The sequence below is a fragment of the Lytechinus pictus genome, chromosome 15 (genome assembly GCF_037042905.1).
Source record: "Lytechinus pictus isolate F3 Inbred chromosome 15, Lp3.0, whole genome shotgun sequence".
Taxonomy (NCBI): domain Eukaryota; kingdom Metazoa; phylum Echinodermata; class Echinoidea; order Temnopleuroida; family Toxopneustidae; genus Lytechinus; species Lytechinus pictus.
The window spans coordinates 17,138,219-17,426,576 of NC_087259.1; the positions used below are offsets into that span (position 1 = coordinate 17,138,219).

The 288,358-nt window shown below is 37.1% G+C and overlaps 9 protein-coding genes and 1 long non-coding RNA gene across 15 annotated transcripts; 7 read left to right on the plus strand and 3 right to left on the minus strand.

Annotated features, from left to right (window-relative positions):
* Positions 1-3,017: 3,017 nt before the first annotated feature.
* Positions 3,018-23,926, plus strand: LOC129278418 (carbohydrate sulfotransferase 15-like). Its single transcript, XM_064110422.1, has 7 exons — positions 3,018-3,359; positions 4,285-4,537; positions 5,492-5,614; positions 6,566-6,704; positions 18,688-18,832; positions 20,270-20,417; positions 21,714-23,926. Exons 1-7 carry the CDS (start codon positions 3,087-3,089, stop codon positions 21,899-21,901), a joined length of 1,269 nt encoding a protein of 422 aa, XP_063966492.1. The 5' UTR covers positions 3,018-3,086; the 3' UTR covers positions 21,902-23,926.
* A 23,450-nt stretch (positions 23,927-47,376) lies between these two features.
* On the plus strand, positions 47,377-64,858 carry LOC129277831 (carbohydrate sulfotransferase 15-like). Its single transcript, XM_054914008.2, has 7 exons — positions 47,377-47,677; positions 54,082-54,334; positions 55,246-55,368; positions 56,225-56,363; positions 57,046-57,190; positions 60,508-60,655; positions 61,957-64,858. Exons 1-7 carry the CDS (start codon positions 47,402-47,404, stop codon positions 62,142-62,144), a joined length of 1,272 nt encoding a protein of 423 aa, XP_054769983.1. The 5' UTR covers positions 47,377-47,401; the 3' UTR covers positions 62,145-64,858.
* Positions 64,859-90,400: 25,542 nt separating this feature from the next.
* LOC135156761 (sperm receptor for egg jelly-like) lies at positions 90,401-100,005 on the plus strand. The gene is made up of 6 exons (XM_064110007.1): positions 90,401-90,641; positions 91,211-91,447; positions 92,268-92,413; positions 92,974-93,237; positions 94,503-94,628; positions 99,904-100,005. Exons 1-6 carry the CDS (start codon positions 90,401-90,403, stop codon positions 100,003-100,005), a joined length of 1,116 nt encoding a protein of 371 aa, XP_063966077.1.
* Positions 100,006-100,690: 685 nt separating this feature from the next.
* LOC129277834 (queuine tRNA-ribosyltransferase accessory subunit 2-like) lies at positions 100,691-202,736 on the minus strand. 5 transcript variants are annotated; one of them, XM_064110259.1, is made up of 9 exons: positions 202,501-202,732; positions 201,763-201,934; positions 199,026-199,196; positions 186,766-186,939; positions 186,012-186,112; positions 184,718-184,936; positions 184,083-184,208; positions 182,522-182,638; positions 100,691-103,303 (listed from the first exon to the last, which is right to left on the minus strand). In XM_064110259.1, the coding sequence occupies exons 1-8, from the start codon at positions 202,701-202,703 to the stop codon at positions 182,539-182,541; spliced, it is 1,266 nt and encodes a 421-aa protein (XP_063966329.1). In that variant the 5' UTR covers positions 202,704-202,732; the 3' UTR covers positions 100,691-103,303; positions 182,522-182,538. The 5 variants fall into 5 exon arrangements, 4 of the variants coding, with proteins under 4 accessions (XP_063966329.1, XP_063966328.1, XP_054769984.1 ...); XR_010295833.1 differs by lacking the exon at positions 100,691-103,303 and adding an exon at positions 178,147-181,713 and having other exon boundaries at positions 182,015-182,638; XM_054914011.2 differs by lacking the exon at positions 100,691-103,303 and having other exon boundaries at positions 178,147-182,638; positions 200,626-201,934; positions 202,501-202,736.
* On the plus strand, positions 100,979-103,388 carry LOC135156762 (uncharacterized). The gene is made up of 3 exons (XM_064110008.1): positions 100,979-101,100; positions 103,042-103,296; positions 103,380-103,388. The coding sequence occupies exons 1-3, from the start codon at positions 101,008-101,010 to the stop codon at positions 103,386-103,388; spliced, it is 357 nt and encodes a 118-aa protein (XP_063966078.1). The 5' UTR covers positions 100,979-101,007.
* On the plus strand, positions 112,242-126,604 carry LOC129277348 (polycystin-1-like protein 2). Its single transcript, XM_064110009.1, has 9 exons — positions 112,242-112,262; positions 113,879-114,502; positions 115,264-115,494; positions 115,969-116,252; positions 116,771-117,896; positions 118,730-119,120; positions 119,652-119,917; positions 122,137-122,278; positions 122,721-126,604. Exons 1-9 carry the CDS (start codon positions 112,242-112,244, stop codon positions 123,986-123,988), a joined length of 4,353 nt encoding a protein of 1,450 aa, XP_063966079.1. The 3' UTR covers positions 123,989-126,604.
* LOC129277349 (toll-like receptor 3) lies at positions 129,308-131,978 on the plus strand. The gene has a single exon (XM_064110690.1). The coding sequence runs from the start codon at positions 129,492-129,494 to the stop codon at positions 131,976-131,978; it is 2,487 nt and encodes an 828-aa protein (XP_063966760.1). The 5' UTR covers positions 129,308-129,491.
* A 16,321-nt stretch (positions 202,737-219,057) lies between the features above and the next one.
* Positions 219,058-225,823, minus strand: LOC135156822 (uncharacterized). The gene is made up of 4 exons (XR_010295866.1): positions 225,627-225,823; positions 223,117-223,372; positions 222,387-222,626; positions 219,058-221,680 (listed from the first exon to the last, which is right to left on the minus strand). It is a non-coding gene; the product is annotated as an uncharacterized LOC135156822 (long non-coding RNA).
* A 6,161-nt stretch (positions 225,824-231,984) lies between these two features.
* Positions 231,985-253,282, minus strand: LOC129277352 (rab-like protein 6). 2 transcript variants are annotated; one of them, XM_064110118.1, is made up of 14 exons: positions 252,774-252,948; positions 251,700-251,834; positions 250,959-251,160; positions 249,911-250,051; positions 248,907-249,012; positions 247,628-247,731; positions 246,436-246,533; positions 245,097-245,384; positions 244,395-244,647; positions 242,769-243,438; positions 242,478-242,598; positions 235,833-235,981; positions 234,809-235,094; positions 231,985-233,994 (listed from the first exon to the last, which is right to left on the minus strand). In XM_064110118.1, the coding sequence occupies exons 1-14, from the start codon at positions 252,898-252,900 to the stop codon at positions 233,987-233,989; spliced, it is 2,688 nt and encodes an 895-aa protein (XP_063966188.1). In that variant the 5' UTR covers positions 252,901-252,948; the 3' UTR covers positions 231,985-233,986. The 2 variants fall into 2 exon arrangements, with proteins under 2 accessions (XP_063966188.1, XP_063966187.1); XM_064110117.1 differs by lacking the exon at positions 231,985-233,994 and having other exon boundaries at positions 234,192-235,094; positions 252,774-253,282.
* Positions 253,283-263,383: 10,101 nt separating this feature from the next.
* Positions 263,384-278,515, plus strand: LOC135156909 (acyl-CoA-binding domain-containing protein 6-like). The gene is made up of 7 exons (XM_064110773.1): positions 263,384-264,127; positions 267,760-268,059; positions 268,822-268,886; positions 270,597-270,773; positions 271,836-272,062; positions 273,441-275,791; positions 276,330-278,515. The coding sequence occupies exons 2-6, from the start codon at positions 267,832-267,834 to the stop codon at positions 273,590-273,592; spliced, it is 849 nt and encodes a 282-aa protein (XP_063966843.1). The 5' UTR covers positions 263,384-264,127; positions 267,760-267,831; the 3' UTR covers positions 273,593-275,791; positions 276,330-278,515.
* Positions 278,516-288,358: the final 9,843 nt, after the last annotated feature.

Below are 288,358 nucleotides of genomic sequence, written 5' to 3' on the forward strand. Positions count from 1 at the left end.
GACTAATTTCAAAGCTATTGATTGATTGATTGATCGGCTAAATTTCCAAAGCGACTATAACATAATTAGAATTTAATTTCAAAATCATTTTAAAAGGCCGAAATTTTCTGGCTCGCTTCGCTCGCTGGCGACTTTTACAAATTTTTCCACATTTGCTATGTTGTGCTGCCTCAACATATTTCGTTTATTATCCGCAACTGCGTTGAACTTAATATAATATGTGGTGTATTTACCCGCAATTTGATAAAAAAATTGCCATCTGCAATGTTTAAAAATATCACGAGGTTCCGGGGGCTCCGCCCACTGTACTGGAAATACGTATTTCCAGTTCAATGGCTCCGCCCCAGACCAGTGGCGGCACCAAAGGAGGAGGCCCCAGTAAGTTTCCCCCCGAAATTTTGAGAAAAAAAATGTATAGTAAACGTTGTCATAATTCTAGAAAACTGTTTTTTTGTTCTTTAAGTTTTGAAATTTTCTTATCCATTCACCGTTAGCATTTAGCTCCCAACAATTTTGGTCACTAACATAAATCTTTGATGTCATTACATAATATTCAAAATGTCGCTCGCGCTACCCGCTCGCAGTTATTAATAATTGAGATAAGTAAATTATCTGTTCACATGGGGCTTAAAAATCCAATGTTATTAGAGTTTTCATTATTCGTTTTAGCGAGATACATATCCTGCGTATTCATAATTTTCATAAATGAAATATTTTCAGCGAATTAGATAGCCATTCAGTTCATGATTACAAAAAGTGCTTAGAACGTCCAGGTATCTTCCCCGGATATCAAAACTTTTCGGCTCGCGCTTCGCATTCGCATTATTTATTTGGTGAGATATCATCTTCATGGACCAATTTATGCAAAACAGCTAGTCCTTAACATGTCCCTTTTCAAGTCAGTAGGGACTACATTTGAAATAAAATTAGCTCGCGCTTCTCTCTCTGTTTAAAAAAAATTGTGAGTCACCCCCCCCCTTTATTTTGCCTCCTAGGTTAAAAACCCTGGTGCCGTCATTGCCACGGACCCGATCCGCATAGCACTGCCCCCCCCCAAAAAAGTTATACAACCGAGAACAAAAAAGAAATGATAAAAGGAAAGAAAGATGAAAGATATGATGTCATTTTTTGCATACCATTTTTTTTTCTCGCTCGCTCGATACTTATTATTAAGCAAATTTTTGCTGCATGCGCCATGGTGTGCCCCCTCTTTTTGTTCTTATCAGGCATTGAGCTTCGCCCTAATGCTCGGGGCACAATCATAAAACATCCTGTTCATACAATGATATGACCCCTCCGTTCTCCCTTCTCTTTCTCTCCCGTTCCCCCTCATTTTCTTTCCTATCTCTACCTTTCGCTTCTCTCTCTTCTATTTTGTATTCTCTCTTTCCTCGTTGTTTTTTTTTACTCTACCCACTGGCGGCACCAAGGGATGGGGGAAAAGTCAGGACCGTGGTTCTCCATGCTTTAAATAGCCTTTTATTTCATTAATTTTGTTAATTTGAGCCCCCTAAATGTTCATGCGCCGGGTCAAGCTAGTGTTTATCTGGTTGCCCGAGTCGAATTCTACAAGTTAGGATACGCGGTTACCCCGGCTAGGCCGTCGGGATATCCCTGGGGGCCCCTCGAAAAAAAAAATCAAAAAATAAAAATGTCATGCCCTTTTATTCACTGACGTTTGTCCCCTAAATGTCCTCGTACTTGGGCAAGCCAGTGTCTTTATGGTTGCCCGAGACTAGCTGCACCTGTTAAACCCCCTAGTTAGCTTTCAAAACCCCTAATTTTTTAATATCGAATTTTGGTCCAGCTTCACAGGCGTTTGAATATCGAACCTGAATATCCAACCAACTTCCTGCCGGTCTGCTTCGCATTCAAGTCGAGGGAACGAGTTAGTAAGTCGTGGGAACGAGTTAGTAAGTCGTGGGAACGAGTTAGTAAGTCGTGGGAACGAGTTAGTAAGTCGTGGTAACGAGTTACGAAAAAAAAATAATGACATGTCACCTTAGGGGCTCCGTATTGGCCTATCCGAAGTAACTGATTTAAAATCCTTTAAATGGATTGGTCATTTTTTAACACAATTCTTGACGAACGGGTTTTTTTTTAAGAACGATGTCCCACAGTGTGGGAAACAGTGTTATATCAATGTCATCTTCATTATGTTAAAGTCGAGCATTTTAACAGTGCAACCTTGTCCACAATGGAAACACACTGTCAATAATCACACTGCAGACATGCAGATAGATAGAGGTGTCTGCTGTGTGAAATGTCCTCCACACAACTAGAGTAAACAAAAACAGTGTGAATCCACTTTTATAGTACACTATGTGAACACATATAGTGAATACTCAACTGTCGAGGTGTCCACAGTATTATTACTTTCACACTATTAGATTTGAGCATTTTAAAAGTGTGGATCACATCCCCACATTATACAGTCCACTACGTCTTCACACTGTGAATACGCGTACAGCGCAGTATCCACAGTGTCAATTATATCTACACTGTTATATCAAAATGGTTTGAATCACATATTCACATAATCCTTTATGTGAACATAAATTATGCAATGTTAACACATTGAAATATTACACTCTAAATTCCAAGGATTTAAAATAAATCCAGATCGGCTGTGAATAGTGACCAGCCGAATATTAGATTTATATTTAAACCTTGTTGATATAAATATAAATCTAAAAGATTTGAATTCATATCTTTTTGAGATCTAAAAGTTAATCCTTAAGATTTAAAATAAATTCAAAATTCGGCTGGTCACTACTCACAGCCGATCTGAATTTTTGGAATTTAGAATGTACGTCCATTAAACAGTTGGTCATTTATAACCCAATTTCAGACAGTTAAATGAATTACATATACTGGTGAAATCTGTCAACCATAAAAGTAATATTACACTCCCATTGATAAACCTGCCTTTAGCCGACCCTTTCGATTTATGGTGGCAAATCGACTTTTGCGCAAGTTTTTACCCGATTCCCTGGCTCATGATTCACCAAACTGTTGCATAACTTTTATATCAATGGGCCAATAACGTTGTCTCATTATTTGCTCCTCTCTCATAACAGATAACAATGAGGAAAGTAACCTACACAATTATCGCCTTCCTATTGCCATGTGCAGTTACCATTAATATTTATATATTGGCATCGAAAAGGCATCAAGCAAGACTCGAACACTCCAAAGATATCCGATACACCCGGAAGGAATACAGCAAAACGGAAGAAGGAGAGCAGGAACCACTAGGCCGTGGAAGTAATGCAGTGGTTCGAAACTCAGACGTGTCGAACCGCAAAACGTCATTGTTCGGCAGTATTAATCCTGATATCATCAGTATGGCGCCAGAGGTGAGTATAGGCCTGCTGCTTTCATCCTCCTACCAATACGGCTGTAAGCAGTGGATGGGGGGGGGGGGAGAGACAAGTTGCCCCAGAAATTTTGAAAACTTACATTAAAAATTGCCACAAAATTCATCAGAAATGAGCACGAAATCCTTTAATTTCACTTCAGAAAATGCAAAAGCACTCCCATGACAGGCTTCTCCATCGCTTTCTAGATTCTTCGAGAAGTTTGAACCCCCGGAAAAATTGCATAGGCCTACAGCCATGTTTCTACCCCAAAAAAGGCCCTTTTAGGACAGCACCCTTCCAGTCTTCCACCTTCCATAACCCTTTATGTCCCGGTAGTGATTTTCTTTGGTCAGAGGATGTACACTGTTTTGTAGACAGTGAGTTCGTGCCATATCACTGAACTAGAAATACGTAGAAACACGTATTCCACGTATTTCTAGTTCAGTGTGCCATATACACTCAAAAGGTCGTGTTCATTTTCATAACATGAAAAAAAAATAGAATTTCTTGTATGATTTTTCATTTTATTTTCTTTAACTATTTGAATACTTTCAAAAGTCGCTTTCGCCTCTCATAACTCTTTCGTACGAGTTACCGATTTTTTTTTCAATCGACTTTGGCTACCCACGGCAATTTAAAAGACGTTGGAACGTGGCAATAAGTCAAGGGAATGAGTCTCGAAAAAAATGTCATGTAACCGAAGGGTCTCCGTGAAATTTACACTGCATTTTGGGTTGTTTTGAGCAATCATGATGATCTCTCAATCTCGATGCTACAATCACACAAACACAACCGACTTCAGACTGACCTAAGTTGATTTCAATGACATACAATCGATCGGTTTGGAATCGGTCTAGCCGGTTTGCCAGTATCAATCCTTAATATTGGGTAAAACATTTTTTCAATTTCTCAAAACTCTCAGGTCTTTAAAACTGTTCCTCGCCAGTTTCTGCCAGACTTCAAGAACCCGTGTTGGCGCGACGAACAAAATAAACTATTCTGCTTACCATATTTCTACGTTATTGGACTGCACAAATGCGGAACGACTGACCTGTGGTCTAAACTCATCCGACACCCGGACGTTGTGGACACAGTCCGCAAGGAACCACATTGGTGGGGTAAACGGAGACACGGTTCCATGGATTATACTCTGATACCACCACACAAGAAAGAAGGTAGGATATGCAGTACATAACCCTACTGTAAAGGACGCAGTATTCTAAAGTGTGTCACACGGTCTGTTTACAGTGAAAAGCACAAGGTATTCATTGTGTGTTTATAGTGTGGAACATAATATGTTCAAGGTGTGTTCACAGTGTGGAACATAATACGTTCTTTTATGTTCAAAGTGTGGAACAAAAATTTTACACGGTGTGTTCACAGTGTGGAACAAAATGTGTTCATGGTGTGTTTACAGTGGTGGAACACAATCCATGCATGGTGTGTTTACAGTTTAGAACACGTGTTCATGGTGTGTTCACAGTGTAGAACACAATGTGTTCATTGTGTATTCACAGTGTGGAACTCAAAGTTTTCAAGTTGTGTTCACAGTATGGAACACAATCAATGGTGTGTTTACAGTGTGGAATACAATATGTATGTGTTCACAGTGTTGAATGCAATTTGTTCATATAGTGTATTTATGGTGTGTTCACAGTGTGGAACGCAATGTATTCATGGTGTGTTCACATTGTGGAATACAATGTGTTCATGGTGTGTTCACAGTGGCACTGTGACATTGTAGCCAATAATATCCTTAGATATGCATAAATGAGCATAAATGCAGTCATAACCACCCCTTGGATACCGCTCTTACTACCCTATAGCATAGGGTTCAAATTCTAACCCCTATTTCGTAGTAAAGCACGAACGTGACCTGCTGGAAAGAACAGTGTAACACGGTGTCATCACAGTGTGTTCACATGTAAAAATATTATTCACACTGTTGAAATGCTCAAATTTAGAAATGTGGAGGGGATTTCAAATTGTGTTCCACACTGTGAATACACTGTGGCGCACATACCGTGTGATACTGTGTTCTTTCCGGTAGGGTTATTTCGTCAATTTCAGCCGTCTTGCTTGTGAAATATGGTTCCAAAATACACAAACCTTTCCTCTTCTTTGTACAGCTCGTCTGGTACGCGGTATGTTAACAGATGGTAAGGATGATTCTTCTTTCGATTGGTATCTCACCTGGTTCAAGATGTTTGGAGTTGATTCGGTGGAGTCGAATCCCTCACGGAAGGTTTTCGGTAGGACATTTATTTATGATTTACATCACATGAGGCTATCCAGCTTCAGTACACACACACCCACACACACTTTTTTTTTCAACATTTTTTTTTCAACACACACACCCTCACACACACACACACACACACACACACACACATATATATATATATATATATATATATATATATATATATATATATATATATATATATATATATATACATGTGTATATACGCATATTAGGCACATTGCGAGTTATACATGTATATTGTAAGAAATGCATATAATGCGTTTCTTATTTAGCATGTAATTGGGGGCAACAGCGTATACTAGTATACTGTCCACTGATATCACAGTCTTTGCGATAGAGGACGGAACCTTCTTGGCTACAACCAGGAGCAAGAGGCGGGATCGCCCATTATGATATTTCAAGTATTGGGGAAAAGAGTGGGAAAAAGTAGGAAAAGGGTGAAGAAAAATGCATAAATTAAAAAGAAAAAACATAAAAACAGAAGTTCGTATTACATTACCCCTGTAATGTAATTGAGAAAGAAAGTACTAGAAGTTTTGTTTTGCCCTCAAGTCAAATATGAATTCACAATAATGATAATTTCAATAAAGCAAACATGCAAGATATACTTGATCAAAATTATCGAATGTGATTTCATTGATAGAAATATAGAAATAAAACGATTGCAAATAAAATGCAGTGGTCAGAAACTAAAAATCTATTCGATGTAAGCCAATTTTCTTCTGACGTCGGCTAAATCATCAACGCTTGGTAGTCTTCCATAGTACAGTGTGCGTTCAAAACGTGCTCCTGACCCTGACAAAAATCAACTTATTGTAATCAACCTTTGACTGTCAACGACATGCTCTACAGTCTCGTAAGTTGTCCCATATGCCTAAATCAAGCAATTATCTTTTCATCCTCTTACTATTTTGTCGGATTGTTTTCTTAATCACAGGCGATGCTTCGATCAGCACTGCTTTCAGCGTGGGTAAATCCTGGGGCTCTGAACATAGGAACTATACCAATGCTGATCTAATCCACGCAATCCAACCACATGCTAAGATAATTCTTCTCACTAGAAACCCAACAGGAAGGTATCTACTGTAACATGATTTTTTTTATCGCTTATTGTCTCGCCTGCATTATGACGCCACTTTTCAGACGACGGTGTCGTCAACATTAAAATCTTAACCAAGATAATCAAGTATTTTTTTTTATCTTCTTGAATAAGTTTCAAGTCACATGGATCAAGGTCAAAAATCATTTTGAGTAAATAACTTGTGATATCGACATTGAAACCTTAACCAAGGTTAAATTTTTGAACTTGTCAGCATGAAGACCTATTTCATAAAAATTGGACATGCGCTATAATCAAGAATTACTGATCATTTGGCGTGGGTTTCACAGTCGAGTTTTATAAATGCTTTTGGAGTAAGCTAAAAGATATGTTAATGAACAGTTTAAATGAAGGACATAGAAAGCAGCAATTGTCTCCAAGTCAAAACATGGCCATGTTGGCGTTATTGTTTAAAAAAGGAAATAAAAACATCATTCATAACTGGAGACCAATATCAATCCTAAATGTGGATTTAAAAATTCTTGCACAAGTTCTTGCCAAACGACTACAAAATGTAATAACAAGCATTGTATCTCCCGATCAAAGTGGTTTTATTAGAGAAAGGTCTTCAGCCGAAAATATACGTCTGGTGCAAGATATAATTGATTATTATCAGGGCATAAAAGCCCCGGGCATAATTATGTTTTGGGATTTTGAAAAAGCCTATGACAACATGAGTCATAATTTTCTATCTTACCTTTTAAAAAGATTAAATTTTGGAAATTCATTCATTCGGTGGATTCAATCGATGTATAAAAACGCAAAAGGCCGTGTTTAAAATTATGGCTGCATCTCTGAAAACTTTCAAATTAAAAGAGGTGTAAGGCAGGGGTGCCCCCTCTCATCACTACTTTTATAATTGTTGCAGAAGTTTTGGCGACGAAAAATAAACAGAATCATATAATTGAAGGTCTCAGTTTACCGATTTCACAGATGAATGATGATCAAGTAGAAGTAAAAATATCCCAATTTGCAGATGATACAACTATATTTATGAAAAATTAAAATTCTCATTCTATTTTAATGGAAGAATTAATACTATTTGGTTCAAATGCTGGGCCAAGGATTAATTTGCAAAAAAACAAGCTGCTGAAACTTTATATTGATATTGTCCCCGGACAAATAGAATGTACTGAAGAACCGATAAAATATTTAGGTATATACGTTGGGAAAAATTAGAAAGATGTTGAAGATTATAATTGGCAAAATAAACTAGATAAGATACAAAATATTATAAGAGCATGGAAACTAAGAAATCTTACATTTTTCGGAAAAATTATTATCATCAAAACTTTGTTGGTGTCTCAAATTGTGTATCCTGCAAAAGTGATTAGAGTTCCCCAGAAAGTAATCAAATCTCTAAATAAAATGTTATATACCTTTATTTGGAATTCTTCAAAAGAAAACGTTAAAAGAAATGTTTGTATAAATAAAACAAACGAATGTGGTCTTGGTATGGTCCACTTGGAATCGAAAATTGAATCGCTTAAGATTTCGTGGATAAGCAAGTGGTTAGAGCAAGGCGAACGTGCAAGGCGAATTTGGAAATTTCTTTTTAATTATTGGTTATCAAAGATTGGTGAAATTCATTTATGTTTTGAATACAATATATCAACAAAAGATATGCATTTTCTTTGTACAGAAGCAAATATACCTAGTTTTTACCATGATTTTTTTTGTAGCTGGTCTAAGTTAAGATATATTGGTATATTTGGAGTAAAATACATTGAAAATGAAATCATTTGGAATAACAGCAATATTACTTTTAATAAACGTATGTTGGTATTTGAGAAATGGAAGCTTGCAGGTATAATTAGGGTTAAAGATGTTATAAGAAATCGTCAGTGGTTAGCACCAAATATTTTGAATAAATCTGTCTATTCTTCTCAGCTTTTATTCGATTTAGATATGCTAAATTAAAAAAGTCTTTTCCTGTTTATTGGTTGAATAAGGAAAAGTTGTTTAAGGAAAATTATCTACTCGAATTAAAAAAAAGTGAACGAATTTTAATTTCGTTAAAAAGTGGAGAACAAATAACTCTAGATAATTTACCAACAGAAAGATATATTCTTTATTATGATCGGAGGTATCGGAAGAACCAGGCATTGTATCTTTTTGGTCTAATCTTTTCTCATTACCAGTTTCCTTTGATTGGAACCATGTATTTTATTTTAAGTTGCATTTAAGTGTGGTTAACATAATTTAGTCAGGCAGCATATGTCATCTACTTCGAAAAATTTGCTAAGTCTGATTTTTCACTTTTATGTGATCGGTGACATCACGAGGAACAACTTTCAACTTGGTGACAAATTTCTAATGGTCATCTGGACCATGTAAGGGGTCAAAATGGGGTCAATAGGGGTCAAATTTTGAAATCGCCCCGACTGTGTAGAGTCATACACCAAATTGCTTGTCTTGGTATACTGAACAAGAAAATTTACACAACTATATACTCTTGACCTCCCGTTAAAAAGTTATGACCGGAAATGTCAAAAGGTCAACGAACTTTCGATAAATGGCAAATTACACTGAAAGGGTTAAGAAAGCTCCTTTTTCCGTGTTATTATGCATGTGTGTACTTTTTTAATTTCGATTTTGATAAGTTCATCTTCAGAAATCCTTATCCAGAAGATATAAAGGGTCAAGACAAGGTCAGGGAAAGATCAAAAGGTCAACAAACTTTCATTGGTAGCCAAAATACACTAAAAGCGGTTAGAAGTTGGTTCTTTATTTTGAAAAATCATTTTCTAAGAAGACATTATCCATTAGATAAAAAGGGGTCAAATGTGCTCACTTAGGAACAAAATACATAAACAGAGATAGATGTCGAATTCGGCGTGGTATCATAATATTGCAGGAATACCTCGAAACGACTTGACAAACCCTAATTCCCTTAAAATCGTATCATCTTCATGATGTTATAAGTGCAACCAGCTCTTTCCGAGTTTCTTGATTTAGGACTTCAATTCAAGATCAATTCATTTTCAATTTACTAGTCTTTGACATGCAAAGAAACATTTCATCCATTTGCTTTTGTACAGAATATTTTAATCAATAGAAATTACTGTAATGTATAGGGTATTATGTGTAATACTATGTTAACAGATATCGATTGATCAGTGCTCCCAGCTCCTAAGAAAGATGCCTAACATCTTATTTGGATTAACTTACGAATAAGATTATGAGGTTAGGATTGAGGATGATATGATAAGTTGGGCTCCAATTGCTCCTTAATTAATTCTAATGTGTGACGTTTTTACTATTTCTGTCAAAGAGGCAACATCGTCCAGGCGTGCTCATTAATTGTAGTTAGTCATGTCTGACCATCATGCTGATGTGATATATTCTGACCATTACTCGATCTCTGGAGCCAAGAAGGACTACTCATTTCTGATTATGTGCTGCCATTAACACGGCTTGTAGGCCTACTTTTTTATCAAGTGTGTCTTTTTTCCAGAGCATACAACGTGAAACTAAACTTAATACCAGTTCTCACGATAGTGATGTGCATAGATGCAGATTTTGTTTTTATTCTTTTGTCGTTCTTGTTTTTTCCCACTTGCTGAACTACCTGGATGTTGCTAGAAAGAATACTCACATATGTCATTAAAGTGATTAAAGTAAACCAAGACCATACCGCAGCGGGGGGGGGGGGGGGGGGCAGTTGCACCAGAAATTGTGAAGATTTGCATTTTTACTGGAAAAAAATAAAATTGACCAAAAGAATGTACGAAATCCTTATAAATTTCACTTTACAAAATGCAAAAGGGCCCCAATGATAAGCTCAGAACAGCACATGCACCAGAATTTTGTAGTCCTTCTTGGCTCCGGAGATCGAGTAATGGTCAGAATATATCGTAACAGCATAATGGACACCCATGACTACAATGAGCATGCCTGCACGAAATAATATAACCGTCACACATTAAAATTGTTATTCAGGAGCAATTGGAGCCCAACTTATCATCCTCAATCCTAACCTCATTATCTTATTCGCAAGTTTAACCAAATGAAATTTTAGGCATCTTTCTTAGGAGCTGGAGCACTGATCAATCGATGTATTTATTCTGTTAACATAGTATTATACTTATACCCCAAAACATTACAATAATTTCTGCTAATTAAAATATTCTGTACAAAGCAAATGAAGGAAATACTTCTTTACTTATCAAAGACTAGTAAATTGAAAATGAATTGAACTTGAATTGAATTCCTTAATTCGGAAAGAAAAAAACTCGGAAAGAGCTGGTTGCAATTATCATATCATGAAGATGATAAGATTTTAAGGGCATAAGGGTCTGTCAAGTCGTTTCAAGGTATTCATGCAATACCATAATACCACACTGAATGTATTCAATGTCTATCTCTGTTTATCGAATTTGTTCCTAAATAAGCATATTTGACCCCTTTATATATAATGTCTTCTTAGATAGAGACTTTTCAAAATAAAGAACCCACGAAAAATAAGACTTTAAAATTCTAACCGCTTTTAGTGTATTTTGGATTCCAATTAGAGTTTGTTGACCTTTTGCACCTTTCCCTGACCTTGTCTTGACCCTTTATATCTTCTGGATAAGGACTTCTGACGATGGACTTATCAAAATCGAAAATAAAAGAGTACACACATGCATAAAAAGACGGGAAAAGGGCTTTCTTAACATTTTCAGTGTAATTTGCCATTTACCAAAAGTTCGTTGACCTTCTGACATTTCCGGTCATAACTTTTTAATGGGAGGATAAGAGTATATAGTTGTGTACACTTTCTTGTTCAGTATACCAAGACAAGCAATTTAATGTATGACTCGACACAGTCGGGGCAATTTCAAAAATTGACCCCATATTGACCCCTCACATGGTCAAGATGACCATTAGAAATTTGTCACCAAGTTGAAAGTTGTTCCTCGTGATGTCACCAATCACATAAAAGTGAAAAATCAGACTCAGCCAATTTGTCGAAGTAGCCGGTAAATTATGACATATGCTGCCTGACTAATTAAACAATTTAGTTTTAAATTTTTGAACAAGATTTTACCCTCAAGAGACAATTTATTTAAGTGGCATGTAGTAGAAAACAACACATGTAACATTTGTGGAGAAGTTGATACCACTTTTCATTTCATACTGTATTGTAAATATGTTCGATTTTTTTGGAAAATTATAGAAAGGTTGGTGTTTTATATTTTCAAGATTACTATTTCTATACATGAAAAAAACATTAATCATAGGTTATGATCTGCAAAGTTCCAGCAATGTTATGTGTAATTTATTTTGTGTTATTGCTCAATTTGTTATTTATCGAAATTACATAAAAAGCATATTCGAAGGAAAAAGATATGATGCGAATTCTTTATGGATTGAATTCAAGCTTACTATATATTTAGAAAGTTTATGTAAACAAAAAAGCAAGTTCGGAATATTGAAAAAATGTGATATTAAAAAAAACATTGCATTATTGAAGTGAATTGATTTTTTTTCAAATTGTTTGAATATATAATATGTACATGTTATTGTGAACAAATACCTCGATTAAGAGGATGAAAGAAAAAAAAAGATAATTCTTCTCACTAGAAACCCAACAGGAAGGTATCTACTGTAACATGTTTTTTTTATCGCTTATTGTCTCGCCTGCATTATGGTAGTCTGCAGGCACAGACCCTGATTGGAACTTTGATCAATAAGTGTGCCTCCACGCAAAGACTAGCACATACAAAACTTGCTGTTCCAATACAGGGTCTGCATAATCTTCCAAAAATCATTTCTCACGCTCCAAATCTGGCCCCACCTCCTTCTTTCAGAGTCACTTTCCATTGGCTAGTAAACATTGTCAATCAGCCTCCCAGGGGAACTGCTACCAGTGGCCAGTGAGAAGATAATTGATAACTCAGATAAGATTTAGCCAGTAGTTAATCCAACATAAACAATGTCCCATGCCCAGAAAACCCTCCAGGGATCTTGTGGTCTACATCCGAATGCAGAAATGAAATGGTCATTATAGGGCCTACTGTATAATGCCATAGGAAATTGTCACATATCCCTGCTAGAACAAATCTTCCAGTCCTAAGCAGGGAAGTACACGTAAGTTTCTTTATATCTTACTGTTGGGTCATTTTTTCACTTTATATAGGTTGGAACTTCCTTCATGTATTTTATTAGCCATATAATAGATTATGAATATAACTAAGGATCAAGGACAAGTTCACCCAACAAAGAAGTTGATTTGAATAAAAAAAGGAATATCCAACATTTTATAACACTGAAAATGTCCTCAAAATCGAATGTTAAATAAGAAAGTTTAATCACATTTTAAAGTTTCGGTTAATTTCACATACAGTTTTCCACATCCTGGTCCGGTTTGCAAATGAGGAGACTATCCACTTTTTTGCATTTGATTATGTGAAATATTCTAATTTTCTCCTCATGTCAAATGAAACAACGACCAATTCCTCCCTGAACTGAACATGTTGAATCAGCTTTTTTATTACTATGGTTCAGTTAACTTGGTCCTTATTGCACAATTTAAACAATAACAAACAATTGAAATAGTGAGTTAGGGTTATAAACTGTCTCGTTTGCATCCCAGGTGTGCATGTCACATCACTGTTTTGTGAAAAATAAGCGAAACTTTAAAATATCATACATTTCTTATTTTACGTCCGATTTTGATGAAATTTTCAGCCTAGCTAGTTTGATTTTCCTCTATTTATTCAAATAAAAAATTATAGGGTGGACTTGACCTTTAAGATTTCATATAATTTGCACGAAGTCCATTTCTCTTTGGCTCTCATTTTTCTTCCATATTCTCCACATTTATTTGATTCTATCTCATTACTCCTTAATCACTTTTCTTTTTTCTAATTAAATATTATTACATCTTTAATTCCAATCTGTCATTATAGCCAGGGCTGTTGGCAACAGAAAACTGTGTGCAGGTTATAAATAGTAAAATTAAATTCAAATACTTAAAAAAAACAGTGAAGACTTTATATTCACAACTTACAATGGCATGTAAAATGAGAAAGACAATGATGTCCCTCATTTTATACTTTTTCTTTCTTCTTCTTTCATTAAAAAATAGTTTTAACGATATTTCAATGTTTACAGATTTGACATAAAAGAACAACTTGACTGAACATATCAAATGTTAGTACCATGGTAATACCACATGTTTAGAAGAGAAAATTTTGCTTCACGTGACGATGAGAAATTTGAAACATCAATATTCAATATATAAAAATACAAAAAAAAAATAGTGAGTGATGTCGTCAGTCCCCTCATTTGCATACCGACCAGCAGTGGCGTACTGTGGGTCACGGCATTGGGGGGGGGGGGGCACCAGCAAAAATTCTGAGCCACTTAGTGAGCGCGCTTCGTATGTATCTAACTTATCAAATAATGCGAGTGCGAAGCTCGAGCTGAAAATGTTGGATATTCAGACCTAAAAAGGGACTCAAATTTGTGTAATCATTATACGTACCTGTCTCACTAAACAATGCGAGCGCGAAGCGCGAGCTGAAATTTTTGTATATATTGACCTCAAACAGGGAGATTTTAAGGACTATATTTTAGGAATCCATTAAGAGTATACATATGTCACCATAGTCATCTAATGCGAATGCCAAGCTCTTGCTGATTTTGTTAGTATTGCATCTAAACGCATTAAGCACTTGTCATGCTTGTAGTAATTGTAATCATCATTATACGCATCTCACTAATCAAATATTGCGAGCGCGAAGCGCGAACTGAAAACTTTGGATATTCAGACCTATAAATGGACATTATAATCAAATTTGTGTAATCATTATACGAAGAGCGAGCTGAAATTTTTTTACATTCAGATCAGAAAAAGGGACATTTTAAGCACTGATTCTATAGGAACTCATGGAGGGCAGTTATACCTCACCAATCCACTAATTGCGAACGTAAGCACGGACAGGAAATGTTTTATATTAAGACCTTAAAATTGGGCAATCGCTTTAAGTAGTCATGAAAAAGAAGCATACTATTGTGCATAAAACAATATCTCGAAGTGCGAAAAAATATATTTGGTGTATATTGACTTGAAAACGGGAGGTTTTAGTACAACAGGATTAGATATCTTCTTAAACAGACAATGCGAGCACCAGGAACAATGAAGACATAGGCCCTGAGTTAATGTTTCATAAAGTTATGAAAAAGATATTTCTTATGTAATATAACATAACATAATTGTAATTTAACAAAACATCATAATGAACAATAATTTCTTCTTTCCCAGTACGTTTCTCTTCCTTTCTCCTTTTCCCCGTTTTTTTTTTTTTTTTTTTTTTTTTTTTTGGGGGGGGGTCAGCCGATTGGGGGGCACGTGCCCCCCTCCCGTAGTTACGCCACTGCCGACCAGGATGTTCACATAATTGTTGTGAAATACATCACAACTCCCTGGTGAAATGAAGCAAACATGTAAATTGTTATCACTTTCTATTTTTCTGCGTTATGCTTGTGGGATTTTCTCTTTTTACTCAAATCAACTTTGCTTATAATAAAAAATTGCACATGCACATCGATTAGGATGAAAATAAGGTACCAGTAATAAAGAAAATAAAAAATAAAGTTATAATGTAGGCAGTGGAAGCATGGGCGGGGCATAAGGATGAGTCTACACTAAATTTCTAGTGGGGACATCCCTCCCAAACAAAAAGGAAACCTAAATGAATAAGAAAAAATGGGGGAAAGTCACGGGTGAAAAAAAAGGGAAAGGAGCGCCTGGTGAAGAAAGGATGTAAAAGACGGTTAACATTATAACTCTACCCGCCTTGCCGGGGGGGGGGGGCAGTCAAATGTACTGTTGTACACATGACCAAATTATTTCCGACCCCCCTATATACGAGTTTTCCTCTGTGTTGAAAATAACCCGCTAAACAAGTTTTTCGCGGGCTTCATTTTGCACATTTTGGCCCCTAAACGAGTTGTCGCCAGAATATGACACCTAAACAAGTTTTGTCTCAGGCCCAAACACTTTTTAGAAAGGAGGAGGAAAAGCCCCGAGGAAAAAACATACCCTAAACGTGAAGATGATATAAGGAGGGGAATAATTGGAAACAGAGAAACTGTCAGGTCATTAAAGGTCAAGTCCACCCCAGAAAAATGTTGATTTGAATAAATAGAGAAAATCAAACTAGCAAAACGCTGAAAATTTCATCAAAATCGTATGAAAAATAAGAAAGTTAGGACACTTCAAAGTTTTGCTCATTTTCCACAAAACAGTGATATGCACAACTCGAATGAGAAAGTTGATGATGTCCCTCACTCACTATTTCTTTTGTTTTTTATTGTTTGAATTATGCAATATTTCATTTTTTATAGATTTGAAAATGAGGACCAACTTGACTGAATCATATTGTATTAAACAATGCTCATTCCACATGTTCAGGGGAAAATTAATCGTTGTTTCACTTGACAAGGAGAAAAATAGAATATTCCCTATTTCATATAATAAAATACAAAAGAAATAGTGAGTGGATGACGTCATCAGTCTCCTCATTTGCATACCCACCAGGATGTGCATATAACTATTTTGTGAAATTAAGCAAAACTTTAAAATGTCATAACTTTCTTATTTTACATCCGATTTTGATGAAATTTTCAGTGTTATGTTTGTTGGATTTCTCTCTTTTTATTCAAATCAACTTTTCGTTGGGGTGGACTTGTTCTATAAAGGACAAGTCCGCCCCAACAATAACTTGATTTGAATAAAAAGAGAAAAATCTAACAAGCATAATGCTGAAAATTTCATCAAAATCGGATGTAAAATATGACATTTTAAAGTTTCACTTCATTTCACAAAACAGTTATATGCACATCTCGGTTGGGGTATGAAATATTCTAATTTTCTCCTCCTTGTCAAGTGAAACAAAGTTTTATTTCTCCCTGAACATGTGGAATTACCATTATTTTAACAGTTTATGGTTAAGTTAAGTTGGTCCTTATTGTCAAATCTGTAAAAATTGAAATATTGTATTATTCAAACAATAAAAAACTAAATAATGAGTGATGGACATCACAGACTCTACATCCAATTTCGATTAAATTTGCAGCGTTATGTTTGTTTGATTTTTCTCTATTAATTCAAATCAACAATTTTCTGGGGTGGACTTGACCTTTAATGTTTTCATTTTTTTTTCTTTCGATCAGTATTTCAATTGATATATAGATTTTAGTAGTTTTGTATTTTGCAGGGTTTGTTCGGCTTTTTGCTGTCTCATTTTTAGTGTAATTTCTATAAAATGTTATTTCTTTCTTTTACCATTTTAAGTAATTGAGTTGGTGTTTAAGGTAAGAATGTTATGACATTAATTTTTCACAAAACATTGAGTTTAATGTTTATGCATTTGTACATGAAGGCCTACCTCCTGATCATCATGCAAATGAGAGAATTACCCATGTCACACACCATTTTCATTTGCATTATCTTATGATGTGAAATATTTCAATTCCTTCTGTTTGTAATCATATATTATGAAAAATTATTAATATGACTGAGCAAATTTGTACATGTGGAACCACAAAAGGCATATTGTAGATGAATATGAATTATTCGAGAGTAACTTTGATATCAAATTTAGTGAGTGTAAATTGATAAATGCTTTGCTGTTTTCCAATAATTATAGGGGAAAACAAACCCATATAAGCCTACAAACTAAAACTTGATAATTAAGATAATATCAACAAAATTGATATTGATGTTGCAGTTTTGGAGAATATTTCCCGAACTTTCTTTGCCTTCTAATGCCTATACATGTAGGATAAAATGTTATGCCTGCGCTGTCAAAGATTATTTTTGTTTGATAAAACTTTGCTGTACAGTGTTAATTATAAGCAACGAAAAGTGCTTTCTTTTAAAAAAACACTGTGTGATCCAAAAGAATAAACATACCAACATGCACAATTAAAAAAACTATCAAGATTCAAAAAGAGAGAGAGCAACATTTATTTATCAGGGAGTCAGGGACCATAGCAAGACATTTGCCATATATGTATGCCACTATGCTATTGCATAATGCTAGACTGGAGTTTCAATCAGGAGTATAAGTGCGATGCAGCGTGTAATTAAACAAACACCAGTTGATCTCCTGCCCAGCAGGTGACTAGCCCAAATGACCAGCTAGTGGGAGGAGAGTTCAGAGAGGGAATGTCATGGTAACAAACTCACAATGATTGACATAGCAAAATTTGTGCCCAACTTCCAAAGATGAAGCAGACCCTGAGCGAGAGAGCCTTCAGTACACAATGCATGAGTAGGCTGCACATTCAGACCCTTAACTCGAGTGAAGGGTTTGCCCAGCAGACTAGCATTATGGCGCCACTTTTCAGACGACGGTGTCGTCAACATTAAAATCTTAACCAAGATAATCAAGTATTTTTTTTTCTTCTTGAATAAGTTTCAAGTCACGTGATCAAGGTCAAAAATCATTTTGAGTAAATAACTTGTGATATCGACATCGGAAACCTTAACCAAGGTTAAATTTTTGAACTTGACAGCATGAAGACCTATTTCATAAAAATTGGACATGCGCTATAATCAAGAATTACTGATCATTTGGCGTGGGTTTCAGGTCACATGATCAACGTGAAATGTGATTTAGGGTCAACGAACTTGACAATGCATGTTTTGTGGTATCAACATAAAGAAGCGTATATAACCAAGGTTACGATTTTGAATTTCAAGATAATAGTAAAAGTAAATCGCCATCGCATGAAACTTAAATATTATCGTTATCAAGCAAGTGGTGGATGATATTTTAGATAACAAGGCAAAGGTCACTGATCAGCGAACTTATTATTTTATTATCAAATCAAATGTTTTATGAGAAATGATACATCTTTGTTATCAAAATTAGCTCCGCCGCTCTATTCAATCGTGTAATATAGGCGAGACCATCAAAATTATTTTTAATCCATTATTTGCCAATCTTTTTCACTGTCAGATTCTTCTCCCAATTCTTCTACAAATCTGCGAAAAAACCTAAAACTCTGGCAGACTTACACAAGCAGGCTACGCTTCAAGTCAAATGTTTCACGGCGTGTCTTCGAAGATATTCAGAACGACACTGCACTTTCACGATGCCATGTGTAAGTTACAATAATATATTTTCAGATACTACATCATGTATTCAGATACTATATCCTATACCTCAAATCGCATACATTCCATATAAATCGGGATAGCTTCTGCTTGATTTTATCTATCCTATTTTTTGCATAATATGTATGTGACCAGAACGTTTTCACAATTACATGGGTTCATTCACGTGCAAAAGTGTGTCTGCCTCAACACGGGACCTCCGGTTTACGTCCTATCCCACGGGCGGGGTACGGCAATAAATAGCCTTACCCCCGGGCCTTACCTAAGGTCACATTCGCCATGGGTCGACATGGATTTTGAACCACGGGCCTTTAGGTCAAGTCTTATCCATTATAAGCCATGCATGACTCCTCCAATAATAATGGACATTGACATTCTCGTTCAAAAATATTTCATTGGTCTCTCAATTTGTATATGTTTGTGGCATTTACAAGTTTATTTGGTGCAATGAGCATTTCAGAAAAAATAGAATCCCAATTAATCGTACAATTTCTGTCTTTTCAGATTTAGTTTTTTCTTTGGTTGTCCACAATATAGATCTCGAGACGACAAACATACAATAAACATAACGCGTCAAAAATAAGTATGAATGCGAGCAGAGTAACACCTAACTTTTGTATTTTTCATTATTATTTTGACAGAGGACGGGGGTGTTCTAAGGACATTTTGTCATCATATGAAAATGATGACTATCCTCCTATTATTTCTAAGCGAGAGATGTAACTTGTTGATATTCCATTCTAAAAAGGGCCAATTTAGTCATTAGGAATTCATGATAATATTATTTTCCTATTAATTAATCTTATACTTTATGCTTATTGAGAGCGTGGAATGTGTTGATATTAAGGCTTGAAAACTGGACATTTTAAGTATTTTGTAATTATGAATAGGACGCATGGATTGATATATTTTTAACATTTAATGCGAGTGCAAATCGCGAGCCGATTTTTTGTTAATAAACTGTAATGAAAAGGGGATTTTAATTAGCTTGTTCTATAATTAATTTATAGGTATATACTTAACTCACCGATCAAAATGCGAGCGCGTAGCGCTAGCTGGTAGGCCTATACGTTTAACTTTACTTTTGTGTGATAAACAAACAGGCATAGTGATTTTTATGATTTTCCCGTTTCAAATCTGTGCTCTCACTGTCAGAGAATATAACACTTAATCAAGCAATGTAAATGATGCTGTAACTTAGGCCCTACCATTTTTTTCTCTTCCAGTAGAATATTTTTTTCCGGGGGCCGGGGGGGGGGGGGAGCGAGCACACCAAATTTCTGAGGGGCACGTGTGCCCCCCCCCCGTAGCTACGCCCCTGACAGGCAAAAGTAATAGAAAATCACATTCAGCGACGAGTGTGCATAATATTTCAAAACAGGTTTCAATTCACGTAATTTCTCAATGTCTTTTATTTCAAACAGGGCACAGCTATGTCAACCATTCACCTAGCAATAGCCGAAGAGTGGATGAGAGTGTTTGGTCGTGAGGGAGTGTATGTTCTTAGATTAGAGGATTGGCATAAAGATATGGCGGGCGAATTTAAGAGGGTTCTACGATTCTTAGAACTTCGTAAGTATCCCATCTCAGTATGAACATTGTTCATATTCGTTTTTTTAATTCGTTTGTTTTGCTTCGACGTTATTCTTGCTTTTATTAGGCATAGCCTTGTAACTGTATCCCTCTTCGTTCATAAATAAAAAAGAGCTTTCACACTTTGACGCAGAATGGATTCAAGCAAGAACCACATAGGAAATGACCAGGGCTCTGGGAATGATTTTTTTCACAGGGGGTGCTGATGTAAATTTGATAAGCAAAGGGGAGGGGGTTCGGTACAAAATTAAGGTAATTTTTGTCTCGAGAAATTTGACAAGTAAAATAAAAAAAAAAGGTTTCACTACATAATGTACAGTAGGCCTATGTCAGTTTCGTAACATTTCTCAATTTTGCCACATCTACCAGAATTCCAAGGGGTGCTGCTTATATGGAGAATAACACACACAACACCCCCGCTTCTCAGGACCATGGGATTGGTTTTTTGACTGGGGTGCTGATGTAAATTTGTCAAGCAAAAAAAAAAAATTGAAAAAAGGGTGCACTGAAAAAAGAAGGTCATTTTTTCCATTGATAAATAAGACAAGCAAAAAAAGAAAGAAAAAAAAGGAGGGTTTCAATTCCAGGGGGTGCTGCCCATGCTGCCTTTGGAGAATAATACACGCAGCACCCTAGCATGCACCCCCGCTTCCCAGGGCCACGTCGCCATCGGAGGTTATATATTTCTTTTAAAATGCTGTTTAACAATTACCACATTTCACAGTTCACATTACTGTGAACACTTGACAACGATCATAGGCCTATATATTTATCAAAGGTGTACTCCGGGCTGAAAATAGTTAAATATATGTAACTAAATAAAGTAAATATTAATATTTCACTGCGCAAAACGCAGTGTCATAATAAAAAGAGCATAATCTGATAATAACAAAGTTGTTCAATTTTTAATTTAGCATTGTGTAAACAGTAATACGTACACCGTAATGATACATAGGTGGGCTCATGGTGTCATGTTCCCACCTTCCCTTGTCTGTTACATGAAATTAAACTTATTTCATGTTTTCATACAATCGCCAATAGCGAGGGGCGGAAAAATAACTTTGTCCAAAAAAAAGGGAGGGGGGCATTTTTGTGTTACATTTATCAATTTCTCACACCTATAGAATTCCAGGGGATGCTGCTAATGGAGAATAATATACATGCAGCACCCCCAATGAAAATCTTAGGGGTGCTTCAGCACCTCCGCTTCCCAGGGCCATGCAAATGACAAAGAACAGCCTTGTTTATTATATTCTTTCTTTTTTTATTCTTTAGCTGCTCTCACTGAAGAAGATATCTCGCAGATCACGAGACAAGAGTCTGCGAACGTGAATGTTCGAACGGCCCACCTCACCATGTGGAACAAAACCCGCGATATCCTACAAAACTTCTTCAAGCCTTTTAATCGAAGAATGGCCAAACTTATGGATGATGACAGGTTTCTCCAGTACAACGAATTATGAAAGAGCGTGTGTTGTTTATTAAAAGGAATAATCTGGGCTGAAGAATTTTATATCTAAATAAATAGAGTAAAATTCACAGAGTAAAATGCTGAAAATTTCATTAAAATCGGATAACAAATAATGAAGTTATTGAATTTTAAAGATTTGCATTATTCCGGTGAAACAGTTCTAGGCATGTCTATATGAATATCCATTAGGTTGGCTGATGGTGTCACATCCTCACTCTCTATGTTATTACATGAAATCATAATTGTTTCATTTTTTCATAAATGTGTAACATCTATGATGTGTCTTCATTATGATGAAATAAGTTGCAGCAAAAAATAACCAATGCACATAATCAGTTGTCAATTTAATTGTTTTAGTTTTTGGTAGAAATTTTTTGAATAAACCTAATTTCATATAATAAAATGCAAATGAACGAGTGGGGATATGACATCATGTAGACTTGCCTAGAACTGTTTCACAGGATTAATGCAAATCTTTAAGATTCAATAACTTTGTTATTTGTAATCCGATTTTGATCAAATTTTCAGTATTTTGCTTTGTGAATCTTTAAGTTACTCTATTTATGTTTATTGAGATATAATTATGTTCAGCCCGGAGCATCCCTTTAACTGCAAAAGTTTAATCAAAGGGTCCGTAGCCAACATGTTTAGTTTTGAGTAAAACCATCGGTATTTTGCTTCTTGGTATCTGATCAAATCCGCCATGATACTACAGTCACACCAACTGGCGTACAGATGGTGGTGGGGGCCAACCACCACCCCCCAAAAAAAATGTGAAGAAAAAGAACCGGGAAAAGGGGGAAATATGATATTTTCTAAATATAATTGTAAAAATCTTATGAAAAAATTAGCTTGACCTATTAACAATTCAGAATATTTCCAACACTTTCAAAATAGGGAGAAAAGGAAAGAAAAGGAGAGGGCAAAGTGTACAATAGGATATCATTTTCTAAATAATTATATTGTCAAAATCTATATCTCAAAATAAGCTTTTCGTATTAAAAAAGGTTAAACGTTTTTGCCGGCTCGCTCGTGCGCATTTTTTTTTCTTCAAAATTTTGTGCCGTATAATATAATTTTTGGCTAATTACGTTACTGGTCACTCAAAGGAAAGCAATACCAGGGCATGTATACACAAAGATTAGCGATGAATCATAATTTATGAAGGAATACTTCCGGTTGGTTCCTGCATGGTCTGTATTTTAAACCAAATGCGCATGTAACATTAATCTTAGTTGGTCAGTCCATTTAGCGATTGATCGTTAATCTTTGTGTTATGGGATCCAGATCGACTTGGTTATATAACGTAATAGCTTCTTGTTGGTATTTTTAAATACCAACAATAAGCTATGCCCATCCCTTCTTTGTGTAGGCCTTAAGAGGCCATACAAAGAAGAGATGGGCACATTTTCATTCAACTTCATAGCGAGGTCAATTCAGGATTTTCGGAATCTCAAAACTATCATTTAAAAGAAGGCTATGATTCTGCCAATGAAAATATAAGACTTTATTTTGATGTAATTTCATGTCATAAAAATATGTGATAGAATTTCACATTACGGCCTTGCTCGTCCCCTCTCTTCCTTTTGAGAGTCATGATAAAGTGATTTAGGTTGCTATATTATGTAGACTTTGCTAAGATAATTATAATTTGTGTAAGGGTAAAAGTGAGATAAGTGCAATAGATATATTTATATGAAATTTATTAGTAGATGCTGAGTGATTATTGAATTTAATGAGTTATTGTATGTAATGCCATGATATTGAAAAAAAATACAATAAACTAGATGAGATTAACCTGGATAGAATGGTGTAGCCGCTGATCAGAACCCAAGCAGCACCAAAGGACCATTATCAGCAAGTACTAAAATTATACCGTAATGCTTTGAACGTTATTGTCATACCAGATTTGTAAAACATTGCTCTGTATTTGATTAATATGATCAAAAACTTTGATTATGTATACGTAATATGTATGAGTTTTATACAGCCATTAAAGACTTTTTTTTAATCGATCAATACAAATCGAATGAGTAATTAGAAACCCGGGGGGGGGGGGGGTATTCACGAAATAAGGCATACGGGGATGTGCCACTGGAATGGGTCGCTTTTTGAAGAAATTCCTAAACATGGGGTATGGTTTTATGCTGGAAAATCCCTTAACTTGCCCCCAATTTTTAGATATTGGCCTTAAACATGGTCCATATTCTCCTTCCAATTTTGGGTGATAACCTTCCTTTTTCCCCTTTTTTTTGCTTGTCAAATTTTAATAGATCCCTGATAATGGGTACCTTTTTAGCCAAAATGACCCGTAAATATGGGTATGGGTTTTGAACCATCAGCCGCACACCCCCGTCCAAACCAAGTAAGTTACCCCCCCCCCCCCCCGATTAAAAAGTGATTAAGCGATTGAATAAGTCACATTGAAGAGAGTAATTGAATAGGTGAAATGTTGATTGGGGAGTTGGAGAGTTGGTGATCAGTGAGTAGGTGAACAGTTATCAATTTTATTAGCTATTTAATGGATTAGTAAATTGACAAAACATAGCGAGTGACTGAACGATTAAACGAGAGTATAATGAGATATTGAGTGATTAAGTGGTAAATTGGATGGTTAATGATTTGATATTGAGTAAGTGAGTGGATTGCGATCGAATGAGTTAAAGAGTACTTGAGTGACTGATTGAATATGCCTGATATTTATAAACTGAGTGGATGCATGACTCCTCATCAAATAAGATTTATCATTGGAGAATGAAAAAAGTATGTATGAAAAATAGATATCACACAATGAAAACAGTCTGCCCACTCATTTCACATTCGTGGTGGAAATTACACTTTCACTGAAACCTAGAAATCTGATAATTTCGTTATCTTTTTTATCAGAACGATTTAATTTCCATTGCTTTATCTATTTTACTTATTTTTCTTCAAATCATTTTGATTTCAGACCGGATTATTCCCTTTTTATATACAGATATATATTTTTAGAAATATGTTTTTATTTTCACACATCATTCAAAGTACAGCATAATTTTAGGTAAAATATTGTTAGTATAACTTATTTACCGTGGTAATGAAATTGATCTTAAATTAAATCGAATCTATTTGTAAAAATAGATTCTATCTCTATATATTTCCATGCGCTTAATTTTATTTGTTTATTACTTTAACTTTATTTATCAATTTACTGTTTCATGCGTTTTCAAATTTACAATCACAAAAGTAATAACGTGATAATACACAAGAGAATACATAACAAAAAACAAGATGAAAAGGAGTAGGGGCCTATACAAAGAGTAAAAGGAGGGGAAATTGGAAGGTTACCTCAATTAATATTAAAGTATGTTTGAAATTGTCAAGTAAAACGTTTTCAATACATGATACCACTTTATGGGGGGGATATATAGGTTTACATTACATTTTTTTTATAAGAGTAGGCCTATGCTTTGGATTTCGCTTTATGCTACTTTATTTACAATCATCGATTATGTTATCGTAATAATGTTAATCCGTTAATATATATTTGATACTAAAATGGTCGATATTACGTTTGGATGGAAATGAAAATAAAGTCATGAAAAGTTTCGAGGCTACTTAAAATTTTTGTCATAATTATCTCGTCATTCATTGTTGGATGGCGTCTCGGCATGATTCGTAGGTTTTCCTTTGCAGAAAAAAGGTGTAATTATCTCCGCATGACTTCTGATCTTCATATACCCACGACACTGGTATTTTTGAACAAATTTGTTTTTGATGAATGTTAAGATAGAATAGGACCTAAAATGACAAAAAGATAACTCCTAGTTGAATCAGGTTGATAGAGTTTGTTCAGATTTTTTACCTTTAATAGAGACCATGCATCTTCAGAAACAGGTTATTTTATCAAATACTAAATCAATTATGTAGCATAGGTAAAATGAAACTAAACTGGGCCTCGATCTTGAACAGTAGTTCTCGCTGAAAGGTACATGCGCGTATTCGGGGGGGGGGGGGGGCTTTCGGGGCCTGCCCCCCCCCCCGGGTAGGCGAAAGAGGGGCGCCAAAAAGAGGAAGGAATTATGCTCAGTGCGCGCTCGCATCGAATGATAAGTATTTCAAAATTTTGGGTTATAGAATATCAATTTTTTCAGCTCGCGCTCCCATCAATTGTTTAGATAAATACCTATCCTGCTCATGCTTACAAAATCTGTTCAGAATGTTCGATTTTTAGGTTTGAGTACATAAAATACCCCCAAATATCTCTCACTTCGCATTCGCATTATTTTATTTGGACTTATGAAATAAATATTCCTTAACTTGTTTGTATAAATAAAGCTAATATTATGTTGTTGCTGCATTAGCTTATACGGCGCGTACCATTCAGCATTGAATATTTGCTCCAAGATGTTAATAAACCCGTTAGTCTTTAGTAAGGACTACACCCTAAAAAAAAATAAGAAAAAAAGCATTTAACTCCAGATACACGACATTTGCTCCTGCGACATTTGCTCCGGTCTTAATATCCGAAAGGGCATAGGGTTAGATTTGGGGTTACACTTCGCAATTCCGAAGGTTCTTTATTCCGAAGGTTCGTAATTCCAAAACACGTAAATTGCCTATACCTCGATGTTCGTTAATCCGAAAACGTAAAAGGGTTCGTTAATCCGAACATTTGTGGCGTTATTCCGAAGGTTCGTTTTTCCGAAGGTTCGATAATCCGAAAACGAAATAAGGTTCGTTGTTCCGAAGGTTCGTTAGTCCGAAAACGAAATAAGGTTCGTTAATCATTTCGTTTTCGGACTTACGAACCTTCGGAATTACGAATGTATGCGAGATTTGGGGCTGTAATAGAATTTTCGGAGCACTTGTCGCCGGAGTAGATGTCATGGAACCTTTCAAAATATCGATGACCCCCCAATTTGCGAAAGCTAGATCCGCCCCTGGTAAAGAAATTACAGCTCCCGCTCCCATAATTTTAGTAGGGCCAATTCTAATGAGAAGTTAAACTACTGATTGAAACCCAAAGAGCTAAAAAAATTATGCTTTCTGGTCGCATTTATTATTTTTAACAGTGGTACTACAATATATTTAAGGATATTTTTTAATGAACAAAATAATCAATAAAAAAGTGGTCTTCATTTGCTTTTTTCATGTGATTATGAAATAAAATAAAACAGAAAATCAAAGTATTCTTTACAAAAATTTTCGTCGATAGTAATGTTTGGTAAAGACCAAAAAATACTACATCCAATGTCGGTGATATTCAAAATGCAAAACAATCTTTATGCCATCCTTTTAAGGTATTTGGGGAAATAATTTGATTCAGTGTCTAAATAATAATTTTCTATTGTTATTATTTCAAAATCGATTCAAAGTATGTGCAAATATTCTTTACATAAGTATTTTAACATGAACACAGCCAAACTTGATAAGAAATCTTTTTTTAATATATATAATATACAAATCGTGAAGAAATATTAGACAAGTATTCAATTTTTCGATATAAATGAAAGTCATCAACATCATCAGTAGAATATTAATCATATTGGTCCATTATCGATGCCTCCGTTCAGTGGCGTGCGCACGGGGGGATTACAGGGGTTCAAACCTCCCTTAAATTTTGTTGATACCCCAAACCCCCTAAGAATTCGGTTACACTTCGTAATTCCGAAGGTTCGTAATTCCGAAGGTTCTTTATTCCGAAGGTTCGTAATTCCGAAACACGTAAATTGCCAATACCTCGATGTTCGTTAATCCGAAAACGTAAAAGGGTTCGTTAATCCGAACATTTGTGGCGTTATTCCGAAGGTTCGATAATCCGAAAACGAAATAAGGTTCGATGTTCCGGAGGTTCGTTAATCCGAAAACGAAATAAGGTTCGTTGTTCCGAAGGTTCGTTAGTCCGAAAACGAAATAAGGTTAGTTAATCATTTAGTTTTCGGACTAACGAAACTTCGGAATTACGAACCTCTTTTCTTTTTCGGATTAACGAACCTTCGGAATAACGAACCTCATTTCGTTTTCGGACTAACGAACCTTCGGAATTACGAACCTTTGGAAATACGAACCTTCGGAATAACGAACCTTCGGAATAACGAAGCTTCGGAATTACGAATGTATGCGAAGAATTCAACCCCTAAAAAAATATTAAAAATTACCTTTTTGATTTTTTTTATTATTTTTTTTTTGCTTGTCAATTTTTTTGGGTAAGAAACGACCTAAAATTGGTGGTGAAGACCCTTTTTTTTTTTTGGGGGGGGGTGTCAACATTCATTCAGCTTAAACCCCTTTAAAAAAAACCCGCGCACGCCACTGCCTCCTATCGAGGTAATTCAAGCTTCATTTGTGAAGTTATATTTGAAGCAGAAGTTCGAGGTTCGAGCTCTAGTCGCGTACGTCTTTCTATATTGGTGACGATACATGTCGTTCCCAGACCTAAATTCTGATTAATACACGTCTGTTAACCCTAAATAGACTGGGCTATTTTGATGCCTAAGAAGACTGGGGGGGGGGGGGGCTGATTCAGCCCCCCCCCCCCTATGATCTCGGCCGTTGACCACGCGATCGCGACAAAAATTGGCACGTGCATTACCTATGGCATAAACTCCAAGACTATAGGATCAAATTTTCCGAAAAATCTCATAATTCATTAATTATGCCAATTTATGCGTAAAATCAAAGATTTGCTCTAATTAACTAAATAAGGCCTCTAAACTGCTAATTTTTTATTCACAGACTCTTTGAAGGATTCTGATCAAATGTACTTTTAAAAAAATCAATATCACAATTCTTTTCTTATGTATTTTATTGTTTTTAAAATTTCTTATGTATTTCTCTGTTTTTCGACTTTTTGTTTTTTATTGTTTTTTCAATGGAAATCGTCCGCTACTTTATTCTGACCATAAACAAGATGAAATTAATTGAGTTTGATTAGTAAAATTGAAAATAATGATACATTTATGAATTTTGGCTAAAAACACAATTTGCATTGGATTTGTACACAAATTCACGTTTTTGAGCAATTTCGGGTCGACATGCACTTACAAAATGTTGCGTAATTTCGGAACCACGTACCCGGGCGTCGCAAATTTGGTCTCAAAAGTTGCGCAAGACTTTTAAAAAAAGTCATGGAACGGCGCGGCGCCAGCTTTTTGCGTTACAGATTTATCGCGAAAAATGTTGAGGGGGAGGGGCTGAATCAGCCCCCCAATCTTTTTAGGGTTAAAAGTCAAACAAACACACACACACCCTCCTCGGCACCCTCCCTTACCTGTAAAGTCAACTGACTATAACGCAATTGACAAATCTTGCGATTTGATATACCGCCCTTTCACTCATTAAAAAAAATTGAATGATGACTCCAGTGAAAAATAAGGCTAATGACGAATTTTACCACGTGTAAAACCAAACTAGAATCGCGAACGCTTATCACAATCACGAATTCAAATTCTACTTTGGAGGTGAATTACGTTTCACTCAAATTACGTTACGAATTTTCTGTTTGAAAGGTCCAATGGTTCTAAAGACGAATTGCAATCATTATTACAATGATTCAAGATTCACGCGTGAAAAGGCCTAAAGGCCTAATCCGGGTTAGACTATCCATGGAAATCAACTCAATGTGTTGAATTGCCTTCGTACGTTAAATTTTCCTTTATACGCCAACTTCATTTAATAAGTAGATTTCCATCGATTAACAGGGCCATAAGCCTATTCAACATATTTTAATCCGTGCCTTCACATGCATGTCTCTTTGTCAAATTCCAACCACTGTCCACAAACCTTTCATTTGTCTTCTGAAACATGTAAAACGTGCAAGTGGTGAAGTCACCTTTTTGTAGCAGCATATAGCATTATATATTGGTGAAGCTTGTCAACGTGGTCGAGGAACAAAGTACAAGCAAGGAGAAAAGGAAAATTTCATTCTTCATATTTGAAAATAATATAGGTAAGTAGTACATATAATTTATAAGGCTTTATACACTAGAAAAAAATGTGCTGATTAGAATATATGGGAAGAGTTCCTCTTGCGACAGCCACCCAAAGTGAATATATATATACTAGTAATATACTTGTAGTATATTAAGTTGGTTTGGAAATTGTTTTAAAGTGTAAAATAGTGAATTAATTGTACATATGTTTATACGTATATTACATACATATCTTTATTTTTAAAATGTATAGGACACTACTGAGTGGGCAGTTTAACCTAACTAAACTTAAAAGTAAACATTTTCGAGACAAAACCTACCCGATAAAGTAATGATGGTCCTTTTAATTTCCATCGTGTCCATAACATTGCACTTGCCAGACTAGATTGTATTTATAATGCTTGACATTGCATAACAGTGACTGGTACCACTAAATTTTGTTTTCAAAAACATGTATTAATTACAATTAACAATCTTCATGTTTCGAACAATAAACGGGCATACAAAATACCAAACAACTTCTAACGAACCGCGGATAAATGCTGGTTTATTACAACGATTTTTATGACGGCTGTTTCTGATGATGACGATCGCCTGATTATACGTATCACCATAGTTTTGTCTCATATTCTACATATAAAATAGCAAAACATGCAAGGTACGATATTCAACGAAATTCAAATTGGAGTTCACAATATGGTTATAATACAATCATGAATTTAGGGCGTGAATCCCCACAAGAACGGCAACAACCCCCACCAAATAAAAAACCACACCAAACAATACGAAATAAAGAGATAAAAACTAACATCATATTCAGCATTCCAAATGCAAAAATGGAAATCATTCATGAATTTAGGGCATGAACATAACTTTGAAAATCAGCTCTGCTGAAAAGGCTATCCACTCTCTGTCAGGAAATTAATAAATCAAATGAAAATAAGTAAAATTGCATTGATTACTGGGTACCTGGTGGGTGTTTCATAAAGCTGGTCGTAAGTTAAGAGCGAATTTTAGAACGACTGGTGATCCTTTCATATAAATGATATATTCATTGGCGTGGAGTATAGCGCGCAAGAAAGGTTCACCAGTCGTTTTTAAAGTCGCTCTTATCTTACGAACAGCTTTATGAAACGCCCCCTGGTAGGATTTAATTCCTCCAATGCTTTTATAGCGCCTAAATTGCGGCTCAGCTGCTGCTGGGGTGAAAATATGATATGACTATCATAAACGCATCATTTTATTTCTTAAAAAAACATAAACGGGTACATTGATGGATAGATACAAGATACAGGTAGATAATAATACTGGTATGTTTACTGGAAAATATAAAAATCATCCATTGTTCATGTGTTAAATGGCATATTGCATAACGTAAAGAAAAATAAAGAAATTGCGACATTTTACATGTTTTTTGATGTGGTCATCGCATTGAGGAACCGATGATTAGGTGGGTTGTGTAATAACAAGCGGCCTTGCATGGATCAATCAACACAGCTCCATGGTTTAATGGCGTCTTAAGTCCCCCAAAACACAGAATGGCAGCTTCTAACTCCTTGATGAAACGTTCTAAGCTTTTGATTCATCATGTATATAGATCTCCCATGAAGCGTGAAATAATGAATAGACCCTACCATTCTCTTTCTGTTAAAGTGGAGCAGATTTTTCTCGTCTTGGTTCATACACAATATAGAGACCCCTTCAGGACTTCGTCTTGTGGTGAATCGTTATCAAAATGCAATACCAGCATCCAATGATATATATTTCAATTTCGTACAGACCCTCTCGCCAATTTTTTGACACTCACTCTCAGAAAGGCCCAACTCAGAAAACAAATTAGTTGAAATGAGTAGAGTCCTGGGTGGGAAGTTAGGACATTACAAGGTGGTTACCGAACAAAAGCATAGAAAACATGTAAAAAAAATTAGTTTTTTTTAACGATCGGGCTGCACGCACGTAAAGATACTGAAATGGTATTAAAGGGGAATGAAACCCTTGAAACCAGCTGAATCCATATCAAAGAGAAAAATCAAAGAAACATATTGTTGAAAGTTTGAGGAAGATTGAATGAATAATAAAGTTATGAGCATTTGAATATTGAGATCACTAATGCCATGAAGATCCTCCCATTGGCAATGCGACCAAGATCAGTGATGTCACACACGTACAACTCCCTCATTACTTTAGTACTTATTTCACTTATATTCTCACTTTTATAGAGTCTATCACAAGGTGAGGTGTTCTCTTTATGAGATGACAAGTACAGAAGTTTCACAACATTATATCATTGATGAATCGTTTGTCATATGATTAGAATGAGCAAAAAGAGATGTTTTGGGATATATTTTCAGTGTCCAAAAGGGGAGAGTTGTTCATCTGTGACATCATAGATCTTGGTCGCATTGCCAATGGGAGGATCTCCATAGCATTAGTGATCTCGACATTCAAATGCTCATAACTCTTCTATTGCTTATTCTTTGATTTTTCTGCTTTCACAAAAGCTAACTTGCTCCAAGATTTTCATTCTCCTTTAACACACTACTAGGTGCCAAAATCAGGGGAAAGGGTATACTTTTGAAAGTGCACATGGTGCGTAGAAGGGTATATCATTCACCCTCTGGTGAAAATTGGAATGCTTTTTTTTTAGGGTACTCTGGGATTGAAGCAATAATTAAGATCACTGCTTACGAGCATAGTATCCACCCTACATATATACATTTTATTGTTTTTTTTTAAATTATTGATGATCAACTTCCTATATACTTTATGGTAATCATACAATCCACTCTTTAATCTAGATGTATTGTTATTCTTTCAACATTGGTTAAATATATATTTATGTTAAAATGTTTCATTATGTTAAAGGTATATACATTTAGTCTATTCCTAACCTTTCCCCATTTAGTCGATTTGACAGTCCCATAGGCTCAATACACCAACCTAGAAAAGTTCTTTCCGATGAAGTTTTTTTCTTGATTCGTGTTCCTATGGGGTCCTAGAACAAATTCAGCTTGGTTGCCCAAAGTTGCCGTTTGGGCAATTTTGCTTATTTGCATAAATCCAAAATGGCCGCCAGATGCCATCTTAAAAACTTAACTTTTGAACCCCTTGCCCCAAAATGATGAGTAATGACTCTTTTTAGGGGTTTAGGAGTGTGTAGAATCTCTTTCTGCTATCTATTTTGCAATATAATGTCATCTTCAGGTCAAATCCAAGATGGCCGCCAGATGATACCACGATGATACCATGTTGAAAAAATTTACTTCTGAACCCTTTGTCCAAGAATCATGAATAATACCTCTTTTCGTGAGTTATTTGATATGTTGATTCCATTTCTGTTAATAATTTTGCAATATAGGATCATTCAGATAAAGAAAAAAAAGATGGCCGGTAAACGCCATATGAAAAAAAAACTATCCCCCGAGACTATTGAACCTTAAAGAAGTACTCTCCCAAAAATCGGACACGCTGTCCTAAAGAGATTTACTATTATGTGTAGGAGCTCATGTAAGGGTATTTCAGTAAGAATGATTAATTTATTTTAATTTCTCCATTTTCAGTGGTCAATAAAGTAAGGTCTGAGATGGTAAGATGGTTGATATATTTTGTCATTTACCGCTCACCTTGGAATGAGACCATTCAAGGTTTGGGCTATGACCTATTTCGGGAGTTCTCATAATTATTTTTTTTTATGTCCAACCATATTTTTCTAGTGAAAGGACTTCAAAGTATTTTTTTTTTACTTAATAGTGATTTCTCAGTATTTTTCAGAAAAGCTGTTAACTTATTACCTTCCTTTATAATTATCATTGGACTTTTCGTCCTGACAAAAGCATTTGACTTGGTCAGCACGAGTGCACTTTTTAGCCTCCTGTAGAAGACAGGCTCCCCAAGACTGATCCATGGTCATATCATTCCATGTCAACAGTTTGCTACAATGCTGGAACATCTGGTAGCTTTCCTCTGTTCCTGTGAGCAGTGGCGTGAAGCATTTTGGCTGCGCCTGGCACTGACACTCAGGATCTTCTTCTCCATGCTTCCCCAGTATGCACTTGGCGAATGCACAGAATGCATCTACATATCCGTACCAGAGCAGATGGGAAACTCTTCAACATCGACCGGCTACGTGCCAAAACAATGGTCAGGACGGTTCTCATTCGTGAGATGTCGCCCCTGCCTTTCATAAAGAAGCTGGAGTAGGCCTACAAGACCTAATCATACAGCCGCCTGCTTTTTGCATGTAGGCCCCTACATGATGGAAGGAGTTTGGATGACCCATCAGCCTGTAAGACAGAAATCCTGATCGACTCAAGACACTGACTGTCCTCCAGATATCTCTATCAACACCACGCACTCGTTTGGTTGTGGTGGACTCCTTACCAACCTTGTATTGACTATCTGTATCTAGTTCCCTTTCACTGGACAATGAGATAAGCACCAGGATAGGAAACTCTGTCACAACTCTGCCAAGCCCCTGAACGGAAATAAGTCCTGGAAAACGTACGCAGATCAAGAAAAGCGACTAAACACCTTCCATGCCAGCTGCCTCGGACGTATCCTACACATTAAATGGCAGGACATAGTGAAAAATACAAGCCCGGAATATAAGGCCCTTCAGCGTACGAACATGCTGGCATCCCCAGCTTATGACTCATGTTCGCCGGATGAAACTTTGAAGGGATTCGCCAATGTAAGATGAGCTGTGTGACTGGTCCCCTGATAGATCACCTCCGTTATAAACACACCTGCAAACGTGACATAAAACTTGCCGGCATAAACACTAACACTTGTGAAGATATAGATGATAGTCGCCATCTATGGAGAGCTACTAACCAGAAGCGGATCTAGAGGGGGGGTTGGGGGGGTTGCAACCCCCCCAAAAAAAAAATCCGGGGACCATTTTTTTAAATCTTATCTTTTTTAGATGCAAGAAAACGCCATTTTCACACACAGATTTTCAAAAAATTTCCCTGCTGTGGGAGGGGGGACACCCCCCTCCCACACCCTCCCCCCTCGCTCGCTCCGCTCGCCTGGACTCGGTCGCTACGCTCCCTCGCAAACCACCCCAACCCCCCCTTTATAAAAAGCTGGATCCGCCCCTGTAAGTACAGGGGTCAAGACGTCAGAAAATAATCGGAATTCTACATTGGCAGGCCAAAGACCAAATAGGAAGGCTAGGGCAGCATCTCTATCTGAACCTGTCTCAGCGCCATGCTCCCTCATCTGTACAAAATTTGCTTTAGAGACTGCCACTCTAGAGCGGAGCTCTACAGCCACTCTCGAAAATGTAATACCTAGCGCGCTACACCATCGTCTTTTGAGACGAACTGATGCCTACATATCATTGGACACTTTGATTTAGGGAAAATATGGAGAAAACACTTTCAAATTCAAATAAGACTTTAAAGCCTCTTCAGTACAAAAGTATGGATGGACATTAAAAGAAATACAAATACAAAATTGATCATAGCCGAAACATAAAGAGGATTCTCTTTTAGGTGAGCAGTAAATGTCGATTGTCTGACAACATCTCAGATCTGCTTCCCCTTGAACTAAAAATTGAGAATTAATAAAAAAAATAGTATTCTTACTAAAATCCCCTTACATAAGTTCTTACACTACAAGCCTCGGAAAGTAATTTTTCAAGATGGCGCTTGGCGGCCATCTTGGATTTGATCTGAAGATTATTCTTTGTTGCAAAATTACATCAGAAATTGAATCAACATACCAAATGACTCACGAATATAGTTATTATTCATGATTCTGGGGCAAAGGGTTCAAAAGTTAATATTTCAAGATGGCGTCATCTGGCGGCCATCTTGGATTTGACCTATAGATAACCTTATATTGCAAAATAGATAACAGAAAGAGATTTCACACACCCCTAAAGCCCTAAACAAAGGTATCACTCATCATTCAGGGGCAAGGGGTTCAAATTCAATTTTTCAAGATGGCATCTGGCGGCCATCTTTGATTTGACCTGAAGATGACCTTATATTGCAAAAATGATTATAGAAATGAATTCTACACACCCCTAAACCCATAAAAGGAGACATTCCTCATCATTTTAGGGCAAGGGGATCAAACGTTAGGTTTTTAAGATGGCATGTGGCGGCCATTTTGGATTTATGCAAATTAGCAAAATTGCCCAACCGGCAACTTTGGGCAACCAAGCTGAATTTGTTCTAGGACCCCATAGGAACACGAATCAAGAAAAAAACTTCAACGGAAAGAACATTTCTAGGTTCGGAAAATGTCAAATCGACTAATTCCTGCTTTTGACATTACTTCTCCCTCTGTATACTTTTCTTTTTGTACCCCCTTTCCAATATTATACATTAGTATACTTTGTTATTTTTTAAAACTGTTTTGCTTGTTTGTTTACTGAAATTTTACTCTGTACAAATTCATGTAATTCAGCCTTTGGCTGCTAATTGAATTTTTATCACAATAAATCCCATTTATCTATCTATCTATCTATCTATCTATCTATCTATCTATCTATTATCCAAGTTACAGGCTCCATGGAAGACCAGCAGAAATATATTATATCAACTGATTGTGTTTTACTTACTCTCTTATCCTTAAACCACTTCTTAGTGTATTGTAACTTTTGATCACTATTATTTCGTGGTATATGTATTATGTATGTGCTCTATTTTAAATACTGACGAAAATAAAAGAAATAGTTTCCCATTATTACCTTTATCACCGTCTCCATTATCTGGCTTTAATACAGTGCGTCCCAGAAAAAACGAAACCGAGATTAAGCGATGGTTTATCATAACTTAATCACAAATACAATAGACAAATGACCTACCATTGTAAAGCTTAGAATCTCCCCTTTCATCTGAAATTACTTATATTATTTCACATTCACGCATGAGTGAGCAATAACAATTTGAAGAGGGGATACCAAAAAGTCACTTGGCGGGCTGTATCTGGGTTTCAAAAAGAAAACCACATTTTTAAAAAGTTCAATATCTACTCTTTAATTTGATACCTCAATTACAGAAAATGGTCAAGAAATAACAAAGTTCTGGTTATCTGAAATAAGGCTTGAATTTCAATAATTTCATAAAAGGAAGAGGTTTTACAGGCTGGCGTTCAAACTCACTCGACACTCCGTTTTGTTGACGATCAGCCATGCATTAAGTCTTTTGTCAACCGTGCGTTAGCTTCAGTCTGTGGGAAACCGGTGAAAACACGTTTATTTAATGAAATTATGGAAATACAAGCATTGTTTCGAGGAAACATAACTTTTTTACTTCTTGATCACTTTCAGTGATTAAGGTATAAAATAAAAGAGCAGTTATTGAACTTTTTAGGCATGTGATTTTCTTTTTGAAATTCAGACACCCCCCGCCAAATGAGTTTTTGATATCGTTTCTTCAAATTGTTTTTGCTCACTCATGCGTGAATGAGGAATAATCTAAGTAATATCAGATGAAAGAAGAGATTCTAAGCTTTACATTGGTATGTCATTTATCTATTGTATTTATGATTAAGTTATGATAAATCATCGTTAAATCTCGGTTTCGTTTTTTCTGGGACGCACTGTATAGTCTGATATGTGACTAGAAATAATATGCACCAAAATAACTCGAAAGTCAAGAGTTTGGAAAATCCACCCTTAAATCCCCCTAAATATATTGTAGTATTTCATCTAAACAGAATGTTACTTGTAGGCCTATCCCTAAATATGTGTGTACATACACTGTTGGTCATAAAGGTGGAATAAAATATTTTTGAATAAAAATCGACAGTTTTGTTGGTATTTGAAAGGCTACGCGTAGACAAAATTGTAATTGAGTGATTACATAATGTTTCCCCATTACACAGGTGACATTATAACATGATAAATTTGGATTACGTAATAAATTATTTTGATGTATAAAAGCCTATGCATATTATATTCTGTCCCTTTCCCTGATTTAAACCTGTGTGTAAGGTTGCATTTTTTCGAGTTCCTTGTACCGTTTGAAATAAAAATCGGTAGAGACGTTCCCTGGACTATGCCTGGTCCAACGGCAACAGCAACACGCGAGAGAGTGGTAGCACTGCGACAGGAGGGCTACAAGCAGACTGATATCGCAGAAGTCCTAGGGATATCACAGAGTGCAGTCTCTAAGATCCTGAAACGTCAACGTGAGGCGGGGAATGTGCGGCCACGGAAATCTCCAGGACGTCCCAGATTGACCACAAGAAGAGATGATCGCCAACTGTTGAATTTCAGCCGCAGAAACCGGAAATTGCCCACGAGCCGTCTTCGTCGCATGTGGAGGAGATATCATGGGATCAACGTTTCCCGGTCAACCGTTAATCGCAGATTGCTCCAACATGGTTACCGAGCACGACGGTTGACCAAATGTCCACGCCTGTCTGTTCGCCACAGAGTAGCTCGTCTTTTTTGGGCAAGGGAGCACAGAAGGCTTCATCCAGGACATTGGCAACATGTGGTCTTCACGGACGAGAGCCGGTTCATCCTTGACCGAAAGGATGGGAGACAACGAGTTCGTCGATTAGCCGGGGAAAACCTTCGCGATGAATGTATCCACGAGACGACTCAAGGCGGAGGCGGCTCAGTGGTGATATGGACCGGCATCCATTGTGGAGGGAAAACGCCACTGGTGGTTCCCGACGGAAACGTCAACGCCGCCTCCTACAGGGATATCTTGGATTTCCACTGTCTTCCATAGTTGGTGACCCGACAATTGCTCCGCCGACATCTGCTCCGCCGACAATTGCTACGCAAAATAAGACAGTTGCTCCGCCGACAATTGCTCCGGACAATTGCTCCGCCGACAGTTGCTCCGTCGACACTTGCTCCGCCGATATGTGCTCCGTCGACACTTGCTCCGCCGATATTTGCTCCGCCGATATTTGCTCCGCCGACATGTGCTCCGCCGACATCTGCTCCGCCGAAAATTGCTCCACCGACAATTGCTCCGCCGATAATTGCTCCGCCGACATCTGCTCCGATTATACGACAATTGCTCCGCGACAATTGCTCCGCCGATATTTGCTCCGCCGAAAATTGCTCCGATTATACGACAATTGCTCCGCGACAATTGCTCCGCCGATATTTGCTCCGCCGAAAATTGCTCCGATTATACGACAATTGCTCCGCGACAATTGCTCCGCCGATATTTGCTCCGCCGAAAATTGCTCCGATTATACGACAATTGCTCCGCGACAATTGCTCCGCCGATATTTGCTCCGCCGACATCTGCTCCGATTATACGACAATTGCATGAACATCTTATTTCTCCAAGTTGGTCTATGTTAAATGATAAGAAATTCATCCTGATACAAATTGTTTTGTCGTTGTTTTGTTCTTGTTATTCGTTAATGTTTTATTTATTTTATTCTCCCCCTATCATCACAGCTTTCTGCTTAAAAAAACAAAACAAATTGTTCTCCCTGCCGCTGCCACTTGACAAATTGTAACGGAGAAGGGGAATGACACACTCCCCATTGAAATTGTGAATCTGGATTTTTGTTCATATATTATTATCATTGGTTTCACTCCGGTCTTGAGCGGGGAGAGAATTGGGGGGGGGGGTGCTGGACACAATATCTCTTCTGCTTTCCAGCAACTTATACACCATACATTCGCGCGGGCTCTCTCTCTCTCTCTCTTTCTCGTTTTGTTCTTTCACGTTGTTTATTTTTATTGGTGACCGCTCGATTTATTGTATATTTATCAGTATTATAATTATTAATATTTGTATCAATAATTTTTATTTACGTCTTCGGCCTTATCTACCCTTGCACTTTTTTTCCTTCAATTTGTTTCCAACGAAAGTATGATCATCACTGGCGTACAGATGGGGGAGGGGCGTGCTAGGGGTCACGGATCCCCCCATTCTCCCTACCAATGAAAAAAAAAAAAGAATAAAGGAAAGGAAAATAAATGTCATCCTTGTCTCGCCCCCTCCATTTTTTGTTGTTGGCTCATTACACTACTGGTGAGTTACTATAAAACTAGACTTCGGTTGTATTTTTGTTCTATTCTGTGCAAAGCGACAATATAAATATATTATAATAAATGAATATATGTATGTATCTCTCTCATTACGTCTAAACAAATAATGTTATTTTTAAAAGACAATAATATATATACCAGCAATAATATAGTTACAAATTCATGAAACCCAATACGCATCTCACTGAATTTATAATGCGAGCACAAAGCACGAGCTGTTATTGACATGGAAAGGGGACATTTATACGCCTTTTTTTAATTGTAAACATGAAGCATATCTCGGGGGGGGGGGGGGATATCTCGTAAAAGAAATGAGAGCACGGTGCGTTAATTCAATATTTTGGATATATTTACCAGAGTTACAATTCTATATATTTCTTTTTCTTTGTGTTATTTCTTTCGACAAACTGTAATTGAAGTATTGAAGAGTATATAGGCTGTTATGCCTGCTGATCATGATAGAATGTGGATTATTTTGCTGATTCATTAGATCTTAACATGTGTTCTTTAAATTGGGTAATTTGGGTACATGTTAGAAACACAGGCATTGTGCATTCAGATGCACATTGTGGAAATGAGATTCAGTATTCCTTGCAGCTAAGAAAGGTTTTGAAAATGACACTACTCTCAATTACATGTATACTGTGTCCATAGTTGCGAGTGTGTGAAAATGAAGGTGTTTGCAGTCATTAAAGTGTAGTTTTGGTTGGAAAACGTTAATAAAACTGTTGAGAACGTACAGTCTTCATGATTTCATTTATCTCATGTTCTGATCAGTAAATCAAATAAAAAATTATAATGACAAGAACTTGTTAAGTTTATCCTTCTATTTCAATCCCATGAATAAACAGAAATCGCGATATTCAGAAATAATAAGTCATACACCTCCTTTTTTCCTCAAGCTCTCACTCACTCCCCCTCTTTCTCTCTCTCTCTCTCTCTTTTCCTCCATAACCCTTTTCACAATCATTTTTGTTTGATTTCCGCATAAGCAAAAACGACGACGACAATGATAATGATGGTGATGATGAAGATGCTGATAATGATGCTGATGATGATAATGGTGGTACAATGATAATGATAATAAGTACATGAACACACGTTTTCTTCTCATATAGTTCATTCTTGGAAAATACATAGGCGGCCATATACACATGAAGGTATATCATTTATAGAAGAAAATCTTGTTTGATTGATTTTTTTTATTTTTTGAAACTACGTGTAAAATTATATCCCCCATCAACAACAAATTGTTACTTACATTATAACATCATAATGAATATAATTCGACTATTGGCGGACCATATTTAGATTTAGATTAAGATTTATTCATTTTCCGTTCACAAAGCACAACAAAATCAAAGTAACAATACATAGTCAAATTTAAAGTACAATATCAATCGGTATAATGCATAAGAATTAGAACGTATAAACAATGAGAACTAATGCGAACTAAAGTAACCTGACTAATAACTATATAAAACAGAACATATGGATTTTATTTTTGGATTATTCAAAAAAAATTAATTATCCTTTTTCTATCAGTGAAGAAAACAATCATGATCAACATAAAACAAAAAAGCAACTCACTATTATATACAGAATCATCATAAGCTAAAAACCTACGGTGTGTATGACATGATGTGGATGTGGAGACCAGACTGAGAGCACTGTGTGTACGAGAGGATATGGAAACCAGAGTGGAGGGGTGTGCCGAGAAGGTGACACGACATGTAGCCTTTCACAAGTTGGTATTTTCTTGAATATTAATTTTTACTTACTGAATGTCTTGGTCATGTTTGTATGGCACAAAATTTGCCGACAGTAAACATTTTGCGTGACTACAGTACAGGTTTTCGACAAAATAAGGTGGGGTATACCGTTGAATTTCACCTGGAGCAAATGTCTCCACTTCGGAGCATATTTCGCCAGTCTGAGCGATTTTGACGCTAAGAATGGGGTATGTCTAATTTGTTTCTACTGTTATAACATGGAGCTATATGGTTATAATAATTACATGAAAACGCCTTTTTTTTTTTTTATTCGCCAGGCACGTAATATAACTTACACAAATGCTCCCCCCCCCCCCCCACCATGAATAAGCATTAAGAATATCTATCCCTCCTTTGTGCTTACCCCTTTTTTCTATTTCTTTCTATATGCATGTATCAGGGGCCGCGGAGCCGGGGGGCTTTAGCCCCCCAATTTTCCAAAGCCGTGTACAAAAAACGTAAGAATGACCATATGATTGTGATTTTTAGCATGGACAGCCCCCACTTTTGACTCAGCCCTCACTTTGAAAACCGTTCCGCGGCCCCTGTGTATGACATTTAATATATCATGCAAGCATAGTTTAAGTTTACTTTGTAAATTCATGGAGCCATGGTTAATTGACGCCTTCAGCCTGTGCTAAAATTGTTATGCGTATGAAAGTACGAATAAAAAAATAAATAAATAATTGTTGCATTATCGGAGCAATTTACGGCGGAGCAGATGTCGACGGAGCACATATCGGCGGAGCAAGTGTCGACGGAGCAACTGTCGGCGGAGCAACTGTCCGGAGCAATTGTCGGCGGAGCAGTTGTCGTATTTTGCATAGCAATTGTCGGCGGAGCAAATGTCGGGGGAGCAATTGTCATGGAACCCCATAGTTATGCAAGACGAGTGTATGGGCACAATTTCCGACTGCAGGATGACAACGCTAGATCGCACAGGGCCGCTGCAGTAAGGGAATTCCTGGAGGCAGAGGGCGTCGTACAGTTGCCATGGCCAGCTTGTTCGCCGGATATGAACCACATAGAGCATGCATGGGATGCCCTAGGCCGAGCCATCAACGAAAGAGAGGTCATTCCTCAAAATCTGCAGGAGTTGGCAGATGCTCTGAGGGAAGAATGGGACGCTATGCATGTTGACGTCATCAACAAGCTAGTGGACAGCATGCCACGACGTCTGCATGCGCTGGTTCGTGCCAGGGGTGGACATACCCGATACTAGTGACTGAGTAAGAACAATGACTCAAGTTTGATGCAAATTTGTCCATGAAAGCACAAAAAAGAAGTCATCTGGAAAACTGAGAGAGATTGAAAATAAATATCTTATGATCCTTTAATTTACTGTATATTGTCGTCATTGTTGTTCTATGCTCATGACATCCATCGCTTAGGACATAAACTTGTAAAATTTCACTGTCAAACGTGTGTAAAAGGCAAAATAATAAAGTAAAGTGGTTATCATGCACCATAAATGCCATATTCAAATCATGTTGTAATAATTACACTGAAAATTTGGTGAAAAAAAATATTCCACCTTTATGACCAACAGTGTATATATGTACATAAAAAGGTTGGCCTACGGAGCTCCTAAGGTGACATGTCATTTTTTTTTTTCGTAAGTCGTTCCCTCGACTTACTAACTCGTTCCCTCGACTTACTAACTCGTTCCCTCGACTTACTAACTCGTTCCCACGACTTACTAACTCGTTCCCTCGACTTACTAACTCGTTCCCACGACTTACTAACTCGTTCCCACGACTTACTAACTCGTTCCCACGACTTACTAACTCGTTCCCTCGACTTGTAAGTTTGTAACTCGTTCCCACGACTTACTAACTCGTTCCCTCGACTTGAATGCGAAGCAGACCGGCAGGAAGTTGGTTGGATATTCAGGTTCGATATTCAAACGCCTGTGAAGCTGGACCAATATTCGATATTAAAAAAATAGGGGTTTTGAAAGCTAAGTAGGGGATTTAACAGGTGCAGCATGTCTCGGGAAACCATAAAAACACTGGCTTGCCCAAGTACGAGGACATTTAGGGGACAAACGTCAGTGAATAAAAGGGCATGACTTTTTTTTTTCTTTTTTTTCGAGGGGCCCCCAGGGATATCCCGACGGCCTAGCCGGGGTAACCACGTATCCTTACTTGTAGAACTCAACTCGGGCAACCAGATAAACACTAGCTTGACCCGGCGCATGCACATTTAGGGAGCTCAAATTAACAAAATTAAAGGAATAAAGGGCTATTTATCGATTTTTTAATATTAAAAAAAAGTATTTTTTCAAGGGGCCCCTAGAGATATCCCGACGGCCTAGCCGGGGTAACCACGTATCCAACTTGTAGAACTCGACTCGGGCAACCAGATAAACACTAGCTTGACCCGGCGCATGCACATTTAGGGGGCAACTCGGTAAAGCATCTCATGAGCAGATCTTATTCATCTATTATACTCAGTCCTAATTCCTCCGCCACAAAAATAGTTCCGAAAGCTGAGTGATACAAGTATTTTTCTTTTATTCGCACAAAATATGTTCAGTGGTGGCCCATTCTTTGTTTCTAGAATCAGTCTAATTATTATACATACTCTTTTTTGTAATCAGCTTACAAACTAAAAAAGAAAATGAGAATGGGTTGGGTCGAATGAATATCTTTAGTCGTCTGTTGTAGATCGTCATTTCTTGGAAAAAAGATGGGGGCGTATATCGATAGAAAACGTATTGTCAAAACATAAAATATGAGTATAAAGCTCCTCTAATCTTCGAATGATTCTCAGGAGACATTTTATTTTGCATGTGTAGCCTTCAATTCAATTAATCAACAAGGAGTTATACCCCTACAAAATAAAAGTTTCATGAACTAAAATGTCTCTTTTAGACGATATCGCGTGACTAATTTCAAAGCTATTGATTGATTGATTGATCGGCTAAATTTCCAAAGCGACTATAACATGATTAGAATTTAATTTCAAAATCATTTTAAAAGGCCAAAATTTTCCCGAAATTTTGAAAAAAAAATGTATAGTAAACGTTGTCATAATTCTCGAAAACTGTTTTTTGGTTCTTTAAGTTTTGAAATTTTCTCATCCATTCACCGTTAGCATTTAGCTCCCAACAATTTTGGTCACTAACATAAATCTTTGAGGGCATTATATAATATTCAAAATGTCGCTCGCGCTACGCGCTCGCAGTTATTAATAATTGAGATAAGTAAATTATCTGTTCACATGGGGCTTAAAAATCCAATGTTATTAGAGTTTTCATTATTCGTTTTAGCGAGATACATATCCTGCGTATTCATAATTTTCATAAATGAAATATTTTCAGCGAATTAGATAGCCATTCAGTTCATGATTACAAAAAGTGCTTAGAACGTCCAGGTATCTTCCCCGGATATCAAAACTTTTCGGCTCGCGCTTCGCGCTCGCATTATTTATTTGGTGAGATATCATCTTCATGGACCAATTTATGCAAAACAGCTAGTCCTTAACAGGTCCCTTTTCAAGTCAGTAGGGACTACATTTGAAATAAAATTAGCTCGCGCTTCTCGCTCTGTTAAAAAAAAATTGTGAGTCACCCCCCCCTTTATTTTGCCTCCTCCTAGGTTAAAAACCCTGGTGCCGTCATTGCCACGGACCCGATCCGCATAGCACTGCCCCCCCCACAAAAAAAAGTTATACAACCGAGAACAAAACAGAAATTATAAAAGGAAAGAAAGATGAAAGATATGATGTCATTTTTTGCATACCATTTTTTTTTTCTCGCTCGCTCGAGACTTATTATTAAGCAAATGTTTGCTGCATGCGCCATGGTGTGCCCCCTTTTTTTGTTCTTATCAGGCATTGAGCTTCGCCCTAATGCTCGGGGCACAATCATAAAACATCCTGTTCATACAATGATATGACCCCTCCGTTCTCCCTTCTCTTTCTCTCCCGTTCCCCCTCCTTTTCTTTCCTATCTCTCCCTTTCGCTTCTCTCTCTTCTATTTTGTATTCTCTCTTTCCTCGTTATTTTTTTTTACTCCACCCACTGGCGGCACCAAGGGATGGGGGAAAAGTCAGGACCGTGGTTCTCCATGCTTTAAATAGTCTTTTATTTCATTAATTTTGTTAATTTTGAGCCCCCTAAATGTTCATGCGCCGGGTCAAGCTAGTGTTTATCTGGTTGCCCGAGTCGAGTTCTACAATTAAGGATACGCGGTTACCCCGGCTAGGCCGTCGGGATATCCCTGGGGGCCCCTCGAAAAAAAAAAAAAAAAAAAAAATGTCATGCCCTTTTATTCACTGACGTTTGTCCCCTAAATGTCCTCGTACTTGGGCAAGCCAGTGTTTTTATGGTTGCCCGAGACTTGCGGACCTGTTAAACCCCCTAGTTAGCTTTCAAAACCCCTAATTTTTTAATATCGAATTTTGGTCCAGCTTCACAGGCGTTTGAATATCGAACCTGAATATCCAACCAACTTCCTGCCGGTCTGCTGCGCATTCAAGTCGAGGGAACGAGTTAGTAAGTCGTGGGAACGAGTTAGTAAGTCGTGGGAACGAGTTAGTAAGTCGTGGGAACGAGTTAGTAAGTCGAGGGAACGAGTTAATAAGTCGAGGGAACGAGTTAATAAGTCGAGGGAACGAGTTATAAGTCGAGGGAACGAGTTAGTAAGTCGTGGTAACGAGTTTAATAGTAAGTCGAGGAAACGACTTACGAAAAAAAAAATGACATGTCACCTTAGGGGCTCCGTATTGGCCTATCCGAAGTAACTGATTTAAAATCCTTTAAATGGATTGGTCATTTTTAACACAATTCTTAACGAACGGGTTTTTTTAAAAGAACGATGTCCCACAGTGTGGGAAACAGTGTTATATCAATGTCATCTTCATTAGGTTAAAGTTGAGCATTTTAACAGTGCAACCTTGTCCACAATGGAAACACACTGTCAATAATCACACTGCAGACATGCAGATAGATAGAGGTGTCTGCTGTGTGAAATGTCCTCCACACAACTAGAGTAAACAAAAACAGTGTGAATCCACTTTTATAGTACACTGTGTGAACACATAGTGATACTCAACTGTCGAGGTGTCCACAGTATGAAATATTATTACTTTCACACTATTAGATTTGAGCATTTTAAAAGTGTGGATCACATCCCCACATTATACAGTCCACTATGTCTTCACACTGTGAATACGCGTACAGTGCAGTATCCACAGTGTCAGTTATCTCTACACTGTTATATCAAAATTGTTTGAATCACATATTCACATAATCCTTTATGTGAACATAAATTATGCAACGTTAACACACTGAAATATTACACTCTTAATTCCAAGGATTTAAAACAAATCCAGATCGGCTGTGAATAGTGACCAGCCGAATATTAGATTTATATTTAAACCTTGTTGATATAAATATAAATCTAAAAGATTTGAATTCATATCTTTTTGAGATCTAAAATTTAATCCTTAAGATTTAAAATAAATTCAAAATTCGGCTGGTCACTAAATATTCACAGCCGATCTGGATTTATTTTGAATCCTTGGAATTTAGAATGTACGTCCATTAAACAGTTGGTCATTTACAACCCAATTTCAGACGGTTAAATGAATTACATATACTGGTGAAATCTGTCAACCATAAAAGTAATATTACACTCCCATTGATAAACCTGCCTTTAGCCGACCTTTTCGATTTATGGTGGCAAATCGACTTTTGCGCAGGTTTTTACCCGATTCCCTGGCTCATGATTCACCTGATTGTTGCATAACTTTTATATCAATGGGCCAATGACGTTTTTTCATTAATTGCTCCTCTCCCATAACAGATTACAATGAGGAAACTAACCTACACAATTATCGCCTTCCTATTGGCATGTGCAGTTACCATTAATATTTATATATTTTTGGCATCGAAAAAGCATCAAGCAAGACTCGAACTCGCCAAAGACATTCGATACATCCGGAAGGAATACAGCAAAACGGAAGAAGGAGAGCAGGAACCACTAGGCCGTGGAAGTAGTGCAGTGGTTCTAAACTCAGACGTGTCAAACCGTAAAACGTCATTGTTCGGCAGTATTAATCCTGATATCATCAGTATGGCGCCAGAGGTGAGTATAGGCCTACTACTTTCATCCTCCTACCAATACGGCTGTACGCAGTGGATGGGGGGGGGGGAAGACATGGTGCCCCAGAAATTTTGAAAACTTACATTAAAAATTGCCACAAAATTCATCAGAAGTGTGCACGAAATCCTTTAATTTCACTTCAGAAAATGCAAAAGCACTCCCATGACAGGCTTCTCCATCGCTTTCGAGATTCTTCGAGAAGTTTGAACCAGTGGCGTAACAGGCGGGGGGGCAGGGGGGGCAAGTTGCCTCCCCCCCCCCCTGGCGGATTTCACCGGGAAAAGAAAAGAAAAACGGGAAAAAGAAAAAAGGAGGGAGAAAGAAAGGGGAAGGGAAAGGAAAGGGGAAAAGGAAAGGGAAAAGAAAACGAAGAAATCCCATTTTTTTAATGGAAAAGGAAGGAAAGCGGGAAAATGTAGGAAAGAAGAACATTAAGGCCTATGTAATGCAATAACACGGTGGGGAATAAATTAAAAGATAAAAAATGGCAAACAATAGCGGGAAACGAAGGTAGAATGTAATTAGCCAAAAGCTAAATTGGAAAACAAAGGAAAGGGACAAGAAAAATAAATAATAATACGACCGGGCTGCCGATGATTGAAATTAAAGAGCGGGAAGAAAGATGGGCTGCATACAACATTGTGCTATCACGTTGCTAAATTTTATGCAAATGAGCTACCGGTGCTTTGCCCCAGACCCCATGCAGTAGGGGTTCTTCATTTAAAACCTTCAAATGGCTCTGGCATACAGGCGCGGAGGGGGGTCTTGGTTCCACACCCAAGAGGAAATAAAAGAAATTAAAGGAGACAACATATAATGAAATGAACGGAACCAATGAAATGTGTTATTTGCTGAATATAATGAAAAAATCTATCACATAATTAGAATTTAATTTCAATAGGCAATATTTTTCCAGCTCGCTTTGCACACTGGCGACTTTTTACAATTTTTTCCAAAATTGCTATGTTTTGCCCCCCCCCCCCAAATATTTTGTGATTACGCAACTGGGTTAAATAAATGTGTTGTGTAAGAGCTATATTCTGTATATGCCCGCGATTTTGATTAAAATAGCGGCAATCTGTGAAGTTTTACATGTTTTATGATGGCTTTGATATCAAGAAGTTCCGGGGGCTCCGCCCCGGACCCCAACCGCACAGCACTGCGTATGGAAGGGTTGGGCCATGGCCCCAAAAAGTTCTACAGACAAGAAAAAAAAGGAGGAAAGAAAAGCAAAGGAAAAGTGTAGGATATGATTTTATTTACTGAATATAATGTAAAAAAATAGCTCAAAGTTAGATTCTCATGAAAAGGTGATTTTTTCTCGCTCGCTTCGCTCGCTCTGGACTTATATAGAGCAGCTTTTTAGGACTGCGCCCCTCGTTTTTTTTTTTTTTTTTACTCTTCACGCTACTGCCGCAAAGAATCCTGTTCAACTGAGTGGCGTACAGACCACAAAAAAAAAAGGAATCTAAAGAGAGAAGAGTGAAATATATTATTTTTTGGATATCATGTCAAAAATCTAGCACAACATTTTAATTTTTCTATTAAAAAGGTCAAAATTTTTGCTCGCTCGCTTGCAACTTTTTTTTAAAGATAAATTCAGCCCGATACGCAATATCTGGCCTTCTCAATGTGTCGCCTCATTACACCATTACGCCTGTTCATACCATGATATGACCGGGAAATTTTTGGCTCTTGCCCCCCCCCCCCCCCCCCCCCTGGCCACCGACCCCTGTTACGCCGCTGGTTTGAACCCCCGGAAAAATTGCATAGGCCTACAGCCATGTTTCTACCCCGAAATAGGCCCTTATAGGACAGCACCCTTCCACCTTCCATAACCCTTAATGTTCCGTAGTGACTTTCTTTGGTCAGAGGATGTACACTGATCTGTAGACAGTGAGTTCGTGCCATATCACTGAACTAGAAATACATACTATTAGTGATCTCAATTTAAAAGCAGCTATAACTTTCTTATTCCTTGTCCGATTTCTTTCAAACTTTCGCCATTCTGTTTAATTTATTTTTCTCCTTCCCAACACAACATTTTATGGCAAAGGCTGGATTCCCCTTTAAATGGAATTATCATTGCTATGCTTTTCTGATTTGTGCTCTAATTAGTAAAATTGTTAGAGTTGACTTGGTTTTTGTTTATCCATCACCCATTCCTTTATGTAAAGGTGTATTGATGTATAAGCACATGTCGTGCAACATCCATGCTCTTCCAAATTAAATTTCATAAGAATTCAAATTCTATTGTGCCCATTTTTATATACATGCTGAGCACACGAAGGTCCAACTTTGAAGGCTCATTAAAAGTAACAACCTTCTTGTCCTCAAACTTCTATTCAATTTTTCACCCTGAATGTGTGATTGAACAGTATGAGAGGGAGGGAAGGGAATATTTACTCAAAATTTATATAGAAAAGGGTTGAATGAGAAAGGCAAAATGGTAAAGATGGAGAGAGAAAAAAAGAAACAGACGATCAACGAGAAGAGATGGAAAGAAGAGGAAGATCAAAGAGAAAGAGAGAGAAAGGGGGAAATGACGAGGAATGAGAAAGAGGTGAGGAGGGAAAGGCGAGACGAGAGGGAGATAAAAGAGGGCTCGATATAAGGGAGATGGGGAAATAAAAGAGAGATATAAGGGGGATAGATAGAAAGGGAAGGTAAGAGAGAGAGAGATGAGAAAGAAGAGGAAAATCAGAGAGAAAGAAGCCAAAGAGAAAGGAAAAATAATAAAGAGGGAGATCGAGATGATATAAAGGGGAGAAATAAGAGAGAGAGGGGCATGAAAGTAGAAATTGAATTGTAGGCATACTCAGAAAGCATATTTGTTGTGGGGCCTTTCTTTGACACAGTGTGCGCGTGAAAAAGGTCGAGTTTTTTTATGATTTCATGTCTGTATGTTTACTCCCCTTTAATACAAAAATGTGACTAAATCAACATTTTCAGTTATGAAAGTATTCAATAATATATAGTTCATGATGTAACAAAGCAAACTAAAACTTTAAACAGCACAAGGAACACTTTCTTTGCGTTCCTTTCTCACCGGGGGGGGGGGGGGCACTCGACCTAAAAAGTGGTAGGGGTGTGCCGCGGGCGAGACAAAAAACGGGGGCATTGGAGCGGGCTTATTGTAAAAAGGAGGGTCCTCGGAACGGGCTTCGGAACTACAAATGTTTGTGAAAACGGGGGTCCTTGGAACGGATCGTGTGAGTGCTTATGCATCCCTATGGAACGGGCATGCGTGCATGGTGCAGCTAGCGCGGCCTCCGCCGGGTGCGCTCGGGCAGAGGCGATGGTCGGACAGCGCTCTGCGGCCGCTTTTCACCAAAACTGCAGCTCATTGTAGCAGATCAATGCGACCGGAACGGCGTAACGAAAAATATGCGAAGCTTTGGAGCGGATTTTTTTTCTTCTTTTTTCTCGATAAGAAGAAAATGCTATGCTTTGGAGCGGCTTTCTTCGTTTTTTTTTCTCAATAAGACAAAAATGCTATGCCTTGGAACGGAAATTTGAGTGTAAAAATGGGGGTCCCCTCCGCGGCACATACCCACTATGCATTATATACTGAGTGCCCCCCCCCCCCCCCGGGCCTTTCTCCCATCTGCCTACACACGCAGCATTTGTCGACCAGCCAGTATTGGCCTAGCAAAATAGCGGCGCGCTCAGTCGAGCGTGAAGCCCGATGCTCTTCGTTGCCGCACGGCTTTGTGTACGTTGGGAATAGGGACACGTATTCCACGTATTTCTAGTTCAGTGTGCCATACACACTCAAAAGGTCGTGTTCATTTTCATAACATGAACAAAAAAATTGAATTTCTTGTATAATTTTTCTTTTTATTTTCTTTAACTATCTGAATACTTTCAAAAGTCGCTTTCGCCTCTCATAACTCTTTCATACGAGTTACCGATTTTTTTTCAATCGACTTTGGCTACCCACGGCAATTTAAAAGACGTTGGAACATGGCAATAAGTCAAGGGAATGAGTCTCGAAAAAAAATGTCATGTAACCGAAGGGTCTCCGTAAAATTTACACTGCATTTTGGGTTGTTTTGAGCAATCATGATGATCTCTCAATCTCGATGCTACAATCACACAAACACAACCGACTTCAGACTGACCTAAGTTGATTTCAATGACATACAATCGACCCGGGGGGGCCACTTCCATTAACGAGTGGATACCATGCGCGACCATGGGGTCTCGAAAAGCACCCTAAACACGTATTTTCCATATTCTGAAAATGCACCCCTTAACAAGTATTGGCGTGTGAAACCCTACCCTTAACAAGTTTCGGAAACAAAACGATAATCTTGTCAAGTATTCCCTGAAATGAACCCCTAAACAAGTATAGCAATATTTATTGTTTTGTCACGGGTCCGTCGGCTTTACCTTTACACATTAATTTTGGTTTAGTATACGGCCCCACCTTCCACACCTCGCGAAAATTGGACTCTAAACATGTTGGGGCAAAAAGAACATCCTTTCTAAAACATTTTAATTTTGTTTTATCATCCCCGCAAATTTGACCCTAAACACGCAGTGGCGTAACAGGCGGGGGGGGGGGCAGGGGGGCAGGGGGGGGGGCAAGTTGCCCCCCTGGCGGATTTCACCGGGAAAATACGGGAAAAAAGAAAAAAAGGAGGGAAAAAGAGAGGGAAAGGAAAGGGGAAAAGGAAAAGAGGAAAAGGAAAGGGAAAAGTGAAAAGAAAACGAAGAAAAAACTTTTTTTTTAATGGAAAAGGAAGGAAAGCGAGAAAATGTACGAAAGAAAAATATTTGAGAAAGAACAAATCATTCCAAAATAGGCCTATATAATGCAATAGCACGATGGGAAATAAATTAAAAGATGACAAAATGGTAAATAATAGCGGGAACGAAAGTAGAATGTAATTAGTCAAAAGCTAAATTGAAAAACAAAGAAAAGGGACAAGAAAAACAAAATAATAACACGACCGGGCTGCCGATGATTGAAATTAAAGGACGGGAAGAAAGATGGACTGCAAACAACATTGTGCTATAAGCTTGCTAAATTTTATGCAAATAAGCTACCGGGGCTTTGCCCCAGACCCCACGCAGTAGGGGCTCTTCATTTATAACCTTCAAATGGCTCTATAACGCCCCCCCCCGTACAATCACTGACATACAGGCGCGGGGGAGGGGGGGGTGTCTTGGTTCCACACCCAAGAGGAAATAAAAGAAATAATAGGAGACAACGACTATAATGAAATTAATGGAAACAATGAAATGTGTTATTTGCTGAATATAATGGAAAAATCTATCCCATATTTAGAATTTAATTTCATTAGGCAATTTTTTTCCAGCTTGCTTTGCACGCTAGCAACTTTGCTATGTTTTGCCCCCTCAAAATATTTGGCTCATTACGTAACTTGGTTGAATAAATGTGTTGTGTAAAAGCTATATTCTGTATATGCACACGATTTGATTAAAATAGCGGCAATCTGCGAGATTTAAAAGGCTTTGATATCAAGAAGTTCCGGGGGGTCCGCCCCGGACCCCAACCGCACAGCACTGCGTATGGAAGGGTTGAGCCATTGCCCCAAAAAGTTCTACAAACAAGAACAAAAATAAAAAAGGAGGAAAGATAAGCAAAGGAAAAGTGTAAAATATGATTTGATTTACTGAATATAATGTAAAAAATAGCTCAAAGTTAGATTCTCATGAAAAGGTGATTTTTTTCTCGCTCGCTTCGCTCGCTCGGGACTTATATAAAGCAGCTTTTTAGCACATCTGCTATACTGTGCCCCTCGTTTTTTGTTTACTCTTCACGCTACTGCTGCAAAGAATCCTGTTCACAGTGGCGTACAGACCACAAAAAAGGGAATCTAAAGAGAAAAGAGTGAAATATATTATTTTCTGGATATCATGTCAAAATCTATCACAAAAATTGATTTTTGTATCAAAAAGGTCAAAATTTTTGCTCGCTCGCTTCGCTCGCTCGCAACTTTTAAAAAAAGATGAATTCTGCCCGATACGCAGTATCTGGCCTTCTCAAAATAGTCGCCTCATTACACCATTACGCCTGTTCATACCATGATATGACCGGGAAATTTTTGGCTCTTGTCCCCCCTGGCCACCGACCCCTGTTACGCCGCTGTAAACACGTAGCTTTCCTAGCGAAATAGATACCCTTTTTTCATTATTTTTGTGTTTTTGACACCCTTATCACGTTACTTACGTAGCGTGCCCTATCTTGAAAAAGACATCCTTTTTACGTGTTTTTGGGGTCGCGCATGGTATCCACTCGTCAATGTAAGTGGCCCCCCGGGACAATCGATCGGTTTGGAATCGGTCTAGCCGGTTTGCCAGTATCAATCCTTAATATTGTGTAAAACATTTTGTCAATTTCTCAAAACTCTCAGGTCTTCAAAACAGTTCCTCGCCAGTTTCTGCCAGACTTCAAGAACCCGTGTTGGCGCGACGAACAAAATAAACTATTCTGCTTACCATATTTCTACGTTATTGGACTGCACAAATGCGGAACGACTGACCTGTGGTCTAAACTCATCCGACACCCGGACGTTGTGGACACAGTCCGCAAGGAACCACACTGGTGGGGTAAACGGAGACACGGTTCCATGGATTATACTCTGATACCACCACACAAGAAAGAAGGTAGGATATGCAGTACATAACCCTACTGTAAAGGACGCAGTATTCTAAAGTGTGTCACACGGTCTGTTTACAGTGAAAAACACAAGGTATTCATTGTGTGTTTACAGTGTGGAACATAATATGTTCAAGGTGTGTTCACAGTGTGGAACACAATATGTTCGTTTTATGTTCAAAGTGTGGAACAAAAAGTTTACACGGTGTGTTCACAGTGTGGAACAAAATGTGTTCATGGTGTGTTAACAGTGGTGGACACAATCCATGCATGGTGTGTTTACAGTTTAGAACACGTGTTCATGGTGTGTTCACAGTGTAGAACACAATGTGTTCATTGTGTATTCACAGTGTGGAACACAAAGTTTCCAAGTTGTGTTCACAGTATGGAACACAATCAATGGTGTGTTTACAGTGTGGAATACAATATGTATGTGTTCACAGTGTGGAATACAATGTATTCATGGTGTGTTCACATTGTGGAAAACAATGTGTTCATGGTGTGTTCACAGTGGCACTGTGACATTGTAGCCAATAATATCCTTAGATATGCATAAATGAGCATAACTGCAGTCATAACCACCCCTTGGATACCGCTCTTACTACCCTATATAGCATATGGTTCAAATTCTAACCCCTATTTCGTAGTATAAAGCACGAACGTGACCTGCTGGAAAGAACAGTGTCACACGGTGTCATCACAGTGTGTTCACATGTGAAAATATTATTCACACTGTTGAAATGCTCAAATTTAACAATGTGGAGGGGATTTCAAATTGTGTTCCACACTGTGAATACACTGTGGCGCACACACCGTGTGATACTGTGTTCTTTCCGGTAGGGTTATTTCGTCAATTTCAGCCGTCTTGCTTGTGAAATATGGTTCCAAAATACACAAACCTTTCCTCTTCTTTGTACAGCTCGTCTGGTACGCGGTATGTTAACAGATGGTAAGGATGATTCTTCTTTCGATTGGTATCTCACCTGGTTCAAGATGTTTGGAGTTGATTCGGTGGAGTCGAATCCCTCACGGAAGGTTTTCGGTAGGACATTTTATTTATGATTTACATCACATGAGGCTATCCAGCTACAGTACACACACACCCACACACACACACCCACACACACACACATATATATATATATATATATACATGTATATATACACATATTAGGCACATTGCGAGTTATACATGTGTATTGTAAGAAATGCATATAATGCGTTTCTTATTTAGCATGTAATTGGGGGCAACAGCGTATACTAGTATACTGTCCACTGATATCACAGTCTTTGCGATAGAGGACGGAACCTTCTTGGCTACAACCAGGAGCAAGAGGCGGGATCGCCCATTATGATATTTCAAGTATAGGGAAAAGAGTGGGAAAAAGTAGGAAAAGGGGGAAGAAAAATGCATAAATTAGAAAGAAAAAACATAAAAACAGAAGTTCGTATTACATTACCCCTGTAATGTAATTGAGAAAGAAAGTACTAGAAGTTTTGTTTTGCCCCCAAGTCAAATATGAATTCACAATAATGATAATTTCAATAAAGCAAACATGCAAGATATACTTGATCAAAATTATCGAATTTGATTTCATTGATAGAAATATAGAAATAAAACGATTGCAAATAAAATGCAGTGGTCAGAAACTAAAAATCTATTCGATGTAAGCCAATTTTATTCTGACGTCGGCTAAATCATCAACGCTTGGTAGTCTTCCATAGTAGAGTGTGCGTTCAAAACGAGCTCCTGACCCTGACAAAAATCAACTTATTGTAATCAACCTTTGACTGGCAACGACATGCTCTACAGTCTCGTAAGTTGTCCCATATGCCTAAATCAAGCAATTATCTTTTCATTCTCTTACTATATTGTCGGATTGTTTTCTTAATCACAGGCGATGCTTCGATCAGCACTGCTTTCAGCATGGGTAAATCCTGGGGCTCTGAACATAGGAACTATACCAATGCTGATCTAATCCACGCAATCCAACCACATGCTAAGATAATTCTTCTCACTAGAAACCCAACAGGAAGGTATCTACTGTAACATGTTTTTTTTATCGCTTATTGTCTCGCCTGCATTATGGCGCCACTTTTCAGACGACGGTGTCGTCAACATTAAAATCTTAACCAAGATAATCAAGTATTTTTTTTTTTCTTCTTGAATAAGTTTCAAGTCACGTGATCAAGGTCAAAAATCATTTTGAGTAAATAACTTGTGATATCGACATCGGAAACCTTAACCAAGGTTAAATTTTTGAACTTGACAGCTTGAAGACCTATTTCATAAAAATTGGACATGCGCTATAATCAAGAATTACTGATCATTTGGCGTGGGTTTCAGGTCACATGATCAACGTGAAATGTGATTTAGGGTCAACGAACTTGACAATGCATGTTTTGTGGTATCAACATAAAGAAGCGTATATAACCAAGGTTACGATTTTGAATTTCAAGATAATAGTAAAAGTAAATCGCCATCGCATGAAACTTAAATATTATCGTTATCAAGCAAGTGGTGGATGATATTTTAGATTACAAGGCAAAGGTCACAGATCAGCGAACTTATTATTTTATTATCAAATCAAATGTTTTATGAGAAATGATACATCTTTGTTATCAAAATTAGCTCCGCCGCTCTATTCAATCGTGTAATATAGGCGAGACCATCAAAATTATTTTTAATCCATTATTTGCCAATCTTTTTCACTGTCAGATTCTTCTCCCAATTCTTCTACAAATCTGCGAAAAAACCTAAAACTCTGGCAGACTTACACAAGCAGGCTACGCTTCAAGTCAAATGTTTCACGGCGTGTCTTCGAAGATATTCAGAACGACACTGCACTTTCACGATGCCATGTGTAAGTTACAATGATATATTTTCAGATACTACATCATGTATTCAGATACTATATCCTATACCTCAAATCGCATACATTCCATATAAATCGGGATAGCTTCTGCTTGATTTTATCTATCCTATTTTTTGCATAATATGTATGTGACCAGAACGTTTTCACAATTACATGGGTTCATTCACGTGCAAAAGTGTGTCTGCCTCAACACGGGACCTCCGGTTTACGTCCTATCCCACGGGCGGGGTACGGCAATAAATAGCCTTACCCCCGGGCCTTACCTAAGGCCACAATCGCCATGGGTCGACATGGATTTTGAACCACGGGCCTTTAGGTCAAGTCTTATCCATTATAAGCCATGCATGACTCCTCCAATAATAATGGACATTGACATTCTCGTTCAAAAATATTTCATTGGTCTCTCAATTTGTATATGTTTGTGGCATTTACTAGTTTATTTGGTGCAATGAGCATTTCAGAAAAAATAGAATCCCAATTAATCGTACAATTTCTGTCTTTTCAGATTTAGTTTTTTCTTTGGTTGTCCACAATATAGATCTCGAGACGACAAACATACAATAAACATAACGCGTCAAAAATAAGTATGAATGCGAGCAGAGTAACACCTAACTTTTGTATTTTACATTATTATTTTGACAGAGGACGGGGATGTTCTAAGGACATTTTGTCATCATATGAAAATGATGACTATCCTCCTATTATTTCTAAGCGAGAGATGTAACTTGTTGATATTCCATTCTAAAAAGGGCCAATTTAGTCATTAGGAATTCATGATAATATTATTTTCCTATTAATTAATCTTATACTTTATGCTTATTGAGAGCGTGGAATGTGTTGATATTAAGGCTTGAAAACTGGACATTTTAAGTATTTTGTAATTATGAATAGGACGCATGGATTGATATCTTTTTAACAATTATTTTTTGTTAATAAACTGTAATGAAAAGGGGATTTCAATTAGCTTGTTCTATAATCAATTTATAGGTATATACTTACACTCCCCTCCAAAAGTTTGGGAACACCTGCATTCAGTGTGTGCTTTTTTTATACTTGGTAGACTTTATTGATATTGAGGCTCATAGCATAGTTGAATTTTTGTTTAAAAGTGAAGATTATACAGCAGTGTAAATTTTGTTATTGATTCAAACAAATTTATACTCTCTTAAATGGCTGGCTACCAGTCAAGATGGCATTCTTTCAAAATGCGAACTTCTTTTATTACATGCAGTTATTGCAGTTATTCAGAGCTTTTACACTAAAACATTTGCAACTTCATTCATTTTTCCTTTTCCTAGTCAGAAGTCAGACACACAAATAAAATTAAACAATACTCAGTGTTTCACTAATATGGAAAATTCGATGGAAAACTCGATGGGATTGAGATCTAGGGACTGGGGTGGCCAAGCCATGATTTCCAGGACTTGCTTCTTTTCCTTTTTCTTCAAGTAGTCTTTGCATAGTCTTGACATGTGTTTTGGGTCATTGTCCTGCTGGAAAACGAATCCTCTGATCAGGCGTTTCCCTCAAGGGATGGCCTTCCGCTGTAGGATTGAATGATAGCCGTGCTGGTTGAGGATACCCTCTACTCTGTGCAAGCTGCCTACCTTTCCTGCGAATCGAATCCTTCTCCGATCAGGCGTTTCCCTGAAGGGATGGCCTTCCGCTGTAGGATTGAATGATAGCCGTGCTGGTTGAGGATACCCTCTACTCTGTGCAAGCTGCCTACCTTTCCTGCACCAAAGCAACCCCAAACCATGACATTACCACCACCATGTTTCACAGTTGGCTTGATGCACTGGGGTAGCATCTTTTCTCCCTTTCGCCGTCTCACATAGGTATGTTGCTTGCCAAACACCTCGAACTTTGATTCGTCAGACCAAAGAACCTTCTGCCACTGCTCCAAAGACCAGTCTTTATGCTTCCTAGCCCAATCAAGCCTTTTCTTCCGTTTTTTTTCTTTGAGGAGTGGTTTCCTTGAAGCCACACGGCCCATCAGCCCTGCTCCACAGAGACGTCTTCTAACAGTTGAAGAACATACTGGCATCTCACGGGTGTTGTTGAGGTCAGCTGTAATTTGTGGGCAAGTCAGACAATGGTTGCGCAGACTGCTCACCCGAATGTATTTATCTTCAGCAGGAGATGTTGTTTTTGGCCTACCACTTCGTCTCCTGTTCCCATTAGACCCAGTGGCCTCTTCGCGTTTCAGGCTGTAGTGAACCGCATGGATAATGATCTTGAGTTTCCTGGCTATTTCTTGCATGGAGTAGCCTTCTTTCCTCAAAACTACAATTGACTGACGTGTTTCCAAAGAAAGCTGTCTTGTCTTAGCCATTTTAATTTTGTGACTGACTTCTGACTAAGAAAACTGAATAGGCAAAATGAGTGAAGGTGCACTGGAATAAGTGTAAAAAACTCTGAATAACTTTTGAATTCATGAATTTCAAATTGCACTGATGTCTACTCCACTTCCATGTATTTTCTTAAAAAAGGATTAGGCATTTGTCAAGTTCAGTTGTTTTCCAGTATAAAGATGCAGATTTCCATAAATAAACTGTCTTATGAACAATCTGAGCAACAAATTCTGAGGACATCTGCTGTAACATTCACAAAATAATGGGAAAAATTTCAGAAAAGAACCACAAACAGAACAATGTTAAAAGAAGTTAGCATTTTTTAGAGAATGCCATCTTGACTGATGGCCTGCCCTCTTTGGCAGCTGCACGTCCCTTAAGTGCTTTGAATTTGTTTGAATCAATGATAAAATGTACACTGGTGTATAGCCTTCACTTTAAAACAAAAATACAGCTGTACTATGAGGCTTAACCTCAGTAAAGTCTACCAAAGTTCGAAAAACACACACTGAAGGCAGGTGTTCCCAAACTTTTGGAGGGGAGTGTAACTCACCGATCAAAATGCGAGCACGTAGCGCTAGCTGGTAGGCCTATACGTTTAACTTTACTTTTGTGTGATAAACAAACAGGCATAGTGATTTTTATGATTTTCCCGTTTCAAATCTGTGCTCTCACTGTCAGAGAATATAACACTTAATCAAGCAATGTAAATGATGCTGTAACTTAGGCCCTACCATTTTTTTCTCTTCCAGTAGAATATTTTTTTCCGGGGGCCGGGGGGGGGGGGGAGCGAGCACACCAAATTTCTGAGGGGCACGTGCCCCCCCCCCCCCGTAGCTACGCCCCTGACAGGCAAAAGTAATAGAAAATCACATTCAGCGACGAGTGTGCATAATATTTCAAAACAGGTTTCAATTTACGTAATTTCTCAATGTCTTTGATTTCAAACAGGGCTCAGCTATGTCAACCATTCACCTAGCAATAGCCGAAGAGTGGATGAGAGTGTTTGGTCGTGAGGGAGTGTATGTTCTTAGATTAGAGGATTGGCATAAAGATATGGCGGGCGAATTTAAGAGGGTTCTACGATTCTTAGAACTTCGTAAGTATCCCAGCTCAGTATGAACATTGTTCATATTCGTTTTTTTAATTCGTTTGTTTTGCTTCGACGTTATTCTTGCTTTTATTAGGCATATAGCCTTGTAACTGTATCCCTCCTCGTTCATAAATAAAAAAGAGCTTTCACACTTTGATGCAGAATGGATTCAAGCAAGAACCACATAGGAAATGACCAGGGCTCTGGGAATGATTTTTTCACAGGGGGTGCTGATGTAAATTTGATAAGCAAAGGGGAGGGGGTTTGGTACAAAATTAAGGTAATTTTGGTCTCGAGAAATTTGACAAGCAAAAAAAAAAAAAAAGGTTTCACTACATAATGTACAGTAGGCCTATGTCAGTTTCGTAACATTTCTCAATTTTGCCACATCTACCAGAATTCCAAGGGGTGCTGCTTATATGGAGAATAACACACACAACACCCCCGCTTCTCAGGACCATGGGATTGGTTTTTTGACTGGGGGTGCTGATGTAAATTTGTCAAGCAAAAAAAAATTGAAAAAAGGGTGCACTGAAAAAAGAAGGTCATTTTTTCCATTGATAAATAAGACAAGCAAAAAAAGAAAGAAAAAAAAAGGAGGGTTTCATTTCCAGGGGGTGCTGCCCGTGCTGCCTTTGGAGAATAATACACGCAGCACCCCTAGCATGCACCCCGCTTCCCAGGGCCACGTCGCCATCGGAGGTTATATATTTCTTTTAAAATGCTGTTTAACCATTACCACAGTTCACAGTTCACATTACTGTGAACACTTGACAACGATCATAGGCCTATATATTTATCAAAGGTGTACTCCGGGCTGAAAATAGTTAAATATATGTAACTAAATAAAGTAAATATTAATATTTCACTGCGCAAAACGCAGTGTCATAATAAAAAGAGCATAATCTGATAATAACAAAGTTGTTCAATTTTTAATTTAGCATTGTGTAAACAGTAATACGTACACCGTAATGATACATAGGTGGGCTCATGGTGTCATGTTCCCACCTTCCCTTGTCTGTTACATGAAATTAAACTTATTTCATGTTTTCATAGAATCGCCAATAGCGAGGGGCGGAAAAATAACTTTGTCCAAAAAAAAGGGAGGGGGGGGGGGCATTTTTGTGTTACATTTATCAATTTCTCACACCTATAGAATTCCAGGGGATGCTGCTAATGGAGAATAATATACATGCAGCACCCCCAAGGAAAATCTTAGGGGTGCTTCAGCACCTCCGCTTCCCAGGGCCATGCAAATGACAAAGAACAGCCTTGTTTATTATATTCTTTCTTTTTTTATTCTTTAGCTGCTCTCACTGAAGAAGAGATCTCGCAGATCACGAGACAAGAGTCTGCGAACGTGAATGTTCGAACGGCCCACCTCACCATGTGGAACAAAACCCGCGATATCCTACAAGACTTCTTCAAGCCTTTTAATCAAAGAATGGCCAAACTTATGGATGATGACAGGTTTCTCCAGTACAACGAATTATGAAAGAGTGTGTGTTGTTTATTAAAAGGGATAATCCGGGCTGAAGAATTTATATCTAAATAAATAGAGTAAAATTCACAGAGTAAAATGCTGAAAATTTCATTAAAATCGGATAACAAATAATGAAGTTATTGAATTTTAAAGATTTGCATTATTCCGGTGAAACAGTTCTAGGCATGTCTTTATGAATATCCATTAGGTTGGCTGATGGTGTCACATCCTCACTTTCTATGTTATTACATGAAATCATAATTGTTTCATTTTTTCATAAATGTGTAACATTTATGATGTGTCTCCCTTATGATGAAATAAGTTGCAGCAAAAAATAACCAATGCACATAATCAGTTGTCAATTTAATTGTTTTAGTTTTTGGTATAATTTTTTTGAATAAACCTAATTTCATATGATAAAATGCAAATGAACAAGTGGGGATATGACATCATGTAGACATGCCTAGAACTGTTTCACAGGAATAATGCAAATCTTTAAAATTCAATAACTTTGTTATTTGTAATCCGATTTTGATCAAATTTTCAGTATTTTGCTTTGTGAATCTTACTCTATTTATTGAGATATAACATGTTCAGCCCGGAGCATCCCTTTAACTGCAAAAGTATAATCAAAGAGTCCGTAGCCAACATGTTTCATTTTTGAGTAAAACCATCGATATTTTGCTTCTTGGTATCTGATCAAATCCGCCATGATACAACAGTCACACCAACTGGCGTACAGATGTGGTGGGGTGGGGATGGGGGCCAACCACCACCCCCCCCCCCCAAAAAAAAAAAAAAAAAAAAACACGTGAAGAAAAAGAACAGGGAAAAAGGGTGAAATATGATATTTTATAAATATAATTGTAAAAATCTTATCACAAAATTAGCTTGACCTATTAACAATTCAGAATATTTCCAACACTTTCAAAATAGGGAGAAAAGGAAAGAAAAGGAGAAGGCAAAGTGTACAATAGGATATCATTTTCTAAATAATTATATTGTCAAAATCTATATCTCAAAATAAGCTTTTCGTATTAAAAAAGTTATAAATTTTTGCCCGCTCGATCGCTCACTTTTTTTTAAATTTGTTCCGTATACCATAATTTTTGTCCTCTTCCAAACTGTTGGCTCCTTATGTTACCGGTCACCCAAAGGAAAGCAATCCCAGGGCATGTATACACAAAGATTAGCGATGAATCATAATTTATGAAGGAATACTTCCGGTTGGTTCCTGGTCTGTATTTTAAACCAAATGCGCATGTAACATTAATCTTAATTGGTCAGTCCATTTAGCGATTGATCGTTAATCTTTGTGTTATGGGGTCCAGATCGACTTGGATAACGTAATAGCTTCTTGTTGGTATATTTAAATACCAACAAGAAGCTATGCCCATCTCTTCTTTGTGTAGGCCTTAAATGGCCAAAGAAGATATGGGCACATTTTCATTCAACTTCATAGATAGGTCAATTCGGGATTTTGAATCTCAAAACTATCATATAAGAGAAGGTTATGATTCTGCCAATGAAAATATCAGACTTTAACTGGATGTAATTTAATGTCATAAAAATAGATGATAGAATTTCACATTATGGCCAGATGCTCGTCCCCTTTCTTCCTTTTGAGAGTCATGATAATGTCGTGTTGGGATCAGTAATTATAAGAAGGGAAGCGTAATAAGGAAACTTTGGAGAAAGTTATACAGTTGAAATCACTAGGTATTTAATCATCAATATTCAGCTACAGTTCGAAGTACATGAAGATTCAGATATCATAGGAGACGATGAATATAAAATAATTTAGAAGTATCAGATTGAGATTGTGAAGTTAAATTAATATTCGATGGACGTCTAAGTCTTGAAGTCAGTCAGTCTCTATCTGGATGAGTGTGGGTCTAGTATTCTTCTGTATTCTATATCCTCTAATAATCAAGAAGTCTTATTTATATCATTAGTTTTGGGGGGTGTAACAATTTAAGGTGGGAGTGATCTCTAAACTTGATCTGATTGGTCTACAGGTAACTGTCTATCAAACTTTCTCTGGTATAAGGGGTGTGGTGATGCTCTGTGCAGGTGATTGGGGCTGGAAGTGTGAGTCATACTTCTTCCTTGAAGTTAGCTGACGTCACTGAGGGTTGGTCTTTTTATGGTCAAGGTTTAGGAGTTAAATGGTATTGGGGGGTTGAGAATTCTTAGATGACATTGGGGGAGTTTGTAAACAAGTGAAGGTGAATGACTGAAAGGATAACAGGAAGTTAAATACATACTACATAACAATAAACTGATTGGGGTTGCTATGTATACTTTGAAATATAACTTGTGTAAGGGTAAAAAGTGAGATTGATGCAATAAATATATTTTTCTGAAATTGATAAGTAGAGGTAGAGTGATAATTGAGTTTAATGAGGTATGTTTTAATGCCATAATATTGCAAACAAAAAAACCAATACAATAAACCAGATGAGAACCTGGATAGAATGGTGTAGCTGATGATCAGAACCCATGCAGCGCCAAAGGACCATTATCAGCAAGTGCATGCTAAAATTATACCGTAATGCTTTTGAAAGTTATTGTCATTCCAGATTTGTAAAACATTGCTCTGTATTTGATTATTGATCAAGAACTTTGTTGATTATGTATACGTAATATGTATGAGTTTTATACAGCCATTAAATACTTTTTTTAATCGATTAATACAAATCGAATTTTGAGTAATTAGAAAGTGATTAAGCGATTGAATAAGTCACATTGAAGTGAGTAATTGAGTAGGTGAAATGTTGATTGGGGAGTTAGAGAGTTGGTAATCAGTGAGTAGGTGAACGGTTATCAATTTTATTAGCTATTTAATGGATTAGTAAATTGACAAAAAATAGCGAGTGACTGAACGATTAAACGAGTCAGAGAGTATAATGAGGGATTGAGTGATATAGAGTTAGCGAGCTGTTGGCGATTGAATGAGTTAAGGAGTACTTGAGTGACTGATTGGATATGCCTAATATTTATTGACTGAGTGGATGCATGAATGATCAATATATTCATTGAGAGCAGGGGCGGATCCAGTGTTTTCCAAAAGGGGGGAGGGAGCACATTTGTCCGAGGAAAAATTTGACAAGCAGAAAAAAAATGTTTTCACTCCCAAAATAGGACAATTCGTTGACGAAAAAATTTGAAAAGCAGCAAAAAAAAATTGTGCCTCTCAATGGGAGGGGGGCGTGCCCGTGCCCCCCGGATCCGCCAGTGATTGAGAGAGTAAGTTATGACTTAGATGAATGCACAGTAAAACCGCTGTTTAAAATCCTAAGCACGTCACTCTAACAACTATTGTTAAAACTTTTTAAACAACCGTGTTTAAAAGTTTTAAACAAGTTGTTTTAAAAGTTTAAACAACTTGTTGTTAGAATGACAGGCTTAAAAAAGTGTTATTTTTTACTGTGTGATTAAAATGGATTGATAAATCATAGATTCATTGTGATGAGCGATTGAGTGAATCAGAGATTAAGTGAGTGATCAATTGAATTGATTGAGTGGATGATTGATCTATTGAGTGAGCAATTGAATACGTCAGAATGTAAATTGAGTGACTTGAATGAGTCAGAAAATGAGTTTAATTACAGAAAAGATAATTGAGAAGAATGATCTGGAGAGTGGGGGGGAGGAGGGGCACAGGGAAAATTGCACTTTTTCTTTAGAAAAGGGCACTATCTTAGACATGGCCGTATGCAAAAAATTTTTTTGCTGGGGGTAGCACCTGTAAACTTTTTGAAAAAAAAAACTTGCATTTTGTTTAGTGAAACTGATGAATTTTGTATACTATTGGTAAATTTTGTAAAAATCTGCAGTGAAAAATTTGAGCTTTCAAAATTTCGGGGGGGGGGGGGGACTGCCCCCTGCCCCCCCCCCCCCCCGCTCCATACGGCCATGCTGATCTTAAAAACAAAGAAAAAAAAGACTTATCTACCCCATTCACATGACTCACGAAACTTAAGGCACGAAGGATTATTTTTTCATTTATTATGCACTTGCAAGCAGAGGGAAGCATAACGGCGCTAAATCAAGAAACCGGGCGCTCATCGGGCACGAAAAGAGTGGATTTTCAAGACAACTTATGAAGAACAGGCATCTATGAGAAGGCAGAGGGGCACTCGTTAGCACATAAAACAGGTCCTTCTCAGGTGATAGGGGCACAGAACACGTTCGTGAGCGGGGGCACTTTTGTTAGGTAAAAGGGGGCACTGATACGAGATAGGGCACCTATAAGAAGGCAAAGGGGCACTTGCTAACGGCATGAAACGGATCCTTCTCAGGTGAAAGGGGCACGTACAGGACATGTTCGTGAGGGGCACTTTCCTTGGGGGAAAGAAAGGGCACTTATAGTTTAGTTTAGTTTACTCCAACGATGTTGTAGCCTAGACTAAGCCTGTTCATCGATCAAAGTAGAATGTCTATTGCTGCTCTTCTTCAGACAAAATTAGATGCGCTCCTTATGTTGGCAGGGAGGGGTGGCAGGGGTATCGTAGACAGCAAAATATTCCATGAAAACACACGAGAATGGAAAATCACTCAAAATCATAGGCAATTTTCTCCCAATGCTTATCCAGTCTATTCTTAAATGCAAGCAGTAACTACATCTTCTGGGAGACTGTTCCACACATATATCACTCGGTTAGCAAAGAAAAACTTACGCACATCAAGACGCGAATATCTTTTCTCTGGCTTTAAGGAATGACCACGTGTTTTACCACCATGTCTCAGACAGAAAAGCTCAGAACTTGTATCATAGTAACCATGCAGATATTTGTATACATCAATCATGTCACCTCTTTTACGTCTGTGACTGAGCGATGGCAATTTCAGGAGGCGAAGACGTTCAGAGTATGATAGGTGCTTAATTAATACCTGGGATCAATTTAGTAGCTCTACGTTGGACACTCTCTAAGTAACCGCCTCTGCTCACCCAGCTTATACGGTGACCACGCAGCCTGGCCATACTCTATAAGATTGGGCGAATAATACCCTTAAACAAAAGCTTAATAGAGGTCTTATCCAAATGTTCTAAAGTTCTTTTTATAATACCAAGCAGTCTATTAGACTTTGACACCACTTTAGAAATGTGCTCCTTGAAAGAAAGACGTGAGTCTATAAACTCCTAAATCTCTCTCACTCTCACATTCACGTAGAACAACCGATTGCGAACCTTTGGTCATGATACTCAGAGTCAGACCATACTTCTTCCAATCTTCATAACAGTACATTTATCTGGGTGAAAATGTAGCTGCCACTTCTCGGCCCAGGCCTCAAGCTTAATCAAATCATCTTGCAATTTACCGGTGGCCCCTGAAACATCAGAACGAACATGCAACTTAGCAGTGGCGTAACTACGGGGGGGCATGGGGGGGCACGTGCCCCCCCCCCCCAATCGGCTGACCAAAAAAAAAAAAAACGGGGAAAAGGAGAAAAAGAGGGAGAAAAGAAGAGAAACGTAGTCGGAAAGAAGACATTATTATTCATTATAATGTTATATTATATTATAATTATGTTATGTTACATTACATAACAGACATTTTCATCATAACTTTATGAAACATAATTTGCCCAGGGCCTATGTCTTCATTGTTCCTGGTGCTCGCATTGTCTGCTTAACGAGATATATAATCCTGTTGTACTAAAACCTCCCGTTTTCAAGTCAATATACACCAAATATATTTCCTCGCACTTCGAGTTATTGTTTTATGTAGTGACATATGCTTCTTTTTCATGACTACTTAAAGTGATTGCCCCATGTTAAGGTCTTAATAAAAAAAAATTCCCTGTCAGTGATTACGTTCGCATTAGTGGATTGGTGAAATATGTGTGCCCTCCATGAATTCCTAAAATCAGTCCTTAAAATGTCTCTTTTTCTCATCTGAATATAAAAATTTTTCGGCTCGCGCTTCACGCTCGCATCAATTGGTTAGTGAAATACGTATGGTCTGAATTCCTACAAGCAAGCCTTAGAATGCCCCCACTTCTGGTCTGAATTATCTAAATTTTCAGCTCGCGCTTCGCGCTTGCAATATTTGATTAGTGATATGCGTATGATAATCATGATTACAATGACTACAAAAAAGTGCTTCATGTGTTTAGATGTTATTCTAACAAACTTCAGCAAGCGCTTGGCACTCGCATTAGTATGGTGAGATATGTGTACTCTTAATGGATTCCTAAAATATAGTCCTTAAAATGTCCCTGTTTGGGGTCAATATATACAAAATTTTCAGCTCGCGCTTCGCGCTCGCATTGTTTAGCGAGACAGATATACGTATTATGATTACAAAAATTTGATTATAATGTCCCTTATTAGGTCTGAATATCAAAAATTTTCAGCTCGCGCTTCGCGCTCGCATTATTTGGCCAGTGAGATACATTTATCCGTTCAATGGCATTGTCCTTAAAATCAGTGTCTCTATTAGGTCAGTATACCTGGCAACTGAGCGCGCTTCGCGCGCTCACTAAGTGACTCAAAAATTTTGCTGGTGCCCCCCCCCAATGCCGTGACCCACGGTACGCCACTGCAACTTAGTATCGTCAGCAAACAGCTTGGCTGAAGTCTGCACTGAATCGGGGAGATCATTTACATACATTAAAAACAAAATGGGACCGAGAACACTACCCTGCCCAGGACCAAAATCCAGTTAAAACCAATTAGGGCAAAACCAATTGAAACCAGTTGGCCAACTGGTTTCAATAGGGAAATTGGAACAACTGGTTCCAATTGAAAACCAGTTGCCAATTGGTTCCAGTTAAAAACCAATTGGTTCCAATTGAAAACCAGTTGCCAATTGGTTCCAGTTAAAACCAATTGGGCAACTGGAACCAGTTGGCAATTGTTGTCAATTGGTTCCAGTTGTTCCAATTTCCCTATTAAAACCAATTGAATCCAATTGGAGGCAACTGGTTTCAATTGGTTCCAGTTGAAACCAATTGGAGGCAACTGGTTTCAACTGGAACCAGTTGAAACCAATTGGTTTCCAACTGGATCCAATTGGAACTTCCAGTTGGAACGAACTTAATTAGTTACAAATTAATTAGCATTTGCACTAACTATTTCTCATGCCAACACAGAAGCAGTGTTATATGTCTATTAATACCAATGTAAAGGGCATTGATAAAATGCAGACTTTCATGTGTGTATATTCAAATGGAAGATCTTCAAATATATGTACTTTTATTTGATGTAATTTGGTAACAGTTAGTGGTGTACTAATTATCCTTTAATCTGTTTTAATTATAATCTATAACATTTATGAACATGGTTTTCACTGCTAAGTATTCTAAATACTTATCTTTAAAAAGTGTGGTACTTGAAATTGTAAAGAATTAAATAGATACATTGTTAATGATGATTAATCTCACAAAACATTAATCTGTGCACACTGGCAAATAATATGCAAATTAACTGGTTTCAATTGGATCCAGTTGGGTAACTGGAAAAATTCCAATTGGAAACCAATTGGAAATAATATCCAGTTACCCAACTGGTTCCAATTAGAATTCATTTCCAGTTACCCATCTTTCCAGTTAGAAGTCATCTCCAGTTACCCAATTGGTACCAGTTAGGATTTCCAGTTACACAACTGAATGGTTCAAGTTAGGATTTCCAGTTACCCAACTGGTTCCAGTTAGAAATCATTTCCAGTTGGAAGTCATTTCCAGTTACCCAACTGGTTCCAGTTAGGATTTCCAGTTGCCCAACTGGTTCCAGTTGGGATTTCCAGTTACTCAACTGGTTCCAGTTAGAAATCATTTCCAATTGGAAGTCATTTCCAGTTACCCAACAGTTAGGATTTCCAGTTGCCCAACTGGTTCCAGTTGGAATTTCCAGTTACTCAACTGGTTCCAGTAAGAAATCATTTCCAATTGGAAGTCATTTCCAGTTACCCAACTGGTTCCAGTTAGGATTTCCAGTTGCCCAACTGGTTCCAGTTGGGATTTCCAGTTACTTAACTGGTTCCAGTTAGAAATTATTTCCAATTGGAAGTCATTTCCAGTTACCCAACTGGTTCCAGTTAGGATTTCCAGTTGCCCAACTGGTTCCAGTTGGGATTTCCAGTTACTCAACTGGTTCCAGTAAGAAATCATTTCCAATTGGAAGTCATTTCCAGTTACCCAACTGGTTCCAGTTAGGATTTCCAGTTGCCCAACTGGTTCCAGTTAGGATTTCCAGTTGCCCAACTGGTTCCAGTTGGGATTTCCAGTTACTCAACTGGTTCCAGTTAGAAATCATTTCCAATTGGAAGTCATTTCCAGTTACCCAACTGGTTCCAGTTAGGATTTCCAGTTGCCCAACTGGTTCCAGTTGGGATTTCCAGTTACTCAACTGGTTCCAGTTAGAAATCATTTCCAATTGGAAGTCATTTCCAGTTACCCAACTGGTTCCAGTTAGGATTTCCAGTTGCCCAACTAGTTCCAGTTGGGATTCCAGTTACTCAACTGGTTCCAGTAAGAAATCATTTCCAATTGGAAGTCATTTCCAGTTACCCAACTGGTTCCAGTTAGGATTTCCAGTTGTCCAACTGGTTTCAATTGGTTTTAACTGGAATTTAACAATTTCCAGTTGAAACCAATTGAAACCAATTGAAACCAATTGAAACCAGTTGGAAATCCAACTGGTTTCAATTGGATTTTGGTCCTGGGTGGGGTATTCCACTGCAAACTTCTGACCAGTGGGAGTGTTGACCACTGACAACGACCCTTTGACGTCTACCAAGCAGAAGGTCACTAATCCATGCATGCATTTTACCTTTGACTCCAAGAGCTTGTAGTTTACTAAGAAGTCTGTGATGGGGAACAGTGTCAAAGGCTTTCATAAAATCCATGAACACTACATCTACACTACCGCCATCATCCAAAATGTGGGTCCACTCATCCAGGACTTCTAAAAACTGTGTAGTACAAGAAAGTCCAGCAATAAAACCATGCTGATGAAAAGAGAGCAGGTCATTCTCCTAGAGATGACGAATAAGTTGTGTCCTTACCAAGATTTCAAGTAACTTACAAATAACACATGTCAGACTTACAGGCCTGTAGTTTCTACCTTCTGATTTGCTACCCTTTTTAAATACCGGGGTCACATTAGCACTCTTCCAATCTTCAGACAAAACTCCTTGTCCTACACTTTTCTGGAACAGAATGGAAATAGGTAAGCAAAGTACACCAGCTAATTCATTGAGTACACGTGGATGGATTTGGTCTGGTCCAGGGGCTTTACTTGGTTGCAGTTTACACAGAAGATTGAATACATCATTGGAGGATATCTCTAACTCTAAGTCATCAAACGGTGCAAAATCACCCACAGGGGGAGCTGGCATGTCATTCATATTCTCCTGAGTAAAAACTGATGTGAAAACATCCTGCAAAACTTCAGCCTTTTCCTTGTTTGAAGTAGTGGTACTCCCATCAGGTTTGACAATGTTGGCAACTGACTCCCGGACAGTCGGGTCTTGGATTTTACATATAGGACCAAAAAGCTTAAGGGCATTGTTTAGATCCAGATGCAATACGTCCCTCAAAATTATGAACAGCTTTCCTACATGCCCATCTGGCCTGATTACTTGAACGGGCGTAACATTGGCGTTGTGCATCAATTTCCCTTCCACTATATCTTGTATACGATTAGCATCCTTTAGCATATCACGCAGTTTCCTATACTGTCTGTGCTTCTCCTGCACATGCAAGGTCAAGGGTCTTTGCATCCATCCAAGGTTTCTTTCGTTGACGCCTCTTTGAGTCAATCTTTGGGGTATACCTATCGACAGCATTACGTAACTTCTGTTTGAAAAAGAGCCAAGATTCCTCAACACACTTGTCTGCAAACTCAGCTTCCCAATGTACATCATGCAGCTTATCACTCATATATAGTTGCAAAGTCCGCTTTGTTAAACAGGTACTTGCTGTCACTGACGGGAGAGATAGATCCCTTAATCTTCATATAAAAAATGAGAGTGCAATGATCACTTTTCCTATGCCTGCAGTTGTATTAATTTCAGAAATGTCATCCTCACTGCAAAGTAGACCGCTGGCCTTGTCTGTGTCTAGTTGGTTCTTGTTGATGCTGTACAAGGAAAGCATCCCTTGTGCTTTCAAGAAATTTAAAGGCTGGGTGTTTTACACCAGGGAGACATGTTTCAGACTTCCAATCAATCTCAGGATAAATTAATTAAAATCCCCAAAAATCAAAACATCTTTAAATCCACTTGAGCCAATCCCACATAAAGTAGAACAGAGTTGTTCATTCTCAAGGCCATTACTATTTGGGCTGCGATAAACTAAACCGACTAGAAGTTTGGTGCTTCCACAGAAAAGAATTTAAGCAAACACAGCCTGCTGAAATCCATACATAGACAGACCTGTAAATAACTCGGGTTTCAAAGAACAAAATATATACAAACATACTCCACGTAGAAGGCAAGGGAGCAATTGCTCAGCTATAAAACGGGTCCTTCTTATGTTAAAGTGGCACAGAACACGTTCGTGAGCAGTGGGTAAAAGGGGCACTAATATGAAATATGGCACTTGATAACACAAAAAAGGCCGGGTCCTTCTCAGGTGAATGGGGCACAGAACACGTTCGTGAAGGGGATTTTCGAGGTATGATGTGGCACTGATACGAAATATTGCACTTGGCAACACATAAAACGAGTCCTTCTCAGGTGAAAAGGGCACAGAACACGTCCGTATATGATTTGCTGATACTGTATCATAATCATTTTGTATAATATAATTATTCATAAATAGTTTTTATATCATTTCTTACATTTTAGGCCCCGATAAATACTGAGAATGTATATCAATTATAAATTATTATTTTATTATTATGTATATAATTATGGAATTACATATTTCATTATTCATAAATGAAGAAATGATTTCATTAAGTATTAATAATAATTATGAACTTCATTATTCAGAAATAATGAGTAATTTAATACAAGTCAGTTGTCGAAGGAACGAGTTAGTATAAACTCGTGGTAGCGCATGCACAAGTGAGGGGAAAAAAAACCCAAACCAAACACGCCAAACTGAGCTATACGATGCCCGAAATATATACAAACCACTTACATTTTCCTGTACAGTCGACCCGGACAGTCGATTATTGTACAACGCCTACTTAGCTTGTTGTACGCGAGCAAATGGGAGGCTGAATGTCAAACATTCGTACCGTTGCACAAAAAACGTACCATCCAAAATGTACCGTCCAAAATGTACCGTTGCACGGCTTTAGGAGGTGACATCACAATACGATTCAATTTATTGCGCTCATGAGCTCAGTAAAAATGCAGGTGCAATACGCGTATAGCCTGCTGGCTAAATGCGCAATGCTGCCCGAGGTGTTCGCTTGTAATTGTGGGATTTTGCTTTTCGCTTTTCATATTTTTGCTCCCTTTTCATAGATTACTGCAGGAAAAACTCTGTTTTTTCATAAATTCGCTAAACTCCGAGGCGTTGTACAACACAAATAGCGAATATCCTTATTCGTGCGATGGTGCGAGATTTCGCATTCGGTGAAAGAAAGAAACACTCTATTCAACTCGGCTAACGCCTCGTTGAATAGAGCATCTTTCTTTCACCTCATGCGAAATCTCGCACCATCGCACTCATGCCTATTCGCTATTTGTATACTGTACGCTGTGTAGATGTTGCTATACGGTACCGGTATTGGTATCGATATGATAATAAATCAGGATATCGAAAATCGTCTGCTGCTGATGAACTAAGTTTTCATGCCTAAACGACACAATATCTGCCGGAAAAGTGAGAAAATCTGGATTTTAATCATGGCCGTGACTGTATTAAAGTGGAAGTTTGTCTTCTTAGTGATTACATCTCACATTGCAATGACTGGTACGAGTGTAAGAGCAGATGAGAGTAAGTTTAGATGTTGGATAATCTGAAAACTCATATCATAACTTTTTTTTAGTCAGATGTGTCACAGCAGCAGTACAGCCGCGCAGGGCCGGCCGGGCGCGGGGGTTACCGTTCACTGGTCCCGTATTGGTAACGCGTACAGACCCTCACAATCCCACTGGGCCTGGCGGCACGGCAGAGGCAGAGCGCGAAGGTGGACGTCAGGTTCCCCCAAACTAAACTTTCTAAAGCTCTTCATAAATTCAATCATATGAAACACTCATAGTCTCATAAAATTTATAAAAATTCCACACTAGGTCTAACAAGTTAGGGGCAGGGCCGTAGGCGTAGGGTGTAAGTTAGGCACTCACAAAACAAATTAAACGTTGGAACTTGGATCTAACAATGGGTGTTGTTATTAAATGTAAGCGGGCCTAACGTAACATACGGTTAGACTAGTCTAACGTTAGACTGTCTAACAAAAAAAGTTAAGTTAGAATCTAAAATTAAAGACTAAAGCCAAGGTCTAACGTTAGACCTAACCCAGGGAGCCCAGGACTCGTCCATGTACTAATGGGGTCGCACTCGCAATAGCCATGTCCATGAAGGCATGATAGCACTCCAAATAAAACTAAAGGGGGGAAAATGAATTATGCAATTACCTCGATTATATGGATGAATTGAAGGTCTATCGAGACACAGAATCCTGACATCGAGGCACAAACTGGACCCTCAATAAAGGAAAAGTTCTGTCTCGTTCGTTCTCCTTCTGTCAAAATTGAAAACAAAATGGCCGATCGATACCAAGAACGAACGCGAAATAGAGGTCTAACTTTTCCTTTTTTTGAGGTTCCAATTTGTGCCTCGATATCAGGATTCTGTGTCCCGATAGACCTTCAATTCATCCATATAATCGAGGTAAGTGCATAATTCATTTCCCCCCTATTTGGAGTGCTATTGCGACCCCATTCTACCCCATTTTGCAGAGTATATGTCTGTCTAGAATTACGTTAACCCAGGTAGCTCCTGCCTGAAAAGCGGGCCGGAGCTTCCTTGAATCCTGGGTTAACGTTAGACCTAACTTTGCTGATGTTAGGTAGATAGATCTAACAATAGTAACATTAGACCCTATCTAACTTTAATCCTAATTAACGTTAGGGCAACGTTAGACTCTAGATATAAGTTATAACTACAGAATTACCAAGTCTCACGCATTCAGGGTCCATCTCACGATCTCACGCATGGCACCCATTTTCTCACGCATCGGGACCTGACAGAAAAAAAAGAGAAAAAGTAGCATTTCTTATTATTCGCTAGATTATACGCACTGGCTGACCGCCGTCGCGTCTACCCCGGCACGCGAGACGAATCGAGAGTGCAGTCAGCGCACAGCTAGTACGTGATACGATGAATCGCGTGCGTGCATCGCATGGTTTTGTAGTATGGATCGATATCATGATGAAGCCCGTATCGCGGCGCCTTTTCGAAACGTAAAAGTGTAAGTACTGGCTGGGCGCGCAGAGACGCCGAGTCATGAAAATCTCATGCATAACATTTTTTTTAACTTGGCATCTCTGAACTTAGTCTTATATCAAACATTAGTCTCTAGGAAGTAAGACTAAGTTAGATCTAGATCTAACGTTAGACCTTATCTGACTTACGTTAGGTAACGTTAGATCTAACATAGATTTGTAAATCTGATAACAGATCTAGATCTAATTTACAATTTAGATCAAGATCTAGATCTACATGTAGATCTAGTCTGTTAGACTTGCCTAACGTTAAATCTAGACCTAGAGTCTAGTCTAACTATAACGTTAGGTCCTAAAAATGTTCTGTTTTTCCTTCAATTTAATTTAATTTTTGTTCAATCAAAAACAGATTCCGGTGTCAAAGATCAGTCCAATTGCACCCCGTCCTGCATGTGAATGCTTGGGTCACTTGAAAATGGTATTTTATCTTCAATGCATATTTAAAATAAATCTCAAAGTATCTCAAATATCAGTGAAGGGTCCATGGAAAACTCTTAGTCTTTGCCACATGCTTTTACACCCTTTGCATGCGTATCAGATCTTTATCACATTGATTCTAACTATTTTAAATTACTTGATTTGTAGTCTGAGGAATAATTACTGATGGTTGCTGTGCCTCTTTCTCACCACACACCTATCCTACTCTGCTGTGTGAGTAGGTGTATGGCACATTTTAGTCCCTTACTGTTATCTACAGTAGATCTTAAAACAGTTTTGAGATGATACTTATACTGCAGAATACTGGTACATGTAACACAGGGTCATTGGGTTAAAGCTATTTTGTTTGATTGTTTGTTAACTTGAGTATGATTTATTCTTATATTAATTCAGTTATTTCATTACATATAACAATTAATTTAATTTTGATTTATTTTGATTTTATGGTATTTGTTCATTTATTTATTTTGTTTAATTTTATAGTATCATTTATTATTAGTATTAGTCTCATTAGTATTACTTTTTTTTTTTTGGGGGGGGGGTATTCAATATCAAAAGAAAAATAATTTCAAATTCAAAATCTACATTAAACCCAACCCCCATCTAGAATGTTGATGCATTGATTCGCAAACTTTGTTGTCAACATTTTCAGTAATCAAAATTCATGAAAAGTTTTGGCTGAGCATACATATGCAAGTGAATTTACACTTTTGCAGACATTCTATGGTTCCATTTTCCATTCCTTTCAAAATTTGCCTTAATTTGTTGATGAAATGGGCTTTCACAAGACACAAGATTTTTAACAAACCATGATTATTTTTTTTTCAAGTGTGAAAAAAATATAAATGAAAAATATTACTGAGAGAGGGAGCTTAATAGATATTGTCAAATCTGAAATTTGCATTTTCACAAAGAATAAAATTATTACATCCTTGTGAGATTAAAATATTGGATAATTCTCCAATATAAATTCAGATTACTTAACCCCTACCAAAGCTTTAGATAGTCCTTTGATTAATTACATTTTTTTATACACCCAATATCTACTCATAGACAGAAAGTGACACACTTTTAGTGTACATAACAGAACCAATATGTTCATCAATAATGTCTGATAATTGTATAATATTGACTGGCCGTGAGGGGAACATTAAATATGTTGCCCGCAACAGAATTATATTGGCCCGAGTCTGTAGACGAGGGCAATATGGTTCTATAAAGGGATGGTCCAGGCTGGCGATATTTATATCTCAATAAATAGAGTAAAATTTACAAAGCAAAATGCTGAAAATTTGATAGCAATTTGATAACAAATAAGTGAAATAACAAAGTTATTGAATTGTAAAATTTGCATTATTCCGGTAAAACAGTTCTAGGCATGTCTTTATGAATATTCATTAGGTGGGCTGATGATGTAATATCCCCAATTGTTCTTTTTGTATTTTATTATATGAAATTACGTTTATTCAAAAATGTTCTACCAAGAACAAAAACAATTGGATTGACAACTGATAAAGTGCATTAGTTATTTATTGCTGCAACTTATTTCATCATAATGGAGACACATCATTTACACATGTATGAAGAAATGTTCAACATTTATGATTTCATGTAATAACAATAAGAAAAAGGAAAGTGAGGATATGACATCATCAGCCCACCTAATAAATATTCATGATGATGTGCATAATATTGCTAAACTTTAAAATTCAATAACTTCGTTAATTGTAATCCGATTTCCGATTTCTGTCTCGTTCGTTCTCCTGTCAAAATTGAAAACAAAATGGCCGATCGATACCGAGAACGAACGCGAAATAGAGGTCTAACTTTTCCTTTTTTGAGGTTCCAGTTTGTGCCTCGATATCAGGATTCTGTGTCCCGATAGACCTTTATCCATATGGGGATATGACATCATCAGCCCACCTAATGAATATTCATGATGATGTTTATAATATTGCTAAACTTTAAAATTCAATAACTTCGTTAATTGTAATCCGATTTCCGATTTCTGAAAAAAGAAAGTGGGGATATGACAACATCAGCCCACCTAATGAATATTCATGATGATGTGCATAACATTGCTAAACTTTAAAATTCAATAACTTCGTTAATTGTTATCCGATTTCCGATTTCTGAAAAAAGAAAGTGGGGATACGACATCATCAGCCCACCTAATGAATATTCATGATGATGTGCATAATATTGCTGAACTTTAAAATTCAATAAACTTCGTTAATTAATATCCGATTTCGATGAAATTTACAGCATTTTACTCTGTGAATTTTACTCTATTTATTTAGATATAAATATTCAGTCCAGACCATCCATTTAAGGGCAATATATTTGATGTTTCCTGAAAGAAGAGCCAGTCAATATTACCTACAGCTGTATAATGTGTAATTCAAGCTATTATTTAGAATAATTTATATGCCTGTTTGCTTATCACTATCTCTGATGTCAAGTAATTCACAAACTTGGCGAAGTAATCATTGCTTATAAGCAATTGTGATGCAAATTGTTACCGCGCAGTCGCGCATCATGCATAGCGCGCACAAACACTTAACGCGTATGAATCTTGCACTTGCGTTTGATCAGCTGGGAATGCGTTTGCACTGGCCGCGCTGCGCATTATCTACAATACATTGGTGGTTCATAAACTGGTTCCAACCAGATTTCGCAAATACTGAAATAAGTGATCAAAATCGGCACCTACTGCGCAAGCGCACTAGCAGAAATATGGCCAATATATTGCCCTCTGTTTTGTACAGGATTCCTATGGGCAAAGCCCGGGGAGGGCAACATGGCAAATGTTTACTTCGTCGGTCTCGGATTGAAAGTAGCAAGCGAAATATGACTTTTTTATATCTGCTAAAATACGTTGTATAGGTAATAATATTTTATATTCTTAATTTTTGTCACTTTTACTTTCAACCTCAGATTTGTTCACAGTGGGTACCCCTTCTCTGGTAGAAGCGAATGAGAAATTCAACATCACTTTTTGGACAAACTTCACATTGTACGGAAGCTTAGAATGCTCCTGGGACTTCAATGACAGCACCTTATATATGACTTTTTTATATCTGCTAAAATACGTTGTATAGGTAATAATATTTTATATTCTTAATTTTTGTCACTTTTACTTTCAACCTCAGATTTGTTCACAGTGGGTACCCCTTCTCTGGTAGAAGCGAATGAGAAATTCAACATCACTTTTTGGACAAACTTCACATTGTACGGAAGCTTAGAATGCTCCTGGGACTTCAATGACAGCACCATCTACCTCACATATGCCAATGATCTTAAGGAAGATCTAACCCACACCTATACTGAACCCGCTGCTTACAACATCATAACAATATGCTGTATGGACGGCCAACTGGAAGGGTATTTCTCAGAAGTCTTGGTCTATTCTCAGATCCACTATGAATTATGTACCTACAGAAGTGTGAATCTCACCTACGACTATGACATTTACATCATCGGAGAGTCAGACCTATTGGTCTTCTATTACCATGACTTTCCAGATCCATTGTACTATTACATGGAGCTTGATGGATACCCAGTCTTTGATCAGGGATTCTCTCATGGAATATTGGAAAACAATGACCTTTATGCAGTCCCCATGGACACCCTGCCATTTCCCATGGAGCTTCAAAACATTATCGGCTTGGGAGAACACAATGTTTCTGTTACTGTTTACAGTGAGTTAGACAGTACAGCAGTGTATTGTGAGTCTCAAATCAAGTTTGTGGAACTCGTAAGTCCAGTGTACATGTATTATTCATATGAATTTGAAGGGATTTTTAATTTTCTTTCAGGAGGTAACCAGGGCAATTTTAAAATGATCTATATGACAAAGATAAGTTTGATTTTTAATATTTTTGAGCATCAGACAAAAATCTATAAATTTTTTCATTATCATTCTGCTAATAAGTCAGACTGCTAAAGTCTGAAAATTGAAAATTGTACTACCTGTAAAACTGTAAGTGCTGGGTAAAATTAGGATTTCAATTCTATAGAAGAAAATTGGAAATTGCGTTTGTATGTCTTATATCATAACCCTTCCCATTCATTGCAAAGGGGGATGTGCAGTACATTTTTAAGGCAAGATACCCCAAATTGTTAGAAAGATAAACCCTACATTGTACATGTGCATATGCTGCATAATTGTAAAACCCTTTTTGAGGGACCTCTCAAAAGTAATTTGGGCCACTGTATTTGTTCAACTTTATAAGAAAAATAGACCCCACTGTGCCCCACACCATTCCCATTGGGGTCAATATAAAGTTAAATATAAAAAATAAACATGTAGCATTCAATGAAATACATTTTTGCTCTAAGTATTATTAATTTTATTCACCAGATTACAGGGATGGTGTTTTATGTTAGTGAGACCATTGTAGAGACTGGTCAGCCTTTCATCGGGTCTGTTGCTGCCGAGTCTGGTTGGCCAGCTCTCATCGAGTGGAGTGCCTTGAATGAAGATACATATCAACTAGAATTCTATTTTGATTCCTACCGACAAGCCAGAATGCCATATGAAGTTGATGAAGTATGGTTGTATATTTTTAGACCAGGTAATATAGATAATAGTAGACACTTGTTTCTCATGTTTATTCTGATTTCAGTGTTAATTCGCTGTTTAAATACATGTACATGTAAATTTCTTAGTGAGAAATTTTTGCTACTAGGTGAATCATATATAAGTATTTTTGTTGTTTTTATTGTTACTTTCGTAATTAAGTGTCTTTCAAAATAAATCATTCAAATTGAATGATGCATAGCAAATGCCATTCTTAGTCTTAATTTTCACGTCATTAATGTCAGTCTGTGAAAGAATTAGATGTTCATGAAAGCAATGTGCTTTTGAAGTTTTGCAAAGACACATGATTGACATTTTTAATTGTATCGTAATCTCCCACATTCACTTTGTACTTTGTTTGCAGTTTCCTGCATATAGGTTCTGTTGGGAATTATTTCCCCTCTCTTCATTTTGTGTACACACTCAATGAGGGGTCACTTATTCTATAATTATTAAAGCCATATGTCAAGTTACATATTTGTAGAAGTTTTTGAGAGTACATGTGTATGCAATGGATGATAAAAAATTATGTCTATTGCATTTTGAACCCAGGAAATTACACTCTGAGAGCAACTATTTACCATGAGATCAATGAGGCTACTGAGATTGCGACTGTCATTGTTGAAAATCCTGTCACTACAATGGACATATTCATGAATACACCGCTTCACTATCCTTTTGAAGATACTCTTGAGATGTTTGTGAATTATACAAGTGATGGAATACCTACAGATATTTATGGTCACATAGACTATGGAGACGGAAGTTCAGGTTGGTAGTAGGCTGGTATTTATTTTTTTTGCTAGATTTGTCATAAATTTGCTTTTAACATGATGACTCTTGAAAATTCTAATTACCCTATTTACTCTAGAGGCAGTTGGTTTCTATAATATTATGATTAAACACTTGAATCTTAAAATGTCAATAACTTGTAAACAGGGCACTGTCTTACAAAGGAGTGTCACTGAATGATTTAATCTAATTGAACTGTGGAAAGCCTACAATATTTCATACATTGTATGGTGACACAATATTTGCTCAGGCGACATTTGCTCCAGTCCTTATATCTCATAGGGCATAGGGTTAGAGTTAAGATTGTAGTAGAGTTTTGGTTCCAAATAATTTAAAGATAAGGATTAGGGTTTATTTTGTTTTGGAGTTTAATTGTTTTATGCTTGGCTTAACACAGATTTTTCATTGAAGCGATTGTCGCCAGAGCAAATATCATGGTAGTGTATGTCCTTAAAAAAAAGAGATTTTTTTTTGAGTCAGTGTGTCAGTGTTTTGTTATTTGTTTTATTTTTTAAGATATGAGAAATACATCTACAGTATATGCATTTTTTTACTTTGTGCATGCAATTGATACTCTTTGCATATACATGTAGAGCCTTGCACATGCATGAATATGAAGATTTTTTTTCCACCAACACTCAAAAAGCAAAGCAATTTTTGCTAGGATTGGTCGGGTTATGGCAAGCAATCTTTTTCTTTGCCTTGCTGCAATAAGCAAAAAAAAAACCATAATACCCTTGATCATTTAGTCTTTGTTTAGAAATTCTCTTGCAACTCCATAAAATAGTCAAGATTTGTTCATATATTTTTGTTTACTTTTCAAGCAGGGCTGCATGGGTTAGACTATTTCAAAATACCTAAATTTTATCATCCCCGTGTTGGCCTACCTTCAATTTTCAGAATCCTGGGAACCGGGTCCTTATGAGCCAGACTACAGAAATCTGACTTTCAGCCACACGTATGCTGTCCCAGATCTTTACACAGTCCAGCTTTTTCTCTACAACTACGTCAGCAGCGTTCATCACAAATTTTATGTTGCTGTATTGGAAGACATTGAAGAGGTCACAATTGAAAGTTTGTCGGGTGAGGTATTTTAACAAATCAAGGATGCGCATAAAAAGGAAATCCTCTGATATTGCTGGAAGTTTTTTTTGGTTTGCATCAAATTTATGAATATGCATGTTTTTAAAACCAGGAGATAAACATACATGTTTAGGTGTAACCTACATACTAGGTTTACTAGAATGTTTGTGTCAGACATCAGCAGCTAAAATTTCTTAAGATTGAAATTGCCTTTACTTTATCAGTAGGTACATGTTCATTTTAAAATAGCAATGGCAAGAAAAAAAAATTAATTCAAAGCCGAATTCTGCATGATTGCATAAAAATCATATTTTCCTTCTTACATGCTTTAAAATAAAATCATCACCATTATAGTCATAGTCATTGCTACACGTGTTATTCCATACATCATTATCTTGATTATGATTACTACCTGAAGTATTATCATTATGATAATTGTGTTACCACCTACATGTAAAAATTTTCCTGCTCTCAATACATGGTTGTTGCACTTTGTTAATATTAAGAACCTAAGCTGAAGCCATTTAAACTTCAAAGAATGAATTTTATGCTTGTCACACCAGAAAAATTGATTCCAGATCAACTAAAATTATCGCCTATGATATATCATCAATTGGTTTGGAGTTGATTTGATTGCTGTGACTGAAGCATTTAAGTTTATTATTCCCCCTAAATTATCTGATTTTATCCCCCTTTCACATCAAGGCGAAGATGGCACCTTGGCTACCATTCTACCTATTGAATTTCCTGTGACATTGAATGCCCAGCCGGTGAAGGGGACCATAGAGTTATGTGAATGGAACATAGGAGGACACCTCTTCAACTCTACAAATCCCATAATAGAATACACATTTGTTGCAGAAGGGGTATACAACATTGAGGTTTTTACCACAAATGCTTTTTCCAGTGACAGAGCAAACACAAGTATTATTGTCCTTGAGAGTATTACTGCAGTATATCTCATCAACAATGGACCAGTCATGGAGTCAAATCCAATAACATTTGTTGTATTTGCTAACAAGCTTGGTTGGAACCCAGTGTTTGCCATTGATTATGGAGACGGCACTTCTGAAACTCTTCCTGAACCACGGATCCAAGAGAGCGTCACCTTGCACATTCCTCTAGACCTTGACTTGCCATTCAATCCCAAGGAATACTTTTCGGTCATAGTTGAGCACAGTTACATTGCAGCTGGATCATACACAGCCACTGGTTCTGCTTCAGATGCCGTGTCTTCAAGGCATGCTACTTCTGATGCGTTTGTCCAAGAGTCCCTCTGCTTGCTGCCCAACATGCATATCTTGGACGGTGAAAGCAGCTACAGTTCGGCAAAACAGTATCATCGTCATAAACGTCTTCAGTTTGCCGCAGAGGTTAATGTAGACTGCACACTGGCCGCTAGTACCAGTTACCAGTGGCTGGTATTCAAGCTAACTGAAATATTCACCGTGCCAGCGGATGAGAATGCTTATCAGCTACCGGGTGCTATCAGTACAAATCTCACCACACTCTATGTGCCTGCATTCACATTGGAATATGGAACTTATGTGTTCAGACTCCATGTCACAGTTTTATTGAGGGATGGATCTATTGGTGTTAACAAGGATGATCAGACATACATCAGAGTGGTAGAGTCTCCTCTATATGCTTTCATCGATGGAGGTAGCACAAGAGCTGTTGGTGAGTATCTTGAAGCATGTTTCAGCTTTATTAAGAGGCCCAATAATACAATTTTTTTACATTGTTCTTTGGGTCTGATGTTGCCATCATGAACTGATGAAAAGTGGCCTGTGACTGTCACAGAATATACTATAATTAAATAACGTGACAAAAGTAATTAGATGGAATGGGCAGTGAACCAAATATAGCCAGGGCCAAAGCCACTTGTTCCTGCAACTGAAACAGGGTTTCCCCCTTCACAGCCCGTATGGATGCAAGCTAGGGTTGTCATCCCCAAAGGGAGCCTGGTCAGCTTGGAGCCAAGCTAGACAAGCTAGCAACCTTGACTTCTAGCCTCCAATACATCGGATTACATTTTAGTTACTACACCTTCATTGTTACTGTGATCAAATTTGATAACTTAGTCCTATTTACCCCCCAAAAAATATTTGATTATAAAACCCTTTTAACCTCAGCACCAAGGAGATTGACACATTAATACATGTATAGGTTTTAGAGTATGTTTACCTATTAATCACCTTTCACATTATTATTTCATTTTACAGGCTGGAGTCATAACATTGTTTTGGATGGTTCTCTGTCCAATGACCCAGACTACGATGGAAGTCAAAGTGATCTTTTATTCAGCTGGTTCTGCCGAAGATCTAATGAGACATACCCATCGAATGATGACCTGCTTCTGCTTGTGAATGAACCATCAGGTCTGTATGGAATACAACAGGGTAATGTATGTTGCATTATCAGAAAGAACAGAATGTCAGTAGCAGTGTTTGTCCAGTGCAGCCCAAGTCAATTCAACATGGGAAAAAGAGTTTATTCTCAATACACAATAATAAAATCAACCAGAAACATAAACAAGAAGCAACCTGGCTAGAAAAAGGATGCTTTTATCCTCCTCTGCTATTAAAGTAACAAATTATATGCGCATTACATATCATTATTTTTTTATTCTAAATAAATGTTACACATGATACTGGCATAATTTTTATTCATATAAAATCCAAATTGTGGTTATTCAAGTGAAACTTTCCATGACATATTAAGAATGTGTCTACATCTAGTTTAGATACCAGCTTCACATGGAAGCAACATCAGTATCTGAGTAAATTACATCATTTTTTTTCTCTTTAAAATTTTAAAATTCATTTACCTTTTGTATATCAAGGAAGTTCATGTAGTCTGAAATGGTAAATGACAGAATTTGTAATTGCATGGTGTATGGTGTGAAACTGATGTTTGCATGATGTATAGTTAACATACATACATGTAGTATGTATAACTGAGACATCACTAATAATTGATATAAAACTAAATAATTAACACCATAATCGATTAATTTCATATGTGTAAATTGGCATGAAACAATACAGTAATGTTCAGCCTTGCAAAGAATTTTTTGTAGAGTATGTTAACATCTACCCCAGATAGCAGTGTGACAAATTTAATGATGGAAAAAATGTGGTTATTGCAGTTATGCAGTACACAATATCATGATTAATGTGGAACAGTATGACACCAAGATTACTTTGTTTAGTATATTAATATCTTCTTTAGATAGCAGCCTTCAATATTGAAAGTGGCATAGTAAATGCTGAAAATTTATACATTTTTTCTACATTTAAGTTTAACTTAAAGCTAAGTTTGTTATTCCATACTACATAAGCCCAAATGGATGTGTTAGCATGACACTATTAGCATATTTAATTGAAGGATATGTTAACATCTACTATAGATAGCAGCATAACAAACACACATATCAAAATAAAAAAATAAGTTTCAACTTCATTATTAAATGTGTAGTTTTATGTAAAAGGTCTAAAATTGTATGACGTCATGTTTAGTGCACCTTCATATCATATTCAATATGTTAATAAAGTTTGGACCAGTATTTAAAACTTACATTACATCTTCCAATTGAAAGCTATGTACACTGTATGAAGTAGCAGGCAGTTGTTTGCATGTTTTTTCCTTTTCAAAATCTATCATTCATAATTCCGAGTATCTGATATTCTTTCTTCATAAGTTCATATCCCCTTTCTTTCCTTTTATTATCACAGCCAAATTTATACAAATGTGATAGGGTGAAATTCCCATTTGATATACATGTACATCTAACAAACACAGTCACAGCTGTTGTCAAGTGGTTAGTACTTTCATCTCACAAAATGAGCGTTGTGGGTTTGAATCCCAGAAATACCTACAAGGTGCTGAAACTCACAGGTGAGGTGAATGGGTACTGGGTAGGGTAAATTCATTGAATGCATTGAGTGCTGTTTATGAAGCATTAGTTTGATCTAAAGCAAAGTTAATGAATATTGTACTTTGTATCCTTGGTGAAAGATGCTTTGTAAATCCAGCTGTCAGTATCATTATTATTTTTATCGTTTATTTCCAATCAGGTAATGGTGGATGTCTCCATGATGGTTTCCTCATGCAATCAAGCAGCGAGCCAACAATGACCATTCCTGGAGAGACCCTTGAGGGGAACCAGACCCATGTCTTCAGGTTGGTGGTGTTCAAGCATGGTAGAGGAACTGCACAGGCAGAGCAAACCATTCCAGTCCTTCCAGGGGATCCCCCTACCATACTTATAAAGTAAGTTTGAAAATCCACCAAAATAGTCAGATTTCATAAAATTCATAAAAACTTGTCATTAACAAATATAAGTGGGATCATAAATGAGAAGGAAATCTTAGGAATTGCATTTATGCAATTGTCGACATAGCTGGCACCGAGTATGATACTGATGTTTGCATAGGGTATGTTTACATCTACTTTAGAAACCTCACACAAAAGCAGCATTAATTATCATCGATATCAAAACAAATTAATTACTTCACTGATTTCATAAAATGGCCCCAAAAATATACAGTGGTGTTGAGTCTTGGTACATTATTTTATGTTAACATCTACCCCGGATAGCAGACTAAAATATGAAGATGGTAAAAAACAAAATGGATGTACCATTTCAGTATTAACATGAGAACCACTAACATAAAAGTGAGTTTGGAAATTTAGGAAAACTCAGACACCATGTCTTGAATTTTGTTTTTAATAAATAAAATGAATATGAGGGTTTAATGGGTGTCATCCCTGTGGTTAAACTCTGCCACTTGTCACAAATTAATTTGATAAAAACACACTCTTCCTATCCCAATGGATACGATTGTCAATAGCCAAACATTGTGCAGTTTCGGGTAATCGGGTTCCCTAATTTAAACCTTACTAGAGATCTAGTCTCTCTCCTAGGTACCCCCTCTCTCATCATACTAATGTGAGTTTGAAAGTTCAGATTTCCATTTCATAAAATTTGCAATAATCCAGGGATGCCACTGTTCCGGTTTTTCTCGAAATTCTTATTTTTTCCCGTTATCTGTCTTATTTCCGGGTTTCAGACTTTTCCTGTTTTCTGTATAAAAAAAAGTTGGAATATCCCTCCTTTCTATCCCCCTCTCTCTCGATCGCTCTGTAAGTCAATTGACTGAATGAGAGATGTATACACACGCGTACTGATCAATGGACATATGCACGCTTACCATGAATTACCTCTCCAAACCATCACATGTCGACCGTTCACCGTCTGCCATCCCAGAGAGGACGGACAATATCAAGGCATTGGAACTAAACATTAAGAACAAATGGAACTGGTCATGGATGGAGGATAAAGATAACAACGGAGATATTATGTTGGAATATGATGAGATAAACCAACCCGGTGTTGCTTTGTGTATTTGGTGCAACAAGCAACTGAAGTATGCTTCAGCTGGCAAAAAGTGTTTGTGTGAACATGCAACAAAAGACGTTCATCAGAAAAGCAGGTGTGCAAGAACAGCACCCAACAACTACCTTCTTTCAAACCTTGTCTTCAAAGTCATTGATCACAACGAGATAAGAAGCCACTTTTGAAAAACACAGACAACAAAAATGAAGAACCAAAAAAGTGCAACTGTCCGGGGGATCTGTCTGGTCTTAGGATGGGTTAGAATCGCTGCTGCCTCTTCTCTATCCACCGTACGGTATCAAGCGATGTCCCCTGATATATAATGCTGAAATAGGCAAATTTTTTATTTCATTGTATATTCTGAGGTATTTTCATTGTACGATACACTTGACTCTGACTGAATAACTAAAGCATCATGTTAAAAACACAATCAGAGATTGTGCTCACTACTATTTATCATTTCAGTGGGTAGAATGTGATTTTGGAGAATTATTGCTAAATTTACCCAGAAAACCACCAAGTAAGTGTCATTGTGGGTTTCTTCTTTAATTAGAGAAACTCTTTTGCTACATGTTATAGGGAGTCCTCACTGTCTTTGGACACTGCCCCTGCCCGCAAAAAAAATTTAGGGCTTTTGGAGGACATCTAGTGGCATCCCTGAATAATCATCAGACAATTGAAGTTTTGGGGACTCCAGCATGTGGGTATTACTTATCCATCTTTCACAATGTTGGTTTAGTAACGGCAACATGCCCTGATTTGCAGGACATTCAAAGTTTATTTCTAATTGCTAGCACAATATAATGCAGTATCAATGCAAGTGATATACATGTAGCCCCTGATGTAGTGATGTATTGGATGTCAAATTTACTTGGTATTATGTTCCTCCGAAGTACTCCAAGAAGAGTTTTAACTGGAGGTGTGCCGGAGAGTGTGGTCTATTTTTGTGTGCATTATTGGGTCTTTCGGAGGGCATTTTTGAAAGTTGTCGTTGATGGCTGGTCAACAGTTTCTGGTAGAAGGCCATTCCACTGGTTGATAGTTCGGATGAAGAAGGAATTGGCAAATGAGTCTGATTGTGTTTGCTGCTGTTGGAATTGTCGGGGGTGTCCTCTTCTGCCTCTTGATGGCTTGGGCTTGATGAAGTGCTCCTGATCTATGTCCAGTTGGCCATTCAGGATTTTGTAGAGGCAAGTTGGGCGATGACACTTCCTTCTTTCACGGAGTGGGGCCCATTCTAAGTCCTTATCTTCCACTCTCCATATATCTCGTGCAAGAACAAAGTTCACTTTGGGCACTCTAGTTTGCACTGGACCCAGGTTTTGGAATGCACTTGGCCCTGACATTACACATGCTGTCAGTTCTACAGTGTTTAAACGAAAATTGAAATCTTATTTACTGAGTAACTATGGAAGTGATTCGTAAAGCCTATTTTTCGTGTGTTATTTATCAGTTAATGCTAAATTATCAATACTTAACATCCCCCCCTTTCCCGGGCCTGGCTGGTCTCTGTCCTCATGTCCCCTTTTTTGTCCCTTTTGTACATAAATGTGTCCCTCTTCTCTCCCCTCCTCTCTCTTTAGTTATCATATTATATTATATTGCCATTTCTTTGTTGTTTATCCAATGTTCTTTGAATTCGTAATGAGGAACCTTAATTTACAAGCATTGCTTCACTTAGGTCTCCTCGTCTTCCTTTAAAATTATTTCTTTTCTGTCTTAAGCTGTATAATGTATTTAGAAACAATGTTTTCTGCATACTCTGTTTTATATATACCTGTTTTATCATGTACTCTGCTCATTGTTTCATACACACTTATATGTTTGTCATGTATTCAAACTCAAAGTTGGAAGACAAATAAAATGAACTTATGAACTTATGAACTTACTTAATGATGGCACTGATGCTAGTGTCACGTCCGTACATGTTAGGGACAAATCTAGCCGCTCTATTTGGACTCTCTATACTATCTATATTTTTCTTTGTGTAGGGGTCCCATGATGCGATGGCGTACTCTAGGTGGGGTCTAACAAGGGAAGTGTACAGCTTTTTCTTTGATGTAGGAGGCACAATGGTAGAAATTTCTCTTAATGAAGTTCAGCACCCTTGTTGCTTTTGTGGTAGCATGTTGTGTTTGTTTGTTCCAACAAAGGTCACGTTAGAGCTGGATTCCTATAAAGTACTGGACATTCTTTTTTTCTTCCAGTCTAGTTCCCACCATTGTGTATTTGGTAGGGTCAGGCTTCCTCTTTCGAGTGATACTCATGGTATTACGTATCGATGGATTAAATCTCATCCCCCAAGCCTAGGACCAGTCAACCATCTTATTCAAGTCTATTTGTACTTGATGTTCATTGCCAGGTGACTTGAAGGTATTATTTACCCCAAGTTCACAATACTACTGTGGCAATCTCTGAAAAATTTACTCACTGTTATTTCAAGCTTGTTTTAAAGGTGATATATATATGTAGTAACATGAATCTGACAACCATTGGTTCCAGTGTAATAATAAAGCATGTTCCATTCCGACAATATTCCATATACATGTATAGGTGCATGTCAAACTGTCGCTTCAGTCTCAATCCTTCCGAGCGGCTTGTCCTCACCGCCAAGTGCGAAGACTGTACGCTGCAGACTAGACCCCGCTATTCCTGGTCTCTGATCCCAGCCTCTTCCAACAACAGCAAGCAGTCTCTTTCATGGTATGAAGACACCACTACGAGTAGGACCAATGCCTACCTTGCCATCCGGGCTTATATATTTGGAGGATCTGAGGACTACACCTTGAAAGTGCTCGGTAAGTGTGTTGTACATGTACAAGTTCTTTCAAATCAATGCTTATCTATTGAAGCTTAAGTGTATCTTGTTAAATTCTTATTTATGCCCAAGATTGTTAAAAAAAGGGGAAGTATCTCAATGACGAAACCAACCTGTATCATACCTCTAATTATCCATAATGATAAAAATCATAATGATGAACATAATAATGGTAATAATGATGACGATAATAATAATAGATATTTATAACATGCTTTATACAAAAGTTTCAGAGTGCAAAAAGAGGATAGATGACAGCATAAACATTATACCCCTATAGTATATGATAACCGATCTTCCCAGATTTCATTCTACCCTTCCCCTATTGGAACTGGGTGGTCCTTGCAGACAAAAAATGTGTGAATTGTACTAAGCAGTAAGGGAAGTATTTCATGAAGAGTTTTGTCATTGACTTCAATGACAAAGTTTCTCTGAGCCAATAAGAATCTTGGATTTCAGTAGCTTGTAAAAAAATGTCAACAGAAATCACTGATTGTCTATTGATGTAATGCTCCCCTGGTTGATTTCCTTCCTTTCCTATTTCATCAGTATATAGTTGGAGTGGCACCAAGACTTTTGCCGAATATGCCTTCAAATCCAACTCCCCTCCACAGCTTGGAACCTGCAGTGCGTCACCCACCGAGGGTGTGGTTCTGCAGACTCATTTTACAATACTCTGTCAGGGATTCGTGGATGATGATGAACCATTGAGTTATGAGGTCAGAGCGTTGACGGGTTCCAAGACTAAAACGGGGGTTAGCTCCTTCCATGATTCTTCAACAACAGGTATGGTAGTGGATCGTATTACCAAACTTTTTTCATGAATTCAGTCGTATCAAACACAATATTCTCATAAATTTCATCAAACTTTAACCGTGATCACACAGATATCTACAAGATTTATGTAAAAATATTGCCGAAATCGTTCGTCTTTGCTCAATATCTGCTTCCAATTGCACCCCTCTCTGCATGTGAAATATTTTGGTCATTTGAAAATGGTATCTTATTACCGAGTGTGTGTTTTGTGTGGAAAAAGTTGAGAAAACAACAAAAATTACAATGTTTTATTATTTTGAGAATACAAAGGCTTTGTAATTTGTTGGAAAATGTTTGACCATTTTTCATCATCTTTCTATCCAAGTTCCCTTAGGAAGGATGTTACAAAGTTTTGAGCATATGAAATTATTTTCTGACGCATATAATGCGCATGTTCGGTAATACCTGTACAAGGCCAGACGGTAATACAATCACTCACTATATAAAGTAAAACACACATTCACACATTATACTTTACAATTTACTTCTTCAGATTTAATTAACAGGAATGTGATAAATGATAATGATAATAAAAATTAATTTTTGAAACTGCAAGTCTCTCGTAATGCTTTACAAACTTAGAAAATTAACCTCATTATTATTATTTTTGGGCCACACGTGTGAAAAGTGACATGATTCAAGCATGTAAATATATTATGCAATGAACTGAATGAAGATGAGTTTTTAAACAAAGAATGGTAACTCCTTAAAAATACAGAATGATATTATCCCTTAAATACTGTATTTTGACATTACCATTTACTCTTTACAAATATTATTTCTAATCAAGGTACCTTGATATATTTTGGTGTGGATCCGCATATTCCTCCGACTTTCCTACCTGTTGGCACAGCAAGCCGTGATTTTCAAGTTGACATTTCCATCAAGGTATCTGATACCTATGGGGCTAGTATCAGTACTTCAGTTGCTGTAAAGGTATCAGTTGCTTTATATTTGTTGGAATGTTCATTGTAAGCAGACGCTTCATGCATTTAAACCATTATATAAAGCAATAGAAAATGTCCGAAGGTGGCCATCAAATTTGATGGATTTTTAGTTCTTAATTATCTTATATATTCATGTTATTTGTACTTATGCACCAAGGTACCCAGTTAGTCTATATGGGAAAATCTTTCAAAAATTTAAATACATGTATTATTAAACAAATATGATAAGTAATCAAATATTAGTAGGCTTGCAAAATTTTAACACTAAATAGAACAGAGTAAGCATCAGCTTAGAACTACATGTTTACACATGTCTACTTAACTCAATATTAATTAAATTTTGTGAGAGACAAACTGACCTAAATTTCATTAATACTTGTGTGAAACCTTTGCTATAGCCTGGTATGCGATACAAGGTTATATTCTAGTCCCATTTCTTTGCATTTTATTTTTTAGAACATGGGGGCACTTTAATAATGAAATATCTTGTACATCGTGCACATGTAATTTATATGGAGTCTTTGGATTGAATGACCTTATCAACCACAGGTAGCAGAACCAGCAGTAGACACGAGCCAACCTGACAAAACTGTGACTGACACTATCCTGGAGATGGCGTCTGGTGAAGAGAGCGCCCTCTCAAGTCTACTAGAAACCGGGGACACTCAGAGTGCCACACAGTTGGTGTATACGCTCACGTCTTTACTCAACGCGGAGGCCGAGCATGACGCTGACGAATCTGCAAGTGCCACAGAGGAGGAGCAGGAGGAGGAAAGTGACTTCATGGAAGAAAAGAAGACAAAGAGAGCAGAAGTATGGAAAAAAAAATGGATTTGTATATCGCTTTATGCCCAAGTCACACCGGTAATATTGACTCCAGACACGGGTGTAAATCTGTGACGTCATGCTATTCAAGTGGGGGGGGGGTGGGGGAATGGAAAAATAGATCATCCCCACGAACAATAGATGTGACATAAGGATTGATTTCCGCCAGTGACTCCAGACATAAAGCTTTTTGTAAGTTATGATCTACTTTATAAACAAATGGTGATTCTTTCTTGTAGATAATGATACACCATAAGATTTTCATTGGTGCTAATGTAGTTCCAGAGAAAGGGTCACCTGTCGTTCATAAAGCTGCTCGTATCTAATGAACAGCTTTATGAAACACTCCCCGATACGTTATTTTCAATGACATACATTTGGGCGGTTTTGTTGGTGTGACTAGCATCAGTATCATCATTATATTTATAATGATCATCAATATTATAAATTCTACTTTAACAAGGTAATACTAATTGAAGCTCAATCTCCAGTGCACAGAGGAACAGCTTGTTTGATGACTGATGCATATTCATTTCAGTACATATCTGCTTGCTTCACCCCTCCTTACCCTCAATAACCACATTGCTATTTTACTGAATCACTCCAAAATCAATGTAGCTTCTTCAACCAATCAAACTTTGCTTTCAATTCTAAGTGAATATCAAAGAAAACGCTAATAGTATTTAAGCTGATATACATTTTACTTTCATGTCAAGCTAACATAAATCCATTTAACTGCAACAGAAACCAAGACCAACATGTGTTTTGTTGCCATGCCAGGAGCGCCTTGAGCTCCTGGCATGGAGGAGACGTGCGCTATACAAATCCTATATCATTTATTCATTATTATATTTTGTTTGTTTAAAACATTCAAAGAAAGATTCTGTCTAATATAAATTCTATCAAAGATGATACAAATAGTGAATAGAGATCGACATGCAGCAGCTTTGAGGCTTGCACCCCTCATCAAAATCAGGGAGTGCTTCATGAAGTATCATGTCAGTAATTTTCCCTGAATTATTAGCTTTGAGCCAATCAGATGCAAGGATTTCAGTAGCTTATAACAGTTATCATTGAAAATCACTGACTATTTGTTTAATGAAACACTCTCCAGGGGAATAAGCATGAATGAACAGGAGACTGAACCAGCAAAGGAAAACAGACCATTTAAAAAAACATGTGGTTGAAAGTTTTTGAGATTATTTTTCTTATTGTAATCAGAATAACCACGCAGCATGATATTTATTTTCCAGGCTAGAGAGTCCATCATTGCCAACATCCGTCAGATAGAACTTAGAGACATGGAAACGCTACAACAAACCTCAGCTGCCATTGCCCAGGTCACTCAAGAGAAGGAAGAAATTTCTGCTGCAGCTCAAGTAAGGCTTTGCCCAAAACTGAAAACAATTTTTTTCACATACATTTTATCACACATTCCACAGTAAGAAATTATATTACAAGATATGCTGATATTTCAAATGTATAGAACATATCGTTATTCTTGAATGTAGTTATGTGAAGAGCCAATGCAAGTCAGCAACATTTTGAGTACAGAGTCAATGGAATGTGAGATGAGGAAAAAGTTGTGGAGTGTGGTAGAACTTGTGTTCTCTTGCTGTAGTAAATCTGTGAACTAATCTCAACAGTAAATAGCGCAATACAAAGTATCCAGTATACATACATACATTACAATATTGAATGAAATCAATGAAGATATAGTAGAATTTACCTTGAAGTTTACAGATTTTCTCTTGATTACTAACTGCGAGTTAAGCGTTGATATGTGGCGGGATCCTATCCAGTTTAATTTGAGTTTTAAAAGCTTTCTTGGGTCATTTAAACATAGATGTGGTTTGGAAACTACACAAAATTCTGTGAGAGCATGTTGACTCAAAATTGCTTAAAAGACATGAATTTGTGTACAAATCCATTGCAATTGTGGAATTAGTCAAAATTCATAAATAAATCAATAGACTGATGAAACTATAAAATAATTTCATCATGTTTATGATAATGTTCCATTGAAAAAATTAGAAAAAAAATGTGATTCTGAATTTTTTAATGTATATTTGATAATTCTACAAGATTCTGTGAATGAAAATAAAGTGGTTTGGGGCTTTATTTAGTTGATAATAGAACAAACTTGAATATTATGCATAAATTAGCTAAATCAATTAGTTGTGAAATTTTTTGAACAATTTGATTTTTTATTTTTTGTAGATTATTATGTCATGGGTAACTTATGTGTCCATTTTCATCTGTCAATTTTTTGCATTTTTGGCCCCCCCCCCCATCTTCTTAGGTATCAAAATAGCTCAGTTGTTTTTACGGTCTATCTCGAAACATCACTTTTCTGAGAAAAATAACTTTAAAGTTTGGAAGTTTTAGCTTTTGTTAGGAGACGGGTATAAAACATTTTTAGCAATGGGACAAGAAAAAGCTTATTAAATGCCAGTAAGAATTTTGTGCTTATTTGGGGTTTTAGTTGTGAAATAAATGAGATTTTTGTGCAGATAGACTATTTAACCACAGCACATGTTACATGTATACACTCATACTACACATCCTAAGATGGTAAAATCTTCTAAATAGACCATGAACACTATTGACATACTATGGTAAAAAGGTCTATTTTCTAGTTAAACCATTTTTACAGTCTTATCTTATGGATTAAAGTGGTCTAGCTTCTAAATAGACCATTTTTAATACTGTTCTGTTTTTCATAAAGCGTTAACATGCAGAACAGCCTTAAGGTTTAGGAAGAAAAGCGGCAAACGATATTACTGAAAATGGCCTAACTTAGGTAAACTGGTCTGGTCTAACTAAAAAAAATCTCAATTAAGAAGATTAAAAGGTTTTACTTCTATGATATTAGACAATTGGCTTACTCAGAGACCAGTTTACCATCAGATCTGAAGGAAAATACAAAAAAATTAAGAAGAAATCTCCTCTAAAACAAGACATAATGGGATTTTCTTGATAGCACCATTGAAAAGAGTGCCCTCACATTTATTTATTTATTTATTTATTGATATATTCATATTCCACAATCATCAAAGTACATTTATAATAAATCATTTTAACACTGAAAAAAATGCATAACACACAGGATTGTACCCCAAAATGTCAAATTTTTGAGTTAGACTGTTTTACCATCTGACTGCCGAAATGCAACTTCATAATCAACCAACCAGAAGCATGCGTTAATACATGTACCTTAAACATAATTTTTGTCTCACCTGCATAGCAAAGGTTAAGTTTTTGAAATGACAGCATAACTTAGAAAGTATATGGACCTAGTTCATGAAACTTGGCCATAAGGTTAATCAAGTATTACTAAACATTCTGCCTGAGTTCCAGGTCACATGATCAAGGTCAAAGGTCATTTAAGGTCTATGAACTTAGACCATGTTGGGGAATCAACATCAAAATCTTAACCTAAGGTTAAGTTTTTGAAATGTCATCATACCTTAGAAAATATATGGACCTAGTTCATGAAACTTGGACATAAGGTTGATCAAGTATAACTGAACATTCTGCTTGAGTTTCACGCCACATGACTAAGGTCAAAGGTCATTTAGGGTCAACGAACTTTGGCCAAATTGGGGGTATCTGTTGAATTACCATCATAACTTTGAAAGTTTATGGATCTGATTAATGAAACTTGGACATAATAGTAATCAAGTATCACTGAACATCCTGTGCACATTTCAGGTCACATGACCGAGGTCACATAAGAGTAATCAAGTATCTTTGAAAATCCCGTCCGAGTTTCAGGTCACATGACCAAGGTCAAAGGTCATTTAAGGTCAATGAACTTTGGCCATGTTGGGGGGTATTTGTTGAATTACCATATCTCTGTAAGTGTATTGGTCTAGTTCATAAAACTTTGACATAAGAGTAACCAAGTGTCACTGAACATCTTGTGCGAGTTTCAGGTCACATGACCATGGTCAAAGGACAATGGACTTTGGCCATGTTGGGGGTATTTGTTGAATTACCATCATAACTCTGTAAGTATATTGGTCTAGTTCATAAAACTTTGACATAAGAGCCATCAATTATCACTAAACATCTTTTGGAGTTTCAGGTCACACGACCAAAGTCAAAGGTCATTGAACCTTGGCCATTTTAGAGGTAATTATAAGATTGCTGTCATAACTTTCAAAGTTTATAGATATAGTGTATAAAATGTTGATATAGGGGTAATCAAGTATCAGTTTTGGGTCACATGATCAAGGTCAAATGTCAATGAACGTAGTATTGTATCATTACATGAATGGTGTTTTTTGTGAATAATTATTGTATAGTAGTTTTCAAAGTCAGCACTTGCTACTATATTGAATCGCGTGATGCAGGTGAGACAGCCAGAGGCATTCCACTTGTTACTTTATTTGCTCAATACTAAAGTAAACTCAAGGACATTTAATTTGTGTCTACAGAAAAGACTTTCTAATAAATTACTGGAAAGCCAGACAAATGACAATGCAGAAAAATTATGATTTCATTAATCAAATAGGCCTAAAGATCTGTTTATTGATTGGTTATAAATTCTATTTTATATGAAACATTTAAACACACAACATAAAAAGAATCAACAATAGCAAAATAACAATCATTGCATTGGAGGGAACAGTCTTAAACACAATGGCTCAGAAAAATGGTGCCCCTCAATCTTTATTCATTGTTTGCTTTGTTGATTATGTATGTTACTGATGTTTCTTATCCAAAAGTGTAATTATAGGCCTATGGAATATTTAACATACAAAATAATAAAGTTCAAAAGAGATATTTAAACCTGTTCTCTGAATAATAAACATGACCGGTCCACATATTTTCTGGTAACAGAAATAAGACTTCTACCTAATTAGCATTTCCTCAAAATGTCCTTTCCAATTCTAAGAGTCAAAGTTAATCATTCTTATCCTCAAACAATTAGTTCTTAATAATCATATTCAAAATAGTCTTGAGCATATGACATTGATTAAATAAGAGGTAAGTTGATTATAACAATTTTTTTCATTCATCTCTAAAATTTATAGGCTCTTGTGAATTTGACTCTCAGTGACACTGACATGTAAATTATACAAAATGAACAGAAAATGATTTCATTTTAACTTACAGTTTGACTTGAAAGACTACTACAGGGAATCATGAATGCCTCGATGTTAGTTCTGGTGTTCTTTATGCTCTGACATGGATTTATACTTGCAGCACAATCTGCCATAAATTTGAGCTTCCATTATCTATACCCATTGACCCATATGTCCTGCTTGTATAACTTCTGTGCAGGGAGAGTGAAGCTAATTCTGCCAGATAAGGCAACCCATTCAGTACAAAAATGTTCCACCTGTTAAGTAATGCAGAGTGCAGTGGAGCCTGACTATTGGTTATTCAGTCCCAGATTCTAATCATAGGTCCATGTTCTAATGAACATAACAATTTGGTATAGCATTGTGGGAGAAGTTTGAATCCTGAACATTCCCATTTAAATGCAACTGTTTGTGAAATGGCCCCCTGGATCATTACATCAGAACTTTATGAAATAAAACATGCCATCATGGTATTGTGAAACAATTAACAAGATGGGTAGGAATAAGTTAGGTAGTTCTCATTGCCAAAACTATAGGGCAAGTTTGTGATACAGGTTCTACCTGGGGGCTTTGTCACAAGGAGTGAAATTAAGTGATTTTTAGGATGTAATTATGCTTCCCATTTTCAGGTCACCTCAGACTTTTGTGACGCGTCTAGTTCAAATCACGGTTGCAGGGTATCTCATTTTCATTCCAATGATCATATATACATTGTAACTGCTCAATAATGTACAATCAACATTTCTTTGTAATACAGTTTCTGGGGAAGCATAAACAGAAATAACACATTCTAGTTGTGTGGTGTATATACCGCTAAATATAAATTCAGATGCCCATGCAGTGGATAGGCCCAGATATAGCATTACTATCAATTCGTTGGATTCACAATATGATGTGCCATCTATCAGTTGCAGCAAACAGGCCAATTGTCTAACTTTGCGGTCGACATCAAGCACAGGCGCAGGCAGCGCACAGTGCTAGTGTACTGTAATGTGATTGTGATAATTCAAAAATGAAAACCATATTGCAGGAATTCACCAAAAACGGTCTAAATTTCATACAGAAATATGCGGGCAAATTATTCTCTCACCTCCTGGACCCTAGTAAACAGATTATTCAGTCAAGCCACGTCGGCCAGCGCTGAATACTTGCATGCATGCATGCATGCACTTTAGTACTAACTCGTGCAGATGTCCACTTTTTCCCATGAGGCATTGCGAATTTTGGCTAGTCCGCTGCAACCGATATTAGACGTTTTAAATACCAAATGCTCATTGAACTTACAAATTTTGAATCATATTTAACTCTCCATAAAACATCCTTCCAATAAAACAAAAATCCTGAGATGTATTTATTTGAATAAGAATCAACATTAAACAGCATAATAAATCTGTTTCAAATTTGTGTAATTAAAAAGATCCTTCCGTAACTATTTTGATTACAAATGGCACTATCTATCTTCATACATATGAATGGCACAATATGACGCTTCATCAACAACACAGATCTAATTCCTCGATAGTAACAACATGCACTATTCTAATATATTTCACATTTACAGTTATCAGCTGCACAGAGTTATCAAGAAATGAGCCATCTCCTGAGAGAAGAGAGTGGCAGTGGTCACTCCGGAGGGGACATAGTGGAAGAAACAGCAAGGTAGGTAGAAGATCAACTTATGCAATACGTACAGTATGACTGCAGGACCAAGTCCTACAAAGAGTTGTGAGTGATCCGATCAACCACAACTATAAAGGCATGTTTCTTCGAAAGGTTTTCGAGATATACATGTAATGTACATGAATATTCATACATTGATCGTTGTCTTGACAATTCAGTGTGCCCCACCTCGTTTACCGGAATACACTGTGTGAATTTCCTGGAGGAAAAATTATGATATTGATGGATTTCCATGTAGTTGAGATTGATCAGAACAATCATAACTCTTTAAAAGATGGGACCAAGGTCAAGGTATGCTTAGTACTTTTGGTCAGTAAAATTGAAATGGATGATTAACTTTATCTTCTTACTTTCTCGAGCTTAACATTGCTTAGTACACTAAGATATTTGAGAAAAGTATAAATAAATGAATGTTATTGAAGTGTAACTCTTCACAGTATTTTTATTTCCCGGCTGAATGGCGAAGGATACTTTGAATATTTCAGCAGTGTGTCACATCATACTATACATCACATCTACTATGCTCTTGATTTCCTCAATAATGAATTTGTTTGGTGCATGTTATGTCAAGGCATATTTTACAGATACTAGTTATTAATCAGAATATATGTTTTTGAATATGTACATGTACTTTTATATACACCTAAATAAAAAGATAATTGGTCTGCTTGGCATCTAAGGAATCACAATTGGTATTAGATGAATGGCTTAAAAAATTGAAATCATAGATTTTAAAAGAAAACGGAGCATAGCTTTCTAAAATGGAAGGCATTGTCATACTCTTCTTCAGTGCCCATGGTGTGACAACAAAAGAGAATTCAAAATCTGACGGTTTCTGTTACAGTTGCAAAAAACATGTCTGGGGGGGGGGGGCAGGGTGCAATATACTATCTAATATTTATGAACATTTTCTATCAAAAACATCAAAACAACATTTATTTTTCTTTCACCAACAAGCTTCATTGTGGTTGGACTATCAAACATCATGGAAGCCGCCTTCAGCACGCTATCTTCAGCTGTAAATGAAAGTACTCCTGTAGCAGCTCAGGATGACGAAGCTGGGAAGGCTATCGAAAATGTGAGTAATTCTTACACTTTATATGTTTGTCATTTTGCCTCCGACGAAGATTCTGCTAGGATCGAAAGCTTAGGCCCCTTTTTGACTTTCTAATTCTTACTTTGGCAGACATCTTATTAATTTGATAATTCAACAAAAATATATATTTCATGAGGGTGACCTTTGACCTCACACGTGGACCTGGCCACAGAGGATTATCTATTACTGGGGGTGCTGTGACAGTGCTCAGCACTCCCAGTAAAAATAAAATGATCCTCCACGGTAGGGCCCTGACCTCGCATCAGAAGTGAAGCACCCATGCCAGTATTTCTATCATTTTACATTTTTAATAAGGTAGCAGCATTCCTGAACTTGTATCCTTTTGATCATAGTAATACTACATAGAATTTGCATAGCGCACTTTCCATTTATTACATGCTCAAGGCGCTTCAGAGCAAATAACTAAAAAAAATACATTGCAGGTTCGTCTATACAAGGAAGCTTTCAATACAGAGATGTTTGTCAAAGAGCAGCTAGCTGGATCCTTGTCATTTGATTGGTTATTTAGTATCGATCATTCAGCCCATTTTACAATGACGTCATTAACCATGCAATTTTGGATCCGTTCATCGTGCAATTTTGGATCCATACGATTTTGTCCATTGCACGCGCGCACCCAGACTGCAGGCACCACAAGTAAAACCTCTCTTGTTTTCAGCGCGCATCATGATATGTACGCAACAATCAATAGATTGAGCTCGCACTGTATCAACATATTTTGCATCGAAATTCATAAATTCAATATGAAAACGAATTTACTTTTAGGAGTCATATAAACCAAATAATGAATGTTCTTATCATTCGTGCAATGGACAGTTTACTTCATTCGGTGAAAGATGAAATGAATGATCCATTCAACGAGGTGTAGCCGAGTTGAATGAATCATTTCATCTTTCACCTCATGAGGTATTCTGTCCATTGCACTTATAAACATTCATTATTTGTATACCATTGTACAGGTATGTCTTCAGATTTTAAATTTAAATGTGCAGCTGCTGATTGTTGTGGACAGATTTGAGATAAACTTGGATGGATTACAAGAACTTGAATTCAATTGGAAAATAAAGCGTATTCGCAAAATGAAGTGTACATGTACATCCCACAGTCATTCGTAATCATGGCACTGCAAGAGAATTTCAGTTTCAATTGAATGCAAATCAACAACACAATTGTGTTTGATCAAAGGATTTACGCTCAATTTTGGGGCTTGCGCTTGATTCAAAATGAAATGCAACGGCCCATAAATTCAAAGTCAGCTTGCTGTGTAATTACATCACCTTCAGGGTATCAGACAGACCTTGCCTATAGTTGTGTACTACTGGGCAGACATTAATATTGTTTGCACATTTGCACTCACACAAGCATGTATAAAGCCAAACTTAACTCGTCATGGAAGATCCAATCTGTTATATTACAAAATTTCAAATCTGCCTGATTTTCAATTGACCATTGATTATGAAACAAGGTTCAAACTTAATATCAAATTGATTCATTTTATATACAAATAATTGTGTATGATACATGATATTCAGAACAATGTTCCACTCCTTTTTCAAAAATCATGATTACCTAGGCCACCAGACTCTATCTTGCCCTCTCACAATCAATGCACGCTCTCCAGTATCTGAGGAGACGTATTCCAGTAATAAAGCTCCCAAGCCATATGACAGTACAGTGAGTACACTGTACCTAATGAATTAACACTTGGTGGATAGAGGCAAAACATAGATTTGCTTCTTTCGAAGGATGCTAATACTAACACTTCAGTCAGAGATTCAAATCCCTTTAGTTTAGAGTCTGATGATTTTACCATGAAATCAAGTGATCCTAATGACATGTAGCGTTATTTAAATCATTTTAATACAAAATGCCTCTTCTACTTGACCAATGCTTTGTCCACAGACAAGAAATGTCACCATGGCTACCCTGCAAGCCCTGGAAGAGTTGGAGACGGCCGTCCTGCAGAACAGGGTCCCTGGTGAAGAGAGCATGGTGATAAGAACAGAAGCGGTGTCCTTGATCCTCCAGAGGCAAGAGAGATGGGAGGTGGCATCCAAGGTCAAGGAGAGCGAGGCCAGGACTTCCCACTTCCAGCTTCCAAGCGATGCACTGGATGACGGAGAGGAATCAAGCTTTGATGACATTGTGGACAGCCATGTGAGTGCTTTAATAATAGAAATGACAGAAGAGAAAGGGGGAAAATTTGTTATTTATTGGTCAACCATTTCTGTCTTCAACAGGTATCATGAAAACTGTTTATTTGGGTGATTCAAATGTCTTTTTTGTCTTGCCTGCAAAGCACAGCGAGACTATAGGCGCCGCTTTTCCAATGGTTGCGGCGGCGTCAACATCAAATCTTAACCTCAGGTTGAATTTTTGAAATGACATCATAACTTAGAAAGTATATGGACTTAGTTCATGAACTTGGACATAAGGGTAATCACGTATTACTGAACATCCTGCCTTGGTTTCAGGTTAGTCCGTAGGCACAGACCATGATTGAAACTTTGATCAACAAGTGTGTCTCCACACAAAGACTAGCGCATACAAAACTTCAATTCAGCGAGAGGGCCTTCAGTACACAAGGCATGAGTAGACTGCAACCCTTTACTCGAGTGAAGCACACTAGTTTCAGGTCACATGACTAAGGTCAAAGATCATTTAGGGTCAGTGAACTTAGGCCATGTTGTGGGAATCAATATCGAAATCTTAACCTAAGGTTAAGTTTTTGAAATGTCATCACAACTTACACATGAAACTTAAACATAAGGGTAATGAAAAATTACTAAACATCCTGCCTTAGTTTCAGGTCATATGACCAAGGTCAAATGTCATTTAGGGTCAATGAATTGTGGGCATGTTTAGGGGTATTTGTTGAATCTCCATCGTAAATTTAAAATTTTTATGGAGCTAGTTCATAAAACTTGAACATAAGAGTAATCAAATATCACTAAACATCCTGTGCGAGTTTCAGGTAACATGACCGAGGTGAAAGGTCATTTAGGGTCAATGAACTTTGGTCACGTTGAGGATATTTGTTAATTTGGCATCATAACTTAGAAAGTTTATGGATTTTGTTCATGAAACATAAACAGAAGGGTAATCAAGCATAAATGATTGTCTTGCACACATCTTAGATCACATGATCATGGTCAAAGGTCATTTTGGGTCAATGGACATAGTATTTCATTATCATTTTAAAGTTTTCTTTTGTGAATAATTATTCAATAGCTGTTTTCAAAGTCAGCACTGCTGCTATATAATGCAGGCAAGACTGCCAGAGGCATTCCACTTGTTTAATAAATTGTTATGATCTTATTTACAATTGATATTTACAAGTGTTTCAAAAATCCGTTTTACAAGACTCCAACGACATAATTGTGTTTTTTTATCATTACACTGCAATGAACAAAAAAAAAAGAAAGAAAAAGACTGATGGAAAGACATACTAGTAAGCTGTCTCCTGAGACTTTTATCATTGTCATGGTAAATACATAAATATTAAGGTGCCATTTTTGATAAGCCATCACTTGTGCTTTATACAATCCACCACTATCCTTATTGATATTTATTTCAACATTTTGTTTCAACACTCTATCTCCGCAAGAAGCATGTGTGAGTTGAACAGTCATGAAGATGCACTGTACATGGTTGCTGGAGGCATATCTCGTTCATTATTTTGTTTTCATTAGTTATTTCTCTCTATCTGATTTTCTCTTTATAATCCACTTAGAAACTCATTGCATTAACCTTAAAAGAGCCGGGTTATTTGGACCCATCTCACAGCCGAGGGGGGCGAATTCCGCCCCTCCTGAGAGCTCGGCGGTCGATCGCACGAGTGCCGCGAAAATTTGCACAGTGGTAGTGTGCAATAAAATCTACAAGGCTATATGATTAATTTTTCTAAATAACTAAGATTTTTTTTAATGAATTAATTATGCTAATTTATGCATGAAATAAAACATTTGCTCTAATAAACTTATTATGGCCCAAAATTGCTAAATTTTTATTCACAGCCTCTTTGTAGGATTCTGATCAAATGTACATCAAAAAATTTTGGTATCGCAAATTTTTTATAATGTATTTTATTGTTTTCAAATGCTACATGGAAATATGATCAAATAGCTTGTGCTCGTGATTAAGCCATATATTTAAGGGATAATTTCAAACTTGGTTCATCTAGGTATTTCAAAGGGATCTGGTTACCATTTTTTGGTCACAAGGCAAAGGTCATAGCAGTCACAGACATGTACCTGAAATCATCTTGTTCTTTTTATAATGAAGGAATATTTTGAGGGTGCAATACCAAACTTAATAGCTCATGTATTCATTTGTGAGCAAGGATAATCGAATTAATCTAAGTAGCAAGTTCAATTAACGGCCAGATATAATAGAGGCCGAGATGAACATGAAAGTTAGGTGTGTAACAACATGAATACAGTCTATTCATTGATTGGATTATATATTTTTCAGACCAGTGTGTATGTGTAATGAATTAATGAGTTGCATTAGCACTGATGAGGTAAAGAAATTGATTAACTATGCAATCTGATTCTTGGCATTGTCACACACTAATGCAATTTTTTTCTCCACTTTCTGGATATGAAAAGCAGGAAAAATCATACTTTTTTTAGTTCATTTTATACATTTCGGCCATCAAAACTTTTAAATGATAATGTGCGAGGCCCACCATTTTTTTTCTTCTGATGAACATCAGCCAATATCTTCTAATTTCCTGCCTGATATTCATAGGAATGATGATTCTGATCATGACTTGCAGTCTAAAAGGTCAAAGGTCTTTCATACATTAGAATGGCCCATTCTCATAATTACCTTTATACCAATGCAATAAATTAACTTCAAAAGTTCTTGAAGTCACTAGTTCAAAGTTTAATGTCAAAGAGTTATGAGTTCTTCTCACATGAATTTCTGGACCAATCAATATTTTTTAACATTTTGTATATTCATTATACATGTTTGTGATATGTTTTACTTTATATTTTTTAGTAGATATCTTGGTAAGTTTCTATATTTTTTTGTTATGAATGATGCCTTTTGAGCTCTTGAATTCATTAAAAAAAGATACTTCCAAAAACGAGTTTACATATAAGTTAGTTTAATATTCGAGTCATCAACATATTAGACCCATGGTAATATATCTATAAAATGAAGGTTTAATATATTTCACCTGCACGCTTTCTAATGTGGAGCGTTGCTCAGGATATCAGAGAGGGTGGGCAGATGTTCCCGCTCATAGTTGAGGATTGTGCCGCCTTGTTTCAATGCCAGTAAGATGGCAAGGTTTCCTTTTCGAGAGATTTCCACCTTCCTAACTGCTGGGACCCAGTCCAATAAGATTGGATCTATCAAAGGTTTTGACCTTCCAGCTTGGTGGATACCCAGCTCAAAGCGACCTGAATCCAAGACTCTGTGGAAGACTATCAAGACTTCACTGGTAATTGGGTCCATGAGAAGTTGAGTGGGGTCACCAAGTTTGGTGTCAACATCGTAGGGTTCCGGGATGCCACCGTATTTCATCGGCCTACGCATCACCTTCTTCTCTGAAGTGATGAAGTATAGATGTGATCCAGAGACCACAACATCAATTGGATGACAAAACCCATTCACACTGATGTCCTGGCACTCTCTAGTGGTGAAGTTAATTTTCCACATTTTATGTCCATTTTTTTCAGGAATCCAAAGTTGGTCTTTAGTATCCATATGAACAAACAAATCAACAGCATTTCCTATTGGTTTGATTGGCAGCTCTTTACATAGTGTTGACCGTCCTGTTGTATCCTTCAAGTGCAGGTACCATGTGTCCATGTGGTATGTAGTTATGGCTAAACTGGAGTCTCTCATACTCTTGATATCCACTGGTTTGCCTGGAATTTGTATGCTTAGTAGTCTCTCACATTCAGATTTTGAGTTAAGTTCTTTGATTACTAGCGGTTTCTGACGCTCTTTCTTGGTGTAGAGAACATACCAATTTCCATTTGGCACACAGGTGAAGGAAGTCACGACAGCATCACCACATCCTTCAGTATTGAGAACTACTTTTGATGCAAGTTTCCAACTTAAATTTGTCATAACTACCTCAAATATATTGGATGGTCCATTCATTCTGATGGTGTCCTTATTCTTGAGAGCAAGATTTCTGGCAACATTTGGCATCAACTTGGCACCCACCTTGCCATGCATTTCAGCGAGTGAAATTTGAAGACATTCCTGTGCCTTTGAAAAGTTCTCGGTGATTTCATACTCGTTGCCTCTTCCCATCATTTCCACAATATCATCGATGGGTCTCTGATTATAGTACATAGAGTCTACTTTCTCTACCAGTGTTGATCCAAGCTGCTGTACCTGGCCGAGGAACTGGTCTCTCTGTGTCTCAATATCTTGTATCATTTTATCTGCTACCCCCTGTGCCTCATTCTGTAGGTGCCAAATGTGTGATCTGATGGCAGAAACAGCTCCTTTCTGATTGACAGCAAGCACATCCTCTGTCATTTTCTGGTGCTGACTGATGAGATCATTCAAAGAATCCTTCAACTGATTGCATTTATCTTTGATATTGACAATGTGATGTCCTCTGTGATCAACCACTGTGCAATCCCTGCAAATGAGCATACCATCGCAGGTCTCACAACAGAAGTTGGTGACCTCTGTGGAGTGCTTTTTACACTTGGCTGTATATTTCTTTCCAGCAGAAGGAGGTTTCTGTTGATTGTCTGAAGCCTCTGGCACTGGTGCAGCTGCCTGTGCAAGGGTCATTCCTTGCAGTCGGTCAATGGTAGCTTGCAAGCTGTAATTCCTTGGCAGTCCCATGACCCCATCCTTAGGCAAAACTATAGTCTGTCTGCATTCAGGACACTCAATGACATTTCCTGGGATAGGGCTTTGAGCAGCATGGTCTTGTAGGCATTTTCCACAGAAGGTATGGCCACAGGACAAAAGTCTGGCGTCTTGAATTGTGTCGATGCATATTGAGCACTCTGGAAGAAGTAATGCAATGTTTCCTGCGTTCTGGGTCATCATGTACTGTGAATTTGTCCTTTCCCAGGTCGAAATTCCAGTAGGGTCCACGAGGAGACAAACAAAAGATTACTTATGGTTTCTAATGGTTCTATTTAAACCAAGAAGAAGAGTTGATAAAGATATTCCTTCAAAAAGATATTCCTTGTGAATCATTCAATGAAAAAATGATATGCCAATAGTGCTTTGCAGAATTTATACACATGACGTGTATGTGGAATTCCCCAAGATATCTGTATGGTAGACAAACACATCTCATATGGATGCCATGAAGAAGGTACATACTGTATGTGTGTGTAATGTATGAGATCATGTATGATGGGATTGTGCACCACTCTTTTGTGGGGAATCCCAGGCAAGATCAGGCGGAAGGATATCGCAATTATGCATGTTCATGTTTGCTTGTTTAATATACTGTACATGTCTCTCATCCCATGGGTATCACAACTGCCATATTGTATCATGCAATTAAATCATTTGTACTTCGAAATGGGTCAGTACTAGAAAAATAAACTTCTAGTTACAGCTAATGCTGGATATACTGATACTGCAATGTAAAATTAATAAATTGCAAATAATATACAAGCTTACATTGAAGTTTGAAAAGAAATACCGTCTTGAGATTTGTAGATTCAAGATTCAAAATAAAATGACAATAATACAAATATTTTTTATAATATTAAATAAAGATAATCTGATTGAATTTCAGGTTCATTAGCTCAAAGGTCACAGAGGTCATTGTATACCTAAATATATAGCTTGTTCTTGCAATAAACTTACACGCCATTTCAGAATTTCGACATATCTCATGTATGCAGATTGAAGATAGAATAATCTGAGTAGATTTTGGGGTCATGAGGTCGAGGTCAAAGAGATCAGTATGTGCCTGATGATATCTTACTCCCACGATAACTTAAGAATTGCCTAGGGGACATGAGGTCAAAAGTCCCATAAATATCTTGTTCTTGTGATAACTGTGGAACAATTGAAGGGATCATCTGCGATCTTTAATGTACAGTACGTATGCATAATTAATGTGATGGACAGTTTGGTTAAAGGTCACTTAATTGGTCAGCAGTCACAGTTGGGTCACTATATTGATTTTTTTTTGGAGAAACTAGAGAACCATTTGAAGAATAGATTTCTACTGCTTGCAGTCGATGATCCATTTAGTTTTTTTTTTGTCCCGCTTGAACAAAGTTCAGAGAAACCTAGTGATCACTTTTTCTGATAGTCTGTTGGTCTGAATAGTCTGTTAGCCTGAAATACAGAAATGTTTATTTTTTCAACTTCCTCTCATTTCTTTATTTCTGTCGATTTAGATCACACTTAGTTTAAATGATCCTTGAGTAATACCACAAGTGTGTCGTTTAGGATAATGGGGGTCAAAGGTCATTTAGGTGCAAAAGGTCAAGTTTTTGTTCAATTTGCTCTCAGTACTTTATCTCTGCATCAGTTGTGTTTACACTTGGTAATAATGATTCTTGGGTTATACCACATGTGTGTTAATTGTTAAGAATGATGGGATCAAAGGTCATCTAAGGGTCAAAGGTCAAATGATATGAGGTCATGTCCATTCTTTTTTGATAATTTTGTTCAACTTGCTCTCATTTCTTTACTTCTGCATCAAATTTGATCTCACTTGGTTCACAGGTCATCTAGAGGTCAAACAGTCAAATGATAAGAGGTCTTGTCCATCCTTTTTTCAAGTTTTTTTTTCGATTTGCTCTCATTATCTTTATGTCTGTATCAGTTGTGTTTACACTTGGTACAAATGATCCTTGGGCAATACCACATGTGTTTTCATGAGGATGATAAAGTAAAAGGTCATCCAGGGGTCAAAAGATCGATCATATTGCATATTTCAATTTGACCAAATTGATGGTATTCCAATGGGCTTAGTCCATCTAACTAACAGAGAAGTACCTCAACTACATGTACTTGTAAACCAATTAAATATGAATTTAACTTACCACTTTATGTTTATTCTTGATCTGGAGGGAGGAGGCCTGGAATATCATAAAGTGATGGCAAATCCTCACGTTTGTACTCCACAAGCATACCACTCTGCTCCTTTGCGAGAAGTATTGTAAGGTCCCCAGTCTGAGTGATATCCGCCTTCATTACAGTTGGAACCCAGCTTAACTTGACAGGGTCTGCAATTGGCTTCACTTTTCCAAGTTGATGAATACTTAGCTCAAAGGCCGAGGCACCATTGACACTCTGGTGGACTACCAGGAGTGTGCATGTCTTAGGATCAACGAGCAGTTGAACAGGATCACCAGATTTGATGTCATGGCTACATAGAGTGGGAACACTGCCTGGAAACTCCTGCCTCTGGACAATTTTCTTATCTGCAGTGATGCAAAAGATTCCTGTTCCACAACTTACAGCGTTCATTGGGTGAGGAAATTCACCCATACTGAACTTTTCTTGTTTTTCACTGTTCACACTGATTTTCCAGATGCCACATCCATTCTTATCTGGGACACACATTTGGTCTTGAGGATTGACAGTGACTTTTAGAGTGTCATGCACCAAGTCCTTCACTGGGAGTGGTTTCATCACGGTTGATCTCTTGGAAAGATCCTTGGCTGTGGCCAGACACAATTGATTGTTGCACAGACCTAAGATGCACAATTTTCCTGACTTTGCAAACACTATGTCCAAAGGCATTGCTTTCAGGTACAACATTTTCATTTTTTTACATTGTCCATTACTCGACAAATGCCTTAAGCTTACAAGCCTCTCTTTTTCACTCTCTTGTGCGCTATGCTCTATTGATGTGAGTATGCACCAGTCGCCAAAGGGACCATAGGAGAAGGCTACTATTTTCCCCATGGCCTTAATGTCAACATATGTTGTTGCTGGTTTCCAGCATGTATTGGACAGTATTAAATCACAGAGTCTGGCATCTGTAACGCCATTGCCCTCTTCTTTGAAAGAGAGACATTTTGCTATGCTAGGCATGATGCGGGAACTCATCTTTTCTTTCATTTCAGCTAGTGACTGTTGCAGATGGGACTTTGCTTCTGCATAACCTGCTGTGATTTCATACTCATTGTCACCAACCACCATCTCAGCAATGCTGTCTATTGGCTTCTCATTGTAGTACATGTTGTTTGTCTTCTCTTCCATTACCTGTCCAACATGTTGTACAATACCAATCAGTTTGTCCCTTTGTTTCTGAATAGCAGAGATCTTCTTTGCTGCGGTCTGTACCACTTCGTTTTCAAGACGCTGCATGTTGCTTGTGATTGAATCTACAGCTTGCCTCTGGTCCCTCTCGATCACCTGCGCAGTCAAGTCCTGATGTTCCTTAATAAGTTCCATCAAAGAAGCCTTCAGAATCTCACTCTTGCCCTTAACACTGACAAAGTGATGCCCAAAGTGATGTCCTTCAGTACATAACCTGCAAATCAGTGTCTCGTGACACGTGTCACATATGAAGTATGCTACCTCATTTGTGTGTTGTTCACATTTGACTGTGTGCTTCTCTTCTGTAGGAGCTGCCTCAGTATCTTCTTGTTCCAGAGACTCTTCCTGAGAAACCCTCATGTTGTCAAACTTGTCTATGATAGTCTGTATACTGAAATTCCTTTTGAGACCACTCACGCCATCTGGTCCCAGAGCCATCTCTGCACGGCATTCAAAACATACCAGTAATCTATGTGGTGCAGGGCCTCTGAGCACTTCTCTTTCCAGGCAGTCTTGGCAGTAGGTATGACCGCAGTCCAGTAGTCTGGCACCACGCATTATTCCAAAGCATATTGGACACTCTGGGAGCAAGTTTACTAGGCTTTCTCTCCTGCCACGCTCAGCCATTCTTCGGTGTATAACTTAATTTGTTGGGAATAGACGGTAAGTACATGTAGGCCTACCTCTTAATTTGCTAGAAGTGTCTCTTTGAAGTATAAAATAAATTCAATACTGCAGATTTGAAAAATATGTTCAACAAGATAAATCCCATATGGAACCAGAAGGCCTGCAAAACATGTAATGCAATGTGTGTGATGCATATTCTGCGATGTTGATAATGCATAAAATGGTACCAGTCTGCGATTATCATGGAGAATCCCCAGATTATTGTTGGGGAATCCCCAGTTCATTGTCCGGGATACAGAGCAGCGGGTGAGGATTTTTTATGAAAGGCAGTGTACAAATATGCATGTGAAGCAGAGCGAATCAATACAGATTGCTCTGGAAGAATAACCCAGTCTATCAAATGGTTGGTTGTTTGAGTGTTAAATGAATAATAATCTTATGAATTCTGTGTTACTTTTATGACTTATTTATGTCTATATATTTTTTCTTGAGAAATTATTCTCACAAAGCCTTTGTGCATTTTTTCCAAATTCTCTTTCATTCAATGATTATTTTATCAAAACAGAATTTTCTTAATGCATTATATGATTTAACTTTGTATTATTTTATGCACTCCTAATTGTTGTTTTTAACCTTTTTGAATTTAAATGAATGTATTAATTGAATTGAAAAAAAGATTGAATTGAAAAATAATGATAGTGGATTCTTATCAGTGGTGAATCCAGTATTTACATGTTTCTTTGAAGAAAATTGACAAGCATACAAGGAAAGGGGAATTCATCACTTATGGGGTGCATTTTTATGTTATTTTTTGCCCCCTGAATCTACCATTTCAACACAGTATACACTGTAGCATTGCGACCAATATCCACTTCAGCATGTGAAGAAATGATAGCTTTTTTTTGTTCATCTTGGGAGGTGGAAAACAAAACTGGACTTCAACTCTCTTAGAATTATAAGGTGTTCATTTAATTTTTTATTTATTTATTTATTTATTTGTTTATGGGGGGGGGGGGGCTCATCCAGCTTGAATGCGCCGGATGAACTGAGCAATGATGTACAAAATGTTTTTAAATACTTCTGATCTGACTGTGCGTATATATGCTCTTATCTAGTTTTTAAAATGAAAACTACATGTAATTCAATATGCTAATTTATGGAAATTATTGAAAAATCACACAAATTTTGAATTTCTTCTGTTTCCACTGGTAGAACTACATTAGGGACACAGTACTTTGAAAATTTATCTCATACATTGTTAATTTGTGGCAATATGTTCAGTCATAAATTCTTTTGCATTTGTTGACCCCCCCTTTCCAGGTCCTTCTTACATATACCCTACCTAAACAAAGTTTGAAGGGGAATTTATAAGAATCAGCATACGAGTTGTTCATCTGTTGACCAAATCTTGGGAATCTAACTACTTCCTCACTGAATGTTCTTGAGACTTGCTATACACTGTTGGTTTTAAAGGCCAAATCCACCCCAGAGAAAAATCAGAAAAACATAAAGCTGAAAATTTTATCAAAATCGGATGTAAAATAAGAAAGTTATGACATTTTATAGTTTCGCTTATTTTTCACAAATATATGCACAATTTAGTCACATGCAAATGAGAGAGTTGATGATGTCCCTCATTCACTATTTTGTTTTTTATTGTTTGAATTATACAATATTTCAATTTTTACAGATTTGACAATAAGGACCAACTTGACTGAACCATAGAATGTTAAAAAATGGTAATTCAACATGTTCAGGGAGAAATAAAACTTTGTTTTACAGGACAGGACAGGACTTTATATACATCATGCAGTCTTCTTTACATTGAAGTAGAAGGCTGGAATAAAAGTGAAATACACCTTGTTTTTCATCTTTACAGATTCACAATTACAATCATAACCCTTTTGCTTGGGCTTCAATGGATGGTAACTATGACATCACAAGTCAGGTGAGCAGTCTTGAACTGGAGCTAAGCGATGAGACTAATCAGACCAAGCTCACTCTTGAAAACCTTACGCAAGACATTGACATCTTTATACAGAACAAGGACCCTAAGCTCGACCAACTAGTACCTGCCAATGTTTCAGAGGATGGAGGGATAGAATACCATTTCAATGTGTTATCAGAAATGGCTTATGTAGTAGTCGAGGTTCTTGTGAACAACAGTTCCCTTTATGAGCCATTCCCAGAACTTTACCTGAACCTTACCCGTGAAGCAACTGGATTGAACAGTTCTGAAGAAGTCTACATCCCCATCTTGAACACCTCATTTCCTGCTGGTGCTGATCCCCCTGTTTCAGCATGGAATGACACCTATAACATAACAGGCAACCCTTACTTGTGGATTATTCCATTTAGTGATATAGGGGAAGCAAGTCACCACCATTTGATTTTGAGTGGATGGGAACTGGTCAATCAGACGGATATTGCAGTGTTTGCCTTTGGAGCTCAATGTGTTTATTGGAATACAGACGAAGAGAAATGGGACACCTCTGGCTGCAAAGTAAGTCGATTAATTAATTGATTTGTTTGTTTTTATTTACTTACTAACATAACTACTTATTTATAAATTTATTAATTGCATGCATTTTAAATGAATTTGGTGTTGTGTAATTTTAAAGAAAAATCAGATAAATTTTCAAGATTCTCATAGTGGTTCTTATGCTGTAAATCAAATGTAGGACTATAACTACCATCAATACAGTACAATCAATAAAATTCGTTTTCTATCACGTCTGGTTTTAGACTTATGGGTGATTCTCATTAAAAAAGGACTCGGAAATATACTTCTTAGCATGCTATGATGTGGAGTGTTCTGCTCTTCGTGTTCTGACTCTTGCCTGTGAAACGGGGTTGTGGTTTGAAACCCAGCTAAGGCCTAATTTCCTTCAGCAAGAAATTGATCCACATTTTTCTGCACTCAACCCAGGTGAGGTGATCTGGGTATATAGTCAGCAGGATTAGTTCCTTGAATGCACCAAATGCCTTTAGGCAGCTGGAGCTAAAGCCAGGGTGATTTTTACTGTGCACATAGAATAGGCAACTAGATAATCCGTACCTCATAAATGCTATCATTTTTATAATTATCATCATCATTATTATTACATTTTAGAATAGAGGTTAGAGTGGACAAAATGTAGAGTTCAGTGCATGGTATCTGACCTTCCTTGGAATGCATGAGTGCTTTACATACTTGATGCTTTAACCTGGGCCCCATCGCATAGAATTTACTGTTGTGGTAACTTTGGTATCCAATCATTACAGGTCGGACCTCTTACATCGCGATCCCATACCCACTGCCAGTGTAACCATCTCTCTCACTTTGCTGCTGGCTTTGTGATTCTTCCCAACACTGTGCACTTCATCAAAGATGCATCTCTCTTTGCCAAGATACTGGAGAATCCCATCACTGCTATAGTAGTAGGATCAGTCTTTGCTCTGTATGTCCTGGTTGCAGTCTGGGCTAACAGAAGGGACAGGAGAGCTGAAGAACAGGTGTGAAATTATCTGACACCATATTGTTGCAACTTTATCATATTAGAGGCAATTATGTGAATGTGCAGAACATAGTCCCAATCCTTTTTTGTTTGTTGGGGAGGAGGGGGTGGGACATTGAATAATTGCTTAAATATTCTTATTCAATCTCAAATAACTAATGTGTATTTATAGCTTGCAACAACAAGTGTCCATAAACCTGACAGCATTCATTTGAACATTCTGATATCCTGCCCTTCTCTCAGTATTTGAATCCCATGAAGCGACCAGGGGAGAATTTCATGAAACAAATTGCAAGTGATTTTTACTGAAATCTTTGCATCTGACTGGCTCAGAGCACATTTGTCAGTTAAAATCATTGACAGGTTTTTATGAAACACACCCCAGTAATACTAGCTATAAAGGTTAGGTTTGATGGAATAAGTGTATTGTTTATCCAATAAAGCTTGTTGTCCATGTTTATAATTTGAGCAGGCTTGTGTGATCTTCCTGGGTGATAACAACCCTGATGCCCAGTACAAGTACCATGTTACCGTCTTCACTGGTATGCGCCGCGGGGCAGGTACCTCAGCTGTTGCCACCATCACCCTCTATGGCAGTGCCGGATCCAGTGAACCCCACGTCCTGGCTGTTGATGGGAAGCGCAAGATCCTGCAGAGGGGAGGGGTCGATTCCTTTGTGCTGGCTACTCATGGTTCCTTGGAGGAGCTGACTGCCGTGAGAGTGTGGCATGATAACACAGGAAAGAAACCTGAATGGTGAGGATTGAATTTCTTATCAAGAGGAATTTCTGAAGCTAGGACTGTATTGGTTTGAAAATGCATGGTTCATAAGAGGCCGGGGGCTTTATGGAAACTGTAGGAATAACTTATTGAGTAATGAGTTGGAGTCATATTGGAAGTTTTTCAATTTATTTTTTTATAGCCAGGGAGATCATGAATTCAAGAAGTTTTGAATATTTTCTCTATTTGTGTAATTGATCAATCTGCCAGCAAATTTGATTGCTTCAGCCCATTTTTCAAGCACCTCAAATGTTGAACTATGATGTGCTCAAGCTTTGGAATCTTATAGAATGTCAAGTGTACAAAGTCTGTTTTAGAGCAATGTTTTAAGTGTATGAGATATAGGTTATGGTCATAAATGGTCAAAAGACAATGCCAGTTTTACAGATTTTCCAAGCATATTAAGTTGGAATATTTGCAAGTGCATACCTTTATGACATTGGAAATTACATTGACAGCACAGGCTAATTGATATAAATTGATTTCCAACACAGGTACCTGAACCGTATCTTGGTACATGATCTTCAGACCCATCAGCTGTGGTATTTCCTCAGTCATACCTGGCTTGCAGTAGATCTAGGAGAATGTACTGTAGACAAGACGATCCCTGTGGCCACCACAGAAGATCTGCGTCAGTTCCATCACCTATTTATCACTAGACTTCTCCGTGACATGAAAGACCACCATCTGTGGGTATCCATCTTCACTAGGCCACCCAACAGCAATTTCACCCGCCTGCAACGCGTTTCCTGTTGCTTCACTCTCCTCATGATGTCAATGCTGGCTAGCATCATGTTCTTTGGAATCAACCCTGAAGATGTGGACGTGGGAGACTCCAAAGCTCCAGGTATGTCACAGGAGATCGGAATGGGAACTATCCGTGTAACATGGTTTGACATCCTTGTTGGCATTGAGAGTGGACTTATTGTGCTACCAGGGAATCTGCTTATATTGGAGATCTTTCGGAATGCTCGAAGCAGGCATCATCCAAACAAGTCTGTTGAGATTGTTGTAGAGACTGAAGATGAAAAATTGGGAGCATCTAAGTCCAAAAATGACGTTCTCACAGAGTCGATAGCTACAGCATCGTCACATGCTTCAGAAAGTGGAGATGTGCCTCACCATGCCGGAGATGGAAGTCTAAACCATCAGAAACCATCACAGACACGATATCCAGAGACAATATCCCAGGAGAAAATCATAAATGACAATGACACTGAGGGACAAATACAATCTGGCTCTCAATCCTTGGGCATTCATGATCGATCTCCAACAAGTGAGCGCTCCAGGTCAGCGGATGTATCTCTAAGCAGCATCCATGTCAGTACTGCCAAGAAAGACCCTCCATGTTGCTGTCTAAGACCATGCTTCAAAGGTGAAGACCATGATGACATGGTGTCATCAGAAGATGATCTTTCATGCAGGACATCCTCTTCCAGAGTCTGTTCTTCCTCTGATCCCAGGCCTGAATCCTCGAGTTCAGCAGCAACAGAGCAGCTCAATGGGCCTCCTTTCTTCATGCGACATGAAGACTACCTCCATCACCATATCAACAAAATGTACGAAGAAATATACCATGCGCCAGAAGGCTACTTTAAAACGGAGGAAGATCGTAAGATGGTGGGTATTGCATTATGCCAAATACATCTCATTAATGATGGTTTATAGATCACCATGCAATGCAGTGTATCGCTTTCATCGATACATCTTTCCCACATATTCAATCTACAATACCTTTAGTGTTGAATCTACAGATAGTGAGGAAAACTCCCGCAGCAGGTTCATATTAAAACATAAGAGGTTTTTATGTATGTTTGGATAGTTACTTCAATTAACTACATCATTTGATTTTGTTAAATGAAGGCGAGAGATTTATTCTTTGTAAAATGATTCAGTAATTTAATTTGTGAAATATGGGCTACATAAAAGCAGCTTTCATAGTGTAAGGATGAAGCCATTGTGCTGAGAGACACTGTGTGCTTCAAAAGGATGTTAAAATGAGCCAGCAACCACCATCGGTAAATTACCTTCCCCTCAAAAACTGCAGTGTTATAGGGGTACTACAGACCCATTTCACAAATGGCACTATTCAGTCATAGATATCTGAATCATGATATATCGCTCAAATTGAAAATTTTATATTAAAGGTGGGTGTTTCATAAAGCTGTCTGCAAGTTATAAGCAATTTTATGAATGACTTTTGATCCTTTCTTGTTTTAAGTGATATGCACCAGATTTTCCATTGGCATTGATTTATAGTTCCTAAGAAAGGGTCACATCGTAAAGTAGCTTGTAGCTTATGAACAGTTTGTGAAACACTCACCAGGATAGTCAACTGAAAAAGACAAGATATTAACAACATTTTAATTAATCATGCTCCAGTTAAGATACGAAAGCCCTTATCCATCAAGTTATCTATCGAGATTGTGTAATGTTTGTCATCTTTTGCTCAGGCATTGCGTAAACTGGAAGAAACTCTCAAAGTACATGGCTGGTATCAGTATCTACCAGAGGAAGAGGAAGGTCATGCCACTGCTGAAGATGACGAGAAGAGCAGTTGCTGCCACGGTCAAGGATGCCTGCCCTGGTGGTTTGTCTACATCGGTTGGTTCTTTGTAGTAGCCACCAACTTGGTTTGTGGCTACCTGGTCATCCTGTACGGCCTTAGCTATGGTCTCCAGACCTCTGTGGACTGGCTGGTCAGCATGGTGGTGACATTGCTCCAGGAAGTCTTTGTCCTGCAGCCTAGTAAGGTCATCCTGGTGGCAGCATTCTTTGCCATCATCTGGAAGAAACATGAGGATGACGATGTAGGTGTGGACAACTTTACAGATGCAGCCACAGGCAAGTATTTTACTTGCAGATGGCAAGTATTCAAATGCGGGCTAACAAGATCATTGCGCATTTTGATCAGTAGTCTGACCTGGAATCAATCAGAACTGTTCATTCAAACTAGCGAATAATCGCTAACACTTGTGTTCCAGGGCCCAGATGGTCACTTTGGTAGATATCCCTGCTTGCACTATAATAAGAAATTAGTAATATTTCTTTCAACACTGTTGCAAATAACCGAGGAAGTATATAGGCAATAATGCAAAAAGCAGAGAGCTTTATGCAATTCTTGTAAAATAGCTTTGGTGCATCAAATGCACAAGCATTTTTATGACCACACCAAATACAAAGGTATGAAGCACGCTCCCAAGTTAGTAGAGCCAGAGACTGATGATCAGGGTATCAATATATTCTATGAAAGACCAATACACACAATGCGCCAACGTTATTTATTAAGATCGTATATTATTAATATTATTATTATAGACACCAAAGTAGAAAGTAGTTTGTGTATAACAACTCTTGGTAACATTTTACTGGCAGGCATTTTCATGACCCCACCAAATGCAAAAGGGAAAGGACAAAGGCGTACAATTGCCCGCTACTACCAGCCACCCCCTATTGAGACTGTCAATCAGGCCAGAGAACGAAGGGAAGCTGAAGCCAAGATGTGCAAGATGCTGAAAGAACTTCTTGGACAGATTCTTCTGGTGGTCCTAGCCTTAGAAGTTGCACACTTCCAGAGAGACCCTAACGCCTACATGTTTCACCAAGCCATGACGGACACCTTCACTGGAGGATTTGAAGATGTGAGTGGTGTTTGTCCCTTTCTCAAAGATATTTGTAGAAAGTGGTGTGATATTATGTCAGGGATTAAGATTGGGGTTAGGTAGGATGTGGAGGTAGAAATTCACCTAACGAAAATTGCCGGGCCGTACTATATTACATGTATCCTTAAACCATCACAGGATTTGTATGGATCTGATACCATTATCACATTCAATGTTGGCTTGAAATGTGGAGCATTGTAGCCCAGTGGTATTTAGTTTCTGGACTTTGAAACATAGGGTCATGGGTTTGAATCCTAGCCATGGTGTAAATTTCTTCAGCAAGAAATGAATCCACATAATTGTGCTGCACTTGACCCAAGTGAGGTAAATGGGTACCTGACAGGAATTTATTTCTTGAAACGCGGTGCGTGACACAGCTGCTCTGCTAAATCCAGGGTAATTACATGTATGCTGCATTACTGTAGAGCATTTATTCGTCTGTTAAAGTCAGTGTTACGTGCTATGTAAGTTCATAAGGTAAGTTCATAAGGTAGTATTTATTGTCCAGATAAATAAATAAGTGGAAATTTGCATTTTTACATGGTATTGAACATACATAACATAGCATAGAAAATGAACATATTTACAGAAAATCAAACAATCACATATAGTCAATTATGATATACACGTGCAAATGCTACCCACTGGGTAGCATTTGAAAAAAATACTGTTATTGACATTAAAATTAAGATTGAAATGGAAATCTGAACTGAAAGTTAGATATCGGATATTGAATTGAAATTACATTAGAATTGTAATAAATCAGTACTATAAATCTTCACAGCGTTGTCCACTTGTAATTGTTATTGTTATCAGTATTTACATATTATTTTTATTTTCAATATTGTTGTTTTAAAGAATTAACATCAACTACCCGACAAGGTAAATTTACATTATTAGGCATATCATTATTATACAATCCCTTCCTCATTCAGCATTCGGATTGAGCTTGGCACGAATGAGTTTAAGAACCTATTTGTTCGACAACGTGCTGACCGTAGTCTATTACCAGATCTCATCCTTTCGTAGTTTACATTCAATGGGTGATCATTATTGTATAGTATCTCTTTTGCCTTTTCAAGTATTCTGTTTCGACATACATCAGTGAGGTTTAGGTCGTGTCCTGTTATTTTTTCTGCTTGTCTGACCATTCTACTTAGTATATTCAGTATATTTTGATGATTCCTTTAATATCTTTAGTAATCCAGGGTTTAATATTTGGGTACACCTTAATCGTTTTACTTTGTATATGTAAATCCTGACAAAAGACGATGTAATCATTAACTGCACTTGTAATTTCGTTTATGTCGTCCGAAGCTTCAAAGAACACATTCCAATCAGTTATTTGAAAGCATGTTTTGAGGTTGTCAATTGTTTCATTATTCCACACTTGTACCACTCGTTTCTGTACTTTTTGCGTTTTAAGTTTCTGCCGATATTTTGGTAGCAAGTGTATTACGTTATGATCCGAAAGTCCTATTCCAGGTCGAATTACGGTCTTATAGGAATCTTTAACAGAACAGTAACATCTATCCAATATATTCCCTTCTCGTGTCGGCTTGTCAATTACTTGACAATAGTTCGGCAACATAGCTTCCAGTCTACAGTGATTAAAATCACCGAGTACAATTTTGGGGGAGTCCGGTGATTCAGCTTCCATCTCCCTAACTTTATTTTGAATAAGCTGTTCTGCTTCATTTTGATTAGCATCGGGAGCAATGTAGACCAGAAATAAATGAACTTGGGGAAATTCTCTGGGCAAGTAGAACGGGCGAAGTGACACACATAGCATTTCCAGATTTTCGTTGCATGTAGAATTTTTAATTGTAAAGTTCGTACACCATCTATCATTTACATAGAGACATATCCCACCACCACGTCTTTTCTTGGTTTGTTGAAATGAACGATCCAATCTCGCTACATTAAAACCATCTATTCGTATACAATCGTCATTAATGTCAGGGTTTAGCCATGTCTCTGTAAAACATATTATACTCGAATTCCGGAAATCATTAATGTACCTTGTTAGAGCTTGAATCTCATCCAGTTTATTGTACAGTGAACGAACATTGCTTAGTGTAATTGCAGGTAATGGGGGTCTGTTTCCCCTTTTCCTAATTCTGTTGCGGATCCCTCCGCGTTTCCCTCTCCGCTAAGCAAGTATAATTAATATGAATTCTTTATGAAATGGTCCCAAGGTTTCCTCCATCAATGACATGTACGTGTACTTGGAAGAATCGTTTGTACCAGAGCTTTTTGGGGAAAACAGGGGATATCTTGGAGATGAAAGCACCTACAGAGTAGGACGAACTAGAATGAGGCAAGTCAGGATATCACCAAGTAAGTCTAAAACTGGTTTATATTTTGCTTCTCGGGCGTGTTTCATCATATTGTGGGATCCAATAACATTCCTTGGTCTTGATTGGCTGAGAAGCAGTGTTACTGTAGGATAAAGCAAGACTTGCTGGATAAAACATCCAACAGGTCCTTTCATGAAATGTTCCCCATGTTACCAATTGGCTAGTATGACAGTTCAAGTTTACAATATATGCTGCTCCTATTCCTGCCAATGTAATATCAACCTGTTGCCTGTTAGTACTGATTAATTCCCTTGTGGGAATCATGAATGTAGTAGTCAACAATTAGTTTTAAGATGAATTATTTCTATTAAATTTATTTTGTTGAGGAAGAGGGGGAGGGTTATAATTCTCGTAGTAATTTCCTTTTGCTTTAATAAATTATTTTGAGTGAAGCTGGCTCACTAATTTCATTTACGATGCAGATGCATGTACTCCAGCTGAGCGTGTAAAACATCTTGTGAACTGTACTGGCTTGTTAGGATCTCAAGAACATACCGACAGACAGACTTATAACAAATCCTGGTCAGAACTCCTGAAAGACGATACAGAATTCGAGGTGGGCATCGAGTCATTTGGCCCTTGGAAGTTCACATCATCAAGAGCATCCTGTGGAAGCTATCACATGGGTACAGTTGGTTTGTATACCCGCGGTGGCTACATCCAGGTCCTGGGTTCGACTGCCCGCAGCACTCTTCGCATACTCCAGGAGCTTGAGGATCGGAAGTGGTTGGATGAGCTCACTAGGGCTCTCTACATAGAGTGGACAGTCTTCAGTGCAGATGCTGAATTGCTATGTGTATGTACAGTCTTGTTTGAAGCAACCACTATGGGAAATGTGGTCTCAACAGGGGAGTTCCATGCTTTCAGGCTCTTCAGCACGGATACCTTTGTGGACAAAGTCAACTTGGCCCTCCAGAGTATCTATCTATTGGTGATCCTTGCCCTGATCCGCTTGGAGGTCAGAAAACTGAGACGCAAGAAGAAGGAGTATTTTCACTTCTGGAACATTCTGAACATTCTGACCATAATCCTCTCAATATTATCTGCTGTATTCTACTGCCTGTGGGCAACAGCTTTGCACAAGACCATGCTGGAGTATACCCAGGATCCGTCCAAATTCACCTCTTTCTTTTATGTTATGCTCATGGACCAAAACTTCATGGCCTCTACAGGTTTTCTGGTATTCATCAACACAATCCGTTGTGCCAAGATCCTGCGGTTCAACAGCAGTATCCAAACGGTGAATCACACATTCAGCAACATATCTCACGAGTTCTTTGCATTTACTCTGACAGTGTCCATCTTTCTGTTTGCCTTTGCACTTCTCTTTTGTCTGACCTTTGGTTCAGATGTGATGGATTTCAAGGACGTGGCCTTCTCCTTTCAGACAATCTTCCTCTTCCTGGAGGGAGGCTACGAGGAATTCATGGACGTCAGTGAAGCCCATGCCACACTTGGTCCACTTTACTTCATCTTCATGACATTTACCCTGTTCTTCCTCTTATTCAATTTTTACATTCTCCTCATTCTTTATTCATTCCGGGATGCAAGGCGTGTGCTCCCTAATGTGGATCACAAAGATGTGCTGGGAGCACTTGTAGACTGGATATTTTCAGTTTGTTCCATCAAAAGATCACCCAGGAAAGACAGTACTCAGAAGTCTGTTTCAATATTCAACATCAAGAGGTGAATTTTGATGCAGAGCTACTCCATATAGAAATTAGTAAAGTGCAGTGAATGACTCAACGAATGAGTGGAGTATGGAGTGTCATATACAGGGTAGAGTAAAAATTTCCAATTGCATTCAAAATGATTTTTGCAAACATCAATCTACACTGTAACTCGGTAAATTGCCAATATTGTAACTCGTCCACTCACCTCATGGTCTACTTTTATTTAGTCTTAAACCATTCCCTCCATCAACATTTTGTTTAACAACCATTTGGTCCATTCAACATTTGGTCCAATCATCGATCACCTTGTCTAATTGCCATTTCGTCTATGACCATTTCATCTCGTAACCATTTGGTCAAATATCCATTTAATTTTCATTTATTTTGCACAATTTAACAGTTATTCCAACTAGACCAAACGGTATATGCACTAAATGGCTATTGGACCAACTGGTTATTAGACCGAATGGCATTAGACTATGAGTAGACCATGTGGTGAGTGGGCAAACTGATGGTACACCGAATGATAGTAGACGTGTTGGCAATTGGATGAATTGGCACTAGACAAATTGGAAATAAACCTGTAACTCTAGCTGATCTCACTAGAAATGATAAAGTCTATATGACTTCCAGTTTTTCCATTTGCTTTCTTAAATGTTGTGACAAAACAAACAGCTTTATGGAACACTATCCATCTCAAACCAAATCTAAAATATAGCTATTGGAAATTAATCAACGTAGTGCACTGTTCTTGCCAACACAGCAATATGCTATGCTAATAATGCTATTGTTACACATGTTCAGATAATATTTTGTTGACATCTTAATAAGCCTCATTCAGATATGATGTGCCAAAGCTTGTCATTTTTTTCCAATAGTGTTCAGATATGGTTCGACATATTGCATTACATATGCTGTTAAATATACATTATATGCTTGAAATATCAAGGAGGATCTAAAGTTGTGCGACAAATACTAATGACATTAAAAAATCTCTTTAATGGTTTCATGAGATGTGCCATACCAAGTCATGATTATTACCTCAGCATGATTCATGTTGAATGATGAACTATCTCCGTAATTTGTATGTACAGCTCTTGGTGGATTACATTGACTTTTTCATTTGTGTTGAACTTGTGGAAGAATTTGATTGGTCCACTTTTTGGTTTTGCCTTGCATTAAAAAAAAGGTTGCTTGTCTTTGCAACAGTTTTGTACCTCATATTGTATTGAGTTTGTACAGAAAAATGCTGGAGTGATACGATATGTTGCTGACCTTTGTAACAACATGTCATAACAAGTCGTTCTCACGTCATATGTAATGTAAATTACATGTACATATAGATCAAACTGTGAAGTTAAGCAGAAGTTTCCTTTAATATTTTGTCACATTAGTGTTTGTGGGAAAAATGATCAGATGTATGAGTAAAGCCACAGGAATACCAATATGAAAGGTAAAAATTGATTATCAAGATATCTGTAAATAGTATAGTGCCTTTCATGAAGTGGTTAAGGGCTTGCTACCCATGGCATAAAGGCCAAATCCAAAAACAGTTGATATGAATAGAGAACAAAATAGAAAAGTGTATAAACACTATAAGTGACATCAATATCGCGGTGGACTTAGCCTTTAATTAGATTATAGGTGGAAATTTATTTCGTAATTCTTACACATTTGGTAATACTGTTTGAAGTACATGATACTTTAAGGTGAAGTTCACCCTGACAAAAAGTTTATTGTACAAATAGCAGAAAAAGTAATAAAAATTGGTAAAGGTTTGAGGGAAATCCATCAAATATTTACAAACTTAATAGAATTTTAATTTTTGGATTTGTGACGTCATATATGCGAGCATTTAAAAATCAATAAAATGTCATTTTCTCAAAAAATTGAAAATGATTTATATTGTACCTTCAGCATATTCAACAGACAAATTATTTCACACCTGCTCCTGAACAAAAAATTTTAGTCATCATGAACCATTAAAATGTTGAAATTTATTCCTTTTATATTACCTAACATAAGGCAGCTACTCGTATATGATGTCACAAATCAAAAACTTCAAATTCTAATAAACTCTCATAATCTTTGATGGATTATCTTCAAACCTTCACCAATGTACTTTCATTACTTTTTCTGGTATTTTTACAACAATCTTTTCATCAGGGTGAACTTTTCTTTAATATGACATGGATTTTTCACCTTAATCTGAATAGCTTGTCTGTACCTGGTCCGGTGTTTCATAAAGCTGTTCGTAAGAGCGACTTTAAGAATGACTGGTGGACCTCTCTAACACTTTACATGATCACCAAATTCAATAGTGAATATTAACCACGAGAAAGGATCACCGGTCGTTATTAAAGTCACTCTCAACTTACGAACAGCTTTATGAAACAGCCCCCTGCTTTAGAGAGTCAATGTTCTTGAAGCATTTTGAATATGTACATTAAATACTTGTTTATATCTTGTCTCTAAAATGCCTCATTCAGACAATAATTGTTTATCTTTGAACCAAGGCTAAACATGGAATAACACATTTAAGAGTTTGTCTTGTTGTCTGAAAATGTGTATTACATGTATGTAATGTAGATTTCTATTAATCATTGAACATTGTCTTGCCATATTTGAATCGTTTGTTGCAATACATGTACTTAATAAAGATTTTCATTGATACATCATAAGGCATTTCATTTTTTCCCTTGTCGTACAGCCCCCTCCCGCACATGATAAGTAGCCCACATATCAATATTTGAATGCTTGTAAGTAGCCCACATATCACCATTTGAATGCTTGTCTAACTGCCAGTACCAGCTGCCCAGAAACATTGGTAGCGCTAACAGAGCACTTACAGTCGTGATTCTAGGTAACGCAGCAACATTACTGGTTGTAACAGAGGCCTCTTTTAGTGCTAGCAATGTTTCTGTGAATGTATCAAAGGGGTACTCCAGGCCAAGAATAATATGATTTGAACAGATTTAAAACATTCAGACAAACAAAACACTGAAAATTTGATAAAAATTGGACAAGGAATAACAAAGAAGATTTTGAAGATTTGCATTATTCCGGTGAAACAGTTCTAGGCATGTCTTCATGAATATTCAATGAGCAAACTGATGTCATATCCCCACTCATTCTTTTGTATTTTATTATATGAAACTACCAAGAACTAAAACAATTGGATTGACAACTGATTAAGTGCATTAGATATTCATATCATTCACACATTGTAAGAAAAAACGAAGCAATGATTTGATTTCATGTGGGGATAAAAAAGGAAAGTGGGGATGTGACATCATCAGCCCACCTAATGAATATTCATGATGACTTGCATCCGGGACTTGCATATGACTGTTCTCACAAAATATTGTTAAATTTTTGTATCCAATAACTTTGTTAGTTTCGATTTTGATGACATTTTTCGGCATTATGCTCTGTGAATTTTACTCTATTTATTTACATATAAATATTTTCAGCCCGGAGTACCCCTTTTAACAGACTTCAATATTTTTCCTTCAAACTAATGAAATCATATTCTGATAATCTTCACTATTTCATGAGATGCTGGATATTACAATCCTAATTCTATGTTAAAAACCCTAGTCAGTTTAGAATCATTTGATGCTTTTATGTGAATTCACTGTAAATCTGCCATAGCTTTCCCCAAATAAAGAGAACAAGGAAATTCACACGTCATGGAAACCTTCTTTAAAAAAATCACACTGAACTAAACTCAGTGACAAAATAAAATTTTCATTCCACCTAGAAATATCATTCTTCAGAGCTCTGTAAATAGGTCCAGGAAATGATATCCTGAGCTTTTTAGTTTCTCTTGAGAGTTTTGCATGCAACTTGACTGACTTTAACGAACACCTGGATAAATACTTAAGGTGTGTCATACATTGGAAATTAAACACAATCTGATTGGTTATTTCTTTGTCTTTGGGACAAAGAGCAAATGAAGCAATCTTGATTGGCCATTCCCTCCTTGAAGATTCATAGTACATCTTTGGAACACAGTCCCTGGACTGGTAGCTTTCTGTTATATGTCAAGTACACACCATATCTGACATGAATATCGTCACCATTCATATTCAAAGTCATAAAATCTATGAAGTACAGTATGTGATTTCATGGTGCCTGACAGTCTACCTCACTGTACAACTGTCTATTCTATAGAGCACTGTAAGGAATCGACTCATTCAAAATCTCTTGTTTGTGTAGAATTCCACAACTGAGTGAAATTACTGATTGCAATCCATTCAGGCAAGCTAATCTAAGATTTAAGAGACTAATATTGCCATTAGAAGAACAAGAAAGTTACATAGGTCATGTAACCTTTTAGTAAAAAACATAAAAACTTCCCTTCCACCTAGAAATATCTTTCTTCAGAGCTCTGTAAATAGGTCTAGGAAATGATATCCTGAGCTTTTTAGTTTCTGTTGAGAGTTTTGCATGTATTTTGACTGACTTTAACGAACACCTGGATTATGTTACTTAAGGTGTGTCATACATTGGAAATTAAACACAATCTGATTGGTTATTTCTTTGTCTTTGGAACAAAGAGCAAATGAAGCAATGATCATGGTTGTCCATTCCCTCCTTGGAGATTCATAGTACATCTTTGGAACACAGTCCCTGGATTAGTATCTTGGCTGGCTTTTTAGCTTTCCGTTATATGTCAAGTACACGTTTTTGTGAAATTCTGCAGCTGAGTGAATTACTGACTGCAATCCATTCAGGCAAGCTAATCAGAGGATTCAACAGATTGATATTGCCATTTGAAGCATCAGACTCATATTCCACGAGAGACAAACCTGATATACGTCAAGAGAATTTTGAACTCAAAATGCCGGTGGAATTCCTGAGGTAAAAAAGAGGAGAAAACCCCCTTAGATTAACACTGATGGATTGCCGATGATGCACACGTTGTTTTACAACTTTGAGCGAGACTTGATATCATGATATTTTCTTCTGTGCTTCTGCAATAGCAATAAAGCTACAGGGCCGGAACAATTCTCACCTGAAAATCTTTAATTGGATCGATAGAAATGACCTGGATGTTTGCCGACACTGATGGGTTTGTTTGTTGAAGAATCAAGAGACATACATACTTTGAAGGCAATTTTCAAGCTTTAAAGAGCTTTCAAGTAAAACACTACTTCATAAAACAAAACTAGCCTCAGAGGAGATATATAACTGATACACCAAACAAGATTGCAAGATTTCACTAAATTTTTAGATCATATTCATAATCTGAATTCTAAGATGACGAGTACAACTGCAATAATGTATCTTTGTTCATGGATTACTTGTGTGCTTTTCTTTCTTTTGGGAGGATTGTCTATAGATGATGGTGCATCAGGAAGAGATGTATCTGAAAACTGGAGCTCGGTATCTACCAGTAGATGTCGGCTTACGTATACCAGCCGTGGTGTCAACGCTAGCTGTAAAAAGCTTAGTCTCCATTCTGTTCCTAAAGGCCTTCCACACAACACAGTAGTGCTTGATCTCTCTGAAAACATGATCGAAACACTCAACAACAATTCTTTCACCTATCTTCCAGATATCATCAAACTTGACCTGTTTGACAATGAGATCACGTTGATAGAAGATGGTACATTTAAGCCTCTGGATAATCTCACAGAATTAAATCTGGGAAGTAACCACATTGAGTCTTTACCAGCAGGTTTACTTCATTCAAATCAATTTCTCTCCGTTTTCAAACTCAATTTGAACTATTTGAGTTCAGTCCCCAAAGACGCTTTGCCTAGGTCAGAAAATATGAAATCATTTGAACTGACTTTCAATAATATCTTGTCTATAAAATCACATGACTTTGAACCTTTCCAGAATTGCTCAGGTATAACAATTGACATAGCTTATAGTAAAATAAAATATCTCCAAACAAATACTTTTGCAGTTTTGAGGAATATTGCCACGTTAGATCTTGATGGAAGTTATATGCATGAATTCAACATCTCTTCCATTTTAGGAAATAATGAAATAAATACACTAATCTTGACATTCTGCCGAATAAAAAGAATAATTCCACTAAACCAATCTTTTCAACATCCTCATGGTTCTCCCAAAATACATTTGATAAATCTCTTTTGGAATGAGCTGATCTCCTTTCCAGATTTTGTGTTTTGGGGATTAAATCAAACAAACATCCTCAAACTACGTTATAATCGTATTACTACTTTATCCAACAGTACATTTTGTGGACTAGACCAGTTGACTGAATTAGATATATCAAATAATGACTTAACAGCATTACCTCAAGGCATGTTTTACTGTAATAAACTATTACAAAAGTTGAGACTTGCTCAAAACAACATAGCAAGATGGTCTGGCAATACAGTATCTAATCTATGCTCTTTGAAGTATTTAAACCTTTTTGATAACAACATCAAGCATGTTGATAACACTACCCAAATACTTCATTCACTAGAACATCTAGATCTTTCTTTCAACGTGCTCTCCCGGATAGATGATTATTTTCTATCCAGTTACACTTATCTTAAAACACTGAACGTGTCCAACAACGACATTTTTTGGATTTCTTCATATGCCTTCTTAAATCTGACAAACCTCAAAGTGCTCAACCTCAAGAATGATCGCATCGAATTAGATATACTCAATCAGCCTTTCCAAATCATGGGTGCTCTACGCATACTGGATTTAACATCGGCAATTAAGATCATTCGTTTGGAATCCAAGCCGTTTACAGGTACTTCATTACTTGAGAGAATGTTTATGAGGAAAAACAATTTGCAGAGCAAAGACTTATTTGACAATTCTACATCTCAATCCCTATTTACAGGACTTCAATCATTGTTGACACTGGACTTGAGAGAGAATGACCTGGATATGTTAGCACCAGGAACTTTCAACCCGATAAATAGACTAGAAATATTACTTCTTTCTCACTCGTCTATTAAAGTCCTCATTCCTTCTGTTTTCTACAGTTTGCCTTCTCTCAAAATACTTGATCTTAGTGACAATGATATAACACTGATTTCTGGTGATACATTTCTCAGTCAGTCTCAGCTTCATGTTTTAAAGATAGACAATAACAAGCTTTATTCAATCCCAAGAACTCTATTTAACAGAACCCGAAGCCTGCACAAACTCAACATGGAAAACAATAAAATCTCCACAATAGAAACTGGGACAAGATTTCCGACAAATATCACATTAGATGTTTCGGGAAATCCATTTGCCTGCACATGTGACTTGAGCTGGTTTGTGAAGTGGTTACATTCTAGCAATGTTGAACTTAGCCATCCCAATAACACACTGTGTTCACCCTCATCCATCAAAGACCTCTTCAAATCATCACTCCTGTCATTTGATCCTGATAAATACTGTGGCATCAACATTCTCCTTATCACAAGTGTATCTTTCACTGTCCTTCTGGTTGCAGCCCTTTCCTTGGTGGCGTATTGGAAGCGATGGTGGCTAAACTACAAGGTGTTCCTTGTTAAACTTGCCATTTGTGGCTACAAGGAAATGGTCCAGGACTTTGAGGACCAGGACTATGAGTTCCAGCTCAACCTGATGTACCAAGAGGAAGACCAGGAATGGGTTGATGATATCATGAAGCCAGTTCTACGGGAAAGGTTTCCACATATTGAGAGAGTAGTCTTTGGTGATAACGACCTCCACCTTGGGATGTTTTACATCAATGCTCTCCATTATGCAGTTGAGAACAGCTTCAAGACGGTTCTCTTGCTAAGCAATAATTCTGTGCGTGAAGCCTGGTTTATTACCAAGGTACGTATAGCCCTAGAGGAACTCAATGACAGCAATCTGGACAAGGTCATACTGTTTTTCCTTGAGGATATTGATGATGACGATCTCCCATACCTGGTCAGGTTGTTCCTTAGTAAGAACAAACCTTACATGCTGTGGACGGATGATGAGGATGGTCAAGAACTATTCTGGGCTCAGTTTGAGAAGAGCATGAGAGCCAACAGAGAACTCAATAGTGTTATTCCTGTTTGAACCAAATCATCACAAGAAGCTCCGTGGAATAATAATTCCATGCAATCTTAATAGATTAATTAAAAAAAAAAAAAAAAAAAAGGGCACATGCAAAAGAGAAAGTGGAAACACTGTGGTGTAGCCGTTCCCATTCTTGCCTTGTAATTAGATGGTCGTGTTTTCAAATTTCACTGCAGCTTATCGTCCTTTGGCAAGTTGTTAATCGACACTTTGCCACTCTCCAGAAATAGGTACCCAGTAGGATGCAAAAGCCTATGTAGTATGTCTTGCGATGGAGTTCGGACACTTTTGTTGGAATACTCCCCAGGTAGTGGAGAAAAGGCCTACATTGTGTGCATGCAAGCCAGGATCCAATGATTAGTAATCTGTAAAGCCCAATGTTCACCATGTAAAAGGGGAATACTATTATTGAAGAAAAGAGTGGTTCATGTTTATCCTTTTTGATATTTAGCATTTGAGATTTTGTTTAAAAGATCTATTTTTACTTACTTTCAAAATACTTGAGTTTGTTAGTGAATTACAATATTCCCAGATAACATAGAAAAAGCTTGTGTGAACCTATCTGACAACAGTATAAAATATTTGTAGTAAATTGAAAAGTTGTACTATAATTTCTCTCAAAGTTTTGAAAAAGTTACAAGTATTGCAATAGGTCTGTACATGTAGATAATATTCAAGGCTTGGCAATGTCCTTTATATGTATACATACGAGAATAATTCTCATATAGGCCTATATTTTGCTTAGAGAGAAAGTATGTGCATCAGCTGATTGTTTTTAAGATGAAGTAAATTGACTTTTTGAAGACTAGCTTTGATGTCAACTCCATAACATTAAAAAAATTGTATATGATATAGAATACAAAAAAGTGTATCAATAGGACACAGACTTTGCAAAAATCTGATGAAAAACCAATTCCAACTTCATGAACATTTTTTTTTCTCATATTGTACTGAAATCATCATAGAATTCATTAGCATAAACTTCATGTTCATCTGGCATGTCTGGAGTCAGAGAGCCATCCACTTTTGATTAAAAAAATGATGATCTTTTGTTTTGTGTTCAAGACTTAATACTTCATTCATCACATTCCAATAACTTTAATATTACCTTGGGCAATCTGAAATGTCATATTTTAGTATTCATGCTTCCCTTTCTGAAATCACTATTTCTATACAGTTCATTTAGGTTTGTTATTCTGAAAGATCTAAAAATGAAATATGGTTTGTTTATTCCAAAGGTTCAACAGTAAAAAAATATATAAGGTTTGGAAAAATTCTTTACTTATTTTCTTACTAACAACCTTTATTTTCATTTTTAGACTGATGGAAGTTTCGGAACAAATAACCTTATTTGATTTTACAGATGAGCAAACATCATAATAAATCCTACTCTCTTTTCAGATCAATGAACCTAATTGAAATAAGAAGTGGATACCGAATTTTCAACTCTTAAAAAATAGGACTTCCGATTTGGTTTCCCCACTTTCTCAAAAAAAAATCTCAAAATTGATATTTTGACCCAAACTGACTGATTTGACAGTCCCGATGGATGCTGACATTGACAATATAAAATCAAAGAAAACAGATAAGTTTATACATGCTTTGTGAGCATCATTGAATGATTAAAAAATTAATTTTAAATTTTAATTGCATAATGGTAAGTTGTCTAAACTGGTTTGTTTGACCCCTACCACTGGAATTTGTGTACCCTTCACAGAGAGCTTTGAGCTTTAATACTGCAGGCTGCTATTAATCTTGCATTTGTCAAGCTAATGGCTTAACAAAATGAGTCGTCAAATAAAATTATTTTTTTTATTGAATATACTTGTACAATGATGGAAGATATTCTGTTAATTTGTAATCATGTACATGTACTTATTGTATAAACACTATATCGTATTGTAAATGTCTTTTATGTAGTTTATTAAATCACTTTATAATCATGCAACTGCATTACATTCCTTAATGTACAATTCTTCCTTCATCACATACACAACCAATATCAAAACCAACACGATGAAACTGTAAGTTAGTTACATGTATGTGTAAATTACCTTGTCCCATGCACAAGCTATGCTCCTCCCACTAGTGATATTTCTGCTGATACCTGTGTATGAGTGACACTGAAAGTAGGCGTGGCTTGGGAGATGATGGAGCTGTGAATGGCCAATGGGAGACAAGGGTTGAGGGATAAAGGAGCCAGCGGGAGTCCCTGCAGAACTGGGATGTGATTGGAGTCAGTGGCCCGTATTCTGAAGTCGGGTTTAAACATAGAGATGTATACTAGTAACGCTAGAGGGCGTACTTCGTCAAATCGCTGTGATTACGTGGAGACCGTCCGCCATTGCTCGATAGGTATTCGCAGCCTGCCATGAGCGTACAGTACCTATGGGGCATGTACACGGATGAGCACAGAACATGACAAATTGATGACATATGAGCACGAAAGCATATGGAAAAGCAAAATTGTAAATATTGCACTGGATTAAAGTTCAAATACAACAAAAATCTAGCAAAACTTAGGTCAAAAGGCCTATATAGGCCTATCTATAGCGCATAATATAGGCCGATACAGCTATAATACAGGCAAACGATTTAAAGTCCCAATTGTTTTTGCTTAGGTAAAATTTCGATACATTAATATGACTTCTATTTTCTAATGATTTGGAAGAGATGAATATCAAAAATAACATTTAGGCCTAGGTCCTGATAAATAAATTTAATGTGTTTTAATATGATTTGATGTACATTAACCTAAGAAAATTCATAGGCCATATCACAGTGTCTGATGCATCTGAGACGCTGTATCGAAAAAAAAACCACGATTGTATTTTTATAGTTCATAGTTTCCTAATTACTATTATGCTGATTGCTGATAATTTATTTCTTCACTTTAGATAATTGTTATAATTCATTTTCCATATATATCTACACAATAGGGCCTATAATAACTCGATCCCTTTTCCCCATGTCTTACACGCTGATGTAAACCAACATCACAAAAACTCGCGAATCATAAAATGACTTTTTATTGATATTTGGAAATGATTTACGCATTGATTCAGTTAAAAATTGATGATTTAGATTTCCTTTGCTGGCAACCATCCCATCATATTTATAAATATGTATATAAAAGTATACTTTCTTACTTGCGATCAATGTATAGAAAAGTTTGTTGACAGCAAAATTTGCATATCAAATGCGCGCATGCCGCAGTCGTACAATTTTGCAATGTACAGGAGGTCTAATGGGGGGGGGGGGGGGTTGGATGTTTATGTACAGTGTTATTGCCTTGCAAACATTTTAAAACTTCGGAGAGTAAACAAATCACAATGCGCAAAACAATTTTACTTTGATTTTCTGGAAAGTATAGACTTGATTCTCCCCGGCTGAAAATATGCTGATCGGCAAACTGGCTGAAATATTTTGTTTATCGCCGTTGTTTCTGATCCTATAATGATTGGACCAATATCATGTGAACAAATCAAGGATAGAATAATAAGGAGAGGAAGAAGGGGGAGAAGGAGAGAAGAAAAGGGGCGGGATTATGATATATAATTTGTATTATACTATAAAGAATATTATTACTACTGCAAGAGTGTATAAAACTAATATCATGAAAGACATCAATGCAAACTTATCATAATTATGAAAACGGTTGCAAAATTGTGAGTACTAAAACCAAACATAATTATGAAACAATAATATTGCAAAAGTGACAATACTTGGAATAAGATATTAAAAATCCTAATTTAATCTCAAATTTGATACCTGCCTTGAAATTGTGTTAATTAACTGTGTCTGTGTCGCTTGAATAAATGAACTTTATGGCAAATATTTGTAAGCACTGGCACCGGCCTAACATATAAACAGATAAACACGCGTTTTGAATATCCAGTTTTGCTTTTCATTTTAAAAGTATAACTGAATTTGATTTTCTAGTTTTCTTCCTTTAATGTCATTTGCTGGCCTATGGACCTGAGTTTGGTTATTCGATCAGTTTTTTTTAAATAAGATTTCCATGGATGAACAAAATTATTATATTATGTTAATTACGGCGTCGCGGAATGATTTTGAAAGTGATGGGGTGCATAAAATCACAATCATTTATTACGTGTAATGTTCATTTTCATTTCAGGGAGGGGTCCGGTCGCGCCCCCTGTATTTTATTTTGATCAGTATGTTAAAGCGAATTTGCTTAGGTGTGTTTGTTATTTTAATTGCACACACGGCCCCTAAAAAGCGAATTAAAACAAATCTAACTTAAAGTGAAGGGAATTAAAACTGTCATTTTTGAAAAGTTTGAACAAATTAGGCTATATTCTCGACATTTTAAATCAATATTTTATTTTCGGGCCATATAGGCCTGCAGATTTTGGGGAATTTATTATGTTCCTATAAGAACAAAATCAGCACGTTCACCAAATAACACAAATTTCAACATTGATGGTGTAACGGGAGGCTCACCAAGAACAATAATGAGATGCCCTTTAATAGCGCATGTAGATCAAAACACTAACTTATACAGAATTATTGTACAACTTAATATATAAAAATGATAGGCCTATATTTCATACAAATTAAAGCAAGTTACATATCATGTAGGCCTATATAGAAATTACAAAATTATATCCAACATAAACATATAGAATCAAAGGACGTAAATGTGGGAAGGATGGAAGGAGGACGATGCAGTTAAAGGTAGGGAAATCCAGAGAAGGGCTAATTCACTGCAGTCTTTTGAATTAATTGTCAATCTTTCTATTAATGTCCGCTGTATGTTTTTATTTTTATATGATTGTTTATATGATAGTATATCAACATTGTTATCTATTACAGGCCTATAAACGGACAGGTAAATGCAAATTATTTAGAATTTCATCCCGAGAAATCAGGTTTTTAAAATGCCAAATTAATAGCATAATCCCCATGTAATCACTCTAATAGTGTATTGAGATGCAATTTGTCATTCATATTTTCGATTTTTATGAGGTTGTGTTCTTTTCTTCAAGAAAAAGGCCGGAGACGGCACCCCTTTTCACAGCGTTACAACGCACGAGCTATGGGTACATCCGGGTACTTTTGCGAATCTATACCTATCGAGCAATGGCCGCCACGCTCCACACAATCACAGACGTTAAGTACGCGCGCCTATGGCGACTCCGCACTCTAGCGTAGTTAGTATACATCTCTATGGGTTTAAAGTTGTGGTTTAAGTATGGATAGCCAATTGTTACATAAAATCACTAAGAGTAGAGATATCATATTCCAGCTCATTTGGCTCTCAAATCATTCATAATTGTCTGGGAAGTATAAATAGATGATTGTCTTCACCATTGAAGAATCAGGAAAGAGCACAGTAAATATAATTAATAAAAATTTTGACACTTTTGGCTTCCCATAATTTTAGCACAGAGTTAGACCATGGTTTAAGTTAAACCTGACTTCAGAATACAGTCCAGTGACAGAGCAAGAGTTACTTTTTTTTAAAGGGGAATCCATCCCAACTATTAAAGAAAAAATGAAAGTTATGACATCTCAGTGCTTCATTTAAACTTTCTTTTTATCAAATCTGAAAAATTGAAATATTAAATACATCAGATAATACAAAATAAATATTAAATTTGTAAAATCATTTATCTTTTTTGCACATCACTGCAATGTGCATATTATTTCGTGAAAAAAATGAAATGTCATGACCTTTTTTTTAAAGTGTACATGCAATTTTGATGGAATTTTCAGCACTATGCTTGTTTGACTTTTCTCTTTTTATTCAAATCAACATTTTGTTTGGGTGAACGTTCCTTTGAGGCATATGAAAATTACTAGAGATGAGTTTGAGGATTGGAGGAGAGTGGGAACAGTCAGACCGCAGGTCCCTATGCTAATGAGCAAAAAGGCCAGATTCATCCAAATCATCTCGTGGCTGAATCCTCCTCCTTGCAAATCTCGTGATTCGTGAGATTTTCTTTCTCTAAGAATTTACCTGTTTTAACCTCAAGTTAAATGAAATATTATTGCACCATCAGATAGAGTAAAAGTTACTCTTTCATATTGGTCATTTATTTTGTATACAATATTTTGTTAAATAAGTAAATTTCTGGCCTGAAAATGTGTCTCAAAACTGAATTTTCTTCCTCTGTTTTCTTTTGCAAATTGTGCAAAACTTTTTATTTTGAGCCTCAATGATATCTATATTACCATAAAGCTGAACTTCTGTACTTTCTCACAATGCCACTCTTGATATGCGGCACCTTTTAATCGGGTCAAGATCACACTTTTCCCACCAAGGTACAAGACGAGATTTCTGAAATTTTGTACTTGCATGAAATCCAGAGTTCTGATTGGCTGGATAAGGTTCACAGAACAACAGGCGCGGGGTATTTGAGGAGATTACCACATGGGAAGTGTGACCTTCCCACGAACCCAGGCACTGGAACCGTTGGAATTTGCCATTGTGTGGTCTTTTTGACCAATCAGAGTGCAGTATTCTTGTTTTCAAGCTGCTTTATGTACTTGGTAAATGAAAAGTGTGATCTTGACCCGATTAAACCAATTCTTATTTTGAAACCTATATCATTTCAAAGCATACATATTCAGCTTTATCATGATATAAAAATCATTTGGGCTCAAACAAGAATAAAGTGTGAAAATAGCAGCTTTTGTCAGGTGAAAATATTTATTTTGTAGCATATTTTAGATCAAAATTTTAACCTATATTACAAAATCTTTGAATAAATCCAAACACATGACCTGAAAGAATGATTCTTCTTCTTTACAATGGTACCAAATTCATGAAATTCGATGCACAATTAGAGCAGCAATGACCGAATGAAAAGAGGTGTTTTGGTCCGCATCAAGCTCATTAAATATGCAAAACATCTCAAGTCATGAATATCACTTGGATGAAAGAAGCCACTTTCTTGGGACCTGCAGTCTGACTGGGAAAGAAACCCTCAGTCATGGTAAGAGGAATGGTGTGTTAGAAATGATAACAATAACAGGCACGTATCCAGCATCAGATCCTACAAAGCATTTCATGGGGACAATAGTGACTCTATTATGCTTGTGCATCGGCCCACGTATTTCTTTGTCATAGTTGATGCTGGATTCGCTATTGAATATTATGGTACTTATATCCCTATGTACTTCAAAAATGAATTAATTTTGCATGAGAAATACAAAAATGTTAATGTTTTGGAAATCAAAAGAGGAGACACCGAGAGAGAGAGACATAGAAAGAAGAAAAATATTAAAGTAATCCAGACAGTTCCGAAATGACAATAAAATATTTTTTTATTTGTTTCTAAGAATTTAAAATGACTTATCAATCATACAGAGAATATCAAATTATATGGTCTTGTCTAAACACTTGATTTGTTTGCCTCAAATGTTTCTTTAATTTCCAAAAATATAAGAAAAATTTATGTTAATTGTATATTGACTATATTGCACCCAAAGTATTCATTCAAAATGGAAGTTCACCTTGACAAAAAGTTTATAGTAATAATTTAAAAAAAATGATAAAAATAATGGTGAAGGTTTTCATTGAAGAAAATCCATCAAAGATAAAAAAAATAAATAGAAGTTTTATTTTTAATTTGTGATGTCATTTGTGAGTATCTTCCCCATATATTGTGTAATAAAAAAAATAAATGTCATATTCTAAAAAAAAAGAAAATAGTTTTTATTGTACTTGCAGTATATAAACAGATAAATCATTCCATACCCGCTCCTGAAAGAAGAAAAAAATGTCACCATGATGAACCATTAAAAACTTAAATTTTCCCAGCATTTTATAACATAACATATCGGCCAGCTGCTGATACATGTATATGACGTTTGAAATCAGAAACTTAGAATTCGAATAGCTTTCTAAATTTTTGATGAATTTTTTCTCACATCTTCATTAATTGTCTTTATAATTTTTTCTGGTATTTTTAGAACTAACTTTTTTGTCAGGGTGACACTCCTTTCTAATAGTTTCTGCCAGCAACACAAAGATCATTGAATAATGTCCAATGCAAGAATATATGACATGATTTAGCACACAGACTGTTTAAAAAATAAGGACAGTAAGAAAACTAGAGCTGTTTTAATTCAATTCATTTAATTCAAGAAAGAATAAAAACAGTTTATTGGTTTCATAGGATTGAACTCGCAATATAAATCAAATTTGATTATGAACAATAAAAATGATGATAGTACAATTCTTTAATCGTATAACATAATGTTGTTCTATGCTTTAGGAATTACAGAAAAAAATGCAAAAAAATGTTGAGCAAAAATTAAATATTAAATACCCTGTATCATTACAATAAAAACATCATGATCACAAAATATAGATTTGACTGAATTAGGCAAGCTACAAGAAATAAAATTTCAAATAACTGGAACAATTACACAACACACATAGATTCCTCTGGGATGTCCCGGTAATTGCAGGAGATAATCTGAACATGGTTTGTATCTGTGTGTACCTCACACATCCACACACTGATAAACACTTTGTTCAGATTATCCCCCACTTAAAAGGACATCCCCCAGGGATCGGTGTGTAGCTGTGTGATTTTTCAAATCATTTAAAATTTAAATTCCTGTAGCTTCATTGTGATTGAGCCAAACACTTAAACATGCATGTGAAGGACATTTGTAATAAACTGGGAAGTCTGTTTAATCCCCTTTCTTTTGCCATTTTTTTTACTTTTGATTCAGAAACCAATTGATATAAAAGGCTATATAGCTGTAACAATATGTGCTACTGTGATAACTTTGTATGGTATCGCTCTTGCGCATGCACACTTTGTTCTAACCCAAATCAAGACATTGCAATGTTTCCTGGAGTTCAAATGAATAAAATTGTTTTAACTTTTAATTCAACTACCAGAGTCTTTATTGTGATTTCCCCGTACGGTCATGTCAACTGGTGACGAGGAATGAACTGGTTGTTTTCAAGAGGAGGAATAATTGATGTAAATTTGGATCTTGGGCACTGTTTTGGATCAAATTATATATTTGATCCATTTTATATATTTTAAATATATTGTATATTATGCTGGCCTTACTTGCAATAACTTTTTTTAAATGCCGGGAATTTATACCTGTTGTATATGTAACATCAATTTAATATCAGTAATCAGTATGGTATCAAATTGATTAATTTCGATATGTTTATGCCACTTAGGGTATCGAATTAGGGGCTTTTCCCTGTTTACGCCACTTAGGGTGGCTTTTCCCATGGGTTACGCCATTTAGGGTTGCAAATTTAGATAATGTAGTTACGCCGTTTAGGGTGCATTTCTGAGGTTGTCGGACAAGGGTGGGTAGCAGTCCATGTGGAGAGTGACCCCCCGGGGACTGCTGTAGGCTGTAATGCACACTGACCCCCCTGGTGCTTCTGAAAACATGGGACTTTGAAGGACAAGTCCACCCCAACAAAAAGTTGATTTGAAAAAGGGAGAAAAATCCAACAAGCAAAACACTGAAAATTTCATCAAAATCGGATATAAAATAAGAAAGTTATGACATTTTAAAGTTTCGCTTAATTTCACAAAACAGTTGTTTGCACATCCTGGTCGGTATGCAAATTGGCAGACTGATGACGTCATCCACTCACTATTTCTTTTGTATTCTATTATATGAAATATGAAATATTCTAATTTTCTCCTCCTTGTCAAGTGAAAAAAAGTTTTATTTATCCCTGAACATGTGGAATTACCATCATTTTAACAGTTTATGGTTAAGTTAAGTTGGTCCTTATTGTAAAATCCGTAAAAATTGAAATATTGTATTATTCAAACAATGAAAAACAAAAGAAATAGTGAGTGATGGACATCATCGACTCTCTCATTTGCATATTGCTGAGTTGTGCACTTAACTGTTTTGTGAAAAATAAGCGAAACTTAAGAATGTCATAACTTTCTTATTTTACATCCGATTTCGATGAAATTTGCAGCGTTATGTTTGTTTGATTTTTTTCTATCGATTCAAATCAACAATTTTCTGGGATGGACTTGACCTTTAAACAAGTAGATCTATTTGGGACTACAACCGACAGCAACTTGGGGAAATATTGTAAGTAATCACATCACTTGGTTTACTGACGGTTGGTCTTATATCACTTGGTCTAATCATCAGATGGGCTAACAACATTCAGGCTAAACCCACTAAGTCCAATTCTCTCTTGGTCTAATGACCACTTGGTGCAAGTTGGTGGCCACCGTGCCATCCATTTACAGGGATGAACATGTTAATTTGTTGGTGAATAATTGTGCGGCAGCTGCACTACCACCTTTCAGGTAGGCCTACAATTTTATTTTTATGTAGAATTCATGTTGAACTAGGACTAGGAGAGCCCGAGTGCACCCTCCCCCCCCCCCCCGGGCTTGAACTTCCCCATCAGTAGTTTAAAACCATGCCATGCGCCTGGGGAAGCTCAAGCCCAGGGCGGGGGGGGGGGGGGGGGGGGTTGCACTGTAATAATAACATGATGACTATGTGTCACACCAAGGCAAATTAAGTCAAAAATAGGGGGCTCTGGCCGGATGGCTCTAGGACTAGGAGTGCTCTGATCTTGACCATTTCAAATATTGAGGGTTTTGGGAACAGGTGGATGATGTAGATCTAGGTCTAGATTCTAGACCCCCTATACTAGATGCAGGCCTAACAAGTTACGTAAAAAATGATCTATTAACTTATTTATTTACTTTTTTGGGGGAGGGGAAGGATGTAAAATTCATCATGCCTACATCGCGGCCTGAAGCTAGATGCCGAAGCTGTAAGTGGGCTGGTAGCAGGTGGGAACCCCATGCTGAAAAAGGGGGGAATTCAATTGGGTGTAGATCTAGATGTAGATCCCAGTGGGTACGTACAACGGTAGACCCCTATGATACCAACATATAGCTACTAGCTAAGGGATAGCTAGCGTGAACTGCTGGGCTTAAAGGACAAGTCCACCCCAACTAAAAGATTATTCGAATAGAAAGAGAAAAATCAAACAAGAATAACACTGAAAATTTCATTTGAAATAAGAAAGTTCTGACATTTTTAAGTTTTGCCAAATTTCACAAAACAGTTATATGCACATCCTGGTCAGTATGCAAATGAGGGGACCGATGACATCACCCATTCACTATATCTTTTGTATTTTATTATATGAAATATGAAATATTTAAATTTTCTCCTCATTGTCATGTGAACAAAGTTTCAATCCTCCCTTAACATGTGGAATTTGATTGTTATAACATTTTGTGGTTCAAACAAGATGGTCATAATTGTCAAATCCGTAAAAAATGAAATATCATATAATTCAAACAATAAACAAAAGAAATAGTAAGTGAGTGCCATCATCGACTCTCTCATTTGCATATCACTGAGTTGAGCATAGAGCTGTTTTGTGAAAATAACCGACATTTTAAAATGTCATAACTTTCTTATTTTCCATCAGATTTTGATGAAGTTTTCAGCATTATTCTTGTTTGATATTTCTCTATTTATTCAAATAAACTTATTTCTGGGGTGGACTTGACCTTTAATAATCAGGATGATTTATGTAACTCTTCTGCTTCAGATCATTAGCCAGTGGTGCATATCGCAGCAGGAAAAAAACTCTACCAGCACTGCCAAGAGAGCTGGCTGATCTGCAGCTTGAGGCACCCTGGAGTCAGACAGCCACAGGTGATCAGTTTGTGTTATTTGATCTAACCATGCCAGACAACAGAAACAGGATCATTTGCTTTTGTTCAGATGAGGACCTGCAGCAACTCTGTGCCACTTATACCCTCTCCATGGATGGAACATTTGAAAATGCTCCGCCCCTATTCACGCAGCTCTACACTATCCATGGGTTTGTCCGTGGAAAGCAGTTGCCTCTAGTCTATGCTCTCTTAACAGGTACGTGCTGAATTTGAACAGATAAGGAGGTTGTTTTATTATAGGAGCTTCAGGCAGCTTACTTTATTCAGGCAATAAATTCTTTGGATACAGATTTAAGTGCACTTAACAATTTATTTTGAATCATTTCCATGAAAAAAAAGGAGGCATTCGCATACACAAATTTGTGTTCGACAGTAAGAAGGTCATTGAGAGTGTTCCAGAATCTGAACGTGCCAATGGGATTTCTGGTCAAGACCTCAGTTTTGAAGAGTCCTTCTAACGGGCTCTAGGAATCTGGTGGAACATAGGAAATGACCTCTGTTTCAAGATATCGCTCAAGGAACAGCCAAGTACAAGACAAGGTATCCTATGGACTGTGGCATCCTTGTATGACCCCATGGGGTTTTGTGGCTCCCATAGTGTTGAAAGGGAAACGGATACTGCAAGAGATGTGCCGCAGTAGAGTCGGATGGGATGACCAAATCCCTGATACTTTAAATCCAGCTTGGAATGACTGGCTTATAGAACTTCCAAAACTAGAGAAAATACAGACACTGAGATGCTATCACCCATCTGAATTTGGCACAGTGTGAACTGTTCAGCTTCATCACTTCTCAGATGCAAGCACATCCGGTTATGGTCAGTGCTCATATGTGAGAATGGTGAACAAAGAAGAAGTACATTGTTGCCTAATTTATGCTAAGGCTAGAGTGGCACCAACCAAGGTAATCACCATACCTAGGCTGGAGCTAACAGCCACAGTGGTGTTGGCAAAGGTCAGCACAATGCTGAAAGACAAACTGGAGCTTCAAGAGTTCTTTTGGACCGATTCTTGGGTGGTCTTGGGGTACATCAACAATGAGGCTCGTCGGTTTCACACCTTTGGCCATTAGAGTGCAACACATTAGGGAGATAACTCTTCAGGAGCAATGGCACTGTATTCCTACAGAGGGAAATCTGGCCGATCATGCATCAAGAGGAATGACTCCGGTAGAATTACTTAATTCTAAACAATGGTTGAAAGGACTAGATTTTCTGTGGGAAAGAAACCTGGGTGTCAAAGATGATGCACCACTTCAATTGAAGCATGGAGTACCAGAGGTGAGAGTGACCACATTTTCAACCAATCTCACCAGGATCTCCGAATGGCATATGATGAGTGTTGTGTCAATAAACATGTGATTGCCCAGAGAATCAAGTGCTCAAGGGATATTGCAGTCATACATGTACACATTAGGGAAAAGGCAAAATTGTCCATCATTCAGATGGTATCATAGCTACTATCATTCCTCTTTGGACAGAATTTTTGTCTATTTGACAAGGTATTTTGATGATTGAAAAAATAGTGCACAATGGCACAAACGCACACTCCATTCAATTTCTCTCCACCCCCTCCCCTCAAATTGAAAGAAAATAAGAAGAGTCAGAAGACAAAACGTACAACGCACATTCTTTTTTAACACAATTGGGACAGAGGGTCTTCGTCTGTTTAGTACCCCTACCAGGAGGGGGAAGGGAAGATGAATATGATATTGGTCTTATCATGCAAAAGATAGATGCTGTTATTGTGGGGAAAACTAACGAAACTTTAATATGAGAGAATTGTTTTTAACAGCAGGGGTTACAGGAAAAGAATGAAGAATATGTGACAGCACTGCATGATCTATCACGCACATGCAAATTTTGTGAATGTCTTCATGAATCTCTTATTAGAGACAGGTTGGTTGCAGGTATCAAAGACCAGAGTACAAGGAAGCTACTTCGGCAGAAAGAGAAACTAACACTGGCAAACGCCATGGGAATCTGCATATCAGCAGAAGTGACTACGCAGCAACTTCGGAACATTGGAATAGATCCAACTAGAGAAAGGTCAGAAGTTGCAGGAATTGAGCGACACTAAACAGAAATTAACTTCTGAAATCGCAATGACGCGTGCACTAAATATCCCGATCAAGAGAAATGCGAGGGAAAATGGAAATCTAGAAGAACGAAGTGATACCCTCTTGGAATCGAAAAAGAAAAGAGAATCCCTTAGACGTCGTAAAGCTAGGGCTCAGAAAAAAAATGAAGGGAATGTACAGTCTGTAGAATCTATGCCTATTACTAGTCAGGGCGTTTATGGGAGGAGTTAGACGCTAGTTTAATAGAAGAGCTGCAGAAGTACAAGGGCAATTTGAAAGATGCTCAAGTACAGATGCAGAAAATGAAGAAAGATATCAGCGATATGGAGGCAAATAGCACGGAAAATGCGCGTCCAGAGGGCCGTTAATTCTGTTCGTAAAGCACAACGTCTCACAGTTGTCGAGAGAACACTATTCACATTGTCTCGCACAAAGTTAGAACAGAGGCAAATAGCCAAGCAAGGGGCATGCTGTGGGGGGGGGGGGGGTAGATGCTCCATCCATACCTATAGGATCTGATATTGATAGGGAGCTCGCGGAGTTTGCTTACAGAGGGATAGATTAAGGAATAATCTAAATTGTTTTCAACTAGGTAAAGATCAAAAGTTGCAGGAATTGAGCGACACTAAACAGAAATTAACTTATGAAATCCCGAGGACGCGTTCACTAAATATCCAGATCAAGAGAAATGCGAGGGAAAATGGAAATCTAGAAGAACGAATTGATACCCTCTTGGAATCGAAAAAGAAAAGAGAATCCCGTAGACGTCGTAAAGCTAGGGCTAAGAAAAAGTTGAAGGGAATGTACAGTCTGTAGAATCTATGGCTAGTACTAGTCAGGGCGTTTATGGGAGGAGAGTTAGACGCTAGTTTAAGAGCAGAGCTGCAGAAGTACAAGGGCAATTTGAAAGATGCTCAAGTAGATGCAAAAAATGAAGAAAGATATCAGCGATATGGAGGCAAATAGCACGGAAAATGCGCGTCTAGAGGGCCTTTGATTCTGTTCGTAAAGCACAAAGTCTCAAAGTTGTCGAGAGAACACTATTCACATTGTCTCGCACCAGGTTAGAACAGAGGCAAATAGCCAAGCAAGGGGCATGCTGTGGGGGGGGGGTAGATGCTCCACCCATACCTATAGGATCTGATATTGATAGGGAGCTCGCGGAGTTTGCTTTGAGTGGGATAGATTACGGATAATCTAAATTCTTTTCAACTACAGAAAGTTCAGAAGTTGCAGGAATTGAACGACACTAAACAGAAACTTCTGAAATCGCGAGGACGCGTGCACTAAATCTCCAGATCAAGAGATATGCGAGGGAAAATGGAAATCTAGAAGAACGAATTGATACCCTCTTGAAATAAAAAAGAAAAGAGAATCCCGTAGACGTCGTAAAGCTAGGGCTAAGAAAATGCTTCACCCTCAGTTACAGGCTAGACGACATGTTTTTGGGGAGAACATCGAGGGTAATCTAAATATCACTGTCAAAGGTAGAAAGAAGAGCTTGTTAGAAATAAAACAGTCCCTAATTAGTGTAATCAAAGCAGCCAATGACAGGGCCTGTAATGTTGAATAAGAAGAAATCAATTATGATTATGCCGTAGCACCCATCGACAAGGTAGAAGAGTTCAGGCAAAAGACGCGCGAAAATATGGCAAAAGAAAAGACTAGGACCTCACGAGGCAAGACCGTGAACTACGATAGCTTAGTGGGAAAAATATATGAAGATAGTGACGGGAAAGGGTGGTACCGTGCCATAGTCGTTCGAAACTATCGAAGAGGTCTTAGTCTTAGCTATGATAGTGACCCAACGTCGGTCTACACTTATCCAAAGAGAGACATAGAAGATTTGGAAAAAGGGGACCTCAAGGTTGTAGAATTGAATATTGATGATATAGTAGGGATGCATTTCATGCATCAGTTTGAGGTCGGGGATGAAAAGATATGGTGCAGAGGGTTCATATCCTCTGTAACCGGCCCCAATGAACGCCTCGTCGAGTATGAATCTTTAGAAGATGAAAACGACGACGACAGCGATACAATAGATAATACATGGGTAGGACCAAGTTTAGAAGATTATCTTAATAATGACCTGAGGTTTGTTAGACCTACAATACCAAATATTCTTGTAATGCTCGATTCAGAACTCTCCATTAACAGTCCATATATTTATGCTGGAGGTTGGTGCAGAGCTTTGAATCAAGCGAGCCGATGGTATCAAATTTACCAAATTTAACGATGTAAAGTATTGTCACGTTATATCTGACAACCAAAACAATGAAGTAATGGCGGGTCGAGGCCCAAGACAGCCATTTCATTTTTTATTTATCAATTTTTCATTTACCTTTACCGGGAACTAATTTCTCGCCCGGCCCTACGAGGTGAAAAGAGAGCTTGGGCTAGAGTTTTTCCGTGGCAGTTGCTGAAGAGCGCTCAACCAAGATTTTTTTTTCTCTCACTCTGTCTCTATCTCTTTACAAAGCCACTCCCTTCTTTGCAAACTTTATCTCACTCTACTCATTTTAACCACTCTACATGCCTTATGAATGTTGTGTGAAATAACAGAAACTGCAGAATGCATTGACGTAATGAGCCAAATGAGGGGTGTGTGTTATGCATATACTTATAAAAATAAACATAGGCGGATCCAGGGGGGCCTTGAGGGGCCCGCCCCCTCCCTATTGGCTGAGAAAAAAAAGGGGGAAAGAAAGAAAAGATGCGAGCGAGCAAAAATTTTAACTCATATTACAAAATCAGACCGTGTGAGACATTTTTTTCGTATTACTAGAAAATAGTATTTTACCCTTTGCTCTTCCCTTTTCACTTCTTTATCTTGGTCGTGATTTTTTTTTTTTTGGAGGGGGGCAAGAACACCAAGCCCCCATCTATTACGCCACGGGTAGAATATCAGAATTAATTATTTTACGGCAGATTTCGATTATTTTTTCAGTGTTATGCTTCTTTATGTTGGGCCGTGGATTTTCTTCTTTTACAAGTAACCCAGTGCCGTTCGGTCCATATTATGAAACCCGTATTACTTTCATTTTAATTCATCAAGACATCATGCGGGCTCTTGCCTTTTCAACGAACTTTAATACAATGCTTGCAATGAGAGCACTTTGCTTTCTGTATAACTTCAATCATTTTTATTTTTTTATTGATAATCAGTATCATATTTACTTCGAAGACAACCGTGAAGCTGGAGAGGCCCAGGCTCATTTGTTGGTGACTAACCGGGAAACGAGTTGGGATCAGAGGAACCAGGGATAATCTAAATTCTTTTCAACTAGAGAAAGATCAGAAGTTGCAGGAATTGAGCGACACTAAACAGAAATTAACTTATGAAATCGCGAGGACGCGTGCACTAAATATCTAGATCAAGAGAAATGCGAGGGAAAATGGAAATCTAGAAGAACGAATTGATACCCTCTTGAAATAAAAAAGAAAAGAATCCCGTAGACGTCGTAAAGTTAGGGCTAAGAAAAAGTTGAAGGGAATGTACAGTCTGTAGAATCTATGGCTAGTACTAGTCAGGGCGTTTATGGGAGGAGAGTTAGACGCTAGTTTAAGAGCAGAGCTGCAGAAGTACAAGGGCAATTTGAAAGATGCTCAAGTACAGATGCAGAAAATGAAGAAAGATATCAGCGATATGGAGGCAAATAGCACGGAAAATGCGCGTCCAGAGGGCCGTTGATTCTGTTCGTAAAGCACAACGTCTCAAAGTTGTCGAGAGAACACTATTCACATTGTCTCGCACAAAGTTAGAACAGAGGCAAATAGCCAAGCAAGGGGCATGCTGTGGGGGGGGGTAGATGCTCCACCCATACCTATAGGATCTGATATTGATAGGGAGCTCGCGGAGTTTGCTTTGAGTGGGATAGATTTACGGATAATCTAAATTCTTTTCAACTAGAGAAAGTTCAGAAGTTGCAGGAATTGAGCGACACTAAACAGTAATTAACTTAATAATCCCGAGGACGCGTGCACTAAATATCCAGATCAAGAGAAATGCGAGGGAAAATGGAAATCTAGAAGAACGAATTGATACCCTCTTGAAATAAAAAAAGAAAAGAGAATCCCGTAGACGTCGTAAAGCTAGGGCTAAGAAAAAGTTGAAGGGAATGTACAGTCTGTAGAATCTATGGCTAGTACTAGTCAGGGCGTTTATGGGAGGAGAGTTAGACGCTAGTTTAAGAGCAGAGCTGCAGAAGTACAAGGGCAATTTGAAAGATGCTCAAGTACAGATGCAGAAAATGAAGAAAGATATCAGCGATATGGAGGCAAATAGCACGGAAAATGCGCGTCCAGAGGGCCGTTGATTCTGTTCGTAAAGCACAACGTCTCACAGTTGTCGAGAGAACACTATTCACATTGTCTCGCACAAAGTTAGAACAGAGGCAAATAGCAAAGCGAGGGGCATGCTGTGGGGGGGGGGGTAGATGCTCCACCCATACCTATAGGATCTGATATTGATAGGGAGCTCGCGGAGTTTGCTTTGAGTGGGATAGATTACGGATAATCTAAATTCTTTTCAACTAGAGAAAGTTCAGAAGTTGCAGGAATTGAACGACACTAAACAGAAACTTCTGAAATCGCGAGGACGCGTGCACTAAATCTCCAGATCAAGAGAAATGCAAGGGAAAATAAAAATCTAGAAGAACGATTTGATAGGCGGACCATCTGTAATGATAGGCATGCGCAAAACGGATGATACTGCTGACACAACTTTAGAGACCTTAAAGACAATTATACACGATGTTGTCGGGGAACAAGTAGATCAGGCTTAAAATCAAGCAGTGAATACCGTTTTGGCAAACATAAGGAACACAATGTCCGTATGTCAGTTTTCTTAATCCGTTTACTTTTGTAATCTATAAGTTCTCAAATTAGCTTTGATTATTGTATATACTAAGTACATGTAGCCTCCAAATTAGCATTTACTATTTTTAGGAGACTTTAACTCACAAGGCCACTATTGGCTTTATTTTAAGTCCTCCTTTTCGTTTCTCATATTATTACTGTACACAGGCCTAATTATACACAAATATCATTGTATTTATTTTAAGTAGTTTTTTGCATGTTTATATTTTAAAAATACTGATGTATATATTCGAAGTGTATTTTTATATTTATATATATCTGTACTCATTGCCTTTTTTTTATTGGCTTTTTTTATTGGCTTTACTTTAAGTCCTCCTTTTCGTTTCTCATATTATTACTGTACACAGGCCTAATCATACATGAACATCATTGTATTTATTTTAAGTAGTTTTTTGCATGTTTACTTTTTTTAAATACTGATGTATATATTCGAAGTGTCTTTTTATATGTATATATATCTGTACTCATTGCCTTTTTTTAGAAATGAATAAATGAACTGAACTGAACAATGATCGATAGGCACATCGTTCAGAAGAAATTCAATTCAAATTCATTTCTTAAATCGAAGGGTATTTCGGCCGTACCCCTTGCTCCTTTTAAAGGCAATAGGTTTAACATAATTTTTCGCATTGCCGCCAGTGTTGCTTACCTGCTACCAGAAATACAAGCATTTTTTGACATCCATAAAAATGAGAATCTTCTGCTGAAGGCTGTCAATGCCGATTTAGGCATCAGCCAGTTTGCTGCTGGGCCTCATTGACAAGATTGTCACCGGTCCGTTATGGCGCGCAATAAATCAGAAGGGGGTTCATGTAGAAGACAACATGAATTATGAGAGTTTTTCTAGGTGGTCAGAGGATAGCAACCAATTTGTGAGGGGGGATGATGTCCTGTTTCATGATATTGATATCAATAAAGATCAAATTTATCATTCACTAGTGCAAGTTAATCCACATTTGGATGCAATGACAAAGCAGGCTCTAAAATTTGTTTTGGTTTCCTGACATTTTGCCAAGGAACAAATGTTGGCAGACCATTTGCCTTCCGGCTCTCATAAGGTAATGGACAAAAAAAGAAGATGGGAAACAGCTAGTGCGCCAAGGACCAATGTAGGTTTAGAAAGAAAGAAATTTCTGTATGGTAGAGAGGTTGATGTGCTTAATGCCAGCTGCGAGTACGATGGTGTATGGAGGGATAGTTATGAATGTAAAGAATAGGACCAGTGAATGGAGCAAGGGTCTTACTCAAGTCAAAAGGGAGGAGTACATGGAATATGCCCAGAAGAGCATCAAGGCTCAAAGGGAGGAATATGCGCGAAGGGTAGAGACCCTGTGGGATAACAGGGAAGCCAAACAAAAAAATCAGAAGCAAATTGCCTTAGAACGGGAGGATAAAAATAAGGTTAGGAATGAAAAGGTGTACGCTAGTGTTAGTAGTAAGGGTTGCGGCAGGATATAGCTCTCAGAAACTGAAGTCAATTCTTAGATTAGAGGGGGTCAATGACAAGTGTGCCATCAAAATGCTTCACTCTCAGTTACAGGCTAGACGACATGTTTTTGTGGAGAACATTGAGGGTAATCTAAATATCACTGTCAAAGGTAGAAAGAAGAGCTTGTTACAAATAAAACAGTCCCTAATTAGTGTAATCAAAGCAGCCAATGACAGGGCCTGTCATGTTGAAGAAATCAATTATGCCATAGCACCCACCAACAATGTAGAAGAGTTCAGACAAAAGACGTGCGAAAAGATGGCAAAAGAAAAGACTAGGACCTCATGAGGCAAGGCCGTGAAAGACAATAGCTTACCGGGAAAAATAGTTGACCATCTAACAATAAATGAGGATAGTGACATGGAAGGGTTGTACCGTGCCATAGTCGTTCGAAAACATCAAAGAGGTCTTAGCTAGATGGTGACCCAACGTTGATCTAAACTTATCCAAAGAGAGACATAGAAGAACATTTGGAAAAAAGGGACCTCCTGGTTGTAGAATTAAATGTTGATGATATAGTAGGGATCATCGCCGGATGCATTTCATGCATCAGTTCAAGGTCGGGGATGGAAATATATGGTACAGAGGGTTTATATCCTCTGTAACCGGCCTCAATGAACGCGTCGTCGAGTATGAATCTTTAGAATATAAAAACGACGACAGCGATACAATAGATAATACATGGGTAGGACCAATTTTAGAAGATTATCTTAATAATGACCTGAGGTTTGTTAGACCTACAATACCAAATATTCTTGTAATGCTCGATTCAGAACTAGCCATTAACCGTCCGTATATTTATGCTGGAGGTTGGTGCAGAGCTTTGAATCAAGTGAGCCGATGGAATCAAATTTACCGATGTAAAGTATTGTCACGTTATATCTGACAACCAAAACAATGAATTAATGGCGGGTCTAGGCCCAAGACAGCCATTTCATTTTTTATTTATCAATTTTTCACCAGGAACTAATTTCTCGCCCGGCCCTACGATGCGAAAAGAGAGCTTGGGCTAGAGCTTTTCGGTGGAAGTTGCTGAAGAGCGCTCAACCAAGATTTTTTGTTTCTCTCACTCTGTCTATATCCCTTTACAAAACTTTGCAAACTTTATCTCACTCTACTCATTTTAACCACTCTACATGCCTTAAGTTTTGTGAAATAACAGAAACTGTAGAATGCATTGACGAAATGAGCCCAATGAGGGATGCGTGTTATGCTTATACTTAAAAAAATAAACATACATGTAGGCAGATCCAGGGGAGCCCTGAGGGGCGTGCCCCCCTCCCTATTTGTGGAGAAAAAAAAGACAAAAGGGGAAAGAAAGAAAAGTTGCGAGCGAGCAAAAAATTTGACTTTTTATTACAAAATCAGACTGTGTGAGACATTTTTTCGTAGTACTAGAAAATAATATTTTACCCTTTGCTCTTCCCTTTTCACTTCTTTTTCTTGGTCGTGTTTTTTTTTGGGGGGGGGCGAGAACCCCAAGCCCCCATCTATTACGCCACGGGTAAAATATTAAAGTTAATTACTTTACTGCAGATTTCAATTAATTTTTCAGTGTTATGCTTCTTTACGTTGGGCCATGGATTTTCTTCTTTTACAAGTAACTCAGTGCCCTTTGGTCCATTTTATGAAACCCGTATTACTTTCATTTTAATTCATCAAGACATCATGCGTCTCTCGCCTTTTCAACGAACTTTAATACAATGCATGCAATGAGAGCGCTTTGCTTTCTATATAACTTCAATCCTTTAATTTTTTTTAATTGATAATCAGTATCATATTTACTTTGAAGACAACCGTGAAGCTGGAGAGGCCCAGTGGTGGTCTTGGTGCCGCTTTGAAAAGGAGTCAACACCTAAATTTGTTTATGACTAACGTCAACTGCTTGGTGAGTAACTTCAACCAGTAAAAGCAGAAAATAACCCCATTTGAAATAACTATTTAATTGATAGAGTTAAGGAGAGTTTGAATTCAACACCCCAAAGGCTCCCCAGCCGTTTCAAGGCAATGAGCTTTTGCTGTGACTTTTTCATGCAGGTTATCAGCATCATTTTAAATAATGAATTTAATACTGAATTTCTTTTCAATGTGTCACACTCTCAAAACATTTACCCTTCATTATTATTTTCTTTGATCTGTTAAAGGTGATGAAGTTAGAGATGGTGATATTTACCGAGCTGGAGAACCCAGGTCCTGGCCCAGATGTGTGTCAGACTTGAATATAGAGCAGGAGCATTACTCCAATGTGCACAGTATTTTAGCCTCTAATATAAAGCAGGAGCATTATTTCAACTGGTATGGTGAGTTGGCCTCAGATATAGAACAGGATCCACATTCGTACATGGAAGGCAAGTCAGCATCGGATACAGAACAGGACCTACATCTCAATATGGAAGGTGAGTCAGCATCGGATATAGAACAGGACCTACATCTCAATATGGAAGGCGAGTCAGCATCAGATATAGAACAGGACCTACATCTCAATATGGAAGGTGAGTCGGCATCAGATATAGAACAGGACCTACATCTCAATATGGAAGGTGAGTCGGCATCAGATATAGAACAGGACCTACATCTCAATATGGAAGGCGAGTCAGCATCAGATATAGAACAGGACCTACATCTCAATATGGAAGGCGAGTCAGCATCAGATATAGAACAGGACCTACATCTCAATATGGAAAGTTAGTCTGCATCAGATATAGAACAGGACCTACATCTCGATGTGTCAGACTCAGATATAGAACTGGACCTGGGAGGGGATTCCTTACGCGGATAACAATCTAGAACAGGACCCGGATGGTGATTCAGAACATGACCCAGATGGCGATCCAGAACAGGACCCGGATAACAATCCAGAACAGGACCCAGATGGCGATCCAGGACAGGACCCAGATGGCGATCCAGGACAGGACCCAGATGGCGATCCAGATCAAAATCCTGATCCAGATGACGACAGCACAGGAAATGTGAGTTACTGAGGTTAATAATACATGTACATGTATGTCTTCAAAAAATGTAACCTAAACTCTTGGTTCATAAACATTGAGTCATTGCAGACTAATGTAAACTGTTCTTGACTCATGTCAGTTGAACTGCACCCTGTAATACACATAAGCATACATACACAAATTGAATTGGTGTAGAATCACATTAATAAAGAGTATTGGTCATCAGAATGTAAAATTTGCTGAAGAATTTGATTTCCAAAGAAATTTAGAATATCAAATGGAAGGTTTTTAATGCTTCTAAGAGTGGTTTAGATCTTTGATACTTTAATGAAATATAGGCCCAAATAGTTTCTGAACAGTTGTGGCAAATAATTTTTTACCAGTTATGGACTGTTCTTGGTCAATGCTGCAGGATGCGGGCCAGCCTGATACTTGACATATTCACAAATTTGAAGTGTGTGTCCAATTCAAGCATTTCTGCATAATCACTTTTTTCATAAAAACACACAATTTCACTTATCAGAAAAAAAAATTATTTTAAGTTTGATAATACACGTAGATTTTCAACATGATAATTTGTAAAATTCAAACTTTTCATTGTGAAGTTTCTCATTTGGTGGATTATGTTTACAATTTCTGTTTTTTTTTCTATAATTTTTAGTGTTTTTCAACAAACAAAAATGACAGGCATTAGAATACAATATCAGGGCCCAGATTAGTTACCATGGCCATTTAGATTGAAATATTATACAGATATTGCCTACCTAGAGTTTGAATATAACATTTCCTCTCCCCGACGGAGTTATATTTTTCCCAAGGGATTATATTTTGCCCGAAGCGCAGCGCTGAGGGAAAATATTCTCCCGAGGGAAAAATATAGCTTCGGAGGGGAGTTGAAATGTTATTTATTAAAACGATAGACCAGGCAATATCTGTTATATTATATAGTCTATATGGATTCGCCATCAGAGATTGCCTTCATCATCTGGCCCCAACCCGAAATTATTGCTACAGCTCTGATCCGTCTACGTCATAATAGAAAAAAATTGCAAAATACATCAAGCGCGTTCTTCATGCAATTGACGCATTAACACTAGCGCGTACATCAAATAAACTACATGATTACGCAACTTGTAAGCAGCGAGTGACGTCACCTTAGTGAATATAACGCCGCAATTGAAAATACAACGCAGTTATATTCACTGAGGTGACGTCAAAACCTTGAATATACCAAATGCGATCCTCGCAGCTATGATCACGTGATGGCGTATTGACCAATCACTGATTCGAACCTACATATGCTATGTAATATAATCACTTATTACAGTAATTTTTATGATCGATGCCAAATTCCAGTTAGATTGTCACAAGTCAAAGCAAGTTTTTTTTTTTTTTTAATGGTGCAAAATTTTCTTGTCAAAAGCCAGGTAGCATCTTGACCTAAATCGAAAGAAATATTGATGGGTCGATACGAGCTGCCAAATATGTTTCTTTGCATTTATTACAGATAAATGAGAGGAATACTGATGGTTAAACTGCATAAATACTGATTTCTAAATTTCATTTGTATGTGTTGTCCTATGATAATTTGAAAATACTGATACTGGCCGAATGTCCCACTTTACTCCAAGCTTTCCAACAATCCTATTACGATACCTGATGCTTTAATCAAACTTTGTTGCACTTTGGTGCCGCTTTGCATGACACTTTAAAGCGCTGTTGGTGTGAACTATTATGGGAATGTAAATGTTAACAGGAAATTTTAAAGCTTATGCGAAAGGTATTAGATCAATTCCATGGTACTGACAAGATAATGTCATACCAGCTTATCCAAAAGTGAAATATGAAGGTTTGAATTGAAGTTTGCTTAGATTGACTCTTTGTATTAGTTTAGGAATCAGATGTGTATTTCCTTTTTTTTTCAATTTGCAGAATAACATTCCTGACAGAGATGGTGGAGATCTGGGGGGCGTTTCATGAACATTTCCCGTCTGACATCTTGTCAGATCCGACAACTACGTCATCGTCTGACATCTTGTCAGAACTGACCAAAAAACCGTTTCATGAAGCTCGCATTAAAAATTCTCACGACTGTACCCTTCTGCTGCTGCTGTCTGAGCGAATGTCAATGTTTGACTTTTTTCTCTTGATCTAGAATGGATAAATGCTTGATTTCTTGGCACAGTCAGATTTTACTACAGTGAGTAGATTCTAATTCATCATTAAAAAAATATGTCTTGGCCCAAAACTAAATTGGATTCTTTAAATTATTATTTTTTTCTAATTAGACTCTAAAGAGAGTCTGTGGAGAAAAAGATCTGCATCAATCTCAGTTTTCCACCCATAGAGGTCACCAAAATATGCTCAAAATTAAAGCTTTTGAGCGCTCTGGACTTTCTGGTGAATAAAAATATGATTTCTAAGACTGGAAGTGGGTGTTGTTGTTTTTTTTTCTTCACAAAACTCAAAAGTGATATTTTAAAGACTTATTTTAATGTATGTTAAATGTTTAATGTATGACCCACCACAGACACGGTGGTTGCAGAGTGCAAGTGACGTAGACTTGGTCTTGGGAATCATTTTTTTTTTTTCATTCACCAGAGTGCTAAAAATCTTTAATTTTGTCATTTCTAGCATATTTTTGAGACAATTGCCATTGTTATGAATTTAACTTTAACCTTGGAAAAATTACATGATTTTTTTAGCAGGATGCTGAATGAGCACTTCATCATTGATTTTTTTTGTAACATGAACTTTAGTGAAATTAGGTCTGATTTTCATGTATAAAATGGGTCAGTGTTCATTGTAAATTCCATCCATTCTTTATTCTTAAATTTTCCATTGTTTTGAAACAGGATGGACCGAGAGTAACTTACAATGACGCCCAAGTTCAGGCGATATGTTCGTACGTTAGAGAAAATTACAGTCAATTATTCCCGTGTAGTGACAAGCCAAATGTAAGTACCACTTTATTGTAGAAACCATGACATCATTTAATCCAAGTACCAGTTTAATTCATATGCAGACAATAGTTATTACAGGATTCTTATTTCTGTAACTTGTTGTATCGCAATTTTCCCAATATTTCAAAGAAATTTTATTATTGCTATCAATGTTATAATGTCAAAATTAAAGAAATAATCATCCAGAATTGAGTTTTGTTTTATGAAGGTCCCTGCAACATTCAATAGTATGCATGCAAATTATCCTATTCAGCTTCATCTTTTTAAATGCAAGTTATCATTTTTAATTTGTCTTTTTCAACCCTCTTTTCACCTCTTGCCATTTTCTCCATATCCTCCCAATCTTCCTCACAAAAGAATGATTTTTTGAAATCACAAAATATTTTTTATTTCATTCAATGTTCCCAAATTGTTTTACTTGATAAATTGTATAATTGATCTTGTTTAAATTTCGTTTCATGTGCTTCATTAAATGAATGAATCTTGATTTGATTTTGAACTTTTAAAGTGTTTCTTGTGGTCATCAGCACAGACTTTTTATTGTAAAAAAAAAATTGACATACACCTTTTTACATTTACAACATACAATGAACTAAATCTGTTTAATAAATAAAGAAATTATTAGTCTAGTAATAAAAATGGTAAAATTTATTTTCAAAATATCTAGAACATTTCATAATTTTTGTCTAGCCTGCATAGCATAGCGAGACTATAGGCGCCGCTTTTCCGATGGCGACGACAGCGGCGGCGGCGATGACGGCAACGTCAACAATGAAATCTTGACCAAGCTAATTTAATGAAATGTCATCATAACTTAGAAAGTATATGGACCTACTTCATGAAACTTGGACATTTAGGGTAACCAAGTGTCACTGCTCATCCTGCACAAATTTCCAGATCACATTATGAAGGTCAAAGGTCATTTAAGGTCCATGAACTTGGACCATGGTTAAGTTTTTTTGAAATGTCAACATAACTTTAAAAGTTTAAAGACCTTTTTCATGATACTTGAACAAAGGATTAAACAAGTATTGCTGATTATCTTGCATCAGTGTCAGGTCACATGATCAAGGTCAAAGGTCATGTAGGGTAAATGAAGGAACGTTAACCATCAAAGTCAGCACTGCTGCTGTATTGAATTGCGTAATGCAGGCAAGACTGCCAGAGGCGTTCCACTTGTTATTGAATGTGTGTCATTCAGAACAAAACATCAAATTTGATAAACAAAACACAGATTCAATGCATTTTTTCGTCTACCTTTCAGACCAAAGGACGGGTTGCAGAGGCATGGGACAGGGCAGCCACCACATTGATGAGTGGTGGTCTGCCCATTTCTAATGCCAAGAAGGCCCCTGGTGTGCACCTCCGGGACCTATGGCACAAGATGGTGTCGAGGGCCAAGAAGTACCGTGATGACCGTTCACAAACAGGTAAGATAGAGACATATTTCAGGAACCTTGGTTACATTTTGAAATTATTGTATGCCCTACATATTAAAATATAAAGCGCTCAATCCAAAATTACAAGAGAGGGGGCTCTTTTGCGATACATGTATCTTCTAAGTTCATGGTTCTGTAAAAGGATGATGATCAGGGTTAAGCATGTCTCTGTTTTTCCAACCATGTACTTTTCTAGCAAGAAAATTGTGGACGGCATGTGACAAAAATTGGAATTATAGTACAGTTTGAACTTTTAACTCTGAATTGGGTCTTGCACTGTCGTATATCGTGACACTTTGAATGCCAGTCGACAATGTGTCCTGTTGTAACAATTTGTTTTTTCTTGTGAATTTATTCATCGTAGGATTCTAACAAGTATTGGTTTATATAATTTAGAATAAGATGCATGAAATACAAAAATTCTATGCTTGTTGATGAAATTGATTGATCATTGGAACCTTTGTAACGTTGTATCCTTTGCAAATTTGATTACTGTTTGTGCCAATTAGAATGCTGTTCATGTTTAATTGAATTAGATTTTCCTAAAAGTCAATCACATGTTGAAATCAAATGGACCTTAAATATTTGCTAAATAATTTTTATAGACATTGACGATTGATTTCACATCAAAATGAAGGAACTATCATTTATCCCAACGATAAGTTCATGAAGTTAGCAGGAAAATCCTTTAAACTCATCTTAATAGGTGGTGGCCCTCGACCCAGATTCCATCAGCGCCATGAAATGGTCCTGGAGGTGCTCCCTGAACCTGCATGTATGGGCTTTCTCGGCCAAGAGAGTGAAGGAGGAAATTTCCATCTGTGTCGTCGTCGGAGAACCAAGAAAAATCAGAAAATGTTTTAAAAAAGCTCTGAAGAGGCAGATTTTTCAGCCTATTGTAGAATACACCCTGGTGACAAGCATTTGTTGTTAAGACTAAACAACTTTTACCAATGTCATTGCAATGTTTTCACTTTATGGTGGATTAAACCAAGTCAAGAAAGAAATTGAAGAAATTCATCAACCAATTTCCCTTTCAGCCTCCTAAAATAACTACTGGGTTGTGTTTTTTTTGTTTTTTTTAGGAATTGTCAGTGATAGAGTATACCCCAAATTAAAGGAAAATTTCCTTGCGAAAGAAGAGGATGAACAAAATCTGACTCAGTGTATGTTGCTTAACCTTTATCAGGTGATTCAGATCTGTGAATACATTTGTCAGCGTTAATGCAATGCATTACAGATACCTAATGTACATGTATGTTGATCTTATACATAGTAAGAATAAAATTCACATTGTCGTGTGAATGCAATAGAGGGATATCTGCATTTTAGACATTTTTGCAGAGGCGTGCTTGTTTCAATGTCTCATTTTCTTTAGGTTTTTATTAATCATCTTTTATTTCAAAATATTCACATGTATTTTGATTTGAGACATGGAATAAAGCTGAAAAGTTATTTTCTAATCAAACTGTCAAATTCAAAAGAAAACTCAATTTCACCTGAATGCTAATTCATATGCACAATGTTTGAACCAAAATTTATGTTCTGTTTAATCTCCATCATTCAATTTCAATCTTCCACTTTATGCTAATACATTGGGATCTTATTAAGACTAACAACAATCAGGTTCTATGTATCAGGCAAAGACCTGACATTAGGAGACACTCTCAGCAGGGCAAATCTTCCCGAGACAGAGCCAGAGGCATCAGCTCTTTTGGTCAATGTCATTGATCACATCAAAAGACCGCCAGGCAAATATGCAGAATTCCAGAAGACTACTGCAAATGAACTGAACGAGCTTCATGCATTGATCCTCAAAATGATCGCCTGATACCAAATCAGAAACTCCACATAGCATCAGAGAGTACTGGAGCATAAGAGATGAGCTGGCAGTCATCGATGGTGTAATACAGGCATGAGGATTGTAGTTCTGCCTGGAATGAGGAGAACATGCTTGCACAAATCAATGGTTCCCACCTTTGGATAATTAAGTGCAAGAAACGTGCAAGAGAAGCTGTGTACTGGCCTGGGATGAACCATCACATAGAGAGGCTGGTACATGATTGTCTCTTGAGTTATTATTTCAACAAGGTTGCTTCATCACATTTGGTGGCAGTGGTGGGATGTTTTTCCCAAGTCACAATGGTATACAAGAAGCTGAGACATTATTTCTGCGCTGTGTGAATCTAGAGATATTGACTGATCCAGTCACCGCCGAGCATTACTAATTATTGCAAATCCGTGTTTGGATTGCGAAGCGAGATAAATTTGAGGAAAAACTTATGAAAGCAACAGGAGTGACATGGATCTTGTATTTCTGCAAGACATGTCATTAATCCTCTTTTGGATTGCAGAGCACGAAAAAGAGTAAAAAATTCCTGGAAGAGTACCGGAACATATGTATTAACATGGAGTGCAATACGATCTTGTGTTTCAACGAGACAGTGCATTATGCGTATCGACGGGTGAGTTAGATCACAATCACTACCAAGTAAATTGCAGCACTGTCTATTGCAATTCCTTCTTTGGATTGCAGAGCATAATCATGAGGAAAAAACAATCATGAAAGGAACAGTACACAAATATACCAAGTGACATGAAGTCTTATGATCTTGTGTTGCAACAAGACGGGGTGTTATGCGTATCGACGGGTGAGTTAGATCACAATCACTACCAAGTAAATTGCAGCACTGTCTATTGCAATTCCTTCTTTGGATTGCAGAGCATAATCATGAGGAAAAAACAATCATGAAAGGAACAGTACACAAATATACCAAGTGACATGAAGTCTTATGATCTTGTGTTGCAACAAGACGGGACGTTATGCGTATCGACGGGTGAGTTAGATCACTATCACCATTACTCATTTTTGTAAATCTGTTTCTGGATTGCAGAGCACGATAAAGAGAAAAAAATCCAGATAAAAAGCAACAGTACCCAAACATAACAAGTAATAAGAAGTCTGTGTTAGGATCTTGTATTTCAGCATTCCTTTTTGGATTTGTATAAATCTAGGTATAATTGTGGGAAATTGGGGGAGAATAGTCTTCAACCATCTACAGAAGGCCGTCCAAACTCATTGAGTGTAAATAAGGTCACTCTCTTATTAAACATTGTAACTTGGAACTTTGTGAAGTTTTGAAGAACCTGAATAAATAATCATTTGTACATACTATATGTACATGATTGTCTCTTGAGTTATTATTTCAACAAGGTTGCTTCATCACATTTGGTGGCAGCGGTGGGATGTTTTTCCCAAGTCACAATGATATACAAGAAGCTGAGACATTATTTCTGCGCTGTGTGAATCTAGAGATATTGACTGATCCGGTCGCCGCCGAGCATTACTAATTATTGCAAATCCGTGCTTGGATTGCTAAGCGAGATAAATTTGAGGAAAAACTTATGAAAGCAACAGGAGTGACATGGATCTTGTATTTCTGCAAGACATATCATTATGCATATCGATTTGTGAGTTAGCTCACTATCAAGTAAATTGCATCACTGCTAATTACTGCAAATCCTCTTTTGGATTGCAGAGCACGAAAAAGAGTAAAAATTCCTGGAAGAGTACCGGAACATATGTATTAACATGGAGTGTAATACGATATTGTGTTTCAACGAGACAGTGCATTATGTGTATCAACGGGTGAGTTAGATCACAATCACTACCAAGTAAATTGCAGCACTGTCTATTGCAATTCCTTCTTTGGATTGCAGAGCATAATCATGAGGAAAAAACAATCATGAAAGGAACAGTACACAAATATACCAAGTGACATGAAGTCTTATGATCTTGTGTTGCAACAAGACGGGACGTTATGCGTATCGACGGGTGAGTTAGATCACTATCACCATTACTCATTTTTGTAAATCTGTTTCTGGATTGCAGAGCACGATAAAGAGAAAAAATCCAGATAAAAAGCAACAGTACCCAAACATAACAAGTAATAAGAAGTCTGTGTTAGGATCTTGTATTTCAGCATTCCTTTTTGGATTTGCATAAATCTAGGTATAATTGTGGGAAATTGGGGGAGAATAGTCTTCAACCATCTACAGAAGGCCGTCCAAACTCATTGAGTGTAAATAAGGTCACTCTCTTATTAAACATTGTAACTTGGAACTTTGTGAAGTTTTGAAGAACCTGAATAAATAATCATTTGTACATACTATATGTACATGATTGTCTCTTGAGTTATTATTTCAACAAGGTTGCTTCATCACATTTGGTGGCAGCGGTGGGATGTTTTTCCCAAGTCACAAAGGTATACAAGAAGCTGAGACATTATTTCTGCGCTGTGTGAATCTAGAGATATTGACTGATCCGGTCGCCGCCGAGCATTACTAATTATTGCAAATCCGTACTTGGATTGCGAAGCGAGATAAATTTGAGGAAAAACTTATGAAAGCAACAGGAGTGACATGGATCTTGTATTTATGCAAGACATGTCATTATGCATATCGATTTGTGAGTTAGCTCACTATCAATTGCATCACTGCTAATTACTGCAAATCCTCTTTTGGATTGCAGAGCACGAAAAAGAGTAAATATTCCTGGAAGAGTACCGGAACATATGTATTAACATGGAGTGTAATACCATCTTGTGTTTCAACGAGACAGTGCATTATGTGTATCAACGGGTGAGTTAGATCACAATTCACTACCAAGTAAATTGCAGCACTGACTATTGCAATTCCTTCTTTGGATTGCAGAGCATAATCATGAGGAAAAAACAATCATGAAAGGAAAAGTACACAAATATACCAAGTGACATGAAGTCTTATGATCTTGTGTTGCAACAAGACGGGGCGTTATGCGTATCGACGGGTGAGTTAGATCACTATCACCATTACTCATTTTTGTAAATCTGTTTCTAGATTGCAGAGCACGATAAAGAGAAAAAATTCCAGATAAAAAACAACAGCACCCAAACATAACAAGTAATAAGAAGTCTGTGTTAGGATCTTGTATTTCAGCATTCCTTTTTGGATTTGTATAAATCTAGGTATAATTGTGGGAAATTGGGGGATAATAGTCTTCAACCATCTACAGAAGGCCGTCCAAACTCATTGAGTGTAAATAAGGTCACTCTCTTATTAAACATTGTAACTTGGAACTTTGTGAAGTTTTGAAGAACCTGAATAAATAATCATTTGTACATACTATATGTACATGATTGTCTCTTGAGTTATTATTTCAACAAGGTTGCTTCATCACATTTGGTGGCAGCGGTGGGATGTTTTTCCCAAGTCACAATGATATACAAGAAGCTGAGACATTATTTCTGCGCTGTGTGAATCTAGAGATATTGACTGATCCGGTCGCCGCCGAGCATTACTAATTATTGCAAATCCGTGCTTGGATTGCGAAGCGAGATAAATTTGAGGAAAAACTTATGAAAGCAACAGGAGTGACATGGATCTTGTATTTCTGCAAGACATATCATTATGCATATCGATTTGTGAGTTAGCTCACTATCAAGTAAATTGCATCACTGCTAATTACTGCAAATCCTCTTTTGGATTGCAGAGCACGAAAAAGAGTAAAACTTCCTGGAAGAGTACCGGAACATATGTATTAACATGGAGTGTAATACGATCTTGTGTTTCAACGAGACAGTGCATTATGTGTATCAACGGGTGAGTTAGATCACAATCACTACCAAGTAAATTGCAGCACTGTCTATTGCAATTCCTTCTTTGGATTGCAGAGCATAATCATGAAAGGAACAGTACACAAATATACCAAGTGACATGAAGTCTTATGATCTTGTGTTGCAACAAGACGGGACGTTATGCGTATCGACGGGTGAGTTAGATCACTATCACCATTACTCATTTTTGTAAATCTGTTTCTGGATTGCAGAGCACGATAAAGAGAAAAAAATCCAGATAAAAAGCAACAGCACCCAAACATAACAAGTAATAAGAAGTCTGTGTTAGGATCTTGTATTTCAGCATTCCTTTTTGGATTTGTATAAATCTAGGTATAATTGTGGGAAATTGGGGAGAATAGTCTTTAACCATCTACAGAAGGCCGTCTAAACTCATTGAGTGTAAATAAGGTCACTCTCTTATTAAACATTGTAACTTGGAACTTTGTGAAGTTTTGAAGAACCTGAATAAATAATCATTTGTACATACTATATGTACATGATTGTCTCTTGAGTTATTAGTTCAACAAGGTTGCTTCATCACATTTGGTGGCAGCGGTGGGATGGTTTTTCCCAAGTCACAATGATATACAAGAAGCTGAGACATTATTTCTGTGCTATGTGAGTCCAGAGATATTGCCTGATCCGGTCGTCGCCGAGTGGCTCCCCGTGCAAGACATATCATTGTTTAAGTTTTTATAGAGAGCACTGGTTAGAATTCAAGGTAGAAGTCGGCAAAGTAGGTGAATTACAGGTGAATATCGATGGGTCTCTAAGATTACTATCACTATAAACTGCAGCATTACTAATTATTGCAAATCTGTGTTTGAATTGCGAAGCGAGATAAATTTGAGGAAAAACTTATGAAAGCAACAGGAGTGACATGGATCTTGGATTTCTGCAAGACATGTCATTATGCATATCGATTTGTGAGTTAGCTCACTATCAAGTAAATTGCATCACTGCTAATTACTGCAAATCCTCTTTTGGATTGCAGAACACGAAAAAGAGTTAAAAATTCCTGGAAGAGTACCGGAACATGTGTATTAACATGGAGTGTAATACGATCTTGTGTTTCAACGAGACAGAGCATTATGCGTATCGACGGGTGAGTTAGATCACAATTCACTACCAAGTAAATTGCAGCACTGTCTATTGCAATTCCTTCTTTGGATTGCAGAGCATAATCATGAGGAAAAAACAATCATGAAAGGAACAGTACACAAATATACCAAGTGACATGAAGTCTTATGATCTTGTGTTGCAACAAGACGGGGCGTTATGCGTATCGAAGGGTGAGTTAGATCACTATCACCATTACTCATTTTTGTAAATCTGTTTCTGGATTGCAGAGCACGATAAAGAGAAAAACTCCAGATAAAAAGCAACAGCACCCAAACATAACAAGTAATAAGAAGTCTGTGTTAGGATCTTGTATTTCAGCATTCCTTTTTGGATTTGTATAAATCTAGGTATAATTGTGGGAAATTGGGGAGAATAGTCTTCAACCATCTACAGAAGGCCGTCTAAACTCATTGAGTGTAAATAAGGTCACTCTCTTATTAAACATTGTAACTTGGAACTTTGTAAAGTTTTGAAGAACCTGAATAAGTAATCATCTGTACATACTATATGTACATAATTGTCTCTTGAGTTATTATTTCAACAAGGTTGCTTCATCACATTTGGTGGCAGCGGTGGGATGTTTTTCCCAAGTCACAATGGTATACAAGAAGCTGAGACATTATTTCTGCTCTGTGTGAATCTAGAGATATTGACTGATCCGGTCGCCGCCGAGCATTACTAATTATTGCAAATCCGTGTTTGGATTGCGAAGCGAGATAAATTTGAGGAAAACTTATGAAAGCAACAGGAGTGACATGGATCTTGTATTTCTGCAAGACATATCATTATGCATATCGATTTGTGAGTTAGCTCACTATCAAGTAAATTGCATCACTGCTAATTACTGCAAATCCTCTTTTGGATTGCAGAGCACGAAAAAGAGTAAAAATTCCTGGAAGAGTACCGGAACATATGTATTAACATGGAGTGTAATACGATCTTGTGTTTCAACAAGACAGTGCATTATGTGTATCAACGGGTGAGTTAGATCACAATCACTACCAAGTAAATTGCAGCACTGTCTATTGCAATTCCTTCTTTGGATTGCAGAGCATAATCATGGGGAAAAACAATCATGAAAAGAACAGTACACAAATATACCAAGTGACATGAAGTCTTGTGATCTTGTGTTGCAACAAGACGGGGCGTTATGCGTATCGACGGGTGAGTTAGATCACAATCACTACCAAGTAAATTGCAGCACTGTCTATTGCAATTCCTTCTTTGGATTGCAGAGCATAATCATGAGGAAAAAACAATCATGAAAGAAACAGTACACAAATATACCAAGTGACATGAAGTCTTATGATCTTGTGTTGCAACAAGACGGGGCGTTATGCGTATCGACGGGTGAGTTAGATCACTATCACCATTAATCATTTTTGTAAATCTGTTTCTGGATTGCAGAGCACGATAAAGAGAAAAAATTCCAGATAAAAAGCAACAGCACCTAAACATAACAAGTAATAAGAAGTCTGTGTTAGGATCTTGTATTTCAGCATTCCTTTTTGGATTTGCATAAATCTAGGTATAATTGTGGGAAATTGGGGAATAGTCTTCAACCATCTACAGAAGGCCGTCCAAACTCATTGAGTGTAAATAAGGTCACTCTCTTATTAAACATTGTAACTTGGAACTTTGTGAAGTTTTGAAGAACCTGAATAAATAATCATTTGTACATACTATATGTACATGATTGTCTCTTGAGTTATTATTTCGACAAGGTTGCTTCATCATATTTGGTGGCAGCGGTGGGATGTTTTTCCCAAGTCACAATGATATACAAGAAGCTGAGACATTATTTCTGCGCTGTGTGAATCTAGAGATATTGACTGATCCGGTCGCCGCCGAGCATTACTAATTATTGCAAATCCGTGTTTGGATTGCGAAGCGAGATAAATTTGAGGAAAAACTTATGAAAGCAACAGGAGTGACATGGATCTTGAATTTCTGCAAGACATATCATTATGCATATCGATTTGTGAGTTAGCTCACTATCAAGTAAATTGCATCACTGCTAATTACTGCAAATCCTCTTTTGGATTGCAGAGCACGAAAAAGAGTAAAAATTCCTGGAAGAGTACCGGAACATATGTATTAACATGGAGTGTAATACGATCTTGTGTTTCAACGAGACAGTGCATTATGTGTATCAACGGGTGAGTTAGATCACAATCACTACCAAGTAAATTGCAGCACTGTCTATTGCAATTCCTTCTTTGGATTGCAGAGCATAATCATGAGGAAAAAACAATCATGAAAGGAACAGTACACAAATATACCAAGTGACATGAAGTCTTATGATCTTGTGTTGCAACAAGACGGGGCGTTATGCGTATCGACGGGTGAGTTAGATCACTATCACCATTACTCATTTTTGTAAATCTGTTTCTGGATTGCAGAGCACGATAAAGAGAAAAAACTCCAGATAAAAAGCGACAGTACCCAAACATAACAAGTAATAAGAAGTCTACTAGTTAGGATCTTGTATTTCAGCATTCCTTTTTGGATTTGTATAAATCTAGGTATAATTGTGGGAAATTGGGGGAGAATAGTCTTCAACCATCTACAGAAGGCCGTCCAAACTCATTGAGTGTAAATAAGGTCACTCTCTTATTAAACATTGTAACTTGGAACTTTGTGAAGTTTTGAAGAACCTGAATAAATAATCATTTGTACATACTATATGTACATGATTGTCTCTTGAGTTATTAGTTCAACAAGGTTGCTTCATCACATTTGGTGGCAGCGGTGGGATGGTTTTTCCCAAGTCACAATGATATACAAGAAGCTGAGACATTATTTCTGTGCTATGTGAGTCCAGAGATATTGCCTGATCCGGTCGTCGCCGAGTGGCTCCCCGTGCAAGACATATCATTGTTTAAGTTTTTATAGAGAGCACTGGTTAGAATTCAAGGTAGAAGTCGGCAAAGTAGGTGAATTACAGGTGAATATCGATGGGTCTCTAAGATTACTATCACTATAAACTGCAGCATTACTAATTATTGCAAATCTGTGTTTGAATTGCGAAGCGAGATAAATTTGAGGAAAAACTTATGAAAGCAACAGGAGTGACATGGATCTTGGATTTCTGCAAGACATGTCATTATGCATATCGATTTGTGAGTTAGCTCACTATCAAGTAAATTGCATCACTGCTAATTACTGCAAATCCTCTTTTGGATTGCAGAACACGAAAAAGAGTTAAAAATTCCTGGAAGAGTACCGGAACATGTGTATTAACATGGAGTGTAATACGATCTTGTGTTTCAACGAGACAGAGCATTATGCGTATCGACGGGTGAGTTAGATCACAATTCACTACCAAGTAAATTGCAGCACTGTCTATTGCAATTCCTTCTTTGGATTGCAGAGCATAATCATGAGGAAAAAACAATCATGAAAGGAACAGTACACAAATATACCAAGTGACATGAAGTCTTATGATCTTGTGTTGCAACAAGACGGGGCGTTATGCGTATCGAAGGGTGAGTTAGATCACTATCACCATTACTCATTTTTGTAAATCTGTTTCTGGATTGCAGAGCACGATAAAGAGAAAAAATCCAGATAAAAAGCAACAGTACCCAAACATAACAAGTAATAAGAAGTCTGTGTTAGGATCTTGTATTTCAGCATTCCTTTTTGGATTTGCATAAATCTAGGTATAATTGTGGGAAATTGGGGGAGAATAGTCTTCAACCATCTACAGAAGGCCGTCCAAACTCATTGAGTGTAAATAAGGTCACTCTCTTATTAAACATTGTAACTTGGAACTTTGTGAAGTTTTGAAGAACCTGAATAAATAATCATTTGTACATACTTTATGTACATGATTGTCTCTTGAGTTATTATTTCAACAAGGTTGCTTCATCACATTTGGTGGCAGCGGTGGGATGTTTTTCCCAAGTCACAAAGGTATACAAGAAGCTGAGACATTATTTCTGCGCTGTGTGAATCTAGAGATATTGACTGATCCGGTCGCCGCCGAGCATTACTAATTATTGCAAATCCGTACTTGGATTGCGAAGCGAGATAAATTTGAGGAAAAACTTATGAAAGCAACAGGAGTGACATGGATCTTGTATTTATGCAAGACATGTCATTATGCATATCGATTTGTGAGTTAGCTCACTATCAATTGCATCACTGCTAATTACTGCAAATCCTCTTTTGGATTGCAGAGCACGAAAAAGAGTAAATATTCCTGGAAGAGTACCGGAACATATGTATTAACATGGAGTGTAATACCATCTTGTGTTTCAACGAGACAGTGCATTATGTGTATCAACGGGTGAGTTAGATCACAATTCACTACCAAGTAAATTGCAGCACTGACTATTGCAATTCCTTCTTTGGATTGCAGAGCATAATCATGAGGAAAAAACAATCATGAAAGGAAAAGTACACAAATATACCAAGTGACATGAAGTCTTATGATCTTGTGTTGCAACAAGACGGGGCGTTATGCGTATCGACGGGTGAGTTAGATCACTATCACCATTACTCATTTTTGTAAATCTGTTTCTAGATTGCAGAGCACGATAAAGAGAAAAAATTCCAGATAAAAAACAACAGCACCCAAACATAACAAGTAATAAGAAGTCTGTGTTAGGATCTTGTATTTCAGCATTCCTTTTTGGATTTGTATAAATCTAGGTATAATTGTGGGAAATTGGGGGATAATAGTCTTCAACCATCTACAGAAGGCCGTCCAAACTCATTGAGTGTAAATAAGGTCACTCTCTTATTAAACATTGTAACTTGGAACTTTGTGAAGTTTTGAAGAACCTGAATAAATAATCATTTGTACATACTATATGTACATGATTGTCTCTTGAGTTATTATTTCAACAAGGTTGCTTCATCACATTTGGTGGCAGCGATGGGATGTTTTTCCCAAGTCACAATGATATACAAGAAGCTGAGACATTATTTCTGCGCTGTGTGAATCTAGAGATATTGACTGATCCGGTCGCCGCCGAGCATTACTAATTATTGCAAATCCGTGCTTGGATTGCGAAGCGAGATAAATTTGAGGAAAAACTTATGAAAGCAACAGGAGTGACATGGATCTTGTATTTCTGCAAGACATATCATTATGCATATCGATTTGTGAGTTAGCTCACTATCAAGTAAATTGCATCACTGCTAATTACTGCAAATCCTCTTTTGGATTGCAGAGCACGAAAAAGAGTAAAACTTCCTGGAAGAGTACCGGAACATATGTATTAACATGGAGTGTAATACGATCTTGTGTTTCAACGAGACAGTGCATTATGTGTATCAACGGGTGAGTTAGATCACAATCACTACCAAGTAAATTGCAGCACTGTCTATTGCAATTCCTTCTTTGGATTGCAGAGCATAATCATGAAAGGAACAGTACACAAATATACCAAGTGACATGAAGTCTTATGATCTTGTGTTGCAACAAGACGGGACGTTATGCGTATCGACGGGTGAGTTAGATCACTATCACCATTACTCATTTTTGTAAATCTGTTTCTGGATTGCAGAGCACGATAAAGAGAAAAAAATCCAGATAAAAAGCAACAGCACCCAAACATAACAAGTAATAAGAAGTCTGTGTTAGGATCTTGTATTTCAGCATTCCTTTTTGGATTTGTATAAATCTAGGTATAATTGTGGGAAATTGGGGAGAATAGTCTTTAACCATCTACAGAAGGCCGTCTAAACTCATTGAGTGTAAATAAGGTCACTCTCTTATTAAACATTGTAACTTGGAACTTTGTGAAGTTTTGAAGAACCTGAATAAATAATCATTTGTACATACTATATGTACATGATTGTCTCTTGAGTTATTAGTTCAACAAGGTTGCTTCATCACATTTGGTGGCAGCGGTGGGATGGTTTTTCCCAAGTCACAATGATATACAAGAAGCTGAGACATTATTTCTGTGCTATGTGAGTCCAGAGATATTGCCTGATCCGGTCGTCGCCGAGTGGCTCCCCGTGCAAGACATATCATTGTTTAAGTTTTTATAGAGAGCACTGGTTAGAATTCAAGGTAGAAGTCGGCAAAGTAGGTGAATTACAGGTGAATATCGATGGGTCTCTAAGATTACTATCACTATAAACTGCAGCATTACTAATTATTGCAAATCTGTGTTTGAATTGCGAAGCGAGATAAATTTGAGGAAAAACTTATGAAAGCAACAGGAGTGACATGGATCTTGGATTTCTGCAAGACATGTCATTATGCATATCGATTTGTGAGTTAGCTCACTATCAAGTAAATTGCATCACTGCTAATTACTGCAAATCCTCTTTTGGATTGCAGAACACGAAAAAGAGTTAAAAATTCCTGGAAGAGTACCGGAACATGTGTATTAACATGGAGTGTAATACGATCTTGTGTTTCAACGAGACAGAGCATTATGCGTATCGACGGGTGAGTTAGATCACAATTCACTACCAAGTAAATTGCAGCACTGTCTATTGCAATTCCTTCTTTGGATTGCAGAGCATAATCATGAGGAAAAAACAATCATGAAAGGAACAGTACACAAATATACCAAGTGACATGAAGTCTTATGATCTTGTGTTGCAACAAGACGGGGCGTTATGCGTATCGAAGGGTGAGTTAGATCACTATCACCATTACTCATTTTTGTAAATCTGTTTCTGGATTGCAGAGCACGATAAAGAGAAAAACTCCAGATAAAAAGCAACAGCACCCAAACATAACAAGTAATAAGAAGTCTGTGTTAGGATCTTGTATTTCAGCATTCCTTTTTGGATTTGTATAAATCTAGGTATAATTGTGGGAAATTGGGGAGAATAGTCTTCAACCATCTACAGAAGGCCGTCTAAACTCATTGAGTGTAAATAAGGTCACTCTCTTATTAAACATTGTAACTTGGAACTTTGTAAAGTTTTGAAGAACCTGAATAAGTAATCATCTGTACATACTATATGTACATAATTGTCTCTTGAGTTATTATTTCAACAAGGTTGCTTCATCACATTTGGTGGCAGCGGTGGGATGTTTTTCCCAAGTCACAATGGTATACAAGAAGCTGAGACATTATTTCTGCTCTGTGTGAATCTAGAGATATTGACTGATCCGGTCGCCGCCGAGCATTACTAATTATTGCAAATCCGTGTTTGGATTGCGAAGCGAGATAAATTTGAGGAAAACTTATGAAAGCAACAGGAGTGACATGGATCTTGTATTTCTGCAAGACATATCATTATGCATATCGATTTGTGAGTTAGCTCACTATCAAGTAAATTGCATCACTGCTAATTACTGCAAATCCTCTTTTGGATTGCAGAGCACGAAAAAGAGTAAAAATTCCTGGAAGAGTACCGGAACATATGTATTAACATGGAGTGTAATACGATCTTGTGTTTCAACAAGACAGTGCATTATGTGTATCAACGGGTGAGTTAGATCACAATCACTACCAAGTAAATTGCAGCACTGTCTATTGCAATTCCTTCTTTGGATTGCAGAGCATAATCATGAGGAAAAACAATCATGAAAAGAACAGTACACAAATATACCAAGTGACATGAAGTCTTGTGATCTTGTGTTGCAACAAGACGGGGCGTTATGCGTATCGACGGGTGAGTTAGATCACAATCACTACCAAGTAAATTGCAGCACTGTCTATTGCAATTCCTTCTTTGGATTGCAGAGCATAATCATGAGGAAAAAACAATCATGAAAGAAACAGTACACAAATATACCAAGTGACATGAAGTCTTATGATCTTGTGTTGCAACAAGACGGGGCGTTATGCGTATCGACGGGTGAGTTAGATCACTATCACCATTAATCATTTTTGTAAATCTGTTTCTGGATTGCAGAGCACGATAAAGAGAAAAAATTCCAGATAAAAAGCAACAGCACCTAAACATAACAAGTAATAAGAAGTCTGTGTTAGGATCTTGTATTTCAGCATTCCTTTTTGGATTTGCATAAATCTAGGTATAATTGTGGGAAATTGGGGAATAGTCTTCAACCATCTACAGAAGGCCGTCCAAACTCATTGAGTGTAAATAAGGTCACTCTCTTATTAAACATTGTAACTTGGAACTTTGTGAAGTTTTGAAGAACCTGAATAAATAATCATTTGTACATACTATATGTACATGATTGTCTCTTGAGTTATTATTTCGACAAGGTTGCTTCATCATATTTGGTGGCAGCGGTGGGATGTTTTTCCCAAGTCACAATGATATACAAGAAGCTGAGACATTATTTCTGCGCTGTGTGAATCTAGAGATATTGACTGATCCGGTCGCCGCCGAGCATTACTAATTATTGCAAATCCGTGTTTGGATTGCGAAGCGAGATAAATTTGAGGAAAAACTTATGAAAGCAACAGGAGTGACATGGATCTTGAATTTCTGCAAGACATATCATTATGCATATCGATTTGTGAGTTAGCTCACTATCAAGTAAATTGCATCACTGCTAATTACTGCAAATCCTCTTTTGGATTGCAGAGCACGAAAAAGAGTAAAAATTCCTGGAAGAGTACCGGAACATATGTATTAACATGGAGTGTAATACGATCTTGTGTTTCAACGAGACAGTGCATTATGTGTATCAACGGGTGAGTTAGATCACAATCACTACCAAGTAAATTGCAGCACTGTCTATTGCAATTCCTTCTTTGGATTGCAGAGCATAATCATGAGGAAAAAACAATCATGAAAGGAACAGTACACAAATATACCAAGTGACATGAAGTCTTATGATCTTGTGTTGCAACAAGACGGGGCGTTATGCGTATCGACGGGTGAGTTAGATCACTATCACCATTACTCATTTTTGTAAATCTGTTTCTGGATTGCAGAGCACGATAAAGAGAAAAAACTCCAGATAAAAAGCGACAGTACCCAAACATAACAAGTAATAAGAAGTCTACTAGTTAGGATCTTGTATTTCAGCATTCCTTTTTGGATTTGTATAAATCTAGGTATAATTGTGGGAAATTGGGGGAGAATAGTCTTCAACCATCTACAGAAGGCCGTCCAAACTCATTGAGTGTAAATAAGGTCACTCTCTTATTAAACATTGTAACTTGGAACTTTGTGAAGTTTTGAAGAACCTGAATAAATAATCATTTGTACATACTATATGTACATGATTGTCTCTTGAGTTATTAGTTCAACAAGGTTGCTTCATCACATTTGGTGGCAGCGGTGGGATGGTTTTTCCCAAGTCACAATGATATACAAGAAGCTGAGACATTATTTCTGTGCTATGTGAGTCCAGAGATATTGCCTGATCCGGTCGTCGCCGAGTGGCTCCCCGTGCAAGACATATCATTGTTTAAGTTTTTATAGAGAGCACTGGTTAGAATTCAAGGTAGAAGTCGGCAAAGTAGGTGAATTACAGGTGAATATCGATGGGTCTCTAAGATTACTATCACTATAAACTGCAGCATTACTAATTATTGCAAATCTGTGTTTGAATTGCGAAGCGAGATAAATTTGAGGAAAAACTTATGAAAGCAACAGGAGTGACATGGATCTTGGATTTCTGCAAGACATGTCATTATGCATATCGATTTGTGAGTTAGCTCACTATCAAGTAAATTGCATCACTGCTAATTACTGCAAATCCTCTTTTGGATTGCAGAACACGAAAAAGAGTTAAAAATTCCTGGAAGAGTACCGGAACATGTGTATTAACATGGAGTGTAATACGATCTTGTGTTTCAACGAGACAGAGCATTATGCGTATCGACGGGTGAGTTAGATCACAATTCACTACCAAGTAAATTGCAGCACTGTCTATTGCAATTCCTTCTTTGGATTGCAGAGCATAATCATGAGGAAAAAACAATCATGAAAGGAACAGTACACAAATATACCAAGTGACATGAAGTCTTATGATCTTGTGTTGCAACAAGACGGGGCGTTATGCGTATCGAAGGGTGAGTTAGATCACTATCACCATTACTCATTTTTGTAAATCTGTTTCTGGATTGCAGAGCACGATAAAGAGAAAAAACTCCAGATAAAAATCAACAGCACCCAAACATAACAAGTAATAAGAAGTTTGTGTTAGGATCTTGTATTTCAGCATTCCTTTTTGGATTTGTATAAATCTAGGTATAATTGTGGGAAATTGGGGAGAATAGTCTTCAACCATCTACAGAAGGCCGTCTAAACTCATTGAGTGTAAATAAGGTCACTCTCTTATTAAACATTGTAACTTGGAACTTTGTAAAGTTTTGAAGAACCTGAATAAGTAATCATCTGTACATACTATATGTACATAATTGTCTCTTGAGTTATTATTTCAACAAGGTTGCTTCATCACATTTGGTGGCAGCGGTGGGATGTTTTTCCCAAGTCACAATGGTATACAAGAAGCTGAGACATTATTTCTGCTCTGTGTGAATCTAGAGATATTGACTGATCCGGTCGCCGCCGAGCATTACTAATTATTGCAAATCCGTGTTTGGATTGCGAAGCGAGATAAATTTGAGGAAAACTTATGAAAGCAACAGGAGTGACATGGATCTTGTATTTCTGCAAGACATATCATTATGCATATCGATTTGTGAGTTAGCTCACTATCAAGTAAATTGCATCACTGCTAATTACTGCAAATCCTCTTTTGGATTGCAGAGCACGAAAAAGAGTAAAAATTCCTGGAAGAGTACCGGAACATATGTATTAACATGGAGTGTAATACGATCTTGTGTTTCAACGAGACAGTGCATTATGTGTATCAACGGGTGAGTTAGATCACAATCACTACCAAGTAAATTGCAGCACTGTCTATTGCAATTCCTTCTTTGGATTGCAGAGCATAATCATGAGGAAAAAACAATCATGAAAAGAACAGTACACAAATATACCAAGTGACATGAAGTCTTATGATCTTGTGTTGCAACAAGACGGGGCGTTATGCGTATCGACGGGTGAGTTAGATCACAATCACTACCAAGTAAATTGCAGCACTGTCTATTGCAATTCCTTCTTTGGATTGCAGAGCATAATCATGAGGAAAAAACAATCATGAAAGGAACAGTACACAAATATACCAAGTGACATGAAGTCTTATGATCTTGTGTTGCAACAAGACGGGGCGTTATGCGTATCGACGGGTGAGTTAGATCACTATCACCATTAATCATTTTTGTAAATCTGTTTCTGGATTGCAGAGCACGATAAAGAGAAAAAATTCCAGATAAAAAGCAACAGCACCTAAACATAACAAGTAATAAGAAGTCTGTGTTAGGATCTTGTATTTCAGCATTCCTTTTTGGATTTGTATAAATCTAGGTATAATTGTGGGAAATTGGGGAATAGTCTTCAACCATCTACAGAAGGCCGTCCAAACTCATTGAGTGTAAATAAGGTCACTCTCTTATTAAACATTGTAACTTGGAACTTTGTGAAGTTTTGAAGAACCTGAATAAATAATCATTTGTACATACTATATGTACATGATTGTCTCTTGAGTTATTATTTCGACAAGGTTGCTTCATCATATTTGGTGGCAGCGGTGGGATGTTTTTCCCAAGTCACAATGATATACAAGAAGCTGAGACATTATTTCTGCGCTGTGTGAATCTAGAGATATTGACTGATCCGGTCGCCGCCGAGCATTACTAATTATTGCAAATCCGTGTTTGGATTGCGAAGCGAGATAAATTTGAGGAAAAACTTATGAAAGCAACAGGAGTGACATGGATCTTGAATTTCTGCAAGACATATCATTATGCATATCGATTTGTGAGTTAGCTCACTATCAAGTAAATTGCATCACTGCTAATTACTGCAAATCCTCTTTTGGATTGCAGAGCACGAAAAAGAGTAAAAATTCCTGGAAGAGTACCGGAACATATGTATTAACATGGACTGTAATACGATCTTGCGTTTCAACGAGACAGTGCATTATGTGTATCAACGGGTGAGTTAGATCACAATCACTACCAAGTAAATTGCAGCACTGTCTATTGCAATTCCTTCTTTGGATTGCAGAGCATAATCATGAGGAAAAAACAATCATGAAAAGAACAGTACACAAATATACCAAGTGACATGAAGTCTTATGATCTTGTGTTGCAACAAGACGGGGCGTTATGCGTATCGACGGGTGAGTTAGATCACTATCACCATTACTCATTTTTGTAAATCTGTTTCTGGATTGCAGAGCACGATAAAGAGAAAAAACTCCAGATAAAAAACAATAGTACCCAAACAAAACAAGTAATAAGAAGTCTACTAGTTAGGATCTTGTATTTCAGCATTCCTTTTTGTATTTGTATAAATCTAGGTATAATTGTGGGAAATTGGGGGAGAATAGTCAGTTTTCAATCATCGACAGAACGCGATCCTAACTAATTGTGTACATAAGGTCACTCTCTTATTAAACATTGTAACTTGGAACTTTGCAAAGTTTTGAAGAACCTGAATAAATACTCATTGTTCCCCTTGGCAGGATATACTACAGGGGTTAAGTCAAGAACTTTAATTAATATATTTTTTGTGGTGATGTACATACATGTCCAACATAATATTCCCCCTTTTGGTGAACTCTGCGGACATCCCAATACTCTCTCAGATAAAGTCAACAATTGAACTTTCTAAGGAGAGGGAAGAGTACCTATGGAAAGAGATCCACCCATTCTTAGATAAGGACAAGGCAGATCACTTGGCACCTTGGCCTTGCTCATTGTGGGAGGAAATGGAAATGGAAAGAAGAAAGTCAATGAATCGTTTGAAAAAAAAGTGTAACTTGATTTGTATTATTTGCTGAGCCATCAGAAGGATGTCAGAGTAATTTGGAAGGTGTGCTGTTATATAAGAAGTGTGAGACAATTCTAAAGGCAGACGCCAAGGAGAGAATATCGTGTTTTACATCCACTTTAGTAAGGTTTGAACAGCAGAGGGTGATTGTCATTTCTTTGACTTTCGCTGCAACTGCTGCCTATAGACTAATAGTCTATCATATCTAGCAGCAAAAAAAAATACATGGGGGCTCATCGAAAAGTTAAATGACACTCTATTGAACAATATCTCAATGATGTTTTGAGCCACACGGCAACGGGGCTGGGATGAGAAGTTGGCAATTGCGGTATTTGCCTACTGTAGTGCTCACAAGACTCCACAAGAGAGACTTCAAACATGCTGATGTTGGGGCAATAGATTCATCTTCCGATTGACCTAACAACAGAGGCACTGAGGAGTCTGAGGATTTGGAGTCAGACTTTGAGTCGGAACTAGAGGAGGGCATGGACTTGCCAGAGGAGGTCAAATTAGGAAAACCTATCATTGACCTATCATTGAGCCCACGAGGATCTTGGCAGGAAACCTTGTCAGGGTGGCGGAACATAGTTCTGCTTACGTTTTCTGGGGGGGCAAGGTCCACCTACGAGCAGAAGTCACGGACATACCAAATGGTGGTAGTAAAGGCAGTTGAGTCGCCCCCAAAGCCACGTACACCTGGACTAACCATGTACATGGGGGCAAGGGTAGGGTCCGGCAATGTCAGTGGAAGATGTGGAGCGTGGGTTAATCGGGAATCTAAAAACCATCACAGAAAAGACCACGCGTCGGGTGTTTTCGGGAAGGAGAACTGGTATCAGAACAAGAGGTGACAAGGGAGTTAACAGTTGATATGATCGCGGGAACGACCAAGGCCGACACCGCTTGAGCACGGATCTCATCAGTAAGAACTTTGCCACTTTTCAGAACTTTAGTTATATGCCAAAAATCAGTATATCTTTCATGAGGAACATTCCGTCTAGTTGCTTTTTGTATTCCAATTTATGCTTTGATGTATAATGTATATTTTACTCACTGTATGTCTTCCTTGCCTATCTTCTAACCTTTCCTATATCCTTCTCATCTTGACATTTTCCTGCTCTCACTACAACTCTCCTCGCTTTTCTATGTATTTCTGTATATAGACTATCTGTTTTGTTTTGTGAGGACAGTGCTTGCTTAAGGTTATATTCGATATTACTTATTATGCAGTTGAAAAGATCAGTATCTACTTTTTATACTTGCCTTGTTTATAAACTTTAATACCTCATGTTTGGACATGAAGCTCAGAATGTTTTTTTTTTAGGAAAGGTCTCAAAAATGTCTTTAAACTCATTCAAGTGTGAGAAGAACAGTGCTTTCTTTATGTGCTATGCCAACATATATATCAGTATATTTTTAACAATGTTTTTATATAGTTTCTTTTCTTGTTTTATTTAGAAAAGATGTTTTACTCATGAAAAGTGAGATGAGTGTTACAAGGATACATTTTTATCCTTTTTAGTTTTTACACATGGTCCGAGGACAGCCCAGACTTGGGGAGGGGCTGCATAGCGTAACGAGTTGTATAACTTGTATATATATATATTTCATGTATATTTTGTATATATTTTTGATGTGAGAACTTTGAGAAGTACGTCAGTTCACTAGGAGCTGTGATGACGTGCGGTTGTGAATAGTTAGCTCCGATTATTAAAGTAAGACTTATACTGTACACAAGATCTCTCCATTACGTTTTCTTTAAGGTGAGTGCTAGTGCTTGATTCTGCATGCATTTCAGAGAGATATGAGAGGAAGAGAGGTGTATCACGTTGCACAATAGATTTTTGTGGGAGAATCTGCCCCCAAAGAGGTATACAAGTGAAGAAAAGTGTGGACTGGGACTCCTCAACGCTACCCCGACAGAGCCCAGTTACGCCACAGTACCATTGGCTACGATTTGAAACTACTTTGGCCTTTACTCCAAAATAAAGGCTTGCAATCATCCAAAGTTGTTATGTTGATAATTTTTCAGTTAATTTGAACCTCAAATAAAAAGATACTTTTCATTCACATTTTCAAAAAGTTAATGACAACCTTGAATGGGTCTGTTAAGCTCACAGGATTTTCCACCTCTTGCAATGTCAGAGGAATCTATCACTTGTAACACAAAGCTTAGCAATGATCGTTGAACATTTGTCTAAGATTGATTGCATAGACAATTGTAAAAATCAAGCGTACGATTAATTGCTAACCTTTGTGTTACGAGACCCAGGTTAATCTAGAGACTCACAAGGCAAGAATTCAATATCACTTCTTCCAAGTCAGTATGGTACATGCATTATCACACAACTATTAAAACATGTAAAAGTCTCTTAGAAATTCATAGGAAATTAGGAGATGGGGGAGAGATGAAGTACAATTTCTGTTTTAGTCTTATTTCCAAAAGCCTGCATGGTGTATGGAAGATCTCCATGTTATAATTGTATATGGGTTATGATGTTTGATTGCTAACTTGGATTTCAAAAGTAGTTGTCTGGTATTTCTTTTTGAATTGTAAAATGTTTAAAATCTCTTTAAAAAAGAGGAGAGTTGAGAAGGCACATATTGAAACTTGGGTCATCTATTGTACCTGTTGCATAATATGCTGTATAGGCCATTCACAATGAAGTAAATAAATGAGAATGCGATGTGGGATAGGTATAATTAATGAACTTTAAAAGAAAACGCTGGCATCAAGTAGGATGTATAACTCGTTCTAGTCCATTCACAATGTAGTAATACATTATATTGCAATGTGGGAATAGGTATAATTAATGAACTTTAAAAGAAAACGCTGGCATCAAGTTGGATGTATAACTCATACTAGTCCATTCACAATGCAGTAATACATGAGAAGGTTAATTAATGAACTTTAAAAGAAAACGCTGTCATCAAGTTGGATGTATAACTCATACTAGTCCATTTACGATGCAGTAATGAGATTGTGATGTCGGAATAGGGTTAATCAATGACCTTTAAAAGAAAATGCTGCCATCAAGTTGGATGTAAAATTCATACTAGTCCATTTACAATGCAGTAATGAGATTGTGATGTCGGAATAGGGTTAATCAATGAACTTTCAAAGAAAATGCTGCCATCAAGTTGGATGTAAAATTCATACTAGTCCATTCACAGTGCAGTTAATACATGAGAATGTGAAGTCGGAATAGGGTTTATTAATGAACTTTAAAAGAAAACGCTGCCATCAAGTTGGATGTAAAATTCATACAAGTCCATTCACAATGCAGTAAATACATGAGAATGTGAAGTCGGAATAGGGTTCATTAATGAACTTAAAAAAAGAAACGCTGGCATCAAGTTGGATGTATAACTCATACTACTCCATTCACAATGTTGTAATACATGATATTGCAATGTGGATATAGCGTTAATTGATGAACTTATAAAAACAGAAAGCTGGCATCAAGTTGGATGTTGTTAGGAGGACTGTCAGTGGCATTAGATACAAGAATAACCTACTAGCTGCAAGGCCAATGTCATCTGCTGCTGATGGTCTCTTTCAGATTCTGGAATGTCCTTTCTTTTAATGATGTCCTGATGGAGTGGAAGAACTCAAAGTAGTGGTGGCAATTGTGACTGTGAGTGAACAAAGGAAGGAACAATAGAATGACAGAAAAACATGTCATTGATCAATATAAACAAAAAATCTTGAATGGAAACTATACACAGACAGAAAAAACAAGTGGAACGCCTCTGGCTGTCTCGCCTGCATTACACGATTTAATTTAGCAGCAGTGCTAACTTCGAAAACTACTATGAAATAATCATTCACAAAAACACCATTTATATAATGACATAATACCACGTTCATTGACCATAGATGACATTTGAACGGTGACTTAAGACTTGTCAACTACACCCATGTCCACATTTCATTCACTCTATCCATAAACTTTCAAAGTTATGATGGCAATTCAACAATTACCCCAACATGGCCTACTTTTATTGACCTTAACTGACCTTTGACCTTGGTTTTGTGACCTGAAACTCACAGGGGATGTTCAGTGATACTTGATTACTCTTATATCCCAAGTTTTATGAATAGATCCATAAACTTCAGAGTTAGGATCATAATTTAACAAAGACCCCCAACATGGTCAAAATTCATTGACCTTAAATGACCATTGACCATGGTCATGTGACCTGAAACTCAGGAAGGATGTTTACTAATACTTGATTAACCTTATGTCCAAGTTTCATGAACTAGATCCATAAATTTTCAAAGTTATGATAGTAATTTCAAAAATACCCCCAACTTGACCAAAGTTCATTGACCCTAAATGACCTTTGACCTTGGTCATGTGACCTGATACTGGTGCAGGATGTTCACTAATACTTGATTAACCTTATGCCCAAGTTTCATGAACTAGGTCCATATACTTTTTAAGTTATGATGTCATTTCAAAAACTTAACCTTAGGTTAAGATTTGATGTTGACGCCGCCGCCGCCGCCGTCGGAAAAGCGGTGCCTGTAGTCTCGCTCTGCTATGCAGGCGAGACAAAAATCTTGAATGGAAACTATACACAGGCAGAAAAAAAAAACATAATAAATTCTTCTACTTCAAAACGGCAATGCAATCATTTCAGGCCATTAATATGTATACATGCTTTACCACGGGTAGGCTCTCCAATATATTTTTAAAAATAATGGAAAGTTTGATCGCGAAATTGATAAATTAGTGGTCTCACGGCCCAGCGACCAGAAGCGGCCATGAAATAAAGCCGTTTGTATGTTACGCATGAGTTTATGCACGACTAGTGACATTTTCTTATGTTGAGATACCTTTATCCCTAAAAAAGTATGAAAGTCATGCTTTGTTAAAGTAAGCATACAATCAGTAATTCAAAACGATTGTTAGTGAAGGTATCCATTTGCGTTTAATCAAGTGCGTACATTAAGCTTCTATTGATATTTAATGCACGCTTTGGCGTCAGTATGCCAAATGATGCTTGTTGATTAATGAGTCCACCGTTTATTCAATTCATTACAAATATTGCAAATGGTATACTCAGTACTCACGTCATGAGTAACACTCTCGCTAATAGTTCGTTGACATTGAGAAGATGGTTGATATAAGCCTTGGTGTGGTGCGTACAACAGTAGCAGTCGCAGCCTGGAAAAACTGGGCTAAAATCTTCAGCAAACCTACACAAATGTTAAAAAACAGCATTACTTGCCTCTGAGCAATTCAATCAATTCATTAATTTCCACTTCAAGATAATAAAAAATTAAATGAAAGTATGACAACCAAATGATTTATGCACACATGGGATGTCTTTCATTCAATCAATTAATAAAGACAAATGGACAAATGCTACATGTAAATTTTAATGACAACTTCACCTTCAGCCAATTTCATGTCACAATTTTCCAGGAGGACAAGTTAGATCTTTCCTTTGGATGGACAGCATTATTTTTCTCTGACTTCATTATCATCATCATCATCGTCATCGTCATCATCGTCGTCGTCATCATCGTCCTCGTCGTCATCATCATCATCATCAACATCATCATCATCATCATCACCATCATCATCGTCATCATCATCATCACCATCATCATCATCATCAATATCATCATCATCATCATATCATCAACACCATCATCGTCGTCATCATCATCATCATCAGTCAAATTCTTGAATAGATTATTACCTTGAATCTGAAAGATCCAGCTCAAATCTTGGATCAATTTGACCATTCTCTTCTTGACCCTCACCAGATGTATTGACCTGTTGACCATTACCAGTGACCGTTACCTGTTGAGTTTGGTTTGAGTCAATAGATTCTGCATCTACTATAGCTGGAGAATCTGGTAGTCCATGTAAAGGAAACACTAGAGCACAACCTCTCTGTGTAACTTTGTAAGGATATCTGGCAAATGTATGTGGTTAAGGTCTCAATGGTAAACTAAAGCAAGCTTGGTTGACTGAGGGGGTGTTGCAACACACTTGCAATCAACTCGGTGGATTATTATGGTACACCATCTATTGGTTGCAGCGAACGGACCAAATTTCCGGGGTCGGCATTGCGCACAGGCGCAGGCAGGTACTGCAACTGTGATGCTTCCAAAATGAAAACCATATGGCGAGAATTCACCAGAAACGATCCAAATTTCGCAAAGAAATATACAAGCAAATTTCTCTCCCACCTCCTGGACCCTAGTAAACAGCATATCCGGTCAAGCCACGCTGAATAATCGCATGCATGCATGCAGTTTAGTACTAGCATGCGCAACAGATGTCGACTTTTTCCCATGAGGCAATGCAAATTTCGGCCTGTCCGCTGCAACTCTGATAGATGGTGCACCGTATTGTAAATCCACCAAATTTCGAATCAATTTAGGTCCCAAAATCAAATCAATTATTGATGCAATTCACTGTAAGTTTACAATTGGATTTAATACTGGTATGCTTCTGGCAACGGAAAGTATAAGTTGATTTGCTAGATTTAAATTCATCAATCAGTTGCAGATTTACAAATAAGATTTGTATTCAAACAAACAGGTTTCCTGTGATACTCATATAAAAGTGTTATTACAAACAAAATGTGTGTGTGTCCATGTACAGATATTTGCTGACCGGGGAGCCATTTCATTTAAATATTTCTAAATAATATATGATTTTATGCATGATTTTACGCATGACTTTCAATTCAAATTTGACCAGTTAAAAATGTGCCAACCAACCATAATTTTCATAATATTTTGTAACATATAAAGCAACTAATGTTGATGAAAATTGACTAATAGTGCAGTGGAACATAGTCCATAAGGAGAGGACTCTCATGCCTCAGCAATCTTCAAGCTCCATGTATCAAAATACATCTAGGAGAACTTTGATATCATATCTTGAAAAAAAAGGAAAGAAAAATATGGACCAACAGACCCTAAAGTTTTCCTCCATTTTAGCAAAAACCCATTTTTTTACGCCTATCTATGTAAGGATACGAAGAATCAAAGATATCTATCCCTGCCTCCACTGCTTCTAGAACATCACATGGATTGCTGATACCAGGTAGGAGTCTAGGTTTGCTTTCTGGTAGCTCTTTCTGTATCGTAGAGAAAACAATCCTCACTATCAGAATTAATGTTTCACAATATATAATTTATTATCGTTATTTTTTCTCTCACCCTCCCCACTTTTGTCTCTGGGAGTGGGGCAAAAATTAAATCTCATTTGAAATGAGGAGAGCCTAATATTGAGTATACAATAAATTACAATGACTCTTATGGTAATTTTTTTTCATAAAAGTTGAATCAAGAGAGATGAAGCCTAGTACTTGATGCAAGTGTGAACTGAAATTTCTGTAGAGTCTTGTTCAATGTTCAATTATGACATCAGTCACCCAATGAATTTGCAGAAAAACATCCACTTCCATGAACTATCTATAAGTCATATTCCTGATATGATTGCACTGCAGGCTTTGCTAACCTTAGAAAATATCTTGAAGACATCATGGTCCATGATTTACAACAACTACTAGTTTGTGATTTAAATCAACTGCTGGGGTCCCGAAGAGATTTCAAACTTACGACTTCCGTAAGTGCCAAGAAACTCCAGACCATTACTGCAAAATAACCTCTGATTCATGTTTTTAATAAAAGCCATTTTCTATGATTGCTAAGTATCGGTATTCCAATGGTTTGTCAATAAAATGAAATGAAATGGTGATGTCTCTCCAGGACACACAAAAATACTTACCAGGACAGCTTGAATGATTTCACTCTTGGTACTAGTGTCCATCTCTTGATCAATGACACCATCAACCACAAAACCAGCTACCGGTCTCAGAGCAGTTTCCTTTGCTGACCGCTGCCTCTCTGCCACTATCTGCCCACCCTCGATGACCCCTAGGAGGTCCGATTGACGTAGTATCTGGGGGAAAAAGTCAGAAGCACAATACAATAGGGATCAGAGGTCCGTTTCATGAAACTTTTTATAATAACAGATATAAGCTTCTGAAATCTTTCAATCTGATTGGCAAATCGAAAATTGTTACATAAGTTCTGCATTTGTTATTATGAAAAGACTTTAAGGAACATGACCCTCAATTGGTATAATCATTCCAAGGCTGTTTGCATTTGCTGGTTGTTTATCATCAGACTTCAAATATTGTAAGTAAAACATTTTACTGTTAACTTGAGGTTTGATTTGATTTCCACATTTCAATAACAAAAGTACACATTTATAATCATTTCAGAAAATAGCCTTAACAAGTGGAGTGCCTCTGGCAGTCTCGCCTGCATTACGCGATTCAATATAGCAGCAGTGCTGACTTTGATAACATGATTATTCACAAAAAACACCATTCATATATAATACTTTGTTCATTGACCCTAAATGACATTTGACCTTGATCAAGTGACCTAAGACTTGTGCAAGATGAGCAATGATACTTGATAACCCTATGTCCACATTTCATTAACTATATCCATAAACTTTCAAAGTTATGATGGCAATTCAACAATTACCCCCAACATGGCCCAAGTTTATTGACCTTAAATGACCTTTGACCTTGGTCATGTGACCTGAAATTCGCACAGGATGTTCAGTGATACTTGATTACTCTTACATCCAAGTTGTATGAACTAGTTCCAAAACTTTCAAAGTTACGCTGGTAATTCAACAAGTACCCCCAACATGGCCAAAGTTCATTGACCCTTAATTACCTTTGACCTTGGTCATGTGACCTAAAACTCAGGCAGGGTGTTCAGTAATACTTCATTACCCTAATCTCCAAGTTTCATGAACTAGGTCCATATAATTTTTAAGTTACAGTGTCATTTCAAAAACTTAACCTTAGGTTAAAGATTTCAATGTTGACGCCGCTGCAGTCAGAAATGCGGTGCCTATAGTCTCCCTCTGCTATGCAGACGAGACAATAAAAACGGACATACTGAAACTTTTCGGCATGCACTCATAGGAGTAAAATTGCATGAATGCACAGAATGCTAGAATGAAACAACTTTTCCTACTGATCCAAATGTAACTTCTACATACAGTTCTTGCTAATGCCCTCCCTGAGATGTATTAATATCATTATTACTATATGCACCTATTACTATTACAAATTATAGCACACCTCAGATTTTTGTTGTGCCTCAAGACAAGTATCAAAAGAGGGCGAGAGTTCAGTCACAACTTTTCCTTGCTATTTTGTAAACAAGGCAAAAGCAATTTTTGTGTCTCGCCCACTTATGAAAACGACCAGACATATCGTGATTTGCCAGGGCACGCAAGAGAATTATATCAAAACTTCATTGTGAAATGACTGGGATGGAATAACACTTGTCAAAAGAGCCTTGCACGTAAACTTTAATGTTGACCTGAAAATGACCTTTGACCTTACCATGTGACCTCCGACTGCAGCATAACATGCAGGTCTCCCAAGTCCATCTACCATCCAAGTTTGGTTGAAAAGCGACTTACGGATGCGGAGTTAGGTGTCATAAGAGAGTCTTGCATGTAAACTTTAAACGTTGACCTGAAAATGACCTTTGACCTAACCATGTGACCTCCGACTGCAGCATAACATGCATGTCCCCTAAGTCTATCTAACACCCAAGTTTATTTGAAAAGTGACTTATGGTTGGGGAGTTAGGCGTCATAAGAGAGTTTTGCATGTAAACTTTAATGTTGACCTGAAAATGACCTTTGACCTTACCAAGTGACCTCCGACTGCAGCATAACATGCAGGTCCCGCAAGTCCATCTACCATCCAAGTTTGGTTAAAATATGACTTACGGTTGCGGAGTTAGGTGTCATAAGAGAGTCTTGGATGTAAACTTTAACGTTGACCTGAAAATGACCTTTGACCTTAGGCGGGACGTCAATATCCGGGAGGGGTGTGCAAACGCGTTTGCACGCCCTCATTACTTTTCATGCACGGGCTTGCACGCCACGAAGTTAATGAGGTTGAATTTGCATATCAATAGAGCACCCCTGCGATCATCGCGGAGCGACATAACGAGCCCGTGCAGTCGCGTTCTGGCACTTCTATTGTTCCCGGGCATTGGGCTGGCAAGCCAAGAGGAATTTATTGGCGCGTGTAGAGAAGTTCCTTACATCAATTGTTTGCCGTGAAATGTTGTGAGGGTGCAACTACTAGTATAATGAGTGACGATGTGTGCCGTAATTAATTGGTTGGAAGGCGTGACAAGTATTCAAAGGGACAAGAACCTAGACGCAAAAATTTTGCTCCGGCGAATCGCTTATTCATGCTTATACCTTGGTCACATTTGCTAAACGGCGGCCGTACGGCGAATCGATAACAGCCGTTTTAACATTTTATGTACGAGCTACATAATGTGGTTTGTATAAAAATGAATAAAACGGCTGTATTCGACTCGCCGTACGGCCGCCCTAGAGCAAATGTGACCAAGGCATTAGTACCTGATGATGTGAGCTTCCAAAAATATGTATATAATTCCCGTAAATTCCTGACAAAGATGGAAAGGGAAATAAATTTTGTTTTGGCTACCAGCGGAAGTAAAATGCGATCCGTCAAAGCATTCGATCAATCGCGGCGACCGCGCACAACGTCTACAGGCGCTGGACCCACTGAATCAGCTTGCAGATCGAGCTCTGTTCGCTCCTGAAGATGTGATTACAACCATGCCTAATAATTCCAAAAGCGCTGACAAATACGGCCGCATTGTCACTGGTACGTGATTCCTCCGAATTAGTCCTCAGAAAAGTTTAGTCACGACTCCGTATCGTTCTTGCTGTATACCCGCACGCTTAATATCAGTTTTATAGATACCATGTGCGCGCAAGCATACACAATACAAGGTACTTGAGGCAGAGCTTTGCCGCTATGAAACAAAATTCTCTTTACGCTACGTATATATATAGCTCCAATAACTCTAGCTTTCGCAGTAGCGTACGCAGGATTTTTGAAAGGTAGAGTTCGAGTTGAATGAAAATTTGACAGAGGTTTTCGCCCCCCCCCCCCCCCATTAGGTCTTTTCATAACAAAACAAAAAAATTACAAGCAATTTTTTTATCTAAGTGGAGGGGGGGGGGGTGAACTCCTGCAACATTCCCTGACCGTACCGCGGTCATTTTTGCTCTATGACGGCCGTACGGCGAGTAAAAATCAACCGTTTTTAACATTTTTGTGTGTAATAGCTACAAACACGTGGTCTGAATAAAAAAGGATAAAACAGGTGTTTCCGACTCACCGTACGGCCGCCGTAGAGCAAATATGACCGAGGCATTAGGAACGCAAAATCATGAGGATGGAAACTTGGATAAAGCAATGTTCATTATTCAATATTTGTTATGACTTCTCTTAATATCATGAAATGGCTGAGCAAATTAATTGTATATTTCTTAAAATAACTCAAAATGATGAAGAAACGAGTATTGATTTGAAATTATGAAATGATGAAGATTGACTTGCATTTTAACATTACAAATTTTTATTTTGCTTCTCAAATGGGGGGCATGGACCGACTGTGCCCCCCCTGCGTCCTCCAATGCTCATCATGGGTACTAGCATTCGTATTTATGCATACAACTTATTGAAATCCTCATCCATTCCCATTTCCCAGTCATGTTCAGTTCTCAATCTCCTTTGTTATTCGTTCTTATTCTCAAGACCCCAATGCACTTGAGTTACTTCGTTTTAGGAAAGATAACTCTTATCTTCCCTTTGAAGCTTTTGAAGTGAATGCCCCGGAGCGACTTGAATGGGTTCTATTAACTACACCTTCTCGCACGTGTTGCGAACAAAGAAGGTGTGAAAAAAAATTAACAACTAACAATAGGAAGAATCCGTTTCAACTGAAGTTACGCAACGATCTCTGATAATCTCTAATTGTGCTTTCTTGACCCCAATGAATCCTCCCAAACCACATTGTCCATACAATCACGGAACTACTACAAGTAGTCAGCGTTTGTGAAAACGGAATGATGATCGAGGATGATATAATGGTGATGGTAATAATGATGTTGGTGTTAATGAAGAAGGATAAGGAGGATGAGGATGAAAGCGGTGGTAATAATGATAATTTTTTTTTGTTTTTAAATTTATAAACATAATGATGTGTGAACAAAAAAACAAGACATTATGATCGTGATGATGATATCGAAAAGAAAGGTAATGATGGCTGATTATGATAATGGTGATGATTATGATTGTAATCCCAACGATGATGGCAATGGCAAGAATGGTGATAATAATTATAATGTTGATATAATGATGATGGTATAATGATCGTAATTGATCACGAGAATATTTATTACGACAAGATTGGTGATCATGGTAGCAATAATAGTGATGATCAGAGGATAATATTTTGCTGTGGGGGACAATAATGATGCACCCTATGAACAAAGGATATATCCTCTGCTCCGCCGCCCGCGGTGATGATTAATGTTTTATGATGATGACGGTGATAATGACAGTGATGAAGGTGCTGAGATTAATTATGATAATAATCCTAGTTTTGATGATTACAATGATTATGATTATGATTATGGCGATTGTGATGGAACGACAGTGGGGGAAGGGGCATGTTTGTCGAGATTGAATTTCATTTGAAAATTAAAGGTAGGTCCTAGACTGAACAGTTTCATGAGTGTTTCTCACCAAGGCGAACTTCTACTTCAAGCTAATTACGGAGCTGCAACTCTCTTCAGTTGGTTCGAGATTCGACCCATGAACCTCATATACAGAGAACGAATGATCAATAACCAGGTAACATAATTGTATACGATGTCAATTAAGGACAATTTTTTCTCCTTATGTCTATTTATCGTATGGTTGACATCACAATGAGGCAAAATTTGATTGCATGGTGACTTCTTAAAAAAATCCTAAGTTTGGGATTTTTAAGGGGTATTAAGGTAACACTTATGCTGGATTTTCCCCAACAAATATGATTTTTGAAACTTGTAAGAATGATGGTTGAGTGAACAGGAATTTTAAATTTAGTGTAGCCTATTCATCTTGTAGACTTAAGCAGTGTGTTTTGTGAGTCGGAGTAATGTGATGGTACCTGTTACAAGCGAGATATGGTAAGACTTGGTTGAAAGGGCATTCATCATCTTTTGTCATTTTACAAATAAAATTCTTATGTATCTCCACCTCCCCCCTCAATTTTCCAGACCCCTCTCACTTCCTGGATGGTAGCCTCCCGGGGGTAGCCTATTCAAAACTTATTTGCCACTGAAGTGACCGGTGGCTGATAGTCATTTTTTTTCTTTCTTTTTATTGAATGATTACCAAGAAATTGACTTGATTATAATTTATGAAATACTTTATTGAAAAACTGAATGTTTGAATGATTACATTGCCCATTGAAATAGTTGATTTATTGATAAATTGTTGATAGGAAAAAGTTGATGCCCCAATTATCATTATAATTAAATTAACATTCTGCTCTGGACTTCACGCGTACATGACAATAAAAATCAGTCACTCAACAGAAGGGGAGTGCGAGAGAGAGGGAGGGGGGCTAAAATGTTATGTTGACCCTTTTTCCATCAACCTACTTATCCCACTTACGTCCAATCTCACCCCCTATTTTCCTGACTCCAATGAACACATTGCTGAGAGCCACATGATAATGTTGAAATGTTGCCCAAGATGTGGAATTTTTGTTCAATTTAATAATTCATGAAACTTGCTTAAACATTCCTAACTGGTTGATCAATAATTTATCACAACGCCCATAACATTGCAAGTTCCAAAGCCAAATAATTTGCCCCTCAAAAACTGACAAAAAATGGAAGGCTAATTCCAGCCCAGCATAATTTTCATACCCTTTGTTTCAATAGGCAGTGTTCGCTCAAACGTGATAGTATTTCAACTTTTTGGTGTCATATGAAAGTTTATTTTAATGGCTTCCATAACATGTAAGTCTTTCCCCCCAAAGTGATATATTTGGGGGTGCACTGTGGTAGTAGAAGGGAATAATTATAATGCCCGTAAAAGAAAAAATTATAAAATAACCAGAGAACCAAATAAACGAAAATCCATACTCCACAACCCGAGCCTCAAAATAGAGGCTCTTTCAAAAGTCAGGCAAATGCAGAACTTGCTCTTGTACAAGTGACTCGACCCTGGCCTGGTACTTCTCCAGTACCCAGTAGAGCCGAGACGTCGCGACGGTTGCCCGTGGATCTACCGGTAGTCAACGCTTGTGCAGTCGGAGGCAGCCGAATGATAGTGCAAAACAATTCCACTCACAAAATTTACGATTGGAAGCCAGCATTAAGAGAAATGTAACAAAGTCGGGTACAAATACATATTTCTAATATCGGTAGATATAAAACTTTAATGCATGACTGATTACGACCCTTTATGTGATAATCGCTTCTCTCCAAGTCGGATCTGACTTTAAGTTTAAGATACTAGTACTAGATAATCTACACATTTTCGAGTCTTATTATGGTATCGGCAAAGTGAAAATAAAAGATCAATACAGTCGAGCCATAAGAGAAAAATTACGAGGAAATTAATTACGTGCAAGTCAAATATCTTAGAGTTCAGAAAATTTTGAATACATTTAGAGCCAGGGGGGGGGGTACCTACGAAATAAGGTATACGGGGATGTGCCGCTGAAATGGGTCGCTCTTTTGGAAGAAATCTCCGGGAAATCTCTAAACATGGGGTATGGTTTTATGCTGGAAAATCCCTAAACATGCATGGCCCCAATTTTTAGATACTTGCTTTTAGATACATGGGTTCATGCCATTGCCCCCAATTTTTAGATATTGGCCTTAAACATGGGTCCATATCCGGGGTCCATATTCTCAAATTTGGGGTGATAAACTTTTTGGTCAAGTTTTAAGCCCTTATAATGCATATCAATTCCTTTTATAGGAAAAGCGCTCCTCACAATTTCCGTATATTTGGCACCGGCCGTTTGGTACCGCCTTGACTGAACTGTGCGAAGTGTGTGTGGTCTGTGTGTAGAGATAGACCGGGCCTTCAACACTATTTCTTGGGGGTGCATAAATTGCCATAATTAGGTTTATTGTGACATAATAAAATTAATTACTGTAATCAATTAATCACTGGGGAAAAAGGATGTACTTCTCTTCACAAAATGAAGAGAAGTACACGAAGGGAAATTTTGTACTTTTTGCATGTCATTGGACGGATGAAGACCCTCATTAAAGTATTGCATACGGGTGGAAGTGCTTGTGCATAGCCTATTTTGTGTTTGTAAATGGTATTCCGTTCTATAGTCTGAATTCTTAACCTTATATCAACTCTTTTCTCTCTTTTGGGGATTTTGTAGATTAGCATCTATATCCTGTATTAAATAAACTTGAACTTGATTTTGATAATAGTGACCTGAATGTTTTCATAATTTTATATGGCCAACCTCTCCTTCCGGCCCTACCGTTCTATTATGTTTCTTCCTCCCATTACAGATCCTCTTCCTCTTTTTCACCCTCATCTCGAGTAATCACTTTCTTCCTTTCTCACTGACAATATGGAAGGGGTGCAGCTCCGATCGCCTCCTTACATCGAGAGGTACACATCGACAGGGCAAAAAAAAAATTCCTTTTAATGGAGACCACCCTGCTGATGTCCACGTTTAATGAAGTGCATATACTTTCACAGTATTGACATTTCAGAAACGTTTTAACATTTGCTAATATTTGACGTACATGAGATGACACTCAAAACTTCTTTTCTAAAATCTTGTACCATTATTTGATAACTCGGTGTAAATACCAATAAATCATGTAATGGACCTCAACACTCTTCATGTAGTCAGCATGTTCGATTGATACACGTTTGTAAAAAGTAAAACACACACATTAATTATTTTTTCTCATGTCTTAAAGATAAAATAGACCTATGTTTTTATCATAAAGACCAGCCGCCATTAACAAATTTAATAAATATCATCCCGTGTCTTTTCCTTGATCATGTAATGTTTAGAAACATAGCTGCTGCATAATTAGTGTGGTTCATTTTTGTTTTGTCAAAATTATCTCATCGGCGATTCCGTTCAAAATGCCCTATAATGGGACAGAGTTACATGTATATTTGTATTTTACGTGCATTAAAGCCACCGACAAGCTATGAATCGGCTTGGAGAAGACATGCACGCAACTGATCTATAACCATGGACCTACTAGTACACAGCAGTAACATACAGACAATGAGGCATTCAGCATGTTCAGGGTTTCACATTCAAACAGCTACACGCAATCTATAGCATAACTTCAATTGAAACGGATTTTTCCTATTGTTAGCTGCTTTGTGATTTTCACACCTTCATCCATTGTTCTCAAAACGTGCTAGACGGCGTAATTGACCCAATTCAGGTTCAAGGGGTGTTATAGCTATATAGGGTCGTTGACTTCAACCAAGGACCTATAGATGTACAGTGCAGGCACATTATGGCCCACTCTAGACCGTTGCATGAAATCACCCGAAATATCTTAAATACTAATGCACTGAATGAGGGCGCGAAATCTGATAGTATGGCCTGAAATCTGGACATTTCAAGCACCTTTGTAACTATAAATATGATGCATATATTTAACCATTAATGCGAACGCAAACCGTGAGCCAATTTTTTTGATAAACTGTCATGAAAAGGGGATTTCAAGTAGTTTGTTGTATAATCAATATTGAGACATACATAAATCGCCAATCAAAATGCGAGCGTGCAGCGCTAGCTGAGGCGCGATAGCTCAGTCGTAGAGCGGGGGTTTCGGATTCCGGTGAACCGGGTTCGATTCCCAAGTGGTGCGCGAGTGCCCTTTGGTAAGGCATTTATCCTCATTACCAGGTCCCTCGGAGAGGACCTTAAGCCGTTGGTCCCCTGATTGCTTGCTCACAGGCATTCGTGCGTTCTTAGCAGTCACGTAAAACATACTCGGTATAACCTGATACGATTTGACAATCAGACCCGAAAAGGGATATTTTGAAAATTTATGGAATGCACGAGAATGATAGGTACCAATCAAAATTCGCGAGCGCGCAGCACGAACAGAAAATATTAATATTCAGACCATAAAACTGACATGTTCACAGAGCACTTTTAAAAAATCAGTTTGTAATTAAATCACACAAAATAATGAAGTTCAATTTCCGAGGTGAAATGTGTTTTGTAAATTAACTTCCAAACTTGATACCTAAACTCATTGAACAAGATATGAAAATCACCTAACAGGCAATGCTGCAAGGGCAAAGCGCGAGCGAAAATTGTATAGTGACATGAAAGATTTTTTTTCCCAAGTCTTTCCCTCATCTTATTTTATTCACTCGTCTTCCTCTTCTTTATTCTCCTCTCTTTTCCCTCCTGTTTTCCCTTTTTTCTATCTTTTTTTTGCTCGACCAAGAGGGGGGGGGGGGGGGTCCCTCGCCCCCCGAACCGCCTATGCTTTGTGGAAAACAAGGTATCATAACGAAATGCATATAGAATATATTTTAACCTGTTGTCACCTTCAAACAATCTTAAAAGATGTCCTGATAGATCGCAAATATGAAAGGCTACCAACTTCTATTTTGTCTTATTTACGTTTCCAACTTTGTCGAGAAAATGCATCTTTGATATTAATTTCTTAACGGAGAACAATTAAGGGATCATAACGAAAGGCATATCAAATCTATTTTATTAGTCTTGTTGACCCCTAACAACAATTTTAAAACATGTCCTGATAGATCGCACACCAATCTGAGATGTTTGTGACTTCTATTCTGTTTTATTTACGTTTCCAACATCGTCGAGAAAAGACGTATTTAATATTTCTTAACGGACAACAAGGGATCAAAACGAAAGGTATATCAAATATATTTTAACTTGTTGACCCCTCGAAAAATATGTATCACCAATAAATATGAGATGCTACCAACTTCTATTTTATTTTATCTACATTTCCAACTTTGTCGAGAAAATGCATCTTTAATATTTCTTTACGGAGAACAGGGGATCATAACGAAAGGTATATCAAATCTATTTTAACTTGTTGACCCCTAAAAACAACTTTAAAACATGTTGTGATAGATCGCACACCCATCTGAGATGTTTGTGACTTCTATTCTGTTTTATTTACGTTACCAACATCGTCGAGAAAAGACGTAATTAATATTTCTTAACGGAGAACAAGGGATCACAACGAAAGGTATATCAAATATATTTTAACTTGATGACACCTAAAAACAATTTTAAAACATGTCGTGATAGATCGCTCACTATTCTGAGATGTTTGTGACTTCTATTCTGTTTTATTTACGTTTCCAACATCGTCGAGAAAAGACGTATTTAATATTTCTTAACGGACAACAAGGGATCAAAACGAAAGGTATATCAAATATATTTTAACTTGTTGACCCCTAAAAACAACTTTAAAACATGTTGTGATAGATCGCACACCCATCTGAGATGTTTGTGACTTCTATTCTGTTTTATTTACGTTTCCAACATTGTCGAGAAAAGATGTATTTAATATTTCTTAACGGACAACAAGGGATCAAAACGAAAGGTATATCAAATATATTTTAACTTGTTGACCCCTAAAAACAACTTTAAAACATGATGTTGTGATAGATCGCGCACCCATCTGAGATATTTGTGACTTCTATTTTGTTTTATTTACGTTTCCAACATCGTCGAGAAAAGACGTATTTAATATTTCTTAACGGAGAACAAGGGATCACAACGAAAGGTATATCAAATATATTTTAACTTGTTGACACCTAAAAACAATTTTAAAACATGTCGTGATAGATCGCTCACTATTCTGAGATGTTTGTGACTTCTATTCTGTTTTATTTACGTTTCCAACATCGTCGAGAAAAGACGTATTTAATATTTCTTAACGGACAACAAGGGATCAAAACGAAAGGTATATCAAATATATTTTAACTTGTTGACCCCTAAAAACAACTTTAAAACATGTTGTGATAGATCGCACACCCATCTGAGATGTTTGTGACTTCTATTCTGTTTTACTTTCCTTTCGTCAATTATATTTCGTCATGGAGAACGGGAGTTCATAACGAAAGGTATACAAAATATATTTTCACTCGTTCGCCCCTCAAAACAATTTAAAAGCATGTCCTGATCCGCCACCGTTTTGCTTGCGCGACTCTCGTAAACACGGGATTTTTTTTTTTTTTTAATTGGTACTTTGTACAGGAAGCTTGCCCCAAGCAACCCCTATTCCCCCTCTCGTAGATCCGCCCGCACCTCACGCGCTGCATTCGCTGCAAAGCTTCGCTGCCAATGTTGATCCGACGTGCACGCCGAACACTGACCTCATTTTATGTGAAGTGTACGCTAGCGCGCTGTGTGTGTGTGTGTGTATGTGAACTTGCACTATTCAGTGTATTCTCGTGCGACGCTCCGGCGGATTAGCCAATAGCGATCGAGATAATAATTGCCCCGTTCCCCAGCGTGTACGGATTATGCAAATTAGCTTTAATGTAGAATATAACGGTACTTCGTACTAATCTCTTGGAACTCCTTTGCACACTCTCATTAAGGAACAATGGCTATGCACGCGTTGGAACGCATTTGGGCTTTTGACGCCTCGCCTTACCATGTGACCTCTGACTGAAGCATAACATGCAGGTCCCCCAAGTCCATCTACCATCCAAGTTTGGTTGAAAAACGACTTACGGTTGCGGAGTTAGGTGTCATAAGAGAGTCTTGCATGTAAACTTTAACGTTGACCTGAAAATGACCTTTGACCTTACCATGTGACCTCTGACTGCAGCATAACATGTAGGTCCCCCAAGTCCATCTACCATCCAAGTTTGGTTGAAAATCGACTTACGGTTGTGGAGTTATGTGTCATTAGGTTTGTGACGGACGGACGACGTACGACATTTGGATCCCTCGCCTTCACCTCCGGTGGGCGAGACAAAAACTGATCAAAATGTATCTTGTGCATATACTTGTAGTTCTTGATAATGCCCTAGTACCTGAAGTGTATTATTATCAATATGCACCTAAAGAGATGAATTAACTTATACCAACCTCAGATTTTTGTTGTGCCTCGAGGCAAGCATCAAGGAGTGTGAGAGTTCTGTCGACAGCTTTCCTTGTTCTTTTGACTGAACATCCTTGAGGTGTATCCCCGTCACATAACGCCTCAAACCAGTCAGGCTGGATAGCTTCTTGTAGAGCAATAAACAGTCCCATATCAATCTATAACAACAGCATAGCATAGGTAGAGGACAAAGAATAGGGGTTAAGGCGATATTCATATTGCATATAGAAGGGAATATAAGAAATATTCCAAAGTTTCACAGAGATAACTGTAATTAATAAATTAGTGGGTTTCAAAAAAATATTTAAAGGTTGCCACTCCAAAAACAAGAGGCACAATGACAATTTTTGAGAAAAGAAAAAAACTATCCTTTATAATGATAATAATAAGCAGTTCTTAGAGACGCATAATACCATATAAATAGTCTATGCGTGTAGAAGAATCATTGTTTTCTATAGGGCTAATACATTGTGTTTCTTAAAGAGATACAGTATGTTTTTAACACAGATTTGAATCTGTTGAAATCTGTTATTGATCTTATATTATAATAATAATAGCTGGATCTATAAAGCGCTTTTTGCCAGAGGATACAAAGCGCTGCTATTATTAACCCGGCTTTAGCTCGAGCTACCATCACCGGCGCTCAGTGCATGCAAGGAATTACTCCTGCCGGGTACCCATATTATAAGGCAGATTGTTCCACAATTTTGGTGCCATTTTCCCAAAAGCTCTATCACCAAAAGTCATGGACTTATATTTCAAAGAGAAGATCCTTTGATTGTGAACGAAGATTTCGACTGGGTTGATATTTCTGAATTAAATCACAGAGGTAAGCAGGGGCATTCCCATTAACACACAAGAGTGAGGACTTTAAACAAAATGCAAGCCTTTATCGGAAGCCAATGGAGACTACATAGGATCGTTGTTACATGTTCAAATTTCTTTTTGCAAACTAAGAGCCTTGCAGCTGAAGTTTGTATGCGCTGGAGTTTAGAAAGCTGAGTATCTGGCACGCCTAGAAGCAGTCCATTATTACAGTGTAAGTGACTGAATATAAATGCATGAATGAGCCTTTCTGTGGTTGACTTATCCAGAAAATGCCTTATCTTTCCAATCCTATATAGTCCAATGGCCACCGATTTACACATGAGCTTTCATCCCAAGATCATCCTGAACAATTACTTCAAGATCACATGCTTTAGAAAAAGACAGAATGGGAATATCAGAAACAGTAATTGATAACGATGATGACATTTTACAACGCGCTCTGATATGCACAACTTCAGTTTTTCTTAGATTTCTTAGGTTTATTCATGACTGCTTTAAACGACTTTCGAAGGCACATCCCAAGTCCACCTCCTCTCCTATTTTCTCTTGGCACATGAAGAAACTGAAAATCAGGTAATGTATTCTTTACTTCCGCAGTCGTCTGATCATCACGATGATCTCCAGACATCTATGTTTCTGTGACTACAGCAATATCAAGTTTCCTTTCAATAATCACATCACAGAACATTTCCATTTTGTTATTCAGTGATCGAGCATTCCATAATCCAAAATTACATAATGGCTGTGGTGATGACTTACTGGATAATGCAACTGATGTGACGTTAGAGGTCGTATCGTTGTCGTGGGTTGTGTAAGAGGCTGCGGTAAGAATACTGATCTGTTCATGTGGGATACAAGGATAAACAGGATTAATTTCTGTCCTAGTCGTTCGTCTTTTTCCACGTCTGGTTTTCTTCCTGTAAGAGATCCCAAGAGGAGTGAGGGTTCTCCATAACATAGGAGGAAGTCGCTGGAAACACATCTTTTTCTGACCAACTTCGTACAGTTTATTCCTGGAATAAGTATGAGGAGACTTTCCTCCGGTCTCTCCAACTGACATGCCATGGTCCTTGCCTGACTCTTCTGCATGTCCAGGATTGGGTTTAACATCGCCATCAGAAAGAATTGAGATCCGGAAACGTGCATCAGTAGTAATAAACAAAACCACCACACAGTTTACTTGTAGGTTTAGCAGGTTGATAACATGTCACATTGAAAAATGCTGTACTTGCTAAGATAAAATGTGAACATTCAATACTTCTATTCAACAAGCAAACACCAAGAAGAAACACAAAGGTTGAATACTTCACTGACTCCATTTTCCCAGAAAGTTCCATTGTAGTCATCACAAAAGGACAAAAGGGGTGGCCTGAGTTCAGGCTTGAGTGATCATCAAAGAGTAAAGTTCATGAAGAAACTGGAACATGGCTGCACTTGACCCAAATGAACATACAGCAAAGCAAAAAAGTGGAGGATCATATCATCCGAAGTACAAATCCAGAACCCAAATAAATTGTCCAGTGTGGTCCTGGTGTTATCCCAAGAATATTGGTGCTGTTTTGAATCAATGAATACACCAATCAAGTAGCTAATCAATGTAAAACTGGAGAGCAGATGTGAGGAGCTGTTTATGTCATGAACACTCATATAGTATTAGTAGTTTGTTTATCCCTGTCCCCACTATGTACACATCCAGCATCAATGTGACTTTTAAAGTGGTATGGTTGCAAATGGTCAGAGGCACTTGACTAGAAACATGAAAGTTTGGGGTTCAATCCCTGGTCAGGGCACCTATAGTCTTGACAAAGGCAGCAATTCACATCCAATGCTATAAGCAACCCACATACACTTAATAGTACAAAGGTATATTGTTTAATTTAAAGAAAGCCATGTTACCTTAGTCCTTCCAGAAGGGGTAAAGATGGAGACACTGTTTTTATCATTATATCCTGTTGGTGTTGGGTGAGCGGGATCTTGGATGCTGGAGTAGATCATCCCATTGGCAGGAATGCTGGCAAACTCACCAATCCCTTTCCCAAACCTGGAGAGGGAGTCTTGCTGGTCAGCTCTGAAAAGAAAAAGGAATAAAACAGAGAGCTAGAGAGACAAGCAATTTCAGTACACATTAATTTTGAGAGTGTAAGGCATGTCATAAATTTTAAAAACACATTGTACATAAACTCCAGTTGTAGCAACAGGTAAATAAATTCATGAAAAGTATTGAAGCCTATTTTTTAGTATGGTAAATCCCCCCAAATAATGTTGCTATACCAATCAATTTCTAGATTACATAAATGTGTGTGCCCTATTGATGTGAAAGATATCAGCTCAAGTGTGGGGGTAGCGCCCCTCCCCCCTACCCATTCATCAATATAGGAATATTTCCCAAATGATAGATCTGAGTTTTCACAAATAACTTTGGATAGTACTTTAAATGAAAGGTCTGGATAAACACACACAATTACATGGACCAATTCAATCATCTGAGGAGCATTTTATGAAAGAAAATTGTCATTAATTTTCACTGACAACTGTTCTACATATTTCACTAAAATTCTTGCATCTGATTGGCTCAGTACAAAATAGTCTGTGAAACTAACTACTTGTTTGATGAATCACTCCCCTATTACTTACAAGGTAGCACAGGTCATCTGCAAACACTGCGGCCTGCGCTTCATTTTTTCAACAAGATCCCACGTCAGATGGGGCACAGCGCCAGCTCTGGTGTACAATAGACAGGTTGGTGTGTCGATGGCCAGGTTGCCACAACTCCCAAGCTCCTTGATGATACCACATCGACATCCTTCCTTTGTGATAGATTCAAGAATGAACTTCATTGGCAGTCTGATGTTGCGTTTGGATTGAATAGCCTGACAAGTGAAAAAAAAATTACATTATATTATGCATAATAATTACCCAAATTAGAAGCAGTGCCAGGAAATTTTAAGGGAGGGAGGGGGAATGATACAAAAAGCTCTCCTTTTTCTTTGCTGACAAACTAACACACCGCAGCTGCTGTAGCTCGAGACACCACTTTATGATTTATCACAATACCAGCAAATAGGGAATACCTAATTGGGTAGCATAGGTAATCTACAAAGCAGTGCTCAGTGTATTCCATGAAATGAAGAGGAAGTTAACCCTAATGATGAATGCATTTTCACAAAAGCAAAATAAAAAATATCGGTGAAAGTTTCTCAAAAAACTTTTTTTTTAAAGAGATTTTTTTTAGTCTATAAATTTCTTAAGATTTGAATTTTTAGATGTGCAAGCAAAAGCTCAAATGTCATATGATATGGATTCAATAATTTTCCATATTTTTAATGGCTCATGATGACTCATCATTATTTTAATTATGGTCTACTATTTGTTCTTCTCACCTACTGCCCTCTATGTTCGTTGAGTTAGGCTTTTATGAAGGCTTTCCAATTAGAATTTTCGATATTCTGGCCAATCAATGCGAGCAACAAGTTCCGAACACACGCACATAGACAAGCACAACGCAGCGGCAAGAATCGCAATATATGATGACTGGTAAAGACGTCTGTAAGGATGACGTCATCCAAGATGGCAACTTACGATGACCAACGAAAGGATCGCGAATGACCGTGTTTTGATCATCATTTGGTAGGAATTAGCGGTAACTGCAGTCGTAGGTACGGTATTTCTGAAGTTGGATATAATTTCTTTCTTAAATTAAAGGAAACCAAAACCCAAGATGAGAAGCAATTTTAAGGGAAAGAATAAAAGAGGAACAATTTAAAACAAGTTTCATCAAATCGGTCGTGAAGTAAGCATGTTATGGATGTTTAAAGTCTTGTTGTACTCTATTATGGGGATCCTCAAATTGGCAAACATGCCATCTTGTTCCTTATTGTTCTTTGCCAACGTTACAGACGATAACATTGGCGAAGAACAATAATATTACACGTACGAGTCTTGGGGCCCGTTTCATGATGAGATGAGCGATACGTAGGAAACGTCCTAGGACCATTCTTTCCGTTTCACGAAGGCAATTTTGTCTTCCAAGTCTGCGACATCGTTTGATATCGATAGTATCAGAAAAATATTTAGTCTTCATCATCACTTTATTTCGGAGCGGCGACTTTTCATAAAATCAATAAATGGAGATCAAATAATGTTTTATTTATTACTGATTGTAGAATTGATGTATGGAACTTTTATGAGGTAAAAAACGAAAAAGATTAATAATAATATAATATAGGGTATTTATATTGCGCACATATTCACCTTGTTAGGTGCTCAAGGCGCTCCTATATTACCCGACTAAGCTAGGCGTTCATAGCGCACACATTCACAAATATAACTGGATAAAATTATTTCCCTAAATTAGAACACGGTGTCCTTTCAGAGACACCTTTCATTGATATTTCCACTCACACTAATACGAGGTTAGTATATATACTAACCTCGTACAACTACAAGGGACCGTGTTTGACCCTGGATTTCGAAGTAGTCAGCAAACATCGCTTCATTGCTGAAGTAATATTTGCCGAAACTCCTCGCTACGCACCGGGGCTCTTTCCGGTAAGTAGCAATACATATCAAAATTATACATATGATTTTGAAATAATTTCATTATAAAAAGAGCAAATTTCGCTTACCATTAATTTTATAACTGTGTCTAAATTCTTTGAATGCGCAATTCTTATGATTAATTTACTAATTATGGGCACCAATAAATGAAATACCTTCAAAAACATAATTCAAGATTACTATTGGCGATGATAACACTTTTTTGCAATTAATTTAAAACGATGACTACCGGTAATAAAAAAAAATTGAAAAAAATACACATGCCTGGAACAAAACCAGCAGTACAAGCTTTAACAAACTTCAATAATACGGTATACCAAAGTCTATACAATGAAAAGATTGGACACTTTACGGACTTTGCGTAATGCCTTGCGTCGATTTGCGTGTAAAATAGTGTAGGTGCCTAGTCTTTCCCTTGTCGTGTCTTTGATATGAATATAAATCGCGCGCCCTCTTTAGGAGAAAATTGATATCCACGCTAACCAATTTTTATCTCCGTGAAATCTTCACTAAAGATCAAGAAAATAAACATATTTTTTAAAAGAAACTTCAAGGAGAAGTCACGGAAGGATCTAAATGATTCGGTAAGTGTCATAGCAGAATGTGAAATACCAGATTATGCGTGATATTTTATTTGGGCAAAAGCCCAGTGCCAGTATATTTTGGATGTGTGTGTCGCGTGAATATATGACTAATATTCCTTCGCACGCGAGCTGATATGAACACATGGGTGGAGCTGACCTTGATCATGTGACCTAAAAGTTGTCAGTGATACTTGATTAATGCAGTTCTGTCAACAGAACTGCGTGCAACATAAGCATAACCCAGGGAGCTCCGGTCCGCGGAGCAGGCCGGAGCCCAGGGGCCGATTGCACGAAAGGGTCTTTCCAAGGACCATCTTTCGTGTCGCCCATCTTTTATGATGCGCAGTATGCGGGATTTTTCTGAAATGTATGATATTACAAATGAAATTTGTTAGCTAGCATTTTAATCGATTTGTATACAATTTCCTGATATATCACATCATTTTAATATAAACAAAGATTTTGTTTACTCTAACAGTTGCCCCGGGGACCTCGACACGTCTTTAGACAGTGTCGAGGTCCTGAATGCAACCACTCATTATCACCGGAGTACAAAACTTCGCGATGTTTGGCATTAGAAAACCGATGATCATAATGAATTAAAAATCTAACGAGTAATATCAATCTTACCTAAACAAACTGTTCCTAAATCAGCTTACCTTTGAAATAAGAATAATGAATACAATTCCATGAAATCCTTCAAAAGAGCATCAATTTTCCGACTTTTGTTCCAATCGCGAGATCGCCATGTTTGAGGTAAAATTCTGCGCAAGCGCATATGAATATTTATAAGATGTCGTCACTGCATGCCTTTACAGCACAGTTTAATGAATATGCATGTAAGAGTGAAAACTTTCGGCAAGTCGTCTCTATTCAATTAAATCGTGATTTAGGCATATAATTCAATACCATTTTTCTTTTTTTTTTTTGGAAAAAAATAGATCTATATTTATTTATGAAAAAAAATATTTATTTCATATATATTTTTATTTTGTTACATTTTGTGTTTTTATGATAAGTTTTTGTTGTCATTTGTTATATTCTTTCTTTCTCCTTTTCATTCTTTTTTATGCTTTGTTTATGGGAAGGGGGGGGGGGTAAAGCGTGACTGTTCGCTTGGTGTGTGTTTTATTTCATATAACTTCCTCAAATTATTTTGATTTAATAATACTAAAGATGAAAAAAATATTTATCAATAGTGTGCTTGTGTTTTAATATATTCAGAGATTTCTAGATCCGAATTTTTTTAGTCTGTATTATTATTATTATTCCCTTTGTGATTATAAAAAATCCAACAAATATTTACAAATGGATTCTAATTTTACATTTAGAATAACCAATTTATGATTTTCTTAAATATGAATTCTGATTCAATAACGTAAATGATTTCATGTTATTTATCTTGTTCACATGTTATAACAATGAGGAAGGATTGAATATGGTTTTAAAACAAAAGGAAATACTTAAAAACAATTTGCCTGCTTTAAAAAGAAATGCTAAGTCAAGATGTTAATATATAATTATAATTTAAAAAAAAAATCTGCCGCTTTGATAATCACCAATCACCATTTGTTGTTTAATTCACCGCATGGCAGTAGCATAATCAACCCCTCACCTGCCCCCCCCCCTTTTTTTCGGGGACGAAATATGCTCAATTTTTGGTTGAAAAACTTTTTTTTTTTTTACTTGTCAAATTTTTCATTGGCCCTGTGCCCCCCTTTTGGAAAATCATGGATCCGCCCCTGATTGAACTCATTTATATGGAGCACTTCTACACTGTCAAAAATATTTTTAACAACGCTGTTTACTGTGAGAATTGCATAGTAGTTGTTTAAACATTTTAAACAAGTGTTTAAAATTCAAACAATCATGTCTAAATCATTGATAATTTAATATTTGAATTTAATTATTGATAATTAAATATTTAAATTTAAAATGTGTGTTTTAAGATTTTAAATACTTGTTTAAACTGTTTAAACAATTACTGTGTGATTCACATCGTAGACAGCGATTTTAAATTTATTTTAACAGTGTATTTGAATGATTAGGAACTTAATTAATGGCGCAAAGTAGACGACAGGAGATTGATGACATAAACTTCCATATAATTCTATAGTAATATTGTACTTTCTTTTTTTATATATACGGCACAATTTTTATAACTCCCCCTTTTAAATGAGGAACAGGCCGTCCGTGGTCCCCAAATAAATTATGACCGACTAGTAAAGAGCTGAAAAACGGAAGAAGTAGCCTTTGTAGGTATACGGCATTATCATTATAGAGTTTACCACCCTGACCTATAAGGATCGGGAACGTTGGTGATCATTTTGAATAAAATATGACTTCATGTACTTTGACCTATAATCTTAATACTAATTCCGTTCCCAAATATTATTCTTTAAAACTTGATGCCGCCACAAAACAAACTAGCAATATAGCCGAGATGAAAAAACGGGGTAATAAAGAAAAGGTAAACATAGGAGAAAAACAAGGATTTTCTCGCAAACATGCGCGGAAGTAAAATTTTAGAGAGAATGAGAAAGAAAATCCCGCAAAGCTTTCTTTTTCGCCATTGTTTACCCCTTCGCTATCACCGTTTCTCTTCTCTCTTTTTTTTTTTTGGGGGGGGGGGAGTTAGGGTGGGGACGATCATCCCACCGCCTCCTTGCTACGTACTTGTTATAAAAAAAAGGAAAAGGTGCATGATAAAGGCCTATTGGTATGTTATGACAAAATCTATCACAAAATTTGATTTCTGCGTCAATTCTTCAATGGTATAGTAGTAGTCATAGGCGGCGGAAGCGGAGGGGGACCTGTCCCTCCTAAATTTGAGATGGGGGACGGTCCCCCCCCTAAATTTTTTGTTGATAATTTTTTTTTTGCTTGTCAATTTTTTTTACCTGTGTCTATCCCAAAATTTAAATTTCAGGTGGACCCCCTGATTTTTTTGGCTTCCGCCACCAATGGTATTAGAAGTATATAAGCTGATTTAGCGTCACCATGATTTTCATTAATTTCTTGTATATAAAATAATGAATGATTTAGTTCCAAATTATTAAAAACCTTTAGTATGTAAACGGCCCGTGAAATACAGGACACGGTATTCTTTACGATGCCCCCTTCAGCTTCCCAAAGCTAGAATTGAACATAAAAGAAAATCTTTCGCATATGTCGGACCCAAATTATTTAATGCACTTCCTTCAAATTTACAAGTTTGTACCTCCTTGTTAGTTTTTAAAAAATTATGCAAAGCCTTTCATACGAATTGATAATGAGCGAAATGATATTCCATTGATTTACAATGCTATGTATGTTTAAATTGTCACTTCCCACTCTATATTTTGGTGTTAATTGTTTCTGATGTTAGATATTTTGTATTTTGTATTTTTGATGTTGTTTGTTGTTGTTGTTCATAGTTATCTTGACATGTATTTTAAACTGCAGGGCGCCTTTGTAAAGCAGTTTTAAGAACTGAACAGGCCTACCCTGCAGTATAAAATAAATAAATCAAAATAAATAAATAATGAATAATAATAATATAAAAACAATATAAAGAATGGGATGTCTTTAGGAAACGAGTGGAATGCCTCTGGCCGTCTCACCTGCATCACGCGATTCAATATAGCAGCAGTGCTGATTTTGAAAACTACTATAACTCGCACAAGATGTTCAGTGATACTTGGTTACTCTTATTTCCACGTTTTATGAACTAGACCAATACACTTATAGAGATATGATGGCAATTCAACAAATACCCCCAACGTGGCCAAAGTTCTTTGACCTTACATGACCTTTGACCTTGATCATGTGACCTGAAACTCGCACAGGATGTTCAGTGATACTTCATTACTATTATGTCCAAGTTTTATGAACTAGACCAACACACTTTCAAATTTATGGCTGTAATTCAACAAATACCCCAATTTGGCCAAAGTTCATTGACCCTAAATGACCTTTGACCTTGATCATGTGACCTGAAACTTGCACAGGATGTTCAGTAATACTTGATTACTATTATGTCCAAGTTTCATGAATCAGATCCATAAACTTTCAAAGTTATGATGGTAATTCAACAGATACCCCCAATTCGGCCAAAGTTCATTGACCCTAAATGACCTTTGACCTTGGTCATGTGATGTGAAACTCATGCAGGATGTTCAGTGATACTTGATTAACCTTATGTATAAGTTTCATGAACTAGGTCCATATATTTTCTAAGTTATGATGACATTTCAAAAACTTAACCTTAGGTTAAGATTTTGATGTTGATTCCCCCAACATGGTCTAAGTTCATTGACCCTAAATGACCTTTGACCTTGGTCATGTGACATGAAACTCAGGCAGGATGTTCAGTAATACTTGATTAACCTTATGGCCAAGTTTCATGAACTAGGTCCATATACTTTCTAAGTTATGCTGTCATTTCAAAAACTTAACCTCAGGTTAAGATTTGGTGTTGACGCCGCCGCCGCCGTCGCCGTCGGAAAAGCGGCGCCTATAGTCTCACTCTGCTATGCAGGTGAGACAAAAACCCTTTTGTACACCTGGAAAACAATCAGACAAGCAGGATTTGCGGCGACTTTATGCGTCCTATAATGAGCAACTCAATTCTTAGTAATTATAGGCTTATACTTATCCCGCAGAGATTTATATACCCAATTATTGAAGCTTAAAAATGCCAACAAGATGAAAGATAACATATTAATTTATAAACAAACATATGAATTATAATCACATCTCTGTTCAAACATAATACAAATTAATAGGCATAAATTGTATGAAAATGGTTGTTGGATGATAATGAGATTTGCATATATTTTCATTTCATTTATTTTAAATTCTCATTAAAACATACAACATACAATTGAAATTAAAACTAAGGATACATGCACAGTATACAAAATAAACAAAATGGAAAACATAACAAGTGAGAGAGAGAGAAAAAAATATGTGGGAGCCAGCATTGGATTCCGTGATATTTTTAAAATCATTTTGCATCACGGAGTCCTCTAGGCTAAGCCAGCAAAGCCCTGTCAGAGGCTGGGTTCCAGAAATAGGCATCAAAATCTTAAAGAGATGGTTTGCTGATCACTCAATAATTTTGATCAACGAATATATTCCTTTAATATATGAGTGTTCATTTATTTCTTCACTTTTTTATTTACATATATCTATACAGTTTCCAATAATAATAATAATAACAAAAAAAACGTGTAGTACGATACCATGTGCATAATCTCTTGAAAACAATGAAGAAACAAGAACAAAGAGAATAAAGACCAAAAAAAAAGAAAAATGACGAAGAAAAAAAGGAAAAAAGAAAAAAGAGCAAATACAGAGAAGAATTTTTAAAAAGGGAAGAAAGAAAAAGAAAACAGACCCCAAAAATGAAAAGAAGGTAGAGGAAAAAATAAAAATAAAAATACAAAAGGGGGAAAAGAAAATAAAACAGAACAAAAGAAAAGAATGGAGGAGAAAGAAAAACAAATAATTCAAACGAAAATATGTTACTTCTTTCAAAGAAAAAGCCGAAGCTAAAATAGTTGCCAGGCAAAGGGTGAAGCAAGAATTTACGGAACTAGACTCATGAATATTCATAACAATCTCTATCCGACGCATCAAATGATAGCCTTTTGTCGGGGCATTCTGTTGTATTATCTATAATGGACTTTAGTGGTATTGGCAGGATCTGATGATAATAAGAACTTACTGAAATCGCATATTCAATTATTATTTTATTTTTAAAGTATTTTTTCTCTTTTATCGTTTGTTTTTTGTTTTTTGCCCGTTTGGTAATAAAAATCAATCTATCTCGTTGCCTCGTCAAAAGGCTATATCAATCCTCCATTGCTTCCTCATTTTCCTGTACGAACGGGTTTTAATGCACACCGGCAAAATTTTCCGACGTTTTTGCTTCGTTTTGGGGAATTATTTCAAAGTTTTGAGGGCCGCCCATATTGCGGCTTAAGTTGTAAGTATGTATTGATTCCTTTGTAACAGTTTTGTGCAATTTTATGGATTTTTGATTGATTCCCGATGCTCATCTGATTTCATCTGGTGAGTCGGGGTGAATCACAACCAACGTTCTCGCCAGTGTAGAACACACGCGTCGCATGCGACACACGTAAATTCCACAAGCTCTATATGCGTCACGTGCAAAACGCGAGCGACACAGGCAAAAAAATAAATTTTAAAAAATCATAAAAAGTGGGGAAAAGTCATCGGAAATAATTGTTGCATCATTCATCATCAATCCTCAAAAGTAAAGGATGTTTCAGAATCATTTCGGCAACAGACAAACTACGATGTTATTATTGATGACCGGAAAATATCCATGCGTAGAAACTGGCGCATTTCCACTTCCAGCCGGCCGGCGAGCCAGCCAGCCAAGCCTGAGCAGCCACACTAGCGTTGCCAGCGCGCCTAGCTGAGCCGGACATGCATGCTACAATGTATGTTAGAACTGAATTGTCCGCGGTGCGACTCGGGTCCGACGTAGCCTTTCATTTTTACATGATACCGTTTTCCGATAGTTTTCAAGAAATTTTTATCATAAAATGAATTGTTCCTCATAATTTGTCCGCTAATTACTTTCTAAGTAATATTCTTAACGTTCATTCTCAATTTCTCATGTCATCTGCTGTCATGTCACAAGTTACTCACAATGAGTGTTGGCTAGCCCCGGTGGCTAGCTTGCTGGAAATGGGGCTTAGGGCGACACGTGTGTGCATGATTGTCAAAGGAGAAAAACGAGATCCCGGGCGCGGGAGTGAGATGTAAAGTTAATGTTATTTGTTTGACGGCTAATTGCTTGTTTTTAACGTTTATTTTTCATTCTTTCATCTAAATCAGAATATAATTTCTTTTCTTGTATTGTTTTTTACATGTGTGTACAGTTTCTTCTATTGATTAATAATCTAGGGGCGGGTTGGCATGAGACCGCATGATCGACACATCGATTAGAAATATCTAAAAATATATTTTTAGGTATTTCTAATCGATATGTCATGCCAATGTGTATTTGGAAAATCTCTTTTTTATGTTGATATTTGACACTGAAAAAAATCAATATGTTGAATTTATTGTAGAAGTTTTTATTCTTAATGCATATTATAATCATCATCAATGTTATTTATAATTATGTATTGGAAGATGTCTGACATTGTGTTTTATTATAACACTAAAGGGAAAAAAAAGGTGTTAAATTTATGAGTTGTCAAGGTATTTATCAATTTGTAAAGACATCAAACTTCTATTTCTTATATGTATTTTATTTTGTATATGAACTGAAGTTGTCAAATAAAAACTACCATACAAAAAATAAACTCCCCCGCCCCTAGATCCTGCATCGTACAGATCAGAAATATCCCTAAGACTTTGCAACATCTTTCTAAAGGGAATTTGAATTGCAAAATGATGAAAATGGTCAAAAACACTTTTTCGAAGTCTCAATTTTCTTTAAAAAATAAACATGGTAGAAATAAACGATAAGTGATTTTGCAATTTCCAAATTTTCCCAACTGAAAACACGTTCATGATACGTAGGTTTCATTTTCAAGTGACCAACCATTAAAGGGGGAGTTCACCCTGAAAAAAAGTTTATAGTACAGATAGGAGAAAAAAAATGATAAATATTGGTGAAAGTTTGAGGAAAATCCATCAAAGATTTGAAAAGTTATTAGAATATGTATTATCATTTTTTATTTGTAAAGTCGCTGATTAAAAAAGAAATCAATGAAATGTCCATCACCACCCAAGGCAATTGCTCGTGTGGCTCATGTTTCAAAATCACCTCAGTGGCTGCCCAAATGAGTCCCAAGAGAGACGATTTTTATCTCATGTTTACCTGATTTAATGGTTCAGCAAATCTCGACAGATTATCTCAATATGTTGTCGAGTGTCTTGATGACAGACTTGGCCCAGCTTGGTCATCCAAGGTATTACGTAATGTACCTTATGTCGAAGGAGGTATCACTAGCTTTGGCTGTGAGCTTCATTTTGGTTTTCGAAGAATGATTTTATATCATAAATCATGTCGTTATCACATCAAAACTCTTTACAAATATATTATAAATCATCAACAATTTTATTAAAGACTATCATTTATATCCCGGTTTATACCTCCCTATCAAGCCGAGACGCTTCACAATCCAAGTGATCTGTTTAGTGATATGTTTGTGAATTCTGTTTATTTACATTTCCGCTGTTGTCAGAATAAATGTGTCATTTATATTTCTTAGAGAGTTCATATAGCGAAAGGTATATAAATATATTTTAACTCGTTAGGACCTCAAAAACAATTTTAAAACATTCCCAGATCGATCATTCATTAATCTGAGATGTTTGTGACTTCTATTTTGTCTTATTTTCTTTTTCGCCGTTGTAAGAAATTTAAGAATAATGCGTGATTTATATTTCTTCTCGGAGAACGGGAGTCCGTAACGAAAGGTATATCAAATATATTTTAACTCATTAACACCTCAAAACAATGTTAAAAATGTCCTGATAGATCGTCAATTAATCTGAGATGTTTGTGACCTCTATTCTGTTTTATAATCCTTTCCACCGTTGTCACTTGTCAGAATAGTGCATTTCTTAGAGAGTTCATAGCGAAAGGTATATAAATATATTTCAACTCGTTAGGACCTCAAAGACAATTTTAAAACATTCCCAAATTGATCGTTCATTAATCTGAAATGTTTATGACTTCTATTTTGTTTTATTTTCTTTTCCGCCGTTGTAAGAAATTTAAGAATAATGCGTGATTTATATTTCTTCTCGGAGAGCGGGAGTCCGTAACGAAAGGTATATTAAAAATATTTTAACTCATTAACACTTCAAAACAATGTTAAAATGTCCTGATATATCGTTAATTAATCTGAGATGTTTGTGACTTCTATTCTGTTTTATAATCCTTTCCACCGTTGTCAGAATAGTGCATTTCTTAGAGAGGTCATAGCGAAAGGTATATAAATATATATCAACTCGTTAGGACCTCAAAAAAAATTTAAAAACATTCTGAAATCGATCGTTCATTAATCTGAGATGTTTGTGACTTCTATTTTGTTTTATTTACTTTTCCGCCATTGTAAGAAATTTAAGAATAATGCGTGATTTATATTTCTTCTCGGAGAACGGGAGTCCGCAACGAAAGGTATATCAAATATATTTTAACTCATTAACACCTCAAAACAATGCTAAAATGTCCTGATATATCGTTCATTAATCTGACTTCTATTCTGTTTTATAATCCTTTCCACCGTTGTCAGAATAGTGCATTTCTTAGAGAGGTCATAGCGAAAGGTATATGAATTTATTTCAACTCGTTAGGACCTCAAAAACAATTAAAAAACATTGCCACATCGATCGTTCATTAATCTGAGATGTTTATGACTTCTATTTTGTTTTATTTTCTTTTCCGCCGTTGTAAGAAATTTAAGAATAATGCGTGATTTATATTTCTTCTCGGAGAACGGGAGTCCGTAACGAAAGGTATATTAAAAATATTTTAACTCATTAACACTTCAAAACAATGTTAAAATGTCCTGATATATCGTTTATTAATCTGACTTCTATTCTGTTTTATAATCCTTTCCACCGTTGTCAGAATAGTGCATTTCTTAGAGAGGTCATAGCGAAAGGTATATGAATTTATTTCAACTCGTTAGGACCTCAAAAACAATTAAAAAACATTGCCAAATCGATCGTTCATTAATCTGAGATGTTTATGACTTCTATTTTGTTTTATTTTCTTTTCCGCCGTTGTAAGAAATTTAAGAATAATGCGTGATTAATATTTCTTTTCGGAGAACGGGAGTCCGTAACGAAAGGTATATCAAATATATTTTAACTCATTAACACCTCAAAACAATGTTAAAATGTCCTGATATATCGTTCATTAATCTGAGATGTTTGTGACTTCTATTCTGTTTTATAATCCTTCCCGCCGTTGTCAAAATAGTGCATCATTAATATTTCTTAGAGAGGTCATAGCGAAAGGTACCGTAAGGGCACTAGTATTCAACCCGTTTGGAGAGTTTCCTCAAATATATAGAAATATAGAATTTACCTGAATTTCAGACCCATCTTATTTCCAAGAGCAAATGCTGGTTATTCTTTTTCCGTTATTTTTGTCTTCAACCAGTTGACTGTGTGCGCGGGCGATCGAATTATACGGCGACGGATTTTGGTACTAGTATTCAACCCGTCGGTACTAGTATTCAACCTAGCAATGAAAGATGGCCCTGTCTCTCAATCTGCCCTTGTCCCATCCGACTATGGACTAGACCATTTGAGATGAGACCAAACAGGGAATTAATCAAAGCCAGAGACTTACATAGATCTAGATCTAATTTAGCAATCTAAACCCTTTTGAGATTTGCTATCAATCCTCACTAGGTTGAATACTAGTACCATTCAGTGCAAAAGGCCATCGCCGCATAATTCGATCCTCCGCGCATACAGTCGACAGATTGACAAAGAAAATATCGACAACAGATTACCCTGTAAATAACAAAGGTATGAAATTAAGATAAATTCCCTATTTCTAAATATTTTGGGGAATATGTCAAAATCTTTGAATTATGCCGGGTTGAATACTAGTACCCATACGGTATATAAATATATTTCATTTCGTTAGGACCTCAAAAACAATTTTAAAACATTCCCAAATCGATCGCTCATTAATCGGAGATGTTTGTGACTTCTATTTTGTTTTATTTTCTTTTCCGCCGTTGTAAGAAATTTACGAATAATGCGTGATATATATTTCTTCTCAGAGAACGGGAGTCCATAACGAAAGGTATATGAAATATATTTTAACTCATTAACACCTCAAAACCTCATATCCAGACAAAAAAAGACCCCTAAATTTTTAGATAAATAACAACTTAACATTCCAATATTTTCGCCGATATCAGTTTTAGGTTGGTGTCCGCCGCCGATTAAAACAGCATTACATCATCTATTAACTTCGCGGATCGGCAATGAAACTTGACTTTGGATCGGATCAAAGCGCAGCGCATGTGAAAATCAAAACATCACGTGCAAATTTGGCCACCGCCGATTCGGCGGGTTTCCAACACGCGTAAGAAAAATCCTGGCGAGAACGAACGCAGCCCGAACACAGTTACGTGTTCGGGCTGCCGCAGTAACTCTAACAGTAACAGATGAATAAAATATGTTTGCAAGTAATTTATTTAACATGTGTTTCACATGGCGCATCATAATAAATGGGCGACACGAAAGACGGTCCTTGGAAAGACCCTTTCGTGCAATCGGCCCCGGGCCAGGGACCTCGTTCTACGTAGGATGAGTGCGGTACCGGTACCACGGCTGTTTCACTCCCATAGGCTATGTACAAAATAAGCCCTTTCAAGTACGCGCGCACGAAATCCGCGCGCGCTGCCCAGCCAGCTGATATGCAATTTCAACTTTTACACCACTCGACGATCAACTGTAAGACTTTCATTCGACATGTGTTAGAAAGCTACATTTTTTTAGGTTTGTCTTACCTTTTAAGGTTATTCCTTTCCATCGTTATATGGTATCTCCAAAATATCACGAGAAATCACATTCCAAATTTCGAAAATCCTTATCATTTTGAAGATATTTACAAAAATCCTGAGAGTTCCACTCTTATTAGAGACATTTTCTGTGCAATCGCGAATGAGCCTGGCCCCTGGGACTTGCAGAGAGCGTCCATTTCAGGCTCAATATCTTGAAAACCACTCGTCCGATTTTGGTGTTCTCAACGTCTCCAAAGATATAATGTCTTGTTTAATAACATATCCGATTGGCATCACAAACCCATCACTAGTTTTCTTTTAATTCGACTTTTGCTACCCAGTACTTCTAATGCACGTCAAATACCATATTCGGTCTTTGACGTTGCCAAATTTCTTCTGGAAACTTATAACACGATCATTGTTTCATTATAGGATTTGTAAGGTGTATATTTAATTAAAAAAGTAACAAATTCAAATAAAAATAAGTTTGTTAGAAGTTTTAGATATTTTTTGTTAAGTTTTGTTGGAAAAATTATTATGATATGTTGAATTTAGTTTATATAGTTTTGAATCCTTGAAATTTATAAATACAAATTGGCAATCGATCTTTCACCGCTAAATACGATTTATGATTTATTTGTAAACAAAACTATCTGGACGTCATCGATCACACTTTGAATGGGGAAATGGGTCTAGATCTAGCGTTAGGTCCAAGACCGGACCAAACACAGCGAGACCACGTAGACAAATGTATTTGTTTTAGAGGAAAATTTCTACATGAATTATTCAATTTCTCTTCTCATAATTAAGATTTGAGAGAAATGTTGCAACTAAAACATTCACGTTCGTCAGACAGCATTTTGTGATCCTTTTCAGACTTGATCATGGGGAGAGCCTATTTTAGAATGGGAGATCGAGTCGACGATACCAAGTACCACGGATCATGATCGATCATGGAAAATAATTGTTGCCCCTAGCTAGCTAGCTGTCATATCATATAAGGTGCGAGAGTATATTGGCCTATTTTTTTCATTTGCATAAGTTGCTTAAGTTGGCGGTCCTCTAAAAAAATAGGCAAACTCTTTCTCATTAAAAAATTAAAAAAATACACAACTTGTTACAGAAGCTTACGTAGGAATATTTAAGGGGGGGGGGGTTCAAGCTGAATGAAATGTTGATGAACCCCCCCCCAAAAAAAAAAAAAATTGAAAAAAAATTAAAAAGGGTCTTTCAAAAAAATTTAGTTAGAGCGGTCTTTTTTTTTCTATCTCGGCGCTTCCCTCTTGAAAACGTATAGATGATTATAATCTTATATCTGCCTTTTTTATTTGTAATATTTCATGATTTTATGCTTTTCCATCATGCTAATCATTTGTAAATATTGTGATTGTTATGATTTACTTCAATAACTTAAATGTAAAAAAAATTAGTCTTTTTTTATTGTGGGGGGGGGGGGTGGGTGGGTGGGCCATCTTACTTTTGAGGAGTCCCCCCCCCCCCCCCTTCTGGAAAGTGGTGTTAGGTGCCGCGGAATAGTTATGAAAGTAGGGGCTGACCATGCAATAATCATACTTACATGGTAATTTTTATGTTTTTGTACATGGTTTTAGAAAGCCCCCACAGCTCCCCCCCCTTTAGTATTAATGTCACTGATTATTTAAAATAACTTTACTTGTTAAATTTTTTAATGGAAACTATGTTTTTTCTAATTGTGGAGGTGAAATATTATCCCCCCCCCCCCCCCGTCATAAATACCCAAGCCGATCCAACCCCACAATATCTCAGAGGCAGGTCCAGTATTTTTAAAATCAAGAGGGTGCAAAGAGCAAAACTGAAAATTGAGTGGGTGCAGATGACAATTTTCTATGCAATTTCCTAAAAGAGGCAGGTCCAGTATTTTTAAAACAGGCCTATAGTTATATTAGTAGCATGTTCAATTGAGATTTTTTTCAAAATGAGGGGGGGGGGATGTGTCCCTTCCAACCCTGCCTTTGACTCTGGTTTTTCAGTTTCATCAATACTGCCTTTGTCCCGTTTCATTAATTGTTTGTTGTCAGTGATCAAGGATTTAATATACCTGGGCCCCATTGCATAAAGAGTTACCATTATGATTTACCATGCAAATACAACTTGTATGGAGTCCTTGATCTTGATTAGCTTTGATTAGTGTTAACATGGTAGTTACCATTTGATAACAAGGTTACCATAATACTAACTTTTATGCAATGGGGCACTGGAGAAGGCAAAATTGAGGAAGGGGGTGGCGTACTAATGACAATGGTCTTTCATTTGGATAAAGATGCCTAATCAAGGAGTCATTCTCAAAATATAGCGTGGAAGGGCAGCATACAAGTACATGTGCCTCACCCTTGTGCCTTTATCCTTGATTATACAACAGAATGTTAGATGTCTCCAGTAGTCATTGCAGGTCATCCCTTGCTTATAAAAAAGAGTAAGATTATATAAACGAATTTTATTCAAAATTTACAATAAAATTGCAGTGAATTACTACATATTTTAGGAAGTTTAGATACAGATAGAGATTCATTCACATTCATCTATTTATTGAACCACATTTGAAAATTTGCCCTCCAGTGACATTACATGCACAAAGATATATATATAAATAAACATCAAGACAATAATTTTACTTGAATGAAACCTTCCAATAAAATATTTTAATAAGCATGTATAACAACCGATATGGAAATTAATTATGGACTAACGTGAGAAATATGGGATAAATAGCCTAAAACTTAATTCATGATAGCCCATGATTAGAATAATTTATATGTGTTTGGAAAAAATTGTGTTTAAGACATAATCATTTACCATTACCTGATATGGATACTCCTCATTTTATGTGTTTGGATTAGATTCCAGGAGGTAAAATTCAATCTCAACATGTCTGTAGGGTCAATGAAACCCTCGTAACTTTATAAAAGCTATAAAATATGGATGAAAGGAGAAGGGATTGAACTCCTAAATGAAAACCATGGTCACTTGTCAGGTCTGCATTATATACCCCCTCAAAAAAAAAAGAATAAATATAAATATGAAATAATAATCAGTCATTTTAAAACATAATATTTGCAAATTTCATGTGATCTACCGGTACCACTCACACAGCCACAAAAATCGGTTATTTATCATTGTATGCATATCAATTACAGTGTACATTTAATTTTAACAATGTTAAAAAAAAACTGAAAAATGATTTTCACCTTCACATGCCCGGCAAATTCAGTACCCCGTGGATAAATTTTTTAATGAAATGATACAAGACTTAAAAATACTATAAATATAAATTACAAATCAGATAAGTGACTACTGGTAATTGATTAGATTGGATATGACATGCACATGTAGCTCATTCCTTTATATTTTCAAAATGGTTGAATTTGTAAAAATAATCTTAATCTCGTTCTTTGCATTTTAACTGACTAGAAATGTAAACCATACAGTCATAATTCATATTATGACACAATATAATACATTGCCATTATAATATATATTTTAGTTGTTTTTAACCTACTATTTAACATACATGCTATAACTTCTTAATCAATACACTTCAAATCGAACAAGAGTGTTGCTAAGGCGGGCACATAATATGCCCGTCTGTAACATGGAAAATGGAGCTATTGGTCAAGCAAGATAAGTGGAAGATGGTGACTTCACCTTTGACCTTCTGACCACAAAATCAATAGGCTTCCTGGGATCCATGCTAGTATCGTGCACCAAATTATATGAGCCTAGATTAAGTTAAACTTAAGTTCTCGCGTTTACATGGAAAAGTTAACGGACGAACGGACACCGAGCGTGATACCATAATACGTCCCGTCAAGACGGGCGTATAAAAAGTTATGCCTGTAGTCTTTGAATTAAAGTTTGAAGTGAAATATATCTAAATTATTGGAACTAAATTTTTTTTTAAAATTTGAATATTATATTGGCTGACATTTTCCTACTCGTCTAGTATAATTAGACATGTCATGAATAATAACTGTAGAGAGACATTCCAGAAGTCTGTTTTTGATTGATAATTGAATTTAATATTATACTTTTTCCATTATCCACCCATTTCCATACCGAACGTCTGAAATGCGACCATATTGAATTGCATAATAATGCAGGCAAGACTGCCAGAGACGTCTTACTTGTATTGAAATACATTCATGTTAATACCCTCCTTCTAAATAAATTTGTCAGCTTGCATTCAGAATTTGATCAATTCTAACTGCATATCAATTAAACAAATATAGCGCAGGCAACTTTTAAAATTGTTTAAAATGCTTTGACACATCTCTTCTTCCAGATGAATAGTGCTGAACTAATGTAGGATATTTTCGGCTACTAACATCAAAGTCTGCAAGAACTTTTTTTCCTGTATCCTATGGTTGCACACTTTAAAATTTCCCTGTAGCATGTACCCTTCGAGCAAATATTCTGCCCATGGATGTTGGTACATATACTTGCACATGTTTCTCAAAACTCTTATTACTGACATCGTTTAATAATTATTGATAAAAAATAATGAATTTGTCAGATTTGATGGAGAAATATTAAATTTGAAAAAAAAATAATTATAAGCAAAAGATAGGGAATCCAATAAACCACTTTTCCTGACTAAGTAATTTTCAGTTGATTATTAACATTATGCCTTTGACCCATTATCATAATGAAAGTACATGTAGTATTACCCAGGGATCAGATGTAGTAAGTGTGAACATAATTGATGCAGAAATAAAGGAATGTGACCAAGTTGAACAAAAACTTGACCTTTTGACCCCAACTTCCTTTTGTAGTGAGTCCCTCAGTAAATACTGAAGACATAATGAATGAAAAGTTTCGCCATGTCCAATTTGTAGCAAGAACTTTTTCCTAGATGATGTTACAAGTAGTCCCTGTTTTTTAACTATATGTGAACTTGAGGTTTACTGTGTTTGTGGCAAAACTGGCCTCCTAAAAACATTCACAAGACATGTTAAATAAAATAAAGGCCAGTAGAAGTAGAACGTCAAGAAGCTCTTGAAAAAGCTGGAATCACACTTGAAGCAGCTATACATTCAATTGCACATATTCCAAGATTCGTGGAAAGAACCTCCAGTTTCATTGTTTGGAAGAAGCGTCAGGAAGATGGCCACGCCGAAATCAACAAGATACCTGGAACAGTAAGTAACGCAAATTCTTAGCACTGCGAATTAAATGAGAGAATTATCTTAATTCAAAGCTCATCACTTGTACAAATGCAATTTACTACTCGTTTATTTCTTTGAAATATAGATAAAAAGTGAATTTTATTTTTAAGAATGGTTTACAAGTATAGATGTTGATCTACTTATAGTTGGAAAAAAAATATATATCCCCTTCCTTATGATATCCAAATAACTTTGATTTCTCATTTTCAAACATTTTCTTCCATAATGACTATTTTTTACATTTTAAATAATAGTAACTGTGATAGCAATTGACACAATATTCAGAAAGTAATATGTTTCACCCCTTTTACTTTCCTTTCCTTTTTGTATCCCCTTTTCTTTGTGGTGAAAATTTTGGGGAGCCATGACCCCAATGTCTAGATGCAAGTGAGTGGGGGTATTTTATTTCAACCTGTATAGTGGCAGATGAATTTAAAAGCACCAAAATTGAATTGCGGGGGAAAAAATCTTCTAGTGAATGGCTATCAAAATATGAAATTAAAATTGTTATGTATATATGTTTTACAGCTTCTTCTTGTTAGTCATTCAAAGAGATTTACATAACGAGATGCAGCAAAGACGTTGGCCATGATGAATGATGGGCACCTTAATTGGTCACAGTACAGACAGATGAATAGGTAAATTTCACTGAGAATTAATGTCGTACTGACCTCACTATCTTTATTGTCTCCGTTCTTCTTATCCATCCATGGATAACCACTGAAGACCTGGCTCAAGATCTCTGGCAGTGCATGGCTCCTTGGGATGGGGGGGGGGGGGGGGGCTGACCAATGGGAATTGCATCGTCTGATCTTCACACAGTCAAAGGTAGTGTCTCCATCACTGCTGTAGCCCCACTTGAACCATGGACAGTCGACAGTGATTCGCTAGGTCCATAGCAGAGTCACAGACTGGAGGTGGTTAGACAACAGAGATAGAAAGAAAAGTTAGCACCAAAAAATTGCTTTATTTTGAATAGTTTTAATGATCATAAAGAACATGAAATCAATAAATTCATCTCAGGGACATGGCCACCAAGGATTATTCATGATCATTCGCACCTTTAAATGACAATAGATACTATAATCTGCCACCAGATTCATGATTCAATTCAGCAAAAGTGAGAATAATATATACAATCATAAATCTTTGCTGGAGACAGAATAAAGCATTGGATTTGTACTAAAACAAGTTTTTGAGCAAATTTTGATGTGATATGCACTTGCATAATTGTATTATTTTTTTTAAACTGTGCCAATTGTCACAAATGTGGCCTTAAATTTTGCATTACCAGTAGACTCAACGAAAAAGAGTAATAGAAATATCTTTAAAAATGTTGAGGGAGGCCAGCCTTTTTTTAATAGCTAAAGCTATTAATTGGCAGAAATCATCAAAACCTACCCATATGTTCATGTTCCATCATCTTTCCACAGGAATGGATTTCTCACAACTCACGATGGGGCAATTCCTGAAGAAGAGGTGTGGATTAAGTTTGGGGGAGATCATGGTGGACAGGTGGAGGCTCATTTAAGTTGGTGATACAGAGGTCTGCAATGTGGAAAACACAATGCCTCACAGAAATCCTGGTTTGTTGGATGCTATGAAGGTTCCTTTCATCTCATTGCTTCAGAAAATGACTCATCCCATCGCCAAGCAACTGACAAATGATGAAGATTAAATGTAGAAGTTAGGATATTGGAGATGTTAATTTCAAATTATTCTATTTTGTAACGTCACAGATGTGTAGATTATTACTGAAAATTGTGTGATATAATTCTTTTTTATAATTTTATATATAAAAAGTAAAATAGCTGGCAGTTGTTTTAGATGTTTCTTTTATCTGATGTAATATAGGCATGATTTAGATTTAACATCTGATCAATGTAACATACATATTTTTTCTCTTCAATCTTTGAGACTAGTGGAACTAGTTGAAAGGATACATAAAATAAAAAACCTAATAATGTCATTATGTGAGAAGTGAGATTTTTTAGATTATGTTGGTGACATTAGTCAAATATGACTTATCACCACTCAAATCAACAAAAGAAGAAAAAGCTACAGTACCAGTCACAATTCTTTGACTACCTGTTTCACCAGAGAACTATCATGATGATAAAAAAGACGAACAGAATTTATGCTAATCTTCCCTGTACAAAACGTGCACACAGAAGACATGTTATAATAAAGACGAAAGGATCTTTGAAAGATGAAAGTCATCTTATGATGAAATTTAGTAAACAAGAAATGCCACCAAAGAAGCAAGTGCAGAGATTACCTATCATATAATTATGTATGAACTATAATAATAAATGTATATTTTGGTCTGATATAATAGAAAATTAGAATTTACCTGACCTATGTGTGCTACTGTGCATAGTACGATACAGTAAATTGTTTTGAATAAGTGTAGCAATGCATGGTATTGATCATTGATTCATTGAAACTAAAAGATTGAGAAAAACATAAAGAAATAAAAAAAAACTTCCATGCACAAAATCCTTCATTTCACTTTCAGACCAAATCCCCTGGCCCCACCATATAGTCTCTATGCAGTATGATGGGGGGACCTAAAGCTACGCACTTTGTTTCCAAATGATAAAAACTATGCCAATTGTAATATTTGAACAATTATTTTTCACTAATTTGTAATAAATATTCTAAATATCCTTAACCAAGAAGAAAATATCACAAAACTCACTAATACGAAAATCCCGCCTTTTTTTCCGAACACCTCTTAATTTCGCCGCCCGATGTAGAAGGGGTCCTAAAGCTACGCACTCAATTTATCATGCAAAGAAATAGTATTTCCTGTGCCTCAATTTCTAAAATATGTCCGTATTATTATAGGAAAATATGAAATCAAAGTGAATATAACTCCGAAATTCCAAACATTTGCTGGTTTTCTCTGCATTCAAGGATTTATTGCAGCCTCTGTAGAAAAATTGAATAGGGATCGTTCGTCACAGCTTCACACACAGAGCTAGAGTGCGCATTTATTTTGCCATTGGAATTGCATGCGCGATGAGTGGTGCGTAGCTTTAGGACCCGCGTAGCTTTAGGACCCCCAACCATACAGCATATTTTTAATGCAACCCCCCCCCCCAATGTATCTGAAAAAACCTCAAACAGAATCTACCCCACCCTAAAAAATTAATTTAAAAATCTAGAATCTATAGGGCCTAGTACTAATACATGTACTATTAGCACTGCTGAGTGCTGGCCTTGAATCTAGTCACTAGTCTAGTGCGGTGTAGTCAATGACAATGTAGCCCTATCAGTATCAGATTCACAGATCCAAGTAACATAGTAAATTTGTATGCAAAAAAACCCTCAAAAACACTGAAAGTGTTGTCATGATTGTGAAAATGAGAGTCTAGACCTAGCTCTACAGACCGTGAAATACCCTTTTTCACGAGTCAAAGTTAGCACTCAGCTCAGCAGCATGCAGCAGGCGCAGCAAAATCATTACATGCAGTTGTACTTGTACATACAGCGAATGCACTCTCAGTCTCGCTCAGCTTAGCTCACGAAGCGCAGCTGAGCTGCTGTGTACATGAGCGGTGTCTGACCACACAGCCAGGCGGCCCGCGACCCGGCCCTGCCCGGCTTCACCCGGGGTAGCGGCGCGCACATCCTATACAAACAGAAAGTGCTGTATCGAAAAATCAACCTAAAATAAATTCTACTGATGGGTTCAACGAAAAATTGCGCCAGATGAATCTTAAGTGCTTTGAAAACAAAACTACAATAAATACGAAATGCTGACAAACCGGACTTTTTACATTTTGGACTTTAAAAAGTTCCATAATTAGGGCCAGATTCGCGAGTTTACATGGGATTATGCAAACGCAAACATCATGACAAAATGGAGAAAAACAGAAAACGTATAATCACATTGCCATACTTACGACTTTAAACATGGAAAAAAATGTTTCCTCCACGGAATTCTTGCGAAATAAATAAACTGTTGGGGATAGACAGAGAGAGTTGGTCGTGTCAGCGCCAGATGCCACAACATTCGCCAGGGATTTTTTAATCGCCCTTATAGACATCGCAGCACAACAACGTTAAATGCATATGCGCACTTGGGCCGCAAGGGGGCGCTAAGCTTATTTTCACTGTGAAACAGCCGTGGTACGGTCGGTATACCCGACATCCATTCCAACTCCAAGCACGAGCGAGCGCGAGCGCCAGCCAAGATCGCACAGAATCTTGATCTGACGTTCAGTCCCATGCGATGTGATCGCTGTTACGTTGTTGGTGAGACTTTTTTTTATGGTGCTTAGAGCAATTACTGTACTTTTTTAGAATAGGAAAACTCATCAAAACATATACTTCAAAATAGCTTTTACGAATGCTTCACTTATTTCAACTTACAATAACCCTTACGCCTTAAAACATTGATAAGTTCTCTTGATATTTTCCAGTTCAGTGGAGTCGACTGCATGCACTCGGTTAGTCAGGTGTAAGAGACACAAAATAAAAAGGAAAAAATGGAGCGATTACGCGCATATCCCACTGATCTGAATCAGATCAGTGATATATCCCCGACTTTGTTACCAACCCATTCGTTGAAAAGGTGAGTGTGCTCAATGAAATACATTGTTACAGATGTTATTCCTATTATCATTGTAATTTTTGCTCATTATCTGGCATATAATTAAAAGCTGAAGTTCAACCTGACAAAAAGTTTAATGTAAAAATATCAGAAAAAAATAATAAATATTACAAAGCCCTGGTGTAAGAGGCTTCTAATTGTAAAGATTTATTATTGTAAATAATCTCTTTCATGCAACTAAAATAGGGCTTACTATGCACACAAGGGTAATAAATTTGAATAAAACACACTAAAAAGTAGCAGATTGACAGATCACACTGAATGAAAATCGTGTTTTTCGAAAGTTCAAATCTTCTCTTAGAATAAAACCTCAACCCCCAAAAAGAATAACCAATGATGATCAGTGTAAGTTCAATTTATTTAAAATGATGCTTAAATCATATTATTTTCAAATACACAAATATGTTATTACGAAATGGCTGTCAGACATACAACTCCAATTTGTTGACGGTCAGCCATGTATATTAGTCTCTATTTAAACAGTTGTCAATCAGGGAAAATTTATTTCTTTAATGAACTTATGAATATGCAAAAGTTGTTTTTGAAGAATTAAGCTTTATTAATCATTGGTTATTTTTTTTGACAAAATTTATCACACCATGTCACAGATATACTGAGGAAAGTTTAGAGACTCCTATATCCTTTTTGAAATTGAGATACTATCTGCCAAATGACTGTTTGGTATCCTCTATACAATTGATTTTACTAACAATGCATGAACGAGAGTTGATACAAATGAAAAAATGCACTCTGGTCCATATTCTTAAGTTTGGTTCATCTTAAATAAGTCAGGGCTAAAATTATGGGAAGCTGTATTAAGATTAATATATTTATATATATATTGTTCTACACTGTAATGCTGCTTCTCTTTACTACTACCATACCCATGGTTTACAAGAAAAACAAATATTGTATCAATCATAAATATATAAATCATTTCAAGATTTTTTTTTGTAAAGATTTGAATCTATCACCTAAATCTAAATATTTGTGTTACATTTTGCTGTCCAGTTAAACCACTTTAGTCTGATGTTTAAAGTAAACCAGAGTTCAGACTGCGAGCTTTAAAATGTGTCATTTATTGATCATATGTGATGAAATCATGATACAACACCAATTATTCTTTTTTTTTTGGGGGGGGGGGAAAGGGCAGACACTGTTCACATCAAAGTTTATATCAAAGCTAAATCGACTGTCTGATCTTGAGAATAAGGGCATATTTTCATTTATAAAAAGTTATATCCTTTCAGATTTCATCATGCCACAAGATATACTACAAAATAAATAAGACAACATATGACTTGTACCACTTTGAACATGTTAATATTTATTTTGGCTTATTTATAATACATCATTCTACATTTAGTTACTGTGATTCATTAAACTATACATAGATATATACAAATATAAAGTACTACAATATATGATTTTTGGTGAATACATAACAAAAACGTAAAACCAAAGTTAACATCTTCTACTTGTTCTCATTCTGTATTTAGCTTGGAGCTTGGTATCCATAAAAATTATTTAATAACAATTAGGAAGAGAAATTAACAAAGTGTTATAATATAAGTGAAAATAGAGTATCAATGGTAGTTGATTATTTCATTCTGTGAGTGCTTCAAGTGTTCTTTTTTTTACAACTTGTTGTATTTCATATTTCATTCTATTCAGTGCAAGAATGGAATAGTTTTGCAATATGATATACTTACACAATGCAGTAGATATATGATACACTATTACTTCGCTAAGTGAATCAGCAGAGGTTTTGTTCTAATACATTTAAATAATGTGTTGGGAATTGTTCAAAAGATTCCAGAGATACATTTATACCATGACCAGAAGTAGAGAAAAAATATAGGAAGTTTTAAGTTATTTCATTATTAAGCAATAACTATTAAATATTTAAATACTTTGCATTTAATCATGCACAATAATAATAAATAAACTATGTCTTAGACTCTTAGACAAGAAGTATTAGTATAGAAATATTAAATACTGATTCTTTTTTTCTTAAGTACTCTAAATATCGGCAATTCGGGTCATCTCCCTAACTAACTAGAATTGCTGTTTTAACATAAGTGGCCGAAAGTAGCACTATGTGAGAAACACAGAGTTTTTCTGTTTGCCCCAAAATTAGAAAAAGAGGAGACTAATACGACTAACTTAAAAACTAGTACCTAAGTGTTACTTTAAGATTAAAAGAATGACAATGGTTTAACATAAATAACATTGGGAATGTCAGGGCATTTCAAATATAAAGTGGGATTAATCATCCCCCCCAAAAAAGAAAGAAATAAAAGGGCATTAGAGGAATGTGGAAAACAAAACAATACTATTTAATATAAGCATGACTTTCATTCTAATGTTTATATGACAATAGTTGATTTTTCCCATTTAACTAGCTCACAATCCTTAGACTAACACAAAATAAATCAACGCATCCTTCAATGCTTGAAGAAACACTAATGTCAAACACTGCCATAAAAAAAACTTTTAAATACTATTAAAAATTCAAACAATCATATATTTCAAATCAAAGAGGCGGGAATTACGTAGTAAGAAGAAAAAAATGTTTCTTTTTAAATGTATTCATTATTGACATGGCAGTGATCAGCAGCTATTGATTATGTGAATGCAAACTACAAAAGAAGTAAAATATAAGAGAATGAGCAGGGTTTTTTTGGGGGGTCGCTTTTGTGTGTGTGAAGATAATGCTACATTGAAGCTTACCTTGGTAAAACAAAAGATGAATGAATTAAGAACTACACAATATATCATAACCCCTCTCCTGGAAAACATTTATAGTTCATTTAACATTGTGAAGTTATACGAGTGATGTCCAGCTGAACATAATCAACTGACTGAATTTCAGCATTTATTGAACAAAGCATACAAAGAATGAATGCACATAAATATGCATCTCTCAATATGACTATAATCTGATATATACATAAAGCACAAAACAATATCTATACACTGTACACTGCCTATTCTCTACAACTTGTAATTTGCATATCACAACTATGAACTGATATAGTTTTGATTCAAATGAGATGGAAAAAAATATGTTTGTACTGCTATGAAACACAGAAGGACCTCATGTCACAACAAAATTATTCATATAATCACAAATATTAATTTCAAGCTATTAAAACAACAAAATCCTATTGGAAAAAATAAGACCTGAATTTGTACAAAAATACTATGATCCAATTTTTCATTATTGCATTGCACATATACATAAATCCATAAATTGGGAGTAAAGAATCGATAAATAACATATATTCCGCTTCTACCCAACATCAGTAGCATATTTTGCATTTACCATTAAATGCAATCGCCATGGAATTATAATGAAATAAAAGATATATGAAAATTATTTGCAGCTTACGCAAATCGTGAAGTTTTCTCATTTCAAACTCCAAACAAAAATATATAAAGGATATAGATTTCATATTTAGATGAAGAAGCAATTTAGAATAGGAGAAAAAAAGTGTCATCAGTCTTTCTAGAGAAAAGAACATAGTAAGGAAGCTCATATCCCTCTTCCAAAATACATATTTACCATATCAAACAACAAATAAATTGATATAATATCTATACTCCCTTTTCAAATTAGTATTCAACAAATATTCAGCAAACTTTTATTGGCAAGAGCAGGTATGAAGATCATGCTAACCATATCTTAACTCTTTCCCTAAGAATACACATTTTTCCTCAAAATCAATGCAGGTAATTGGAATAACAAAACAAAGGTATTTAGTTTATTTATCCTGTGTATTCCTAAGATAAAAATTAGGAAAATAAATTCTGAATGTATATATAAATTACTCAGTGACAGGCCATATTGAAAATATTAGATTATTTCAATCTCTTCAAAAGTTGAAAAATACCATTCACTTTACTTTACCTCTCTTTTTTATACTGTTAAAATAATTCAAAGAAAATTATTTCATATGTGACCATTAATATTTATCCAGGTTCAGGAGCAGATCTAGGGTTTGATAGAAAAGAAGGAATAGAAATATATTCTTTGGAATTTCCAGGATTTCATAGAATAGAGGGCACAAAAAAAAATTCTTTGGAATTTCTTAGAAGCAAAATAAAAGGTTATCACCTCAAAGAGCGAGGGTATCACTTTGGGGGCTTAACCAAAATACCACTAAAGGGGGTGGTGGGGGTGCCTAATGGCTCCCTAAACATTTCGTGCAATACATCCTCAATCTGAGACCCCATCACAATGGTATTTATTACCCTTTTTCTTTTTATCACTTCATTTTTACCATCATGCAAAGTATCATCACAATATCACAAGCTACCTGCAAAACTTTAATGGGGCCATAATGCCTCCTCCTCCAGTTTGATATACCATGACCAGAAATACAACATAGATTTTTAAGGATGGGGGCACATGCTCCCCTCTGCCACTCTCACCTTCTGGAGGGCCCATTTTATAAAACATGTAATAAGGACCAGTACAGGGGCCGCAGAACAGTTTTGAAAGAGGGGGGGGGGGGCTGACCATGCAAAAAATCACAATCACATGGTCATTTTTACGTTTACATGTATGTACACGGTTTTGGTAAAACAAAGTGGGTTTCTGTGGCCCCTGATGACAAATTTACAATAAGTTTCAATCTTCTGAAATGATTTGATTTGAATGGCTGATGGTGAACTTGTTAGAAATCGTGCATTTGCTATTATAACAAGTCTCTGTAAATTGGGTCCCAGAAGTACAGTTTAAGGGTAGGGGCAGATGCTCCCTCTATGCCACTCTCTCCTTCAAGGACCCATTCCATAAAACTTGTAATAATAACTTATTTGCAATAGCAGTTTTAAGCTACTGAAATCTTTCCATTTGATTGGCTGATGGTGAACTTGTTACAGAAAATGTACATTTGTTATAGAGTAAAGAAGTGTGACATCATAAATTTTCCAATTTTGCATTTAAGCATTTTTGATACCATATTTTGGTAGAGCATGATGAAATACCCCCACTACCAAAATTTGGTGCGAATCGGTCAATGGGGGCCCGAGATATGACCTCGTAAATACATAATTAGCCCCATTGAAGTCAATGTATTATTGGACTGGTTCCTAACTTTTAAAACCTGGCCAATTATATATTGACTTCAATGGGGCCAATTATGTATTCATGACTTCTATGGGGCTAATTATGTATTCATGAGGTCATATCCCAGGCCCCCATGGGCCGATTCCCACTAAATTTTGGTAGTGGAGGTATTTTATCATGCTCTACCAAAATATGGTATCAAATATTCTGAAATGCAAAAAAAGTTTGTGACGTCATCACTTCGGTACTCTGTTATAGCAAGTCTTTATGACAGGGGACCCTGTACACATGTCAAGGTTGAGTCTCTACGCATCACAGTTGGCCTTTTAAGATAGAGTACATAAATACTGTCTTATGCAACAAACTAATATGATTACTGCTGCATTATGAAACATTTCATTGTTATGATCTACCAGCTAATGTGTATTAGTCATGATAATGGCAATACTTCAAATAAAGCATTGCCTATGGAATGGGGGGATGTTTCACAAAACTGTTCTCAAAGTTACTCATGTGTTACCAAAGAATGAAATGTATGGCAAGACAAAATGAGTCTCTCCTTTAATTCTTAATCATAGCTAAAGTTGCAAAAATACAGAATTTCCACATGATGAGGCATACTTTTAGTTTGATTGAACAATATTATTTGCCCTAACACACAATGTCTTGTATTTGAAATAACTTTAAAAACAGACATAAATTGATGAACATCAACAGACTTGAGTCACTTTTGGGAACTTCATATTCAAGTCTTTCATAAATCATGCATGACTTTATACTCTTGCATTCTATTCCCCATTATTTTCTATGACATTATGAACATTTTCATGAAACATCCCCAGAGTTAGGCACATTTACAAGTCTATGCTGCAGCTTTAAGCATGAATAACACTCAGCATCTTTTGCAGTAGTTTCCCTGCATTCCCCTTTGTTTTGTCTATGCTGAAATTGGTGGACAAGAAAAGATACTGAGGCACCAACAAGTCAAGAGCTGTCTCGTCCACGCAGGAATCCATCAAGCGTCTTTTTATTGTTAATCCTCATATTCATCATAGACAAAGCAATGGGAAATGTCATATAAACACATAGTGCTTTTATGGCATGAGTTATGGGGGGTGTTTCACAAAGATTTAAAGCTGCACTTAAATGTGGTTGCGTGCGGTAGATGACGCGGCACTGCATTGGTCAGATCGTGCACATAGGATGCGCACTGATGCGTATCCATCAATCTATTAAACCGTTAATCATGTGCATGATGACGTTTAAGTTTGGTGCTAAGTCACACTTAACTCTATGTGGTACACTCCTATGGTAAAAGACCCGGCATGGACTCTTTTTATCGAGGTACATTGCTGCAATAGATGGGGAGCATTTCATGAAGAGATTTGCCAGCGGTTTGCAATGATAGACCTTATAAGCTACTGGAAACCCATGCATCTTGTTGGCTGATAGAATATTATAATCAGTGAACATCACTTACAAAACTCTTCATGAAATGCTCCCCATAGGGAGATTAGAGGAGATGAAAGAATGGCAGATGAGGGAATACAGTATGAAAGCTATAAAAAAAATTGTAACAATTCATCACTATTACAGTAGTTAAATATTATTTCCGTTAGTTGAATTGTGCATGGATCTGAAAAGAGTAAAAAGACTCACAAGTATTAGGAAGATTGAAATGATAATCATTTTTCAGTTAGTATTTTAGAAGAGGGAATAGTACTTACGTTGAGAAAATGTACAAATGAATTTTTGAACAAAATTTATGATTTAGTGTTATTAGATGATTGTCAATACAACAGTTTCTAGTTCCCATATGCAATATGCACTGCAAAAATGAAAAAAAAAAAAAAACTTCATAGAAAATAAGCTGCAATTACCATACTGAATTATATGAACTTTTGAGAAGAGTTTTATGGGTGCAGATGATTTTCATAATTTTCATTGCATTTGAAGGTGGATTTACCTCAATTATTCTTAACAATAGTTTGATGGAAAATAATAAATACCAAAGCATGAATGAAACAGCGGTAGCAAGCTTTCTTCGAAGATTTTAGACGAGAGCTATGCAAATATTCTAGCCGTCTCAATAATTTTAACATAATTATTGCATTATTGGAACACGGGTGATCCACATGAGGTGGTATATAAGCATCCAATATTTTACTTTCAAAACTGAATTTAGAGTGATAAACCATTCATTGAGGTTAAAAGTTTTTGATTAACCCTTTTATTCTCTTCAGATGGGATGGCACTCATGTAATATAGGACATTAAAAAAAAAGAGTAGTGCTGATTATTGTTAGTAGCTGATGAATGCATGGGTTTATAAGTGTTAATAAAAAATCCGGTAATGGCTGCAAAAACCCTGAAAAAAAAATATAGGCCTGAATTCAATGAAGTTATTTCAACCATAGTGGAGTGTAATACCTTAGGTAACTTAAGTTTGCATGTGCACACACAATGTCTTTGTTCGGTTAAATCATGCCATGGTACAAATCTACACATTGAATTCAGGCCTATGACATAACCTTTGGTTTTGGAAGGCAAGATATTGTACTCATTCTGGGGCACTTAAAATCCTGTATTGAGAAAGAAAGAGAATTAAACAGAGAAAGAAAAAACAATGAAATTTGACATTAATATACAGATTTTCATAACTTAAATCTTATAGCGCAAGGTTTCTGACATACAAGAGTATAATGCTTTTGTTACAATTCACACTACATCTGCCGTCCACTGACAAAAGAAAGCAATCCTGATTATTTTCAAAATGGACTTTTTTCTTGATTTGGGAATGTTATGCAAAATCTACATGATGCCAACGGAATCAGAGTAGCATAGCCCCCTATTTTTGATGTTTTGAAACACAAGTACTCTATATAGTTTATACACAATAAAACTATGAGACATTTTTCCTCATTTACTAAGAAACTCATTCCAATCCAAAGTTGCTTCCTTTTGTCAGTGGACAGCAGACATTCTTTCAACTTATCAGAGCTTCTCACAGCCGCATTTTTTTTTTTACATTTGCATGTATTTTTGTTTCTTTATACTCAATTATTTGAAATGAAATGAACTAAAAACTGAAAATGAACAATGTGAAAAAACTGATACATTGCAAACGAAATATGTAAGGTACATGTAATCTCTTGTACATGTACCTCTGCACTTTTCTCTTCACTGGAAAAGAAGCTTGTGGACTCATATAAAGGCAATGTGATATTTCCCTCCAATTCTATTAATCCAACATCGCCAACTTTTCATAACCAAAAATTGTGAATGTAATACCAGTGTAGAATATGCTAGATAAGTTTATAATCATAAAAATATTGGCCTGCATGGGACTTCAAAACGCTTCATATTTTCCACTACTGGATGTGGGGGCATCCATACCTTCGAGGAATGCCTCCAACGCTGCGTTATCATCCATAGGATCTCCTGCCCCTCCTGCTCCTGTGGATCCTGCCCCACCTCCTCCTGAGGCTCCATCTTGTTTCTTCTCTCGCTTCTCTCCCGAGGATTTCTTCTTGGAACTGGACCCGGAACTGGAGCTGCTCTTCTTCTTCTTCTTGCGGTCTTCGCCGTCAGGGTTGGAGTCTCTCCTGGAGTGTTTTTCCTCCCTATCCTTGTCTTTATGTTTCTTGTGTTTGTGTTTCTTGTGAGTCCTCTCCTCATCATCCTATGAGAGTAGAAATAAATCTTAATATTGCCCTTCTTTTTAGTACAGTTGGCTGTGGGGAAAACCTAGAAGAGGGAAATATCTCTATTATTGCCTGATCCTAAATCATGCAATCACAACTATTAGTATCTATACAAGGTGTATTTCTATGGCAATCATTTTGTATGTTCTCTCCTTTCTCAGCAGTCAATGTCATACCATATTTTCTCTCTTTCCCCATTGAATGTGTGTAAATACGGCAGCGAGCAATATCCACAAAACCTGGTTGGAAACAGTTTGTGAGGCAACATCTTGTAGCATTAAGTGTATGTGCACACCTGCGCGGTAACATATTACGCCATAATTACTTAGACAGGATTACTTCAGCACGTTCAAGAGTAACCTGAAATCAGAAGTAGTGACAAGAAAACAGGCACATATAAAGTATTACAAATAACAGCTTGTATTCCACATTACACAGATGTAGGTAATTATAGCGATATTGACTGGCTCCTCTTTTATTGAACATCATATATTGCCCTTAAAAAAACGATATTGCTATTGACTATTGATATGATTCTGTTGTGGGCAATATATTTGATGTGAACCTCAAGGGCCAGCCAATACTCGATATCAATAAATATTGCCCACCTTTTTATAGTACAGTTGTCAATGCAAAACAGGGAAGGGGCAATAAGACAATTATTGCCTGCTCCCGAATATTGCTATCACAACTATTATCTTTGCATTATACTTTACCTCTTCTCTGTCTTTGCTCTTGTGTTTCTTCTTCTTCTTGGCTGAGCTGCTGGTACTAGTACTGGTGTTTGTCTCACACTCACTAAGGTCCTCATCCTGGACAACCGAGACAAGGACATCAAACTCATCACTGGCCCGTGATAGGTTTCCTACAAACAATATAAAGATCAAATTCATCACTGGCCCATGATAGGTTTCCTACAAACAATATAAAGATCAAACTCATCACTGGCTGGTGATAGGTTTCCTACAAACAATATAAAGATCAAACTCATCACTGGTCCGTGATAGGTTTCCTAAATACAATATAAAGATCAAACTCATCACTGGTCCGTGATAGGTTTCCTAAAAACAATATAAAGATCAAACTCATCACTGGCCTGTGATAGGTTTCCTACAAACAATATAAAGATCAAACTCTTCACTGGTCCATGACAGGTTTCCTACAAACAATATAAAGATCAAACTCGTCACTGGACGGTGATAGGTTTCCTATAAACAATATAAAGATCAAACTCATCACTGGACGGTGATAGGTTTCCTATAAACAATATAAAGATCAAACTCATCACTGGTCCGTGATAGGTTTCCTACAAACAATATAAAGATCAAACTCATCACTGGTCCGTGATAGGTTTCCTACAAACAATATAAAGATCAAACTCATCACTGGCCTGTGATAGGTTTCCTACAAACAATATAAAGATCAAACTCATCACTGGCCTGTGATAGGTTTCCTAAAAACAATATAACGATCAAACTCATCACTGGTCCGTGATAGGTTTCCTAAATACAATATAAAGATCAAACTCATCACTGGTCCATGATAGGTTTCCTACAAACAATATAAAGATCAAATTCATCACTGGTCCATGATAAGTTTCCTACAAACAATATAAAGATCAAACTCATCACTGGCCTGTGATAGGTTTCCTACAAACAATATAAAGATCAAACTCATCACTGGTCCATGATAGGTTTCCTACAAACAAAATAAAGATCAAACTCATCACTGGTCCATGATAGGTTTCCTATAAACAATATAAAGATCAAACTCATCACTGGTCCGTGATAGGTTTCCTACAAACAATATAAAGATCACACTCATCACTGGTCCGTGATAGGTTTCCTACAAACAATATAAAGATCAAACTCATCACTGGCCTGTGATAGGTTTCCTACAAACAATATTAAGATCAAACTCATCACTGGTCCGTGATAGGTTTCCTAAAAACAATATAAAGATCAAACTCATCACTGGCCTGTGATAGGTTTCCTACAAACAATATAAAGATCAAACTCATCACTGGTCCATGATAGGTTTCCTACAAACAAAATAAAGATCAAACTCAACACTGGCCCGTGATAGGTTTCCTACAAACAATATAAAGATCAAACTCGTCACTGGCCCGTGATAGGTTTCCTACAAACAATATAAAGATCAAACTCGTCACTGGCCCGTGATAGGTTTCCTACAAACAATATAAAGATCAAACTCATCACTGGCCTGTGATAGGTTTCCTACAAACAATATAAAGATCAAACTCATTACTGGCCCGTGATAGGTTTCCTACAAACAATATAAAGATCAAACTCGTCACTGGCCCGTGATAGGTTTCCTACAAACAATATAAAGATCAAACTCATCACTGGTACGTGATAGGTTTCCTACAAACAATATAAAGATCAAACTCATCACTGGTCCGTGATAGGTTTCCTACAAACAAAATAAACATCAAACTCGTCACTGGCCTGTGATAGGTTTCCTACAAACAATATAAAGATCAAACTCATCACTGGTCCGTGATAGGTTTCCTATAAACAATATAAAGATCAAACTCATCACTGGTCCGTGATAGGTTTCCTATAAACAATATAAAGATCAAACTCATCACTGGTCCATGATAGGTTTCCTACAAACAATATAAAGATCAAATTCATCACTGGTCCGTGATAGGTTTCCTACAAACAATATAAACATCAAACTCGTCACTGACTCGTGATAGGTTTCCTACAAACAATATAAAGATCAAACTCATCACTGGTCCGTGGTAGGTTTCCTACAAGCAATATAAAGATCAAACTCATCACTGGTCCGTGGTAGGTTTCCTACAAACAATATAAACATCAAACTCGTCACTGGCCCGTGATAGGTTTCCTACAAACAATATAAAGATCAAACTCATCACTGGTCCGTGGTAGGTTTCCTACAAACAATATAAAGGTCAAACTCATCACTGGTCCGTGATAGGTTTCCTACAAACAATATAAAGATCAAATTCATCACTGGCTGGTGATAGGTTTCCTATAAACAATATAAAGATCAAACTCATCACTGGCTCGTGATAGGTTTCCTACAAACAATATAAAGATCAAACTCATCACTGGCCTGTGATAGGTTTCCTACAAACAATATAAACATCAAACTCGTCACTGACTCGTGATAGGTTTCCTACAAACAATATAAAGATCAAACTCATCACTGGTCCGTGGTAGGTTTCCTACAAACAATATAAACATCAAACTCGTCACTGGCCCGTGATAGGTTTCCTACAAACAATATAAAGATCAAACTCATCACTGGTCCGTGGTAGGTTTCCTACAAACAATATAAAGGTCAAACTCATCACTGGTCCGTGATAGGTTTCCTACAAACAATATAAAGATCAAATTCATCACTGGCTGGTGATAGGTTTCCTATAAACAATATAAAGATCAAATTCATCACTGGCTGGTGATAGGTTTCCTACAAACAATATAAACATCAAACTCGTCACTGGCCCGTGATAGGTTTCCTACAAACAATATAAAGATCAAACTCATCACTGGTCCGTGATAGGTTTCCTACAAACAATATAAACATCAAACTCGTCACTGGCCCGTGATAGGTCTCCTACAAACAATATAAAGATCAAACTCATCACTGGTCCGTGGTAGGTTTCCTACAAGCAATATAAAGGTCAAACTCATCACTGGTCCATGATAAGTTTCCTACAAACAATATAAAGATCAAACTCATCACTGGCCTGTGATAGGTTTCCTACAAACAATATAAAGATCAAACTCATCACTGGTCCATGATAGGTTTCCTACAAACAAAATAAAGATCAAACTCATCACTGGTCCATGATAGGTTTCCTACAAACAATATAAAGATCAAACTCATCACTGGTCCGTGATAGGTTTCCTACAAACAATATAAAGATCACACTCATCACTGGTCCGTGATAGGTTTCCTACAAACAATATAAAGATCAAACTCATCACTGGCCTGTGATAGGTTTCCTACAAACAATATTAAGATCAAACTCATCACTGGTCCGTGATAGGTTTCCTAAAAACAATATAAAGATCAAACTCATCACTGGCCTGTGATAGGTTTCCTACAAAAAATATAAAGATCAAACTCATCACTGGTCCATGATAGGTTTCCTACAAACAAAATAAAGATCAAACTCATCACTGGTCCATGATAGGTTTCCTACAAACAATATAAAGATCAAACTCAACACTGGCCCGTGATAGGTTTCCTACAAACAATATAAAGATCAAACTCGTCACTGGCCCGTGATAGGTTTCCTACAAACAATATAAAGATCAAACTCGTCACTGGCCCGTGATAGGTTTCCTACAAACAATATAAAGATCAAACTCATCACTGGCCTGTGATAGGTTTCATACAAACAATATAAAGATCAAACTCATTACTGGCCCGTGATAGGTTTCCTACAAACAATATAAAGATCAAACTCGTCACTGGCCCGTGATAGGTTTCCTACAAACAATATAAAGATCAAACTCATCACTGGTACGTGATAGGTTTCCTACAAACAATATAAAGATCAAACTCATCACTGGTCCGTGATAGGTTTCCTACAAACAAAATAAACATCAAACTCGTCACTGGCCTGTGATAGGTTTCCTATAAACAATATAAAGATCAAACTCATCACTGGTCCATGATAGGTTTCCTACAAACAATATAAAGATCAAATTCATCACTGGTCCGTGATAGGTTTCCTACAAACAATATAAACATCAAACTCGTCACTGACTCGTGATAGGTTTCCTACAAACAATATAAAGATCAAACTCATCACTGGTCCGTGGTAGGTTTCCTACAAGCAATATAAAGATCAAACTCATCACTGGTCCGTGGTAGGTTTCCTACAAACAATATAAACATCAAACTCGTCACTGGCCCGTGATAGGTTTCCTACAAACAATATAAAGATCAAACTCATCACTGGTCCGTGGTAGGTTTCCTACAAACAATATAAAGGTCAAACTCATCACTGGTCCGTGATAGGTTTCCTACAAACAATATAAAGATCAAATTCATCACTGGCTGGTGATAGGTTTCCTATAAACAATATAAAGATCAAACTCATCACTGGCTCGTGATAGGTTTCCTACAAACAATATAAAGATCAAACTCATCACTGGCCTGTGATAGGTTTCCTACAAACAATATAAACATCAAACTCGTCACTGACTCGTGATAGGTTTCCTACAAACAATATAAAGATCAAACTCATCACTGGTCCGTGGTAGGTTTCCTACAAACAATATAAACATCAAACTCGTCACTGGCCCGTGATAGGTTTCCTACAAACAATATAAAGATCAAACTCATCACTGGTCCGTGGTAGGTTTCCTACAAACAATATAAAGGTCAAACTCATCACTGGTCCGTGATAGGTTTCCTACAAACAATATAAAGATCAAATTCATCACTGGCTGGTGATAGGTTTCCTATAAACAATATAAAGATCAAATTCATCACTGGCTGGTGATAGGTTTCCTACAAACAATATAAACATCAAACTCGTCACTGGCCCGTGATAGGTTTCCTACAAACAATATAAAGATCAAACTCATCACTGGTCCGTGATAGGTTTCCTACAAACAATATAAACATCAAACTCGTCACTGGCCCGTGATAGGTTTCCTACAAACAATATAAAGATCAAACTCATCACTGGTCCGTGGTAGGTTTCCTACAAGCAATATAACGGTCAAACTCATCACTGGTCCATGATAGGTTTCCTACAAACAATATAAAGATCAAATTCATCACTGGCTGGTGATAGGTTTCCTATAAACAATATAAAGATCAAACTCATCACTGGCTCGTGATAGGTTTCCTACAAACAATATAAAGATCAAACTCATCACTGGCCTGTGATAGGTTTCCTACAAACAAAATAAACATCAAACTCGTCACTGGCTGGTGATAGGTTTCCTATAAACAATATAAAGATCAAACTCATCACTGGTCCGTGATAGGTTTCCTATAAACAATATAAAGATCAAATTCATCACTGGTCCGTGATAGGTTTCCTATAAACAATATAAAGATCAAACTCATCACTGGTCCATGATAGGTTTCCTACAAACAATATAAAGATCAAATTCATCACTGGTCCGTGATAGGTTTCCTACAAACAATATAAACATCAAACTCGTCACTGACTCGTGATAGGTTTCCTACAAACAATATAAAGATCAAACTCATCACTGGCCTGTGATAGGTTTCCTACAAACAATATAAAGATCAAACTCATCACTGGTCTGTGATAGGTTTCCTACAAACAAAATAAACATCAAACTTGTCACTGGCCTGTGATAGGTTTCCTACAAACAATATAAAGATCAAACTCATCACTGGTCCGTGGTAGGTTTCCTACAAGCAATATAAAGGTCAAACTCATCACTGGTCCGTGATAGGTTTCCTACAAACAATATAAAGATCAAATTCATCACTGGCTGGTGATAGGTTTCCTATAAACAATATAAAGATCAAACTCATCACTGGCTCGTGATAGGTTTCCTACAAACAATATAAAGATCAAACTCATCACTGGCCTGTGATAGGTTTCCTACAAACAAAATAAACATCAAACTCGTCACTGGCTGGTGATAGGTTTCCTACAAACAATATAAAGATCAAACTCATCACTGGCCTGTGATAGGTTTCCTACAAACAAAATAAACATCAAACTCGTCACTGGCTGGTGATAGGTTTCCTACAAACATGATAGATACTTTACCTGTAAATTTGTATTTGTTTTTTTTCTATGTTTTTTATTAAGCTTTTGTTGACCTAACAAAACATTAAAAGTTAACTTAATAATTTGATCTTCATCAAAGAGAAAACTACAGTTGAATCTGTATAAGTTGAACTTTTTAGAACTACAGAAACCTGTTTGATTTCAGCAGAAATGAATTGATTCAAAAGATGTAAAAAAACACAATTTGAATGCTGTTTAAGTTGCCAATGATGATATATGTAAAACTAGCTTGATCATATGCAGGCTTTACTGAATACCCAAAAAAGTAAGTCTTAAACTGGAAAACACAAAATTTTCCAAAAAAATTGTAAATTCACTAACAAGATCATAAAGTTATAATGTATTTTTTTTCATTTCCCTATATTCAAGAAAAAAATAAAACATATAGTCTAAAAATGAGGTAATTTCCTATCCCATTCATAATTACCTTGTGGATGAGCAAATTATCAATCTTAGTTGGCTATTTTGCAAGTTTCAGGGGTTAAACTGCCCCCCCCCCCCCATCCCGAATTCTTCACTACTATATTTCACATCCCTTTCAAAGTTAATCATACAAAACAAATGAACTTACTTGATACTACTGGTTTGGCAGGCTTTGAAGTTACGCTCTCTAAGAAATTGAGATCTTCTAATTGTAATGTAAGACCAAGAGATGCTGGGGAAGATACTTCTTGACTTGGGGTAGTTGGTGCCTAGGAAGAGAATATAAAGAATTATAACACATCAAAACATACTAGATCACTACAGAACAGTAACAGCAAAGAATACAAAGGCCTAAAAACAGGTAATAAACATTGCAATCTTCATTAAAAAAAACAGAGAGATATGCTATCATTCAATCAGTATTCATCATAGAAGTTACCTCTAAGGCTTCTGTTACTTCCTCATCACTATCCTCTTGGGCAATCTTGGACGGTCTTGAATCAGTTTTTGGTTCATCATCAGTTCTTAAAGATGTCGGTCTCTGCGCATCATCCTCTGATATATCCTCACAATCCTGTAAAACCTTAACCTCCGCCCCTTCGTCTTCCGAAGAGACAATGTCCTGAGTGGGGGTTACCCGAGACCCTGAAGCACCCTGTGTCCTTGAGGATATCGTCACATGAGTCTCTGGTGCGGACGAGGACGACGACGTGGAGACCCTGGACTGTCTTTTTGTTTCAGTGCTTGGTTTGGCAGACAAGCTGGAGGTGGCCGGAGTCCTACTGGACTCTTGAACCGATGGCAATTTCTTTTCAAAGCTCCAACCCATGTGCTGACTGGATAGCTTTGACCGTGCCGATGGTGCATCGTCATCCGAATCAATAACATCATCGTCCATTGCAACTACCGGCCTACCATCGTCGTCTTCACTGGACATGTCCTTGCTTGCGAGCCTGGGGGGCATCCGTGAGAATGTATCAAACGGGGAATCAGGTCCCTCTGTATCAGGGGATACCGGCGTCACATCCTGGACCTCCCCTTCTATCACCTCATCCTCAGAATCCAGTTCCTCCTGGAATCCTGCAACCATCGGGTTTACTCCATCATCACTGTCAAAGAGAAACAAAACAATGGTAGTAGTATCATCAAAGTGAGAGAAACAAACTGCAACCAAAAATAGGCATTTATGTTGATAAAGTAATAACTTTGCTGAGTATTTTTTACACAAGTTACAATTAATATTTCACAAAAATCAGGGCATATGCAAGAATTAAAGAAAACATAGTTAATTACCATTGTATTTGTTTTTATAGGAAAGGCAATCTTAACATTTTTGCAAGCCTAAAATCTGATGTCATATGGACAATTTGTAATAACTTTCAACCAACCAAGTAAGCTGTAGATTTTTATATTGCCTTTATCATATTTATTTTCTTGCTTAAAATAAGAGGCAAGACCAGGGAGCTTTACTCCAACAGCTTTTATCTGGCTAGCCCACATCAGGTTGTCCACATTAGATGGGTGGATGGGGTGGGGGCTGGGGTCATGGGGTCTGCCGGATTGTGGTTGTGGGACCGTGTCTGCTACTGGGCAACTTTACAATGATGTATGCCAGTAACCATAAAATATACTCATCTAATTTCTCATACCTTTAAAATTTCAAATGATATAGACTGAATTTATAACTTATCTTGAAAATTTGCACTGACCCCAAAGTAACCTTTGACCTTGGCCTAGTTACCTGACATTACATTCACCTATTTGTTAATACCTGAAGATCAATAAAGGTATGTTTCACTGAATATGGACGAACACTTATCCTAAAAAAAAAAATAATTAGTCAATTTTTTTTAAACATTGATACCATAACATGGTCAAAGTTCATTGACCCTAAATGACCTTTGACCATAACCATGTGACCTGAAACTCGTGCCAGATTAGCAGTGATGCTTGATTAATCTTGTTTCCAAGTTTCAGCAAAATGGTTAAGATTTTTGTTTTTACAATGCCTTCAGAATAATGGCACCTATGTCTTCTGCTATGCAAGCGAAACAAATCCTATTACCTGTCAGAGTCTGGAGGTGGAGGTGGAGCTACAACCGGTTCCGGTGCCAGAGGCTCAGGTTTGGGTTTTGGCTTGGCTTTCCTCCCAAAGCTGAATATACTCGTCTTCTTTGGGGGCTCGGCCACAGGTTTGGAGTCCGTCTCGTCAAAGAATCCCTTGTCGATGCCTTCGTCGGGAATGAACTCATCAACGTTGCTGATTTTTCCTTGGGGTTGTTTTCGTGAGTGGTGAATCTCAGCTGGTGATTCGATGACTGTGAAAACACATTTCATTGATTTACAAATTACAATTATATTAAAACTTACAAATTAGGAATATACAGAAAATTTAGAAATTCTAATAAACTACATTGAAATTTCCAAAGTAGGAAAACATGTACACATACAATTTTCATTTTAATTCTTGAAAGCTCTCAGTGAATTTCATCTACATTCAATCAAGTACTTGTGTGGATGATAAAGTTTGACAAGTTATATATCATTTTAATGCTTAGGATGTGCTTTTTCAAGGTCAAACAAAACTCTTGAAATTCATTTTGGGTGACTACTGATGGTTTTGGGGTGGCAGGTCACATATAATGAAACAAACATTTTGGATGTGTTTAAAAAAAAAATAATAATAATAATTTTATCTTAATAATCCTATTTTATCATTATTTATTATTACAAAATTAAGAGAAAGGGGTGAGGAAAGTTTGCCCACCTGCTGATTTCTCATCCTCAACTCTGGTTCCCTGTTTGACCTTTGACTCGCTCGGAGCAAACCACTTGCTGAACCTGTTGCCTAGCGACTGATCATCCTCCTGGGTGGCTGGCGATGGAGCAGGCCGTGGGGGAGGGGCTTGCTGCTGCTGCTGTATGATTGGCTGTATTTGCTGTGTATGTCTGATTGTGGGCGGAGTTGAGCTTGGGGTAAGCTGGCTTGGTGTGTGGGCGGGGCTTACTTTGGCAGGAGTAACGGATGCGGACGAGCTTCGATTACTGCTTGTATCTGGATATTGGATAAGAAGTGTGAGGTCACATTAAAACCAGTTAAACCAACTCCAGACTGTAAAATTATTTTATTTCCAATGACATATCAACGGTCAGCGATTCTGTTGGTTTAAGTATAGCATTGAATTACAGACCTAACGCACTGACGTCATTGCACCGACATCTTAGCCATTGCCTTGCATGTGTTGGTGATCTACAGCCAGTGCATTCCTGACAACTCTATTTATGTGTATTCCTATATCCTCTGAGGGAGGGCGCTATGAGATCATGAAGTCACATGCATAAAGCCTATTACAACTGAATACTGTGATACAAAAGCACTTCTTCAAAAATCCTTGCAATACCAGCAAAGGGATGAGACAAGCAAATAAAAAAACACTAAAAACAGGAGGCGCGATAGCTCAGTCGATAGAGAGGGGGTTTTGGATTCCGGTGACCCGGGTTCGATTCCCATTTGGTGCCCTTTGGTTCTTTGTCCTCATTACAAGGTCCCTCGGAGAGGACCTTAAGCCGTTGGTCCTCTGGTTGCTTGCTTACAAAAATTCATGCTTTCTTAGCAGTCAGGTAAAAAATCAACACCAATCAACTATACTACATAAACGCAACTTTCTCAATCCTACAAATTAATTCAGTTTGGGTGCTATCTTTTATGGTGATTTCTCACAGGGGTATCAAATACGGCTTACAAAAGACATGCACTGACATGGCAATACACCTGGCTCATTAAATGGCCCACTGAAAGTACTTTTACTTTTAATCTTCTTTGACAGGAACCCTGCCCTATGATCATGCTATGTGTTTACAGGGCTTCATAGGATCATCTCCCATACCTTATGCTTATGACAATCCTTCTCCTGCAAACTGTAAATGTTACATTTTCTTTGTTGGTAATAGATCATATTTGTTTAGAATGACTTTTTTATTTTGTATTTTTTTTCTTTATGATTCATACCAAAATAAATTACTGATATGTTTGTTACGTAATGAAAATTGTATTGTATACCAATGTTATGAATGCAGAAGAAAAAATAAATCAAATCAAATCAAACCTGATGCTCTTCTGGGTGTTTGTCCATTGGGTACGTTGAGAGATGATGATGATCCTTTGGACTTCTCAGATCGCTTTTGGGAAAGACTCGACAAATACCTGAAATACAGAATAAAATGCAGAGTGAAATACAGACTGAAACACAGATTAAAGTGAAGCAATGGTGATAACCTTTAAAGGCCACCGCACACCTTGGTCTGCAACCAGATTTTGGAATACAATTTAATTAAATTTGATCTAATATTGAGACATGGAACATCTTACTGTGTAAACTTCTAAATTATCATACAAATACTTATGCTAAGATCTGAGACTATGCTACCATCCTTATTAGTATAAAAGCGTATTGAACATCTAGTCGCAATGACGTCATAGCAATCATACGCTTGGCTACGATTTGAAACCAATTTGGCCTTTTACCCCGAAATAAATGCTTGCAATTATCCAAAATTGTTTTATTATTATTCTTATAGCTACACTGTAATTTGAACCTCAAATAAGAATATACTTTTCATTCACAGTTTCAGAAAAAGGCCAAAACGTGATTTGTTCCAAAATCGGATCTAAGACCAGTCATAAGGTCTGCAGTGGCCTTAACAAATACAGTCAAACCTTTAAGACCACTCAAGGGAAAAAATTGGTCACTGGAGACAGGTAGCCTTTATAGACAGGTTCTGTATTATAGATTCATTTCAAATAGGAAACAATTTTGGGGGCCACTAATGACAGGTTTTCACTATACATTTAGACAAGTGGCTGCCAAGACATTTGGATGTACCAAAATCAAAGCAAAAATAACATAAAAAGCAAGGAATTTGTAAAGTCATGTAAATATGCCTTTCAGAATCTGCCGAAAGTAAAACCTTGTTTCTAAACACCTTTGACATCATCATGCTGCTGTCTTAGAGGTTGAATCTAATAACTTAAATCCATTGCCTTGCACACATTGGTGAGCTGCAGCTGGCGCATCTCTGACAACTCTGTTTAAGTGTATTCCTATATCCTCTGAAGAAGAGCCCTATGAGATTATGATGTCATATGCAAAGGTCTTTCAAAGGTGAATTTACAAATGAAGTCGGTAAATTGAATCTATTTTAAAAATTCATAAATAAAAATAATGGTAATTCAACCTAATGCCAAAACTAAAAATACAACAATTGTTTTGAATAGGTAATGCTATCATAATTACTTACATATCATAATCCTGATCTTCAGATTCTATTCTGGCATCTAGTTCTTCTAGCGTTGCATCGGTTTCAAGCTGATTCCTCTGAAGCTGCTGTAAAAGTGTTTCCCTCTGCACAATTGTAACAATAATGATGAAAATTATAATTAGGATCAAGTCATAGGTCTATTTTGACAAATGTTTAAACGCGATTGATACACAGGCATTTAATCTTCACCAAAAGTTTATGAAATTTCACATATTACATGTGCATCTTTACATTAATGTAATGGCAATCCATTTTCCATATTTCCTTGAAATTGTTTTGATTTAGTTGGAAACTATTAGGGAAAATGTCAGAAAAAAAATCTTCGCCAAAAGTTGCTGAAATTTCACATTTTACATCTTTACAATAATGTAATGGCATTCTACATTCCATATTTCCTTGAAATTGTTTTGATTTAGTAAGAAACTATTAGGGAAAACAAAGAATATTCACTTCTTTCTCGATTCTGATAGATCATTTTTCACTTGATATTCAGTCAATACCATGAAAGTCTACATGTTGGACTACAATAATGGCATTATAGTGTGTAAAACTAAACGGAAATGAAAAGTAGAATTCTTCGCATCCAAACATACTTTGCTACTCTGTGATCCCCTTTCAACCCAATTATCATTTGCTTATTTGCATACCAGTAATATTGCTCTGTTTATAAATATTTTGGTAATAAAGTTTACTTTATACTTTTCATACTTAGAGCAAATAAAACGAGAAAAACAAATTCATTCAGTCATGTTCAATATGAGAAATGCAATCAAAGGACTGGAAGACAACTCACTGTTGCGACGTTTCGCCAATTATCAACTGGCATCTTCAGACGAATGACGATGCTGACGAAAGGGAGCCTTTATAATGTTCAAGATTTTGCTGATTCTGTGCGCATTGAACTTTGTCCAGCATGCCAAAGATGGCTTGCAATCTTTTGAATAAAGAAAGCTATCTGGGAAGGAGTGGAAAGCCAATCCCTCTGCTTCAAATTGTCACATGCGTGGGACCAGGCAATTCAAAAGATTCCAAGCTGTCTTTCACGCACTGGACATAGTTTAGTGCGGACAGAATCTGCACAATCAAAAACATTATAAGGGCTTCCCCTTCATCGGGATTGTCATTCGCCCGAAGAAGCCAACTGATGATTGTGCATCGCAACAGTTAGTTGTCTTCCAGTTCTTTGATTTAATTTCTTATACAATTCATTCAAATTAAGATACATGGAAGGTAATTTCTTTATTAAATTTTAACATACCTGCAGCTGTAAGAACGGGATGTTGAAGAAAGAATGAAGGTATTTCAGACCAAAACCATTTTTCATGGAAGATTCTGCTACTCTGATGTGAGCCGAGCCTGGGGGTCTTCACAGGAGAAAGAGGAGGAAAGGAAGAAAAGTCAATATTCTTCTTGGTACGTGCATGCTTCATATCTGATAAAATATCTGACAAATTTTCAAACTAATTCATTAAATTCATGATTTCTTTTTTTTGTGTGTGTTGAGAAATCATGGGCCGATTGCACGAAAGGGTCTTTGCAAGGACCGTCTTTCGTGTCGCCCATTTTTTATGATGCGCCATGAGAAACGCATTTCAAATAAATTATCTGCAAACATATTTTATTCGTCCGTTAAAATAAACAAAATATTTGTTTATAAAATGATGTGATATCTCACAAAATTGTATAAAATTTGATTTAAAAGCAAGCTTACGAATTGTATTTGTTTATCATAAATTTCAGAAACACCCCGCTTATAGCGCATCATAAAAGATGGGCGACACGAAAGACGGTCCTTGGAAAGACCCTTTCGTGCAATCGGCCCCAGATCCAGATGTTTCTAGATAAGCTAAGAAAATAACACATCTGTCATCATAAAATTGGAGGCAGATGTACATTGTCTATTGCATGATGGGTTGGATATCAATCTGCAGTTTTCTTCTTATTCAAAATTCCCAAACTAAAAACCAAAAGAAAATTTTTTTAACTTCCTGATATGCAAAGTTTATTTGCAATGTAAATTAAATAAGGATCTACATGAAATCATTAAAAAATTGATTAAATAAATTTTTAAAAAGACAGTCCAGGCTTTATCACACTGAATCTGGTCTGGGAGTGAATGACAAAAGAGTAAGAAAATTAGGATAGGAAGGTTTTTTTACTGATATTTTAAGTTTCATTTCATTTCATTTTTTTATTATTTCATTTCATTTCCTTGTCATATCATTTTATTTACTTATCATATCATTTCATTTCATTTCTTACCTGTCAAGCTCTTTGATGAAGAATTCAATTTCTTCTCTGTATACTACCTGCTCTTCAATCTGGTCCTTGAAACTAGCCATGACTAATACTGGTATATGGGTTGGAACCTTGGGAAGCTCTTTCTGGACGTACTTCCAAGTCCTATAAAGCGAGGAGAAACAGAGAGAGAAAACAGAGAGAAGTGGTAAAGAGAGAGATACAGATGAAAGAAACAGGGAGGAGGAAAATAGAAACAGAAAATGAGGGGAGTGAGGAGAAGAAAATGAAAGAGAGGAAAAGAGACAGAGTGGGAGAGAAGGGAGAGAGAAAGAAAGAGGAGAGAAGGAGAAGAGAAAGAAAGTGGAGAGAAAGGAGAAGAGTTAAATAAATTGGAGATTGAAAAAAAAAAAAAAGAGAATGGAAAGAGACAGAGAGGGATAGAAAGAAAGAGAGGAGAAAGGGGGAGGAGTTAAGAAGGTATTCACAAGGAAGAGCGAACATTTAAGAAAATTATGCAAAGCTACAGTGTATACAGGGACATCATCATCATCACCATCACTGATGTAGTACAAAGTGAACAGTGGCCCGTTGCATAAAAGTCACTATAATAGTAACTTTGCCATTCTTTGGTAACTACAATTGTAACATGACTCAACAGCCAATAAAAATTGAATATTCCATGAAAGTTACCATTGGATGGCAAAATTACTATAGTAGTAAGTTTTATGCAACAGGACCTAGATTGTTCAAGAAATGATCTATTAGATCAACTTGACCCCAGCTCATCATCATATCTTCAATCTGAGTATCTTCTCCCGGTTCAGAGGCTGGTCCCTCTATGATTCAACTCCATCTGTTGCTATCCTGGAACAATCTTGAAATTTCTGTCCACTCCAATTCTTTACTATTCTCTTCTCAGTTGATTCTGGGCCTCCCTCTTGATCTAATTCCCTCCACTGTTGCGTCCGAAGCACTCATGGCAATTGCCCAGCCACAGTTCCTTTGTATTGAATTTCTAATCTTTTTTCAAACTGCCATCATTACTTCCCCCTCAATATAAACATCTTACCATTTCTTAGAAATATCGAGCATCATCACAACGCCATTGGTTCCTTTGTAAACATCAAGGAAGGAAGCATCCAGGCAAGGGTCTTCAGGCTCTTCTTCTTCCGTTTCCTTGTTCTCGATCTTCAGAGTGTTTCTCTCTCGTTTCCGTGGCTTACCCTTGTCCACCACGTCCCAGACCTCGACCTTGACCACATCATCGGTAGCTGTTTGGTGCAACAAGAATGGTACGGCGGAGTAATATGAAGGTTAGCAGTTGACTGGTGGGCTAATTATCACGACTGATCATACACAATGATTAATGCAATCGATTGTGGAAATCAGTCCCCTGATCAATCGCTAAGTTTTCTGCAACAGGTGCAGCTCAAACATGATGATGAAGGATTTTGTATTTCAAGAGGCAAAATTTTCCTGCTGCCTGGGAATTGTATGGCAAAAATATTGTTTATTAATTATCAGAGTGAGCAAAGCTGTTCAAAATTTGCTGTTTTGTAGCCTTTTTTAACCATTTCTAAAACAAATATCTAAGGAGAAATTTAAATGTACAAAACTGACCAACTTCTAGCCGTTTTTCAAAAGCTACAAAAAGGAAATTAATAAGTAAAGAAATCAGCTACAAATGTGTTGGCAGAGATGGCAAGTTACTCACTGTGTATAATATCATATCATACTAAAATCTTTCCAGCAAACGTTTCCTAACTTATTTGCAAAGCATACCTACAGAACATTGGCTTGCGCATCATACCTTTGTAGTTCCACTGTATACTAGCAACTTGAATCTCAGAAGTTGGAAGGTAGACGTCTATAAACTTCCCTCCCTGAAGCCGATGGAACAAGGTTGTCTTTCCAGTGTTTCTGTCACCCTTGATTATGACCCTCACTGCAAAAAAAAAAAAAAAAAAAAAAAACAGGAGCTACACATGTAATTATTATTCAAATTTTATTCATGCAAATATATACATTTCTAATGTGCAACATTTGAACCTCTAATCAAAGAACAGAGTCACTTCATTACTGGTTCTAAACAGAGTAATCACAATCCAAATTACACATGTATGCTCATTATTACACGTGTACATGTATTATCTATATCATTTCTTTAAGTATATGGATGTAACTGTGTACATGTATATATAGTGATCATATCCAAATTACATCTCTATGCTCATCATTACGTGTTTTGTTTAACAGTATGTGTGTGATGATTTTATAAAAGATTTTAAAAAAAAACATAGCCAATGAAACCGGTAAACCCTTGCTACACATGTACAAAAGGAAGGGTATCAAATATCAATGCATGTCCCTGTATCAGGGACAGGGATTAAGCTATTAAAGGCAAACGAATTTCACATTTTGAAAATTGCATCGAAGACAAAATCCCAACAGATGGTTCAATCATTTTTTTTAAATTTTCGCCACTGTAGAAACATCTGCCATTCAAAACGAAAACTCCTAGTAAATGCTATGTGTACTACTGTTGTACCAAATAGATTACACTACACTACACATCGAACGCATCTGAGAATGAATCAACAATGGTACGCCAGGCTTTGCACTCTGACACGTGAGCTAGTAAATCATGTGACATTATTTGTATCCCTACGTAGCAATTAATAAAGGTCTCCGTCCTCTCGTCTTATGAGGGAGGCACAACAAAAGTACATATTAACTCTTTGTGCGCTGGGCCACCAACCCCTCTGTGCTGAATTCTTTTCAGGGAGGGAAACAATGCATTGTTTACTTGAGCGTGAAATGCAAAGTTCGCACGGCACCAAGTGTGCATACGTGCGAAGTACGCATGGGTTAAGTAGATACTCACTATTATATTGTACTCCTCGGGCAAACTTTCGCTGTAGACTCACGCCCATGGCTTGCATTCCAGAGGGGATACTGGGTCTTGTTTCGCCCTGCTCGTTGGTAACCAGCTTCTTTAATGCTGAAAACATCCTGATATCTTTCTGATTAGCTTAACATGTGATAAAGTCTATCTGAAAAAAAAACAAAGTTGAAATTAAAGGTAAATCCACCTCAAATGTGTGGAAGGAGATAAATAAGATAAACAGAATGGAGATACTTTAAGGGAAATCAGACAAGGAATGAGAAAGTTTCATGCTTAAAAATCACGAAGCAATCATGAAGAGTATAAATTTTAAATGATAACTTCTTGGGTAGATTGTGACATGTGGCAAGGACAACTCTCTCATTTGTCATGTACTTAACAATCAGAAATTTGTGGTTTTCAAATCAGTCCCTTTCCCTTTAATAGGGCCAGTCAGAATAAGATTTAGATAACATAGATGATTTCCTTATGCAAGGAAACTGTCGTTCAGTGTATAACTTTTGGAAACATTTTTAGTAATTTCAGTAATTTCATTAAAATTAGAGCAAATTGAAAAGTTGTCCCTACTGTGCATTATAATAACATCACCTACTGTACATGTATGTCACCAGTTTTTTAGTACAACTTGTATAATTCCTTATTGTTTACCAGTTTATTTCTTTCCCCACTTGAATATTACAAACAAATCTGGGGAAAACATTCAAATGTGATTGGCTCCAAAAGAAAACGAGAAGAGGTTGTATATTTTCTTTCATGAAGGTCATAAGATGTCATCAATCATCATCTATATTGAGTATTTTAGCAATGCACTAAAAACATGTATTTTGGTCTGCATCACTTGCCCGTTCAAAACCAGAGAGTATCCCTAAAAGAACTGAAATCCGACAAATATCCCAGAGGCTCCTTTACAAAGCTTGCAGAGACTGTATTCAAGTCTAGTGTGCATGTGTCAAATATACAATGTCAATAACCAAATTTGATCTTATGAAGTGATGATGATGCCACATTATGTGGTAGGTGATATGACTTGTTTAATCAAATTTCTCCCTCTTTTTTGTTTGCGGGGGGGGGGGGGGTGGATAGATGATAATAATTATATTGGATGGCTTTATTTCATGGAATACCAGATATATTCCAGTCGCAGGGGCTAATTTTCCACTCATTTGCGATTCGTGTGATATTTGCCCAAACTCTTGGAATATTTCTGGTATTCCATTCTGAGCCATCCAATATAATATAATTATTTAACAAATCTCTGACACAGAAAGTTATTTTATGGAAGGGCGGTGATATGGAAATGAGGATCATCAAAAGCATCTAAGAGAGCTCATTCACAAAATTAAAGCGACCTTACATTGACAAATCAAGGGGAAATCAAGGCTATATCTCAGAACAGAAAAGGGATTAAAGTCTTTCATTCGGCTCATGCCTGGGGGTGTTATGTATTTATAGACGCTAGCATGTCTGGGAGGTCTAATATAGGATAGCAATAGTTAGTAGACTTACCAACCAGAAGTAAACTGCGTGTTTTCACTTTGAAACATGTAACTTCACAGAGGTAATTTATTTTGGTTTAGCAATCAAGAGACCTGCTAACTTGTTCACTGCAACCATCCTGCCTGTGGGGAATCTACAGGTAGGACTATGGTATGCCAATGTAGCACACACTTTAAAAAATCATTAAAATATCACTTTTGTGACCAAAATTACTAATTTCCATACAGTTGCAATGTATTTTTCATTAGTAACCTGGGAATAATTTTTGTATTCACCAGAGCGCTCAAAAACTTGAATTTTGGGCATATTTTTGTGTACGCCCTCTATTGGTGGAAAGTAATATGGCAAGAAAATTTTCATTATTCAATCTCTATTTTTAATTAAGAAAAAATAATTTAAAGAATCAAATTTACATAAGAGCCAAGTTATATGATGAATAGCTGTATTGGAAACTGACAGTGTAAGAAAATCAAGGCATTTGTCCCATAGAAAAAGAGAAAATAAGCCAAAATTGCCACCCTTATTTTGCCACACATGGAGATGTAACTGAGAACAAGGTTATATCATAACCTTGTTCATTGAATGAGTGGACCTGCTAAGAGTCTGGGAATTGGGATTGTTGGAAACATCACGAGTTCGGTCAACTTCGTGCTGTCCGAACTTTTATCGCATAAGTCCAACGGGCGCTCATGATGGACGGATTATAATTATGCAAGTCAATTGGCCTTTTGCAAATTTCATATTGATTCAATTTCCCCATGATTTGTCAATTGCAGGGCGCTTTAAAGATCCAGACCGGACCCGAAAATGAAATTGATAAATTATATACCAATCGAAAGCTTATAAGCTACTAAATGCACCAAGGTATGCTTTATGCACTTTCACCGCTTCCCAGCTGAGTATTTTGCTTAAGAATATTCCAATTATCGGGTTTCGAACCCCGCTTAGAAAATAGGCTTTATTGTGCTTTTCACCTGCCTCGAGACCGTGACGTCACGTTGTGTAAGAAGCGTCGTGATTCCATAGGTTTGTATACAAAAAAACTGGGTGATTTTTTTGCTTTCCAGATAACGCATTTCATTCTCTTCACTTCTATCACAGAGGGATATCACATATATTTTTACCCACAAGCTTGAATTTATGAAATCTGCAGTTTTGAACTAGTTTTTGCCATATTTTATTTTCTGCTTATTTGGCGCAGATTTCAATTCTATCTGCATTTAGATTATGTATAACAACTTTTCCTGACATAGCAATTTAGGCCCAATAAGAGCCAAACAAAGAAATCACAAAAAAGGTAGTGAATAGTTGTAGGTTTACAACAATTTGAACAGTGAATAATTTTGAGTGCCATTTTCATCTGAAAACGAAAAAAAAAAATGGATTCATAACATGGAAATGGAAGAAAATACCCAATGCTTTTGTACACAAACCTATGGAATCACAACCCTCCTGACACAACGTGACGTCATCATTTCCAGGCGACGTGGGGGTGCTCAATCGAAGCGTACTTTGGAGGAGCAGTTTCTTTGATTTTTATTTAATATTTTTAACTATTGGAAGGAGATATATATAATATTTTTGGTATATTCGTATTGTATGAATCATTACCTTTATTTTGATATATGATTGTTTTTACACCGGTCAGGGTCTTTAAGTATGCTAGTCTAGTCAACTTTTGTTTTGATAAGGAATTTTTGTTGTCATCCAATGCACACAAAACAAATGGGCTCCTGACCTCAGCGAGACAAAATTTTGGATGAAAACATTTATGTTCTTGTTTGCGTTGTTTCTTTTGTCCTTTTGCAAAGCAAGTCTCCGATATGGGAGATTGTTTCCCCATTTGGAGAGTCCCATATTGGCCGTGCGCCTCTATACCCAGTTGTTGTGTCCTGACGATCTATTTTAGAAAGTCATTTGGAAAAATTACAAGCGAAGTTTCATCAATTTTTAGTACAAAATGTTAGGAAATATTATAGAGAACAGTCTCCCTTACATCAGTGATCTGCAAACAGCTTGAGCATATCATCTGTAAGCACCTCTTCAAACATCTACAAGAAAACAATATCTTGTTGTCTCTCAATCACGGGTTCAGGTCCGGTCATTCAACTGAAACCCAACTACTGACCACAGTACATGATCTCCTTCTCGCCCATGACAAGAAAGTACAGTCAGACGTCATCATACTAGACTTTGCTAAGGCGTTTGATACAGTGCCTCACTCGCTACTCCTACACAAACTAGCGAATTACGGGATAGATGGCTCAATACACAAGTGGCTTACATCCTTCCTAACACACAGGGAGATGACGGTTGTAGTTGATGGAAACATACCTGCCAACCTTTGATAATAAAAAATCAGTATCAAAGTCACGAGGGCGCCGAGCGGGTCGCGCGCGAGATGGTTTCCCCCTCCCATGGTAGGGACTCTGCATTTTCTGCATGTAAAAGTAGCATTTCCCTACCCTTTTTAAAGCAAATTTACCCTCTTAACCATACCACAGGATGACCTACATGTAACGTTAGTCTACTTATATGTAATATAATATCATTTATCAATCAAACATTAAAACAAGGGTCTTTAAGATATCACGTTTGTGACAAAAAAATACACCCAGTTTCATTCAGGTGTGATTTGTTTTCATTGAAATCTATATAGATTTAGGAATAATTTGATTTTGAGCATATTTTTGTAAGGCCCTCTATTGTTGGAAAGTTTCTGGAAAGATTCTCTTTTTAATCAGAAAAAAACTAATTTCAAGAATTCAATTGAGTTTTGGGCCAAGGGATATTTTGTATCATTAATTCAGATTCAAGTTGGCCTAGCCTACTGTATTAAAAACTGAGTGCAAAAAAATCTAACAAGTGATAGAATCACTTGAGTGACGCTGTCATCAACTCAACATCGACAAGCTCATTCAAGAAGGCCATTGACAGAGCTTTTTAATCCTCACCCCGCCCTCTCTCACCCGATGCGTTTATGCCCAGGAGGGCCCTGCATCGTATACATCCAGATCCAGAACATTTATTTATCATTTATAATTATATCAAGTCTATCATATGCATCAAAATAAGCCAAACATTGTCATCTTATTCATGTTTATATTTCACCACACAGGAGTAGTGACTGAGGACAAGGTTATATCATAACCTTTATTAGATAAGTGCTTGTTGGCATAAGAAAGCATATTTTCAGCCATGACAAAAACGGAGCCGAAGTAATACGGCGGAATACGCCCGACCCGCACCCACCACTGCACTTGCGGTGCGCCGATGAGACTGGGAGGCTGAGGCGCTGCAACTCGGGCGCTGGGAGTTTAGGCAAGCGAAGCAAGTAGATTTGGCGTTCGGCTCCGATGGATCAACTTGACTCGAAAGTTGATAATTGCCGCTTTCTTTCTCACAAATTTGACAATTATTCGAAAAAATAAAGTACAGATCAATTTAACATTGCGTAGGGATAAACTTGAGTAACTGCGGCAGAGCCTCCCGATGTGCACGGCGCGGCCGATCGGCCGGGTAAGCAGGCGCCGGTAAGCAGACTCATCAATGATATTACCAACACACTCTAGACACCAGTACACGACTCATTCACTAACTCATTCCACAATACAAAATCATCCGGCGAAAAGAGCGAAACCTCGAATAAAAAGTGAAATTTTCTTACTAAATCACCATATTTCGCGTCAAAAATATCACCATCCTTAATTCTATACATCGTAGTTAGGAAACAAGGGGTCTAAAAAAGTGAATTTTTCACGGTTTTTCCGATGTTCGTGGATTTTGAAAACGTGTCCTCACTGAAAACTGGCACTTTCGCGAGCCGATGTCAGCCGCCATTTTGTTCCGGAAGTCAACGCTAATATCGGCCGCGCCGCTGTGGCCGCTGCTCGTAATTTTCACATGCAATTGCAATGGAACTGTGCACTTAGCACTTAGCCGTGCGCCCCAGTTGTTTATGCGTTAGTCGTATGTTACAGCCGCTTATGCGTTAGTCGCATCATACAGCCGTTTCAATAATTTCAACACTATATTGATTGACCTAAAAATCGGAATTTTGGTTTAAAAATTCGGAATTCGGAATGGAGGCTAAAAAATCGGTATAATTCCGCCAAAATCGGAATGGTTGGCAGGTATGTGGAAAGCATTCCGACCCAGAGGAAGTAACATCAGGTGTGCCGCAGGGGACAGTACTCGGACCCTTGTTATTTCTATGCCACATCAACGACCTCCCTGATGTTGTCCAGTCACAGGTTCGCTTATTCGCAGATGACTGTGTGCTGTATAGACAGATTAAGTCTCAACGAGACCATCATAAGCTGCAGCAGGACCTTACTGCATTAGAAAACTGGGCATCCACCTGTATCTACGCAAATAGTACCTAGCTGCTAGCAGCTCATCAACCTTGTGACAAACACAGTGAGAGTATACCGAGGAGATCATTTGGGTGTGGAAACGACCCACAACGAACAACAGCAACAACAACAACATCCACCTGGGGAATGAGGCTCAATGTTGGCAAGTGCCAAGTTATGAGCATAAATGCCAAAACCTCATACTTTTCACTGGCGTAAATCCCGGGGGGGGGGGGGATGGGGGGGATATATCCCCCCCCCCACTTTTCGAGGAGGGGGGGATGGCCTGTACAAACATCCCCCCCACTTTTTACGAAAGAAATGAAAAAAAGAAATTACAAGAGATAATTGTTTTATTGGTGAAAATTCTTCCTGAAATACCGCTTAACAAATAAAACAATATTATTGAATCATAAAATGCAAATAAAGAGCCAGTTCACCATTTTCAAACGAAATACTAATGTCCTTATTATAACATTGAAGAGAAACCCCCGTTTCTTCGAAATCATCAATGTTGGGGTCTTTGGAAAGGAATTAAGATGGAATGTCAATTTTTTTTTAATGTAATCTCTAATAAAACCATTAAACCATCATGGGGTAAAAAAGATAATAATATAGGAGGGGTATTTGCCATATGGACATACGGTGGCGTAACTACGGGGGGGGGGGGGCATGGGGGGCACGTCCCCCCCCCCCCCAATCGGCTGACAAAAAAAAAACGGGGAAAAGGAGAAAAGGGGGAGAAAGGAAGAGAAACGTAGTGGGAAAGAAGTAATATTATTCATTATAATGTTATAATATATTATAACTATGTTATGTTACATTACATAAGAAACATTTTTATCATAACTTTATGAAACATAATTTGCCCAGGGCCTACGTCTTCATTGTTCCTGGTGCTCGCATTGTCTGTTTGACGAGATATATAATCCTGTTGTACTAAAACATCCCGTTTTCAAGTCAATATAAACCAAATATATTTCCTAGCACTTGAGTTATCATTGTTTTATGTAGTGACATATGCTTCTTTTTCATGACTCAAAAAGTGATCGCCCCATGTTAAGGTCTACCTATATATGAAACATTTCCTGTCCATGATTACGTTCGCATTAGTGGATTGGTGAGATATGTCTGCTTAACATGAATTCCTAAAATCAGTCCTTAAAATGTCCCTTCTTCTGATCTGATTATCAAAAATTTTCAGCTCGCGCTTCGCGCTCGCATCATTTGGTTAATGAAATACGTATGGTCCTAGTTAATTCCTACAAAGAAACCTCAGAATGCTCCACTTCAGGTATGAATCATCTAAATTTTCAGCTCGCGCTTCGCGCTCGCAATATTTGATTAGTGAGATGCATATGATAATCATGATTGTAATGACTACAAAAAGTGTTTCATGTGTTCAGATGTAATTCTAATAAAATCAGCAAGCGCTTGGCACTCGCATTAGATGACTATGGTGAGATATGCATACTCTTAATGGATTCCTAAAATATATTCCTTAAAATCTCGCTGTTTGGGGTCAGAATATACGAAAGCTTCAGCTCGCGCTTCGCGCTCGCATTGTTTAGCGAGACAGGTACCTATCATGATTACACAAATTTGATTATAATGTCCCTTTTTAGGTGTGAATATAAACAAATTTCAGCTCGCGCTTCACGCTCGCATTATTTGGTCAGTGAGATACATATCTGTTTAATGACATTGTCCTTAAAATGTCTCTATTAGGTCAGAATAACTGGCAACTGAGCGCGCTCACTCAGTGATTCAAAAATTTTGCTGGTGCCCCCCCCCCCCATGCCATGACCCACGGTACGCCACTGTGGAAATATCAATGACAATTCCTTGCATATCAAAAAACATGATTGCAAAAAAGATGCCAAAATATTTCAGTCATCCCCCCCACCCGTCAACACGGATTTACGCCAGTGATACTTTTACACCATTAATGACTGTATACTTAAACATGTATCTCAACATTCATATCTTGGAGTAACACTAGCTGACAATCTGAAATGGTCACCCCAGATCAACAAAGCTGTGAGGAAGGCAAACTCTGTCCTTGCTTTACTCAGAAGGAACCTAAGTTTCTGCCCAGAGAACTGCAAGCACACAGCATACATTGCACTAGTCAGATCTATCGTGAAATATGGTGCATGTGTGTGGGATCCCTATCTTCAAAAGGATACTCAATGTCTGGAGAGTGTAGAGCAGTACGGTTCATCTGTGGGGACTACAGCTCTCGAGAACCAGGTTTGATTACCAAGATGAGAGAGAATCTCAACCTGCCTACTCTTGCCCCCGGGGGGGGGGGGGGGGGGGGGGCCACTTACATTGACGAGTGGATACCATGCGCGACCAAAAAAACACGTAAAAAGGATGTATTTTTCAAGATAGGGCACGTTACGTACGTAACGTGATAAGGGTGTCAAAAACACAAAAATAATAATCTGTTTCGCTAGGAAAAATATGTGTTTAAGGTCAAATTTGCGGGGATGATAAAACAAAATTAAAATGTTTTATAAACGATGTCCTTTTTTCCCCAACATACGTGTTTAGAATTAGAGTCCGATTTGCGCGAGGTATGGAAGGTGGGCCTTACTAAACCAAATGGTGTGTAAAGGTACTTGTAAAACCGACGACCGACGGACCCGTTACATAATAAAATATTGCTGTACTTGTTAAGGGGTTCATTTCAGGAAATAATTGCCAAGAGTTTCGTTTTGTTTCCAATACTTGTTAAGGGTAGGGTTTCAGACGCCAATACTTGTTAAGGGGTGCATTTTCAGAATATGGAAAGTACGTGTTTAGGTAGACCAAAAGCTTCAGTCTCTGTATTTTGGTTGTTCCGCTGAACTACGTTGGCTCCACTCACGGTAAATGGGGATTACAGTAAAATGTCAGAAATTGTTGAATAAATCCCCAGAAACGACGGTTATTCCTGTCTAGTGTTTAGGGTGCTTTTCGAGACCCCATGCTCGCGCATGGTATCCACTCGTCAATGGAAGTGGCCCCCCGGGCTCTTGCCTCAAAACGCCAAGTCCTGAATCTTACATCCTACTTCAAAGTGGTCGAGGGGTTGGTTCCTGCCCTTCCTGTTGATAAATTTCTATTAAAGCAAGACCTAAACGTAATATCAAAGCTAAGAAATTTGTAAACTTTGATGCTACAAGTACTAATCATGCTAATGTGGTAGAGAAACAAAGTTCAAGTAACAAATAACTCCAAGTGTTTCTCAATAAGACATTGTAACACAGAGCAGTTAAGAAATTCTTTTTTGTGAATACAACGCTGGCCTAGAATCAACTCCCTAACGAAGTTGTCAGCAGTACATCACCAGAGGTGTTTAAAACCTTGTTCGTAGGATGAGTGGCCAAGATCGAAGAAAGCCACCTATGTTTCGACTAAAGTAAACTCATTTGCGCCCTCTCCTAACCCGGTGCATTATACCCGACGGTCCTGCACTGTATTACATCCAGATCCAGAACAAAATAGAAGATGATTACAAACTATTGAATTCATATTTTTAGTGTACCGGTAATTCAAAGACAAAAAAAAGAGAGCTTAAAAGTAAAGTCTAAAGACGTGTCCAGACACCCGACCCCCATTCTATTTCTACTTCTATTCTAACTGTCTTAGTTCCTATAGTGACGTATTGTATTACCGGACACTATCATGATTCCGGACGCTCATATTACTGCGTACGAAAACAATTTCGTACCGTAAGACTTCCACAATTCAATTTCACAGAGCAATACATAGAACAGGATTGCAAAAACAAGGCGAAAAAATCCAACCTTTACCTTATTTATCTCTAAAATTACAGAAAATGCTTAAAATATCAAATAACATAGTTTTGCATCAACAATTGATATGTTTTCTAACGGAAATATGGGTCTGATCTGCCGAATTTCAATCTCTTCCGCTCCTTCGATCGAATGATGAGGTGTGGTGTATTGTGGGTGATCGTCGACGGCTAGTTCTCAAGGTAACCGTGCGCGAGGTTTACCGTGAGTATAGAGCCGTCGACGATCGGCAGCGCATCAATAGAACTTGATGAACGTCACGATACGAACGAGCATAATATGGGGCATAATATTGGAAAGTTCCATGAAACATGCAGCTAACAAGAAAAAATAAAATAAGTTATCAAACACGAATTTATTACCAACATCTGCTCAGAATCGATATAAAAACAGCAAACAAAAACTTAGAATTTACTCATGATATGATATAAGAAGAAAAAATCACACAAATTTGTTCTTACATCATTATAATCAAGAATATCTTTACCCGTCCGGCGCGCGTCCGGAATCATGATGTAATTTGTCACGCACGAAAATAACTGTTTTTCGTGGAGGGGTATGCGGCAAGTGCGATGCAAAGAAAATGGTTGGTAAATATAAAATAATTTTACCATATTCATAATTTTCATAATATTTGGAATAGCTAGTGTGAATTTTTCTTGATTGTATTTCCTCTAGTTGTCATTTTTAAAGGACTGAATAAAGGTGTCCGGCAATAGGATACACTGCCATACTATTTATTTTAGAAGCTAGCGGCTAGCCTATTTAAAAAAAAGTAAAAAAAAACTAATGTTTTTTAATTTATTACCAGCAGGATATGAAGCTCCAGAGTATGACTCTATGAATCTTAAGAACAGAATCCAGTCGTTGTTGTCGAACTATCGAAGACTTGACCCGGCGGAATGAATGCACCGATCCCGTACGTCCCCGGGGTACAGCCCGAGCCCAAAGCAAGGCCAAGCGTACGCAAGGCCGAGCCGTGTCTGTCGGGGGCCGCAGGAGTAGGAGGATATGATCAGATGTTGAGACAGGCCCGACTTGTTGATGAAAAGTCCACGTCGTGTTCACTTATTCCATTCTGAGGAGGGCCTTTAGAAAGCAGTACAGACATAAGAGTGATCATTCACTTATTCTGATGAAACACTGACCTGAAATATTGAATTTTGTAGCGCTTACTCGTCTACGCGGCGAGCAGCTGATGTATTTTCGCTGCGCCGTATGTGGCGCGGCAGATATCATGTCGATGCACACATGCTGCAGCTGCACGCGCAGCATGCAGCGAAGAAAACAAGACCTTTGACGTTTAACCCCAATATTTGCAAAAACAAAACATAAACGCATCCAATTTGGCCAGCGCGGCATGCATGGATATATATGCATGAACGAAATCGACAGACACACCCACGTCCACACACGAGTATACGACAAGCAGATTGAAGATTGATATCTGTCAACTTAGTCCCAACAGCTCAGCACCCTGGCCCTGGCCTGGTGTCACAGTTGAATGAGTCTGGACGGACTGGAGCTGGCTTGATGTATGTGTGCCTAGCCTGCATCTGACTAGACTTTGAAACCTAAGCAGAATTAAGCCCGGAGCAGAAGTAACTGCACTGCATGTCTAACTGAGACTGAGACTGAGTGAGAGGCTGAGCTGAGTGAAACTGGCTGAAGCCAGGTGAATGAATGTGCATGAAATTGATTGCAAACTAGTTCAACTTCAAGTGGACCAAGCCAAGGCAGGGACCCGTTTCATAAACTTGATAAAGTACTTGCAATTAACTGTTGTGACTTTGCCATTATTGCAACTAATATGGCTCAGCAGCCATCATAACAGTTGCAAGTCCTTAAAGTTTTATGAAACGGGCCCCTGGTCTAACAGTAACACTAACAGTTAGTTATTGTTAGAGTTAGATTGTCCTCTAGTCTAACAGTAGGATGGGGGGTCGGGTGTCCGGACACTTTATATTTTTGAAGCCTTCTTTTTTGTCTTATGATTACACTAAAAATATGAATTCAATAGTTGTAATCATCTTCTATTTTGTTCTCTATAATATTTTCTAACATTTTGTACTAAAAATTGATGAAACTTCACTTGTAATTTTTTCAAAAATGACTTTCTAAAATTGATCGTCCGGACACAACAACTGGGTACAACAGTTAACTACGTTTCACTTAAAGGCTCAATAAAAAAAAAATCTAACTTTAACGTTAGCTTAGTTTTTTACATCTTACTTTAGATCATTCACCATGTTCGCACATCAGATTCATATCACACAATGTTTATTGAAACTATTCTGTATAAAATTAATTATCTTAATGTTGATGCTGCTAAGTAAAGTCTCAAGATATGAATGTACCTGTTATTATTATTAAGTCCATTGTTGAAAGGGCATGTGTACTTTTTTTTTTTTTTACTAACATTACATTACCATTAGGATGGGGGGTCGGGTGTCCGGACACTATATTTTTGAAGCCTTCTTTTTTGTCTTTGGATTGCACTAAAAATATGAATTCAATACTTGTAATCATCTTCTATTTTGTTCTCTATAATATTTACTAACATTTGTACTAAAAATTGATGAAAATTCGCTTGTAAAATTTTCCAAATTGACTTTCTAAAATTGATCATCCGGACACACAACAACTGGGTATACTTATTACTAGGCCTATCTGTGTCAGGTCTAATTAAGCCAAGGTTTGATGTTAGCCCTATTGGCTTTAATTTCTACCGCCATCCAAGTAGAGAGTAGACTAAGTTAACTTAAGGGAATAAGTCTAATCCTAGGCTGAAAAATCAGTCTATTTGGGTTAGGATATCTCTGCTGAGACGTCGTCTGGATTCGCGGCACCCCTCCCTCCTTACCATTGACCTAACTATCCCATACGCACCCCCGTGGTGGTGGTAGATATAGTCTAGATCATGCCATGGTCTGGTAACATAAATGTGACTGGCTGGTGCATAATTTGCTCAAGCTGCAATAAAAACATGACAATGAATAATTGACGAACCTGACAATGGCTCTTTGGAACCAAAATTGTGGATTTTACATCACATATTTTGAGAAACTAGTAAGCTCATTGTATTCATAAAAAAGTTTTCTGGCACTTTTTTTCTCCCATTAGAGGGATGCTCCGAGCTGAAAATATAAATAGAGTAAAATTCACAGAGCAAAATGCTGAAGATATTATAAAAATCTTATAACAAATAGCAAAGTTATTGAATTTTAAAGTTTAGCAATATGTCAGTTATATGTACCTCATTATGAATATTCATTAGATGAACTGATTATTTATGTCACATCCCCACTTTCCTTTTTCTTATGTTAGTATATGAAATCAATTGTTTCATTGTTTCATACATGTGTGAATGATATATCTCCCTTGTAATGAAATAAGTTGCAGCAATGAATTTTTAATGCACTTAATCAGTTGTTGAAATATTTTTGGTTCTTGAAGGAAAAAATTGAACATAAACTTATTTCATAAAGTAAGATACAAAAGATCAAGTGGGGATATGACATCATCAGTTTGCGCATTGGATATTCATGAAGACATGCCTAGAAATGTTTCACTGGAATAATGCAAATTTTTAAAATGCCATTTTAACTTTGTTATACCCATAGACACTGTAGTTAAGCGTCTCGTGAACCACCACCATTACGAGTACTATGGGAGTCTTCTGTGTAGGAGGACTGAGAAAAATCAGAACATGTTTTTAAAAAACCCTCCAAAACAGCAGATTTTTTAGTCTAAACTAACCTTAACTTTTGGTGTAAAAACTTTTTGCAAACATAAAATGGCCACTTCACCTAACTCATACCAGTATATCACACTATAATGCCTAATGGCAGGGTGCTACATAACTTTTTAGAAGCATTTGCCCGGTCAGGCAAGTAAATTTTTAAATAGTTGGAATATACTTGCCCAAAAATCTATTTCACTTGCCCGAAAAAATCATTGAAAAAAAAGTTTTACCTCTCCAAAAGAAAGTTTTGCGGTTTTATAAACCATTTACCTTTTTCTCTCTTTTGACATGAACTGATCTTTGTTATTGCATTTCTTCTTCCAAAGTGATTTTATCTCGCCTACCATGACCAAAATTAGGGTCAGTATATCATATCGACCCTAATTTTGGTCATTCTACGGTGATAATTTTGCTTGCCCAATTCCGGCAAGTAGTTTTGGTCTTTACTTCAAAACACTTGCCCGACTCTAACTTTTACTTGCCCCGGGCAATCGGGCAAGTGCTTATGTAGCACCCTGCTAATGGATAGATGGTAGATAATCCCTCACCCCCTGCAGCCCAGCAGGGGGGGGTATTGTGTGGTGAGGAGGGAGGCGGCGGTGGAGATTATCCATGATTGACAATGTTATGCTGGGTTGAGTTCGTTGAGCGAACATTCAGTAAGTGTAGAGTGAACAGTATGATGGATCATTAATCTAAGTTAGATGTCAACTTAGAATTCTTGGGTAATTTATTATGAATATTATTATATAGGGTGGAGATTATCCATGACAGTGATATGCTGGGATGAGTTAGTTGAGTGACCACTGGTTCTGTGAATTTAGAGTATGCCTCTAATACCAAGGATTAACCTAATTATGCAGGTTAATCTCTAACATTCAGTTAGTGTAGAATGAACAGTATGATGAATGATTGATCTAAGTAAGATGTAAACTTAGAATTCTTGTTTTTTTAATTTGACTAGACACTTAATCTTGGGTAGTTTATTATGAATATTATTATTGAGGGCAGAGATTATCCATGACAGTGACATGCTGGGATGAGATAGTTGAGTGACCACTGGTTCTGTGAAATTAGAGTATGCCTCTATAAACCAAGGATTAACCTAATTATGCAGGTTAATCTCTAACATTCAGTTAGTGTAGACTGAACAGTATAATGAATGATTGATCTAAGTAAGATGTAAACTTAGAATTCTTGTTTTGTTAATTTGACTAGACAATTAATCTTGGGTAGTTTATTATGAATATTATTATAGAGGGCGGAGATTATCCATGACAGTGATATGCTGGGATGAGTCAGTTGAGCGACCATTGGTTCTGCAAATTTAGAGTATGCCTCTAAAAGTAAGGATCAACCTAATTATGCAGATTAATCTCTAAGTAGAGTGAACAGTATGATGAATGATTGATCTAAGTAAGATGTCAACTTAGAATTCTTCCTTTTTTTTATTTAACCAGACACTTAACCTTGGGTAATTTATTATGAATATTATTGTCAGTGGTGTAACATTTTAACAAGCTTGACAAATCAATCTAAAGTTTTCCTCACTCTCGTCTCAGCTCGGCTTGGGAAGACCATTGAGACTCCAGCACTTGGTTAAGAGAAAGAAATTATTACCGGCAGAAGGCAGGATGGATCAAGAAGGGGCAGTGGCATTCACCATCAAGACAGGGGCCAGTGTAGACGTTACTCCTGGTGATGATTCTGATAATGAAAGTGAAATGATGATGGATGCGATGGTGGAGCAAGAATTGACGGCTCTTCAGAAAGATTTCGACCGAGCATCAACATTCATGACTTCGGTTGCTGCGAACCTTGGAAGTGAAAAACTGTTGTACTTTTACGCAAGGTTTAAGCAGGTGATCTATTCTATTTCTCAGAAAATTCGGGTCAGACAATGGCGAGACTCTATTTGATTATCAACGGATCAAAGTGTAAATGTTGTTAACAGTTTATTTTCCCAACATGTAGGGCATGGGTGTCAGAGCAGAGGATTATCTTTTGTATTGGGGGGGGGGGGGACACAATAGATCCCCCCATGAACAAAGGATAATCCTCTACGCAGACGCCCATGATGTAGGGGACAGGGGAGTTTGGGCCATGAGGGGTGGGGGGGCACTCAACTCAACATTTTAGCATCCCTAAATGTGTAGCTTTAATTTTAAATTGTTTGATTATATAAGTCAATTAATGTATAAAAAAAATTGACCGAGCATCAACATTTATGTCTTCGGTTGCTGCGAACCTTGGAAGTGAAAAACTGAAGAAAAAAATGATGTAGGGGAGGTTGGGCCATTTCTTCTTTTTTTTTTTGGGGGGGGGGCACTAAACTCAATTGCTGTACACTCATTTGATAACAGGTTAGCATCCCTAAATGTGTAGCTTTAATTTTAAATTGTTTGATGATATAAGGCAATTAATGTAAAAAAAAAAACCTGTTAATTTCAATAGTTGTCTCTTCAATTGATCACATGAAATAACAAAACAATGCATTTTGGAGAAGATATTTTGTCAGGACATAGATTTAATAGATTAAAATATTGTTGCCCTATTTCTCAATATTTTGCTAATAATTCGTTGTTTTTTGTTCAGGTTTTTTTTTCACTTTCTAATGTTTTCAGGCAACAGTTGGAAAATGTAATATATGCAGGCCAGGCATGTTCAATTTCCAAGGGAAACAAAAATGGTAAGTGCGAACTCACTCAAAGGTGTATGATAAGGCTGGTGTATGGAGGGTTGAGGCAGGCGAGGGGGGGGGGACTTCCTCTTTTAAATTCATGGCCCTGGGAACAATTTTTTAAAAGGCTGCTGAAGTAAATTTGACAAGCAAAAAAAAAAGATAATTGCCACACCTACCAGAATTCCAGGGGGTGCTGCCTATGGAGAATAATACACACAGCACCCCCCCCCCCCCCTTCCCAGGGCCATGCTTAAATCCTCTCATAATCGCTACAATCATATACGTAGTGGATCAGCCATTAGTCCTGATTATCCAGGGAGCCATTGTTCCTAAAAAGCATCATGAAAACTAATTTTGAGTGCACATGATACTCAGAGAGATATCTACCAGTTTTGATATTTAAAGAACGTTCATTTTTATGCGTATACATGTATGGTGAGAGGGGGGGGGGAGCTTTTTTCTGGCCTTAACTTTACCATTACATTAAAAGCAAACCACATTCTTTGAAGTACTATTTTTGTAATTTTATGATAGTGTAGTGATCTCCCATGAGGGAGCTGTTAGTCTGAATAGGAAACCTTCATGGTTAAGTAATTCAGTTTGCCTGCCTTATTCCTTGCAACATGAGTTTGCAGTTCTCATGAGTATTTTATCTGTTTGTTTTTTTAATTGTATATTTTTGCATGCTTTCTTTTTCTCAGATTCTTATATAAACTTTTTTTTCAATTTTCTCTTATAAAGTTTAAAGTTTTTCTCTAATGAATAAGAACAATGATGATTTGCCATTTTTGTGGTCTCACATGCAATGTAATGTGATGTCATGTATTAGAAATTCAAAATTTAAATGGTTCAAGATTATTTTTAATATTCTGAGAAAATGCATCGATGTAACCTCACATTAGTGCTTGAAATCTAAAACTTTGTTATTCTTAGATGGATTCTTGTGTCTATCAACTTCTCTTATGTTTCTTTTCGTTAACTCCTTTTGTAAGTCATACTTGATACCGTTGTGAACTTTCCCTTTAATAATAAAATATTCAATGTATGAATTATAAACAATATCACTTTTTATCAGTAAGTTTCCAGCAACTGTGTATAATGTGTGACACATATACAGTGGGAGTTAAAGATTTTTTGCAGATGAATGGTGCTATATAATGCTGTTCATCGTTGTCATCAACATCATCATCATCATATTCATCGCCATCGTCATCATCAACATCATTATCACCATCATCATATTCATTGCCATCATCATCGTCATCCTCGTCATCATCATCAAATCTCTTCATCGTATCGACTAGAAAAAAAGGCTTCATTCAAGTAAAAAGTAATTAGTACAGGCCCACATACAGTCACAAAGTCATATGGGGAAAGATCATTTTTGTATGCATGCAGGCCTTGTTCCTTCGAATAATCTGCCAGAATATCTTTAGAAATATAACAACATATGAAAAGAAATAAAGAGTTTGAAAACATATTGATTTAGCATTTTTGTAAACAATTTGGAACCCTTTGCTCTCCACTCTTTTGTAAAACGTGGAAGGGACCTACAATAATGCCTAGATGCATTTTTTATACAAAATTGAAATGTTTATTGCTAATGCTATTATCATCATCATCATTTATCATTGTGTTATTTGACCAGGCATGAGGAATCAAAATTTCTGACACCCCTCCCCTTTCTCTTTTGCGTATAATATTGATCGTTTCCAGGGATGCATGGAATGCCTTGAAGGATATGAGCAAAGAACAGGCCATGATGGAATACATCGAAGCCATGGATGAAGTGGACCCAGACTGGAACTCAAAGGTCAAAGGCCACAAGTCCGTTTCCAAAGGGTTAGGAGTCGGAGTCAGTACTATGCTAGCTGAAGAAGAAGTGGAGTTGAGGTAAGGATGGAGTTTAAGTCGACCTGGGGCCCATTTCATAAAACATGTTGCTTCAACAAATTTGCAATACAACATAAATAATTTGATTGGCTGATGGCAAATATAAAAATTGTGCATTTGTGAATATAACACTTCTTTATGAAACAGGACCCATGTTTATTAGTAAAATGTAATGAATTATGATCAATTTGAAGAAGAAAAAAATTTGAGAGGGGTGGGGTGGCAGAATAATTAGTACTTACGACTGCATTGTTAGTATTTGATCATGAGAGGGCTATTATAATGGGCATGATTGCCATCACAGCCGATATGTGAGACTGTCTCCATATGAGAGATTATATTTAATATATGAGCTACTTTTGGAAAGAATTTTTGTATCCAATTTGAGAGACAGTCTCCAGCTTGGCAGCTTGAGAGACCAATTTTCTGAGGAGGAGGCAATTCACTTGCATGGTTCTTATCAATGTATTTTCAGATTTGTGTTTTTCCCCGTTTTGGAAAATATGTGTTAACGGTTTAGTAGACAAAGACAAAAAAATGAAGCCAGATAGTAAGTCTATTGCAAACCATGAATTTGTAAATGTTGCATTGCTTCTGTGTTCAGGGTCCAGGATTCAACCTTCTGTGAAGAAGTCTGGAATGTATTACAGTCTGATAATATGTCCCATTACTTGAATTTTGAGAGCGATGGCCTTATTTATTTTCATGTGTGTACTGTATATATCTCCATATCTATATTTCTAATCTCTTGTCAAGTGCTCTTCCTTTCCCAGACGTGTTGTGGCTCAGTGGATAGGTCTCCAGACTTTGAACCACAAGGTCCGGGGTTCCCACCGCAGCACTCACGGCCTTTGGCAAGGAGTTTATCTACATTTGCCACTCTCCCCCCAGGTGTAGTAAATGGGTTCCTGGTAGGAAGGAATTCCTTTAATGCTTGAGTGCCCGATCAGGGTAACCGTGCTAAAGCCAGGTCGCATTATATTATTATTAGATGATATACTTGTGGAGTATTTAGTACCAAATAATACCAAAATGCTGCATTGCATCTTGTATTTTTCATAGTGATCAAGAGAAATCCATTTTCGACTGGTGCAAAGAGGGTGCGGTGGAACAAGTGCGACTTCTTCTGTCTAGGGAGGACAGTAATATCAACCAGGTGGACGAGGACGGACTGACGTTGCTTCATTGGGCATGTGACAGAGGTCACCTAGAGGTCGTGACCTTACTCCTTGAACGAAAGGTCAACGTTAATGCTCCAGACCCAGATGGCCAAACCCCACTTCATTATGGTAAAGTACTGCTGCTTTTACCCTTCAATTTCAAAACTTATGTTTGCCTGTGTTTAAGCAGAAGGGCTAGCATCCTTACACATGGGATACTCTCCTTTCCCTTGTACGCACATTTTATCATAAATAAATTCACCCATTCTGTAATGTAAAAATAACATTCCGCAGTTCTTGTAGCCTGTATCACATTATGATATAACGTCCCTTTGTACTCAGTTCAAAAAGGACTTGCATATTATAAGCCATTTCAGAGTGAGCTCATGATCAACTTTTCTCAAACGGCCTTTCCCATTTTTCATTAGGATGAGCATCAACCCTTCCAAATGAAGATGTTGTGTAAGCTATCCAGGCAAAGCATTCACATTCTAAGAAAGAAAGGCATGGTATAGACCAAGTAACTAGAATAGTATGTCAGTGACAAAGTTAAGAAAATCGTTGGTTGTATCATTGACTTTTGACACATTGAGGATTGTTTGGGTTGCTGTCAAATACCAATGATTATGAACACATTTTTTACTTTTCATTGTGGATGTGATGAAAATAATATTTTAAAGGGAATGTGTTAATAATCATCAAATCACAAATGCTTATGTCACTAAATTTGAAAACCACCTTGATGGTTTATCTTAAATGACCTTTTAGGCTAATTACCACAGCCTTTCACTATATACATGCCTTCCATAGCATCAATCCTGTCAGGTTCTCATTACCTCATCTTGTATGAGTGAAGCACAATGAGGAAGGTCAAGGGTTGAAACTACTCAACCAATGAAGCTCCTTTGAATAAATGCTTCTTTTACTTCATAAGTGTCTCTTTTTATTTTGAAACAGTTTTCCTTTTTGTCGCCCTTGGTCCTCAGTACCCTCATTTATTTTCATACCTTGTGATTAATTATAGATCACCTTTGTGAAAGCTTGTCTAAAGCTTTGGTAAAGGGCCATTATACATGTAACTATACTTGAGTATCATTCATATTCAGTGGGTGCATCGTGGTCTAGTGCTTCTGACTCTCGCCTTTCAAACAGAGTGTCATGGGTTCGAATTCTAGCAATGGCGTGTTTTCATTCAGCAAGAAATTTATCCACACTGTGCTGCACTCGACCCAGGTGAGGTGAATGGGTACCTGGGAGGATTAATTCCTTGCATGCACGAGCGCTGAAAGGCAGTTCAAGCTAAAGCTGGGGTAATAATAAACAATGCCCCTCGGAATAGATTGTTTCTAGATAGATGGCGCTATATAAATGCCTATTATTATTATGATATACAGTGATGAAATGTATTAATGACATACACTTTTGGGAGACTTATCAAAACAAAAGACAGGCTTTAACATCCAGTTTACTGATCTCTCTGTCTCTCTCTCCCCTTCCCCTTCTACAGCCTGTACGTGTGAACACCTCTCGATCATTGAAGCTTTGGTCAAGCACGGTGGTAGTGTGAACACCAAGGATGCAGATGGGAATGTGCCTGCAGACAACACATACAGAAAAGATATTCATCAATTATTAGAAACAAACTATGATGTAACATGATAGTTTTTTGGGTTTTTTTCATAATTTCATACAAAATTGTTTATTATTGTAAAGAGGATGAGGCATTGTACCAGTACATTGAGAGAGATAGAATTCTGGGGAGGTATTCTGAACATTGTCTTTTCTCCATATTTTATCTTTTCTCAGAGATATGACAAAATCGATATTCTGGTGGATGTCATAACTTTTGTCACAAAAATTGTCATAATTTTTTTCTCTTCTCTTTAGCGCGCACCAAAAATATACTGCCTTATATGCGTGTAATCCTTTTATACAAGCAAAAGATATGACAAAGTTATGACAGGGGGGTAGCAGTCATAAATTTTGTCATATCTTCATGTACCAAATAACCCGATACCCTGCCAACTGAATGTCAAGCATATAATGATATTAATTAGATTAGATTGTGGTATTAGTTTCACTCATCATCCATGACAATTTCCAAAATGATTTTTTCATGCTACAATTAGTTAGGCAATACATATTAATTCCTCCCCTTTTTCTCTGTTTTCCTTCTTTTTCTATTTCTATTCTAAATCCTTCATAGCTCCCTGTCTCTCTTTGTAATTAAGCGCATCAATATATGAGTAGTTGTGCGATGCCAGCAACTTTATTGGGGAAACGCCCTACCTGCCACGGGGCGTTCCTATTGGCTAAAAGGCTCTCACTGGGATCTAACGATGATTTCAATTGGTTTGCTGCTGAAAAGATGGCCGGGAACTTAGAGAGATATGACAGGGAAAAGACAATATTCAGAATACCGATTTGTGACAATCATAGCAGTGTCACATCTTGGAGAGAAATGACAAAAGTTATGACACCATTCCAGAATACCACCCCTGCTTTCATAGCAAATTTAAAATTGTGTTCAGATGAAAAAGAATGAGAACATATTAAAAACAATATGCTTTGTTTTGATTACTGTCCCAGGGAAATAGGTACCAAGGAGAAAACCACAAATCCCTGATAATTAAGTACTTGGCCTGTGAGAAAGTTGTTCCTGCCATTTGTCATATATTACTTGCCAAGTTGCCAATATGAAATTTGCACAGTCTGAGGGATCTCAATTTTAAAACAGCCACAACTTTCTTATTGTTTGATTTCTGTCAATTTTTCATCGTTCTGATGAAACTATCTTTCTCCGCTCTCGCACAACATTTCATGACCAAGGATTTTAGATAAATACCAGAAAAGGAGTTCGAACAGAATCCATTAAAATGTCCACCCAAGTGTTTGTATGTATATGAATTAAAAAAAATGTGCCAAATGGCTCTGGAAGAAAATGTGTAATAGTCAAGAAACAAGCAAAATAAGAACAGAATTCCATAATATGTTGGGTATTTTGCCCAACTATATTAATTCACTTTCCCACATGTGCTTTCTTGTGTCAGTGATCATCAGAATTACCAGTTTTCAGCTAAGATTTAATGATTTCACATAGATGAGTTCATTTTAATGTACCAAACTAGATCTATAGTAATATGGTGGCATTTAACTTTGATTTTAAAGACTTTCACATGAAATAATTGTTCCCTGCAACTACTTTCTTTTACCTTTAATCTGAATTGCTTCTTTTGTGTTATGGAGCCAGGGTGATGTTTCATAAAGCTGTTTGTAATGTTACCCACAAATTTACGAATGATGGAACATGTTCTAAGGGGCCAAGTCAGCTACATAGGGATATACCATTTAGCGCGGGAAAGGGCCACCAGTCGTGCCTAAAGCCATGCTTAAATTGTTGATGCCAAATGTAGCAATAAATAATTCAATCATTTTTATATGTTCTTGATATTCCAAACAGAGTTAAGAGTTACCTATACTTTACTAGATTGTGATAGACATATATAGAGTGAAGTATAACACTAAAGCCCACTGCACACTGTGCGATTCGTTGCAGTCCGATTTTCATAGAAATCATAATAACAGTTGATATGAACATTCCACCCAATAAAATCTTTAAGAGATGAAAATAATGGTAGTACTGATATCAAAATTCAGTGTAGTTCGAACCTCCCTGTAGGGATAAAAGCAAATTCAATTTAAAATCGCAATGACATCATCAGCTGCGACTTCAAGCTGATTTGGACTTTACTCGGACAAAAGGGAATGCTGCAAAGCAAAATTATTATTTCATTCCTACTAACATTATGCTAAACTTCAATTAAAGTAAATTTTTGTCTTGGAACTCTCATATTTAATGCAAAATACAATTCATTAACAAATTGCATCGTACCAGATTGCATAGTGTGCGCTTGGCTTAGGGCAAGGAATTTTGTGTGTTGAGTAGTTTTTATTGTCTCGCCCACCAGAGGTGAAGGCGAGACTTTGGGATCCAAATGTCGTCCGTCCGTCACAAACCTAATGACACATAACTCGACAACCGTAAGTCGCTTTTCAACCAAACTTGGATGGTAGATGGACTTCGGGGACCTGCATGTTATGCTGCAGTCGGAGGTCACATGGTAAGGTCAAAGGTCATTTTCAGGTCAACGTTAAAGTTTACATGCAAGACTCTTATGACACCTAACTCCGCAACCGTAAGTCACTTTTCAACCAAACTTGGATGGTACATGTAGATGGACTTGGGGGACCTGCATGTTATGCTGCAGTCGGAGGTCACATGTTAAGGTCAAAGGTCATTTTCAGGTCAACGTTAAAGTTTACATGCAAGACTCTTCTGACACCTACATGTAACTCCGCAACCTTAAGTCACTTTTCAACCAAACTTGGATGGTAGATCGACTTGGGGGACCTGCATGTTATGCTGCAGTCGGAGGTCACATGGTTAGGTCAAAGGTAATTTTCAATTCAATGTTAAAGTATACATGCAAGACTCTCTTATGACACCTAACTCCGCAACCGTAAGTAGATCACTTTTCAACAAAACTTGGATGGTAGATGTACTTACGTAACTTGCATGTTATGCTGCAGTTGGAGGTCACATGGTAAGGTCAAAGGTCATTTTCAGGTCAACATTAAAGTTTACGTGCAAGGCTCTTATTCCATCCCAGTCATTTTACAATGAAGTTTCGATACAATTCTGTTGCGTGCCCTCGCAAATCATGATATTTTTGGTTATATTCATCAGTGGGCGAGACACAAAATCGCTTTTGCCTTGTATTTCTATGCAGCGGCGGATCCAGGACTTGGAACTACGGGGGCACGAAGAGCAAATTAAAAGAAAAAGTCCAGATGACAGTTTAAGATTTAGTTATATGGAACATGTACGTTTAGTGGGTGATTCTCAAGTTATGGAGGGGGGGATCAACCCCAAGTTCCCCAGCCTGGATCCGCCACTGAAATGATTTTGGCAATGTAATTCAGGACATTCCATACCGGAATGCATTTTCAAAAATTAACTTGCATTTTTACGACCTTGTGGTTAATGAAAATGCCTCACCAGCGCTGGTATCAAAAGAGCCAAGCAAAAGTCTGCTAATGGCATTGGAAGGAAAGAGGGAAAAATTGTGAAAGTTGCTGGGTGTATTTCATTGATGTGCTTACTATTTCTTTCTCTATTGTGTTCTGGGGACCGGTAATTCCAGATGTTCAGGGAGAAATAAAACTTTTTTTCACTTGACAAGGAGAAAATTAGAATATTTCATATAATAAAATACAAAAGAAATAGTGAGTGGGTGACCTCATCAGTCTGCCAATTTGCATACCGACCAGAATGTGCATATAACTGTTTGGTGAAATTAAGCGAAACTTTAAAATGTCATAACTTTCTTATTTAAACACCCGATTTTGATGAAATTTTCAGTGTTTTGCTCGTTGGATTTTTCTCCTTTTTTTCAAATCAACTTTTTGTTGGGGTGGACTTGTCCTTTAACCTGTAGATGTACAGTGTCTCCTTAGTATAGAGTCCACTTTTGCAGTTTCTTGATTATCCTAATTGCCTGCAGTCACTCATGGAATTCGATTTTGAAAAAGAAAAAAATGTGACCTGCCACCCCGAAACCAACAAGAGGTTGCCAATAAAATAATTGTCGTTTTCATTGGCCCGTATTCTGAAGTCGAGTTTAACTTAAACTCAGGTTTAAAGTTGCGGTTTAAGTATGGACAGCCAATTGTTACATAAATCACTAACGGTAGAGACATCATATTTCAGCTCATTTGGCTCTCAAATCATTCATAATTGTCTAGGAAGTATATATAGATTATTGTCTTCACCATCGATGAATCAGGAAAGAGCACAGTAAACATAAGAAACGTACAACTTGATTAAAAAAATTAATACTTTTGGCTTCCCATACTTAAACCACAACTTTAAACCTGAGTCTAAGTTAAACCTGACTTCAGAATACGGGCCAATAGTTTGAAAAAGGACTTCCAAAAATAAAGAGAAAACATTTGAAGTTCAGGGTTCATTCAAGCATGAGATGTGAACACTATGCAATCTCAGTGAAACTTCCAAGCACTTCACAAATTCTAGTGTCAAGGAAAGTCCTGTTTTTCGTTATCTTTTCAACTGTACAACTTGAAACTTTGACAGTACGAAGAAGAAGAATTACTCTTTCAGATACGCTATCGTTTAATTTTTGCTTTTTGAGGACCAAATTACTGTTTTTGCTATTTACAGAGAACCTTGGTATTGGGGTTGCTGGTCATAAATGCAGGTTCTGCTATTCCTGAATTAGCGTCACTGAAATAACTGATCAACTCACCATGCTCTCTATAATATGCAACAAAATGCAAATATGAGTAATTTCATTTGAAATTTTGCATTTTTCCTAAAATTTACTTTGACTTGTGTGTTTGAAAATTTTTGCCCAATCTCACAAAGCAGTCATCTGCACATCCTGGTCAGTATATAAATGTGGGAACCAATGATGTCAACCACTCACTGTTTAGGAATCTAACAAAAGAAATGTAATTATAAAATATTTTAGTTTTCTCCTCAATAGTGTAAAATAAAATTTGTTTCATCCCTGTACATGGGAAAATGACATTGTTGAAATTTATTATGATTTGATGAAGGGTTTCCTTATGGTCATAACTGAAAAAAAAATGATATTGTATAATTCCAGCAAGAAATGGTGAGCGAGTGGCATAATTAATAATCTCATTTTCTCTCATTTGCATACAACTGTTTTGCAATTTTTTCAATATTTTGCAAAATTGTAAAATGTCATACCATGCTTTTTTTTTTTTTACTCCTGATTTCAATGAAGTCTTCTGCGGCATGCTTGTTTGATTTTTGTTTGTATTTTCATCGAAATGAAAATGCTTGGGTGGGCTTGACATTCAGAAATGTCAGCTTACCATAAACCACAGCATTATAAATATATCATCCTATGAATTATTGTCGAGTAATGATCAGATGCCATTTTAACAGCTAAAGCTTACAAATACATCACATCTGGAGAGGACATGTAGTATGTAGGTCGACATACCGTATGACGTTTTTACTATTTTTTTTATCCCTGGAACCTGGTGAATTGGATTGGGGTATTAAGATGGGGATGTCGGTTTTTTTAAAAAACATTTTCATGGCTGACAATATCATGAGACAATTAAGCAATTGGATTCAGCACTATTTAAGTTCAAACTTTCCCACATTAGAGTCAAACCGATCTAAGCGGCCACCTGTCTATAGTGACCACCAAAATTGTCTACCCTTTGAAAGGAATGTGCGTTACAGAGCCTGACTATAAAGGTCACCCGTCTACAGTGGCCGCTGTTTTTTTAATTCCCTCGAGTGGCCTTAATGGGATAGGTATGACAATATTCTAGTCGAATTGTGCAGCCAGAATACCCCATAAAAAGTGAGAGCGAATTTTCCACCACTTTGTTGTCTGCCATTGTGTTATCAATGACTGGTCTTAAAACATTCCTTGAACATTCTTTGGATAAATTATCCTATAATTACAATATGTGTGGAGAAACTAAAATGGTTTTTGATACGAGAGGGGCCTCTATTGCTACTTGGTAACATAATTCCTGCAGTATGAATGTCTTGAGTAGTGAATTAGTGTGTTACCTACCATTCGAATGGGGTCTATTTTACAAGACTACAGTACACTGCTCAGAATATTGCATTGTGGGTAATTAATCTGGCCAGATATGAGTGGTTGAGGACTTGAGGTGGGCTATGAATTACGACTGCTGGATCGTATGTCCTTTAAGGGATACACTTAAAATTATACCATTCGCCTTACATTGGTGTCAGGTAAATAATGGTGATACATTTTGCCCTTTTAAAGGAAATGGCACTTTTGCCCCTTGCTTCCTTTTGCAGATGGAAGCAACTCTAATTATGTTAGTTCTTGTTGTTATAAACAACCTTTCACTTCAGGTGAAATCTATTGTGTTTTTAAGAAGAGATCATAGAATGCAATTTAAACTGAATTAAACAATGGATATAAAACTGGAATGTATTTTTATTTGTCTTGTCTAATTAGTCCAATCTCATTTCAGAGAGCAAAAAGGGCATTTATCATTATGGGTATTCATGTTTCTTTTCTTTAACTTTAAAACCCACCGCACACGTCATGATCTGACTGTAATGTAATTTTGAACAAATCAAATCTTGCATCAAATATTAAAGTTCCAAGAAATATTTCATGTTATTTGAAGTCGGCATGAAGTTAGGAATACTAAAATCAGCACTCTGCTTTGCTGCAAGCCTTGTGGTCAGAGGAAAGCCAAAAAATAAATTCAAGTCACAGCCGATGATATCATTAGGATTTGGGAATTTGATATGCTATCATTTTTTTCAGAGGAGGCTAAAAAAAGACTGGAATTTCAATTAAGTATTCAAGGCTGTCAAGCCACAAACCAAACTTTGATTTATTGGTTGGAATATTCATATCAAATGCTATCACAATTACCTTGCACATTGGAAATACTGCTTCCTTTGTTCATTTGTTTAAGAATAATTTAATAGCAACCTACATGTATGTTAAAAATTGTCACTCATTTTTTGGACACTCTATACCCACTGACTTTTATAGGCGTAATCCTTGCAAGAAATCTGCATAAACTATGATTTCAACCTACAGATTAAAGCCCACCATCGTAAATTCAGGCTTATGGGTTATAAACTGTACATCACATTCAATTTAACTAGACCAAAAGACACTTATTCACAAAATGTCAAACTTTTAAATGCAAAAAATCATTAAAATGAAATAAAACATGAAGAAAGCAAAAATAACCAATAAGAAATTTTGTACTTGAAATATAGAATATTTAATATGTAACATTCTCTGCAATACATACATATAACATGTGAACAAAACCATCACCATATTACAATATTTCCTGTACATATAATCACAAAAACAAAAAAAATCTGAATATTAGATATTAAACCCCCAAAATGAGCTTTCTAATAGGTGCAGCATCTCACTTTAACAAAAATCATTCGTCCACAATTATACCCATCATAAATTCTCCATAATTTGCAGCAGTGATTTCACACACATACTCTGAAGCAGCTAGGGATATACATACCATTAAAACATTACATTGAAGTGAGTTTGAAAACTTGATTATAACTCCATAGGAAAAAAATATCTAGGGGAAGGGACGGGTATTCAAGCCACTAACCAGAACTTTGATTTATTGGTTGAAATATATATCAAAAGCTATCAAATTACCTTGAAAATGGGTTCGCAACTAATCGTGTAGTGTGGTCTGGGCTTTAGATTCTTCTCAATCTTGATGTAGAAATAAGAAATACTGCTTTCTTTGTTCATTTGTTTAAAACTAATTTTATAGCAACCTACATGTCTCTTAAACACTCAATCATTTTTAGACACTTTATACCCACTGACTTTTCTAGGCGTAATCCGTGCAAGAAATCTCAACTTCTTTCTCTTCAACACAAATCTATGAGGCCGTTCTCATTACGCTTTCTAAAACTAGTTTACTGGGAACCGATTCACGAAACCAGTTTGCTAGCGTTCCCACTTGATGATTTCAAAATCACTCTAGGTAAAGCGATCTTGTTGCTATGGAAACAGTTTCAGTGGGGCGACACGTTTCGCGTAAAATTGAAAACCGCAGCGCAGGGATTCTACACCTGTCGAGTAGCGCGCTCAAAATGTGCGGTTGTGTCCTCACGCTAAAACCAGTTTAACAAGGAAAAGCAATCTTGAAAACTACATCGCGAGGTGGTTTCCTGAACCGGTTTGGAAGTTCGCTTCGACCGTTCTCACTACACGTTAAACTAGTTTTAGGAAGGTAGTGAGAACGGTGTCTAAAATCTCAAGATCGGATAGTATTGAACTGATCCCAACTATGGTGCATCACAAATTTTTAAAGTGTTGTGCCAAAAGCCCACTCTACTGAATGTAGCCTACTCCATACCGGGGGGGGGGGGGGGGGGGGGGGGGGGGCTACATAGCATAGATGTATGATACGTACATGCCGCATTCGAGACCCCCATTTTCAGCCTAAATTTCCGTTCCAGGGCATCACCAATTTAGAAAGTCATAGAAATTCCTAAATTAACCCCCGTTCCGGAGTCCCTCAATTTTGTGGTTTCTCGTTCCAGTGCGCGCCCATCATGAACTGCTCAGCCGGTCGGGACGGCGAGCTTGATCGAAGAGGAGTCGTACGACTTCCAGACACCCCCATTTTTTATGTGGTCAATTTGTTCTAGAGCAATGCATTTTTAGCAATTATTGATTGGCAAGGGCCGTTCCGGAGACCCCCATTATAAAGACCAATATTTCATAGTTCCAGAGCCCTCTATTTTCAACTTTGGTTCAGCACATAGGTATCATGTTATAATTAGAATAGCCCCCCCCCCCCCCCCCCCCCCCCGGCTGCATACCTCCTCTCTTCCACCAATGCAAGTCGGTCCACCCTTAGCATTGTTTCTTGGGAGACTCCCATCTGTGATACAGATTACAGTAAACAAGTACATAATGGTTTGTGCATTGTTGCACTTTGAACCAAAGGTGTTGTGTGATGCCATGGATCCATGGTGATACAGATCAAAAGGTTGAGCAGATGTCACAATTAATTACCAATTCAAAACATGATGAGGGCAGTACTGGCTCTTTCATTAGAGTTTGCTCTGTACATGAAGCAGATGGGACGAGCTACAAGCTGAACTTGAGACACAATGAAAAAAAATAAAAGGACCAAAGGGAATGTCACACCTGGTGGGCATTTCATAAAGCTGTTTGTAAGTTGTGAGCAACTTTATGATGCCTGGTGATCCTTTCTTGTGGTAAATTATACACACCAGATTTTCATCGGTGTTGATTTCACCGGTTGTTTGTAAGGTCGCTTTAATCATGAAACACCCCCAGCAGAACCTCCTAGCTAGCATATGCTGCTTTACATGACAAACATTATCATTTTAATCATATTTATTGATTAAAAAAAAAAAACCAGGAGAACCTAGCTAACATATGCTGCTTTCCCGGGAGGGGGGGGGGGAGTCAAATGTATTGCTGTACACACACATGACCAAGGCATTTCCAAACACCCCCTAAACGAGTTTTTCTCTGTGCATGTGCAAAAAAAAAACCCTAAACAAGTTTTTCGCAGGCTTTATTTACACATTTTGGCCCCTAAACAAGTTGTCGCCAAAATATGACCTCGGGGGAAAAAGCTTGGGAAAAAAAATACCCTAAACACGTTTGGCTAGTCTTTAAAAAAAAGCTTTGGGGAAAAAAAACATACCCTAAATACGTTTGACCCCACGAATGACCATTGACCAGTCTTTCAAAATCACCCTTTTTCTTGAAAAATTTGTGTTTTTGATACCCGTAACGAGTCCACGCGCGGACCGCGTCCAAAAATGAAAAAAACACCCCTTTAAACGCGTTTTTTGGTCACGCATGTGTACACCAATATCTTTGACTGCCTGGGGCTGCTTTACATATATGACAAACATCATTCTCTTAACACAGAGTGATTTCTTCAGTATACCAACAAATTTAATCTTTGACATCAAGAATTTTATTTCCTGATACAGGGGCCACAGAAGCGGGGGGGCTTCAGCCCCCCCACTTTTTTCAAAAACCGTGTACAAAAACGTAAAAATTACCATATGATTGTGATTTTTTGCATGGTCAGCCCCCCACTTTTGGCTCAGCCCCCCCACTTTGAAAACCGTTCCGCGGCCCCTGTGATATACAGAATGATCAAATCTTGATCAAGAAATAGGTTCAGGCCTATAATGGTAATATAGCTTGCCATATGTTGGTATACACAGGCTAAAAAGTCTAACTCTAAGCCTGACGGTCCCATTAGTCGTGAGACAACACTCTCCGAAATGGACCACTCTACTCTGATATAGATGTTCCTTAAACCGTTCATGCATTCACCACTACCTATGACTCGAAACAGTTAAATGGCAACAATACACCTAGAGCAGGCTAAAATAAATAAATTCAGTGTACCAAATTACAAAATCTGAGGTCTTTGTTGTTGAAGAACAAAATGAGGTTAGGTTTCTTTCACAGATTAATTTACACCGGTTCCATAACTCAAAACATGCCTTTTGCTCCTTGCTATTCAATTAATTCATAGTTATTTCACTTTTTATAAATCATATTACCCATGTCTTCTTTCATTTGCAAGAACATTTCATGAACTTCATGATATCTCTCATTTCCATTTTAATAGTTAATAAAATAATTTTATAGAATTTTCTTATATTTCTCAAACATTTTCTCTGTACAATTATTCAAAACTTTACAATATCTTTCAGATGTTTATTCAAATCAGAGTACTATTATGGCATGCCTAATGTTCGGTGGGGGGGGGGGGGCACTTCCATTGACGAGTGGATGCCACTGTGTGGCCAAAGAAACACGTAAAAATTATCTTTTTTTCAAGATAGGGCACGTTACGTACGTAACGTAATAAGGGTGTCAAAAACGCTATAAAATAATGGGGAAAAAAATGGTATGTATTTCGCTAGGAAAGCTATGTGTTTACGGTCCAATTTGCGAGAGTATAAAAAGACTAAAATACGTTATAAAGGATGTACTTTTTGCACAAACATGCTTTAATAGGGTCCTGTGGGAGATGGGGCGATCCCAGGAAACTTACTCATTTTAGTCGTTTGTTTGCTTCCCTGATGTAATTGTAACTCAAATGTGCATACACATACTGGAAAAAGGATTGCTGCTAATGCGGGGGCTGTCGCTGTACTTGTTAGGGGGTCAAAGTAAGTCAAGGGTTATGTTTCCAATACTTGTTAAGGGTAGGGTTTCACACGCCAATACTTGTTAAGGGGTGCATTTTCAGAACATGGAAAATACTTGTTTAGGCCGGGTGCTTTTCGAAACCCCATGTTCACACATGGTATCCACTCATCAATGGAAGTGCCCACCTTCGCCATGTGCATAATATACCATTGACATATACGTTACATGACAGTGTCAAAGGATAGAGTAGGCAATTCCATCTAGATCACACGATGTAGATATTTCATAAAAATAGAATGATGAGCATAGTTTCGGAATAAATGTACCTATTGCGAAGTGCAACCGAATACTGGAGAACATATACACGACATTGTACAGACCTGTGCATGATCTCTTTAGTTTTGAATGAACACCAAAGGCAGAACTGTGAATATGTACCCTCTTAATTCTCTCTCTCTCTGTCTCCTATCCCCCCAACACCCCACCATCCTTCACAGCTACTCAGGGGTGTGAGTGGTCACAAATAAAAAGATCTGAAAAAAGCTGAAACTTGTAGAAAAAGTCTGAAATAGAAAGAGCTCCCATACTTTTTGTACAGAGGAAAGCCAAAAATAAGCTGAAATTAAGCTGAAAATCAAAACGAAAAAAATCTGAAATCAGATAAAAATCTGAACTCTCACACCCCTGCAGCTACTACATGTACATTACAACCTATTTGTTCAATTAATTGCATCTGAATTATTAATTGAATTATTATTGTTATTATTATCATCATTTATATCATATATTATCATTCTTATTACTATTATTATCATTGACATCATTATTTTCATTTTCATCACTCATATTATACGCTAGATACTCATATTATACGCTAGATGCTCAAGGCGCTCCTATATTACCCCGGCTAAGCTAGTCTACCGATTCTGGTGCGCATAGATTTTTGAGGAATTACTTCCTGCCGGTACCCATGTACCTCACCTGGGGCAAGTGCAGCGGAGTGTGGATACATTTCTTGAAGGAAAACACGCCATGGCTAGGATTCGAACCCACGACCCTCTGTTTGTAAGGCGAGAGTCAGAAACACTAGACCATGACGCGCCCCTTGTAGCTTTCTGCTAAATTTGAAACATTCTAGATAATTCATTATATTTATACCCACACTTTTACTGGTTTAAGTATATTTGCTTAAATAATTACAAAAATGCATAAACTATGGAGTTGAAATTCAAATACAGCACTATTCTATGCATTACTTGCAGCATCCATTCCTTACAGCTGAAGATATTAACTTTTTATCATCCATATTCTCAAGTCTGGCTTAACTGAGACCATCATCTAATTCTACACTGAGATTATGGAAAGCTGTTAACTGTTGTTTCCTACATGTAGCATTTCAATGAAGAAATTAATTAATTCAGTTTTATCTCCGGTCAGTCATGATTTTTTTTAGTGCTGAATGTGGTGGTACGTCATTGAGTGTCTACTTTTTGAGATGTGTCACACGTGGCTTTCCATAGTTAAACCACGGACAGATTGAATGAAATTGGAAGTTCAGAATTAATACAGGCCAATGATTTCACAAATCACGAGCAAGTACCAATTAATAGATCCCTACTCGGCCTGTGTTCTTAACTCTGGGTTAATTCGGTAAAAATCCATGTACATGTAGGTGAACTAAATGTATGGGAAGCCAAATGGGACGCAAATCTCTATTAAAAACAAGACCACTCGGGGCTCAAACTACAAACACTCCTTGGGGATATACGAATAATAACTACAATAGATAGTATTATTATACTTTTAAACCATGGAGCTACTAGCATGACTAGTAGTTCCATGCTTGAACCCTTTATAAAACTTTTTCAAGCATGTATGTAGGAGAGAAAACAAAAATACAGTGTACATACACATTGAAACATGTTGGGCTTTCCAAAGTTTTAATACAGATTTCGAAATATGATTTCAATCATGCTAGAATTCATAATATGGAACACAGTGATTGAAAATATGGATATCCTTCATTTATATATATATATATTTATATATATATATTTATATATATATATAAATATATATTTATATATTAGCTTAGCCGGGTAATATAGGAGCGCCTTGAGCACCTAACAAGATGGATATGTGCGCAATATAAATACCCTATATTATTATATACATGTATAGATATATATATAATACTAAAAATAATAGTCAGATTTCAGATTTTATATAGCACATGATTGTCTCTATGTGCTTCAGAAAATAAAGGAGCTCATGTATATATATACATAGATATATATAAAATAAAATCTCATTTTGCAGCAGAACATCATACATCCATAAACATTGTACTAACATTCCTACATCTAGGCCTAAGTCACAAATTTGGATTTCTGAGCTGCGTATTCTCATGTGTGCCATCTGTTGGCACCTACTGCGACCCCTGCCTGCGGGGATAATGTACCATATACATTATTGTTAAATGTCGTGCAATAAAACAGCCATAAACTACATGCCAACAGATGGGTGCAGAACACACAATATATGCATACAATATGTGCATGTATACTTTATAAATAGCCCCTAAGAAGCCACACAAAACTAGTTTGACAAACCATTGTTAGGAGTGCTGACCTTGAGGCTCATTGCAATAAGAGAGAGAGGGTGGGTGGGGGGGGTCAGAATACAATGAAATAACAATATACAGTGCGTCCCAGAAAAAACGAAACCGAGATTAAGCGATGATTTATCATAATTTAATCACAAATACAATAGACACAATGATCTACCAATGTAAAGCTTAGAATCTCCTCTTTCATCTGATATTACTTAGATTATTCCCCATTCACGCATGAGTGAGCAAAAACAATTTGAAGGATACCAAAAACTCATTTGGCGGGGGGTATCTGAATTTCAATAAGAAAATCACATGCCTAAAAAGTTCAATATCAGCTCTTTTATTTGATATCTTAATCACAAAAAATGGTCAAGAAGTAAAAAAGTTATGTTCCCTCGAAACAATGCTTGTATTTCCATAATTTCATTAAATAAACGTGTTTTCACCGGTTTCCCACAGAAGCTATCGCGTGGTTAACAAAAGACTTAATGCATGGCTGATCGTCAACAAAACGGAGTGTCAAGTGAGTTTGAACGCTAGCCTGTAGAACCTCTTAATTTTATGAAATTATTGAAATTCAAGCATATTTCAAATAACCATAACTTTGCTATTTCTTGACCATTTTCTGTAATTGAGGTATCAAATTAAAGAGCAGATATTGAACTTTGTAAAAATGTGGTTTTCTTTTTGAAACCCAGATACAGCCCGCCAAATGACTTTTTGGTATCCCCTCTTCCTATTGTTTTTGCTCACTCATGCGTGAATGAGAAATAATCTAAGTAATTTCAGATGAAAGGGGAGATTCTAAGCTTTACAATGGTAGGTCATTTGTCTATTGTATTTGTGACTAAGTTATAATAAATCATCGATAAATCTCGGTTTCGTTTTTTGTGGGACGCACTGTATAACAAAGGAAATCCATACAACTATATGTTATCTCATGCATGCAAATTCCATTTTTTTTCCTCCACCTTTTTAGTTGACATAAATAGAACAGAAAAAGAAACAAACAAGGTCAAAAAGAATGATATT

Excerpts from the sequence above, each read along its gene's own strand:
- LOC135156762 (XM_064110008.1), top strand. The coding sequence starts at position 101,008 with ATGGAAGCCGCCTTCAGCACGCTATCTTCAGCTGTAAATGAAAGTACT. Across the intron at positions 101,101-103,041 it reads CTGGGAAGGCTATCGAAAAT|ACAAGAAATGTCACCATGGC; the intron begins GTGAGTAATTCT and ends CTTTGTCCACAG.
- LOC135156909 (XM_064110773.1), top strand. The coding sequence starts at position 267,832 with ATGGATCAAGAAGGGGCAGTGGCATTCACCATCAAGACAGGGGCCAGT. Across the intron at positions 268,887-270,596 it reads TTCCAAGGGAAACAAAAATG|GGATGCATGGAATGCCTTGA; the intron begins GTAAGTGCGAAC and ends GATCGTTTCCAG. Across the intron at positions 270,774-271,835 it reads GAAGAAGAAGTGGAGTTGAG|TGATCAAGAGAAATCCATTT; the intron begins GTAAGGATGGAG and ends TATTTTTCATAG.
- LOC129277349 (XM_064110690.1), top strand. The coding sequence starts at position 129,492 with ATGATCGAAACACTCAACAACAATTCTTTCACCTATCTTCCAGATATC.
- LOC129278418 (XM_064110422.1), top strand. The coding sequence starts at position 3,087 with ATGAGGAAAGTAACCTACACAATTATCGCCTTCCTATTGCCATGTGCA. Across the intron at positions 6,705-18,687 it reads ACTAGAAACCCAACAGGAAG|ATTCTTCTCCCAATTCTTCT; the intron begins GTATCTACTGTA and ends TTTCACTGTCAG. Across the intron at positions 20,418-21,713 it reads TCTACGATTCTTAGAACTTC|CTGCTCTCACTGAAGAAGAT; the intron begins GTAAGTATCCCA and ends TTTATTCTTTAG.
- LOC129277352 (XM_064110117.1), bottom strand. The coding sequence starts at position 252,900 with ATGTTTTCAGCATTAAAGAAGCTGGTTACCAACGAGCAGGGCGAAACA. Across the intron at positions 247,732-248,906 it reads TCCCGTTCTTACAGCTGCAG|AGGGAAACACTTTTACAGCA; the intron begins GTATGTTAAAAT and ends ACAATTGTGCAG. Across the intron at positions 244,648-245,096 it reads TGAGGATGAGAAATCAGCAG|TCATCGAATCACCAGCTGAG; the intron begins GTGGGCAAACTT and ends GTGTTTTCACAG.
- LOC129277348 (XM_064110009.1), top strand. The coding sequence starts at position 112,242 with ATGGAGAATCCCCAGATTATT. Across the intron at positions 114,503-115,263 it reads GGGACACCTCTGGCTGCAAA|GTCGGACCTCTTACATCGCG; the intron begins GTAAGTCGATTA and ends CAATCATTACAG. Across the intron at positions 117,897-118,729 it reads CGGAGGAAGATCGTAAGATG|GCATTGCGTAAACTGGAAGA; the intron begins GTGGGTATTGCA and ends TCTTTTGCTCAG.
- LOC129277834 (XM_064110258.1), bottom strand. The coding sequence starts at position 111,999 with ATGGCTGAGCGTGGCAGGAGAGAAAGCCTAGTAAACTTGCTCCCAGAG.
- LOC129277831 (XM_054914008.2), top strand. The coding sequence starts at position 47,402 with ATGAGGAAACTAACCTACACAATTATCGCCTTCCTATTGGCATGTGCA. Across the intron at positions 55,369-56,224 it reads TCCCTCACGGAAGGTTTTCG|GCGATGCTTCGATCAGCACT; the intron begins GTAGGACATTTT and ends TCTTAATCACAG. Across the intron at positions 57,191-60,507 it reads GCACTTTCACGATGCCATGT|GGCTCAGCTATGTCAACCAT; the intron begins GTAAGTTACAAT and ends GATTTCAAACAG.
- LOC135156761 (XM_064110007.1), top strand. The coding sequence starts at position 90,401 with ATGTCAAACTGTCGCTTCAGTCTCAATCCTTCCGAGCGGCTTGTCCTC. Across the intron at positions 90,642-91,210 it reads CTACACCTTGAAAGTGCTCG|TATATAGTTGGAGTGGCACC; the intron begins GTAAGTGTGTTG and ends CTATTTCATCAG. Across the intron at positions 92,414-92,973 it reads GTACTTCAGTTGCTGTAAAG|GTAGCAGAACCAGCAGTAGA; the intron begins GTATCAGTTGCT and ends TATCAACCACAG.